Source organism: Hevea brasiliensis, chromosome 11 (assembly GCF_030052815.1).
Source record: "Hevea brasiliensis isolate MT/VB/25A 57/8 chromosome 11, ASM3005281v1, whole genome shotgun sequence".
Taxonomy (NCBI): domain Eukaryota; kingdom Viridiplantae; phylum Streptophyta; class Magnoliopsida; order Malpighiales; family Euphorbiaceae; genus Hevea; species Hevea brasiliensis.
This window is the reverse complement of record NC_079503.1, coordinates 4,835,353-5,123,710: the sequence shown is the minus strand read 5'-3', so window position 1 is coordinate 5,123,710 and position 288,358 is coordinate 4,835,353. Positions and strand designations below refer to the sequence as shown.

Genomic DNA, 288,358 nt, shown 5'->3' with positions numbered 1-288,358 from the left:
TAGTTTTAAGTTGCTTGATATTTGTTTCCCTCTTGTAAGTTATTGCTATTGTAACCACAGGGGGCAATTTGGTGCTCCTATATGCTTCAAAATATAGCGATATCAGTTCGGTAGTCAATGTTTCTGGTCGTTATGATCTGAATAGAGGCATTGAGGAACGGCTTGGGAAAGACTTTATGGAAAAGATCAAGCAAGAAGGATTCTTTGATGTTAAGAACAAAACAGGTGATTCATTTTTCTTGTCCAAATGCGTATGAATTCAGAAAAAGGGTGGGTGATGGGATACAGGGATAGGAATTTGGAAAGAAGAAGAAAATTATGCAAATTCATCAATTCTGTATGTATGGCTTAGTCAAAAAAATACTCTTTGTTTCTCAGACAGACGCACAACGCTTATGGATACTTGTCTGACATTTTCCCGCTGTAGGAAGTGTTAACTATCGTGTGACTCTAGAAAGTTTGATGGATCGCCTGAATACAAATATGCGCAAAGCTTGCCTTCTGATTGATAAAGACTGCAGGTGAGCAATAAAACTAAGATTCATCTAAGCTGTCTGTCCTTGCATTTTTGCTTAGTCAAATTGACCACACGTTAAAATGTAGTTATGTTACACCTTACCCCTCCGTAAGGCATAACATGATCCCGTAGTATACCTAATGAATCACCGAATTTCGTCTGCCGATAACTCATTAAATATACTACAAGGGATTTTAAACAAATTCAATTCATTTTAAATTTGTAAAGTGATGCTAAGCATTATTAAAAAGCCTTTATTTGGAGTTTATGTCATAAACAATATTTCAGTAAATTTGATTTTTTTGCCGCAAATTTTATAAAAATTTCGGCAAAGTGCCGGCTGTAATTTGAGAAAACAGTTCTTCAAAACCCGAAAAGAAAGCACTTCCAATGTTTTTGTCTCAACCCCAACTCCTACAAGTCTCAATTCAACACAAATTCATTTCAATCAATACAACTCAATACATTTTTAATACTCATTAATTCTTAATTCAACACATTTGAAACAAACATCAAATTTATTTTATTTAATTTGAATTACATATAAAAGTCTTAGTTCAAAGGAAAGAAAATTAGAAATAATATTATTACGAATTTTACTGTACAACTGCTCAACTAGTACAATAGATACATATGATATTTACATCAAACTAAATTATAAGGGTATAAATAATATACCCGTACAAAATTCTCAACTGTGCTCCTGTCACTGTAGCAGCTCACTCTGCTACTTTGTCCTTTCCCTTATTTGCGACAGCAAATAAAAGCTATCGCTGAGTAACTTTTATTCAGTGGTGCACAATAAAATTTTAAAGTTGTTGAACATAAAAGCATACATTGATAACACATAGTTAAATCCTTTCACAATCACATTTCATAAAATTGATATCAACTTTTACAATACTATTTCATTAAAATAATTTGAAAATCACAGTGTTGCCAATCAATACACAACTTAGGTCATGACACAAAATTTCCAATCAATGCCATGGTATATATCACGACAAAGCAATCTCAACCTCACTAATCGAAATCAATGAGGGAGGTGGCTGGCTAGCTAGCTATATGAGTACTCATCCAATTTCAACCTCAAACTGGCAAGCCAGAGAAGGAGGAATATAATCAATCTCAACCCCATAAATGGAGGAGGAACATAGTGATATTGCCATGCCAAGTGTGAATCCAAAACTAAATTCAAAATCATAGTGTTCAAACATTCCATACAAAGCACTAATAAATTTTTTTTCTAAATTTCCATTTACAAAATAGGCAACACCTCATTTCTCGAAGCTATAATAAACATAAATTGCTCATAATACATGTTCAAATAGATTTTTAAGTAAAAAATGAGAAATAAAAAATTATTGTGCACAAACCTCTAATGAGTCGTCTTTCTGCCTTGACTCACTTGTTCCCTATCCTTTCTCATATCTTTTTCTACTGAAATACACAATTTAAAGCGTTTCAATATTTATTCAACTCATTTCCCATAATTGATTCAACAATTAAATTTATGCACACTAAATTTTTCTTATAAATTTCCTCTAAGGGTTGAATTCTTTGTATGTGGTATATTTATGGTTACTATTCATTTGATCAATTGGTCAAAATATTGACTTTTTCATATTAAATAGTTATACTAATTTTAATTGCATCCACATACCACATTTTGGGCTACAATTGTGTTAGCATTGATTGCCAATTGAAATTTCAAATTCCCTAAGTGAAATTCTAAAATTTCAGTTTTGGTTCTCTTGGTTCTACTGTTCCATTGGACCTTTTACAGTGGAAATTTGATCAACTTTCCTTTATTAAAATTGTTCCTTTATTAAAATTGTTCCTTAATGTCTTAGTTTTAATTCCCTTTTTGAATCATTCCATTTGGAGTTTTGTAGCTCAAGTTATGCTATTTCTAATGTGGCTAGCCAGATTGGTAAAATCCAAAATTATGGGCACAATTCTGGTTCTGGCAGATTTTAGGATCTAAGTTTAGTTGGCAATTTGACTTGATTATGGTCAGAATTTGGGTTTGTGTTCTTCATAAAAGTTGTTATGCTATGTTTAAGCTTTTCATTGATATAAAAATCAGGTCATTTGGACCTTTCTACACCAAGTTATAACCATTTGAACAAGTACTGTTCATATGATCTATTCTATACAGTGGCAGGGTGTGTGATCCGGATTTAACCTGATTTTTCACCAACTTAAGGTCAGTTTTAAGGCTAGGTTTCTACATGTAATTTATAGCTTTGGGTCTTAATTTTCATCTCCAATTTGCCTCACACCAATTGGAGCAACAGAATTTCAGTTATACTCATTTGAATGGCATAGGTCAAGCTGCCAGAATTGACCATTATACATACACCATTCAATTCTAATTTCATTCATTCAATCACATTCTAATTCACACCAATTGACCAATTTAAGTTTCAATTAGGTCAATTGGCATCAATTCACCAAACCCCCAAATTTTCCCCCAAATTTACCATGGTCAAGAACCCTAATTCACCAATTAGTATACTTCATGAAATTAAAGTATACCCCTAACACCTACCCACTCAAATTGACTTGCATGCATGATTTATTGAAGTAGAACACATAATTTTCCCCCAACACTCATGGCTGCCGAATTTCATGGAGTTCCCTAACTTATCATTTTGTTTCATTTTCAACCATTTCTACTCAATTTAAATGTCCAATTACACATTTAAAGAAAGAAATAGAAAAATTTTCCACTAACCTTAGGTGAAGCTTTTCTATCCTCTTAATTCCTTCGAGTTTCCCTTTCTTTTTCACTTTCAATCTTCCAATCAAGACTCACAAACAAGTTTTTCTTAAGGGAGTTGTGAAATTGATGGAAATTTTTAGGGTTGTGAAAGCTTGAAATAAGCTTTCATGGTGAAAGAAGAAAAAAATGAGAGAGAGAGAGAGAGAGAGATGAGAGAGTGGCCGGTTGAAATTTTTGGGAAGATGAGTGAATTTTTTTTCTTTTAATTTTGTCTCATTTTAATGATAATTATCCTCATAATTTGTTATAATTTAAAATTATAATATTAATTAGGTCATACTTACATAATGGGTGATGTCATAAAGCTTTTAATTTTTGATTTCTTTCTTTTCTTTTTCCTTTTCTTTTCCTCACCTCTTCAATTTAAATCTATCTTTCATAATTTTAATTTTTTAGTTTTTAATGGACAATTAGCTCAAAAGTCACCTCTAAGGGTGAATTGACCAAATTGCTCCTTACCGGTATGATCCGTTTTTCCAGTAACATTTAATTGCTTCTGGAACTCTGGTTCAATTTTTTGAACTGGTTTTTTATTCTTTTCTGAGGTTTTCACATTACTATTAGTTTCGCAATAATTCTTAGGCCTGGGGTGCCATAGGGTCCCACTCGAAAATAGGACAGTGACTGATTTCGCAGTCACTTCCCGTTTCGATCACCCATCGCTGTAGCCTTGGCTCATTTAACCCATTATGCCTTTTTTTTTTATTTGCATTTAACCTTCATGTAATGGCTATTAATTTTTGTTTATGACTTTTCTAGATGACTTAATTATGGTTCTAATCCTCTTAACTGTCCGGATCGACAATGATCACCGGAACAGTAAAATGTATAGAACTAGTGAATATAGGGGTGTTACATGTTACTTCTTAGGATGTGTTTGGTACAAGGTTAAAAATTTGAGGGTTAAGTGTTACTCCTATGAGTTTGAACACCTGAAATTATTAACCTAGCCTTCCAAAGTTAACATTTAATCTCAGAGTGGATAAATATTAACTAGGTTGAAAATTGATCTTGTCTTTTTAGGTATGCAATCAATATTAAGAAGGGGTTAAAAGGTACAAGGGTAATAACTACTCCTTGTTAACCTTGTACCAAATACCCTATTAGTGATAAAGCAATCTAATTTGGTAGAATATGTCATTGTTCGTGGTTTGCAACTTCTACCTGTTGCTTTTCAAGGCAAATGAGAAAGAGCTCAATGTCTTGATTATCTGCTGAAGACTTAAATAAAGTGTTTTTCCTTTGGTACGAGATGGGAATGGACAAAATCACTGTTAAATCATTGCTGAGCTTAGGGTTTCAATTAAGAAAAGATCAGAAATATAGGTAGGGCTGGTAGATCCACTCAGGAATAATTATGGAAGTATGATTAAGAGGTGCCATTGTCATACCTGACACCCCAAATCTGAAAAACAGTAAAATAGATGGATGAAGTTTTGCCACAGAATAAATAATACATTTGTTATTCTGCTACTGGACATATATATATATATATATATATATATATATATATATATATATATATATATATATATATATATATATATATATATATTAGGAACATCTGCTTTTCTGGGCAGGAGTATTTTCTTTTCCGGCCCTTGTCAACTTTTTATAATTAACGCTTGCTATGGGAAATTCCTTATAATAATGTTGCCTGAATCACAATTCACTTTAACTGGTGCGTCTTTTCTTTAATAGTTGTGTCAATTTCTTATATAAGATGTAACATTGGAGAATCCTTTCTTATTGCTTGTCATTCTTGTTAATATGTTTAACCTTGCTAGTTCATTATCAACCCTGCAAAATGCATTCCCTACTAGTGCATGCGTTGCCTATTCCACTGACTCGAAACAAATACTCCATATACAGGGTGTTCACTGTTCATGGATCTGCTGATGAAATCATTCCCGTGGAAGACGCATTAGAGTTTGCCAAGATCATATCTAATCACAAGTTACACATCATAGAAGGAGCTAATCATTCATACACTTCACACCAAGCTGAGTTATCCTCTGCTGTTTTGAACTTCATAAAGGAAACCTTACAGCAGGACAAGGGCACCCCTAACTAGGCGGTTATAGTTTTCAAGAGAAGAGCAAGCTGTGCAGCCAGTGGCGTTATGATGTAGTAGTTCATGGTGGAAACTTCCCTACACTTTATTGAGAGGTGTTTTAACAACGTATTTTATGATATCATTATACCCTTGTGTTGTAGCAAATAGTAGAACCTATTCTTCACTGAGAAGGGTGGATTGGTAACTTGATATGGGTACAATAAATTTCTGCCAAAGATCATTCGAGTGTCATGAAAACTTCAATCTGTCCAAGGTCAACATGTTTTTAGAACACTGTTGTACTGAGAACTGAATTCAACTTGGATATATCATTTGTTTCTCCTTTATTTTTACCAAGAAAATATTTTTTATACATAAATTTTGAAATCTATTAAGTTTTTTTAATTTATAATTACATGTCTGATTTTTTTTTATTGAATCTGAATGGTTAAAGCGGTAAGAATTAATGAACTATAAGTCGGTAAAATTTTAAAATCTGTAGTTTTTTTAATATAATTATATTTGTCCCATTTTTAATTTATTTGACTGGTTAATTATGTAGCGCCTTTGTTTTTTTAATGCTATGGGTAGGATCTGTGAAGATTTAAACTCTCGTCTCTTGCATTATAAGACACATTTTTGCCCAATGGTGAACTTTATATATATATTCCGAAAAAGGGAAATTCATTGAAGGCCTTGAAAAAGCAAATTAGATACAAACAAAACTTGAGCTATGGGATTAAACAGGAAATCATCATCCCGAATGGCTTTACATGCTAATCATGAGCTACTGTATTAGTTGCTCGTTTAAAAAAAGTGAATTTATAACTAATAAAATCACTAGCAAGGAATCGAATATCATAGAGAAGTCCTTGAGTTTCCCGCAGAATAGCACCTGCATTCAAAGCAATGATCAAGACTTGTGACTCCCCTTCAAACATAATACGCTGAACCCCCTTGCTTTTAGCAACTCTGATTGCTTCTCTACACGCAAGTCCCTCTAGAATAAGAGGGTTTGTGATACCATGAATTCTTTGACAGCTCCAACCAATAAGCTGACTAAGGGAATTTCTGGCAATAGCTGCAACTGCTCCAAGATTCCTATGAGATAAGGATGCTGCATCAAAGTTAATTTTGATCCAATGATAAGGTGTGGTTCCCAAGGCTGGGCAAGGGGTGGCTCTATTGGTCTTGGATGACTGACATCTTGGGCAGTCACAAACTCATTAAAATATTTGACAGCATTGTCAACAACTTGCTGAAAATGTCAAGAGCTATTTTGGAAAATTCTCTAGTTCCTATTCTTCCATAAATGCCAAAGAATAAATACCAACTGGGAAACGAACTCTTGCTAATGAGCATTGTTGGAAAGCATTGTCAGGAGCTCGCTCCAACAATCCAACATTGAAGAACCTCCAAGCAGTGAAGATCTAAGTCTGAATTGAGAATGAACCCACACTTCCACTGCTTTAGGGCAAAAGAAGAATAAGTGCCTCAGAGTTTCCTTCTCCCCACAAGCCGAACAGTTGTCGGACATATCTGGAAATCGAGACTGGAGCAGTTTATTACAAGGGAGCTTTTCTTTTAACAATCTCCATAGAAAGATAGTTAGTTTTGAAGGTAAAGAAATTTTCCAAATGTTCCTCCAAATGGCATGATTATTAGCTAAGGATGTCAGACCAGGAACCGCAATGGCAGAAGAGTTTCTTGTCATTCTCAAATGCCGAGCCAATTGGTAACCTGATTTCACGGAGTATGATCCATCTCTAGTATGATGCCAAACAATTTTATCCTCCAAAGAAACCCAATTGATAGGAATAGCGCGAATATTAGGAATCTCTTCCTCAAAGAACACCGTTCTTAGTAACTCAACATTCCAGGCACCCCGGTCCCAATCCACTAACTGTGATACCCAATTGATTTCTGGACTAGCATTGGGACGAACTCTTGGACGATGAGGGAAAGAGTTTGTATCCAAATCTCTTCTTTATACAGAATTGAATTTCCATTATTAACTTGCCATCTCAAACCACCTGATAAAAGTTCTCTCCCCCAAAGCAGGCTTTTCCAACCCCACTATGAATTCCCTTTAGCCGAAGCTTGAAGAAAGGAAGAATGTGGGAAATATTTCCCTTTCAACACCTGAGCAAGAAGAAAAGTGGGATTAGTAAGCATTCTCCACCCTTGTTTAGCCAGGAGAGCTAGATTTAAAGACCCCAAATCTCTAAACACCAACCCTCCCATTTGTTTACTTTCACACATGCTACTCCAACAAACCCAATGTTGTTTCCTTTCATTCTGCTTTTGGCCCCACCAGAAATTGGCTATCAAGCGATTAACTTGATGACACAGAGATGGGAAGTTTGAAACACATCATCACATATACTGGAATTGTCGAAACCACAGATTTGATTAAAACTTCCTTCCTCCTTGAAAAAGTAGTTGCCCCTTCCACCCGGCTAGCTTATAGTTAATTTTGTCTATTATCTCTTTAAAGGTCTTTTGCTTTGATTTGGAGATAATTTAAGGCAAACTCAAGAATTTATCCTGACCTTCAACATTATGGACATTCAAGGCGTGGGCAATAGAGGATATTACTTCCTTTGATGTGTTCTTACTGAAAAACAAGGAAGATTTGCTAAAATTGATGGTTTGGCCACTAGCCATAGCATAATCATGAAGAATAGCCTTAATCCTTTCTGCTTCCAAGGTCGTAGCCTTAGAGAAAATCACTGTGTCATCATCAAACATGAGATGCGTGACTGCAGGACTATGCCTAGCAATGGAAATGCCTTGGATGTGGGAATTACTCAGCATATGAGATAAACCTTCTTCGCATAGAAAAAAGAGATGGAGAGATAGAGGATCACCTTGTCTGAGGCCCCTAGAAGGCTGGATATGACCAACTCTATGCCCATTGATATGCAAAGTATAAGAGACTGTGGAAATGCATTTCATTATCCAGGAAATCCACTGCACGTGAAAACCCAGTCTAGCCATAACATGCTTAAGATAATCCCACTCTATGCATTCATAAGCTTTGCTTATGTCGAGCTTGAAAGCCATCCGATACTTCCTGCTTTTCGGTCTAGTTTTTAAGTGATGCATAATACATGACATATGAGAATATTGTCAGAAATAAATCTCCCTCGAGTAAAAGCATTCTGCTCATTACTAATAATAGAAGGCATAAGAGGCTGCAATCTAAAGGTAAGAACTTTGGAAATAATTTTCATAGATTTTACCTGCCTCACTTTAGGAATGAGAGAAATGAGTGTATGATTGACTCCTTTCGGCATTTCATCACCTTGGAAAAGAGACTGGATAACCAAGCAAATGTCATCACCAATAGCTTGCTAATATTTTTGAAAGAACAAGCCTGTGAGACCATCAATTACAGGAGCTTTTGTGGAATTAATCGAAAAAACTGCCCTATGAATTTTCTTTCTAGAATTGGCTTGATTAATTCATCATTCATGGCAAAAGTTATGCGAGGATTCCTTCCTTCTGTAACATGGCTGAAATCACAAGGATTAGTGTATGTGTAGCTATTTTGAAAATAGTATACAGCAATGCCTTCGATATCATCAAAATCATGCTTCCAGTTGCCCTCCTTATCCTGCAATTAAGTTTCTCCGTCTTCGTTGCACTACCTTAGCATGGAAAAATGTTGTATTACGTTCTCCAGCTTTGAGCCAACTTTGCCTAGCTTTTTTAACCCATTAAATTTCTTCATTTTTGAGCTCCTGAATCAGATCATTTTCTAGTTGACACATCAAATCTCCATCCCAATCAACCATATTCTGTTGAGTAGTTCAAGATGGTTCTGCAGTGTTCTAATTCGAAGATTAGAATTAAGATTACCCTTTTGGCTCTAATTCATAAGCTTTCGCCTATACCTACTGAGTTTGGAATACACCCTCTCCATAGCTTTCCAGGAGAAGATGCCTGCCAAGAATTTGCTATAATATCTCCTACACCCTGCAAATGAACCAAGTGGGCGTCAAAATAGAATTGCGTCTTAGGCTTTTGGTGAGGAGGTTGCAGGAGAAGCAAGATAGGTCTATGATCTAAGCCCTGATCCTCCACATGTTGAACTGTTGCATTGGGAAAAGAATTAAGCCAAGCAGCGCTGGCTAAAGCACGATCCAGTCTCTCTTGCACATTATGAGGGCTACTTCTTCTGTTATTCCAAGTCATCATGGGTCCTATGAAACCAAGATCAATCAAACCCATCTCCTGCATGAATCATTAAAAAGCACCATCTTGGACCAGGAATTATGGTCTCCCCCTCTTTTTTCATTAGAGCTTGAGAAGGCATTAAAGTCCCCCATCAAAAAAGGAGCATAAAAAAGATGAGTTTTGTAATTTAACAAAAAAGCAAACTGAGATCTCATGACATTAAGTGTTCCTATTGAGATTGATCAACAATATTCTTAACTCTTACATGGATGATAAAAGAGTCAGTCAAAATCAAATCAACAATACAATCATCAGACCAGGCCATACAGAGACCTCCTGATAATCCTATAGGGTCAACGGTCTACAGACGAAAGGGGAGGCGACACTCCCTTAATTGCCTCTTTACAAAATTCTCTTTATTTTTCGTCCCCATTAAGAAGACTAGATTAGGGGAACGGAATCTACAAATTCCTTTAAGGTATGGATTGTCAGGGGGTTCCCACACCTTGACAATTCCAATTCAAAACATTCATTGTGTAGAGATTAGTTAGTTTATTTAATTCTACCAGCTGACATGTATATTACTCATATAAATACCCTTCTTAGTGCAGTTGATCAATATAAGAAAAACTTTATTCAATTCATTTTCTCATTCTTCTCACATGGTATCGGAGCGGAAAAATAGATCTGGAGAACTCCCAGATTTGTGACGGTTACTTCTATTCTTTTCTTTCTTTCTTCTTTGGACTTCCAGAGAAGTGAACTTTTGTGATCATGGAGGTAGAGATTGATAAAGCTCTTGCTAGAAATTCGAGAAATGCAACTCTAGAACAAAATGGAGTTGTAGAATGTAAGCATAGGCATTTATTGGATATTGCTAGAGCTATGAAACTTCAAGCTTATATTCCTGATAAGTTTTGGTCAAAGTGCATCTTAACTGCCACATATATTGTTAATAGACTCCCTGTCAAGAAGTTAGGAGGTACTTATGAAATCATACACCACAAAGCCACCAGCATATGATTCCTTGAAAACCTTTGGCTGCTTGTGTTTTGCAACAAATTTGTCACCTTCTAAGAGTAAGTTTTCTCAAAGATCCGTCAAAGCTATGTTAATGGGTTATTCTTTGACCAGTAAAGCTTATAAGTTGTATGATTTAGAAGAGAATTCTTTCTTTGTCAATAGAGATGTTTTGTTCTATGAGAACGTTTTTCCTTTTCAGTTTTTTTCTTCTGCAGATTCTCCTTCTCTTCCTATTCCTATATTAGAGTCTTCCTTTCATCTCAAGACTTTGCACCTCATGCAGATAACACTTCTAATCCTCCTAATATGTCTCTTTGTACCACTATTCCTTCTTCTTCACATCCTTCTTCCCTTGTTGTTTCTCCAACTGTCATACCTTCTCTTCCTCAAAGGAAATCCACTAGACATATTACTAAACCTTCTTGGCTAAATGATTTTGTACATATGGCAGTGACACACTCCTCTTCTACTGCTACATCAGATCAGTCCACCTCAGGTATATTTTTTTCACCCATTGCTTTTAACCCGGCTTATAAATCTTTTGTACATAATGTGTCAACTGTATTTGAACCAACCACATATTTTTAGGCATCTACTGATGGTAGATGGGTAGAAGAAAAAAAATGAGACTTGGGTGTTGACTGAGCTTCCTAAAGGAAAAAAACCAATTGGATCAAAGTGGGTATACAAGGTTAAATTTAAGCCCTCTGGTGAAGTAGACAGATTGAAAGCCAGGTTAGTAGCTAAGGGGTATAATCAAATTGAGTGTGTTGATTATAAGGACAAATTTTCCCCAGATGCAAAAATGGGTACTGTCAGAACTTTTATAGCTCTTGCTACTGCTAAGTGTTGGCCTCTTTTTCAACTTGACATTAATAATGCATTTTTGCATAGTTTCTTAGATGAAGAGGTGTATATGTCACCACCTCCAGGCTATAATAAAGCCTTACCTGGTCAGGTTTGCTTACTCAAGCGGTCCCTTTATGGTCTCAAGCAAGCATCTCGACAATGGAACATTGAATTTACAGCTTTTCTTCATTCATTGGGATTTATTCAGTCTCAACATGATTATTGTTTATTTACAAGATCTGTGGATGATGAGTTTTTGGCTTTACTCGTATAGGTTGATGATGTGATAGTTATAGGCACTTCCATAACTGCTATTACTTCTGTCAAAAAGGCACTTCATGATAAGTGCACAATTAAAGATCTTCGTCCCCTTAAGTATTTCCTTGGTCTTGAAGTGGCACGTTCAGATACAGGTACTATTATCAGTCAAAGAAAATTTATTTTGGATATAATTCAAGACACTGGTTTGTCTAATGCCAAAGCTGTTACTAGTCCTTTGCCCACTGCCTTGCATCTTTCTCCTGACACAGGGGATCTTTTGCCTGATCCGAATCAGTATAGAAGATTGGTGGGATGCCTATTGTATGTTAATCTTACCAGGCCAGATATCAGCTATGCAGTTCAACACCTTAGCCAGTTTATGTCTGCTCCTCGAATGCCTCATTAGATAGCAGCTCTTCATGTTGTCAAATACCTAAAGTCATGTCCCTCTAAAGGTTTATTTTTTCCCATCTCTAACGATCTTCAATTGACCACTTTTTGTGATGCGGATTGGGCTTCCAGCGCATTTAGTAGAAAGTCATTAACTAGCTATTGTGTATTCTTTGGGGGTGCTCTTATTTCTTGGAAAACTAAGAAGCAGGTCACTGTTTCCAAATCATCTGCTGAGGCGGAGTATCGTGCCATGGCTACTACTATATGTGAGCTCTTGTGGATCACTTATGTGCTTTGTGATCTTCAAGTTTCTGTTAAGTTTCCCATCCCCCTCTACTGTGACAATAAGGCAGCATTACACATTGCTAGTAATCTAGTCTTCCATGAGTGCACCAAGCATTTGGAGATAGATTGCCATATTGTCCGAGATCAGTTACAAAAGGGCTTTGTGATTCCATCTTATGTTTCTTTAGTCACTCAGCTGGCTGATGTGTTTACTAAGCCTTTGTGTACTCCTGCTCATTCTCGTTTAATTCCTAAGTTGTCTCTAGCGGACATCTTTCCACCAGATCCAACTTGAGGGGGGGCTGTAGAGATTAGTTAGTTTATTTAATTCTGCCAGCTGGTATATATATTACTCATATAAATACCCTTCTTAGTGCAGTTGATCAATATAAGAAAAACTTTATTTAGTTCATTTTCTTATTCTTCTCACACATTGATCAGGGTGAGCTCATTTATGGCTGGCAACCTCCACCAATTCATCATTAGAATTGTCAACACGAAGCTTCTTAGCATTGGACTGATTTGTTTCTTCACTTTTGTTCCTTTTATCTGGCAGGCTAATATTATCTTCTGCTCTAGGTACTGGTGTGGCATTGGAGTTTGTTGGAATTTCTTCAATCCTCACCGAAGATTGCTTTGTTCTAGTCAAGCATTTCTACTTAGTTTTTAAGTTGGTCTTGGTCTCTAGTTGTGAACCATCGACTGAGATAGGTAACTCTTCTGTCTGTTTAGCATTAAACTCTTCGGACTCTTTAGCAACACACTCCTCTTCCCCCTTCTCTTAGGCCTGATTGGCTTGATTATGGGCATTTGGCTTAAATAGGTGGATAGCCAGATGAACCATTGTACCAAGAGGTAGAAATTTCTCAAACTCAATCTCTGGAGAGGGGATCTCTACCACTGGAATTTCCTCAACTAGATCTTCCCTCCTTCGGGCCCAAATCTTGAAGGAAGTGTTTTTATTTCCTACTCTGGGTTATTTGGTGGCTTAAAGGACTCAGGCAGTGGGTTTGTAGGGTCAGATGTTCCGGGTTGTGAGTGTTTAGCCTTAGGTAATGGGCTGGGCTCAGCATGGGGTGACAGGGTAGGATGGCACTGTGTTTGTTTCTCCGTCATTAAAGGTGAAGAGGTTTGCTGGGTATTGATAATGTCTTGCAGAGTAATAAATGCCCCTTTCTGTAGAAGTTGAGTTAGAAAAGGAAAGTTTTTTAGAATAGCATTGGTATTAATATCTTGCATACCTATAGAGGAGAAATACTCTTGCATGAGATGAGGGATTTGCTCTGCAGGAAAGCTCTTTGAATTGAGGAAAAATGAACTGGTGACTTGGGTTGAGGTGCATCTTGCAGTGGCACCGATAACACGGTGAATCTACTAACGGTGAATTATATATATATATATATATATATATATATATATATATATATATATATATATAAGCTTTCCCTTGAAATTAGCATTTTCTATAGGGAATTTGTCTTATAGATTATTAACTATTTTTCTTAATATTATTATAAACATTTTATTTTTTCTTTAACCATTTAATAAAAATAATTCATATTATAACTCATTTAATTAATTAATAAAAAAATAATTATTTTTGTTATAGTATATTCTGTTCACAAGTAAATTAATAAAAAATTATTTTCTTTATATATATATATAGACACACATATATATTTAAAATAATTTAAATTATATTTAAATTGTCACTGTCGATTCATTCTACTGGACCTCATAAAATTCCCGCATTTATTTAAAATTCACCTTTTTAATATTAATACATATTATAGCCTATATAACTAATTATACTCAACTCAACTAAACTTTTATCTCAAAAATTTAAGGTCGGCTATATGGATTCATTTTCTCCACTCTAAACGATTTTGGGTTAAATCCTCAGAAATGTGTAATGCTTCTAGGTAATGCTGCACTACTCTCCTCCAAATCAATTTAGGTTTACCCTTTTTTTTTTTTCTTTCTATCCTCTAATCTAATGTTCTCTACTTGTCTAACTGGAGCATCCGTATGTCTACACTTCACATGACCAAACCACCTCAATCTCCCTTCTCTCAACTTATCTTCAATTGGCATCACTCCTACCTTTTCTCTAATACTCTCATTACGAACTTTATATAGTCTAGTATAGCAGTGCCCAACACTCACTACCATATAACATAGCTACCATATAACATAGTTGATCGTATGACCTATATAACTAATTATAATTAATTAATAAAAGAAAGCAATTTTTTTTTATCATAATATTGATTATCATTCAATTATTATAATTATAGTTATCATTTAAAATAAAAATTAATTTAATTTAATATTATTCAATTATTATAATTATAGTTATCATTTAAAATAAAATTTAATTTAATTTAATATTATAATTATAATTATAATTTATAAAATATATAATTATATTATTCAATTAAATTAGAAAATTTCCAGAGTATTTATTTACCAATTATCATGATGACACTTTATATTTTTTAAATCTTTTTTATTTATTTATTTTTATCAGTGATGATCTATTAGACAATAACATGAAGAAGGATCAAAAAGCATAAACATTGCAGGATCACTTTATTTACATTGACATATTACACTTATCCTAGCATTCACAACTCAAATAATGCTGGTGGAAGTCACCCTTTCGTCTGACAGAAGCAGAGAAGCTGATGGTTACTTGTTATAACATCCCCATCGCATTTGGAATTACAAAATTTTTTTCAATAATCTCAAGTAGATAAATGATGTAAGGTACGCCTCTAGGAGCATGACATGCAACGCTATCAGCAATCATCTTGACCATTGCTTGGCAAGTCTGAATGATTGACCTTTCCCAACAGCTAACATGCACAACATTTAATCTAAAATCAGTTGGTCTTCTCTCCAGCATGCTTTAGTTTTGATAATAGGTATCCTCATTGCTACTGTCATATTCTTCAAGATATGCCTCTTCCCCCTCCTGGCTCACACAATAACAATTGAATTCTAATTTGCAATAAAACATTATTTTTAATTTGGTAACGAAAATTCTAATTTGCAACACATATCATAGAACAACTATTAATGTTTACATCTTTACATGAACAAATGACTGAGAGCAGAAGCCATGGCATACAATGTTAATAGGCAAGTTTTAAAAAATCCACTGGGAGAATTTTGGACAATTATTTACCTCTTCAACATCACTTTCAGAAACTTTAGTGTCACTCATTGAGCTCAGGGTTTTCTCTACATCAATCTTTTTGCCAGATTCCATTTCTTCCTGAAATTAATTGGAAAATATTACAAATGGTTATATAATTATCAGGGTATCATCACTTGTATGCAGAAAACCAAAGTCATACTAGTTCAAGCTTCATCAATTGAATCCTCTCCTGTAGGTCTGAGATATGATGCTTCAGTGCCTGCAAAGGAACAGATTAGATGAAATAACAGACAAAATATCTTATTTTGCAAAGAAATGCATAAAGACCAACAGCAGTCTATTCTACAGTTACCTCTCGTCTTTGAAGTTCAATTGACCTGGCTAATGCCTGCCGTTTTGTCAATAAATTTGCGGGCCTCATTACATGAGGACGTAAATAATTTTTTCCACGATAGATAATAATTGCATAGCCTTTGGTTGTTCGATCTACAGATACCAATACTCCACCACTCTCAGCCTCCAAAGAAATTGCAAAATGCTTGACCTGTGCAAAGCTTTTTCCTTTCACAATTATCTTTACCACTTCACGATATTTCCAATGTAAGTGCATGTTTTGTATGGTACCATCATAGACCCCTCTCCTCCCTGGAACAGAAATCATAAGCATATTTGACTATTTCCCTTACAACTAATAATTCCAGAATCAAAGTGGCTGTTCTTACCTAGGAGGATGTAGGGTTTCATACTCAGACCAATCTTGCGAAACAAGAACCTTTCCTCATCATTTATGGTTTCCAAATCAGTTGGGGGCCCTGCTGGTTCCAGATGTTCTTGTACCTTTGCTAAAGCTTTATCAGCCTTTTTGAGTTTCATTTTTGCCTAAGAAGATTTAAAGTTAAGCCAGAAATCATCAAATGTTGTACTAGAATACTTGCACTATATTTAAATAGTGTATTTGTAACTTACAAGGGCAAGTTTATTCTGAAGATGTTTGACTAATGAAGTAAGTCTAGCTAAAGATGCATCTCTCAGCATTTCCTCTACACCTTCACCACCCAGATAATTCATCCAATGTGAGGTTGCTGCCCTCGTTTCAGCAAGAGTTCCAGCAACCATGCCTTCAGTATTTTTAGCATTTGATTCAATAAAAGGCAAGTTCATCTGCCGGGCTTGCTCTTCCTCGTCTTGCTTAAGATAAGTTAGTTTCCGCCTCTCTTTCAGTGTCTCCATAATAGCAGGTGGCAAGAAGTCATTTCCCCTATAAAATACAATGTACTCCTTGTTTCTAGAAAGTAGTATTCCTCCTGTCAATATCTGGGTGGAAGAGGTGCAACTGTTATTATCAAGGAAAAAAATTAATGAAGAAGAAGGAGAAGAAGGAATTTTGTGATCAGGCAGCTAGAAGTTTTGTGGCAATGGTTACAATGGGGCACTGGCCTGACTGTCTCATCGTGCAAGGCTGCATGTGGAACTTAAGAAAAATAAGATGCCCACGACTCTGTAATAACAGTTTTCTTTTGAAAAAGAAACACCAGTAGTTTATAGCAAATAAAAGAGATCCAGAAAAATGATTTTTTACATGCGAAGTAGGAAACCAAGTTAAAAAAACATGCATAAATTTTAAACTCCAGTTTCCTATTCTCAAGCACAATAGACAACTCAAGTCAAGTGTCTTACCTAACTAGCCTTTCATTCTCAAACATGGTAAAACCCAAAAATAGACTCTGCAATCACTTATCACTACCTTTTGTTGTGTCTCACCTTAAGTTCTTCTGCCATTCTTTCATTACGTGTATTCTGCACACCTCGTTTTATGGCTATCTTTGCAATAGCACTTCTTTTCCACAGCTTCACTATAGCTTTAGCAAGACCTTGCAATTCTCTGTTCCTTCCTAAAAAAAGAAAATTAAATAGGAAAACTTTTAGAAAACATGATTGTGCAAATATGAGTACAATCAGGTTAATTACAACATACCTAGGGCAAAATGCGGAGGCACTGTTCTTGCAAGCCTACGGAAAACTGTCATCTCCTTGTTTGTCAAATAATGTCGTACCCCATAGGGAAGAAGTCTAAATGGAGGTTTATATTCAGGATCCACTGCAGGAAGCAAATCTGCATCAACAGGCAATGGCTCACGGCCGCACCAATCTTTAAACCTTGGACCCAGCTCATCCAACAACTGATCTAGTTCACTAAAATCCATGAGTTCGTCTTGAGATAGATGCTTCAAATACTTCGCATAATCAGGCATAACTGACTCTCTAGTACCAGTGAAGTCCTTTACTCCTACACTACATGCAGCATTACTCGTCACTTCTTCTGAATGGGATAAAATATCCTTCTCAGACTCATTTTGTTTAGAATATGATTGAACACATTGAAATTTGTAGGCCATTCCTCTGTACAACACCACCGAGCTACCTGATCTCCATATAACCAGACCTCCAGTTCTAGTCTGACATAATAAAATATATAATTGGTACCAAAAGCGAACAGAGTACTGCAATTGCCAATCTAACATTACATGAATATTCAGGGCATGCACAATATTGAAAAGAGTCACTGAAACCACACTTCATTTCCCACTAGAAAACGTTCACATGCTAAATTTTAGTGAGGTGCAAGCAAACCACAAAAGTTACTTTACGCTACAAAGTTATTAACATTGCATACAAGTAGTCATTTTAAATACTTAAATTTAACAATGCAAATATACTGAGTTACTGACCTCCAAAATCTCATGTGTCCTTTTCATGTTACATGAAAGAGGCCCTTCGAACTTCAACTTCACCACCTCATCCAGCCTCCACTTCGCATGAACTGCATCCACCAAATCCTGGGTAATGCCTGCAGCCCCAACTTTAATCCTCTCAAACATCCTCAACGCAACATTCCTCAGCCTCTTCAACTCATGTTCAGGCAAGATTCTCTCCGCCAAATCAGTGTTGCTCCTCTTCCTTCTCCAATCTCCGTCCAAGGACTCCACTTCCCTCTTTCTCTCCCACGGCAATTCAATTGAACTGCTATTATCATCACGAGAAAGCTGAATATTTCCATTCTCTCGATTGGCCCCGGTAGGTTTCTCATTTTGAGAAATAGCATCGTTTGAGTCCTCAGCTCTTGCTATTTCCTTATCCCTTGGTAACTCAACTGAAACAGCACCAAGTATAACTGTTTCTTCTTTGCATTTGTCATTATAATTTACTTCTTCGTCAAAGCTTTCTGTGTCATCAACATGTAATACATCATCACCTTCCTTGCATATTTTATTGTAATTAGCTTCCGTCTCCAAACTTTTTGCTTTATCAACAACAGCATATACAGCAGTTTCTTCGAGATGGTCGAAAATTTCATTAACATTTTCACCATTTTTATGGTGAGAATAGAAGTGGGTCCTTTGGGGTGTTGATCCATGAATCCAAGGAGCTGTAATTAAACGATTGGGTAGAGTAAAACTCACTGAACCATCGCTCACTGATGGGCTAGCATCAATTTCTGCTTCAGAGAAAAACGCCCCAGAGGCTTCTATTTCTTCCTCTTCGTCTAGTTCTTGCAGTTGCTGCCGTTTTTGTTCTTCCCATGGAAATTTCTCTCTTGTTGAAGGGACTCTGACAGACCATTTATCACGAATTTGTTCAGAGAAGCTAGGCCTGGGCTTTCTTTTGGTTTTAGCGGCATACACTTGAATTGAACGGCCAGAAGAACAATAAGTACCAAATTTGAAAGTTTTAAATGAAGAATAATTCGGGGCTCGAAGGAGAAGCGGGTACAGAGATGAATCAGAAGGCAGAAGCGAGTGCGCCATATCCATAGCTACCATTAATAGTACTGGAAAGCTTTTAGCTCAGAATAAATCACTTGAGAACTGAGAGCTGCCCATGAAGCCCAAATGTATGAGAAAAGTTCAAAGCGAGAAAGATTAGCCCATGGTCAGAGAAAATTGAAAAATAGGCCTATGGAGTATGGATGAGTCCACTAGCCTAGCCCATAACCAATTCTCCCATGCCCAAATTTTAGGCCTTAGACCGCTGGTTGTGACTAATGAGTTTCAGAAGTAGGGATTGTGAGATTTGCTAAAGCTGAGAACTACAAATCAAAATTTTAAAAGAAATGAAGGACTAGCTTAAGTAGGTAGGACAAATTCTATGAAAATAACAAAACAAAATTGACATGATAATGATAGTGTTTGGTATAAAAGCAGAAAAGAGAAAAAGGGTTATGTTGTGCCTTCACTAATAATAGATTATCGCAAGTTGTTTATATCTTTTTAGGCAAAAAAGACAAAGCTACTAATCTAGGAAATCAATGGCATATATAAGTAGAAAATGGATTAGTAATAAAAAGGTCAAAAATGATAGGGAGAGTTGCTACTTTTGATGTCTCCTGGTTGCCTGCAAGCTGCAAATAAAGTTGCCAACATTCTGTAGTACTAATGGGTTATCTATGGCCCATCTGCAGGCCGCAAAGCCACAGCATCCCCTGTTCAATTCCTGGTTTGTTCATTACTCATTTCTACTTGTTATCAATCTCATTATTCAGCTTTACCTTCTCTTTTCACTAGTGCTCCTCTTCCTCCCCTTCTGCTTTGTGGCGATGCTGTTATCAAATTCTACTTATATGATTTCACTCTTTTTTTTTCCTTTTGGTTACTCTCCCTTTCTTTCTTTTAATATTGAAATCAAGTGGTATTATGAATGAATTTCAGAGAATAGTGCTTTATTCGCATTGATATAAGCTTCGTTTGGAACAAATTATATACAAGAAAAGAATTCAATTAAATTTTTATATTATTATACGAATGATTGCTATTTTTTTTAAATAATTTTTTTTAAGTTAAAAGAATTGAATTATTTCACTTATTATCTTTTTAAATATGAAAATTATAATAAAAAATATTTAATTTTAAACTTTTTATAAAATTTTAATTTTCAAACAGGCCAATAAAAAAACATATAATTACTTTTTTAATGATTTTCAATATATATATATATATATATTGTGATATAATAATATGCTTCAACTATTAAAAATGATTAAGATAGTAATATCAATTAACAAAGAACAGTAATCATATAAGAGATATTTTAAAAATTATCTAGTAGGAAAATTTTGTATAACATATATAAAAAATAATTAGATATGTTATTTTAAGCTTCAAGTTAGTAAAAATAATCAAGCAGTACTCTCCATGATACCAATTACATTCATGAGAGTGTGATATATTTTATTTTCACACATAAGATTAGCAAAATGTTTTAGCCTTCCTGCAATAATTTTAGTTGAAAAGGTGAAAAAATAATTGAATTTAAGATGTTATATATCTAGAGAGTGTTAAAAACACGAGAAAATTTAGTTATTAAATTTAGAGTTGCCTCTATCAAAATGGTTTAAGCCAATTAATTGGACTCGGCTCTCCTTGCTTATATTCCCTTTCAATTTTCTATAACTAATAATTGATGTGGGGTTTCAGCACTTCCCTTCAAATGCAAATTGTCACTTATTGGCCAAGAATAATTACCAACTATATATGGCTCTCCAACAAAAAAGAAGGAGACCATTATTAGCCTAACAACACAAAGAAAATAGCCTTTTGGTTCAATGCTAATAACATATTCCTTAAGACCATTATTAGCCTAACAACATAAAGAAAATAGCCTTTGGTTCAATGCTAATAACATATTCCTTAATTTCTCTTTATATATTAAGGTAAAAAGAATTTTAAAACAGTGCAACAATCCTTTTTTACATATAAAGCTCTCGCATTATACATATAAAAATATTTACAGGCACAAAATCAGTGAAGACAAAGACATCCTCAAGAAAAATATTGTCCCAAAGAACTTCCTCATGATTTGGATCCTTCTTCCTATATTACTATCTACTACGACCTGTCAACTTCTACCAACAGTAAACGTCTTGTCGTCGTGCTGCCCATTTTTTCTATTTTCTTGCCTAACTGTAGCATTAACTGAAATATCTGGAGGTTCTATTTATCTCTAACTTCAATCATGTGATACGCCTGGAATTCTTGTACTACAAAGCTAAGACTTAAGAGGGTCAGTTGAAAATTCTCTGGCCTGGCGATAGCATCATTTTTGGATCAAACAGAGCTTTCCTCTCTCGAAAAGTTCTCCATTTGGATCCAAAATGGTTGATCCATTCCTCTTTACTTTTGTCATGGGGAAAATACTGCTTAACCTTGATGCCCGCTTTTTCACAGAACTTTAACAGTTCTTTGTTCTGATCATCATACTTCTGCCAGTCATCAAACCCACTTGAATGCAGAAATCCCACTGTGTAAAATACTTCCTCATCTGGTATGACTGCAGAAGTTCGATCATCCCATCTGTAATTTTCAATTATTGTACATCATTAATTAGCACTATTTCATTTTTTTTTCTTAAACAAGAGATTAATTAATTAATTGCTAGTAATAAGTACACTTACTTGTTTCGGTTCATTGGGTAAATAAGGACAGGTCCTGTGGTAATGTTTCGTTTAAGAACAATGTCTCGGAAAACACCTGAATTGAAGTCAGAAATACGAGATTTTGGCAGAAAAAGATTAAGCCATGGATGAGGAACATCCCAGAGTCCTTGTGACTGAAGCTTTAGCTCTCCATTTCTTACTCTATCTAAAAACTCCACATACGACACATCTTTCTCCAACTTAAATCCAGGAATGAAGCTTAACCCTTTGTACATTTGCTGAAGTTCCTACAAGAAATATAATAAAATAATGTCGAAATTAATTAGTAAAAAGACATTAGTGGTGGTCATTAATTAAATTTATACCATTAAGTGTATATACCTTGGCCACAGAATGTTGGGTTGTATCATCATAATACTTGGCCACTTCAAGACAGTAGATGATGCCGTGTTGGGTTACTATTGACATTATTCTGGGGATATCAGACGAAGGGAAAAAGGAAGATCTCCAATTATTTGGAGGACCCTGGTTCATAAGAAGTGAACCTTCCACGTAATCAAGTGCATTGCTTTGTTTTCTTCCATTGATTGAGATTAAACGTTCTTGGTCTTTTGTGAAGGCTGAGAAATCGCTGTAAAGCACCCGTACCCACTTAACCTAAGAACAAAAAACAAAAATAGAACCCCACATTAGAGTGAGCAGAATGTACAAAATGACAAGTAATATATATAAAAGCACTGAGCAGATAAAATAATTACTGAGTTGGTAGTTTATAGTTGGCTGCTTATTATTTATACCTTAATTATATATATGCCTTGAAAATGAATAAAAATAATGTAAAATTGGAATTATTTTCACACATAAGAACTTCTGAATGGGGGAAGAGATCTCTTATATGTGTTGACATACCCTCTTTGGTGCTGGCTCTATACCTATTCTAGCCCTGGTTATGATTCCAAATTGGCCTAGGCCGCCCAGAACAGCATAAAATAGCTCAGAATTCTTGTGCGCAGAGCAAGTGACAAGCTCGCCTTTTCCTGGTTGAAAAAAGAAGAGATAAATCTCATGGATTAACCCTAAATAACCGCATGCATCATGCATGCAAAATCAATAGTAAAATAAAATGTCACTCACATAACATTTAAGAACAAGAACCCACACTAGAAATTTTAAAATTGAGTAATGTTGACCACAACTAAATCATACTATTTAGATTTATTGTCTTAAATTTAAGCCCAAGAAATGTCTGGCTGGGATCACAACACAGAACAGAAGAGACATTTTCACATAGCGGGAAAAAGCGAACTTGCTTCTAAACATTAATAAATGGCATGAAAGTGATAGTTAATGCATCACAACTACTACCGCCACCACCTAGTCACCTATACCATCTTCTCTATTCGATCTCAACTGCTAGAAAATGTGAAAACAGCTAGCTAGCTAGAGAATTACCAGTTACAACATCCATTTCGTAGACGTTGCTGATCTGAGGACCATATCGAAAACTTTGTCCACTTATTCCAGCATTAGAGAGCGTCCCTCCAACGGTGAGATACAAGTAATCGGTCCATGACACCGGTGCAAGTCCATGCTCCAATGTGGCTTTTAACACATCAATCCATAGCTGTTCGCCTCCAACATCTGCATAAAACCCCAGTGAAGGGTTCTTTGAGACTATAACTCCATTCTGCTCTCTATGACTCCTTAGATGCATCATGTCTACTACTACTCCATTAGGAGCCATAGCTTGTCCAAATACAGAATGACTGCGGCCTCTAGCAGATACAGTAAAAGGAGCAGAATTATTGTAGGCGAATTTTATTAGACTCACGATGTCTTGTGTGGATGATGGATAAAGAACTGCGGCTGGGTTTTCGTGGACAATGTTACCATAATCGCTAGAGGCTGATTCAATGGCTAAAGAGTCTGTGCGAATTCTCTCGGAGAAATCAAGGCTTAGGAGATTAGGTGGCAGGAAATCTGTCCAGGGCTTGGATTTTCCTATTGCGGACACTAAACGAGTTACAAATAATAATATGACTATGGAATGAGCTGGAACTGCGTAATTCACAGCCATTTTTCTTTGTGCTTTCTCGTCTGGCTTTCTGGATAGCTAGCAAAAGAAAGAAAGGAAGGTTTTACTCGTCTAGCTTTCTTGAAAGTGAAAGAAAGAAGAGCAAAGGAGGCCGAAGTGAGGAGGGGTATTTTCTAATGGTGGTGGAGATGACTGGAAATGAAAGGAAGGAGAGACGTGCATATTTATAGAGAGTGGGGTATCAAGGTGGGGAATGGGAAAGCTCTTGCATGAAAACGAGATGAAATCTTGGGCTGCAGAGGGGAAATCTTTTGGGGCTTGGATATGAAACGACAACGTTTGGTGCATGCATACTTGTCAAAGATATTCCAGGAAAAAGATGTTGGATTCATTTCATGAGTTACTCGTGGCGATGGCAATAAAAAAAAATAAATAAATAAATTGACCTGCGACGTGTTTCTTGTGGTTCTGTAATCATCATCATGATGATTCCAACCCACCCACAGCTTTGCTTCATTCTTGTGGGTCTAGTGCTGAGGGCCAAACCAGATTGATTTGGACCATTGGATATGTATGCAATGATCTCATCATGGTCAAGATAGAGTCAAGATTGCTTCTGGACCCCATTTTCTCTTAAATGTTAATGGGGTATTGCTTGCTCTATTGGGCATGCCCTCTCCCTATTATAGGATGAATAGATGTCAAGATTAGGTAATGATCAAAAGGATCTTAAAGATTTTCTTTTAGGTTAGGAAGAATTCTGATGAATCAAGGAATCGTCTTCATCAATGTGAGATTCATATAGATATGTGAATTTAGAAATGAAGGAGACATAAGCCTGAACTTTCTCCATCCTAAGATTTTGTTTGCTCGTTTGAGGGGCTACATGCAATTGTGTAAAGTCAAAAAATTTGGAAACCATAATTACCTTTGTCTCAGTAATCTTTTCAATTTGATTATAATGGAAGCATTAGGATGTTTCATTTCCATTGGCTTTTCATCATTACAACTTCAGGAAATAATTAACTTCATTTTATACATATCTTCTTGGCTCGCCTGATCCTAACTTTGCCCACAAAGAATTATATATCAAATTTATTAAGATAATACATGAAATTATTCATGTTAATTAAGCAACTTGCGCCCTTTATAATATATATATATATATTAGCAAGATAACAACACCATGCCATGCACACGAGAGAAAAGAATTTGCAAGAAATTTGTGAGAGAATATAATGAAGCAGTTGATGATGATAAATTAAATCTTGTTTTGTTGTCTTTTTATCTGTTTTCTAGCATGATATGATTATCTTCAGGTTTTAATCAAGGAATTAAACAAGTGTATTAAACTAAAAAATTATAAATCATTCAAAGGATAATCTTTGACCCAAAGATCTTACGGGTATGAAGACTTATCAGCAGATAGCAGCCCATCACCAATGATGGTACCATACGGATCCAAAAATAATTTTATTTCAATTCCAAAATGAATAATAATTGTTGTGAATGTAATCTTGAACATATTGATCATGTTTATTTTTAATCTATAAAGGACTAGGAGTACGAACCCTAATGAAACTAGGCATTAAATTATATAAGTTAAGCCAAGAAATTGCAAAGCTGCATTCTTTGTTTTGATTAATCTAATATTATTTTAGATAAATGAACTTCATGAAAACAACTAAGCATGCCTCCCCCACATGCCATAGCAGTGTTAGTTAGGTCTTCACCTAACAATTGAAGTGGATGCAGACACAGAAAATGAATAATAGTCTTCACAACATATTCCATATGGAATAATTGCATAACCAATTAATAGAAAAACATTTATATGTTCCAAAATTTTTGGATTTCATATATTTTTATTAAAATTAAAAAAAAAATAAGACAATAATAACAATTCATTAAAATTTTCAGGAGTGTTCATGCAGTGTGATGCTCTTGATAATTTACAATAATTATTTTGGAAGTTAGAATGATGAAATAAATATTATTATATGTGGTGTAGTGATTAGTGGTTAATGTGGAAAATCAAATTTTGATAATTTTATCTTTTTAAAATTTTTTAAATATTTAAATTTATTATTATTATTATTATTATTATTATTATTATTATTATTATTATTATTATTATTATTATTATTATTATTATTATTATTATATTGTGTTGAAAATCTAATGTCTAGTTATTATATATATAGTGACATATATTAATTAGGCTATTATCAGTAGCCCAAAAATATAAACATAGAGATATTAATGCCATATACTTTTCCAAAGTTTATACATAATTAAGATATATAAGAGAACACTATTAAAGGCTGATTTAGCAGGTAATTAAATATATATAACCTTTATTTTAATTATTTAAAATAGTTTATGCATAAATTTAATAGAAAATAACTTTTTTATATTTAATTTAAATTTTAATATTTTTTTGGTTAAAATAATTTTAATATTTTTTTATGCAATTTGATTATTAAAACTTATAGCATATAACTATAATACTCCCACTTTAATATTTTATTTTGAATCTTTACATGCCCAATTTAGAATTTCAATAAAATTATATTTTTTTTATCACTTTTTGTAATTATTTTTTATGGAAAAATAAATTAGTTAACATATATATAATGATGGTCAGTAGATAAATAATAAAGACAAATAAAAAATAAACATATATAAAATCAATATTAAAAGCTTATCTTTGTACACATCTACAAATAATTACATTTTCTTATTATTATTGTTTTTTTTTATATGTATAATTGGTGCTACTTGATCTTTTGATTTTTGAATTCAATGATCTCTTTCTAATATTATAAGAAATCAAGAATTAATATAAATGTAAACAAATTTTGAGAATTAAGACCAATATAACTTGAATAGAAATAATTAAAAATAGCACAAATCAAAAACAATTTGAAAGTACTAGATGATAAAAAAAAAATTCTAAGTAGTTCTCAAATTGCACAAAATGCTTACTATTTATAGAAAAATAAAAAATAAATTTAATTTAATTATTAAACAATTTTAATTGAAACAAAAAAAAAAGTAAAATTTGGCCATAGCCATAAGTTATAAAATAATAGTTATAAATTACAAATAAATCATCGTAATTTATTATTTTTAAATTAGAAATTAACATAATTAATTAAAGAAATTAAAACATTAATATAAAATATTAAAAGAAAAAATTAATAATTAGTAAGTCAAATTTTCTTTTGAAAATGCTAAGTGGTGATTTTTAAGAAATTTTAGTATATTTGATTGTTATATATATATATATATATATATATATATATATATATATATATATATATATATATATATATATATATAATTGGCAAATTTATAAATGCGAGAAATTTTATAAAAAAAAATTTTTAATTTATTTTTATATTATTTTAGAAATGTTTTTTTTTTAAATTAAATTTCGAATTTTTTGTATTATAAACTAGGAGATTGGCGATTGGTTTCTAAATAAAATATTTTTTGTCATATTTGCAGATGCTTCTTCATGATGAACAATACTACTATTGAGTGAGAGAGAGAGAGAGAGAGCAGAAAAACATGGGTAGGGACCTCGACCGTGTGGTTGGCTATTGCAAAGATACTGAAAATCTTCATGGGGATCGAAGCCAGCCCACAAGATCACGTGGTCCTAAACAAACAAGAAGACTATCACCACCAACACCACAACCACCCATCATCGCCATCCACCGCTAAAAATCCAATTCTCACGTACTGCAATTATATTCATCCATGCGTGCATGAAAGGAAGGCATCATAAAAATAAAGTACATATATCCATTTTAATTTTTACTCTCAAATCTTGCTCCTCCTCGAGAAGAAGACGAATTGCACAGCCACACACGTCCTTGATTGTTGTAAGGTTTTGGATTTTACTGCTATTTTGTCCTCTTTCACTAATCATAACCAAACCCCACCATGTGCTTTCTTCTTAGTAATTTAATATAAACTAATCATTCTTTTGGAAATATATAATTAAATTGGTTTTTCTTCTGTGATTATTATATCTATAACTTGAATTAAAATACATGATTAGTTATAATAATTATCAATGAAAATATTAATTAGAGGTGGGTAATTATTAGAAGCAAAGTAAGAGAAAAAAGCAGGCAAGTTGGCTAGGCAACAAGCAACACCGGACTCGTGGTTTGACGTTGTCTGTACTCTGGTGTGCTTTACGGACACAGATTTGGGGCACGCAAGATGGAGGTTTCGTCCTATAATTAAATGGAACCTCCACCCTCCTTCCAAGCACTTGTTCATCACTCTCCTTCTTCCTTTTTGCTTAATTTTTGCACTTGTTGCATTGGGTTTTTAGTTAATTTAACGTTAAAAATTAATATCAGTAAAATAAAGTCTCAATATATCTCTTTGGCTGTCAAGAGTTACAGACCTTTTATGGCTTTTTTTGAAATCTCTCTCTTTTTTTTTATTAAATATTTATCAAAAGAAACGAAGAAGTGAAGAATAGGAGGCCATGGCTATGGGGTCCGGCTTTATAGCCTATTTCCTAAAGCACGACGTTGTATAAAGGGTGATCCCACACTCCACTTTTTGTGTGGATCTTTACAGAGGTGATGAGAATGATAGTTTGCAAATTGAAATGAAACGATCATTTGAATCTGAAATCATAAATTTCTATCTAGACTAAATCAATTGTAATGTCTATTAAAGTGTGATAATAAAGACATCGTTATATAGTTTTTTCTGTATATTGATATTTAATTTATTTAAAATACTTTAAGAATAGCGTGTAAAAAAATTATGAAAATATAAAGAAAATAATATGAAAAATAAATATAAATTGAGAATGAATATAGAGAATAAATAGTAAAATATCAATAAAATGTATATAAATAAATTCTTATACGATAAAATTTGCCTTAGTAATATTTGTTCAAATTTTTTGTCTAGTTCTTCTAATGCCTTGATTACTAGAATATCATATGGTATGTTTAAGAGAAAATCTTGATTGGAATTGTATTTTCTATTTGCATTAGGAGGTATCTAATTTAATTTTTTTTATATATGATATTGGTTTATATAGTTAAACTATCACTTTTGGTTTTTCTAATATTAATTAAATTATAACTATTGTCATACATTTTTTTAATTGTAAATAACTAAGTGCATAATTTTATAATTATAGTGGAAAATGAAAAGATTGTTTTGATTTGTGTAATTTATAAATATGACTATTAGTTTTCTTACTATTAATTAAATTTTGACTATTATCATAATTTTTTTTATTAAACATTTTATAGGTCTATTAATATTTACATGTCACTACATATTATCAATTGATGTTGTAAAATTGTTAGAAAAATTAGAGCAAAATTGATAAATAAATAAAAAAAATTCAACATAGCATCTCTTGTCATGTTTTGATAAACTTATTTTGAGATCAATTTAATTATATTTATATAGATATAGATTATATAGATTAAATAACTTAAAATTTTATCAAATGTATATTTGATGAAAGTTGTTTAAAATATGTGTGAATACAATATGATGCACAATGTTTTTTCATTATAAAAATGTAAATTAAAAAAAAAATTGTTCTAAATGATTGCATGACCAACATATAAGTCACATTGCATTAGAAATTTTATCACACAAAGTTACCCATGTTTAACATCAATTTATATGTTGGATGAGTTATAACACAAGAACTTGCTTGTCTGCTTAACTTATTCAATCCATCATCGATTAATATGAGTCTCACATATTTGTATGTTGAATTTATAATGAATCAATCTAAGTAAGGATTGTATAAAAAACAAAATTAAAAGAGAGTGATAAATGGAAATTAGACAGGAGATTAGAAAGTCCAAATTAATGATGAAAAGGGCAGTGGAAAGAGATGAAAGGCAGATGGAAATGGAGTATGAGGGTGATAATCTCTCTCTCACACGATCATCATATGGTTAATCAATCAAAAGAATTAGCAAAATGTACTGATGAAAGGAAGGGGTTGGGACCCTTATTCTCTCCCATACCTTCCCAGTAGAGAGATTGAAATATAATTTTGATTCCTTTCCAAATACCCTAAGCCTGAGTGATAAGAGCAGAAAGCGCCTTCTCTTTGCTCTTTGTCTTCCAATTTCTCCCTCAAAATCTTTACTTTATATGTGTACCCAGTACAACTTGTGTTGTTTAGTGAAACATTGCCTTGGCCCATGGGTAATTGTATTTGGATTTGTTCTTTAGTGACCCTTTTCAGTACCACGTATCTCTACAAGACTTTGAAAAAAAAAAGCTTTAGGGTCCATTTGGATGGGGTGAGGAAAGTATAAGTAATAAAATGATAAGAAAGGGGAAGGGTAAGAAGGATTATAATAAAAAAAAAAATATCATGTTTGAAAATGAATGAATTAATAGAAAGGTAATGAGGGATAATGTATATTCTTTATATTTTGAAAGAGGTTAAAAAGGGGAAAATTTAAGGCGGTGTGTAAATAAAAATATTTATAATTCTGAAAAATTTAAGGGAGTGTATAAATAAAAATATTCATAATTTTCATCTTTTCTTTCTTACTCGCTTTACACTCCAATTTGGGGTGTAGGAAAAATTAAGATTTGAAGAGTAAGAGAGGGTAAGACTTACTCTTACCCTCTATTAACTCAACTCCTTCCAAATAGGAGTTAAAATATTTACTTCCCCTCGTTATCTTTATTATATCAATCATGCAAAGAGAATCAACAAAATCACAAAGCTCCCCTGATCTTGCCTCCTAATTGATATTCATTCTGGAATTTTGAATGCGATCCAGCTAATTAATTATTCTAGTTTCCCTCCTTTGATCTTTCAGAGTTCCATTCCATATACCTCCAAAGTCAGTGATTTCTTGAAGAAATTTCCCGCAGATCTTGTTTGTCAATTTCTGCAGCTTAATTCCAATGGCATGAAGTGATAAAGCTGAAACGAATCCCACAAATTATTTGCAAAATTAAAGACACAACTCCGTACTGTTGATATTCTTCTATTAATTGAAGCCAGGTGTCTTCATCGATGAGATCACTTTCCATGAAACCTCTCCTCAGGAAGAGAATCAATTATTATTGCCCATGTATAAGTTATGGCATTACTGCATTTTGCCCACGGACTAAATCTAAGCAAGAATTTCTCCCTGTGTTCCAATAAAGAAATCAAAAAAAAAAAAATTCGGTCAACTGTTTAGAAACTGATTGCATCCATGATCATTGTGAACCTTTGACAATTTAATTTGACATGCATAAAATGATTATTGAGAAATTAGAATGGGAACAGTTTACGAAGAATAGAAATGGTCTGGAGGGAACCATATACAAATGGAATGGCATAATAGGGACAAAGAAGCAGGTGACGAATAATTGGGATGTGGACGCAAACTGACTTGGCTATAGGGAAAATTGTCTTAGAACATTCAAACAATATCAGACGAAGAACAAAGTTAAAAAGAAAGAAAGAAAGAAAAAAAGCACATTTCACATTCACACACACAAGAAATGCACCATCGACTAGACATGAATGAAATGATGAGTATGTGGGTAGTCTGGACCAAGCTGTTTGGAGATCTTGATGACCATTATCAAAGATAAGGTGGATGACAGTTATAGAAAAGCTTGATAGAAGCTGGCTAATTAGACTTTTGATAGACATGAGTTTACCATATCACTTCACTTGTCCCCCATCACAGCTAGCTTTCTCGTAGAACATGTAAAACTTTCTGCTTTACAGGTTTTGAGAGCAATGTAACGCTTGTTATTTCCCTGTGTATAGTATTCTATCTTGTTGAAATCTTAATATTGCAAAGCAAAGCATCAAAATTAAAACCTATACAAATATTAAAAATTGCCATGCTGCAATAAAATCTTGAGTTTACATAGTGAGATAGCTTTTGAGGCCAACGACATATTGGCTTGATGGCTAACACTGAGGTACTGAAACTGTTAGGTTTCAGTTCGAAACTTGGCTATGCCAAGTTTGTTCCTGGTGGCAAAATCTCAGCAGCTAGTTCATTGAGCTTGGGGGTGATTAGTCTGGCTACGCTAGGATACAATACCCATAGAGAACAAAAAAAAAAAATTGGGCCTATTTAGGGTTGTTTCGTTTTCGTCTGTAAATTTTAATTTGTTACAATAAAGTCTTCCAACTTGTTAATGTTCAACCTATAATATAAAGTTATCAATTAAAAAAATAAATAAATTTACTATTTTATCACTCACTAGAAAAGAAAATTATTATTTTGCTCACTTTCTCTAATTTTTTATGATTAAATTAATTAATTAATGATAAACTATTTTATTTTTAACAAAATTAGTATTTATTAAATTTATTAATAAAGGGATTCATTAATCTATATTTTTATTTATTATTTTATTATTAATTTAAATTTTACTAAACTTTAATTGAGTTTATAAATAAATAATTTTATTTGCTTCTTTAATGTTAGAATACTATATTTTAAATTTATTTCAACTAAATAATTTAATTCAAGTGTCAATTACTTGTCCTCTTTAATTTTTAAAAAAAAAACAGTTTTTTAAAATATAATTTGAATTAAACAATTAAATTTAGGCCTTAGTATATTGATTTCATTAACAAAAGAAACAATCACTATCAGTTAAATAATTTTAGGGATTAAAAAGTAATTTTGCATTATTAAAATTCGAAATTACTAAATATTCCTCCAATTCTTTTCCCCTCTCCCTTTCATTTTGGCTACAGTTTCTTCCTCTCCCCATCCTCGCCGACTTCACCAAGACTCGCTAACCAACTATGCCCCAACTCCCAACGAACACGATGCTAATTGCCTGTGATTGACGCTAAATGAAGGAAACACGAGAGATCCCTTCACGACCCAAATTCCAATCTGGAGAGGACACTGACGGAAATGCATCAAGCAAAACAATATTCTGAGCTTGCCATGGTGAGATCGAGTAGAAGAATTGAAACAAGGGATTATTGTTGCAGTAAAGGCATAGCTTGACGCTGTTACAACAAGGCATGTAATTGTAGTTTTAAAACCCAAATTAATTAATGATGAATCAAAAACAATAAACAAAAAATTATCCATGTTTCGCCATCTATTGGAGAGGGATGCTAGACAAAAAAATATGGAGACAATGGTCTAAAACTAAAAAGGACATTGGTTTTTGTCTAAAAAAATTAGAGAGAGTTGAGTCATTTATTTGGACAGAAAAAAGTCTAGATTATTCTTCTCTTTTTTTTAATTATTATTATAATAATATTCAAAATAATATTTTGTTAAATATCTCATCTACCTATCATCTGATAAAATAAATTTATATATTTTATTTAATAATAATAATAATTAATTAAAAAAGTAATAAATAATATATAATTAATAATTATATTAATAAATAAAATAAAATAATTTAATTTATAACTTAATTAATTTTATCATTAAAAATGAATGAGAAAGTGAATAAAATAATAATTTTCTTTTTTAAAAAGTAACAATATTATTTTTATCTTATTAATTTGTTATTATAAATTAAAAAAAAATTAAAATACAATTAAAGTTAAAAAAATTTTACTGTAACAAATTATTAAATTCAGGTCAACAATTCACCCTTTCCTTCCTATAGGCACGTAACACCGACACATACGTTTCAAACCCACCACGTGATGTTCTGTAAAGTTTTTTTTACTTTTTCCTCTCCCTGCCATTGCTGTCCAATAACCACTTAAATTGCTCATTTTCTCCGAATCTTGAAATCACTTATTGGAAGGAGATAAATTACCGTCACTCTGCTGAGTGCTGATTCACTTTCGCTAATACGTGCGTCATGGCCAAAACAAAATGACTGGAAAAAGATGAGTTCAATTCACCATCCCCACAGCATGATTTGAAGGACAAATTGCCAGAGAGTACATAAAGAACAAGATCCATCAACGAAATCTAACAATATTTCTCTACACGATTCACTACGCACGCATTACTTTGCATCAGCATCTAGAGTGAATAATGGGATGAAGCTAACAATTAGTTGTTTGTCATTCATTTCAGTAAAAAAAAAAATAACGGACAAATACTGCTTGAACATTGAATAGAATGATGACAAAAAAAGTGAATGACACTGCAGAAAGCACTGCCTGCTATCTTTTACGATGCTTAAGGTGAAAAACTGTTTTTTGTGTAGTAAAAATCCCTTTACTGTAACCATGCTCTCATAACTGTTCATTTCATAGTCATCATTGATTTTCAGTGCACCTGTTGTTCGTCGACTCTTCTAAGACAAATGCTAAAACTTTTATCTCAACTAAAATTATAGATTAAGAATAACCGGAGTATGAAATCTAATACAAAACAAAACTAAGGTGCTAAATCACCCCTCAACATAAATTGCAGGTTAGATATAACCGTCACTGTTGTAGACAAATTCAAAACTATGTGTATTGCCCTGAGGACACATAAAAGCTTAAAACTCCCTGTAGCAGCAGCTCTATCACTAGGATAAACTATGTAGCATATCATGAAAAACCTGTTGCTTATGAAGAATTCAACTCAGCAGCTTTTAAAATAAAAAAGGCAAACAGCATACTGTGCCTGTACAAATTGTGGCTATTAATTCCAAGACACATTTCCAGTTCCAAAACAAAGAAAATGGAGATTTAATACGTGACAAAATGTTTCGCTGGTGATTAGATTCTTTTCAGCAGTCCATTTACCTTGAGACTGCATTCAGTTTGGAAAGTTTCAGGCCAAAGAAGAAGATGCCACACTCCATACCACTTGTACTTATGATTCAGAAATCAAGTAGCTGGGACCTTCTTACCATCTTCAATAAAATAAATTGCAGTTTCTGGGACCTGAAAAAAGAAAAAGACAGGAAAAAACTACTTCGTCAACTTAACACAATTCTCTATTCAATAATTCTAAGATACCACAATTCTTTTAACTTCTTGGGTGTGCATCATACATTGTACAAATGATAATGACCAACGAGGGAAAAAAATCATACCCTAAATGTCAAATCCAAAATCAATAGTGGGGCTAAAATTATAAAGACTACAATATATTGCACCATGGGGCTGTTGCAGGCAAACTCTATATCAAAAAGTGTTTATCAGACTGAAACTTTATGATTCCATATAAGCAGGTTTTGCCATGGGAAATCAGAACACTGTTTTCAATAATTATCTCAGCTTTCCGACAACTGGTCCAAAGAAGTTTTAACTACAGGAAGGTTATATAAATATGTGATCTTCTATTCTATCAAATAGAGAAGTGAAGAAAATAAAGATGTAGCCTTTGAGTTCTTTTCCTTTTCTTTCTTTCTTTCTTATTCTTCTAATTCTTAAATTTTTAACATAGTATCAAAGCTATCGATTCATCAAGGCTTCAATACTGTTCATTGGCACGGTTCATCAGTAATGTTTTACAGGTATTGTTCATTGGCCTTGTTCACAGGTAATGTTCATTGGCCTTATCCGCGGGGGTTATTGTTTATGATTCCTAGCCTTGGAATTTTTTTTTTTTCTTGATGCGCAATTCTTTGTTTTTAGCCTCTCCCTCTCACGCTAGTGCGTGGAGGACCGTGCTTCACTTTTTCTGGTTCTGATCTTCTCCTCCAACATTGCCTTGATGAGAGGAGTCCATCCTTATCAGCCACAAGACCTCTGGTGACCTGTTTTTAGATTTTCTAACTTTCGGTGTTGTGCTCTGTTTTGAGTGACCATTTGGTTGTTCTGCCATTCAATATTCTATTTTGGTTGGGTGTGTTTTTTGCAAGCTTGCTGGTGTTTTAACCTTCTGTTTAGTATTGTTCTGTGGGTATTTGGGTTTGGAAACCACCGTATCGCAGCTCCTATGAGCTGTTGAATAAAGATTCACCAACTGTTTCGTCTTTTTCATTGCCGACATTGCCTTTGGAAGGGAAATGCAACACTATGAGTTGCTTTGTGTTGATGTTTCCTCGTCGGTGTTGCCTTTGGAGAGGGAAGTGCAATCCTGAGAGTTGTTCTGTGTTTGTGCCTTTGTACAGATGTTTTTGAATCTGCCTTGTGAGCTGCTAGTTGTGCAATTTGTAAGCCATTGTAAGTGAGTTATTAGCTTCAATAAGAACCTCATCAAGGAGGAGTGTTGGAATTGATGAAATTCTATGCTCCAACTTAAGGGGAGTGTTATGCAAATTCAACATATTTTATATATTCTTATTTAGGGTATGATCCTAAATAGGTAGAGATTTGTATTCCTAATTAGTAGAGCATCATTTTAGGAATTAGTTAGAGTGATTTTAGGGATATTTGTATATAAATACGTGATCTTCTATTCTATCAATTAGAGAAGTGAAGAGAATAAAAATATAGCCCTTTGAGTTCTTTCCCGTCTCTTCCCTTCCCTTCCCTTCTTTTCTCTTCTTATTCTTAAATCTTAACAAAAACCAAAGAATTCACTACTTAACTAAGGAATGTTGCACTTCCTTCAATGAACTCTTTCGCTTCAACATTTTCTTGAATCAATGACGGAAACAAAATGGCCATAAACTTATGTTTCAACAAAAGTACCCAGAAAGTAAAAAATGAGATACCCTGCATTTTGTTTTCCTTATTGAGAAGAAACTGTTAGGATTGGGAATTCTAACAGAGAAGTTACAAAGGAAATATGAAGAAAATAAGAAGAATAGAGAAAGAAAGAACAGAATCTAGAGAGTACAGAGAGAAGAGAATAGAGAAGAAAGAAAGAGAAAATATAAGTTGATTGGTAATCTCGATAGAATGCCTTTCTCCAGCTACAATGCAGTTATTTATATAGCTGATTACATCTGCTATAACCATTCCCACCATTTCTAACTACCTCTACCAACCTCTACTCAAATTTTCAAATACTCTAGTCCACTCTAACTTCTTGCTACACTTTCTACTCTATTTAAGCCATCATTTATTTGACTTCTCCATTATTCTTGTTGAATCCATCCCTTCTGTATGTAACAGACAAATTCTGGATCAGCCGGAATGGAACAATTATCATGCTTCCCATCCCCAAAACTCCAAAAATTCTACACGGTACACACTCAGAGAGATATAACAGCAAAATTCTAAAATTCCACAACTGCATGTTCCTAACTGCTAACTTTTCCCAGAGTTTCTCTCTTAAGGTTTTAGGTTTGTCAAAGGCATGTCTTATCAAGAATCAATGTTGAGAAAACTTAAATATGGTATGCATGAAAAATAGTGGCAGAAATAAATGCTGGTTTCTCATATGTATTTCACACTAGTTCAAGCAGAATTTCTTTTGATAAAATGGTCTACCAAAGAAGGAAGTATCTAAGCAAAATTATGGTTAAGTTTGTAAAGGTAAGAATTTAACCAAAGACAAGCCCAACACATAATTTAAATAGGAGAGAGAAATATGAATATTTTACATCAGGCCAGGTCTCCGTAATGAAGTCCACAATGTCATAGGATATGTCTCCCTGAACATCAATCTGCTCCTTCTCAGTTGGACCCTAAACCAGTCATTCAGAAAAGATACAACATAATCAGCACCAATGACAAAAGAAACACATACTGCCTAAAAATAGTACACACCTTAACAACAGAGGCTCCAGTAGCAAACTTTTTCCCAAGTTTTTTTGATGCATCGCTAAGTTTAACACCTAAAACACAATTGTCAGAAGAGAGGAAATGATGGTAAGGAGATAAAATCTTTTTAGAAAAATGACATAGGAGGATCAAAGCAGCAAAAAGCTCACCAAACAGGTCCAGCCCTTTAACAGTGGTGATACACTTCCGCTTGTTACGTGTGACCTTTTCAATAACAACTTCTTGCTTCTCCTAAAAAGAAAAGGTTCAATGCATAAATGATTACTTAATATCATGTAAAATTTTGAAACTATTAAAAACTAATGTGACTGATTTAAGGCAATTAAGCAAATTCAGTTATACATTTAAACCAAGAGGGAGATAATTCCAGATTCTTACTTTCTTTTTTATCTTCCCTCCAGGAAGACGTTTTACTTCTTCCTTGGGGGCAGAACCAGCCCCTGCAACCCACAGACACCAGAGTAACAAAGGGCCACAACACAGACATCACCCAAAAGTTAATCACCACAGCTAGTACAATTTGAAATACAATTTGACAATAGAGAGAAGACTTTAACTAGCTAACTTATCAAAGCATATCAACATAACTCCTTAACTGCAGCACATTACAGCCATGCTCATCATGTAATAAAGGCTAAACAATCCCTATAGCAAAGCATAGTAACGATTGTAAATCAAATTCAAATCCTATCTAATTCCTTCCAACGAAAAAAAGAACTTCTACAAAAATTAAAACAAAACTGTCCGAGGATCATTTGAATAGCTAAAAATATGTAACCTGAAAGAGTAGCACCGTCACCGCCGCTGGATGAGATGCTGGCGGATTGTAACTGCTCAGCGACCTTGTTAGCTTCCTTGAGATTTGCCTCTGCAGGAATATTAAATAATTTTTTTTCTAAATTAAAAAACAACTATATAATAAGGAACTCAAAAAATAAAAGGTGAGTTAGGGATAGAGCGACCTTTGACGAGATCGGGGTAAAGGTCAGGGGCGTTTTGGATCAACCAGGGCTTGCATTTTTCGAAATCAGGGCCGAATTCACAGTACTCAGCGGGAAAACTGCAAATTGGACAGTACAGTACGCGCACTGGTTGGGGTTTCTCCGCCATCAGAGCACAGCCTCTATCTCTCGCGGGTAGAGCGAGTCCAGAAGTACAAAGAAACGGTGCGTTTCAACGACGCAAACGTTGAAGAAGATGCTGTTATAGTATTATTCCAGTCCTAATTCCCAAAGCTAACTCCAGGGATGGCAAAGGTCATCGATTCTGATCGGCTCCGACTCAATTAATTTTTTTCAATGCCCTTTTTCAAAAATATTATGCGAGGCATGAAAAAATAAAAAATTCCCACCGTAAATGCATGGAACTCAATTCGATAATATTCTCTCCATCTCATAAAAACAGCCTCTCTTTTTTACTTTTATTTATTTCATAATATAGTCCCATTACTTTTTTTAAAAGATAATAATTTACTTAATTTCTTATTATACCCCAATTTAATCACATCTTTATCAATAAATATATTCAATTTGTTATTCTAATAAATACATTGAAATAAATCATTTTTTTACCCTGTACGATACTTCATTATTGTTGTAAAGTATATGCCAACTCCATTACTAATTTATTACCTTGATTTTTACATTAAAAATTTTAATTTTGAAGTTTTAAGGATAGTTAATAAAAGATAGGAAAAAATTATAAAAAAAAATTATAGTTAAATTATATTAATTGTTTTTTTAATCGTATAAAAATTAAATTAGGCTTATAATTATATTTTGCACTTTGATACATAAGGGATTGTATTTTAATTTTTATTAATTTAATATATGTGTTTTACTCTGTTAATAAATATGATTCAAACTTACCATTAAATAATACTGATGTGACAAACAACTAACAATAATACAATGACACATGGTGTCGATGTCAACTCCATGTGAACAATTTTAAAAGTATGATGCATCACTACATCAGTCATATGACGCTACATAAATGTTTTGTGAGCACTATTTAATGGTAATTATGGTTTAGACCATATTTAGTAGTAGAGAAAAATAAAATGTATTAAATTAATAAAAATTAAAACACAATTTCTTATATATAGAAGCTGTAACGCCCCTTCTTGGCTCACTAAATAATATTGTCTGATTTGGTCCACCAGGCCTCATGGCTTGGCTTTGTCCCTTGTACCCTTTATTTGATGTCCAAAAGCATGCTATCCAGGTTATAAGGTTTAACACTTATATAACCCATCACTTTCTCCTCCCTTTCCGATGTGGGATTCGATTCATTCTTATCAACACCTTTCCGATGTGGGATTCGATTCATTCTTATCAACACCTACCCAACGTTATCTCCTCCCTTTCCGATGTGGGATTCGATTCATTCCTATCAACACCTATCACGTATCCAGTTTTATCTGGTTCGTCCTTGAACCACACCATATTGAGAGAGGTCGACTCTGATACCATATGTAACGCACCTTCCTAGCCCACTGGATCTAGTATTGTCCAATTTGGCCCACCAGACCTCACGATTTTGTGCCTTGGACCCCTTATTTGAGGCCCAAAAGTGCACTATTCAAGCTAGAAGGCTTGCCACTTATACAGCCCATCACTTTTCTCTCCCTTTCCGATGTGGGATTCGATTCATTCCTATCAACACCTACCCAGCGTTATCTACGTAGTCACTGTCATCCCGAAGAGGCAGGTTGTTACAGGCCCACCAGTTTTTATCTGGTTCGTCCTTGAACCACACCATATTGAGAGAGGTCGACTCTGATACCATATGTAACGCACCTTCCTAGCCCACTGGATATAGTATTGTCCAATTTGGCCCACCAGACCTCACGATTTTGTGCCTTGGACCCCTTATTTGAGGCCCAAAAGTGCACTATTCAAGCTAGAAGACTTGCCACTTATATAGCCCATCACTTTTCCCTCCCTTTCTGATGTGGGATTCAATTCATTCCTATCAACACCAACCCTTTACCACAGCGTTATCTATGTAGTCACTGTCATCCCGAAGAGGCAAGTTGTTACAGGCCCACCAGTTTTTGTCTGGTTCGTCCTTGAACCACACCATATTGAGAGAGGTCGACTTTGATACCATATGTAACGCACCTTCCTAGCCCACTGGATATAGTATTGTCCAATTTGGCCCACCAGACCTCACGATTTTGTGCCTTGGACCCCTTATTTGAGGCCCAAAAGTGCACTATTCAAACTAGAAGGCTTGCCACTTATATAGCCCATCACTTTCCTCTCACTTTCTAATGTGAGACTTGGTTCATTCCTATCCCCTGCCCTGGACCTCAAGCAACTCCCAGCCCTTCACCACAGCATTATCTACGTGGCCACTGCCATCCCAAAGAGCTGGGTTATTACAAAAGTACAAAATCATATGATGTTTTTTTTTAAATTTTCCCCATAAAATATATCATTTGGTATTTAAACTTCATTATTATACAACTTAGCCTCTGAATTTTTAAATGAAACATCTATTTCTCAAATTTTAGGATTAAAAGGAATTATATTATTTAAAAAAAAAATTATATATTTAACTATTTAAAATTTTAAATACATACTTTGCGTGAAAATAGCAAAAGGATTTCCTGTTAGGCCTTGGAATTGAACCCAAAATATTAATGGGCCCAAAAAAAAAAAAGCGGGCGTTGGCTCTTGTTACAGAAAGCCATCCCAGGTTTCAAAGCTACAAATTGCTTTCGAAGACTTCAAAGTAGTTCTCAGGTTTAAATTAAAAGAAAAAATCCAACAACATCCCGCATATATATATTTTTTTAATTCATATTGGGTTCCATTCATTCGTTAGGTTCAATGTAAATTGGCACCAAACCATTTCCATCTATATAACCAGCCCATTTTCCTACAGATTTCTGCTCTCGGGCTTCAGACGTTAGCAATGGACATGGTTGTTGGCACCGGGATTTGAGAGGCCTGTGCCTCTTGCAGGACCATGAAATGAATTAGTGATGATTGATGAATCAAGAAGCAGTATAACCATACGTTTTCTGCACCATAAAAAGAAGCGAAGCAAAGCAATGCACGATAGCGCGGAAAGGAAAAGAAATCTGACGGAAAAACGAAGTTGTCTGAGCCCGGGTTCGAACCGGGGACCTCTAGTGTGTGAGACTAGCGTGATGACCAACTACACCACCCAGACCATTTATTAACAATTCATTGCACATTTTAATGACAACACTTGCCTTGTTTAATCCTTCACTTTAATAAAATTAATTTTTTTTAGTCTCTATCTTAAAAAACTACAATATTTAATTCCTTTATTAAGTTCATTAAACTATTTAAAATCATAAAACTAATTAATTAATGAAAAACACGTTATTTATTTTTGTTAACTTTTTAATTCATGTAATTATTTTTAAAATAAATTATAAAAAATTAGCTTGTGGTTTCGCATATTTTCAAGTAAAATCATAAGATTAACTTTTTGATAAATTGGTAGCTCAAGCTTACATTCCATTAATAAAGAGGAAAAATTGTCAAAACATGATCCCAAGAAAAAATAAGATAAATTATAATTTAATCCCTAAAATTAATCCTTGCATTTTTAAAATCCACTCTTTAGATATTTTAATTCATATATTTTATCATATTTATTATTTTAATTATAATATTATAATTTTATTTTATCAATAGTACAGGTATATTATATATTTGAACTAAAAGAATTTAATTGAAAATTTTATTTTTATATTATTTTATTTTACATTTAACAAAAATTGAAAAATAAAAATAAATCTAGACACTTTAACGTCTATATATGTTCAAGTAAGGACTATTATGTAAGTTTATTAAAATATTAGTAACCAAATAAATGGGCTTTAAAAAAATGTAGAAACTAAATATCAGAGTAATCAAAGCGCTGATCTAGGAAAATTATTTCTCAATAAGAAAAATATAAATATAATGTTCAATGAACCGAATGAAAATATTTGAAATTAAAAAAAAAATCCATATTTAACCTTCACACAATAAAAATGAGAACTTTTGTGTTTTTAAAATATTATATTTTTTAAAATGTATAGACTAACTAATAAATTTCATTAAATATAAAAATAAATAGTAGTGTATTTTAAAATATAGGGATGAACTAATTAATTTTACTAAGATATAAAAATTAAATAGTAATTTGACTGATATTAAAATTCATTGACTAAAATGCCATTTACTTTCCAAAATGTATTTTCCTCAAAAATATTATTCGAATTTTTTAACATTTAAAACGCATAGAAAATTGATCAATACAAAATATTTTTTAAGTTAAAGAAAAAATTAAACAATTTGTAATAAAAAAAATTATTTTTAAAGAAAAATTATTTTATAAACTTTAACTATTTGATTAAAATATAAAAATATTTATATATTAATAACATAAACACATAAAGTTTTTAACATTACAAGTAGACAATGTAAAACATTTTTTTATTTAAAATTTATTTATAAAAAATATTTTTTATAAATAAAAAAATTTAAAGAATTCAATAGAAGCATGATAAAAAATTAAATAATATATACTTTTTTAAAAAAATACGTAAGTTAAATAATTTATCTATTGTTAATTGCACTCTTCACCGTTCACACTTGCAGTTAGGGCCGCAGCCTATTTTGGTTCATATCATATTTCAACTTTTTATTTTTGTTTTGGTTTAATTCAATTAGGTTTTTTAAAATTTTTATTTTTTAAATAAAAAATAAATTTCAATTCAAAATTTAATTGATGAATTTGAATCCTATTATAGTTTAATTTAATTACAATTTAAATCAAGTTTTAATTTAATTTTAAACAATCTAGTTTTGATTAATTAGTTTTAATATTTTTAATATATAAATTATTTTTTTATAAAATAAATGGTAGAAATAATAACGAAGCAAGTTGAGAAGAGGATCGCTCTTTCTATTCTTTCTTCACGGAAGTTTAGAATTGAGGCAAGATATTTCACCCCACGACGAAAGATGGGACGGATTTTCTTATAGGAAATTATTTTTTACTTTTTTATTTTAATTTATTAATTTATAATATAAATTCATTTATTACAAAATAAAATATAATTAAAAAATATATTTTATATATTATTTTAATAATATATTTTATTAAAATTATAAATGGAACTAAAAATATTTATATTAGAGTTTTATTTATAGCCATTAAATATGCACACCAACACTGCCGAGTGTTGACTGCTGAGGTCATCCAGTTAGTGGATTGTGACGACTGCAAGCAAATCAATATTCCATCTGACGTGGAACGTAAAGGTTTTGTTTTTTTGATCGGAAACGAAAAGCGTTGAATGCATGATAGAAGGCCATCATTATAATGTCTTCCAAGTTTCAAATTAAAAGAAAATGTCAGATTGATTTCTTTTAGGTGTTGAGGAAATTTTAGTTTGTAATTTTCATTCTTGAATAAAGCCAACGTAGTAATGAAGTCTCCCCCCCTTTTGGTTGTTGGGGGATCACATCACAGCTACTGAGTATCCACGTCGTCATGGGCGCAGTAAAATTTTAAATGAGTTTAATAATAGTTTTATAAAAAAAAATTTTAAATTTTTTAGAAAAAGAATGATGTAATTAGTTAAATATAAATTTTTATACTATAAAAGTGGCTTTCTTAATTTTATTTTATTATTTTTTTCATTTAATAAATTTATAATTATAATTTTTATTTTTTAAATTTTAAATTATTAAATAACATCATTAAATGAAAATTTAATATAATTTTTTTTTATTTTTTTTATCAATTTAAAATATTAATAGCTTTCTTCTTATAATTTTATTATTATTTTTTTTTATTAAAATATTTTCATATACAAGTTAGAAGAAAAAAAATTTCTTTTACAATAATAGAAGTTAAATCATGTTATTTATTTTATTAAATTTATAATTTTAACTGAATTTATTTTTTATAATTTTTTAAAAAAATAAATTGAGATAAATTAGATAAATTTTATAATATTAGGATATCAATATATTTTAAGTTTAATAATTCATGATATTAATAATTCATTATATTTTTAAATTAATAGCATTTTCATTTAATTTTTAGTAAATCAATTTAAAAAAAAAATTAAAGTGTTTATTTTTATTATTATATTTATTAAATGTTTTTATTTTATAATTATAAAATAATTCTATCACTACATAAAATTATCATCATTAGTTAATTAATATCTTAAATTAATATTTAAATAAATATTTTATTAATAAATTATATATTTTAATTAAGTCCCCCTAAATTAAATTTTTGGTTCTATTACTGCTTCATGTAAACCCTGACATGGCTTGATTTTTCCTTGTTCAAAAGTTTTTTTATTCATTCAATTTAAAATTTATACATTATTTAAAATATGATAAAATTTTAATTTATTTTATTTTAATAAAATAGATATAGGTACATAAAAAATCATTTAATCGAATATGTAGTAAGGTAATAATATATCTTATTTAAATATATAAATAATAATTAAAATTTATCTATTAAATATATTAATCTAGTAATAAATTTACCACATTAAAAGAGAGTCAATTAATCTCTTTTTTAAAATTATTTATACATTTATTTATTTAATTAACCCCTCATTAATTTAGATATTAAATCTTTTTTTATGAATGATCTATTTTAGTAATAAAAAATCAATTAACTCTTTTATATTGATCTCATTTCTTTTTCTATATCCGCCACTGTATAGGTCCCACTTATTTCTTGAATCCATACTAAACTTAATATAAGCAAAGGAAAATTCTATAACATACTAGAAGCTCTATTTGTTTTGTAAAAAAATACTTTGATGTATAAATTATTTTTTTAAAAGAATATTTTTCATAAAATATTTTTATAAAACTATTTTATTATATTTTTATAAAATTATCAAAGTCTAAATAATGAATAATAATTTTTACGTTTGAAAATAATAAATTATTTTTTTAATAATTTAATTTTTTAATTAAAAAAATATTTTATATTAATCTATTTATCTGAATGCTTAAATACTAAAAAATATAAAAAATATTTTTTTATAAAACAAACAAAACTCTAACATTATGATTGGATTGGAGGAAGGAAAATAAGGAAAATAAAATAAAAAAGTTAATAATGATGATGAAAAAATATATTTTTCTTCTTGTGTTTAGATAGAGGAAGAAAAATATAAGAGGAAAAGTTATTTTATAAAGAGGAAAATTATAATTGTACCCCCTAAATTAAGAAACAAAAATTTATATAATATAAAAGTATATTTATAATTTTTTTATATTTTTCTCTTACTTTATCTCCATTTTAGAGAAAAAGTAGATGTGAATAAAAAATTTTTATTTTTCTCTCAATTTTTTTTATATATTTATTTTCTATCAATTCAAATATATAATAATAAAAAATAAAATTATTTTACTCTCAAATTTTTTCATCCCGTACTTTCTCTCTATTCAAATATAATGTAAATGTCCAGGAAAATTGTTTCTCAATAAGAAAAATATAAAAATAATGCTCAATGAACCCAATGAAAATATTTGAAATTAAAAAAAATCCATATTTAATCTTCACACAATAAAAATGAGAATTTCAATTAGAAATGTGTTTTTAAAATATTATATTTTTCAAAATACATAAACCAATTAATAAATTTTATTAAATATAAAAATAAATAGTAGTGTATTTTAAATATAGTGATGAACTAATTAATTTTATTAAGATATAGAAACTAAATAGTAGTTTGATTGGTATTAAAATTTATTGACTAAGACTCCGTTTGCTTTATATTTTAAAAAAAAAATACATAAATTAAATAATGTATCTATTGTTAATTACACTCTCCGCCGTTCACACTTGCAGTTAGGGCCACAGCCTATTTTGGTTCAGATCGCATTTTAATTTTAGTTTGATTCAATTGGTTTTAGTTTTAAATGGTTTAGATTTTTTAAAAATTTTTATTTTTTAAATAAAAAATAAATTTTAATTCAAAATTTAATTGATGAATTTGAATCCTATTATAGTTTAATTTAATTATAATTTAAATCAAGTTTTAATTCAATTTTAAACAATCTAATTTTGATTAATTAGTTTTAATATTTTTAATATATAAATTATCTTTTTTATAAAATAAATGGTAGAAATAATAATGAGGCAAGTTGAGAAGATGATCGCTCTTTCTGTTCCTGTCTCACGGGAGTTTAAAATTGAGGCGAAATATTTCACGTCACGATGAAGGACTAGATGAGTTTTTCTTGTAGGAAATTATTTTTTTTTTATTTTAATGTATAATATAAATTTATTTATTAAAAAGTAAAATATATTTTATATATTATTGTAATAATATACTTTATTAAAATTATTATATTTAAATATATAAATATTTAATAATAGGACGGTTAAATGGAACTAAAAATATTTATATTAGAGTTTTATTTATAGCCATTAAATATGCACACCAACACTGCCGACTTTGACTGCTGAGGTCATCCAGTTGGTGGATTGTGACGACTGCAAGGAAATCAATATCCCATCTGACGTGGAACGTAAGGGTTTTGTTTTTTAGGTCGGAAACGAAAAGCGTTGAATGCATGATAGAAGGCCATCATTACAATGTGTTGAGGAAATTTTAGTTTGTAATTTTCGTTCTTGAATAAAGCCAACATAGTGATGAAGTCTCCAGCCCCTTTGGTTGTTGGCGGATCACATCACAGCTACTTCGAGTGGTTGTCCACGTCATGGACGGAGCCATATTGGTACCAAGTAGAAATTTAGTCCTCCTAAAATTTTAAAAGTTTTCAAAAACTTAATGATAATTTAAAAAAAAAGTTTAATTTTATATTAAATTTTAATAAATATAAACTCTTAAAAATTTTAAAAATTTTAAGTGAATTTAATAGTAATTTTATAATTTTTTTTAATTTTTTATTAAGAGAATGATACTAATAGATAAATATAAATTATCGTATTATAAAAAAATTTAAATTATTATTATTTTGTCGCTACATATTTTTTATTATTTTTATTTTATTATTTTTTACTCAATAAATTCATAATTGTAATTTTTATTTTTTAAAATTTAAATTATTAAATAATATCACTAAATAAAAATCTAACATAATTTTTTTATTTTTTTTCATCAATTTAAAATATTAATAGCTTTCTTCTTGTAATCTTATTACTATTTTAAATTTTTTTTTCTTGTTAAAATGTCTTCGTATTCAAGTTAGAAGAAAAAAAAAATTCTTTTACAATATTAGAAGTTAAATCATATTATTTATTTTATTAAATTTATAATTTTAACTGAATTTATTTTTTATAAATTTTTTTTAAAAAAAAAAATTTTGAGATAAATTAGATAAATTTTATAATATTAGGCTTTCAATATATTTAAGATTTAGCAATTCATGATATTAATAATTTATTATATTTTTAAATTAATAGCAATTTCATTTAATTTTTAATAAATTAATTTTTTTGAAAAAATTAAAATACCTATTTTTATCATTATATTTATTAAATATTTTTATTTTATAATCATAGAACGATTCTATCATTATATAAAATTATTATCATTGATTAATCAATCTCTTAAATTAATATTTAAATAAATATTTTATTAATAAATTATACATTTTAATTAAGTCCCTCTAAATTAAATTTTTGGTTCATCGCTGGTACATAAACCCTGACATGGCTTGATTTTTCCTCGTGCAAATGTTTTTATTCATTCAATGTAAAATTTATACATTATTTAAAATATGATAAAATTTTAATTTATTTTATTTAAATAAAATAGATATAGGTATATAAAAAAATCATTTAATCGAATATGTAGAAAGATAATAATATATCTTATTAAAATATATAAATAATAATTAAAATTTATTTATTAAATATATTAATCTTATGATAAATTTACCACGTTAAAAGAGAGTCAATAAAATCTTTTTTTAAATTATTTATATATATTTATTGTCACGACCCAACTTATGGGTCGGACCGACGCTAGGACCTGGACTGACATAAAGCACCCGAGGCCCGTAGTAAGTCTTACTGTTCTCAAATTCATAACCAAGGCCCAAAAATTTAGGCTCAACATGTAAATAAAATTAAATAAAATAAAATATTTTTTTATTCGGGTCAATCTAACCCGATAACCATAAAAAACTGAAGTAAGAGGAGCCTCGCTCAACCCTGTTACCATCACTAACAAATTGTTTAAATACCACACAAATCTTCATTTATTAATCTCAAAATTTTAAATTAACACGATTTCTAATAAGGTTCACACTATTACTAACACATGCGGAGTTATAGATTTCAAATTTTGAAAAATAATAAAACAATTAAATAACCGACGTTAAACCTGCAATGAAGAAAACAGGTTGCTCTGTAAAAGAACTCCTCCTGTAGCCTGAAAAAATAGGTGAACAGGAGTGAGCGTTCGACTCAGAGAGTAAAATATCAATTTTAACCATAATCCCTATGACTATCTAAAGCTAATGCACCCTGTAGAGTGAAATGCAACATCTGCAATATTTTCACACCATAACAGTAAAAAGGTAATTTGGAGCACTCACACACCCGATAATGTCAAACAATACTTGTATGGGAGCTGATCCTCTATACAGCTCTCTTAATCCAACTGTGCCAGCGAAGGACTAAAACTCGGACTTCCACTTAATAAACCAAATCGGGGTCCCAGTGAAGAACTCAAGCCGTGTCTATCCTGAAGGACCGGATCCCAGCGAAGATCTCAAGCCGTGTCTACCCGTCCTGTCCATAGCCAACACTATACCACACGCACGCCAACGCACGCACACTGCTCCAAATTACCACAACAACATCCATAGCACTTTAACAATTATGAATGCAACATAAAACGTGCCTAGTGTTTAACTACATAGATATATTTTTATAAGTGATGCATGGGCATGCTTGAACATATAATAATATCGAAATTATAATTAAAATTGATATTTTACTCACAGTACACCGATGACTATTGTGCCTGCTAGATGCAGAAAAATAGCTGATCTCGATCACCTAATAATTAAATTATAAATTTATTAATACTAAGTTAAGATAAAACTCTAAAGAGGCAACAGACAGCCTAATTCATGCCGGAAATCCGACAGAGTTTCCCCTATACCTAGGACCTACCCAACCTGCAAAAAGGCTCAAAATACACTTCTATATCTGCCAATCACACAATCACAACTCAAGCATATCACAAGGCCCCTCCTGGGCCCACCCCAAACAGTCAACAATCACAATTCAAAAAAATTACAATTTAATCCCTATAACTAGCCCTTTTGTAAAAACTATCCAAACGAGCTCTAAAAATTCTAAAATTTTGCCCCGCGGTCCTTAATAATATTATAAGGCTATTGCAAAAGGAATTATAATTTTTCGATCATCCACGAATATTTTATGAATTTTATTCTAAATCGATATTAGCCGCAAATGAGCAACTTAGAGTTCGGGTTTACCTATACCAATTCTGACACCTAGAACGCATCCAAAACGTCTAAAAATGCTAGGATTGACTGTACTATTGACCACATTCTGAGACGGGCCGTCAGACAGTCGGATCTGACTGAAAACGCAGTCCCGGCGTCGGTGAGCTATCCTCGATCCGATTGCACCAAAATTAAATCCAAATTGTGTTAATAATTATTATAAAATTATTTTTAAATTTTGGGAATCGAAAAAATTCGAAAATCTCACCAAGCAATTTGAACCGTCCGATTATTGCCTTTTTCAAACGGTGTCCGATAGAAGCAGGACCAGTCCTATCTTGAAGATCTCGTCGTCCTGAGTCCATCGGTGGCCTCGGATTTCCGATCCGACGGTGGGATCGTTGGAAAAGTGGCCGGAAAGATACTGCCATCACTTTCTCTCTCCTCTAGATTCGCCGGAAACCTCCACGAAATGGAGCACTATTGATCGGGATGGGAAGCCCATGGTCCCAGGAGTAGAGCGCCACCCTCACTTGGCCGGAACGCCACCGGGAACCGCCAGAATCACTCCTAGAAGGACGCGGCAGCCGCGCGCGTTGGGGGCCTCCTCTCGCCGCCGTTTGCAGTCCAGGGGTTGACGGTGCCGCTAGAGACCGCTGGGAGCTTGCCAGACCCTTGCCGACCGTCGCCCGCCACTGGTTCGGCAGGAGACGCAGTGAACGGAGAGGGAGAGGGAGAGAGACGGGAGGAAGAGAGAGACGGGAGGGAGGGGCTTGCTGCGTTTTAATTTTTCTGATTGTTTTTTTTTTAATTTCTAATTACACTATTAGTCCCCTAACTTTTTAGGGGTTTACAATTAGGTCCAAAATAATTTTTATTATGTTAAAATTTGATAAAATTCTAGTAATGACAAAAATAAATATAGTCTAGGAAAATTTAATTATTTTATTCCCATTTACTAAATTAACTTTAATTATTTTATTCTCATTTTTTTTTGGGTTGTTACATTTACATATTTATTTAATTAACCCCTCATTAATTTAGATATTAAATCTTTTTTTATGAATGATCTATTTTAGTAATAAAAAATCAATTAACTCTTTTATATTGATCTCATTTTTTTTTTCTATATCCGCCGCTGTATGGATCCCACTTATTTCTTGAATCCATGCTAAACTTAATATAAGCAAAGGAAAATTCTATAACATACTAGAAACATATAACTTAAGTAATTTCTTAGGCTCTATTTATTTTATAAAAAATATTTTCATGTATAAATTATTTTTTTAAAAAGAATATTTTTCATAAAAATATTTTTATAAAACTATTTTTATTATATTTTTATATTTTAATAAAATTATCAAAGTCTAAATAATAAAAAATAATTTTTACGTTTGAAAGAATAATTTTTTATATTTTCTCCTTACTTTCTCACAATTTTAGAGAAAAAGTAGACGTGAACAAAAAATTTTTATTTTTCTCTCAACTTTTTTTTTTTATATATTTACTTCCTATCAATTCAAATATATAATAATAAAAAACAAAATTATTTTACTCTCAAATTTTTTTCTCCCTTATTTTCTCTCTATCCAAATATAATGTAAATGTCCCTCACAATAAAGACAGTGAATATGAATGAGAAAACATATCCATCAACAGCAATGAATAATCCCTGTTAAGTAATAATTTCTTTTACACTAATAATAATATTTAGAAGCTCAATAGTAATTTACCATTCAATCATGAATAAGCATTAATCAACTTTAGTAGCCACATGAGTCATGACATGCAAATTATACCACTAAAGGCATGAACGCTTTTTTCAATACAAACCAAGTAAACAACAACAAAGATTCGAAATCTGGAAACACACGCATCATCCACCACAATCAAACTTTTTTAATACAAAGAAACTGCAAAAACAACAGAACAGGGTCATTTCTGTCATTCCCCTACTTTCCGTTGAGCATGTCTCTGTAACGCAAGAGCGAATCCAGCCTCTGCAACCTTAATTGCTGCTTAAACCTGTTGATGAAGTCATCGGCTTTCGCGTCAACCCCTTCGTCTCCAAACGACGCCGTCTTTTCTATCCTCGTCGTTGCAGGCCTCCTCCGCTCCACTCTCTCTCTGTCCTCCTCTACGACCACCTCTCTTTCGCTTGCTGATTTCTTCATCTTCTCAGGCGCTTTCTTCTCCGAAGCTTCCCTAGGCTCCGATTTACTCCTCTTTACCTGATGCTTCCCTTCCACACTGGATGCATGACCCGTATCCACATCTGGATCCGAATCAGCTTCAGCAACAATTTCGGTTTCTGGTTCGGATCTATAGAAAGAAGACAACTTGATGGACTTAACCCGTTCTAAGAGTGAGGGGGCTCGTTCGAGTTGAACCGTATGAACCTCAGTTGTGCACACTGGCTCGGTGTCATGCACTGAGTCCGTTGTGGGTTCTACTTGGGGTTCAGAGTCAGGCAGTGGGTAGTTGTAGAATGAAAAGTTGATGGACTTCACTCGCTCTAAGAGGGAAGGGGTTCTAGCGAGAGGTTGAATTTCCTCTTGATGTTGTCTTCTGTTGGAGCCGAAACGGGAGGTGAGGGCAATGGTGCCAATCACCAGATTGACGAATAAAAAAAGATTGGCGGGTGTAAACCAGCCGGTCGCGAAGCCCCACATCGAAGCTGGCGATGCTGGGTCTGCCATGGTTTTTATGGATCTTCCACCGGTATTGCACAGAGCAGAAAGACTAGTGAGGAATGGTTTGCAATGGAGAACCGGAGTGGTACTGGTATTTATGTTCTTCGTTGTTCCATCGGACAACAACATTTATTATAGAAAATATATAGTATAGCACTTTTTTTTTTAATAAAATGTTAAAAATTAATAAAAAAATAAAAATTTTTATTTTTTTAATATTATAATTAATAAAAATATAAAAGTTTTTCCTAATAGCGACAACAACAACGAATCGTTAATTAACACGTTTTTAGTTTGGAGACAAAAGAGGGAAAGGAAATTATTGTTTTTTAATCATGGTCATTGGAATAAACAAGCAAATCACTATCCAATACTGAAGTTGTCATTTTTTTATTTTATTTTTTTGTACTGAGCTGAAGTTGTCAATTGATGGTACGTATATCTTCAACTTGCCATTAGCAGAGGATTCTTAGCAGCTTTAGTGGAATGTGATTCGTCATTTTAGTCCAGTGTTTGGCTTCTCTTCAGGTTCCTGTGCCGTGGGAGTTTACTGCTAAACTATCGCCTGGAATGTTTCTCTCATATCCATCTCATATCCATCGTTCTGCCAAAGGAAGTGCAGACTGGATAGCCAAATGTGCTTGAAATGGTTCACTCCTTCCTGGATGGGTGTCTAATCCCCCCAACCAACTGGTTGCTTTTTTGTTAAAGGATGGAATCTTTTCTCATTAATAATATGTTCCCTTTCAGTTAAAAAGAAACAGAGAGTAGCTCTATTTATTTTATAAAAAATATATTTTTTAAAATATTCTAGTATTTAAAATATTTAAAAAAATTAATTAATAAAAAAATATTTATCTAATTAAAAAAAATTAAATTATTTTTTAAAAATAATTTTATTTTTTAAAAGAGAATTTTAATTTTTTAAATTTTAATAATCTTATTAGAATGTATAAATATTTATACATATATAAAATAAATATATATCATTAATTTAATATTATAATCACACAATAAAAAATATTTTCATAAATATATTTCATACATAAATTATTTTTCATGAAACAAATAAAACATTAATTATACTACCTCTATCATATTTTAATAATTTTTTAAGTTTTTAACATAAAAATTAAAGAAATAATTAGACAACATTATTTTTATAAAAAAATTTATTAACTAAAATTTATAGTATCATTAGAATATAAAAAGATGTTAATTAAAAATAAATTAATTGAGAATAATAATTGATAAAGATAAAATTAAAAAAATAATTAATATTTTCTTAATTTTTTAAAATAATAAATAAAATAATACAAAATAATTTTCCTAAGTTATCTATCACGACAACAATTAGTTGAAATGCAGGTAAGCTAAATCTTTTTTATTCTTTAATTTTTTTTTTAAATTTTTATTGATAAGTGATAAGAATAAATTATTAATAAAATTATAATAATTAATTCATATATATATTATAATTAATATAAAATTTAAAAAGATTAATTTTTAAATACGATCGACTTACTTTACGGATCCCAATTAAAGTTATATTAAGACACTTTGTCCTTATTCTTCAATTCAAAGTTATAGTACTTGACACCTGTTGCGTAATTATATAAATATATGTGGGACCAATTCAACGTCACATCAATTTAAGAAACAATTTGTGGATCAAATCATCTGTTGACCGACATGGTCTTCGAAATAAAAAATTAAATTAAAGTAATGGAATTTTGAATTATAATTAAAAATAATTTAAGTAGACTATACAGGCTTGTTTAAAAAATAATTTAGAATGAATCGATGATTTTAATACAGTTAAACAATTTTGATTTTAATTTAGTTTTGAATTTAATACAATTTAATAATTAATTTTTTTTTCATTTTCTTTTTTTTTAAATATTAAATCAAATTAAATCATGGACGGAACTATGGATTTCAATTTAATTTAAAAATTGAGAAAGGGAGTTGATTAGTTTAATTCTATAATTTTAATTCTATTTTAATTTATTATTTAATTAGGTAAAAAGTTGAATCAGAAAAATTAAAATGACTTATGGATGAACCGATAATTCATTGATCCGGTTAATTAAAATTTTTTTAATTAAAAAATTTAAAATATTATTAATATTTTAATATTTAATTTATTTTTAATATGAAACTGAGATAATAGAGGCTCGAAATCTAAATAATATATTTTTAATCATATTGTACTAAATTAAGTTAGGGAAAATTAAATTTTTATTTATTTAATTGATAAAATATTATTTAGTTATTATCTTTTTATTTATAATAATACAACAAATTTTATAAAATGATATGTTTATTTATTATTTTTAATAGATAATTAATTTTTCATACAAATTAAGAAAATAGTTGTTTATTTATAAAATATTATTATTGAATATATTAATTATAAATGTTAAGAATAAAAGAAAATTAAAATTTAAATATTTTTGTATTTTCACATAAAAATTTTCAGTATTAAGATATAGGCAAATATAAGATAATAAATATTAAAACATTGATTAAAAAATTTTTAATTGATTAAATTTATTGAATAATATTAATAACTGTAATATTTAATTAATTTTTTAATGAATTATTAACTGAACTGTTAACAAATTACCCATCAGACTAAATTCCAGACTGAATTAATAAATGATAACACGAGATAATATTTAAAAAAAAATGCTGACAAATTTAAATAAAGAAATTAAATAATAAATAAAAATATAATATATTAATTGTAAAAATAAATTTATAAATAATAATAATAATATATAAAAATATTATACTAATTGGATGTTTACGTCAATCAGCAAATCCTTTCCAATAAATATATGTAAAAGCGGACTTCACATGATGCGTGTTAATGGCTATCTATTCATAAAAAGGACCTTTTTATTTTATTTTCTTTTTTTTTTAATTAATGATATATTATTTATTAATTAAGAATCTAATCAGTCTCATTTCAAAGAGAAAAGGAATAAAAGGGAATATTCACTAAAGAGGAAATGAATGAAATTATATTTTTCTCTTATAATTATTTATTTTAATTGTATATGTAACTGATAAAATATAATATTTTTTTATTTTATTATTTAAAAAGTTTTTTTATTTTATTCTGTGATAATTTGATCATCTGAATAATTTCTCCTATAAATTTATTTTCACTTAATTAATTATATTATCCCTTAATTAAATATAAAAAATAATGTTTATAATTTATATAAATTGTTAGTTTTTCTACTATAAATATTATAAAAAAATAATGATTCCATTTATGGAAAATGAATGATTAAATGATTATATATTTATTTATATAGATAAATAAATATTCAACAATGTAAATAATGAGCAATTATATAATGATTTTAATACATAAAAAACGTTGTAAATAACTATAATTTTATAATAATGTGTAACAATTTTATTGTAAATTTATATATATGTATATATTGTTGACCAACTGCATATATTATATAGAAAAAGCTGGAATAATTTCTTATACTTTTAATCAATGTCAAATAACTTAAAAATTAAGTTTTGGGTTAAATAAATTTCTTATACTTTATAATTAAGGTCAAATAAATCTATACCTAATAAAATATTAAAATAATAAATTTAATATTAAATAATTTATGTTTACTATTTTTTTAAATTTTTTTCTTTTAATTTATTTTAATTAAAATTAATAAATAATTTTTAATATTTAAAATTATAAAAAATAATATTTTATTAGCTGTAAGTTTGTTTAACTTTATTAAAAAAATATAGAAATTTATTTAATTTAAAATTTATTTAATCTTTTTTATTTATTTATTTTTTCTCATATTATATTGATAAAAAAAAATTTCAAAGTTCGGTAGGTGTGAACAAGAAGAGATGGCCGCATTTTGCAAGGGGGGTGGGGAGAGAAATCCGAAGGACAGCAAGAGATAACTTACCTTTGTGTCTTAAGTCTCGGCCAGCGGGACCCATACATGTCTGAATCAAGACAATCCACCGCATAGCAGCCAGCATCTGTCGATCATGATCAGTTCAAAAATTGACTTTAGACCCTTGGTCTTCCATTTGAATGCTGCCAAAACAATTCGTTACCCTTTCAATTTAGGTAGACATTGTTTTTATGACAATAATTCATATTATATTTATTTTTTTTTTTGAAAAATTAACTTATTATTTAGAGAAAAATATAAAAAATTATCATATAATATCACATTTTAATATATGAAAAATTATAATTTAATACTATGTATTTTTCTTAATTAATAAATATGATTTAAATCATTAATTATTGATAAATAATTCATATATTTATCTCATCATCATTTAATAGTAATTAATGTTTTAAATTATATTTTCTAATAAAGAAAAAATATAATATATTAAATTAATAAAAATAAAATAAAAATATATATTTTTTAATTTTTTTCCGGTTACTTTTGGAAGGTAAAGAGTAATTATTTAAAAAAAATAAAAGTTTATAGGTAAAATAATAATTTTGAAACTTTTGGGGCTTGTAGTACCGCTCCTATTCGATGCCTTATCTTGTGTGGGCCAGTTCTACCCGGCCGCGCCTGAACTGCTGGAGGGGTTCATGGACTATGTGGACGGACGCTCTCAAATTCCCCTGCCGATCTGCTTCATCGGCGACTATGGCATCGGTTCCCCTAAAGTTCTATCTGTCGCGTCCAAAAGCTCCGCCAATTTGCGGTTCAAAGTGGACGGTTTGAAAATTTGTGGCAATCTGTTTTGGCTTAGAAGCAGCGGCAAATTCACTCTCCAAGGTACCAATCCAACTTCCAAGTGCCATTCTCTTTTTCTTATGCATTGCCCATTTTATCAATCAATTTCAGCTACTTGTTGGTTTTAATTGGTCTCATGTCCAGTTTTGGTTGCTTTATTACCTTGAGCGTTTTTCTGCTACTTGGCCAACCTTCCATGAATCATGCATTATCTTTTCTATTGTTACTAATTGATGGCATTGGCATTTAGGTTATCCATTGCATACCTATCTGGTAGGCGGTCATCGGACAGTCAATATTTTGGAACGTATAATCAAGGTGATGTTTGATGAGCTGCAAGCATTGGCAGAGGAACCTGGAATGGTTGACTTGTTTCTAACATATCCTTGCTCTGTTATTAGTGAAATCCTTTTACCAGTTGCGACTTGTATCTGCTTGCTTCATTTTCTAGTTATAGGTATGTGTGTATTTTGACTTCCTTGATAAATGATAAGTTGTCACTAATGAGTGGCCAAGCGGGGTCACAAATAGAGATTCTAAATCTGATATTACGGCAGAAATATCAGATTCAGCATGCAGTGATTCCACTGTGTCTGAGTTAGTAGCAGAGATCAAATCACGGTGAGTCGTGTTTGTAGACTATTGTCACTGTGTATGAGCAATAACAGATAGTCTATTAGGTCAAATCTGTTCATGGATACATGATTTCTTAACTAAAAAGCAGGAGAATGATGCTGTCTGAAAACAAAAAAGGGGTAAAGAAGAGTAGGTAAAGAATGATCTATATTTCAAGGGTGTACTGGTGTAGGTGATTCTCTTTAGCTTATGTGTATAGAAGCTGAAACTTGAATTTCTTCTATTGCATTCTTCAGCGGTTCTTCATTGCTTTTTGTCTTGTCAGAACTAAAATTGCAGTTAATAGAATTATGTATTATCCTTCTGATTAAAGTTTCTAACATTGATGTTGTGCATGTTACCCGCTTCTTTGGCCTTTAGTCTTGGAAATAAGGATAAACAGGTCTAGTTGCCCTTCTTAATGTGATTTCCAATAAGTTTTCTAGATTTTTCTGCTTTCATTTTGACATTTTGGGAACTTTTCTTGAATGCATATTGTGCGGTCCAGTAATTCTGGGTTAAAAAAAAAATGAAGTTCTATTATTTGAATATTGACCTGTGAATGATGCATGATCTGGTATATTGCTGTTCCCTTTTCTTTGATACTGTTATGATAGAAAATTAATACCAAATCAACAATCAGATTAAAAAAAAAACATTAAATATGGACTACAAATGAATAATAAAATTCAAATAGTAACAATATAAAATTAAGAAAAAAATATTAGAGTAGCCTGTGAATTTGTAGATTGAAGCCTGATTTCTGGCACTAACCTTTGAGAGAAAGTGGTCCGTTTGCACCGAGTAATCAATCAAGCACATCTCTCTCGCAAGATACTTCAATCCGTTAGAGCTCTTGTGTGAAGCTAAGAGTTTCCCGAACCGATTATTCTCAATGCTCATAATTTATTGGTCGATATACCCAAAATATCAGACAGAAAAATTGCTGCTTTCGGTAGAGTAAAAAACAATAATGGAAGATATAATAAATAAATAAATATAGAATGAATATATAACTATCAATTCATAAGAGATAGAACAAAACGAGATTAGAAGTTAGATGGGATTTAGTGGAGAGCATGTGATGATAATAGGTGGCGATAATGGGTGGTTCATGAACTGAAAAATATATGCATTTTTTAATGACTAATCCCTACTTTTAATTTACTAATCAGAGATATTAGGCCACTAATCCTTAAAACTAGTAAGTAAGTAAAGTTAAAAAGAATTAGTTCTAAAAAAATAGGGAACAAACTTTACTGAGTCAAAAAGAATTTTTTAATCATCATATTTTTTTTTAATATAAAATTTTAAATAAAAAATCCAACATTCCCCCACATGATTTAAAATTTAATTAATTCTGAGTATATAATACTGTGTAATAGGCATTAGGTGCCTTCAGTGTTTGAACTTACACTTAGTGTTAGTGAATTTTAATATGAAAGAACACAGTAACATAAATGTTTTGAACTAATCCTTTTGAACCAGATTCAAATTCACCACACGTACAATATGAGAAATCATCAAGGTTCTATCAGTGTTGTGCTTTACGGTCATGCACATGTATCTATTTCATGAGTGTCTTTAGAAAATTGCCCAAATTTTCACAGTGGCGACTCCACCACCACACTCAGTAGGTGAACCCTCCAAGAGTAATCTGTGATTATTACCCTGTAAAAATATGTTCATTCAGAATTTAATTCTTCCTATACATCAGAGCACTACACCATAGGAAAGGAGCTCAGAATTTTTCTGCAATAATAAAAATATTATGTGCTTTTCCTCGTTACCATACAATTTCGTTTTTACCCGTTGAACTTTATTCATGGGATCACCATACCTCTAAAGACGGGTGTCCACTGTGGCAACTATTTTATAGGCTTCAGTCCCATTCCCCTCTACGTTTGAAAAATTTGTTGGCGTGCCAGTCCTTTAGTGATCGAATCCGCGACATTACTTTCAGATCTGACAAAGTCCAAAGAAATCACATAATGAGAAATCAAATGACGTATAGATTTATGTCTAATCATCAGGTGCCTCCTTTTTTTATTAAAATTTTTACTTTTAGCTCTAACTATAGTAGCTTGGCTATCACAATATATTGAATTTAGAGGTAAAGGTTTAACAATGAAAGGCAAGTCATACATAAATTCTGAAGCCACTCTGCTTAAGTACTAGCAGCATCTAGAGCCACTAACTCTGCTTCCATAGTAGAGCGAGAAATTATTATTTATTTTGCATACTTTCATGAGATTGCACCACCACTAATGGTGAAAACATAACCACTAGTTGATTTAGTTTCTTTTGAATCAGAAATCCAATTAGCATCACTATAACCTTCCATTTAGGGGTGGCTACGGTTCAGGAACCGCCGGTTCAGGTTCAATGAAATTATGAACTCAAACCAAACCGCCGTGGGACTGTTTGGAAGATGGTTCCTGAACCACGGGTTCTAGTTCAAGCCTCAGTTTAAAACGGTTTACAGGATGGTTTAAGATGGTTTGAAGAACGGTTTAGGGGCGGTTTAAGAGCAATTTAGATTAAAAAATTAGAGGAAAATTTTATTAATTAAGAATTTAAGTTATATTTGTAAAAATATTTTAATTTTTCTTAGAAATCTTTCAATCAAAATAGAATAAGAAAAAAAAGAATGAAAATAACTTATTTTTAAGAAAAAATTAATAAGCAAAGACTTGAACTTATTAAAAAACTAGAGATGAAGTTAATTTAAAAAAAAAATAAAAAAAAAGGTGCATGAACTTAATTTTGCATATGTATCCTTTTAGGATTCAGAGGAATCAAAATTTCAAGTTATATTACTTGCCCTTTTTTAAAAAATTATATGATAATTGATAATTAAAAAAGTATAAAAGAAAAAAAATTAAAATAGAGAGTATTGAAAATTTTATTAAAGATATAAAATAATAACAGAATAATTGAGATGATATTAAAAATTTCAGTGAGCATATAAAATAATAAAGTAAGGGAATTGTGAGAGTACTGAAAATTAAAAGGTGTGTAGAAAATAATTATTTAGAAAATTTGAGAAAAATTAAAAGAGTATTAAGAATTAAAGAGAGTATAAAGAATAATTGCGTAGAGAATTAATGATATATATATAAATGAATTAGGAATGAAGTGAGGTATTTATTGAATTCTTTTGTATTTAAATTACAGGTTTGGTCTGGTTCGGAACTATCAGTTCAATCTGGTTCAAAACCACCGATTTACAATTTCTAAAAAATATGAACCTGAACCAAACTGTAGAAGGACGATTTCGGTCCGGTTCAAAGCTGGTTCCGATTTTGACTGAACAAGTTCTGATTCGGTTTTAGTTCGAAACCGAACCATGGCCACCCCTACTTTAATAATGAATAACATAATCAATTGTTCCTTTAAGATATTTAAATACTCTTTCCAATACATGGCAATGTAAAAAGTCTGGATTATGAGTATATCTACCTAATCTACCAATCGCATATGCAATATCAGGTCTAGTATGATTAGCTAAATGCAATAAGGCTCCAGTTATTTGAGAGCATTTATATTGTGAAACACTTTTTTCAGTAGTTTTTCTCAATTTAACTGTCAGATCAAAAGGATTAGATACAGGTGACACATTAGCATAATCAAACCTTTTCAATATTTTTTCAATAGAGTGAGATTGAGTTAAAGCAATGTTATCACCATTTCTCAATAATTTAGTACCTAAAATTGCATCAACCTGACCTAGATCCTTCATATCAAAATTACTAGATAAAAAAGATTTGTTTGTATTGATAACATGGATATTACTGCCAAAAATTAAAATATCATCCACATACAAGCAAAGAATAACATAAGCATTACCAAATTTCTTAAAGTAAACACATTTATCAACAATATTAATATTAAAACCATCAGATAACATAACCTTATCAAATTTTTCATGCCACTATTTAGGGGCTTGTTTCAAACTATACAAGGATTTTACAAGCTTACACACTTTTCTCTCTTGTCCTGGTACTATAAAACCTTCTAGCTGATCTATGTAAATTTCTTCTTCTAATTCACCATTTAAAAAAGTTGTCTTTACATCCATTTGATGAATATCCAGCTTGTGGATAGAAGCTAAAGCAATCAAAAGCCTAATAGTAGTAATTTTAGAAATAGGTGCATAAGTCTCAAAGAAATCTACTCATTCTTCTTGTTTAAAACCTTTAGTAACTAACCTAACTTTAAATTTTTCTATGGAACCATCAGTCCTCAAATTTTTCCTAAAAATTTACACCTTATTATTTTGCAACAGGTGAAAAATAAGATAAAACCTAAGTTTTATTAAAAGTAAGAGAATCCATCTTACCCTTAATTGATTCTTTCCAAAATGGAGCATCAACAGAAACTGTAGCATCATTATACGTTTTAGGTTCATCTTTAAGCAAGAAGGTGAAAAAATCAGTACAAAAAACTTTAGTTTTTATACTTCTCTTCTTCTAGGTTCATATGAACTCAAATTATTATGATCAGAACTAGAAGGATCCTCATTAACAGGTCTAGATAACACATTTTTCATAGGAAATATATTTTCAAAGAAACATGCATCTTTGAATTTCATAATAATATTATTATAATTTTCAGGAATATCACAATGTAATACTAGAAAACGATATGAATTACTACTCAAAGAATATCCAACAAATGCACAATCAATAGTTTTAGGACCTATTTTTCTTTTCTTAGTAATAGGAACATTAACCTTAGCTAAACACTCTCACGTTTTGAAATATTTCAAAGAGGGTTTTTTATTATTCCATAATTCATATGATGTTTTACTAGAATTGTTATAAGGAATTCTATTTAAAATAAGAAATGCAGAATACAAAACTTCACCCCCATAAATTATTAGGTAAATCAAAACCAAGCAACATAGTATTAACCATATCCATTAAGGTCCTATTTTTTCTTTCTGCTATTCCATTAGATTGAGGTGAGTATGGAGCAGTAACTTGATGAATAACACCATGCAATTCACAAAAATCATTCATTTCATTAGAAGAATACTCACCACCTCTATCAGAATATAAAATTTTTATTTTTTTTTCTAGTTGATTTTCAACTTCTGCTTTATAAACTTTAAATTTATCAAAAAATTCACTTTTAGGATTAATTAAATACACATAGCAAAATTTGGAAAAATCATCAATAAATGTAATAAAATATCTCTTACCACCGTGGGTCAAAATATTATTACTATCGCAAATATCACTGTGAATCAATTCTAACAAGCATGTTTCCCTTTCCACAGATTTAAAAGGTTTCTGTTACACTCATTTCATATAGGCATTTCAGGGTAGTTTTGCATCCATTTTGCCCTTATATTTTAATATATTTTATGTTTTTAGCTTTATTTTAGCTTATTTGTTAACTTTAGATACTTTATATTTGATTTTTATAATTTTATTATTTTTGATAGGATTTTGTGGCAAATCGAAGATCAATGAGTGCATTAGGAAGTGATTTGAAGAAATTTGGAGTTCTTTAAGCATGGAGGAAAGTTGAAAAAATCCAGCCTTGAAAGAGCAAGTTAGCCGAAATTTGCTTGAGACTTTGCTTATAATGTTGCTTGGGGTATGTCATATAAGCTTAACCTTAAGCCTATTCAAGCTGAAAGTCAAGCACGGCTTAAATCCTACATATTCAAACTTTTACTTCACAACCTACCGAGAATTGCTTAAGATCCTGCTTAGGGTAAAGCGGCAGTGCCTAAGGTGCAGTACAAGTCATGTTGGAAGTCAAGTAAGAGCAGAAAAGTCTATTTTACTCCAAGTCTGTCGAGATTTGCTGAGGGTCTGCTAACCTTAAGCAGACAGTGCAACCAGAGGTTGAAATTTGCTAAAGAAGCTGCTTAGGGTTAAGCAGTACCCTAAGCAGACTGCCCAGAACGTGAATAATGCTGCTGACTTGGATAATTTTACACCTCATTTCCTATCTACTCCTTGGCTCCTATTCACTTTTAGGGCAACTTTTTGGGACCATATAAATTCATCATTTCCTAGTTTTTGCCAAAAGAGGAAACAGGAAGAAGAAAAGAAAAGAAAAAAAATTATAAATAAAGAGAGGAGGACGCCATTTTCTGAGGGAGGAGCTGCTGCAACCATCTTTGGGAGCTCCAGAAATCAAAGTTTTGGGTTTTTCTACTTAGGTTTTTTTTTTTATTTTTAGTCCTCTTATCATGTTTTTCTTTACTTTTCTATCAATCTTTCTTATAAATACCGATATGAGTGAGTAAACTCTTTAGATTTTAGAGTTAGAAAATATGTTTTAGAATAATTTGTGGATTTGGATAGGGTATTTTCATATTTAATATAAATATGAGTTTTGATTCCTTCCTTGTGTGCTTGATTTACTTACCTAATGTTGGTACCCATTGGGTATTGTGTTAATCTTTGATTGAAGAATCGAAAGGTGAAAGTCATTGATAGATAATCAGGGATTGAAACTTAAAATTGCCTAGATTTAGAAATAAACTAGGATTTTAAGAGGAATTAATGATTGGTTACAAAACTTAATGAGTTTTAAAGTAATCAAATAACATACGAAAGTAGGTTTGGTTATTTTAGAACACACTTTGGTTTGCTTGAGAAAGATATCAAAGGAATTTAGAATCAATCACCTTCAAACTCTATTTTTCCCTAAAAATTGAAGTACCCAAGACAAATTTCAATTAATTTATGCATAAACCCCCAACTCTGGAATCACTTTTAACATAATTAGACTTTGATTTAAATTACTCGTTATTAATTTAGTTTAATTGCAAACTAGATTTAGAATTTATTTGTTTGCTCTTTACCCATTCTAATTAGATTAATCAATTTACTTTGCTCATTTATATTTACCATTTATTCATCAATCATTAGCACAAATAATCGCTTCATTCATAGTTTGGTGCTCAAACGACAAATCCTCATGGGAACGATACTTGACTCATCACTCTATTACTTGAGATGACCCGTATACTTGCGGATACGCCCATCAAGTTTTTGCCGCCGTGGCTGGGAATTTCATTTTTGTTTGATATTGAATGATTGTTTGTTTGGTTAATTTGGGAATTTTATTTTATTTTTAATTTCTTTTACCATTTTACTTTGAGAATTTGTTTATTTTGTTTTTCAGGTACTTTATTTTATGAGAAGGACAAAAAGTGAAGAAATCAATTTATTCTTTGATCCAAAAATAGAAAAGATAGCAAGAGCTTTAAGAGCAGAATCTAAGAGGAGAAAAGCTGAATTTAAAGCTCAACAACAACAAGAAAGAGGGCAAGAGTAAGAATTGCTACAAGAAGAAATGGCCAATAATAATAACAACCGCTCTATGAAGGATCATACCTATCCTAACATTAGGGATTTCATGCCAAGTATCACAAGACCAAGAGTAGAAGCTAATAATTTTGAATTGAAACCTGCACTCTGTTAGATTGTACAACAATCACAATTTAGGGAAAGTCCAAGTGGAAGTCCACATGTTCATCTAGCACACTTTCTTGAGATCAGTGATATGTTGAAGATAAATGGAGTTTCTGATGATGCAATTCGACTCAAATTATTTTCTTTTTCTTTGAAGGACCGAGCTAGAGAGTGGTTACATTCTTTGCCACCGGGTTCTATCACAATATGGGATGAACTTTCTCAAGCATTTTTAGCTCAATATTTTCCACCAAGCAAGACAGCTAAGCTAAGAAATAAGCTAACTTCTTTCAAACCTAGAGATGGTGAGAGCTTATATGAAGCATGGGAGAGGTTCAAGGATTTGCAAAGAAGATGTCCACATTATGGGATTCCTAAGTGGATGCTTGTTCAACACTTTTACAATGGAGTTTCACGAGCTATTAGAAGTACAATTGATGCATCTTCTAGAGGTGATCTTATGGAAAAATCTGAAGATGAAGCTTTTTCTGCTCTAGATAAAATTTCTTATAACAACTACCAATGGAGTTGTGAGAGGAATGAGATCAAGAAACCAGCTGGTATGTTTGAGCTTGGTGCCATGAATATGATTAATGCTAAGTTTGATGCTTTGACAAGGAAAATGGATAAGCTAAGCATGAAAGTAGATTCCTCAGCTGGAGGTTCTAATAATTCAATAGAAGTTAGAGCTGCAAATGTCAATTGTGCAGCTGATTTCTCTGCACTTAGTCAAGATTTTTCAAGTGAGCAAGTGGATTATGTAGGGAACTATAATCAAAGACTAAGTGGTAACCCATTTTCTACAATTATGATCCAGCATGGAGAAACCACCCAAATTTCTCTTGGGGAGGTAGACAAGGACAACACTAAAATTTTTAGCAACTTTTTGGGTATTAACAACATCAGAATTTTTAGCAGAATAGAGGTTCTCCTCCTAGAATTCCTAAACCTCAAAATGCACCTGCTCCACCTCTACCACAACAAGCACAACCAGACAAGACAGCTAGATTGGATGCTATGATTGAGACTCTACTTGTGAGCCATCAAAGTCAACAAGATATGATTTCTCAACTAGCATCTAAAGTAGATCAAATGGCAATACACAATAAGATGTTAGAGAATCAAATAGTTCAACAAGCTAGCTCTTCAAACAACAAAGCATTTGGGAAGAACCCAAGCCAACCAGAAAATTCAAGGGAGCATTGCAAGGCTATTACATTGAGAAGTGGAAAAATATTGGAGAGTGAAGATAAAAAGATTAAAGAGAAAATTGAAGAAGAGAAAAACAGAGAAATAGATGAAAAAACTGAAGTTGAAGTTAAAATTGAAGCTGAGAAAGAGAGTTCAGTGGAAGAAAAAGAAAGTAAAGAGAGAGAGAGTAAAGGGGAAGAACCTAAATATGTAGCACCTAAAGTCTACATGCCACCTTTACCATTCCCACAAAGGTTCCAGAAAGTAAAGTTGGATAAACAATTTGGGAAGTTTTTGAAGGTATTGAAGTCTTTGCATGTGACTATTCCTTTCACTAATGCCTTAGCACAAATGCCTTCATATGCTAAATTTTTGAAGGAGATTTTGTCTAACAAGAAGAAGTTGGAAGAATTTGAGACCGTAGCTCTCACAGAAGAAAGCAGTGCTATTTTTCAAAATAAGCTTCCACCCAAACTGAAAGATCCTGGTAGTTTTTCCATACCATGTCACATTGGGGATATCAGTATAGATAAGGCTTTATGTGATCTTGGAGCCAGTGTTAGTCTAATGCCATTGTCTATCTATGAGAAAATGAAGATTGGAGAAATGAAGCCTACCACCATTTCACTACAGTTAGCAGATAGGTCTATTAAATTTCCAATTGGGGTGATTGAGAATGTTCCTCTAAAAGTTGGAAAATTTTTCATACTAGTAGATTTTGTAGTATTGGAGATGGAGGAGGATGTACACATTCCTATTATTCTTGGTAGACCTTTCCTTACTACTACTGGAGCTGTGATTGATGTAAAAAATAGAAGGCTTACATTAGAAGTTTGGGATGAAAAAGTTGAATTTAATTTGCTTCAAGTAATGAAAAAGAAATATGATTCAAATTCATGCTTGAGAATTGATGTGATAGATGAAGTGGTCAGAGAAGTGCTCAAAAAGCAACATCCTGAAGATCCCTTAGAAGCTTGTTTGGTTCACAACATCAAAAAGGGGGATGAGATTGAAGAAGTTGCAGAATATGCTAAAATCTTGGAAGGAAATCCATCTTTGCCTATGGATAGTATTGAGGAGATTGGAGATTTGAAGCAAGATACAACTTCATCATCAATGCTTAAAAAAAGTGAAGCATCAAAGGTAGAGTTGAAACCTCTTCCAACAAATCTCAGGATAAAGGAAGCTTTGATATCTGCTCCTATTATGCAGCCATCCGATTGGTCATTACCCTTTGAGTTGATGTGCGATGCTAGCGATTATGCCATTGGGGCTGTTTTGGGACAAAGGAGGGATAAGAAGGTGTATGCAATATATTATGCAAGTAGGACCTTAGATGATGCTCAAATAAATTACTTTACTACAGAGAAAGAGTTTTTGGCAATGGTATTCGCAGTAGATAAATTCAGGTCCTATCTTGTAGGGTCTAACGTAATAGTGTACACAGATCATGCAGCTATCAAGTATCTCCTTCAGAAAAACGAGGCCAAACCTAGGTTGATAAGGTGGGTACTACTCCTTCAAGAGTTTGACTTAAAAATTAAGGACAAGAAAAGAGTAGAAAATGTAGTAGCAGATCATTTATCTTGATTGAGGCAAGACAAGGAGATAATTTGGGGAAAAAGCTTCCAATAGATGATTATTTTCCTGATGAGCAGCTGTTGGTAATCATGAGTGCAAAAATCCCTTGGTATGCAGATTTCGTGAACTATTTGGTGTGTGGAATCCTTCCACCTGATCTAACATGGCAGCAAAAGAAGAAATTTCTTTTTGATGTGAGGGATTATGATTGAGAAGAGCCATTTTTGTTTAAGAGATGTGGAGATGGGTTGATTAGAAGATGTTTAACTGATGAGGAGATAGGGAATGTTATTGGAGATTACCATTCTTCACTTTATGGGGGTCATACGAGTGTTACAAAGACTACAGAAAAAGTTCTTCAAGTAGGATTCTTTTAGCCACATATGTTTAGAGATGTGAGAAAATTTGTAAATGCATGTGATAGGTGTCAAAGGATGGGAAATATCTCAAAAAGAGATGAAATGCCCCTCCAAAACATATTGGAAGTGGAACTATTTGATGTGTGGGGCATTGATTTTGTGGGACCCTTTCCATCATCCTTTGGACACAAGTACATTTTAGTTGGGGTAGATTATGTGAGCAAATGGGTTGAAGCTATACCATCTCCAACTAATGATGTTAGAGTTGTGATCAAATTCCTTAAGAAGTTTATTTTTACAAGATTTGGAACTCCACGTGCCATTATAAGTGATGGAGGTTCTCATTTTTGCAACCATCAATTTGAGATATTATTACAAAAATATGAAATAAAACACAAGGTTGCAACACCCTACCATCTACAAACTAGCGGTCAAGTGGAGATCTCAAATAAAGAGTTGAAAAGAATTCTTGAGAAAACAGTGAATAGTTCAAGGAAAGATTGGTCACTAAAGTTAGATGATGCTCTTTGGGCCTATATGACAGCTTTTAAAACTCCCATTGGCACCGTCCCTTTTAGATTAGTTTATGAGAAAGCTTGTCATTTACCTTTGGAGTTGGAGCATAGAGCATATTGGGCCATAAGGACACTAAATTTTGACTTAAAAACTGCAGGAGAAAAAAGAATGCTGCAATTAAATGAACTTGAGGATTTTAGATTGGATGCTTATGAAAATGCCAAGATTTACAAGGAAAGAACTAAGAGATGGCATGATAAGCATATTAGGAGTAAAGAATTTCAGGAAGGGGATGTTGTTCTCTTATATATTTCTAGGTTAAGGTTATTTCCCAAAAAATTAAAGTCAAGATGGTCAGGGCCTTACACTGTTATAAAGGTATATCCCTATGGAGCTGTGGAGATAGGGAATGAAACCTCAGGTACTTTCAAAGTTAATGGGCAGAGATTAAAGCATTATATTGTTGCAGAGCCCACACAAAAGGTTGTAGAGGTTTAATGGCTTAGTTCCCCAACTAGAGATATTTAGGTGATATGGAGAGGAAGGTCAAGCTTAAGACCTTAAACAAGCGCTTCTTGAGAGGCAACCCATGTAACACCCCCGTTTGCATAGCCTGGTAGATTTCACTGTTCCGGTGACCGGTATCGGTCCGGATAATTAAGGAGATTAGAGCCACACTTAAGACAACTTGAGAAGCCATAAACACAAATAATTAGTAATGTTTAATTAGTTAACTATAAATAAGAAAAACAGAACATAAGAAGTTAAACGAGCCGAGAGTCACAGCGATGAGTGACCTCCTCGGGAACGACTGCGAAGTCATTTTAAACTCAAATTTCGAACCGTAAAAAGTGACGCTGCGGTCCTTAAGACCCTTATGAACACAGTGGAAAAGAGAAAATCACGAAAAAGAACTGTTAAGCCAGTCAAATAATTAGGTCAGGGAGCCGGAAGAAATATTGGATTATTTACAAACCGGAATGAACCGGCGAGGGGCAATTTGGTCAATTGACCAGAGTGACTCGACCTAACTAATCACAAATAAAAACGGAGAAAAGAAAATTTCGGAATCGATAATTAAATTAAAGAACTAATAGAAAAAAATAAATAGAAAAAAAAAGAAAGAAGTTAGAAAAGTCAAAGGTGATGACATCATGAATGATGTCATAAAAGATTAATTAACTTATTTTATTAAATTGGGATTTTTGGTCTTCAAAAGGGGATAAGATTAAAGAAAATAGAACAAAAAAAAAATAGAAAAGTCTTCTTCTCCCTTGTTGCCGCCCCATCTCCTCCATAAGCTCCCATGAAAAATCTTTCCTTAAGCTTACATTAAGCTTAATTTTCTTTACCCAATCAACATAACTCCCACCTAAAAACTTCATTCTTGCATCTTGAAGAGTATAGAAAGAAAGAATAGAGGAAAGAAAAAGTGTGAAGTTGGAACAAAAAGTGAAGATCAAAGGCTTCACCTAAGGTTGGTATTCTAACCTTCAATTTCTATTTTAAGTTCATGCTTATTACTTAAAATGAGCTTAGAATTCATTAAATGAAGTGAAAATATGGGTGTCGCAAGGGATTTTGCGGTCGCCTGAATGAACCCTCACCGAAGTGGAAAAGAATGAGGAGTCGCCACCTTAGTTTTGAGGGAAACTAAAGAAAACCATTTGTGAAGATAAATTGAAATAAAACCACTTCAAAACAGAGATTCTAAGTTCGGGGTCCGTAAACAGGTGGGGAAGGTGTTAGCACCCCACCTCGTCCCTTAATAAGGGTAAGTAGATTTAACTTCATATTTTTATAAATTAGTTAGGAGGGCTTGAATGGAAATGTTAATCCTTTTAACAAAAAGGAATATTTAATTTTTCACTAAGTTTGGATTACCCAGATACATAAGTAAATGAGATAACCTTAGTGAGTTACTGTTGTTATTAGTTTTGTTTGAAGGGTTATTTTATTAGAATTCAATTTTTGGAATTGGATGAGAACTCTCCTCCAATCTCGTTTGAATATTTATTTAAATTTTAGATTGAGAACCGGATAAGAACTCTCCTCCGATCTCTTTTAATATTTATTTGAATTTTAGATTGAGAACCGGATAAGAACTCTCCTCCGATCTCTTTTAATATTTATTAAAATTTTTAAGCTTGAGAAACGGAAAAGAACTCTCCTCCGATCTCTTTAATATTTATTAAAATTTTTAAGCTTGAGAAACGGATAAGAACTCTCCTCCGATCTCTTTAAAATTTTTAAGCTTAAGAATCGGATAAAAACTCTCTTCCGATCTCTTTTAAATATTTGCTGAAATTCTGGTTGAGGATCGGATAAAGACTCCTTTCTGATCTCTTCTATTTAAACGGCAGTCAGATAAGGGTCTTTCCGATCTCTCTAAATTTTACCTATCGAGAGGACCTAAGGCTAAGGGTTCTGACGTTCAAAGTTGTCAGGGGGTCTGCGCAAGACCTCTTTAACTTATTGGTACCTTAGGACTGGGCAGGGGATGCCGAACCGAATCCTCCGACCTTCCTATATGGTCGCCTTACCAGCATTTTTGGTAGCCGATCTATTCCATTTAGTTATTCAAGGTTTGATTTTACTCTATCTTATGACGTCTTACCCCATGACCTACTGAGTCATTCTAGTGACTCAGCTTTACCATTTTCCAGGCTTATTATTCAGACCTTTCATTATTTCAAAAGGACTCTTAAGTTGCCATTACCTACATCTCATCCAACTACTTATGTATCGCTTGGAACTAGATGACTTACGCTCAGAAATAATAAAGATTAACAAAGGTATCGATACGGAAATAAACTAGAGCACAACCTTTCTCTGTATCTTTCTAGCGTGATATGAACTTAAAGAAAATAACATACATAAAGAAAGAAGAATGGAAATGCGTAAAACAAGAACTAAACTTAATAAAATGGCAACATGAATACTGACCTGTAAGGAGTCGATTCTAGTGAACTAACCGAGAATCACAAAACGCAATAAGATTGCAAGTTGATAGCCGAGAGACTAAGGTTCGCCTTGGAACAAAGAGTGCTTCACTAAATGCAATCGAGTCAGAATTATACCCGAGTTTAAATGAGATTGAGCATGGGCGATGGAAGTGAAAATAAAGATAACAAGGAACTGAAAAATGTGAACGCTGCGGGATGATGAACGAGCTGAAAATGGAAAGTTTCAGTGTTTAAAATCTTTTTAAGAAAATACTTCCGAAAACTGGTTCCAAAAGTTCTTCTTATGAAAGCAGAGTGACGATCTGAATTAAATTTCAGAGTTCTTCCACTATAGTAACTTCCTTCTTTTTTTCGTCCTCCTTTTGAACAGTTTTCATGCAGGTATTTATAGGAACCGGGTGCTCCCCATGAAGGGTCAGGATCTATTTTGAGGGAGATGGAGGGTCAGGATTTCGAAGGACATGATCTGAGGCTCAGGAATTAAAGAGGATCGACGGCGAATGGTGAGATCCTTTTTAGAATATTTGTCATTTTCTTCTTCTAATCTGACGGTCCCAAATTCTCTTGTCCGGGGTGATCCGAGGGCTGGGAGTGAAAGGCGCTGATCTTGTCGTTTTCTTCTTCAATCCGAGGGCTCCGAGCTCATCCTTACAAGTAAGATCAACGGTGGAGATTAGAATGTACAGTGCTGTCCTGACGTACGCATGTCAGAAATGCGGGCGATTCTGGGGCGTGCGGTTGAGATTTTACCTGCAACGCTTTAACTACCTCGGCTCTGATTATGGTGACGGCGGTAGGCGCCTTATTCTTTTTGTTTTCTGCTCTCTCTTCCTTTCCGATCTTCTTAACATGATCCTTCTCTGATCTTTCATACCGTCTTCCCTCTTCCAATCTCTATTATTCCAATATTTCCCTTAACCAGGCCCGGTCCGGTCAAGGTATTAATTCCCCTCGATTCCCGAAGCGTCCGCTTCGTTTTCTGCTTAGCAATAAATGCCCGATTTTCCCCTATATATACCCCTGACAGAAGAGACTTTCTTCATTCAATTTTCCTCTCTTCCTTCTTACTTTCCAGTTCTAGCTGCTCCGGCAGAAGTTCCGGCCATGATTGTGGCTGTTGATCCCTTTCCGATGGACCTCTTTATTCCCCGACTGAAAATTTACGACCCCGGTGCTCGAATAATCGTGATAACCTTGTCTGATGATGGTGAGAGAACTGGACCAATTAACCGATCTAGATCGCGGACCTTGATCGTGCCGATCTCGAGTCGTTCGACCGGTATAATCGGCGAACCGATTTCGGCCGAGAAGACTACTAATGTTTCGCCGACCCTTGGCGGTTGCTCTTCCAAGTTTATTTAGCTTCTCACCACATTGGGTGTTCCGACAGCGGCTCGGTTCCGGTCGATGACATCCTTTGGATCAGTCACAATGTTGACTTTGACATAGGTCCTTTAGATGGGATGTTCCACCGGTCTCTGAGATCGCCCAAATGATGTATTTTATTTTCAATGTAATCTGCTCTCTAGAGATCACAGAAATGATGTAGTCCAATTTTAATGCAATCCGATCTCTAGAGGTCACCGAAATGATGTAGTCCAATTTTAATGCAATCCGATCTCTAGAGATCGCCCAAATGATGTAATCCGATCTTTTGGAAATAAAGATTTTATTTGTCAATTATCATCTTATTATTATTGCATTAATTATTTTCCGATCTCTGAAGTATTTATCCGATCTGACCTTTAATTTAAATGACCCTAAACTTTTGAAAGGGAGATCGGCAACAAAAATGGTAACAAAGATCTAGTGTCAGTTCAATTTCGTTTGTCAACAGAGATCAGGAATATACTTGACTGGTCAGGAGATTCGACAATGGGTTTGAGAGATCAGTGAGTGATTTAATAGACCGGTAAGGCTTTGACTGATGTGAGGACTTAGCATTGATTCAATTCCTTGTGAGGACAGATCGGAAATGTGGTTATCTAGCACAGAGAGATTTAGTACTGGGGATCGGTTTCAAAGTTTATTAATTCTGGAGATCGGCCAAAATATGGTGTCGACAACTGCCCCTCTTTACACAATTTCTATTAAAGGGAAAAATTTTCCCGTGTAGGAATTATGTAAAGATTCAGACCCATATTTTGGACGATTAGGTGTTCGAAGTTAGGGAACTAAGGCATACCTAAGTTAGTGACCTAGAGATCGGCAACAGAAGTTAAAACATTAGAAAATTAAAATCAACTTGGATCAAGGAACCAGAGGTTGATAATAGGAAATTTAAATTGCATGAAATTAAAATCAACTTAGATCAAGGAACCAGAGGTTGATAACAGGAAATTTAAATGCATGAAATTAAAATCAACTTAGATCAAGGTACCAGAGGTTGATAACAGGAAATGTAGATTGCAGGAAATTAAAATCAACTTAGATCAAGGAACCAGAGGTTGATAACAGGAAATGTAGATTGCATGAAATTAAAATCAACTTAGATCAAGGAACCAGAGGTTGATAACAGGAAATGTAGATTGCAGGAAATTAAAATCAACTTAGATCAAAGAACCAGAGGTTGATAACAGGAAATGTAGATTGCAGGAAATTAAAATCAACTTAGATCAAGGAACCAGAGGTTGATAACAGGAAATGTAGATTGCAAGAAATTAAAATCAACTTAGATCAAGGAACCAGAGGTTGATAACAGGAAATGTAGATTGCAGGAAATTAAAATCAACTTAGATCAAGGAACCAGAGGTTGATAACAGGAAATGTAAATTGCACTTACAAAGCAAGCCTAATCCGGACACAAAAAGTTTTTCCCCAAGGAAGTGTACTTAACAGAATCCTTAAGGCCGATGATGAATGGAGGACGAGTTGCAAGACTTGACCTATGACCTCATTTCTTCCAATGCCCCATTTCTGTTTTTTTTCGACTTTCTCCCGAAAAGTGCCCTTGCGGGTTTTCACTTCCCCTTCGTCTATATGACTAGAAGCGCCCTTCCGGGTTTTCACCTCTATTTTTTTTTTTTTTTTTTTAGGATGCCCTTTCGGGTTTTCACCCCTACCCCTTTTTCTCCAAGACATTCCCTGCAAATCTCATAGTAGAGTACATGAGGTTATCAATTGTCAAATCCTAATCTTATGGCAAAAAATTTTAACAGATTAATAGCGCATTAAATAACGAGATTGCAGAGAGATAATGTTAAAGAGTGAGTATAAAGGGAAGATAAAAGCATAGGGAACGAAATATAACTTTATTATAGCTTTAACAAAGATAGAATTTCAAAGGAAAAGGGTACAAGGATAGATCTCACATATTCCTTGTGGCTGGCTTTGAAATCCCTTAACTGCCATTATTTCAAACATTTCTAAAGTTTCATGTTGTGATGATTCATTTCCTTTCTCGGTTTCGTGCTTCTCCCTTATTTCTCCATTTTCTGGTTCCAGGGGCGCCCCTTTTTTTTTTTTTTTTTGGCTCACTCTTTCAGGACGCCCTTTCAGGTTTTCATCCTTCACTCATTTTACAGAAAGCGCCCCTTCGGGTTTTTCGCCTTCTTTCACACATTTTGCTGGGAGCGCCATTTCGGGTTTTCACTCCTACCCTTTTTTTTTTTTTTTTTAGGCATAGTATCTTTTGACGGTGTCAGCATTCACAAGTCTTGGCAATTCTTCACCGTCCATGTGGGTCAAGATCAAGGCTCCTCCAGAAAATGCCTTTTTAACCACATAGGGTCCCTCGTAGGTTGGTGACCATTTGCCCCGGGGATCCCTTTGATTTGGCAGCATTTTCTTCAGAACAAAGTCCCGGGTTGGAATTGCGTGGGCGACGCTTTTGTCAAATGCCCTAGCCATTCTCTTCTGGTACAATTGTCCATGACATGCTGCTGCTAACCTTTTCTCGTCCAGCAAGTTTAATTGATCCAACCTTGACTGGATCCATTCTGACTCATCAATCCCTGATTCCTTCAGAATCCTTAAGGAAGGAATTTCAACTTCAATAGGTAATACTGCTTCCATCCCGCAAACCAGTGAGTATGGAGTTGCCCCGGTTGAGGTTCTTATAGAAGTCCGGTATGCGTGAAGAGCATAGGGAAGCATATCATGCCAATCCCTATATGTGATTGTCATTTTCCGGATTATTCTTTTGAGATTTTTGTTTGTGGCTTCCACCGCTCCATTCATTTGGGGACGGTATGGGGAGGAATTGAGATGTCGGATCTTGTATTGATCACACAATTTCTGAATCTTAGGACCATTCAGATTCTTGGCGTTATCAGTGACGATTTCATTGGGGAGACCATGTCGGCATATGATATTGTTTCTGAGGAATTTGAGAAATGTGTTCTATGTAATATGGGCGTATGATGTGGCTTCGACCCATTTAGAAAAATAGTCGATTGTTACCAGGATAAATCTGTGCCCATTGGATGCCTTAGGGTTGATGGGACCAATCACGTCATTGCCCCACATTGCGAAAGGCCATTGCGAAACGAGGTTGAACTATTTGTGAGGTAGAACATTTATCGGATCTGCGTAGATCAAACACTTATGGCATTTTCGAAAATATTCGATGCAGTCTTTTTCCATGGTGGTTCAGAAATATCCCCGTCGCATGATTTGCTTAGCCATCATATGTCCATTAGTATGGGTGGCACAGTTTCCCTCATGAGTCTCAAAAAGGATTCTCTTCGCCTCTTTTGCATCCACACATCTCAACAATTCGCCGTTGGAGCTCCTCTTGTATAGGGTCTCTCCACTGGGGAAGTATCCCAATGCTAATCTCTGAATCATCCTCTTTTCGTTTTTGCGTGCCCTCGAAGGGAATTCTCTGGTTTTGCAGTAGACCAGGATGTCATGATACCAAGGTTCATCATCAGGTTCTTCTTCAATCACGAAGCAATAAACTGGCTCATTCCTTGTCTTAATCTTCAGTATCTGAGTCATCTGCCTTCTTCGATTTGAGCCATAACAGCTAGAGTAGCTAAGGCATCAACAAATTGATTCTTGTCTCTGTTAAGATGAGTGAAAGAGATTTCTTCCAATTTCTTAATCAGCTCCAGTAAGTACTTCTGATACGGGATTAGTTTAGGATTCTTAGTTTGCCATTCTCCCTTGACTTGATAAATGATCAGGGCTGAGTCTCCATATACCTTCAACTTCCTGATTTTCATTTCGATGGCAGCCTGTAGACCCATCACACAAGCTTCGTATTCTGCGACATTGTTGGTGCAGTCAAATCTCAACTTGATAGCTATCGGAAAGTGTTTTCCATCCGGGGATATCAACGCAGCTCCAATTCCATTACCGGACAAATTGACAGCTCCGTCGAAATACATTTCCCATACATCGGCTGGCCCCTCTTCTTCGCAGTCTACTTCATTAATATGCTCATCAGGGAACTCAAAATCCAGGGCTTCATAATCCTGGATAGGATTTTCTGCTAGAAGGTCAGCGATCACGCTACCTTTCACCGCCTTCCGGGTCATATAGACTATGTCATATTGGGAGAGTATGACCTGCCACTTGGCTATCCTGCCTGGTACGAATGGGCTTTTGAATACATATTTGATAGGATCCATCCTGGAGATGAGCCATGTCTTGTGATTCAACATGTAGTGCTTGAGGCGGTTTGCCGTCCAGGCTAACGCGCAGCAAGTCTTCTCTAAGAAAGAGTACCTCGACTCACAATCATTGAACTTTTTACTTAGGTAATAGATAGCCCTCTCTTTTCGGCCAGTGTCATCATGTTGTCCCAAAACACATCCCATCGAGTTCTGTTGGACTGCCATATACAGGATCAGGGGCCTCCCCGACACGGGTGGAACCAATACTGGTGGGCTTGACAGATACTGCTTGATTGTCTCGAAAGCCTCTTGACAAACTGAATCCCATTGAGTGGTGTTGTTCTTTCGGAGCAGTCTAAAAATAGGCTCGGCCTTAGCGGTGAGATTGGAAATAAACCTTGATATATAGTTCAATTTTCCCAGGAAACTGCGCACCTCCCTTTCTGTTCTTGGGGATGGCATCTCTTGAATAGCTCGAACTTTATCGGGATCTACCTCTATTCCCTTCTCGCTCACTATGAATCCCAACAATTTCCCTGACCTAGCTCCGAATATGCATTTGGCGGGATTCAGTTTCAACTGATATTTCCTGAGTCTCTCAAATACTTTCCTCACCACCTGCACGTGGCTCTCTTCTCCCCTAGATTTGATGATCATATCATCCACGTATACCTCCACTTCTTTATGCATCATATCGTGGAATAATGTGACCATAGCGCGTTGATAGGTAGCACCGGCATTCTTCAACCCGAAAGGCATGACCCGATAGCAAAATACTCCCCATTGAGTGATAAAAGCGGTTTTCTCTTTATCTTCCTCATCCATTGGGATTTGATTGTACCCAGATGCCCTATCAATGCATGAACATCTGCCCAATCCCGCAGCGTTGTCTACTAACACATCAATGTGGGGGAGAGGGAAATCATCCTTCAAGCTTGCTCTATTAAGATCTCTGTAATCAACGCACACCCTAACTCTCCCGTCCTTCTTCATAACCGGGACAACGTTAGCTATCCATTGGGGATATTTGACTACTTCCAGGAACCCAGCATCATACTGTTTCTTGACTTCATCCCGAACTTTGAGCAGTGTGTCAGGATTCATTCTTCTTAGTTTCTGTTTCACCGGGATTGTCCCCGGAATAAGAGGAATTTTGTGCGTCACTATCTGGGGGTCTAAACCAACCATATCATCATAGCTCCAGAAAAATACATCCAGGAATTCTCTAAGCAAACTGATCATGTCTCCCGATTCTTCACTCTCCACTATCTTAAGCTTCCTTTTTACTTCTTCAGTACCTAAGTTCATGGTGCGTGTTTTGTCTCCACAAGGCACTAGGGAAGGTTCATCCTTTTCACCTCTTTCTTCTGTAAGATCTTCCTTAGATTCACTTGAAGTAATGGCAGTCATGGGGATTTCAAAATTAGCCAGAGGAATTTCTGAGTCTATTGAATTATTAGGTGTTAATTGATGAATGGTCCTGAATGAATGAAAATAGAACATATTATAAGGATGGAATTCAAAAGGAAAGAAAGAGAGAATTGGATTTAAAATGCGCTATTAATTCATTAATATTTATGCCATAAGAAAAAGGTCCATTTACAGAGTTACACTTGCCACCATGGACAAAATGATCAAGTTTAGATAACCAAAGGTACTTTACTCGAGATTGAGTACAGGGATGTCCTCTGCTATCCAGTTGTCTAGTTCTTGCCCCTCATCTATTGGCGAGACCAGAGCCTCATACAAGGAATCTAGGTGGATGACGTCAATGGACGGTTCATCAGGTGATTCTTCAACCTCTGTCGGATTTTCAATGACCGGTTCGGTGAAGATCTCTGAGATTCTCGGGACTACCTTCCCTTTTCCCATTTTCTGGTCAAATCTTTGATCCCGAAGCATTTTCCTCATCTAGAATAGCCCATTCATAAGGGCATCTTCCTCATATCCCAAACCGTAGCGGCCTATCTTCTGGATAGTCGGTATGGGTTCAATGATTCCCTGTAATGTGGCGCCTAGGCCTTTGCCTTCTTTGTACCCGCTCCTCGACATTATCTTGGCTACCATAGCCATAGCCCCTTCATTTCTGGTTTCTTGCAACTCAAGGGCCTGGAAGGAGCTTTCCAACGACTCCTCGGCCACTTCCACATAAGGGAGTGATTGTGGCTTGGTGACCAAAATGGCTTCTTCTCCTCTTACAGTGATGATTTTGTCGTCCATAATGTATTTTATCTTCTCGTGCAGAGTTGAGGGAATGGCGTTCGCAGAATGGATCCAAGGCCTCCCCAGCAACATAGTGTAGGCCGGCTCAATATTCATCACCTGGAATGTGACGTTGAAGGTACATGCGCCAATTTGGAGTGGTAAATCAATATCTCCCAACACTTCTCTTCTGGTACCGTCAAAGGCTCTTACCACTATAGCACTTTGACGTATATCTGATTGATCAACTGGCAACCTAGCCAAGGTAGCACTAGGGAGTACATTGAGAGCTGATCCGTTATCAATAAGTACCTTGGCTACTATACAACCCTTACATTTCACTGTTACATGCAGAGCTTTAGTGTGCCTTAAACCCGCTGGGTCTATCTCGTCTTCCGAGAAAGTAACAAAACTTGACGCCTGGATTTGTCCCACTATCTTCTCAAATTGCCCCGGAGTGATGTCGAGGTTTACAAAGGCCTGATCCTGGACTCTCTGCAAGGCTTGTCGGTGCACTTCTGAGCTCAGGATTAGTGATAACAGTGAAATTCGGGTAGGTGTCTTTCTCAACTGCTCCACCACATCATACTCACTTTGTTTCATTATTTGGAGTAGCAGCTCCTCCTCTTCTTTATGTCCGGTAGGCTCTACTTCCCCTGTCTTCTCAACCTCCTCTTCAATATTCTTCGGTGACTCTCCCATCTTTACTTTCCCTTTTCTCTTTTCTTTCTCTTTGTTCCCGTAACACCTCCCACTTCGAGTTATAAACTCGATTTCTTGCTCAGGTGGGGAGGATTTTGTGGCGGCAACTGGCTGAAGATTAACCTGGGGAGTAGTACTGGCGGTAGGTCCAGCATAAGTCATTTTAAAATGCTCATGGGGAGTGAAACATGGTTTTGGTGGTGCCGGAGGTGAGGCAAGATTAGGAGCTGATGTGCTGCTTGAGTGAAAACTTGGAAATTATAGTTCCAAGGGACAGCGTGAGTATTGGTGTGATGTGAGCCGAGGAGGAGTTCGGATAATCGCATCGTGGCGAGGCTACTGGGGGTGAGAAAGTAATTCTGGGTTTAGAGGTAGAAGCATTCTGGCTGTATCTAGTTGTGTTCACTCCCCTTTCTGTCTTCGACCTTGTCCGGCATCTCAGAACTTTGAGGGATAACAAGTTCTGAACCTCTTGCTTAAATTCCTCACAATCCTGCAGCTCATGATCAGCTGCCCCCCCATGGTAAGGACATCCCGTATCCTCTACTGATTTTGATGCCTGAGGGCAAAGGTAGCCTTCCTTCACTGCCACGGCAAAAATATCGTCAAAGTGAGGAATCAGCTCTTCTACCTCCGGTGTCGACCTCTCTCCGTCAGGCTTTATCATATTTACACCATTGCCCGCATTATGGTTGGGCAATGGGTTTGAGGTAACATTAGGGAGGGAACCATTTCCTTCAATTTTTAGCCATCCGTTCCGGATTAAAGCGTGTACTCTCCCCCTGAGTGCTCCGCAATTGTCAGTTGAATGCCCTTGTGCCCCTCCATGATACTCACAACGGGCAGTGGCATCATACCACCTGGGATATGGAGGCTGAATTGGGTCTAGGGGAACTGGTACAATCTGGTTTATACCGACAAGGTATCGGTATATTTCACTGAGCGGTAGGGGAAGAGGTGGATCAGGGTTTCTCGGGGGTCTTGGGTTGTTTTGTGGTGGTCTCGGTTGAGCAGGAGGAGGAGGTGGTCTAGGTTGGTAATTTGTTGGTGGGGGATACTGTGGGCGCGGGTGTGGATAATTCGGGAAAGGAGGCGGAATGTTTGCGATGGTTTGGCCATGAGGAGAAGGATATGGCCGGTAGTTATTTTGGGGAACTGGGGAGTAATTATTCTGCCGGGTGATGGAATGCACATCACCCTCCTTTTTCTTGCCAAAATTGGCAGTCTTCTTTGCAGGGTTCTCAGCCAACTCCTGCAGTCGTCCCATTCTTAAATTGGCCTCTATCCTTTCACCGGCCTGGATGATGTCGGAGAAGCTGTTGGAAGTGTTTCCAATCATCAAGTTGAAGTAAGGAGCTTCCAAAGTCTTGATGAACAGAGAGCATAGCTCATTGTCGGTCACCGGGGGGGTGTACTTCTGCCGCCTTTTCTCTCCATCTCTGGGCATACTCCTTGAAGCTTTCCCTGTCTTTCGCACTGTTCCGCAGTCCCTCCTTGTAGGGGCCACATCACAGTTAAATTTGTACTGTCTTAAGAAGGCATCAGCTAAATCCTTCCAGGAGCGCAGTTTGCTTCTGTCCAACTGAATGCACCACCTCAGGGCTGCCCCGGAGAGGCTCTCATGAAAGAAGTGGACTAGCAATCTGTCATCATCTGTCAGAGCGGACATCTTGGCGATATAGGTGGCCAAGTGAATGCGAGGGTCTGAATTCCCAGTGTATTTGTCGAAATCAGGGACCTTGAACTTGGGCGACATCACCACATTAAGAACCAATTTAAGCGATGCCACATCGACTGAACCATACATATTCAGTCCTTCGATTGCTCTCAATCTCTCTTTTAGAGCAAATAGTTTCTCGTTTTCTCTCGTCTTATTTTCCCCTCCCACTGCATGAAATGCTCCCCCAGTTGGGAGGTGAGGGGTGGAGTGAACTGGAGGGATTAGAATTGAAGGGTATGGGTCGGTGTTTGAAATGGTTGGGTAATGAGAGTAAGGTAGGTCATTATTCATGGTAGCCGGATTGACAGTGATTGTCGGGTCCGGGATAGGCGACTGAAAGGTAAAAGAAGTTGAAGCTTGGTGAGGATCCATTGTTGTAGGAGGTGGAGGAGGTAGAGGTAAGTTAGGTTCTGAAGCAGGTTTATTCTGGGACATTTCCCTCATTAGTCTCATAAGTTCTGAGACCTGATCCTTCAATTCGGAAACCTGCCCTTGTAGGTTCTGTACTTGTTCCTGATCTTCCATTATCTTCTTTGTTCGGGATCTTGTTAAGTACACTCGCTTGGGTTGAACCGTGTGCTTGGTCAGGCTTGCCTTGTTTGAAGCAATGTTGATTTTCTGTAAGGAGTAAAAAAAGGTTTTAACAAATTTAGAATTTCGTAAAAAAACTAAAAGTCCTGGTCCGGACGAAGGATACAGTGGCATTTGGGAGCCAGAATGAAATCTGCGAAAGGATGGTTGCATCAACTTTATCATGGCATCATTCGATAGTCTGACTGTGAATGACTGGATTGAATGCGCATTTATGATACCTGTCCATATAGCTCATTCAATTTTCACATAACCCTAGCGAGGGAGTTCCTACGGGAGTCATATTATTCATTCACAAATTTGCTAAACAATGGTCCAAAAATCATTTCATTAACTGAATAATTTGTACACCGTATTCTTTATATCGGCCTAGGCTCTGGGAGGTTCTTTATAATGAGATGACATTTCCTGAGATACTCATATAACCTTTCTTCTTGTTTGGCAGGGTCGAATGCTTTCAGAGCATACTCGGATTCAGGTAATAGTTCTTGTTTTCCCTGTGCTATTATTCTCTCCAGCTGGTCAAAATTTTCTTTCAGCTCTTGATAAAGAGCAGCTTGTCTTTCTTTCTCCTTCCTTTCCTTAGCGCATTCTTTCAAGATATCGTTGATGAGTAGTGCCTGTTCTTTTAATTTGAGCTTCTTTTTTTTGTTTTCTTGTTTATACTCCTCAACGAGTATTTCTTGGTATTTTATTTTTTCCTGAAGCTTACTATTTTGTATTTCTACTTCTTTTACCATAGCTTGGGGAGAGTCTTTTTCCTTTTCCCATTGTTCCTCTTGCTCTTCGAACCCTATCTTTTCGGCCCTTGCCTCTTCCCTGAGTCTTCTCACCTTTCTTTTAAGGTTCCGCTGTTGGTTCTCCAACTGTTTCATTTGTTCTTGCAATTGTGAGTTCTCGGTATTTGCTTTTTGTAGTGAGTCAGCCAGACGATTATCAGCTTCTTCTAATAGGACGTTTCGGCGAGGGTCGCTGTCTTCGAATTCTACAGTTGAGTGTTCTCGGTCCCTGTCAGCCCTCCATTCAAGATAATCGCGTGTGGCACTTGGACCTTTAGGCGACCTTTCCATCAGAGAGATGTTTTCCCAAGATCTGCGAGCCATTTTCAACCCTTCCTCTTCTTTGATCTCATGGTAGAAATGACCTTGGTGGTATTCTTCAATGTTGATTTTGGACTGTGTTGAGCCAAACTGCCTCATTACCAATGCCGGAGTGTAACTTGTGTATCCGGTCACTCCGATTAGGGATACCGACTGATTACCTCCCGTGCTGATCAAAATGGATTGGCCTGACGCCCACAGTTTCCTCCAACAGTAATTATGGCTATTGAAACTCAAAATCCGTTCCCGCCACTGCTGTTCATTCTTCGGACTGATTACCAACCGGGTCATCTTCTCGATGGGGGGCTGGTCAAGGTACCAAGTCAATCCTTTTGTCTCCACAGGACACATGTGGCTGATAATCCAGAGGTACAACAATTGAGAACAACACTTAATGGACCCTTTTCCCTATTGTCTACAGTAGGTAAGGGTTAATAAGGTCTTCGCAAGAATCGTCGGTATCGGACCGCCCAGAATACTTCCACCGTGCTGTGGGTTATGATTCCCGATGGTCCCGGGAACAAAATCAGGCCATAGATTCCCAAGGCGAGTGTCATTGAAGCTCGATCCCACTGTTTCTCTTGGATGTATTGATCTAACCATTTCTTGAGATGTGTCCAATACCAACCATGCGTGTTTCCTTTGACGGTTTCTTTTGACTTTACTTCTTCTGGGGAAATACCAATCATATGTGTCAATCGTTTCCAAGCCTGCCTATGCTCGAGATGAAGGTAAATCCGATTTTGCGTCAGGTAAGGAATCTCTAATAATGTCTGATATTCTTCCATAGTGGGAACTGTATCAATATCATTAAAAGAGAATACTCCGTACTTAGGACTCCAAACTGACAGCATGGCCTTTAATGCCGGGATTTGGACATTGACTCGCATTAGGGTTGCAATCCTCCGCACTTCTTCTCAAATCGTGCCTTGACTGATCGGAAGTGATCTCCAACCGTTAGATGCACCTCGAGGTCGTTCATTCTGACCTCAATTTTATTCAGATCCAATGAAGGTAGCAAGCTAGCATGTGCCTTGGAAACATCATTTTGCGGGGGTACTGGAGTATGAGCTGATTTGGACCAAAGTTTAGCATTCTGAACTTCTTCTGCCGACTGACTCGAGGATGTCATGATAAAAATGATGCCTATCCTTTTTACAGACTTTTGGTTTAGTGATGCCTGCGGAAAAACTCGTTAGCAGGATAAATTCAGGTAATCTTGTATTATATTGTTGGCAGAGTGGTACCTACACATTTATCAAAGTAGGAAAATGTGTAGGTTTTCTTAACAATATGATTCAAGATTACCTTTAAAAATAAGAACAAAATAAAATAAACAGAATAGGGTAAGAGTAAGTATGCCCCTTTTGTCCTAGGATAGGGAGACTCCTGATACCGGATGAGTGCTACCTAATTGGATAGTTCTATCTTATAAGGTAGCTTACTACGGCTTTCAGCTATCGTGATAGTTTAGCTCAGGATCTAGTTTTCTAAGAGCCACAGGTTCCCAAATTGCCCCTACTGTAAACAGTAGAGCCTCATTCTATCCCCATGATATTGTCGGGAAAATTCCATGGATATCACAGTGAATAGAACGAGTTTCAATTTGAGCAGAAGCCTTCACGGATACTAACGGGGTAGAACCCACGGGTACCGCTACATGACCCCCTCCTACTTTCCTAAAAGGGTAAGAAAGCCCGGGTATAGGGCTGAAGTGTGTGAGGACATCGTGTGAGTGTTCAGTGTGTGAAGGGACATCTTTACCTCTTCCCAATTTAGGGGGATTTTATTTTCTTTTTTCTTTTTTTTTTTTTCCTTTTTTTTCAAACGAAGAGTACTGCAAGGAGTAAAACAAGCAAAACAAGCAAAACAGTTAGTAGAAATAAACAAAAATTAACACATAAAATATTACCGGGTGAGCCCACCTAACTATAATTTGATTAAGAAATTAGATCTACTCTTGGACCTCTGGACCGGGGTCAAGTCGAATCGTCCCCAGTGGAGTCGCCAAGCTGTCGCAAGGGATTTTGCGGTCGCCTGAACGAACCCTCACCGAAGTGGAAAAGAATGAGGAGTCGCCACCTTAGTTTTGAGGGAAACTAAAGAAAACCATTTGTGAAGATAAATTGAAATAAAACCACTTCAAAACAGAGATTCTAAGTTCGGGGTCCGTAAACGGGTGGGGAAGGTGTTAGGCACCCCACCTCGTCCCTTAATAAGGGTAAGTATATTTAACTTTGTATTTTTATAAATTAGTTAGGAGGGCTTGAATGGAAATGTTAATCCTTTCAACAAAAAGGAATATTTAATTTTTCACTAAGTTTGGATTACCCAGATACATAAGTAAATGAGATAACCTTAGTGAGTTACTGTTGTATATTAGTTTTGTTTGAAGGGCTATTTTATTAGAATTCAATTTTTGGAATTGGATGAGAACTCTCCTCCAATCTCTTTTGAATATTTATTTAAATTTTAGATTAAGAACCGGATAAGAACTCTCCTCCGATCTTTTTTAATATTTATTTGAATTTTAGATTGAGAATCGGATAAGAACTCTCCTCCGATCTCTTTTAATATTTATTTAAATTTTTAAGCTTCAGAAACGGATAAGAATTCTCCTCCGATCTCTTTAATATTTATTAAAATTTTTAAGCTTGAGAAACGGATAAGAACTCTCCTCCGATCTCTTTAATATTTATTAAAATTTTTAAGCTTGAGAAACGGATAAGAACTCTCCTCCGATCTCTTTAAAATTTTTAAGCTTGAGAACCGGATAAAAACTCTCTTCCGATCTCTTTTAAATATTTGCTGAAATTCTGGTTGAGGATCGGATAAAGACTCCTTTCTGATCTCTTCTATTTAAACGGCAGTCAGATAAGGGTCTTTCCGATCTCTCTAAATTTTACCTATCGAGAAGACCTAAGGCTAAGGGTTCTGACGTTCAAAGTTGTCGAAGTCTGCAAGACCTCTTTAACTTATTGGTACCTTAGGTAGGCGGGGATGCCGGCAGATCCTCCGACCTTCCTATATGGTCGCCTTACCAGCATTTTTGGTAGCCGATCTATTCCATTTAGTTATCCAACGTTTGATTTTACTCTGTCTTATGACGTCTTACCCCATGACCTACTGAGTCATTCTAGTGACTTAGCTTTACCATTTTCCAGGCTTATTATTCAGACCTTTCATTATTTCAAAAGGACTCTTAAGTTGCCATTACCTACATCTCATCCAACTACTTATGTATCGCTTGGAACTAGATGACTTACGCTCAGAACTAATAAAGATTAACAAAGGTATCGTCTGAGAAATAAACTAGAGCACAACCTTTCTCTGTATCTTTCTAGCGTGATATGAACTTAAAGAAAATAACATACATAAAGAAAGAAGAATGGAAATGCGTAAAACAAGAACTAAACTTAATAAAATGGCAACATGAATACTGACCTGTAAGGAGTCGATTCTAGTGAACTAACCGAGAATCACAAAACGCAATAAGATTGCAAGTTGATAGCCGAGAGACTAAGGTTCGCCTTGGAACAAAGAGTGCTTCACTAAATGCAATCGAGTCAGAATTATACCTGAGTTTAAATGAGATTGAGCATGGGCGATGGAAGTGAAAATAAAGATAACAAGGAACTGAAAAATGTGAACACTGCGGGATGATGAACGAGCTGAAAATGGAAAGTTTCAGTGTTCAAAATCTTTTTAAGAAAATACTTCCGAAAACTGGTTCCAAAAGTTCTTATGAAAGCAGAGTGACGATCTGAATTAAATTTCAGAGTTCTTCTGCTATAGTAACTTCCTTCTTTTTTTCGTCCTCCTTTTGAACAGTTTTCATGCAGGTATTTATAGGAACCGGGTGCTCCCCATGAAGGGTCAGGATCTATTTTGAGGGAGATGGAGGGTCAGGACTTCAAAGGACATGATCTGAGGCTCAGGAATTAAAGAGGATCAGAACGGACGGCTGAGATCCTCTTTAGAATATTTGTCATTTTCTTCTTCTAATCTGACGATCCCAAATTCTCTTGTCCGGTGATCAGAAATTGGGAGTGAAAGGCCCGATCTTGTCATTTTCTTCTTCGATCAGGGCTCGAGCTCGTCCTTACAAGTAAGATCAACGGTAAAGATTAGAATGTACTGCTGTCTGACGTGCGCATGTCGAAATGCGCGAGCGTTCTGGGCGGTTGAGATTTTACCTGCAACGCTTTAACTACCTCGGCTCTGATTATGGTGACGGCGGTAGGCGCCTTATTCTTTTTGTTTTCTGCTCTCTCTTCCTTTCCGATCTTCTTAACATGATCCTTCTCCGATCTTTCATACCGGTCTCCCCTCTTTCGATCTCTATTATTCCAATATTTCCCTTAACCAGGCCCGGTCCGGTCAAGGCATTAATTCCCCTCGATTCTCGAAGTGTCCGCTTCGTTTTCTGCTTAGCAATAAATGCCCGATTTTCCCCTATATATACCCCTGACAGAAGAGACTTTCTTCATTCAATTTTCCTCTCTTCCTTCTTACTTTCCGATTCATTGCTCGTGAAGTTCCGGCCATGATTGTGGCTGTTGATCCCTTTCCGATGGACCTCTTTATTCCCTGACTGAAAATTTATGACCCCGGTGCTCGAATAATCGTGATAACCTTGTCTGATGATGGTGAGAGAACTGGACCAATTAACCGATCTAGATCGCGGACCTTGATCGTGCCGCTCTTGAGTCGTTCGATCGGTATAATCGGGGAACCGATTTCGGCCGAGAAGACTCCTAATGTTCCGCCGACCCTTGGCGGTTGCTCTTCCAAGTTTATTTAGCTTCTCACCACATTGGGTATTCCGACAGCGGCTTTCCTCCACATTGGGTGTTCCGACAGCGGCTCGGTTCCGGTCGATGACATCCTTTGGATCAGTCACAATGTTGACTTTGACATAGGTCCTTTAGATGGGATGTTCCACCGGTCTCTGAGATCGCCCAAATGATGTATTTTATTTTCAATGTAATCTGCTCTCTAGAGATCACAGAAATGATGTAGTCCAATTTTAATGCAATCGGATCTCTAGAGGTCACCGAAATGATGTAGTCCAATTTTAATGCAATCCGATCTCTAGAGATCGCCCAAATGATGTAATTCGATCTTTTGGAAATAAATATTTTATTTGTCAATTATCATCTTATTATTATTGCATTAATTATTTTTCGATCTCTGAAGTATTTATCCGATCTGACCTTTAATTTAAATGACCCTAAACTTTTGAAAGGGAGATCGGCAACAAAAATGGTAACAAAGATCTAGTGTCAGTTCAATTTCGTTTGTCAACAGAGATCAGGAATATACTTGACTGGTCAGGAGATTCGACAATGGGTTTGAGAGATCAGTGAGTGATTTAATAGACCGGTAAGGCTTTGACTGATGTGAGGACTTAGCATTGATTCAATTCCTTGTGAGGAGAGATCGGAAATGTGGTTATCTAGCACAGAGATATTTAGTACTGGGGATCGGTTTCAAAGTTTATTAATTCTGGGGATCGGCCAAAATATGGTGTCGACAATGGGGGAAGGACTATTAGTGAATTTTCAGCCAGCCTAAGAGAGTATGAATTGCATAAATTTAATGGGTTTGAATGAGTTTAGGAACAATACTTAGTTGAATGATTAGCATTAAAACCATTAGATGTAGTTAATTGCATGAAATGTATGAGTTAGGGTTTGAATGCTAGGGTTGTGAACCAAATTTTGGAGAAATGTTTAAATGATGATTTTGGTCTATTGTGAGATGAAAAATGGTCAATAATGACCAAAAGAGATGTATGGAAATTGTGAAAATGAAAACCAAATTCGTAGGTCCAATGGTCATGCTGCTGGCAGCATGACCAAACCTACTTTGAAGGACCGAAACGGGAATTTTACAAGCCCAATTGATATGCCACCAATTGGAGATGAAAATAGACATAAAATAGCACAATTTTCATTAAGGAACCATGGCAAAAAAATGACTAAAACTTAGTGAACCAATTGACCAAAGTGAAATGAGAGCAGGCTGCCACTGCACCAAACTGACCAAATGAACAGTAACTGTTCATTTAGTCATAACTCGAGCTAGGAAGGTCAAATTGTCCTGAAATTTTATCAGCAATTAGATAAGATATAGACCTAAAACTTTCATGAAGAACACCAACCAAAATTATGCCATTAACCCATCCAAATTATTGAGCAAATTTGAGTTACTGTACCTACAATTATGCAGAATTCCATTTGAGCAGTAATGTTTGAAGGGCTATAACTCTCTCTAGGAAACTCGGATTTAGGCGATTCTTGAATCGATGGAAACCTAAGACATAGTAGAACATTTCATGTGAAGAAAGTTAGGCCAAATTATGAACTTAACTTGATCAAATTACTAAACAAAATTGGACCAAAAATCTACCAGAACCAAAATCTCAGTATGAACAGTGCACGTGAACAGTAATCTTATTTTGGCTATAACTTGAGCTACAAAACTCCGATTGGGGTGATCCAAAAATGAGAATACACTTAAGACAATAAGAAATATTTTCTATGAAGGAAGTTTTGCCAAATTCCAACAGTAGATTGACCAATGGAATAGTGCAACTTCGGAGTACCAAAACCGAAAATTGGCAATTTTGCCAAAATGACCTAAGCTTTGAGAAAATGACCAAAACCAACAAGTTTAATGACCAAAATGTGGTATGTGGGTGAAGTTGGAGTTCCCATACCTATTAAGCCTTAGAAAGTCAACTATTTGACTTGAATAGTGCAGTGAATAGTAACCCGAAACACAAAATTTAAAGAACGTCGAAATTAGCATGTTAGAGCTAGGTATAAGTGAAGCTAAATTTATTTTGGATTTATGTTAAGTTCTAGTACTGAAACATTGTAAAATTGTGTGTTTCAGTTGAAAAGAATATCGGGAAGGAACCCGAGGAACCGAGTCGAGGCTAAAGGCGACTCATTTGAGGTTTGTGCACAACATCACTATGCTTTAAAATGTGTTGATAAAGTGAATGAAATATGTATTTTACATTTGCTTTGAATTATTGAGAATTTATTTGTGACATTAGTTATGATGTTTTGACTTAAATTGTTGGAAGTTATTGTGTATATTTGAAATGACAATGTTTAACAAATTGTTAAGATAAGTTTTGAAACCACAGTATCATGACCATATATTTGAACACCTCACTAACACGATTAGTGGGAGTAATTAGTTTCGAATTTTGATTCCTTCTCTGGAGAAGTGTTGAGGTGTGCCAGTAGAAGAGGATGTGAATGGATATCCATATATTTGAGCTAGCTAGCCTTGTGATGTGATTTCTCTTTAGCCTCTGGCTATTGAGATTCTATTTGTTTCGAATGGCATGATTTAACTGTGGGTTTTATGAAATGTGTTTTGATACTTCGAAATGAACGTGGTTTGCATTAAAATCTCATAATTCATGTTTTGTGTTTAATGCTCATGTTTAGTCAAATTTTTGAATAAATGTGATTTTATTTTTGCATAAAGATTATTTTAGTATGTTGTGCACCACTGAGTCCTAGTACTCGTGATAGCTTTATTCTTTGCAGAATCTGAGAGACTAGAGGAAGCAGCGGTATGAGTGCTAAAGATTGAGGATCATTCAGCCTAAAGTCTTCGGGTATAATTTATACCCTAATTGTAAATATTTCTTTTGATGTATATATTGCACATAAATGTATGGACATGTAAAAATGAGTCTTGAGCAGTTGTATAAAATTTGTATAAAGTTGTAATATATATTGTAATTTGAAATTCTCTTAATGTAAATTTTGTAATGATCTATTCAAATTATTTTGTTTCTAATGAAATATGAATGGAACTATTTTATTTAATTTGAATGAAATGGATTGTTAGTATTTTGATGATCAGTGGATACTGGATTTGAAATTGAAAGTTGATAAATGTGTTGAGAAATTGTTTGAGATTGAGTATGAAATTGAAGTAGTGGTTGAGAAAAATTTTAGAAGTGCTTTTTACAGGTATTTGAAGAACGGTTTTCTCAAAATACAGAGGAAACTTTGTCAAAATTTTTATAGAATTTGCGGAAAACTAAAATGGACCAAAAATATTAACTAGTTTTAATTTTAACTAAATGTTTTAAGTACTTACTAGAAAATGCTCACCACTTGTCAAAAATAAGAAAATTGTTTTAAAATCCCTTGTAGGGTACCTAATGAGTTATCGATAGGTGAAGTTCGGTAGTTCATTAGGTATTCTACGGGATCATGTTATGCCTTACAGAGGGGTAAGGTGTGACATGTTTTAGTGCTATCAGAGCAAATTTTTGAAGTATGTTTTAACTTGTGAATTTGTGTTTTTCTTTGTTAAGTACAACTGCTCAATGTCCGTAATTGTTACATACAGTGCATTACATCATGAATATGAACTAACGGAGGGAAATCTCCATGTGTTACTTGTTCAGGAGATACCCTAACTTCAGACTAAAATGGAAAAAGGGGATCGCTCAGTTGAGCAGTCTGTTGAAGTTGAGGCACAAGGGAAGCCCTAGCCTTACCAAATGTTAGTGGGTCACAAAGTGACCCCACAAATGCCGCAGCTTCGCAGACAGTGACACAGATGGTCTGCGATGTTTCAAAGAAATGGTCTGGGGTATGCTGCTCAAGCTCCACCCCAACCACTGTGACACAACCATCGCCTCGGCCGGACAATATAATAAATTACTGAAGTATGGGGCTACAGAATTTAAGGGTACAGTGGACCCTTTAGAGGTAGAGCAATGGCTTGAAAGAATGGACAGAGTATTTAAGAAGCTACATTGCCAAGATGAACTGAAGTTTGAGTACTCTGTGTCGCTACTACAAGGGGATGCGTATGATTGGTGGAAGACCATCCCCCACAGCTTGGCTGAACCACCAGTGTTGACCTGGGATGACTTCATCAGAGAATTCAGACAGAAATACATCCCAGATGCATATGTTGACCAGAAATTGCAAGAATTCTTGAGTCTGAAACAAGGGAACCGATCAGTGGCAGAGTATGAGAGAGAGTTCTCCCGCCTGAGTCACTATGCAGGGAGTCTCCTTACTACCAGCAAGACAAGATGCAAGAGATTTGAGACGGGTTTGAAGCCCAGTATAAGGATGCAAGTTGTGGGATTTCGACACAGTAACTTCTCAGAGCTTATGTCTCAAGCACTTGAACTGGAGAGAATTGAATCAGAAGCAACCCCAGTGAAAGAAAAAGTTGAGAAATCAGAAAAAGTTTACAAGGGGGAAAAATCAGTTGAACAGAGTTCTGGTGCTACCTCTGGAAAGAAAAAGAAGTTTAGTGGACCCAGCAGGGGTCAAGGTGGAAGATTTGGTAGAGGAAGATTTTCTTGACAGAGACCCCCTAGGTCTGGACAGCAGTCGAGCAGGGGTTCACATTCTGCCCGCCCCTGTGAGACTTGTGGCAAGATTCATGGGGGGGAGTGCTATTAGGCCACTGGAGCCTGTTTTAACTGTGAAGGCAAGGGTCATTTAGTAAGAGACTGCACTAGTGCTCCGTCTTCGAGATATGGTCCAACTCCTACTACTGCCGAGGGATCTATTCAGAGTCTTGCTCCCAGAGGTTCACGATCGGTTAAGGCAGGAAGAGGCAGAGGTAGAGGCACCGCTCAGCATCAGGCACGCTTGGTCGATCGGACAAGGAAGTGCTTCAACCAGAATCTACACAATGAAACAGCGAGAAGAGGCTGAGACTTCTGATGTGGTAGCTGGTATATTCTCTATCTCTGATCAAGAAGTATTTGTGTTGTTTGATCCGGGTTCAACCCATTCATATGTTAGTGCTAGCATAGTTAGTTCACTTGCTGTTCCATGTGTGCAAATGGATTTTGAAGTGCTAGTAACTAGTTCGTTAGGACAAGAGGTCCGGGTCAACAGAATTTATAGAGACTGTCCTTTGGTGATCCAAGGACATGTTTTCCTATCAGACTTGATTGAAATGCCCTTCAGAGAGTATGATATCATCTTGGGCATGGATTGGTTAGCCAGGCATCATGCCATGATTGACTGTAGACTGAAGACAGCCACTTTTGGTCTCCCTTTATACTGTGATGTGGTAATACACGGGGAGAGGCATTTATTGCCATCAAACATCATTTCGGCTGCACTAGCCAGAAGAATGATCAGAAAGGGGTGTGAAGCATACTTAGCACATGTGATAGACACCTAAGTGGGGAGTCCAGCACTAAGGGACATCCCTACTGTATGTGATTTTTCGGATGTATTTCCTGATGAATTGCCAGGATTACCTCCCAAAAGAGAGGTGCAGTTTGAGATTGATGTTATGCCTGGTGTGGATCCAATCTCCATAACGCCATATAGAATGGCACCTGCAGAATTAAAAGAATTGAAAGTGCAGTTGCAAGAGCTGCTTGATAAGGGCTTTATCCGCCCTAGTGTGTCACCTTGGGGAGCGCCAGTATTGTTTGTAAAGAAGAAGGATGGCACTCTCCACTTGTGTATTGATTATCGACAGTTGAATAAGGTGACTACAAAGAACAGATATCCATTGCCCCACATTGATGACTTGTTTGATCAGTTGAGGGGTGCAGCTGTGTTCTCCAAAATTGACCTGAGATCAGGTTATTATCAGCTGAAAGTACAAGAGCAGAGTATTCCTAAAACTGCCTTCAGAACCCGCTATGGCCATTATGAATTCCTAGTCATGCCATTCGGGTTAACTAATGCTCCGGCTGCTTTTATGGATCTGATGAACACTATCTTCAGACCATACCTCGACCAGTTTGTTGTGGTATTCATAGATGATATATTAGTCTATTCGAGGAATGTAGAAGAGCATGATAGACATCTGCGGATTGTACTACAGACTTTGAGAGAGAAACAGCTATATGCCAAATTGTCGAAGTGTGAATTTTGGCTGAAGGATATATCCTTTTTGGGGCATGTAGTATCAGAAGAAGGCATTAAGGTAGATCCAAGTAAAATTGAAGCTGTCCTTAATTGGAGGCCACCCAGAAATGTAACAGAAATTCATAGTTTTCTGGGTTTAGCTGGATACTACCGTAGATTTGTGAAGGGATTCTCCATGTTGGCATCTCCATTGACCAAGCTGCTTAGAAAAGATGTAAAATTTCAGTGGACGGACAAATGCCAGCAGAGTTTTGATGAATTGAAGAAATGTTTGACTGAAGCTCCAGTCCTGACTTTACCTACACCGGGTAAAGAATACACCATTTACAGTGATGCTTCTCACAATGGGTTAGGCTGTGTATTGATGCAAGATCGAAATGTCATTGCCTATGCATCACGCCAGCTAAAACCGCATGAGAGGAATTATCCAACACATGATTTGGAGCTTGCAGCTATTGTGTTTGCTCTTAAGATCTGGAGACACTATTTGTATGGGGAAAAGTGTTACATCTATACAGATCATAAGAGTTTGAAGAATTTGGGCACCCAGAAAGAGTTGAGTTTGAGACAGAGGAGATGGTTAGAGTTGATAAAAGACTATGATTGTCTGATAGACTATCAGCCAGGGAAAGCTAATGTTGTGGCTGATGCCTTAAGTCGCAAGATTATGGCAAGTCTACGGGTTACTCCTTTGTCTTTGGTACATGAGTTGAGATCATTGCATGCCAGCTTAGAGATTAATGATGATGGGCAGACAGCAGTTGCATGGCATGTACAGCCAGTGTTGATTGATCAGATTAGAATGGCTGCTCAGAATGATCAGAAGTATCATAAGCTGTTGGGAGAAGTTAGGCAGGACAAGAAACCAGAATTCTCAATCAGAGATGATGGTCTACTGCTATACCAGGGCAGAATATGTGTTCCTAATGATGTTGAATTGAGGAAGATCATTTTGAAGGAAGCACATGAGTCTCCTTTTGCCATGCACCCTGGTGGTACAAAAATGTATAGAGGGCTAAAGGAGCATTACTGGTGGATGGGTATGAAAAGAGATGTGGCAGAGTTTATTTCTAAATGCCTAACTTATCAGCAAGTAAAGGCAGAGCATCAAGTACTCGCTGGGTTGTTACATCCACTACAAGTACCAGAGTGGAAATGGGAGAGAATAACGATGGATTTTGTGATGGGACTTCCGAGGACACAGAAGAGTCATGATGCAGTTTGGGTCATTGTCGACAGATTAACTAAGTCTGCTCATTTTCTGCCAGTCCGGATGGATTACAGTTTAGAAAGATTGGCCAAGTTATACATCGATGAGATTGTGAGACTGCATGGAGTGCCAGTATCCATCGTGTCAGATAGAGATCCTAGGTTCACTTCTAGATTCTGGGGTAGTCTTCAGAGAGCCCTAGGAACTAGATTGAACTTCAAGATGCATTCCACCCACGCATGATGGCCACCCGAGAGGGTAATTCAGATCTTGGAGGACATGCTACGGGCTTGTGTGATTGAGTTTGAGGGTAGCTGGGATATACACTTGCCTTTGATTGAGTTTGCTTACAACAACAACTACCAATCAAGCATTGGGATGCCTCCATATGAAGCTTTGTATGGCAGGAAATGTAGAACCCCGTTGTGTTGGGATGACGTGGATGAAAGAAAAATGATTGGACCTGAAATTGTTCAATAGACGGAAGAGAAAATTAGGGTAATCAGAGATCGACTTAAAGTGGCATCAGACCGTCAGAAGTCCTATATTGATTTGAAAAGAAGGGATATTCAGTATGCAGTGGGTGAGAAAGTTTTCCTCAAAGTTTCTCCTTGGAAGAGGATTATGAGATTCGGCAGGAAGGGGAAACTAAGTCCTCGTTTTATCGGGCCATATGAGGTATTGGAAAGAGTGGGTCCTTTGGCATATCGTTTGGCACTACCTCCAGAGTTAGAGAAGATATATAATGTCTTCCATGTGTCTATGTTGAGGAGGTATCGATCAGACCCATCTCATGTACTACTAGTAGAGGAGATTGAAGTGAATCCAGACCTCACATATGAAGAAGAACCCATAGAGATTCTGGCTTATGAGGTGAAGCAGCTACGAAACAAGCAAATACCGTTGGTAAAAGTGCTGTGGAACCATCATTCGGGCCAGGAGGCTACTTGGGAACGAGAAGAGGACATGAGGAGACAGCACCCACAGCTGTTCAGAGATTGATACCAGGTAAAATTTCGAGACGAAATTTATTTAAGGGGGGCAGAATTGTAACACCCCCGTTTGCATAGCCTGATAGATTTCACTGTTCCGGTGACCGGTGTCGGTCCGGATAATTAAGGAGATTAGAGCCACACTTAAGACAACTTGAGAAGCCATAAACACAAATAATTAGTAATGTTTAATTAGTTAACTATAAATAAGAAAAATAGAACATAAGAAGTTAAACGAGCCGAGAGTCACAAATGATGAGTGACCTCCTGAACGATCACAAGTCATTTTAAACTCAAATTTCGAACCGTAAAAAGTGACGCTGCGGTCCTTAAGACCCTTATGAACACAGTGGAAAAGAGAAAATCACGAAAAAGAACTGTTAAGCCAGTCAAATAATTAGGTCAGGGAGTCGAAAGAAATATTGGATTATTTACAAACAGGAATAAACCGGCGAGGGGCAATTTGGTCAATTGACCCCGAGAGCTGACTCCTGACCTAACTGTCAAATAAAAACGGAGAAAAGAAAATTTCGGAATCGAGAATTAAATTAAAGAACTAATAGAAAAAAATAAATAGAAAAAAAAAGAAAGAAGTTAGAAAAGTCAAAGGTGATGACATCATGAATGATGTCATAAAAGATTAATTAACTTATTTTATTAAATTGGGATTTTTGGTCTTCAAAAGGGGATAAGATTAAAGAAAATAAAACAAAAAAAATAGAAAAGTCTTCTTCTTCTCCCTTGTTGCCGCCCCATCTCCTCCATAAGCTCCCATGAAAAATCTTTCCTTAAGCTTACATTAAGCTTAATTTTCTTTACCCAATCAACATAACTCCCTCCTAAAAACTTCATTCTTGCATCTTGAAGAGTATAGAAAGGAAGAATAGAGGAAAGAAAAAGTGTGAAGTTGGAACAAAAAGTGAAGATCAAAGGCTTCACCTAAGGTTGGTATTCTAACCTTCAATTTCTATTTTAAGTTCATGCTTATTACTTAAAATGAGCTTAGAATTCATTAAATGAAGTGAAAATATGGGGGAAGGACTATTAGTGAATTTTCAGCCAGCCTAAGGGAGTATGAATTGCATAAATTTAATGGGTTTGAATGAGTTTAGGAACCATACTTAGTTGAATGATTAGCATTAAAACCATTAGATGTAGTTAATTGCATGAAATGTATGAGTTAGGGTTTGAATGCTAGGGTTGTGAACCAAATTTTGGAGAAATATTTAAATGATGATTTTGGTCTATTGTGAGATGAAAAATGACCAAAAGAGATGTGTGGAAATTGTGAAAATGAAAACCAAATTCGTAGGTCCAGCAGCATGACCAAACCTACTTTGAAGGACCAAAACGGGAATTTTACAAGCCCAATTGATATGCCACCAATTGGAGATGAAAATAGACATAAAATAGCACAATTTTCATTAAGGAACCATGGCCAAAAAATGACTAAAACTTAGTGAACCAATTGACCAAAGTGAAATGAGAGCAAGCTGCCACTGCACCAAACTGACCAAATGAACAGTAACTGTTCATTTGGTCATAACTCGAGCTAGGAAGGTCAAATTGACCTGAAATTTTACCAGCAATTAGATAAGATATAGACCTAAAACTTTCATGAAGAACACCACCCCAAATTATGCCATTAACCCATTCAAATTATTGAGAAAATTTGAGTTACTGTACCTGCGATTCTGCAGAATTCCATTTGAGCAGTAATGTTTGAAGGGCTATAACTCTCTCTAGGAAACTCGGATTTAGGCGATTCTTGAATCGATGGAAACCTAAGACATAGTAGAACATTTCATGTGAAGAAAGTTAGGCCAAATTATGAGCTTAACTTGATCAAATTACTGAACAAAATTGGACCAAAAATCTGCCAGAACCAAAATCTCAGTATGAACAGTGCACGTGAACAGTAATCTTATTTTGGCTATAACTTGAGCTACAAAACTCCGATTAGGGTGATCCAAAAATGAGAATACACTTAAGACAATAAAAAATATTTTCTATGAAGGAAGTTTTGCCAAATTCCAACAGTAGATTAACCAATGGAACAGTACAACTTCGGAGTACCAAAACCGAAAATTGGCAATTTTGCCAAAATGACCTAAACTTTGAGAAAATGACCAAAACTAACAAATTTAATGACCAAAATGTGGTATGTGGGTGAAGTTGGAGTTCTCATACCTATTAAGCCTTAGAAAGTCAACTATTTGACTTGAATAGTGCAGTGAATAGTAACTCGAAACACGAAATTTAAAGAACGTCGAAATTAGCACGTTAGAGCTAGGTATAAGTGAAGCTAAATTTATTTTGGATTTATGTTAAGTTCTAGTACTGAAACATTGTAAAATTGTGTGTTTCAGTTGAAAAGAATATCGGGAAGGAACCCGAGGAACCGAGTCGAGGCTAAAAGCGACTCATTTGAGGTTTGTACACAACATCACTATGCTTTAAAATGTGTTGATAAAGTGAATGAAATATGTATTTTACATTTGCTTTGAATTATTGAGAATTTATTTGTGACATTAGTTATGATGTTTTGACTTAAATTGTTGGAAGTTATTATGTATATTTGAAATGACAATGTTTAACAAATTGTTAAGATAAGTTTTGAAACCACAGTATCATGACCATATATTTGAACACCTCACTAACACGATTAGTGGGGGTAATTAGTTTCGAATTTTGATTCCTTCTCTGGAGAAGTGTTGAGGTGTGCCAGTAGAAGAGGATGTGAATGGATATCCATATATTTGAGCTAGCTAGCCTTGTGATGTGATTTCTCTTTAGCCTCTGGCTATTGAGATTCTATTTGTTTCGAATGGCATGATTTAACTGTGGATTTTATGAAATGTGTTTTGATACTTCGAAATGAACGTGGTTTGCATTAAAATCTCATAATTTATGTTTTGTGTTTAATGCTCATGTTTAGTCAAATTTTTGAATAAATGTGATTTTATTTTTGCATAAAGATTATTTTAGTATGTTGTGCACCACTGAGTCCTAGTACTCAGCGACAACTTTTATTGCTGTCGCAAATACAGAGACTAGAGGAGCAGCAGACTGAGCTGCTAAAGATTGAGGATCATTCAGCCTAAAGTCTTCGGGTATAATTTATACCCTAATTGTAAATATTTCTTTTGATGTATATATTGCACATAAATGTATGGACATGTAAAAATGAGTCTTGAGCAGTTGTATAAAATTTGTATAAAGTTATAATATATATTGTAATTTGAAATTCTCTTAATGTAAATTTTGTAATGATCTATTCAAATTATTTTGTTTCTAATGAAATATGAATGGAACTATTTTATTTAATTTGAATGAAATGGATTGTTAGTATTTTGATGATCAGTGGATACTGGATTTGAAATTGAAAGTTGATAAATGTGTTGAGAAATTGTTTGAGATTGAGTATGAAATTGAAGTAGTGGTTGAGAAAAATTTTAGAAGTGCTTTTTACAGGTATTTGAAGAACGATTTTCTCAAAATACAGAGGAAACTCTGTCAAAATTTTTATAGAATTTGCGGAAAACTAAAATGGACCAAAAATATTAACTAGTTTTAATTTTAACTAAATGTTTTAAGTACTTACTAGAAAATGCTCACCACTTGTCAAAAATAAGAAAATTGTTTTAAAATCCCTTGTAGGGTACCTAATGAGTTATCGGTAGGTGAAGTTCGGTAGTTTATTAGGTATTCTACGGGATCATGTTATACCTTACAGAGGGGTAAGGTATGACAACCCAAGCATATCCTTTTATAGTTTATTAATTTTTCATTTCATTTCATTTTTAGTTTTTACCCTCATTAAACTCAAAAGTGACATTTGTTTATCGTTTGTAGGTCATTCATGAAGATTGGGCAAATTGAGACTTGTAGCAAAGAAAGGAAGAATTGAAAGGGAGCAAGTATAAAGCAAATTCATGGATTTATCTAATCCCTGTGAACAGTAACAATTTTAAACTTGTGCTAAATTGCTGATATTGAAATCTACTTGATAGCACATGTTTGATTTTGTGTCTTGGGTAAATTTTGTGAAATGCAACTTAAATGATGATCAATTTTGATATTTAGGATTGATGTGAGCTTTATTAAAGTGCAAAAATAGTGTTTTTTAAGTTTTACCTTTTAGTGTATATATAGTTTTTGTAGTTAGTTAGAATTTGCATATTTTTGTTTGAGTTACTATTCACGCTACTGTTCACGCTACTGTTCATGCTGCTTAAGAAGTCAATTTCTATGTCTTTTCTGCAATTTTTGAATGCTTGGAACTTGTCTCAAATGCTAGTGAGATGTGCTTTGGGTATAAACTTAGAAATAAGACTATTGCAAAAGGGTGATCACAATCCATGCCTAATTTGATCTATTTGCCTTTAAATTCCCTCATAGTTGTATTATGTTTGATAAGTTTATGAGAGATGATGAGCTAAAATTCTTCAATTTTATAGTGTTTGTGTGTATTTGAGATTTGCTAAGGGTCGTGATAGCATTCCATAGCATTTGGACTATTTTTGGTAAGTAAAATCACAATCTTTTCCAAAACCTGCCGAAATTTGCTGATGATATTGCTTACACTAAGCTGTACCCTATGCAAATTCTGCTTAACCCTAAGCAAATTTCTGCTTGACCCTAAGCAACACCAGAATCTTTAATTCAACAATTGCTATGTTGCTTACCCTAAGTTGTACCCTTTGCAATACATGCTTAACCCCAAGCATAACCCCAAGTTACCAATTGTCTGCCTTACATTTTAAAAGTCCCAAATTTCCGTCACTTTTATTCCACTCTCACTCCCGATAAACCAAAGCACTCTCCTACTCCCTCCATCATTTTTTTTCGGCCATTCTTGGGAAGTTAAAGAGATTATTTCTCTTTATCAAATGGTGAGAACAAAGATGTGGTATACCCACAAACCCAGAAAATCCAAACACTCTGCTAAATTGAAAAAGTCCCAAATTTCCGTCACTGTTAAAGAGATTATTTCCGGCCATTTTTTTCCGGCTTTGATGCTAGTTTACATAAGCAGCTGCCAGTGTCTGGTGAGTCTTTTTTAGACAGCACAGTGTTGCTTCACATGGATCTTTGTGAGAAGGTAGGACATACTTATGTGTTGTTATAGCAGCATGCTGATGCTAGTGGGTCTGCAGAACCAAGTGCTTTTGCACCAGTAGAACCTCAAACAGTCACTGCCCAGCAGTTTTTAGCAGATATTTTGTCCCTCCTAAGATCCTTAGAATCTAAAGTAGCCAGCTTCACTGCCCAACCATCTGCTCCCTCACCTGACACCACAGATATTCTTGCAACCTTGAAGGGCTTAGAAGTTAAAATTGATGTTCTGGGTTAGCAGCAGGTCAACCAGAAGAAGAAGCTAAAAAAGAAGCTTAAAAAGAGATTTTCATCTCTTAAAAAGAAGCAGCAGCAGTAGCAATCTCAAATGTTGGAGCTCTACAACAAATTGGCCCAATCTTTCAATAATTTATATCATTGGGGCCAAGACATGCTCCAACAAATGAAAGACCTCACAGAAAACTTGGAGACTGCTTCTGAAGCTTCAGATCACAATAAAACTACTGCAAAACCTGAAGCAGACCCTGATGCAGCAACAAAGCCTTGACAGCAATAGCAGTAGCAATAGTTTCTTTAGTTTAACAAGTTTCTATTTCTGTATTTGTTTCTGTGTTTGTTCCGAACTTTGGTTTCATTTTATCTTTTGTTTGTTAAACTTCAAACTTTGGTAACAGTTGTGATTTGTCTTATTTTATGGTTGTGCTGGCACTCACACATTTTCTTTAGCTTGGTACACATTATCTTTGTATTTTCTCCTTTATTCAGTTCTAATTTTGTGGATATTAATGAGTGGCACAGTTTGCCTTCAGCCAAATCTGTTTAATTTCATCATGAGGTACTTACTCACTTGCAGTTCTTTTTATTTTTTTAGCATGTTCCCAGTGCTTAAGATCTCGCTTAACCTTATGCAAATCTCGCTTAACCTTAAGCAACATCTTACGCAACTTTTTAAGCATTGTAAATTCATATATTTAGGATATTTTTTCACATTTTTCTCTCCAAAGCTTCATTGTTAATATTATTTTGAGCTAATTTTGGAATTCTTGAGCTTATATTGATTTAATCTCCAATTGTATATATTTCATTAATTGATTAGTTCACACAATTTTGCCCATCTTTGCATTCATTTTAGACATTGAGGACAATGTTTCATTTGAGTTTGGGGGTGAGGGCAAAATTTTTGCAAAATTTTTAAAATTTTCTTTAAAATTTTCATTCATTCATTTATTGCATTTCATTCATTCATTTATTGCATTTCATTCATTCATATATAGATAATCCATACACTTATACATATACCACACATATGTCTATACTCATACACATACATTAACATATAGTTTTCATATAGATTACACTTAGTTTTAATTTGATTTATGTATTCATTTTAGGATCATACATATCATAAATTTTTTTACCTTGTCCTTAGAGGATTGAGAATTGCTTTGAAGAGCAATTTAGCGTACTTTTAGAAGGGTTTGATGGATTGAAAGTTCTAGATAGGTGCAAGGTTATTAGATTCTTGCCTTAGTTTATATCTTTTTAGCCAAGGGCCACCCAATCAATTGCATTGACTTTGAGTGCCTAGAGAAAACTCTAGGGTGAGAAGTAGGTAATTGATGTCTCAGCAATCCTAAAACAATCTTTCTAAACCTTTCAAGGTGAAATCATAGCATACACTTGAAAAAGAAATGATATAGGCATTCTTTGAATTTTAAACTCATATTTTAGCCTTAGCCAACCTTACTTTAAATTTTCCCTTTGGAACCAATTTGAGCCTATATTTATCCCTCTTATTTCTTTGGAACCTACATTAATGCCTGTCACAAGGTGTTTTGCGGTCGCCTGAAAGAACCCTCACCGAAGTGGAAAAGAATGAGGAGTCGCCACTTTAGTTTTGAGGGAAACTAAAGAAAACCATTTGTGAAGATAAATTGAAATAAAACCACTTCAAAACAGAGATTCTAAGTTCGGGGTCCGTAAACGGGTGGGGAAGGTGTTAGGCACCCCACATCGTCCCTTAATTAGGGTAAGTAGATTTAACTTCGCACTCTTTATAAATTAGTTAGGAGGACTTGAATGGAAATGTTAATCCTTTTGACAAAAGGAATATTTGATTTTTCACTAATTCGGATTACCCAGATACATAAGTAAATGAGACAACCTTAGTGAGTTACTGTTGTATGTTAGTTTTGTTTGAAGGGCTATTTTATTAGAATTCAATTTTTGAAATTGGATGAGAACTCTCCTCCGATCTCTTTTAAATATTTATTTAAATTTTAGATTAAGAACCAGATAAGAACTCTCCTCCGATCTCTTTTAATATTCATTTAAATTTTAGGTTGAGAACCGGATAAGAACTCTCCTCCGATCTCCTTTAAAATATTTGTTAAAATTTTAGATTGAGAATCGGATAAGAACTCTCCTCCGATCTCCTTTAAAATATTTGTTAAAATTTTAGAATGAGAATCGGATAAGAACTCTCCTCCGATCTCCTTTAAAATATTTGTTAAAATTTTAGATTGAGAATCGGATAAGAACCCTCCTCCGACCTCTTTTAATTAAATGGTAGTCGGATAAGGATTTTTCGATCTCTCTAAATTTTACCTATCGAGAGGGCCTAAGGCTAAGGGTTCTGACGTTCAAAGGTGTCAGGGGGTCTGCGCAAGACTTCTTTAACTTATTGGTACCTTAGGACTGGGCAGGGGATGCCAAACCGAATCCTCCGACCTTCCTATATGGTCGCCTCACCAGCATTTTTGGTAGCCGATCTATTCCATTTAGTTATCCAGGGTTTGGTTTTACTCTGTCTTATGACGTCTTGCCCTATGACCTACTGAGTCATTCTAGTGACTCAGCTTTACCATTTTCCAGGCTTATTATTCAGACCTTTCATTATTTCAAAAGGACTCTTAAGTTCTAGTACCCACATCTCATCCAACCACTTATGTATCGGTTGGAACTAGATGACTTACGCCGTAAATAATAAAGATTTACAAAGGTATCGACACGGAAATAAACTAGAGCACAACCTTTCTCTGTATCTTTCTAGCGTGATATGAACTTAAAGAAAATAACATACGTAAAGAAAGAAGAATGGAAATGCGTAAAACAAGAACTAAACTTAATAAAATGGCAACATGAATACTGACCTGTAAGGAGTCGATTCTAGTGAACTAACCGAGAATCACAAAATGCAATAAGATTGCAAGTTGATAGCCGGGAGACTAAGGTTCTCCTTGGAACAAAGAGTGCTTCACTAAATGCAATCGAGTCAGAATTATACCCGAGTTTAAATGAGATTGAGCATGGGCGATGGAAGTGAAAATAAAGATAACAAGGAACTGAAAAATGTGAATGCTACGGGATAATGAACGAGCTGAAAATGGAGAGTTTCAGTGTTCAAAATCTTTTAAGGAAACACTTCAGAAAACTGGTTCCAAAAGTTCTTCTTATGAAAGCAGAGTAACGATCTGAATTAAATTTCAGAGTTCTTCCGCTAGAGTAACTTCCTCCTTTTTTGTCCATTCCCTAAACAGTTTTTCATGCAGGTATTTATAGGGACCGGGTGTTCCCCTTGAAGGGTCAGGATCTATCTTGAGGGAGATGGAGGGTCAAGATTTCAAAGGACATAATCCTAAGCTCAAGAATTAAAGAGAATCAGAATAGACGGCCGAGATCCACTTCAGAATATTTGTCTTTTTCCTCCTCTAATCTGACGGTCCCAAATTCTCTTGTCCAGGGCGATCCAAGGGCTAGGAGTGAAAGGCGCTGGTTTTGTCGTCTTCTTCTTTGATCCAAGGGCCCTGGGCTCGTCCTTACAAGTTGGATCAATGGTGGAGATTGGGAGGTACAGCGCTGTCATGACATATTCTGGCACCTGTCAGTAATGCAGGCGATTCTGGGGCGTGCGGTTGAGATTTTACCTGCAACGCTTTAACTACCTCGGCTCTTATCATGGTGATGGCGGTAGGCGCCTTATTCTTTTTGTTTTCTGCTCTCTCTTCCTTTCCGATCTTCTTAACATGATCCTTCTCCGATCTTTCATACCAGTCTCCCATCTTCCAATCTCTATTATTCTAATATTTCCCTTAATGAGGCCTGGTCCGGTCAAAGCATTAATTCCCCTCGATTCCCGAAGCGTCCGCTTCGTTTTCTGCTTAGCAATAAATGTCTGATTTTCCCCTATATATACCCCTGACGGAAGAGACTTTCCTCATTCGATTTTCCTCTCTTCCTTCTTACTTTCCAGTTCTAGCTGCTCCGGCAGAAGTTCCGGCCACGATTGTGGCTTTTGATCCTTTTCCGATGGACCTATTTATTCCCCGACTGAAAATTTACGATCCCGGTGATCGAGGAATTATGATGACCTTATCTGATGATGGTGAGAGAATTGGACTAACTAACCGATCCGGGTCGAGGACCTTGATCATGCCGATCTCGAGCTGTTCGATCTGTATAACCGGCGAACTGATTTTGACCGAGAAAACTGCTAATGTTCCGCCGACCCTTGGCGGTTGCCCTTCCAAGTTTATTCGGCTTCCCACCGCATTGGGTGTTCCGACAGTGACTTTCCTCCACACTGGGTGTTCGGCGGCGCCGGTTCGAGCGATATCACCGTGACGATCTCTCTTTCTCATGAGAGTCGTTGTCACCGCCATCTAAGCTGTACATCTATCCGATGTCGTCTGTCGGTCTTCTGGTCGAACACATCCTTTGGATCAGTCACAGCCTGGGCTTTGACATAGGCCCTTTAGATGGGATGTTCCGCTGATCACTAGAGATCGGCTTTTGATGTAGTCAAGTCCTTAAATGTAATCCGATCTCTTGAAATCGCCCAAATGATGTAATCTGACTTTTGGAAATGTAATCCGATCTCTTGGGATCGCCCAAATGATGTAATCTAGCTTTTGGAAATAAAATTTTATTTTGACAGTTATCATTTTATTATTGTTGCTTCCGATCTCTGAAGTGTTTGTCCGATCTGGTTCCCAACTGAATAGTCTTTATCCGATCCATACTTCTAAACATCGTTTTTAATTAGCCGATCCCTAACTATCCGGTCCCTCCCTATGGAATTTTGGAATATTCGTGAGATGTATCAGAACAGCTGGCGAGTCCCGCTAACCGATGCAGTGCCTGGAACATCGTGAGCATTAAATGCTCGGACGAGTATAAATAGGGGTGGGGTTAGCCAATTGCTCCCGTATGTCATTTTCAGTCTCTCGCTCACAACTTCAAAATTCTCTCATTTTCTCAAGTTCTTCCGACGCTGATCAGACTCCGGTAAGGGCTTTGATCTTTCTTTTAGTTTAAATTCTTTATTTCCTTTGAAAATGAGCGATGCCGAGGGTCAGAGAGCGGCAAGCCCCCCTTCCGTTCAGGTCTCGTGGTCATCCGATGAGGTAGAGGTGGTCGGACCGAGCGTTCGGACTGAACCTGTTAGGGCCTCCGCCCCAATTCAGGGGCAGGCGACATCTTCAAAACGAACACATTCTTCAGGGAGAGAAAACCTCCCCATGGACGAGCTACCATCCATTCTTAAAGAAACCGACCTACAGTCGTTCAGCCAAGAATACAACATTCACCCTGACTTATTCGAACTCATTAAGTGTCACGGTGATCTTCGAGCCGATCACTTCTTTGAGGGGAATGACATGATCATGGTGTACGAAGAGCAGTTAAAAGCCGGGCTGCGGTTCCCTTTAGACGACTTCTTCAAAGAAGTTCTGAAATTTCACCAAGTATGCATCGCCCAAGTTCACCCGAACTCGTAGCGGATCCTTGTGGCCTTCCGTGACCTGTGCCGAGCTAAGGGAATTAGTCCTACTGCCAAGGTGTTCGCCGACCTTCATAGGTTAACTCGTCGAAAGGATGACGAGTATTGGTTTTTCCAGGCGAAACCCCACTGCGGGCTTTTTACCGATCTGCCGTCCTCCCTTAAGAATTGGAAGAACCGCTTTTTTATCCTGAGAAGCAAAATCCCAAATGGTTTTGAGGGTTTCCCACGCAGTTGGCTGCACCAGGGTCCATTAATTCCGAGGCACCTTGCCCTGAATAGGGAAGAGGGCGCAATGGTGATGGATTTGAAAGAGCAGGCGAGCAGAGAGAAGTTCTCTTGCCTGGATGCGGTGACTGCCGAGCTGCACCATTGGACTATGGAATTGATCACCGGCAAAGATCGCGGGCTTTAGCTCTCTAACCTCGACATTGGTATTTTCTACATCTCAGATCTCAGGACCTTAGCGATCTCACTGACCTCTTCTTTGTGCAGGTATGGCAAGCTGAGAAGCCTCTAAGGAGAGCCGGAAGCGAAAGAGGGAGATCTCCCGAAAGGTACGGGAGATGAAGCGGGCAGAGGAGATGCAGACACCTCGTCACGAGCCCGGAGAAATACGAGAAGGCTCATCTCAACCTTCGGGACCATCGATCTCCGAGGTGTAAGTGATCTGATCTCCTCCAATTGTTCCGGGCGCAGAAGGGGGTCCTTCCCAACAACAGGTGAGGCCCCTTTCTCGCGGTGCCCAGGTCTTGGTCCATTCACTGGAGAAAAATCGCACGGTTCGGGAGAATCCTGGTTTCGCCAAGGTGCTGGCATCCTCTATCTGCCTTCGAGAAGATCGGGATAGGCTGTCTCCGAATAGCCTTGATGATATCTTGACCAGATCTATGAGCTTGAACGTTGAGTGTTTGGTGAATCAGCACATGATCCGGGAGAAGGCGCATCGGCTGGGTAAAGAGGTCAAGAGGATAGGTCATGAAGCAGCTTCCCTCCAATCCCAACTATCATCCGCTCGGGACTACATATCTCAACTTGAGGGGCGATCGAAGTATTACGAGGACAAGCTGGCCGAGCAAGCTCATGTTCTGGCTGAGCGGGATCATGCTCTTGAGGAAGTGCAAGCGCTCCGGGCCAATGAAGCTGCTCAACTTGCTCACCTTGCTAAGGAGCTCAAGGCGAAAGAGGAAGAGATGGTGACTGGAGTGGCCGGCACTTATGTAAATGCCCACAGAGATCTCTGGCCGAGAGCTCAGGAGCGGACTTACCGAGGAGGACTTATCTGGATGGCCAACTGCCCCGAGGAGGCGAGAGAGTGAGGAGGGTGAGGGTGAGGGGGAGACGGACAAAATATAGATCATCGGGGTGATCCTCCAAATGAATGTACAAATTTTTGAAATGAAATGAAATGGAATACCTCTTTTATTCGATGAATGGTTGTGATGTGGAAAATTTCTAAATTATTTAAACACTTGATTGTCTCGATGCGAGTATGTTGAAATAACTGAAAGTGATTATTAACCTAAGTGTGAGAGATCGGAAAACACAATGAGCATGAGATAGAGGGAACCAACGCTAAACGGGACTTGATTAAAATTAGAAATTTGGCTTGAACATTTAAGATCGGGATCATCATTAAACAAGGAGAACTTTGATTATTCTTAAACTTTGACTTTTGAAAGGGAGATCGGCAACAAAAATGGTAACAAAGATCTAGGTTCAAGTTGTCAACAGAGATCAGAATATACTTAATCGGTTCGAGAGATCGACAATGGGTTTGAGAGATCGGTGAGTGATTTAAAAGACCGGTAAGGCTTTGACTGATGTGAGGACTTAGTATTGATTCAATTCCTTGTGAGGAGAGATCGGAAATGTGGTTATCTAGCAAAGAGAGATCGGAAATGTGGTTAGCTGTCAAAGGGAGACTTAGTACTGGGGATCGATTTCAAAGTTTATTAATTCTGGGGATCGGCCAAAATATGGTGTCAACAATGCCTAGCCATAAACCCAAACACCTACCTACCCTCCATGAGAATAATTCTTTGAGTGATAGATATACTTAAAAATAATAATGATTCAAAAAAAAAATTAATTGGGAGAAGTGATTAAAATAAAAAGGCTAGCAAATTTAATTATGGTATGTAAAGTAATTCACCACTCAAGTACACAAAAAATGAGTTTGGGGGTAAATTGAAAGGGATAATTATAATTCAAAGTCAATGTTATTTATGTAGTCCCTCCAAAAGCTTCAAAATTATATGCTAGCATTGGTGAATAGTTATAAAGTTCCTTCTCTCATTTGATTATTAAAAAAAAAAAAAAATTGTGTGTCTTAATCTTTTAATAATTTGATTATTCTCATATTTTGTTATCTTTATCATTTCCTTGTTAGCCACATTATCACCCCCTTAGCCCCATTACAACCTTGAAAGTCCTTTTGACCTTTTGATGGTGTTTTGCTATATTAGTGGAGATTATAATAGGAGAATTGCCTATGGGATTGGGATATCATTAATCCATTCATTTACTTCCATCATTATTTGAGACACTTTAGTTTATGGATTACTCTATAGTCTATTTAGGCATGATTATTCTTTGTGATTGATTGGTTTGGGCTTGATGATATGGATAATTGACCCGAGGCTAAGCGATAATAACTTTGGTAAGGATTAAATTCTTTGTACCTTGAAAGTGGGTATATGGATTGTTGGTGGCTAAAAGCAAGCTTGAGAGTTTGGATAAGTAATTTTCATAAATTTAAGGTAAGGTACCCCAAATTGCATTAATTGTTTTTAATTTGCTTGAGGACAAGCAAAGGCTTGAGTTTGGAGGAATTTGTTGCACTCATTTCATATAGATATTTTAGGGTAGTTTTGTATCCATTTTGCCCTTATGTTTTAATATATTTTATGTTTTTAGCTTTATTTTAGCTTATTTGTTAAATTTAAAATACTTTATATTTGATTTTTGTAATTTTGTTGTTTTTGATAGGATTTTGTGGCAAATCGAAGATCAATGAGTGCATTAGAAAGTGATTTGAAGAAATTTGGAGTTCTTTAAGTATGGAGGAAAGTTGAAGAAATCAAGCCTTGAAAGAGCAAGTTAGCCGAAATTTGCTTGAGACTTTGCTTATGATGTTGCTTGGGGTATGTCATATAAGCTTAACCTTAAGCCTGTTCAAGCTAAAAGTTAAACATGGCTTAAATGCTACATATTCAAGCTTTTACTCTACAACTTGGTGAGAATTGCTTAAGATCCTGCTTAGGGTAAAGCAGCAGTGCTTAAGGTGCAGCACAAGTCAAGCTGGAAGTTAAGTACAAGCAGAAAAGTCCATTTTACTCCAAGTCTGTCAAGATTTGCTGAGGGTCTGCTAACCTTAAGCAGACAGTGCAACCAGAGACTGAAATTTGCTGAAGAAGCTTCTTATGGTTAAGCAGTACCCTAAGCAGACTGCCCAGAACATGAATAATGCTGCTGACTAGGATAATTTTATACCTCATTTTTTATCCACTCCTTGGCTCCTATTCACTTTTAGGGCAACTTTTTTGGGACCATATAAATTCATCATTTCCTAGTTTTTGCTACAAGAGGAAACGGGAAGAAGAAAAGAAAAGAAAAAAATTATAAATAGAGAGACGAGGAGGACGCCATTTTTTGAGGGAGGATCTGCTACAACCATCTTTTGGAGCTCCAGAAATCAGAGTTTTAGGTTTTTCTACCTAGGTTTTTCTATTTTTTAGTCCTCTTATCATGTTTTTCTTTGTTTTTCCATCAATCTTTCTTGTAAATACCAATATGAGTGAGTAAACTCTTTAGATTTCAGAGTTGGGAAATATGTTTTAGATTAATTTATAGATTTGGACTGGGTATTTCCATATTTTATATAAATATGAGTTTTGATTCGTTCCTTGTGTGCTTGATTTACTTAACTAATGTTGGTACCCATTGGGTATTGTGTTAATCTTTGATTGAAGGACCGAAAGGTGAAAGTCATTGATAGACAATCAGGGATTGAAACTTAAAATTACCTAGATTTAGAAATAAACTAGGATTTTAAGAGAAATTAATGATTGATTACAAAACTTAATGGGTTTTAAAGTAATCAAATAACATACGAAAGTAGGTTTGGTTATTTTAGAACACATTTTGGTTTGCTTGAAAAAGATATCAAAGGAATTTAGAATCAATCACCTTTAAACTTTATTTTTCCCTAAAAATTAAAGTATCCAAGACAAATCCCAATTAATTTATGCATAAACCCCCAACTCTGGAATCACTTTTAATATAATTAGACTTTGATTTAAATTACCCGTTATTAATTTAGTTTAATTGCAAACTAGATTTAGAATTTATTTGTTTGCTCTTTACCCATTTTAATTAGATTAATCAATTTACTTTACTCATTTACATTTACCATTTATTCATCAATCATTAGCCCAAATAATCGCTTCATTCATAGTTTGTTTTGCTTTGAATACAAATTTGAAATTTATTCTTTTTTATTAATTTCATGTTTTGAAATTAAATCTAAACTCATCATTCTTTTCATAGTATCAAAATTTACATGCCCAAGTCTACCATGCCAAAAGTATCACATTCAACATTAATAACATAAGTAAAAGAAATTGCATTAATAGAAAAAGGCATTACATTCAACTTATAAAATCTATCAACCAAATAAACTTTACCAATAAAATTACCATGTTTACTAATAACAACTTTATTGGAACCAAAAACAAGTTTAAAACCATGCTGATCTAACAAAGATGTACTAATTAAGTTTTTCCTAATAAAAGGGACATGAAAAACTCCATCTAATATAAGAAAATTTTCAGAAGACAATTTCAGTCTTATTTGGCCTTTTCCTTAGACTTGAGCCTCAATCCCATTCCCCATTCTCACAGATCTTGTGCCTGATACCTGATATGAAGCAAAATAATTTCCATCAGTGCACACATGAACATTAGCCCCAAAGTCTATCCACCACTCATTTGAAAAAATATACTAGACTCTAGGTTAGAGACAAAGTACTTGTGAGATGGGGATTGGGAGCTATCTTCAATGGTCACTACATTAGCTTATGGTTTTTGACTAAAAGGTGCCTTATTGTGTTGACCATGATGCTTGAAGCAATTTTTAGCAACATGATTAGTCTTTCCACAAGCCCAACATTCTACACCTTTTTTCTGATTAAAATTGTTACCTTTCATTTTATTGTTGTTATTCCCATTAAAATTCCTTTTGGATGCAACCTTAAAACTCTTAGATTTTGGTTTATGAAAATTTTTAATAACATGTGCCTTGACTTGAAATTCAATTTTTTTTTTGTTTTGGGGTTGTGTAAGATGATGCCTATCTTTAATTCTCAAAGAGACAAGCAATTCATTAAAAGAGAAATTTTTAGGTTTCTGTTTCAAGCTTCTAGCAAAATCAGACCATGAAGGTGGTAATTTTTTAATAAGAGATGTAATCAAAATAGAATCATTAATTGAAACATCTTTTATTTTGATGTCAAAAATAATGTTTTCAATATCATGAATTTGGCCAGAAACACTTTTTTCATCAACCATTTGAAAATCAAGCCACTTTTCAATTGAACATCTTTTCAAATCCTTTTTTTCAGTGACATATTTATAATCTAAAGCTTCCCACAATTGAAGAGCAGTTTTGGTATGATAAAAACTACGATAAATATTATTAGACAAGGCACTTAAGATTTTTTCATGAAATAAAATATCATTATTAGTTAAATCATCCTTAACAGTAGTAGATTGACTAGTGGATAAAACAACTGCAACTATTTTTTTAGTGGGAAAGAAAGACTCTCTATCCTTAAATTCAGTCAAAATCACAGAACATAACCCTAATTCAGTAAGCCAAAATTTCATTTGTTGTTGCCAACAAAGAAAATTTTGTCCAGTAAATTTTTCTGGTTTGCTAGACAAAGATTTCAACACATCAATTTCAACAATCAAACACGATTTTCATCTCAAAGATTGATAGAAAATTAATACCAAATCAACAATCAGATTAAAAAAATAAAATAGCAAATATGGACTACAAACAAACAATAAAATTCAAATAATAGCAATATAAAATCAAGAAAAAAAATATTAGAGTAGCCTACGAATTTGTGGATTAAGCACGCTGATTTCTAATGCTATCCTTTGAGAGGAAACGGCTAGTCTACACTGAGTAATCAATCAACTACATCCCTCTCGCAAGATACTTTAACCCATTGGAGCTCTTGTGTGCAGCTAAGAGTTCCCTGAACTGATTCTTAGTACTCATAATTTATTGATCGATATACCCAAAATATCAGACAGAAAAATTATTGCCTTCGGTAGAGTAAAAAACAATGTTGGAAGATGTAATAAATAAAAAAATATAGAATGAATATATAACAATCAATTTGCAGGAGATAGAAGAAAACAAGATTAAAAGTCAGATGGGATTTAGTGAAGAGCTTGTGACGATAATGGATGGTTCATGAATTGGAAAATATATACGTTTTTCAACGACTAAAAATCCCTAGTTTTAATCTACTAATCAAATATATTATACTACTAATCCTTAAAAGTAGCAAGCAAGTAACGTTAAAAAGAATTAGTTCCCAAAAATAGGGAACAAACTTTACTGGGTCAAAAAGAATATTTTAATCTTCATATTTTTTTTTTTCAATCTGAAATTTTAAATAAAAAATCCAACATGTTAAACGGACACACAAATATGAGGTTCACGCAATCACACAATTATAGCAGAGAGAAGAAAAAAATAGACACAAGATTTACGTAATTGGATGGTAAGCTCTATGTCCACAGGAAATAAACAAGATAAAAAGTTTCATTGTGATGAAAAGAAAGAGCAAGATACAATCATTTGAAACTCTCAAACTCAAACTCTAATTCTCAGTGTGTTTCTTGAATTATATTGAAATAGGCAGAGTCAGATCACAAATCAGGTCCATGAAAATATATCCAAAATTCAAGCTATATAAATAAAAGATACTATTATAATCTTGCAATTTTTATTCCACCTAGTTGATTTAGATTTTATCTTCTAGGCACTCTTTAATTCTTGTTATCTGCACTTGTTTTCTCAGAAAATTATCCATGTAATTTCTCCTACTCCAGGATTTACAATGACTACTGCCAAGATTAGCATGAAGCCCTCTAACACTAAGTTATCCGCAAACACCTTTGTAGAGCAAACATGATGTAGTGTGCAAATCAAGAACAGATCCAAATATTTGCATTTTTCATATTTCACAAAGACTTCTAATTGTAGATGGATTCTTTATTTTTTTAGATAAGTTTTATTCATATTTCCTAATTTATTTAGGACTCTAAAATATTAATTTTATTTAATTTAGGTCTTTAAATATGTTTTCTATTTAGATTAGGATTCTCTAATTCATTCCTACTTAGATTAGGATTTAGAACTCTATAAATACCCAAATACCCATTGTATTTTCAATATGTACAAGTTTTCATATTTATTTTAATGAAGTTTTCTTCTTAATAAAGCTGGTTTACTTTAATTCATAGATTTTGGACTGAATCTTATGTTTTTTAATAACATGGATTATATCTCGTTTATTTTCAAGGGTTTGATCGTGTATCGATTCTTTTTCAACCTACATGCTGCGTCAGTTGGTATTAGAGCAGGGATTTTACCCTCATTACGATGGCCAATACTATTGGTGGTGGTGACAAGCAATCTCGTGATGGTAATCAGGGGTTGCCAGTTGTTTGGAGATTAATCGAAGAACAACGAAACAATATGAAACAAATTACAACAAATTTGGAAACTAATTTCAGGAGCTTCAAAAGCAATTGCGTACTATGTTGAATGTTGGTGGAAATAGGAATCAAGTACCAATTCAAGCTAATGGAGCTAATCCCGATAGAGACAAGGACAAGGAAGATGTGGTCGAAATTTCCAACAACATTATAGGAGGGATGATGAGTTCAAAATGAAGATGGATATCCTTACCTTTAGTGGAAATCTTGACATTGAAGGTTTTTTTGATTGGTTAACCGAGGTGGACCATTTCTTTAAGTATGCTAAAATTCTGGAGGAACGAAAGGTAAAATTGGTGGCTTATAAATTAAAAGGAGGAGCTTCTGTATGGTGGGATCATTTGAAAGAGACAAGGAGGCGAGAAGGCCACAATCCAGTCACCACATGGAGGAGGATGCAATAATTATTAAGGGGTAGATTTTTACCTCCAGCTTATGAACAATATTTATTTGAAACTTGCCAAAATAGTTTGCAAGAAAATAGGAGTGTTAATGAATATACCGTTGAATTCTTAAGGTTGGCAGCAAGAAATCAGTTGTCCGAAAGTGATAATCAACAAGTAGCATGATACTTAAGGGGATTAAAACCTTCAATTTGTGGCAAGATCGAGATCCAAATGATTATGAGCGTGCAAGAGGCATGGAAGTTGGCGTTAAAAGCTGAGATGGTGATTAAATAAATAAAGAATTTACCATGACCCCTATCAAAAGTATTAGTATGGCGGAGATGACAATCATGGTAAATTTGAAAAAGTAAAGGAAGTTACACCAGGCGAATTAAGCTCAAGTATTGTTAGCATGGAGAAGATGAGCAATAAAAATCCAATGGGTGGAAGTAATAAAGGTACAACGTTGAATCCTCCAAAAACCAATAATTCATATGCAAAACCTGCTTCTATCAAATGGTATAGGTGCAATGAGGAAGGATATAGGTTTAATGAATGTTCAAAGAAAAAAGCCATCAATATCATTGAAAAAAATGATGATGATGATGGTGAAATCTATTGTGGACCTGATGAAGAGAAAGATTGTGAAAATGATGAATCGTCATGCTTGATGAGGAGGTCAATGTTCATACAACAGATTGAAGATAAGTCATTAAAAGATTTTGTAGAATAAAGCGATCATCTTGAATTTGAATTTGACACTCTTGCAATGCTTTTTGCTATAGTAGATAATGGAGAGTTTAAAGAAAGTGTTATGGGGAAAGAAGAGAATCAAGCCATAGAGGTTCCGATGAAGATTGAAATTTTTTCTAACAATTTTCCTAGTGTTTTTATTGATTTTATTTGTCTAGGTGAGTCTAAGCATGCCAAGGAAGATAAAAAATTGTTCAAATCAATTTTGTTCAAGCTAATCTTATTAATACCATTCAAAAAGAAAATATAGTGTGATCTTTGAATGGAGATTCTGATTCATCAACATTTTAAAATTTGAGGCCAAATTTATTTTAAGTGGAGGAGAATGGTATGGGAGATAATCGTTCTGTTTGGTCCATAAATTAATTTGAGGTCGAATTTTCACAAAAGTGTGGGTGAATGATGTAGTACACAAATCAATATTAGACTCAAATACTTGCGTTTTCTATTTTTCATAAAGACTTTAAAATATTACTTCCATTTAATTTAAGTCTTTAAATATGTTTATTATTTTCAATATGTACAAGTTTTTAGATTTATTTTAATAAATTTTTTTTTCTTAATAAAACTAGTTTGCTTTATTTTATTCATAAATTCTGGATTGAATTTTGTGTTTCTTAGTATCTTATCTTGTTTGTTTTCAATCCTTTTCGCATTACATGTTGCATCAAAACAGCTCATCCTAAATAAGCCACCAAGAGGCCTGGTGACTGTGTGTCTGATTCTCAACATTGGAGATATGATGTCTCCCAAAAACGGCAGAAAACTGGAGCTGCCAATGGTGATAAGCTGTGTTTTAAATATATATATTCTGTTTCTTGTCCTTGAGAGTAAAAATGCCATTTTCGGAGTGACATGGATGCAGGAAAGCAATATTCAAGAGGTGCTTGCATTGATTTTTTTACCAAAGGAAAATGTGAAAGAGGTCCAGACTGCAACTTTTAGCACAATTTGCAGAACAAGAGCTATTCTCACAGGGGATATGGCTCTGAAAATGCTAACAGGTCAAATTTTGATCGGATGGTTGATGGATCCTTGCATGTTTATTTCTGATTGGGTTCAAGGTGTTTGAGCTCTCTCTCTCTCCCTCTCTTTCCAAATATATCAAATATTGATTTGGTTGTTTAGTTTTGCTCATTTTTGTGTTCCTCCTTAAAGATTTTGATGTGCATGTATAATTTAATAGCTCTATTTGCATAGTAATGAATGCTTTAATTGTGTTACAGGTCAAAAGAGTGCTGCGTTTTTTTGTCAAGCCCCAGTTTGGAGTCACATCTGATAATTACCATGGGGGAAAATTACTACTGTGCCCTAGCCAAAGGCCCCCTTGTTTAAGACCATGTTCTATCAATACCCATTGAGCACTCACCTAGTACCCTGTCTCTACCCCAAGAATGTGGATATGAACTTGTTAGATTCAGGAAGTCTTAAATTATTTTGTAAGAACCGGGGAAAGGAAGCTATCTTGTTTGAGTGGATTTCCAAGCATGGTACTCGTGCTAAACTTCAGGTAAAATGAAAATCCTTTCTTAAATATATACCTAGATGCTGGATGTACCAGAGAGTGTGGATTACTTGCAAAGGCCAAATATTTTTAATTGTTATTTTTATGAGAAGCTGCTACTGTTATGTTCCATGGTTCTCTCCCTCTCTCTGGATTCTTTTGAAAATTACAGACGTACAAGAATGATTCTCAAATCTCTTGCCATTTTTATGGTCATTTGTGGGATGAGTGACAGACGCTTGCTTTTCAGAAGGTGTTAAATGACAGACAATAACATTAAAGAACCTTCCACTATTATTATTATTATGGTGTTTAACTTATTCTGTCTTCTTTTTTCTTTTCCATAGGCTGCCCTATTCCATCATCCAGAGAGGCTGCCTTTCAGGATATATTTAATATGGCTGCTGATAAAGTAGGTTTTCAATTTGTGACCATGAAATGTAAGTTGCATCATTCAAGTTTCTTATGCATAATTGCAATGGTCACTAGACATTCGAGTGGATTTTTTTTTATTCCAAAATTCCATTTGCCAAAGTTTCATGAAACAACAACATCTCTTGGCCTAAATTTTGCTTTTTAAAGTTCAACGTACAGAGCAGCTTAGGTTGTCCTAAGTTGTAATTCCTTGGCAAAGTTTTTACTTGATTTCATGTCTTGATATTTGGATTTTGGAATACCTTCTGAACCATCAGCATGCTACCTTCTCAGAGTATTATGTTAATTTATTCTCAACCATCTTGAAGACAGCTTCTTTGATTGTACTTCTTGGGAAAAATTCATTAAAGAGCCGTTGACTTTTCATTTTTTGTTACTAAGTCCTCCTTTTGAAGTTATATTGAGCCCTTAAACTTTTCAATTTCGTGCTACTAGATACCAATTTGGCATAAAAATATAATTTGCCTAAATCTGGGCAATATGCAAGTTCACAATAGTGGAGTGTTCTGAAGAAAACATAAAAAATCTAATATCATATGATAAAATTTACACATATTGAGGGCATGAATATATGCTATATACATTTCATTTAACAAAATGCATTTAGTTATATATATGCAGGCGTCAGAAATACATATTGAAGGACTCAAAAGCACAAAAATTTTTGTAAATTAACCAATATTATATTTTTACAATTAATTTAGTACTCAATTGCGTCAGATTGAATAGTAAGGATTTATTAAAACCCACATTTGGTTGGATGGCTCAATAGCATCAAATTGAATATTTCAAGGAAATTCCATGTTTCTAATGTACATTTGCATTGTTGTTTCTTTTGCAGTCGATAATAATTCTGGGCAGAAAATGGCTGAGGACACAGTTCGATAGGAACTATAATTTCTTCTGTGTGGAACTCCCTGATGGTAATAAATTATCATATTTGGTCGAGGAGAATATGAGATTTCCAGTGCAATTTGGACGTGCAGTAAGATACCATCATACTAATTTAACTGCTAAACATGAGATTCTGCTGATTTTCATTATCTGTGTTGGTTTGAATAATTGATATAACTTATAAATGTGGTTTCCACTTTCGATTCACCAAGAAAAGAGCAATGAGCTTTGGCATTTTAATAACAATTTGATCGATTATTTAATTTTTTTTTTTGCCAGGTTTTGTAGTTATTCAACCAATACCTAGCCATTGATATTTGTTCTTTTAGATTTTAAGTTTTGACTTTTATGTATAGTCTCTTCATTCCAATTAGGGTTAATGATCCAATATATTATGAATTTTGCGTGCCTTTTCAATTATATCCTATGCTTTCAATGAAAAATGAGTTAATGTGGTTACACAAATGAAAGAAGATTTCAAGATTATGCAAATTAAGATTATGCAAATTATTTGAAGTTTGTTGAATGTCCCTTCTATTAGCAATAGAATCAACGTTTCTGTTATTTGCAGATTGCAAAACGGTTAGTTAGCACACGAAACTTTTACAGTAAGGACGAAATGATATATTTTGCAGGTTTTAGCAGGATTGCTGAACGTGCCTGAGAGAGCTGATTGGAGGACTTGTGAGCTTAGCAAAGAAGACGAAACAAAAATGGTAGAAGAATTCAAGAAAAATTTTGAAGGATTAGATCCTGTTAGAATTATGACTCAAAATCTTAATGGGATTTGGAGAGAAATCTTTTCTATTTTCAATAGAATGGAGAAATATTTTCTATAATGAGTAGAACTCTTATTTTAGTATTATTCCTAAATTGAGTATGACTACTAATCAGATAATGATTGAGGGAATTAACATTATGTAAAAAGGAAAATAATGGAAAAAGTTATTTGGCTTGTGCCCATTGAAGAGAATAGCTTTCAGCCCATGGAGTGAGGCTGTTACCTATTGTAGATAAAGGCTTTGCCAATTGCTGAGTATTTGGCTCTGCCCATTGATGAGGGGCACTTGCTCATTGCGGTGGAGATAGGCTTTTGCCTAAAGTGGAGTGAGGACATAGAATTCAAAAGGAAGGGATTCTTGTCCATTGGTGAGAGGGCTACCATATAGTTGAAGACACTAACTAATCTATTTACTATGAGCAGTTTGATATTGTATGGGTTCTCTTGGGTAAAATTGGGTTGATGGGTAGTATAGTTTGAACTTGTAATTGATGATTCATTATTGATGATAGTGGAAGATGGCATGTTCGTGGATGTAGCCTTATGTTGACAGGGCGAACCACGTAAATATTAGTGTTTTGTGTGTTTATTTTGTTTTTTTACAATTTACCCGCTTCGCGGTGCACAACAAATGCACCATCAGTCTTGTGCTTGATACCTAGCACCACTAGGTTCTTCATTGGTGATGCTACTATTGAGTTACTTTCACCTTTCCAATTTAAATCACGCAAGGTCTTTTGGCTTCATAGACAGCATGGACGTGTGTTGAGTTGATGTGTGAATTCATTGAATACTAAATATATCTTGTTCTGTGGCGGTGACCTATGCAGTTTGCTGGATTGTGGGTCACTGCGACTCGGTTGTGTTAATTGCAGGTATACCTAGTTCTTGAATATTATATAGAAGAAGTAATGCAATTCAGGTTTCAGGACCCCTTTCTGCATTTAAACTAACATATAGTTTGCTGGCACCAGAAAATTAATGCCCATTTCTATGTAATGGAAATGGTTTTTTTTTTATTTTTTTTTACGAGAGATTGCAGGGGTGAAGACTTAAATATGATCTGTCAAATATGCTTTCAATTATTGAACCAAGCCAAGCTAGGCATGAATTTTTTTTATTGTTATTTTGTTAAAATCAAAGTATTTTACTCAGTAATCACATTCTCATTCTTGTGAATAGAACAACAAAGTGAAAATAAAGTAGAATGCACCAATAAAAAGCTCATTACAATGTAGGGTAGTTTCCTTGTGAAGTAGGCTGAAGAGATCCCACTCTCACCCAATGTTGGTAATGTTCCGTAAAAGTATTTCTCTTTTCAGCCTTAATAAAGAGGAATAAAGAAGAAAGAAAGTATGATATGATTAAAATGAGGGCCTGTGGGAGATAATGAAGCGTTAATTGCATATCCACTCGTGATTTGGGAAAGTAGTTGAAATACTTTTGTTATGGTCCCTGGCTTATAATGTTCAGTTGCTTTCAGACAACGGCACAAGGGGTTACTCCAGCAACTATGTGGTGGATAACTAATGAACAAAGATGAAGGGAAAAGCGAGCTGCAAGGGTTGCTTTGGGCCATTGGGGCCCTTTTAAAGCTTAGCTTGTACAGATAAAGAAGTTTCATTGGGATGGATGCATATTATAATAATAATATAATGTCTGGGTGTATGGGAGCTGTTATGATAAATTAGACAATTATTTAGTTCTCTGTTTCCTTTAATTTTGGGAGTGGTCCATCTGAGAAAACCGCCAGCTCCGGCTCATTTTGCGGCTTGTCCACGTAAACGTGGACATTCCTTGCTGTAATCACCTTGGAAATTAAAAAAGAATCGTACTTCTTGTGAAAGAAATATTCTGTTAAATTTTTTTTTTCATGAGTCCGAGGAAATTCTTTAATTTTATTTAAAATCGAGAATCATTAAGATTAATCATACTTTAATTGATCGTTAATCTTAGATGTTGAAAATTGCCATTTCTTTTTTGGCATTTCTGCAAGAAAGAACACCGACTAGTGTCAAATGAATTCACGAACCTGCATGCCAAAAATGATAAAATATTTTGGAATTTACCTAAAAATCAAGATTCTTGGAATAAAAATTGTCTTCCAAGTCATGTACAACAAAGCAACGGGTGGAACAATTTGCTTTACTAGAAATTCATCACATGGAAACAGAATATGCCCATGTAGAGTGTACACTACTTTCATCTAACCAAATAGTTTCTATTTTTATCTAGAGTTTTTCATTTTGAGAAATTCTTGATTCATATGTGTATTTTATTATATTTTTTATATCTTAAATTTAAGGTAGATTAAATTTAAATAAGAAAAATATTTTCATCTTAATAGAATTATATGAAAGAATTAAAGAATTAAAAATATTAGTTCAAGAATTAATAAAAATTTTCTGATAAATTGAGAAATGAACTATCGCAAAGTTAGCTAATCAAGAGAAAAGTAATCAATACCGTTAAGTGCACTTACGTGGTATTAAAGTGTGTCATGCTAATACAGACATCACATTTGACGTGGCATGCTAATTATTGACATGCGTGCCATGTCAAATGATATCAACATATGACATCAACATAATTAATAGTGTTAGTCACTAAATTCTTATCATGTTTAGTATATCATAATCAAAATTGTAATATAATCGTGGTTACATTATATATTTGATTATGTTGTTTGATAATATAAAAAAATTTGATGTAATTTAATGATAATTATATAACTTAATTAATTATACTTTAAGTAACGTACTGATGATTATATAAAAAAAATAGATATAATTATAATTACTTATTTTAAATTTTTTATTTATTGTCAGTAATACGATTATTATTACTATCCGATCACTACTGTTATTATCACCATTATCACCACCACTCTTACAATTACTACCACCACCATCACACTACCACAACTTAACCAATGACTGCTATTATCATTTAACTATTGTCACCTTTAAGCACCTGGCCACTACCACCATCACTAACTCACGTTACTACCACTACCACTACTATACCGCTTGATTGCTTATCATTACAATCATTATTATTTATTATTAATATTATTAAATTAATTAAATATTAAAATAAAAATTAACATTACATTACATAATTTATATTTTTATTTTACAATCAAACATATAAATATAATGAAAATTACATCACATTAACACTTTGATTGTATTAAACAATTAATTATATTGCATTACGTTATGTTCTATCAAATTTAACTTAAAGTATTAACCGCATGGTAGTTCAATTTCTATTTTATCATGAAACTTTCTTTAATCATTGAATTAAAAAAAAAGGAACAAATATAAGATACTAAATTGTATTTTTCCCAAAAATTATCATACCTAACTAACAACTTTAAAGGGCATTAATTAGATATTAAGTAAACGGTTAACATGGTCCATCTTTTTAGTCACGTGCCACAATAATCACACCATCATCATTCATCATCACTATCATCTATTCTAAACCGATTACTAGTGGGTCTACAAGCTATCTGTTTAATATGAGAAATCTCCACTCAGTTTAGTAGCTACTCTGATGAACATAATTATGCATGGCCCTTGTGAAATTTCATTTAGGGAGATGCCACGACAACTTGAATTATATTCAATTATTATCACTTTATCATTTTTAATTAAAACTTTTAATTATTGAAAAAATATTAATAAAAGAAGTTGAATATTAGTTATAGTATCTTTCATACAAAAAAAAAAAAAAGATATAAAAATGATGGATAACTCTTTATTTTTTCAGTAAATTATTATTCATATTCTTTAAATGAATTGGTGGGGTTTTCATCATACTTTAGTATTCACGTGATTCTTTCCCAGCTTACCAAATTTTCATTTAAAGTTTGGTGGTATTCAACCATTTGATTGATTGAATAAGATGCCTTTTTCTTCTATCCCAATAACAAAAACCACTTTTTTTTTTAATTATTTTCTCCATTTATTTTTATTTTTTATTTTAAAAAAAATTAATGATTTTTATTTTTTTTTTTAATTTTATCCTTATTTTTACTGAATATAATAATTATTTATAAAATTTTTTAAATTTTGTTTTATTACATCTTCTAATTCATAATTAAATGTATTTATAAATATTTATAAATTAATTGAGAAATCTTAGTCATAATTTTTTATATTCAAAATTAACAACAAAATTTTTCTTAAAAGGATTTGAACGTTTGAATTTTTATACTTCAAAGAGTGAATCATTGTGTTATTGACCTAATTTAACAAAATATTATTAATTTCATTTAACATTTTTTTAATGGGAATAAAATTCTAATGTAATCAACTCATCACATGATCTTCCTAATTACTGATGACAATGGTAAACTAAAACTTAGAATATACTTAAGATATACTATAAGATATTCACTTTTCCTTAACAAGTTAAAATTATCCAGATTACAAAAGGGAAAACAAGATTAAGTGTCAAAATCTTCTATTGACACATGAAACACCTCACTCTCACAGTGTCACTGTCGGGAGGATCAAGAAGGAATCAGCAAGAAAGATAAATAGAAGTCAAGCAACCCACATTAGACAAATCCCCAAGATTAGAAAGCTCAACCCCCCAAGTTGAATAGAAAAAAATTAACATTTAATCCCCTATTAAGATGATAACAGTTTAATTAACAAAAGGCTCCACTTACAATCTAACCTTTCCCAGTTCCCTACTAAAATATATGCATCAACTTCCCAATAACCTTTTTCTTTACTTTTAACCGAATGCTCCTCTCTCTCTCTATCTCTCTCTCTCTAAAATTTGTCCCCACAAAACTACCCAAATCTTTCTCTGTTTCATAGCACAGTGAGTATGCTGTCTTGGGTTATGGCTTTTTTTTTTGGGTGGTGGAGTTATCGCACATGGCAATCTCAGAGGAATAGAAAGTTGAGAGCTTTAGTTCGCAGAGAAACTATTACCTGGGTTCTTTTCAACAAACCTATTATGGGTTTTCGCAACAAACTATATTGTCATTGCTTTTCTTACACTGTTTGTGGGTCTTGGCTAATCTAACTTCTTCTTTGTTCTTGCTTCAAGCTATCTTTAATTCCCTTAATAGAGTAAATTATTCATCTTTGCTGTTTTCCTTTTTCTAAATTTAATTTCTCCATCATCATTGAGGGAGTTGTGAGATTTGGTGCTTTTTGAGATTTGGTGCTTTTTGAGATGGGTGCCGTGGTGCCAGTCATTCTTCAGCTGGTGAAACTGTGTGCCATTGCCATTGTTTTCACTATTCAAGGATCTACAGGTAATTTTATGATTTGTCACTCTACTTTTTTAGAATTCCACCCTGTTGAATAAATTACCAAGTTCATGTTGGTTTAATTAGTTTTATGAGCATAATCAACTCTTCGGTGATCTGGGTACATAAAATTTCATCATGCTAATGTTAATGTGAATAAGCTGTATGTATGAGGTCGTTTTGAAATCATATTTTAGTTTTATTTGATTAATAGGGCACTAGAGAACTGATACAGTTCAGCTCAACCGGTTTGGACTCTGCAATCTTTGTTGATCTAAAAGTCAAAGTTCTATGTAACATTCCTCTATATTTCACCGTTTATAGGTCAATTTTAAGTCATTGAAGCGATTCTGGGAGCTTATAGTTGTACTAATCCGTGGTCATACACGCAAGAATTAACAGATGTAGTTGTATCTATCTTGCTTGAATTTGTTACTAGATACTTTTTGTTTTTATTGTCTTCAGGATACAATTTTTCCCCATCTCCAGCAAGTTTTTCTGAGATTCCTTCTACCGAAGGAGCACCTGCTCCCATAAGAAGGCCATTCAGAAGCAATGTGCCAAGCCCAGTGTCTCAGCCAAATGGTAACTTGCTTAATCTGTATTTCAATTTTTAACTAATATTGATATCGTTTAATAGAGCTTCATCATGGACAATACAGGATCAGATTTACCTCCTCCATTTGCATTACCACCAGCCATGCCTCCTCCTTTGCCCCAGGAAATTAGAGGGCCCGTACCATCCTATTCACCTAGCAGTCCAATAGCAAGGACACCAGATAATAAGGCTCCTCCGCCATTAATTTTTGAAGAACATGGGCCATCACTGTCACCGCGTATTCCCATTGTATCTCCACCATATAATATTGCGCCTCCACCATCAATTGCTGAAGGACAGAAAGCAGCCATGCCTCCGAATGCTTCTCAAGGAAACAAACCAATTAGACACATTCCTGTTTCCGTGCCAGGTGCTTTACATTCAAAGCTTAATAGATTTTATTATGCTTAACATTTTCAAGTTCAGTTTGGTTCTAAATGAATTGTGTTTTCACTACATTTGGCGCCAGTTACAGCAGCTACAAAGAATTTACCTCATGATTCACCAATTATCCATCCAAGTGCACCTGTAACTTTACCAATCATCCACCCAAGTGAACCTGAAATTTCACCACCTAGTACTCATCATGGTAATGCAACATTTAGTGGGGCTCCAATTCCACCGTCAGTTTTACCAGGTGTGGAATTATCGTTGTGGTGTAACTGATGCTCATGCAGATTTCATTTTAAATGGGCTTCAGTTTTGATTTTTTTTTTCCCTTTTATTTTTCCAAATTATGACATTAGTTGCATCTCCACCAAGGAAATTGGGAAGAAACAAGCCATCAGTCCATCCAATTGCACCAGCAATAATGCCGTCTGTATCACCTGGTGTGCACTGTTACATAATTTACTGTTTAAATTGCTTTTGTGCTGCCCTTTTAATTTAAAATTTCAAATTGACCCGTTGTTGCTTGTTTATTTTGACAGAAGCAGTTCCAGTTGTATCGCCAATAGGACAACTGCCACAAAATTCACCAGAAATTCACCCTGTTATACCTGGAGAAGCGCCTTCTACAGCCTCAGGTTCTACTTAGAGAAAACACTTTGATTTGATTTTTGTTTCTTAAGTTGCTGTTGATTTAATGTTGAAACCATTCAACATTCTTATTTTCAATCTCACATTTAATACCTATGTTGTATTGCACTTTTTGTTTTGATCAATTTGTTGTTGTTTTTATATTTCTTTATGTTCGGTACCTCAATGCCATGAGTGTCGAGTTAAAAGGCCATGGCTGCAAGGAATCCTAGAAGTTTCCTTACTGTGACTTGCTCTCTGCTACTATAAAAGGATATTTAATCTGAAGACAGATGCAATACATTGACCATGAGAAGATTTTGCTTTGAACATCTTTAAAATTGCTGTCACCAGCTCAAATTAGGATGGAGTTTTGTTCCATGATTGTCAAAAATATGTAGTGCATATCTGAAGGCCACTGCACACTAGAATATGCTGATCCACTATGTTTCTTCACATTGGAATTGCATCTTTATTATTCATAACATCTAATTACATCCACTTTGTTCTTTGCTACACACATCCAAAAAAAAAAAAAAATATTAAGAATCTTGTATGTGTGTGTGTGTGTGTGTGTGTGTGTGTGTGTATTGCAGGGCAGTGAATGTTTTTAATGACTATGGATTACAATATTAGGAGGCATTCCCATTTGGTTTTGACTGGCATTAGTTTCCTATCAGAAGCTCAGTGTAATATATTTCATTGGTCCTCATCTGAATTCCAGGTCCTGATACCTATCATGCATCAACTCCTCCCCCAAGCATTGAATGGAAAAAGGATGGTATTCCAGTTGCCGCACCACCAGATGAAACATCCAAACCTTTACCATCTGCAAACCATTCACCATCCAAAGGTGTAAATTTTTAAACTGTTAATTTTATCCAAATTACTAAGTGAAGTACTGTATGGAGGTATTGAAATTTTGAGATTAATAATTGCAGGTTCCTTTTCTGCTGTAGCTCCTTCAACACACAAAGCCATAAGACACCCAAATGATGCTCCAGTTCCATCTTTATCTTCTCCTACATCTCCTTTAAATAAAGGGCTCCGCTCTCCTGCATCTTCACCTTCTATCCCATTTCATAAGCAGAACCATGCAAGGACCAAATTCAATAGGCCTGCTTCTTCATTATCTGCTCCCCCTTCAGAACAGCAAGGTCTACCTTTTATAGTTGAGAGAATTTTCTACTTGGAAACTCTTTATGTTCTATCTAGCTCTTAACATAATCAGATCCAATTTTCATTTTCTTCTTGGTGCTTTTTTCAGGTCCAGCTATCTCTCCATCATTTCTTCCAACAAATAGGCAACCACACTCTGCTTCTCCACCCCTTAGTCCAGGTACCATGATAGTGAATGCTTTGGTGGTTCATTTTCAGAGCAGTGATATATGTGGCCATTTCAGTTTCTAATGTTGTTCCTGCATCTTCAGCTTCTGCACCACATCACCCCTATCCCTCTTCTACACCAGTTGCCAATGTCTCACCTGCTCCTTCGCCCTCTCCAACAGTGGCATCTGGCTGGACCAGAAGTAAGAAAAAACTTAACATGCTTTCCATTTCCTTTAAATTAATCAAATGTTACTCATGAGTTATGAACTTTATATTATTCTTCTTATTTTATGCCTAAGAGCTCACCTTTTGATTACAATTGTATCTTCTAAGTGCCTGTACTTTCCCCTAAAGTTTCTCCTGGATCTTCATCAAGGAGTTCAAAAATGCCTCCTCCCCCACTAGTTCAAGCATTGCCACCTCCACCTCCTAATGAAGGTATGCAAAAATGGGTTCTCTTTACATTAAGATTTTACATTACGGTTTTCTTCTTGTCCCTATTATGTTTTCATCTTATTGAGATGTAACTGATAGTTAATTTTATCTGTAGATTGTTCAGCAACTGTTTGCGTGGAGCCATACACAAATACTCCTCCTGGATCTCCATGTGGATGTGTCTTGCCCATGCAAGTTGGACTGCAACTCAATGTTGCACTATATACCTTTTTCCCTTTGGTTTCAGAGCTTGCGCAGGAAATTGCTGCTGGTGTTTTTATGAAACAAAGTCAAGTTCGAATTATGGGAGCCAATGCTGCTAGCCAGCAACCAGAGAATACCATTGTCCTCATTGACTTGGTTTCCCTTGGAGATAGATTTGATAACACAACTGCCTTTTTAACTTATCAGAGATTCTGGCATAAACAAGTAGTAATAAAAGCTTCATTTTTTGGTGATTATGAAGTATTATATGTGCGGTATCCAGGTATTTAAATTTCTAATCTGCAGGTTTTTTTAGTCTCCTCGTAGATTCTTTTATCTTCTGGATATTTATCTGGCACTATTGCATTTATAGGTTTACCCCCATCTCCACCTTCAGCACCTTCTGGCATTACTATAATAGATGATGGGCCATATTCTGGCGATAACAACAAGTCAAGGACAATAAAGCCCCTTGGGGTTGATGTACAGAAAAGGCAACAAAAAGATGGGCTTGGTGCTGGCATAATTGCTATTATTGCCCTGTCAGCTTCTGTAGCACTAGTTTTATGCTCTGCAGTTGCTTGGGTGTTGCTGGTTAGGCATAGAGGCCGCACTAGTCGACCAACAACAACTCTGCATCCTTTGCCACCTTCAATTGCAAAACCATCAGGTAATACCTATGTTCAGAAACCTAATGCACTCTGCGTATCAGTCTGGTTTATGTCCTTGTTTTGGACTTAGCGAGATATTGTTATCACACTTAAAAAAAAAATAATAATAAACTAAATGAATGAAAACTTCAATACTACTTGAGGTATATAATTCTAATTCTACAAATTCATGTTCAAATGTTGGATTTTTATGTCTGTCTTGCATAAGCTTTAGCTGTGCACATTTCAGTTCTGTCCTAATACATTTAGTTTAGATTTATCTAGCAATTGGCCCATTTAGAAATCTTCCTCTGTTTTGAAATGAAGAGGAAAAATATAAATTTTGTAGGTACAACTGCGTCAATGATTGGAAGTGGTCTCAGTTCTGCTTCCTTGTCATTTGGATCTAGTATTGCACCTTATACTGGATCGGCCAAGTCCTTCAGCACAAATGATATAGAAAGAGCTACAAATAACTTCGATGCTTCGAGAATACTTGGGGAAGGGGGCTTTGGGCGTGTTTACAGTGGTACTTTGGAAGATGGGACCAAAGTGGCAGTTAAAGTTCTGAAGAGGGATGATCAACAGGGTGGTCGAGAATTCTTGGCAGAGATCGAAATGCTTAGCCGTCTTCATCACAGAAATCTGGTCAAGTTGATTGGTATATGTACAGAGGAGCGTGCACGCTGCTTGGTGTATGAACTTATACCAAATGGCAGTGTGGAATCTCATTTGCATGGTAGTGTTTTAGCTTTTTCTTGTGATTCATGTTGGGTTTAACGAGCTTATCATTTTTCTTTAATCTATAGTTCTCATGCAAAATGGTTATGTTGGAATCCTTTTTTTTTTGTCAGGGGCTGATAAGGAATCTGCTCCGCTTGATTGGGATGCACGGGTCAAGATAGCACTTGGTGCAGCTCGAGGTCTTGCTTATCTCCATGAAGATTCAAGTCCCCGTGTCATACACAGGGACTTCAAGGCTAGCAACATCTTGTTAGAACATGATTTCATGCCAAAAGTGTCTGACTTTGGTTTGGCCCGAACTGCTATGGATGAGGAGAACAGACACATATCAACCCGTGTAATGGGGACTTTTGGGTAAGAATTCTATTCTGGCTGTTATTAGTCTGTCATATCTCCTTAATTGCACAAGTCAACCAGGCATAGTATATGTGGCCTCATTAAGCATGGCTCATGGTTGGTTGCCTGTCATACCTAAATCATATACTTAAATGGGGAGTTTAGCTCTATGAACAAAATAGACAGAAGTCACTTGCTCAGCACCAAATATATCCATTTATGATCTGTCTATTAACTTTGCACTGTGGAAGTTGCTGTTCCTGAGTAGAAGCTACTTTATTCTGTGCTTCTGTGCTGCCTAAAAGTTGTCTATACTGGGCTACTGGTTGATGGTTTTCAATGGTAAACAAACACATAATGAGTTTGCTGCTGCTGCTGCCATGTCATCTTTGTAAAATATGGTAATATTCATACATGCGCAAAGCCACAAAGATAGAACCTTCTCCTATATCATGGTACTTTTGCAGCTTTGTTGGAAGTCAGTGATCAATTAACCCATTTTCAAGTATCAAGCTTACTAGAATCTGAAACAGTTTTAGAACATTTTTTATAACAAAAGGATTTAGAATTCATAATTAGTTTATCAAATATTTATGCTGAAATGAAAACTTTTATAGGTCATTAATATTTGCAGTACTTTCAAAGGAATCTGTTGATATTCAAAAGTTGGTGCCAACTTTGCAAAAAGGGATTAAATCACATCTTTAGCACTGACCTACTAATGATAATTAGTAGCTATTCTTAGATTCTCTTTTTGAAGAAACATAAGATACTTCTTGGTTTGGTTATATCTGTGAGTATCTTTGAGTTCTGAATTTTGATTGTGTCAATGAGTATCTTTGAGTTCTGAATTTTGATTGTGTCAATAATTTATTTAATTGATGTTTCTGTTTTTTTTTTTTTTTTTTTTTGATAAATATTTCATCCAGGTATGTGGCTCCAGAGTATGCAATGACTGGTCATCTTCTTGTAAAGAGTGATGTATATAGTTATGGTGTAGTCCTTCTGGAGCTTTTAACTGGAAGAAAACCCGTTGACATGTCACAGCCACCTGGTCAAGAGAATCTAGTTGGATGGGCCCGTCCACTTTTAACAAGTAAAGAAGGGCTGGAAACAATTATTGATCCGTCTCTAGGACCTGATGTCCCTTTTGACAGTGTAGCCAAAGTAGCAGCTATTGCTTCAATGTGCGTGCAACAGGAGGTATCGCACCGTCCTTTTATGGGGGAGGTCGTACAGGCGTTAAAACTAGTATGTAACGAGTGCGATGAGGCAAAAGAAGTAGGTTCAATGAGTTCCAGCCAGGATTTATCTGTTGATATGGATGTTGGAGTCAGTGCAGGCAGAGGAAAGATGTCAGATCCTTTCCAAACCCAAACTATAGTACCGGATTATGATTCTGAGCCAGATATAGAGAGGGGTCTATCGATGTCAGGTTTGTTGAGTACATCAGTCAGGAATGGGAGGCAGGCATCAGGATCATTTAGGAGATACTCTAGTTCAGGTCCGTTGAGAACAGGGAGGGGCAGACATTTGTGGCAGAGAATGAGGAGATTGACACGAGAAAGTGTGAGTGAACACGGCTTCATCTTGGGACGATGGCCAGGTTCAAATTGACAATTAGAACATAATTTTTGTCCAAATTTCAAATTCTTAATTTGAAGCGTGGATTTAGTACTCCATGCAAACAAGAATGGCTTCCAGCCGTCTGGACCAGCAAAACAACGAATCAGATGCACCTTATCAGTGTCGAACTTGAAGGTGACAAGAGATGGCCCAATGCAATGCTTTCATTTTCCATACTACATTGAACTTTCAGATTTGCTGGTAATAAAACAATCAATGGGGTTAAAATCTTGATGCAGCGTAAAATATGGGGAATCCCTGCATGTATTTATGAAGAAAAAGGAATTGCCATATTACTGGAAGATAGATTTCTTTTCAAATGTCATGAAAAGCATTTGTACGCTACTTTCAGAAAGCATTCAATTTGCAAGTAGTATAACAAATCTGTACGTGTATACAAAGTGATCATATATGGTTTCATGCTTGATGGGTGCCACGGTACTGGCAATACCATTTGTTTCTGACCCATCTGATACTTCATGAGCTATAACTGTAGGATCAGTGTTAGATAAAAGCACTTTTAGTTAGTAGTGTTGCTGATGATAAAATTTGCCTAATTTATTATCAAATCGAATGTCATTAACATAAGAAATATATAATTAAATTATCATTACTGCCTATTGAATGTTTTAAGAGGCTAACCTTGTATTTATTAAAATGTTTAATTTAACATTTTTAAAATTTTCTTATTTAAATTAATCAGAAGTTTCAATTTAAAGTTAATTCAACTTAACAATTAAAATTTCTAAGGTAAATTTATTGATTTAGAGATTTAGGTAAAAATGAAAAGTTTACTTTTTTTTATCAGTAGGCTAAATTTCTTAATTTAATTTAAGAATTAGATATTTAATTTCTTAATTTTTTTAAATTTTAAATTAAATTAAATTTATATTTAAAATTTTAAATTAATTTAAATAAAAAAATTAAAAATTAACTAAATTAAACATTCTAAAAATGGAGCATTATTCCATATTTAATCAACCCAATTAACGATGATTGATATTTTGCGGCAAGTCTGTGTTGAAGTTGGATTTGATAAAAGAAGTGTTTGATCCAGACTAATCCCATCTAACCTCAGATTTCTTCAAATGAGAGTCCACGAAACTTTAATGTGGCGACGGAGCTCTGAATAATACCCGAGCCATGTGGACGGTAGAGTGCACTCTGCGCACGGGGCCATATAATTATAAACTGAACCTCACAGGCCGCAGCTACTAGGCTATTAACATTACCAGCGCGTGGCTACAGTCTCCTGGATCGAGACCAGAGCGAAGAGATATAGAGAGAGAGAGATCTACTTCTTTCTCAGTCATCTCCCATGGTAAACCTCTAGCTCGAATTGATCACCTTAAAAAACACTTTTACTATGTTTTTTTGCTTTCGTGAATTGATTCTTTTGTTGATCTGCTTCTGAAGGCTCCAAAACCGATCACGAGCCCCGTGCCTGACTCATGGTATCCAACCCTATCCGTCTCTATGCTTGCGATTGGCCTCGTGATCACTGCTTCCTTCTTCATGTAAGCTCGATCCGATTTATGGAATTATCTCTCTGTTGAGTGTTGGATAGATCTATGATTGTGGTAGAGTTATTTCATTCCTGGAATTTCTATAATTGACAATTTATGTGATTAATTGTATTGTTCTTTTCTGAGTTTTTTTTTTTTTTTTTAATTTTCAACTGTAAATTTTGGTATTTTTATGAAAACCGTTTGGGGTTTTTAGGTTTGTGATCTTTTATAATGTATCAAGTGCTACTTTCAAGTCTAATAATCTCCAGCTATTGTGGAAACTCTACTTTAGAGTTTGACATGTTCCTTTACTTTTGAATATTTACATGAGATGTTCATAAGATATTCGAAGATTTTGCATTATATTTACATGGGATTTCATTGAACTAATAGAAGATTATGTACTATAAATTTTCAATTGTGAGGTGGAATTTATGTTCCATAAATTTCAAAAGACATCTTCAAAGTTTGAACTGTCACTTTTGACTCGATGCAGCAATGTTTAGATGGATTAAAAGCATATTTCATTAGCATGTGTTGTCAAAAGATTTTAGTAAACTATAGAATGCTACTTTTGTTTATCCTTTGCATCTCTTAAAATTCATTTTCTTTTTCTGAACATTCCTTAATATGTTGTGGAGTTCTTTTAAATTTCTGTTGGAAGTGCTAATGTATAAATTTGTGTAAGGTGAAAAAAACTATCTCTGTTTATCTCACATAATGCATTTCAAGTTCTTTTTGTTTATTAGTTACAACTCAAAAAAAATTGTTTTCAGGCTTGAGTATTGTTTTTTACATGCGTTGGAGGACCGTTCTCGAACTTATGTGAATGATGCTTTTAGTCAGACATGATAACATTGTGTCTGTGAATTGCTATTATTTCTCTTTTGGTTGTACTTCTGGCTTATATTTTCAAATTGGAAATGTCGCTTTTCATTAATGGAGTTCTCTTCTTCCTTTAAAAGAGTTGTTTTTCTGCATGGTCGCAAAACATTCATATGATGGAAAAGTAATTTTTTTTTTTTTTAATTTTCAAAGTGCTATCATATGCTAGCGCTTGTGGATGTTGTTGTGATTTGTTAATCAATTGTAAAAGCATCTTGTTGTTGCTCTCAATTTAAGTGTTAATGGCTAGTTGTTTTTTCAAATATGATAAAGTCATATGATATAACTTTTTAACTAAGGTGATAAATAAGAATGGAAGACTTGTGCTTAAATAGTCTGCATGGTACTGCCTAAATTTCTAAAATTCTCCCTTGAATTTCTTAATTCCTTTCATTGGCTGAAAATCGTAGTGTTAGTAGGCATGCTCTTGTAGTTTTTTTTTTTCAAATATGATAAAGTCATATATAATTTTTTTTACTAGGGATATATATAAATGGGAAGACTGTGCTTTAAATAGTCTGCATGGTACCACCTAAATTTTCTAAAATCTCCCTTGAATTTCTAGTGTTAGTAGGCATGCTCAAGCGATAGCCTTGTCATCATGGAAAGTGGCCTGGTTTCATGCTTCGCTATATATACAATGCATAACCTCTGTGTACCGCCGCCATTTTGGTTTATAACAGTTGTATCTTGTACAGCTATGAAGCAACCTCATCTAAGCGAAATCGCAGTCTTGCCAAGGAGCTTACAACAGGAGCATTGGCATCTTTCTTTCTGGTACGGTTAATTGTGTCTGTTAAATCACCAGCTGTTGATTTGTTATTTCAAATTTTGGTTAATTGCTGACAGTTGATCTTGGTATCTGGTGCAGGGTTTCGGGTCCTTGTTCCTGCTGCTTGCTTCTGGTATTTATGTTTAGGGTCTTATTGTCGAACCAATGGAAGTTTTGCTCTTATTGTTGAACCAATTGATTTTTGATAAACAAGTCAGATGATATGGCTGACATTGTTGAGTTAAATAGGTTTGTGTTTCTTGGTTAATGAGCAGTGGAATCTAAATATCTAATGGTTACAACAATGATCATTGTTAGTGGTTTCCGGCCAGAAGAGCTATGCCAATGGGGCCCTATTTCAAGTTTTATGGTGGCTTTTGGAAAGGATGCAAGGTGCTTTTTCGTCTTACTGCCTAAGAGGCTGTTTGGAAGAAAGGAAAGTTGTGAAACAAGAGGGAATGGAATTATAAAGAAAGTAAATTTTATAGGAAGGGAAAGAAAAATAAGTGGTTTGTTTATTTTTCATATTTTGATGGAAAGAAAATTGTGAAAAAATTATAAAATTATGTTAAAAAATAACTATTGGAGAGAAAAGGCAGAAGAAAAATAGAAATATTATAGAAGAAAAATAGAAATATTATCACAATTTTTCACCAATTAGGTTGAAACAAAATAACTCAAAATGCACGAGTATTTTTCCTGCAAAATCGCATTTTTTTTATTTTTTTTGGGAAATTGGACTTTCTTTTTTCTTTTTTCTTTTTTCCTTCAATGAATTGCTTTTTTTGTATTCAACATTTGTGTCTGATTGTTTATCGCAACAAATCAGGTTATGTGGAGAAAAAAAAAAATATGGGTCACTGTTGCCACCTAGCCCCGAGTAAGACTCAGGCTTCAAAATAGTTTTACTGTAATGGGTCACTCATGTTAAGGAGGTTTACAAAAATGCGGCAGTCTCTCTTTTTAAAATTTTTTTTATATAAAATTTATTTTATCATATTAAATATTAATTTTTTATTTAGATATTTTAAACTATTAAAATTTTATTTTATAAAAAAATAATAATTATTTAAATTTCTTTTTACTATAATAATTATCTAAATTTTTTTTAATATTTTAAAATTCTTAATGTTACAATCATATTGATTATATATCTCTAAAAAATAATACTTTTTAGATAAATTAATATATATTAAGACTAAAGTGCAAGAATAGTCTTATATAACTGGCTAATTATTAGATACATTAGGTGCGTTAAAAAATAGTATTATATTTCTCACAGAAAAGTGAGTCTTTTCTATAGTATAAAGAGTGAATCCTACTTAATTATAAGAGATGGTGTATATACACTGGGTGCACCTAATAATTTTTTCATATAATTAAGTCATTTTATTTATTAATGCACTTAAAAACTTATTATGTATCACATTTTATAATCCACATGGTTTAATAATTTGTCAAATAATATTAAATTAACATAAATATGAATTACTTTAAAATTCAATTTACCCTCTTTAATTTTAAAACTTAAATTTTTCTTTTTCTTTTTTTATGTTTATCCATTTTAATTCTTTCAAAGATTTTATTCTTTTATTTTTACTTTTTTTATCATTTGATTGGTATAAATAAATTAATTTTAAATATAATACAAATAATTTATCAAATTTTAAAATTAAATAATATTTATATCAATTACTATTAAATAATTTATTTATTAATATAAGAAAATAAATTCAATTCTTATTTCTCTTAAATATTAAGTATATGACTTATTAAAGTCTCTCAATTTTTTACCTGCTTATAGTAATAATTTAATTGTTTTATATTTTTAAATTTGTATAATTATTTTTTAATTATTTATTATGTTTTATTTTTCAAATTTATTATGTTTATAATAATAAATTATTTTTCAATTTTTTTTATTGTGTGCATAATTATAGACTATATTTAAAATATATATATATTCTTATTGTAATAATCTGAAATTTAAGAATATAAATTTTATATTTTTTTATACATAATATTTAAATATTATTTTGTTATTTTAATATATTTTATAAGATTAATATGAAATTTTGAATTTAATCTTTTGGATTTTTGAATTTAGATTATAGGATTATGTTTTAACATTTTTTCAAAATTTATTATTATTATTATTATTATTATTATTATTATTATTATTATATTTAATTAATAAAGTAAGTAAGAGTTTATCTTAAATAATAATAATAAATAAATATTATTTTAAATTGGAGTATAATAATGATATTTTAATAATATATTAAATATGTAAAAAAAATAATATATATATATAAGTTGATTGATGTAACCCATTTACTGCATCTTGCAGCGTGCATCAGTGTAAGAGAATTTAAAAAAAAAAAAAGAAAATGATTTTCGAACCCCCCCCCCCTCCTCCTTTCTTTTCTTCCCTCTCCCCGTCAACCCCATTTCCTCCCCACTTTTACTCCGACCAAGCATTATCACCACCAGCAAGCCACCCAGACCAGACTCACGGTGACCAGTGAACCTCTAGCAACCTTGAACGATGGCCAAAGGTGCAGCAGCGGTGTGAAAATGGAGGAGAGAGGGAGAGAAATACGCGCAAGGCAGTAACTTGCAAGCCTCATTCCGACGTCATTCGGTGGTTGTTTCTGGCAAGGCAGTGCTCATTCAACTCTTGGCACAGCAAACTTCAAGACCCAACTAGCCTTGCCTCCAATGGTGGTGGCCGAAGAGAGAAGATCCGGCGAGGAAAAGTTGAGAGAAAATCAAATAGGTTTCACTGGTTTTCGACTACTTTTCAGGCGATTTGACCGTTGGATCGGCAATCTGAGACCACCGATGGACCCAGGGCAACGAAATCTTCGAAATGGGACTAGCCCAGCTCCGATCGGACACCGTTTGAAAAAGACGATCATCGGATGGTCCAGATCGCTTTGTGAGAATTTTGAGCTTTTTTTATTCTAAAAAATTAAAACTAATTTCATGATAATTATTAACAATTTGTTGGCATAATTTAAGTGCGATCGGATCGAAGATAGCTCACCGGCGCCAGGACAACATTTTCTGTCAGATTTGGTTGTCCGGCAGCCTGTCTCCGATTGTTGTCAATATTATAGTCAATCCTAGTGTTTTTAAACGTTCTGGATGCGTTTCAGGTATCAGATTTGGCATAGTTAAACCCAAACTCTATGTTGCTCAATTTTTATCTCATACTGGGTTTAGAATAAAATTCATAAAATATTCGTGGATCATCATAAAATTATGATTTCTTTTGCAATAGCCTTATAATATTGTTAAGGACCACGAGGCAAGTTTATAGAATTTTTAAAGTTAGTTTGAATAGTTTTTGAAAAATATTAGTTTTAAAGTCTTATAATTGAATTGTCCGATGTTGTGATTATTATTTGGTTTGGGGGGCCCAGGAGGGACCATACAATGATGATAAGATATGGGTTGAGTTTAGAAATTTTATTTAAATCATTTTACAGGTTGAGTAGGTCCTAGGTATAAGAAAAATTCTGCGAAATTTTCGGCATAAATTAGACCATTTATTGTCCCTTTAGAGTCTTATTTTAAATTAGTACTAATAAATCTATAATATAATTATTTAGGTGATCGAGGTCAGCTATTTTTTTCCACCCAGCAGCCACAATAGACCTTGGTGTACAGTGAGTAGATGTTGATTTTATTTATAATCTCAATATTATTATTTATTCAAGGCATGCTCATATATCACTTATATATATATGTATGCAATTGAATATTAGGCACACATTTTATTGCATTTGTACTTATTAACATTGTTGTTATTATTTTATGGTAATCTGGAGTTATGTGTGTGAGTTGATGTGCATGTGGATATAGGTAGGACGGGTAGATGTCACACCTTACTCCTCATAAGATATAACATTATCTCGTAGTATATATAGTAAATTACCGTACTTCGCCTGTCGGTAACCCATTAAATATACTACAAGAGATTTTAAAACCATTTACGATTATTTTTATAGTGATCGAAACGTTGGATATTTATTAAAAAGCCTTTAATTGAAATTTTGATCGTGGATCAAATCCTCGCTTAAAATCTGTTGTTACGAAAATTTTTTAAAATTTCGGCAGAGTGCCGGCTGTATTTTGAGAAAACAGTTCTTCAAAACCTGAAAAAGAAAAACACTTCCAATATGTTTGTCAACCACAACTCTAATAAAATCCATTTCACCTCCCAATTCAATCCCATACAAGAAGCTCAATTCGCAATCAAACGCAATTTGAGTTAAACCAACACTGAACCATCTCATTTCAATCTCACAAATTTTCAATGTAAAGGAAACAAGTTATCATTCATAAAATACAAGAATTTAAATATTTATATTCATTGAAGTACTAAAATTAGTATAATAAAACTTTATAAGTAATTAAAATCTCATACTAATATTACAGTAATTTGTATTTTATTACATTTCAAAATAATATTACCAAAGTATTTGTGCAACTGCTCAAATGAAATTACATACATATAATTATATGATTACATCAAAATCTAATATATGAGGGTATACCTATAATATACCCGAAGCTAGTCCCAATGTGTCTTCAAGGCGTACCTTCAAGTGATCTCACTCAGCTGCTCTATCCTTACTTCCACCTGCGACAGCATACAAAACTATTGCTGAGTGGTGAACTCAGTGATGCACAACTATAATTTAAAATGTAATACAATATATATTGACAAAATTATAACAAGAATATGAAAATCCTTAAATTCATCAAAGTTCTAAAAAATTCAAAATAAACGCTACCAATAATATAAATCATTTATTCAAATGACCTTGATCAATAATCACAATTTATCAAATCATAATTAGATATTCAACTACTACAACCACCATGGCAGCCGAAATTCCCTAATTTCCCAAATAATTGATTTTGTTTCATTTCTTTAATTCCTAAGTTAATTGAAGTATCTAAACATGCATTTAAATAGACAATTGAAAGTTAAAACACTAACATTATGTGAAGCTCTTGAATCCTCACTCTTTCCTCCAATTCTTTCAATTTTCTTCTTCCTTTTGATTCTCAATATACTTGCCAAGAGTCAAAAATGAGGTTTGAGGAAGAAATTTGTGAGATGATGGGGTGAATTCAAGCTTTAAAAGCTTGAAATTTAATGGCTATGGTGGATTTTTGAGAGAGAGAGAGAGCCAAGAGAGAGACATCAATTTGAGAAGAAGATGACCAAATGAAAAATTTTTTTTCCATTAATTATGTGTATTTATCTCTTAATTGACTTAGTCAAATAATTTATTAATTGATAATTTATTTATGATCTCATGCTTAGGTCATTAGGGTGATATCAAAATTTTCTTTTTAATTTATTTTCTTTTTTTCATATTTCTTTAATTTAAATCTATATTTTGAAATTGTAATTTCTCACATTTTATCGGACAGTAGGCCATGAGTTGACCAATTTGCCCATCGCCGGTCTGATCCGGTTTATCAATAATTTAGTATTTCTTCCAGAACTCTGATTTAATTATTTGATCTGGTTCTATACATTTTTCTGTAATTTTCATATTTTCTCTAGTTTCGCAATTTTTTATAGGACTGCGGTGTCACAATATCCCATTCAAAATTAGAGTTTTGACTGATCTCGTAGTCACTTCCCAGTGCGGTCACCCATCGTTATGACTCCTGGCTCATTTAACATTTTATGTTATATTTTTCTTATTTGTAATTTACCTTCTGATAATCACTATTAATTTTTATTCAGGGCTTTTCTAGGTGACTTCAATATGCTTCTAATCCTCTTAATTGTCCGGACCGACACCGGTCACCGGAACAGTGATTTGCACAGGACTATGCATGTAGGGGTGTTACAGTAGACACGGCTGGAGCTTGACTCGCTGGGACCCGATCCTTATTATGGATAAGTCGGGGTAGGCACGGCTTTGAGTTGATCTTGCTAGGCCCCGCATTTGGATATTTAGAGAAAGTCCGGCTTTCAGTTAATCTCGCTAGCAGAAGTTGAAACTAAGAGAGCTGGGTAGGGGGATCAGCTCCCCACATATGTATGTGTGAGTGTTCCAAATTGCCTTTGGTGTGATTTGACTTGTTTTGCTTGATTTATATTAAGATGATGCACTTCATTTCTAAGGATACATTATAATTAGATAGTTATAAAAATTATATGTAAAATCAATATCTTACTCCATGAGTCGAACGCTCACTCCTGTTCACCATATTTTTTTAGGCTACAAAGAAGAGTTCTTTTTCAAAGTAACATGCTTTCTTCCTCGCAGGTTTAACATCAATTATTTATTTGTTTTATTATTTTCTAAATTTGAAATTTAAAATTCCGCATTTGTTAGCAGTAGCATGGGCCTTGTTGGAGATTATGTTAATTTAAGTTTTTAATATCAATAAATGAAAATTTTTATGATATTTATATAGCTTATAATTGATTGATATAGGGTTGAGCTGAGCTTCCCTGACTTTATATTTTAATAGTTATTAGGTTAGGTTAATCCGAATAAAAATATAATATAATATTTTATTTTCTTTTATTTGCATGAGGGCCTCAGTTTTGGACCCTGATTATGGATTTGGAATTAGTAAGACTTACTATGGGTCTCGGGGGCTTTACACCGGCCCAGATCCTAGTACCGGTCCAGTCCATGAGTTCGGGTTGTGACACTTATAAAAGATATAGAGTTTGAAAATCAAAAGATTAGAATAAAGAGATATATTATTAACCATATAACTTTTTAGTGATTTACATAAATAAATAAATATTGTTCCAAAAAAATAAGAAAATTAAACAATAAAGATTTATAATTGCTGAGAAGTACAAAAAATTCAAAATTAAAAAAACAAACTTAAGACTTAGAAGAGGAGAAGAATAAAATGAAATCAAGAAATTATTATTATTATTATTTATTCTTAAATATTATCGTAATATTTAAAATTTTATTTTTAGCATATTTATTATTATAATTATTATGGACAAACTATTTCTTACAATATATAGTCTTTTTTCAATGCAATTATATTGTAAAAATATTATATTGTTATATTTTTATGAATTAATATTTAGAGAAAAATAATTGATAATTATTTTAAAAATAAAAATTAAATTAAATTTTAATAGAAATATAATTATTTAAAATTTTAATTATATTTAATATAATTAATTAAGAGTAAAAATTTATAATGTAATTTTAAAATATAAAATTTTATAAAAATAAATATTAAATTATATATTAAAATAAAAAATAAATAAATCAGCGATATGCAGGCAAAAACTAGTTTAATTTTATTTTCCAGTGATCAAAGACAATGGCCTCGTGATCGCGAAGGACTAAAGAAATAAAGGAGCTAGCTGTTATGTTATACATATGGGATGAGCCTTATCGATAGCCGGCGCACAAGGATACATGGATGCCTCTTTGGAATTTCTTCCCCCGGTAATACCAATTAATCAATATTAACTGTTTTTTTTTTTTTCTTTGCATTGTAAATTTATTTATTTTTTATTTTAATAATATAATTTTTTTTATTCTATACTTCAAAATTATATTATAAAATTTTATTAATGATAAAGTTCTTAATTATTTATGTTAAACACAATATAAATTTCTATTAAAATTTTAAATAATTATATACTTATCAAAACTGTATTCAATTTTCAATTCTTAACTTATTTTCTTTTAAATATTTCTTCATAATAATGCAATAGTATATTTACATTACTATATTTTTATTATAAAATATTCATTTAAAAAATTAGAAAAATAAAAGATTTAGTTTATATAAAAAGTAATAAAAATATAACATGAAGAAATTAACCGTAAATTTAAAAGATTATTTTAATTATATATTAAATTAAAAATTTATAAATTAAAATTATCATTAGCAATGTAAAAAAGTACAAGCAAATTACCTTGTTAATTAATAGGCTAAATAACTTAGTTTTATGAATCTATTTTTATTGACATATGGTAAACTTTTAAATGTATTGATAATTAAATCAAATAGCTTAATTTTATAAAATTATTTTAAAGAGTTTTTAGATACATTAGTAAATCAAATCAATTGATATTAATTACTATAAAAATTATGAAAAAGATAATTATTTATTTTAACTTACTTTATTAATTTTTTAAACTTAAATATTTATTTTAAAAAATAAAAAATTAATAAAAATTCAATTATAAACTTAAATTATATCAACAAAGCAATTCTTGGTCTCGAAAAAAAAATTTGTACTTTACTCTGGGGTTAAAAAAATTTAAAATTAAATTTTTGGTAAAATTTTTTTATAATTTTTAATAAGGCTAAATAAATTATTATCTAATAAAATATATATTTTTATTTTTAATAAAGTTAAATAAATTATTATCTAATAAAATATATAATTTTATTTTTAATAATAAAATATCAAAATTAATAATTTTAATGTTAAATGATTTTTATTTATCATATTTGTTAATTTTTGTTTTAATTAAAAAATAAATACTTTTTAATATTTAAAATTTTAAAATAATATTATATTATTAAAAAAAAATGCAGATTTCTTTTTTTTTGATTCGAGAAAACCATCTCCCAGCAGAAGCACATCCTGTACCTCTCGCCCTGCTAACGTTCCGTCCCTGTCAACGTCGCAGAGTACCTCGCACATTCTACTGACGCGTGTTCATCACCGTCTCTGAACCGAGCGTCGAATACCTAAAACCCTCCCTCTTTATATTCACCGTCATTGGATTACACCAACCCGCCGTTCTATTATAACACAGTTTGGTGGTAGGTCCACTCCGGCCCCGGTGGCTTTTAGCTCTCTTTTCAAGCCCTTGTTTTTTTTTTTTTCTTTTATCGTTTTCCTTTTTTTACCTAAGAGTCGCCGAGAGTGATAGCTCACAAATGGAGCCTCAAGTCGTGAAAAAGAGAGGCCGTAAGCCCAAGCCTAAAGACGAGAAAGATCAGCAGCAGCAGAGTGCTGGCAAAATGAAGGAAGGAAAGAAGATTCAGCAGCCTTCTGTCGACGAGAAGTACACTCAATGGAAGTCTTTGGTTCCAGTTCTCTACGACTGGCTCGCTAACCATAATCTCGTTTGGCCCTCTCTTTCTTGCCGGTATTTTATCTCTTCTTCCTCATTTTCTAGGTTTTTGAGTTTTTAGTACTAGAGTCAATCTGTTGTTGCTGCTCTCTCTTTCTCTGCCTACTTAGGGTTTTCTCGGTAATATGATGATATTTTGCGATCTATCATCTGTTTCATTGCTTGAAGGTGATCTTGTACTGTGTTTACAACTTTTGACATAAGCCCTACTCTATGTTCAGCTTAATTTCCATTTTTTTCCCCTAAAAGAGTGACAGATCAGAGCATGAATCGGTGGTTATAGTTCGTCTTTTTTTTTTTGTCCAATTATGCTTCATTGTGGTTCATTTGTTTCATTTCTTTGACTCTGAGCTCTGTAATGATTGTAGTTTCTTCTGTTTGCTTTAATTCGCCAGTCACCACTCCGCCGCTCTCCCTCTTTTTTTTTTTATCGTCATTTGATTGGATGATCCATCTTCTTGTGAACAGGTGGGGTCCGCAGCTTGAGCAAGCTACTTACAAGAATCGCCAACGTCTCTACCTTTCTGAGCAGGCAAGTTGGCTTCTATCAGTTTCATTTTGAACCCATGTGATTTTAGTCGTGTGCATATTGTTGAGTCTTACTAGATGTACATGGCAAACTAAATTCCTTAAATTAACGAATAAATTTTTCCAACGATTCAAAAGTATAGTCCTTTATTCCTTTTTGATGCTTAATCTCAATTTACTTGCTGCACGGATTGTAGAGAGTTTTGGAGAGAGATTATTGCTTGTTGTGCCACGTTCTATTTCAGACATTGAATGCACACGTGTGAGTTTTTTACACATTATGACAATTCTTTAGTATAGGCAGCACAAAAATGCACTCAATGCTCATAAATGATATGTAGTTTTCTTGCTGATGGTATGCAAAATCTGTGGTTGGAAATTTTAAGGAAGATGGGTGTTTAGGTGATGAGCGTGATCTGTGGTAGGTTTATTCTTCAGTTTCTTTCTTGTTCTTATTTCTTTTTTGTGCCACACATTACTTGTTTCTGTGCTTGAGCTGTGTTCTCACACTTATCTTGCTAATCTTCTGCTGTAATTAACAAGTTTTTGGTTGTTTGTCTTGTTTATTATCTTCTTTGGTGTGGCCAGACTGATGGTAGTGTTCCAAATACTTTGGTTATTGCAAATTGTGAAGTTGTCAAGCCTAGAGTTGCTGCTGCAGAGCACATTTCTCAGGTGATTAATACCATTGTATCTGTTCACTTTCTTGATCCTGTATTCTGCTTCTATATTCATGAAATTTCATGTAACTTAAGTTTTGAATTAATTTCTGTTGCTTGACTTTGTAGTTTAATGAAGAAGCACGCTCTCCATTTGTGAAGAAGTACAAGACCATCATACACCCTGGAGAGGTATGGATATTACGTACATAGTGCCCAAAAAGGAAATTGTTCATAAAGACACAAATGCGTGGAGATGTATCAAATGATAATTTCTTATATATCTTTGTTTCGTATGTATTGATGATCTTCATGTTGTCATTCTATTTTTCTAATATATATTATAAAAGTATATTGAGGTGCTAGAAAAAGAGATTCTCAGGCATTTATTCATTGGCCTATCTATCTCTAATGTGCATTCTCCCTCCCATCTTTCTTCTCCTCTAAAAAATATGAGGTTCCTACTGGTATCCTTTTGCAGGTGAACAGAATCAGAGAACTCCCCCAGAATAGTAGGATAGTGGCCACTCATACTGACAGCCCTGATGTAAGTTTAACAATCTTTTGATTTATTTACTTGGGTTGAGCATATGCTTTTCTCTTTTTTTTTTCTTTTTCTGCGCAATTAATAAGTTTTGGTAATTGGCCAAGTTTAATGTTGCCTCCATCGGGACAAACACAGGTTCTCATATGGGATGTTGAAGCACAGCCTAATCGCCATGCTGTTCTTGGAGCTACAAATTCTCGCCCAGATTTGGTATAACTTTCTTTTGGGCTTTTTTCTTTTTAGAAAGGTTGAGGTCATGGTTTCACTGTTCTTATATTTTAAAATAACTATTTGTGGAAGTTATTGTAGGTTGTTGCTGTGATGATGACAGAATAGCATATTGTGAATGTGAATGTAGATGTGAATCATATTTGCAACAATCTGCTCTCCATGAAACATATTCCATTACAATGACATTTGCAATGTTTTGGAGTGAGTAATTTGCTCGCTTCTTGTAGGACACTAGGCCATTTTAACTTCGTTCTCTTCTTGCAGATTTTGACTGGACATCAAGATAATGCTGAATTTGCTCTTGCAATGTGCCCAACTGAACCCTTTGTGCTTTCTGGAGGTTGGAAAATTACAATTTACTACTATAAATAATTGTATGAAATAGCTTATTCGTCTTATTCACAAAGTTTTCTTTATTATGTCTGTTGTAATAATGACACTTGAGTTCTGTTTAGTGCTGTATTTCTGTAGCTGTGTTCTTATTTTTGTTTCTACTTCCAGATTGTCTTGTGTTAGATTAACTGAATGATTCTTTGTGAAGGTTTTTTTTTTTTTCCCTAAGCAGAGAGATTTTCATTTCAGGGAAGGACAAGTCAGTAGTTTTGTGGAGTATCCAGGACCATATAACAGCATCTGCTACTGACCCAGCAACAGCGAAGTCTCCTGGATCTGGAGGATCAATCATTAAAAAGGCTGGGAATGGCAATGATAAAGCTGCTGACAGTCCTGTGGGACCACGAGGTATCTACCGGGGGCATGAGGATACAGTAGAAGATGTGACATTCTGCCCATCCAGGTATCTTGCATGATCTTGTTGGTGCCCTTTGCAGTGGTTTCACCCACTTCTGGAAGCAAACTGCATTTCACCTGCCACTTGAAAGAGCATTGAAGTGATGCTATTATAAATTGACAAACACACTCATAATCATTTGCTGTTTATTGTCTTTTGTGGATCAAGTAATAGTTTGACTTTTCATGTAATTTTGAATCATGGATGCTAGCCATTCTTTCTGATTATATGGCCTTGCGAATACATGGAGTCATCATAAGTCATAACATATGGCAATAGCTATCATTGTTGCTGAAATATCTGAGCAGACAAAAAAAATCATATATCTTACCCTTTTGCCATTATGTTTATCTATAGCTATACTGTTAGAGAATAAATAATTTATTTGCAATGTGCTCTGTTGTCCCTGACAATTTTTATTGCTGCTGAAGTGCACAGGAGTTCTGTAGTGTAGGAGATGATTCTTGCCTTATATTATGGGATGCTCGAGTTGGCTCTAGTCCAGCTGTGAAGGTTACATGTCTCATATTTATTTTCATAGTATCCTTATTAATGCTTGAAATCACTTGTAAAATTTCTCTTTGCTTGTGGGTGAAAAACCCTTGTTATCTTATCATCTTGTTAAACCTTCAGTAATACTCTAGTTGTGAATTGTGTGTTTATTTTTTAAGATAGAACTCAGCTGATGGTGATATATGATGGTTTTCCCCCTTTTTCTGGTCAACAGGTTGAAAAGGCACACAATGCTGATCTTCACTGTGTTGATTGGAATCCTCATGATGATAACCTTATTTTAACTGGGTACGGTCCTAATTTATGTTTATTCCAGTTGTCATGTCTCTTTAAGCAGTGGGTGTGTGATAGACTTTTAGGTTTGGTTATACTCCTACTTATTTTGTGGTTATGTGGAGATGATGAAAAGTTTTAGATGCTTTTACATTTCTGTAATTTCTCTCCAGGTCAGCAGATAATTCTGTTCGCATGTTTGATCGGCGGAATCTCACTTCTAATGGAGTTGGGACACCTGTCCATAAGTTTGAGGGTCACAAAGCTGCTGTTCTTTGTGTACAGGTACTGATCAACCTTGCTCTGGTGGTCTGGTCGTCGCCCAGAAGTGCTAGTTGTATTAGTTTTTATTAAATATCTTCATTCTTTTTCCAGTGGTCTCCAGATAAGTCATCTGTGTTTGGAAGTTCTGCAGAAGATGGTCTCCTCAATATTTGGGATTATGAGAAGGTATGGATGTTCATTTTCCTCAAATATGAGCTTATTGTGAATCTGCATTTTGCATCTGAATTTAACATGTGGGGATATCTCTTTAGATATTGCAGACCTGTGAAACATATTTTACCAAAACCATGGAAATCCTTAATAAAAGCAAAAGCAGAAATGACTGCAGATACATGTTTTCTTTATACTTGGAAGAAGTTATCTATCTATATCTCTATCCATCAACCTACCTGGTCCTGTGTTTCTAATCTTCCTTGGTGAATCGGAGTATTTTGTGAATTAAGATTTATTTTCTTCTAAGAAGCTGGTGAAAGCCTTCAAAACTGTGTTTCATATTACTCGTTGCATGTTATTGATAGTGGAACTAAATGATGACAAATACACATTGTTATATGCATGTAATTTATGTGGTAGGTAGTTCTGAGTCTCAAAATGTATTACTACTTTCCTTTCCATTTGTACATTTGGTGACTATCTGAAACTTACTCAGAGGTCTTTAAGGCGCTTTAAGCCCAGCAAGGTGGCAACTTTATCTTATAGCGAAAACTTTTCCTCCACTTCTGCCTTTTAAGTTTTCTGAAGGCCAGATTCAGCTGCTTTACTTGCTTGGCTTAGATGTCTGATTGTCTTGCTCTCTACTGTTTAATTATAGATGGTGTTTGAAATTTGGAAAGCATCATACGATTCTTTCTAAACATGCAGGTTGGTAAGAAGGTAGAGCGGCCAACTAGAGCCCCAAGTTCTCCTGCAGGATTGTTTTTCCAGCATGCTGGGCACAGGTTTGTAACTTTTCCTAGAGTTTGGAAGAAGGATTAAATTCCTTAATTGCAATTGGTCCTTTGCTTGGAATAAATAAAGTTCTGCATTTTGTTTTTCTGGAAATCATAATCAACTCCAAAGTTTTATGCTTGGAAACCATAACTTGTCAACTTTAATTTCACATGCATTCTATGGAATTTAACAAAACAAGCCAATTTCCATCAAAAGTGATAGAATTTCCAAATGCATTTCACAAAACTAAGGCAACCAACCAAAATGCCCACACCTCACCTTTTGCCTGTCATGAACTATCTAGTGATCACCCATGCCCTCAAGCTACCTTCCCAAACCATGAGTGGTTTTCATTTTGTGGTCGTAACTGAACTTGCTTATGTTTGAATTTTTTGCTAATATAGGGGGCCAAAACAAGGGCACATTCAGTGCTATAGGTGCTTAATTTCTTTAAGCTTGTACATATTGTTTGTGGTTGTTGCTTTTTGTATCATTTAAATTGATATTATGGCTTTTCTTAGGGAACATACATTCTGGGTTTTGTTTAATTCATAGTTTTCTAATTTGCATACAACTTGTTGTATTATGATCTGGGACACATCCTGGATCACATTACTTCTGCAATCTGGGAGATGGTATGCAATTCAGGTCTTCAAAATTAGGGAACACTGGAAGAAGCCAATTTACTTGAGAAAAAAAGTGGGGTCCCTTGGCCGGGGGGTGTGGTTGGGGGGGGAGAGGGGTGGGGGAGGGGGGGAGGGGGTGGGTGGGGGTGGTGTGGTTAGAGAGAGAGAGAAAGAGAGATGCTAAAGTGGGAGAAGTCCTCTTAGCTGGAGAGAGAAGTTGAAGAGATAAAGGAGAAACAATGGATGGATACTCTTACACCTCTGTTAATTCGCTCAACCACATTGTCTTGACTGTGGTTTTGTCTCCTGCAACCTTGTTTTATATTGTCAGGCGAGGACATATGCAAGGCTCTTTCAAAATTAACATCAATACATTTGCCTTCTCAAAGCCATTTCCTTTGATACCTCCACTGGGCTTTGAAGGCTGCCGATGGAAATATTGTTGTTGATGTTTAGTGAATGGAAAGGAAACAAATGGCTTTTAGGTCTCTGTCACTTCCTATTATTCAAAGCAACACTGATTAGAGACTTTATTACATTAAATTGAGAAATTACTCTCAGGCCAACAAAAATTTAAAATTATATTTCTGACCCAAAGTATAAGAATTAAACATCTTCTCCCTATCAACTTTCAGATTTATAGTGTTGTTCTGTCTAGATTTTAAATAATAATAATAATAATAATAATAATAATAATAATAATAATAATTTCAATTTCTATTTGATAAAAAGAGTGATGGAATGCTTCTAGTGAGCAAAGTTTCAATATTGAAAAGCTAGCAAACTGAATGAGCGTAATGTATTTACCACAATCCAAACTAGCCTACCGACTTTTCCAGCCCTGTGTACCACATGCTACCATATCTAGTGAATTCCTATCTCTATTCAGGTTCCTGGTACAACAAAAAGTATAATTCTTCTTGAGATGCGCCAATCTGATCCCATCGGTGAGCACTGCAGAACCTTGTCACATCAGGACAAACTTGATCTATCTTGAATTTTTTTTGTCAAAGGGCTCTTTAATATCTCATATGCCTTTCTCTAATGGGTTTTTTGTGTTAAAATCAACTGGAATGGTTTCATCAGATTATCGGGTGCCTAGTAAATGGTGCTAAATTCTTTCCTTTTGTTCTGGACTTTACTTGGGTTTTCACCTTTTTTTTCCTATCTGATCCTGGTTATGTTGTTTGATTTGATATATTTCTATCTGGACATAAAATTCTCTTCTTAAGTTGCTATTTTTCTATTTGTTCAGGGATAAAGTTGTTGACTTCCATTGGAACGCATTTGATCCTTGGACGATCGTTAGCGTGTCAGATGACTGTGATACCACTGGAGGAGGGGGAACATTACAGGTATCAGTTGACTATTTCCGTATGAATGTTCTTATTAAGATTTAATTGTTTTAGAATTCAAGTTAGCCAAAGAGGAGCAAAAGCTAATTTTAAACCGGAGGGAAAATAGACGAGTTTTGAATATTGTACTAAATGCTGTAATTGACATGTTCATTCTCATGGTCCATGCAGATATGGCGTATGAGTGATTTGATCTATAGGCCGGAAGATGAGGTTTTGGCAGAGCTTGAGAAGTTCAAGTCGCATGTGATTGCATGTGCTTCTAAGCCTTGAGTGAGAGGGAGACAGAACTAGAGAACTTGCTGGATAAACTAGTTGATGCATGGATTTAATGTGTTTTGTTTTGTCTTGAGGTTCGTAGGAATTAGTGGTTGTCAAATGTAGGCATATTACTAGATTTATATATATCTTTTCAGAGATTAGGCCGTAGTCAAAGATTTACATGCCTTTCTGCCTTTGCTGGATGAATTACATGCAAATTAGAAGATTTCAACTCATAGAACCCCTTGGCATTATTGTGACAAATCATCTGCGGATTTAGAAAATTTTTGGTTTTTGAGAATTTAATTTAATTTATACGCAACAGGAAAATATGAAGGGCCCGTGCTTGATGCTGTTTGTTGAGGGATACTCGGTTTAACTCCATTTGGTTTTGCCACCTTTGAAATGATCGAATCTAGAGAATAAGTTCCTTTCAAAAAACCAAAAAAAAAAAAATCGACAGAGTGAGCAGCTCGTATTCGTAGCCGGCAGTCTGGTACTGGCCGGTTTTGGTTTGGGTAGAAGGGGAATTTGAACCGGATTAAGTATGCTTGCTTTCTCATGTTAGGTTTTTATATATGTATGTTACATATAATTAAAATATTTATTGATATTTAAATAAATTTTTTATTCAATAAAAATTTAATGGACTGAATAAGTAGCTGAAGTGTTTTATATTATCTTTACTGAATTATTTTATAGTAAGTAAATAAAAATATTTGAATGCAAAACTATCTTACTTTTTATGCTTTATTACTTTCTATGCTTTAAAGATAAAAGAAAGATAAATGAAACTGTTCTTTTTTTCTAAAAGAAAAATAAATGACTGAAACTATGTCTTATTGGTAATATTTAAATAATTATATATTATATTTAAATATATATTGTATTAAAAATTTTATTTTATAATATTTATTACATAAAATATATTTTAAATTAAATATATAAATATATTTATTTTATTTATTATATAATAAATACAAAATATATTTAATTATTTGAATATAAAATTTAAATTAATAAATTATTTTATCAATAAAATTAAATTTTAAAGATTTAATCGTTTCATATTAAAAATAAATTTAAAAATATTTTGTTTATTTTTTTATATAATAAACAGTACTGGGATAGAAATTGAATGGGTGAATTAATTTATATATTTAATAAAAAATGGCTAAACTATTTAGTTTTAAAAATATTGTAAGTTTGGCTATTATTTAAGTGATTATTATTATAATTTATTCCGTTTAAAATTACAAAATATAATTAGAAAAATAAAAGAAAATAAGCCGTTCTCCTCGAAAACGTCGTCGTTAGAAACCCACAAATAAAAGTCCAAGTCTTCGTGGACCTTGTCCAAGTACCGCATACTCCAGTCTCCTCTTATACTGCCTAAGCGTTTGGATCCATCACACATTTGAATTAAGCTTCGGCTATGGCTTCTCCTGTTCTCCTTCTTCTTTTTGTTGTCCCTCTGCTGCTATCATCTGTCGTCCACTCTTTCTATCTCCCTGGGGTTGCACCTCGCGATTTCCAAACGGTAACCATTTCACTAACAGCAAGAATCAACCTCCATTTCTATATAATTTCTTCCTCTGTTTCTTATTTTATGGAAAATTGCAGGGAGATCCTCTCCATGTCAAGGTTAACAAGCTCTCCTCCACCAAGACACAGCTTCCGTATCATTACTATTTTCTCAACTACTGTAAGCCTCCAAAAATTATCAACAGCGCTGAAAATCTTGGAGAAGTTCTTCGAGGCGATCGCATTGAGAATTCTGTCTACTTTGTGGGTCTCTCTCTCTCTCTCTTGTTTTGTTTCTTTTCCCTCCTTGAAAAAATCAGCATTTTTTAACTCTTTGTATGCCAGTTTAAAATGAGAATGGAACTGTTCTGCCAAGTCGCCTGTCGGGTAACGCTAGATGCCGAATCTGCCGGGAGTTTCAAGGAGAAGATTGATGATCAGTATCGTGTTAACATGTGAGTTCATATATGCGATTGAAATATGAAAATGTATTTAGCTGTTATTGTTCAAATTTAATCCTAATCTCTGAGTTTTTCTTTGGATACTTCAGGATTCTGGACAACCTTCCCGTTGCGGTTCTTAGCCAATCACAACTTTATGAGCATGGGTTTCCAGTTGGGTTCAAAGTATGTAAATTCCATGGGTGCTTTCATTTCTTTGAATTTTTTTTCTTGATCTGTTAATATATTGATCTGCTGCTACAGAGCAGAGAGGATAAATATTTTATCAATAACCATCTGAGCTTCAAAGTCAAGTATCATGTGGATCCTGTCACTGATTCTGCTCGCATTGTTGGTTTTGAAGTCAATCCAATCAGGTATCATACTTTCATTGATTGTTCAATGGGGTTAAATTCCTTTGGCATTTAACATAAATTAAGTGATGCCCATATTAGATGGTCAACCCCACTTAGCTCCTTTGTGCAGCTACTTAAAGTTGTATACTTGTATTCTTGACAATAACGTAGGTCAAACCTGCCTCTTCCTCTTTTGTATCCTTGAACCAAATACAAAATCCAAGCAGGGAAATGTTACAGAATAGGTTTTTATCAAGATGCAGAAAGATTGAAGTTTTCTTGAAGCCGTTTCTTCATGAACTGTTCACAAGTTCAACAGAGCAGTGCATTGCTAGAAATTAGAAATTAAATAATTCGACATTTGAAACATTTGTATGCAGAAAATTCTACTTAGGATGTGGGATGTCAATATTGGTGTGGCAGGTGTACGGTATCATAAATAGTTCACCAGCTTTCTCCTGACTAAAGAATTTTAGGGTGAGCGCTGAGAGATTTTATTTATTTAAAGGATTTGTTTATTTAATATATCATTAGAAACAGCAATTTGCCTCCCTTTTTTTCCCCTGCAGGGTTTATTCACGTGTGGGCATGCTAAACTGTCTATACTCGGATTTATTCCAGTCTTTGACACACTGCTTTTCATTTTTTCTTACCTCATCTTTGGCCTGTAAAGAATTTAAAATTTGCTACTTCAGTTGTATCAGATATTTAGATCGCTTCTAGGTACTTGCTTAAGCAGTCTTTTGGATGATGGCTTGCTAAACTTTCAGCCTTTTTTCCTCTCTTCTTCAAACAGTATTAACCATGAGTACAAGAATTGGGATGAGAACAACACTCGGTTGACAACATGCAATTCCCAAATTCAGGATAATGCTGTTACAGAACAGATAGCTATTGGTGAAGAGATTGTGTTTACATATGATGTCTCCTTTGAGGCAAGTAATCTCTTCCTTAGACCTCGTCCTTTTTCTCTTTGCATAATATTGTTCTTATCTGCATATGCTCCCCACAGTCCAGCGAAATCAAATGGGCTTCGCGCTGGGACACGTACCTTCTTATGAACGACAGTCAGATTCATTGGTTCTCCATTATTAACTCTTTAATTATTGTTCTGTTTCTTTCGGGCATGGTTGCCATGATTATGATGAGAACACTCTACAAGGACATTACAAGCTACAATCAGCTGGATACCCAAGATGAGGCCTTGGAAGAAACAGGCTGGAAATTAGTTCATGGGGATGTTTTCCGTCCGCCTCCTAATTCCAGTTTATTGTGTGTGTATGCTGGGACAGGCATCCAAGTTTTGGGAATGACTCTTGTCGCAATGATTTTTGCATTGTTGGGTTTCCTCTCACCGGCCAACCGTGGTGGCCTGATGACAGCCATGGTCCTTTTATGGGTTTTCATGGGCTTATTTGCAGGATACTCGTCAGCTCGTTTGTACAAGATGTTCAAAGGCACACAGTGGAAGAGGGTCACCTTGAAAACAGCCTTCACATTCCCTGCTATACTTTTTACCATTTACTTTGTACTGAATGCACTAATTTGGGGTGAGAAATCTTCTGGAGCAGTTCCTTTTGGAACAATGTTTGCTCTGGTGTTCTTGTGGTTTGGGATATCAGTGCCATTGGTTTTCATTGGCAGTTTTGTGGGTTTCAGAAAGCCAGCAATTGAAGATCCTGTCAAAACTAAAAAAATCCCAAGGCAGATTCCTTTGCAGACATGGTATACAAAACCAATATTCTGCATTCTTATTGGAGGCATACTTCCATTTGGAGCAGTGTTCATTGAGCTATTCTTCATGTTGACATCTATATGGCTAAACCAGTTCTATTACATGTTCGGTTTCATCTTCCTAGTCTTTATTATACTAATAATCACTTGTGTTGAGATAACAATCGTGCTCTGCTACTTTCAGCTATGCAATGAAGATTATAACTGGTGGTGGAGATCCTACTTGACTGCAGGTTCTTCTGCTCTCTACCTCTTCCTATACTCGGTCTTCTATTTCTTCACCAAGTTGGAAATTACAAAGCTGGTTTCTGGCATTCTTTACTTGGGGTACATGTTAATTGGATCATACACCTTCTTTGTCTTAACTGGGTCAACTGGTTTCTATGGATGCTTGTGGTTTGTGAGGAAGATCTACTCTTCTGTGAAGATTGACTAGCCCATGGGCCATAGACATAAAACAAGCCTCTTCTAACAAACTTGGAAGCCGATACTAGAACTAGTTGTAGACTAGAAAGAGAGGAAAATGCTGTATGATTACAAAACGAAAATACTGGGTTTTTTCACTTGTTAAGAGTAAACACTGTGTTAACTATGGTTGATCACGTACGTGAAGTGGGTGCCAACTTGCACATTTTAGATGTGACTCGCAAGCGTCACTCCTCATCAGGACTCTGGTCTCCCATCAAATCAGTCGCCGCCAGAGCCAACGGCCGCCCTGTTCGAGTTTCTCCCCTGCGACTCAACCTGGAGTATAATGATTCCAAAAACATAAATTTCTGCCTACCCAGGTATCTCCAATGACAATAACATCCTTCCATGAAGCTTTTTCTCACCAAAATTGACAAGCATCTTGATAAAGAATACTGTTATAATGACAAATCACAATCAAATTTGTTTGGTAGTGATATGTTGTAGTCAAAACATTACTGTGTTTATCGAAATGACAACACTCTTATCCTCTAAAAATTCTCTTATAAAGCCAACCAAATCCAAATAGCTTCTAGTAATTGTAATCATGGTGACTAGATGCCCAAGTATCGCATCTCATTGCGTATCCTTCTTCCCCAAAGCTTTTCTCTTTTTAGGCAGCTTCCTGCTCATTTCTCATTAATCCTTCCACGATCCAAAGTACTATCCTCCCATCCCAAGATTGGAATGCTTTGTACCATACTTATCCAACAGTCTCAGTCTTGAATTTATTTTATAAAAAAAAAAAATTTAATACTTTTTATAAAAATATTAATAAAATTAAGTCATTTCATGTGATAATTATACTTCAGTGGCAACAGGAGAAATAAGAATACGAAAAGGAGGGCAAAAACGTAAATGGGATATCGCAAGATACCAAAATCCAAATCCGTGTATCAAGGGTTGCTTTCTGCATTCAGAAGCAGCCCCTACTCTTCTGTCCTTCTCTCTCCATTAAATTCCCGCCTTTTTCCTCAACAGCCACGTCACTTACCTATGCACTTTCACAACCGTTCAGATCATATCAAGTGGCTCCAAAACCGTCTGACGAGAATCACAATATCTTCTTCTTAGGGACCCACCTAACTACCAAAAATTAAAAAATAAAAATTCAGAGCCTTCTCGCCCACGCTGCCGCGTGCTCTTAGTCGTCACAGAGAAGAGACAAAGAGTATTTATAGACCCTAACAAACCATACGGCTCTGCCATTACTTTAATGAGTACATCAAAAGGAGAATCACAAGCACAACCCACCATGGAGACGGAGGATTCCGGAAAGAGAGAAGAAGGGTCTCGAACTACGTCGCTTCCTGACACGTCCGGTGATCTGGGTGAGGAAATCGCAGCTTGGCTTTCAATGGACGATGATACGGTGGATGAGCTTATGAAGTTTCTTGACACAGACCCTGAAGGAGCCTCAACAACTTGTATTAGTGCTAATACTACAAAGGTAAAGTTCATTGAAAACCCGTACTCGTCGCCGTTGATTTTTCAGTCTTCTTCTTCTTATATCACCATCAACGGCAACGAGGAGAGTTGCGGGTCTTCATTCTCTGACTGGGAGTCGTCAGTCATGGCTAGTGTGGACATTGGTGGGATTGTGAATGCTGGTAAAGCGGATGGCATTGATGGGTTTTGCGAGTGGTTTCAAGGTGGGAAGGGAAGCGCGTGGGGGTTAAATGTGGTGGAGGAGGAGGAGCGTGGGTTGGCTTTGGCAGAGGAGAGCGGCGGGGGTGACGGACGGGAGACGATGATAGTCTGGCCATAACTCCATCTCCATTAATTCTCCATGTGAAGTTGTTATTAATAGAAAACAATACAAAATATACGGAAAGAGAGTAGTAAGTAGAAGAAGCAGCTGCTGCCCTTTTGTCTCTTATTGTGGAATGCTATTGCTGAGCCTAAATAGAAATGGCTTCCTCTGCATCAGCTTTGTAATCACTAATCAGTAGTTACTGCTTTTAATCCTTTTATTCAATTTCATCTCACCATTTGATTCGTGGATTTTTTTTTTGTGGGCAATTGCATTTGTACCTAATTAGCCAAAATGGGGCATTATAATTCAAAGTTAAAAAAAAAAATAAAATAAAAATGGAACTATGGAAACTCCAATTTTGATTTTTAATCAATTTAATTTTATCTAATTTTAATTCAAAATTGAACCTCCCATGAAATTAAATTTTTGTTAAAATTTATTGAAATGTACAGAAAATTTTATTATTTGAAAAAATATAACTAGAAAAAATAACTAGTTTCTTAAAAAGTGAATTTTGATAAAAAAAAAAGAAAAAATATAAGAGAGCTGTTTAGCATATTTGCATGAATATTGAATACAATAATATTTTCATTTTATATATGTTAAACAATAATAATATTTTTAATTTATATTTAAACACAGGAATTAAATAATAATAATATTTTCTACTCTAATTCTTTTCCTAGTTTTTCTTTCTATAAAACACAGCTTAATGAATGATTTAATAAATATGGAGTTTGTTAATTATAGAAGGCTTGGGGTTAGGTTTGAATTTTAGTATAAAAAATACTATGAGATTATGCACTTTGACTTACGAGGAATTGTAATTTAATTTTTATTGTAATTTTATTTTTATTAATTTAATATATATTTTTTTTAATTATTATTAAGTGACACAGACATAGTAAATATGTGATGTTAACATGTGACGTGAATTGTTAATTATTATTAAATAATGTTAATGTAGTAAACACATGGCATGAACACGGATATGACAAATACGATACAATGTTGATGTGATATTGATCGCTAAACGTTATTTTACAATTTGAATCATATTTGTTAATAGAAAAAAATATAAAATATTAAATAAATAAAAATTTAATCACGATTTCTCATATGTCATAATGCGAAATTATAAGATATATTTTTTCATACTTTTCTTAAAAAAAATAATATGATTAATTGTTAGGTCAATTTGTTCATAAACCCAGTGCTAAATTGAATTGTTTCAGTTTTGCTTTATGTGTAATGCATGAAAAATGAATCTTTTAAAAAAAGGTGCCATTCTCATTAAGCAAACCTTCCATCTCACCTAAAATCTAACGATTATACTATTACATAATAAAATATTTTTTAATTTAATAATATTAAATCATTTTCAAATATATGAAATTTTGAATTTAAATCTTAATTAGAATTAATTGTATAAAAAATTTGTTTTAAAATTATAAAGTTTCAAATTGAATTTCAATAAAATTAAATAACTTAAAAAATTAAAATAAAATAATATATAATGGATTGCATATTGGGAAAATTTTCTACGAAAACCTATTGGGCTGCCGAGAACAAATGGCCCTTATCCCAAATCCATATTACCAGCATACTTAATTTGAAGGTTCTTAGCCCAGATTTTAAAGTCCTTAAAACGTTTTCATTTATTATTTAATATTTTATTTTATTCTTACAAAAGGGTATTATGATTTCTTTTTTTTTTTAATTTTTGTATATGGTTTTGAACATTTCTATGTGTCAATTTTTATATATTGTACGAAAGTTTATTTTCTTAATTTAATTAAAAACAAATTATTCATATTAAGAGTAGAAAATTTACAAATGAATAAAATAAATTTCCATGTTTTTGCCATATAATTCAAACCGTAATAAATGCAATGAAGATTAAACACATTTATCAACTAATCTAATCAATTTTCTGGGAAAATCTTCGTATTTGTTGATTAGTTTGAAATTTTGTTTACATTTTCAATAAATTTGGTGGACTTTTATGCCAATTTCAACTCTCATCTTATGATGAGAGCATGCTGCCCCAAGGCCATGGTGGCTTAATTAAGTGCTGTGCTAAGATGAGAATCTTTGTTGGTAATAGAAAAATGTGTATTTGGACTGATTTCTTGGCATCTCTGCAAGCAATTACAAAGGCCATGTGATCCTCTACCGTCCAAGCTTCAAGGTTGAAGAAAATTTTGGCCACTTTGCTGGAGCATGATTTGATTTTGGAACTCTAATTTTTTACTTAATTTAATGGTGCTTCAAAACGTTCACTTTTATATATTGTATTTATTTTTTTAAATTATTTATCACATTTAAAAATCAAAGATTATTTTTTTTTAATTTTATTCTTTATTTCTATAAATATTATAATAAATATTTATATAATTTTCTTTATAAGAGAAAAAATAATTAATTACTAGTATATTTTTATAAAAATAAAATTATTCAATCATTTTCTTAATTACTGTATAAAATCTATATATAATAAATAAAAATAAACGAAAATAGTAATTAGTGATATTATTAATGTTTATTAATGAAGGGCTAAGTGATTGCAGAATAAAATAGTGTGTTTAACCCTCTTTTTCAATTAAATCTGCTTGAATCCCACTCACTTTAAAGACGTTCACTCGCCTAGTAAAGATAATGATATTTGCCCATGAGACATTCGCTCGCACTACAGGTAAAAGGGCGTTTGTCCATGAATCATGCTCACCTAACAGGCATAAAGAACACTCAGACATGAGAGATATTCCTCTAACAAGACAGGATTCCGAGATACTTGCATAATGAGTTAGAATCTTAATAACTAATACCTATATATATGGGGATTGATAGATATAAAAGATCGAACTCTTGTTCTTTCAACTCAATTCTCATTCTCCAAATTCTCAATACTAACTTAGATATCAAAACAATGATAAACCAACTCACTCAATGCTCTCCTATTTTATAAATCTACATCCATAGAGATTCCTGTGATAGCATCAGTATCAAACCTATATTAATCAAGTCAAATCCTTTTCCTTCTGTATTTAATTAAATGTCTACCTAGCTATATGTAATACAACCACATACCCTTATTTTCATATTTTATCTATATGTAAGGACTGTTAGAGTCAGCAATTAATCCCCAATCTTCTTTTATATTGGTGGGTCATCAATCCAAATAAGGTCAATAAGAGCTTATACAACATAAAAATGAAAGGTTGACAAATTCTCTCAAACACTCACACTTGTAATTAAGAAAAACTTGTGGTATTGGCGCATAGTAATTGAAGTTTATTTGTGTACATCACATGAATCAAATTTTTACAAAAATTAATTTAAATATAAAAAAATTTAAAAAAATTATTTTATCATCTAAATCAAATAAAAAAAGTAATAACTACTTAGATAATTTATATCTTTTTTATTAAGATTATTTTCAAGTAAAAATATCTAATATCATTATATTAAAAAGATAAGAAATTCTATTGTCCATAATATTAAATTTTATGTCTGATCAACAAGAATTGAGTTTTATCCCCCTAATGTTTAAAGTTTTAACATTATTAATCAATTTATATTTTTATAAAAAAAAAATCATTATATGACATTCACACAGATTTACAGAGATATATATAATGATTGTATTTATATTGAGCTCAACGTTTAAAATATCTTTAAATATATAAGAAATATAAATATATTTTTAATTAAAATTGGGAAAAATAAATAAAATTTTGCATAGTCCTCAATCTCTTAACAGGTTAAAAAGATGAAAAATGAAATAATGTTGATAATTAATTAACACATTAGCATGACATAGAGTTGCTATTATAATAATAAAAATATATAACAAATGGGTCACACTAATGAACATATCTATTGCGAAGCTTATCGCCACCAAGATTTTTCATGCATATTGGTTGGTAGGCCATAATATTATTATTATAATTATATATAATAATAAAAACATGATTTTAATTAGGGACAAAACCATCATCAATCAATAATTAAATATTCATGAATGATTATAGGGAACGAGTGTGGCTTCTTGCTTGGAAATTTTTCCAAAATAAATAAAGTAGAAAAGACATTTTGGACAACATTAGATCTTCAAATTAATGCCAATGAAGCAACATGGGATTTTTATTGATTAAAATAAAGTGAAAAGATTTTTTCTTTCGAAAGAAAAGAAAAAAGATTTTTATTTTTTTAATATATGTAATTTTTTATGTTTAAGCGATATTCAGATAAATATCTTTTAATAATAAAAAATAATATAATAAAATCAATATATATATATTGAATTTTATTGTAATTATTGATTGTAATGAGTTATATCATAATTAATTATTATAATTAAATAGTTGTATATATGATAATTGTACTAGATAAAAACTCATAAATAATTAATGACTTCGTAATTTGACGTTGTAGGTAAAGTTTTTTTTATAATTTTTTTTAATATAGAAATAAAAAAAATATTTCATTAATTAGAAATAGAATACAAAATATTTAGATAAAGTCCTCTCAACAATAACAACTTTAAAGTTCGAATATCTGCCTTTCTAGGTGAAGTTCGCTTAAAAAATTTTTTATTATAGAAATAGAAAAATATTTCATTAGTTAGAAATATAGTACAAAAGAGAAATATAAATTGATATATTACATTTTTTATAAATTTTTAAATTTATAATTTGAAGGATATAGTTTTTATCAAATCAAATAAATAAATTTAATATAATATTATTTTATTATAATAGTTTTTTTATTAAAACAATATTTTTATTACATAAATAAAATAAATGTTTACTATAGTTTTCATATGTTAATTATAAATAAATATACAGCTATTATGATTCACAAGTTTTTGTGTAAAGATATTTTGTGTATAATTGAATTAAAGGCATTTATATCACTTAGTAATGTAAACTATAACTTGTATTGCTGCAGCAACCATTTAGTAAATTCAGTAAGCTCAACCTCAATTGTAAAATTTAATTTTTTTTTTTATAATCACATTAATTCATATTTTTAAACATAAAATTGAAAAAAAGAAATATATAGTTTTATATGTAATCAAATCAACACGTGTAGAACTACTCTCATATCACTCCAAGATTTAATCATTTCCTGTTAACGAAGCACAAAAGAGTTAAAGAAAATATACAGAAAGCAAAGTTGAGATGAAAATGCGCTACATATGATGAATAATGATTATTTCTTTTGCATTATTATTATTATTATTATTATAATTGTTGTTCGTCAACTTTAGACTGGGGTCAGTACATTTACATGGTTTTATCGACTGATCAAGACGAAGGAATTGCTCAGTTGGTGGGCCGTCCATAGCCCAATTTACATGTGAGGTCGGTCAAAGGCACTATCAACCTTTTATTGTTCTTCCCCATCTCCATAATAATTTGTTTGCCTTTATTAACAAATCCACAGCTTCAATCTTTGCCCTAGCAGTAAAAATGGCTTCAACAGTTAGCATTAATTGGGACTTTGATGATATAAATGGCAGTTGGGTTGAGACTTGAGAAAGAAAGACTAGGGATATGATTTCAGAGAGAATGATTTTTTGGGGTATCAACTAATTTTACTAGTAGGGTTCAAGAAAAGTAGTGCCCTGTCTTTTTTACAGAAAAAAAAGAATCATGTAAACAGAAGGAAGCCAAATACACCCACTCCCTTATAAATTTCCTCATATTAGAAATTCAATATCACCACGCAGATTATCTTTCTGCACTCTTTTCTCTCTTTTTCTTCTGTTTGTTGTCATCTTTCCTTTCTTTGTGCTGCTGAATCTTGCTACCTAGCAACAATGGTGGCCAAGAAGCCAAGAATTGTGATTATTGGAGCAGGAATGGCTGGTCTCACAGCTGCAAACAAGCTCTACACTTCCGCTAGCTCAAAAGACTTGTTTGAGCTTTGTGTTGTGGAAGGTGGCAACAGAATTGGTGGCAGAATTAACACTTCTGAATTTGGTGGTGACAGGATAGAGATGGGAGCAACATGGATCCATGGCATTGGAGGCAGCCCAGTTCACAAAATTGCTCAACAAATCAATTCCTTAGAGTCTGAGCAGCCATGGGAGTGCATGGATGGATTCTTAGACGAGCCAAAGACTATAGTTGAAGGTGGGTTTGAGCTCAATCCATCTCTGGTTGAGTCCATATCCACTCTTTTCAAGAACCTGATGGATTTTGCTCAGGGTAAATTGATTGAAAGCAGTGAAAACACTGAAGGAGTTGATTTCTACAAGCTTGCAGCCAAAGATTATAAGACTTGTAAAAGCAATGGTGTTGTTTCTGGTAAGCTGGGTGTTGTTTCTGGTAAGCTGAGTGTTGGTGCTTTTCTTAGACAAGGCCTGGATGCTTATTGGGATTCCACAAAAGAAGAAGAAGAAAAGATGAAAGGGCAAGGAAATTGGAGCAGAAAGTTGCTCGAGGAAGCCAATTTTGCAATGCATGAAAATGTTCAAAGGACTTATACTTCGGCAGGTGATCTCTTGACTCTAGATTTTGGTGCAGAAAGTGAGTATCAGATGTTTCCAGGTGAGGAAATCACCATTGCGAAAGGCTACTTGAGCATAATTGAATCACTAGCTTCTGTTCTACCTAAGGGTCTAATCCAACTAGGCCGGAAGGTGGCGAGAATCGAATGGCAACCTGAAGCCCAACAATCAATGGAAAATGGGTATGCAAATGGGCCAGTGAAGCTACATTTCTGCGATGGCTCGGTTATGTGTGCTGACCATGTTGTGGTCACAGTTTCACTGGGGGTACTTAAAGCTGGAATTGGTGAAGATTCAGGTATGTTCAGTCCTCCTCTTCCATCTTTCAAGACTGAGGCGATATCAAGGTTAGGATATGGTGTTGTTAACAAGCTATTTCTGCAATTGAGTTCAAACCATGCTGGTAAAGATGAAGATTGCAACAAATTTCCCTTCTTGCAAATGGCTTTTCATCGAGCAGACTCAGAATTGAGGCATAAAAAGATACCCTGGTGGATGAGAAGGACAGCCTCTATATGTCCAATTTACAAGAACTCTAGTGTGTTGCTATCTTGGTTTGCAGGGAAAGAAGCAGTTGAGCTTGAATCTCTGAGTGATGAAGAGATTATTAATGGGGTTTCGGCAACAATATCTAGCTTTTTGCAAGCACCCCAGAAGCAAGTGAATGGAAATTCTCATGAATTCTGCAAATGGAGTGTGGGGGGCTCAAATGGAAATGAAGTTAAATTCAGCAAGGTTTTGAAGAGCAAATGGGGGAATGATCCTCTGTTCTTGGGATCTTACAGTTATATAGCAGTTGGATCAAGTGGGGATGATATGGATTCATTAGCAGAGCCATTACCAGCTAAGATTGGTAACTATGAAACTGCTGGGTGTCCTCCACTTCAAATTCTATTTGCAGGGGAGGCAACACATAGAAACCACTATTCTACTACACATGGCGCTTATCTTAGTGGTCTTAGGGAAGCCAACAGGATTCTTCAACACTATCACTGTATTGGGGTTTAGACACTTAGTACCATATGATTACATAAATAATATAATGTATTTATATATTTTTAAAAAATTTGTCAGACACTTATTTTGGTGATTTTATTCCACATTTTCTATTTTCCATCTAAAACATGTTTCTTTCTCTTTCTATAAAGTTGATGAGTTATGAGTGAGAGAAGAAAAGAAAATTAGGGAGGGACGAAAGAGATAGATGGGGACATTTTTAGATGTATTGCCTAAATTAAAGAAGCTTCTTTTTAATTTTCTATTGCCTAATTCTATTTGTTCTTGAGTTTTTTTTCCCTTTTCTATGTTAGTCTCCTAGCTTACATGTTTAAAGCAAAAAACCAATTCAAAGATTGTGTTTGGCATTGAATATTCCAAAGGGTATTGTAAGAGAAACAGAGGAGATCAAAACTTTGGATCCCCACTTGCGTTAGGTGTTTGTTTTTCGGACAGGATCCGTTAAACCCGGCTCTTTCCAGCTTGGAATCCCTTCTGCAGCAGCTTTCTTTCTGCTGTGCTTTTGTTCTCTCCCTCTCTCCCCCCACCACCCCCCCACAAAAAAAAACCCCCATAGTTTAGTTGTGGTCGCAAATCCAAACAAGTCCTTGATTCAACCCAGAGAACAAAAACATGGAATTGGAAATTAGCGTATAGACAACTTTGGACAATCAAATCAGCCGGACATACAGGCTTATGTGATTCACATGAATGTGAATAGAACCCAATGTTGGGATCCCTTCTCTTCATCTTATAGTACACTTCCTCTATGGAATTGCAGCTTATGAGATAGGTCAATCATACTGGTTTTCAAAAATGTCCTTAACAATGAGACATAGGTAGAGAAGCTAATGGTGATCTGATTGACTTGATTTGATATTCAGTCCCTTTAAGGGGGACCCATCACAATGTTAGGTCCCCATCCATGCATATGTTGATAGGAAAATGCAAGAAGACATACACTAGGACAGTTTTAACTTACCTTATAATGTAGACAACGCCAGTGGCCTACCCACCCTGTGCCATTGGATTTCTCTACAGACACCAAATCCTTACTCTGCTTGCTACGGACAGAAAATGACCGTCCCTTACCAGACATTAAAAATCCCTACTAAATTAGGACAACTAATGCCATCTAAAATCTCAATCCTATCCTCAAATTGCAAATGCAGGGCATAATCAATACGGTTATCAAAACATAAACATGGTCTCCCAGGTTGGTCCTACTTCTTGTTAATAATTTGAGATTTTGTAGAAGGTTTCTTACATTCATATACTAAATTAAAAAAAAAAAAAGGCAAAATCTTTCCCAATCCATCTTTATTTATTAACTTTGGATTTGAATATTTCTGTGGTGTTTGTTTGGTGACTTGCTGTATGGTCAAATCAAGAGACCCATTCAGATAGACTCCATTATTGTAAGAATTTACCAGGCATCTCCTCTCCTATCCCCCAAAAACACTGGAATGGCCCACTTGGTGTCTCTTTTATTTTTTCGCCTCTTGTGCGCTTCAATCACTCTTTGATGATTTTGCATATCGCAGTTACACCACCAATCTGTCACCCATCTGATTCATAAACAAACAAATGAAATGAGAATCTCCATATCCCACATCTTAATTAATTTACCTGGACCCCTCTTTTTCCCCTCTAATTCATCATTATCATCACCTTTGTTTTTGTTTTTGTTTTTGTTTTTAGGCAAGTGCTCCTTCATTCCCTTGATCAACTCTCTCTCTCTCTCTCTCTCTCTCTCTCTACATTAACGCTTGTTACTTTTAATAAACTTGTGAAATTTTCTCTGATTTCGAACAGTGTTGAAAACTATTAACAAAGTTTAGTTATTGGGCTTGAAATTGTATCTATTAAAATGATTTAAGCTAATTTAATTGGCTCTCATATACATTCACTTTGCTTATTTTTAGTTGATGGGGAACTCAACACTCTTTTTAAGTATAACTACACTAAATTTAAGTTTACAGATTTAGTTATCACTTGAATTACATATGATAACTATCAAGAGTTAACGTTTTTCTCTTCTTAATTTGGCTCTACCAGTCTAGTTGATTTTACTAGCTCATAAATCCACATGGATCTGACTAATTCTGGATTGTTACCTACTCTAGACTTAAGCTAATTTAATTGATCTCCCCTTACTCTCTATTCACTTTTAATTTGGTTGAGCTTTTCTTGATTATTGACTCCTTTAGTGTAACTCCCAGTCGAAGACTCTCGTGAAAGTTCAAATTTTCACTGCTAGGCTTTGTTTGATTCAAATGAATAACTTATTGGAAACTTTATTTTTCAGGAAGTAAGTTACCCATTTTAAAATAAGTAACTTAATTTGTGAGAAGTAGAGAAAAAATAGTTTTTTATCTTTTAGAGAGTGAACACTTATTTTTAATTAAATAAGTCAATTTTCCATATTTTCTGGAAATTTAAAATTCCTTGACTCACTTACTCCAGCCATACAAGGCTAAACACTTGTACCGTGACATAGGACAATGGAGCTGGAGAGCAGGTTGGAGCTTAGGGACCCTTGAATTGACGAAACGAGCTAAATGGGCGGCTAGAAGTGCAAGATGTAACATCTCCTTTGCTCATGTTTTGTTGCTAACTTGCTGCCTGATAGCTAGTAATTTAAATTTATTTTCCTTGAGCTTAATTTACAAAAATCTTGAGCTGCTAAAGTTAATCCTTAATCAAGCACACGCATCTTTAAAGTGACCAAAAGTTGACACTTACGTGCAAAGAAAAGAAAAGACATTTGCATTTGATAATGATGTTAATTAATTAATTACACCTAGTAGTTATCATGTTAAATTGTTAATTAATCTTTCTTTATTGCTTTTCATTTAACAAGTGATAAATGGTAATGTGAGTATTAAAAATTTCAGTTATTCAGTCGAATGGTTTTGAAACCGTAAAAATTGTGAAACCTAAAGTGTCCACTATCTTTAAATCAATTATGTGCTTGATTTTTTAGTATGTTTTCATAGATATAAATTGTGATCTGGTACAAAAGGTTTCATATTTCAATTCGAATAAAATATTTTGTGAAGTTTATGATGATAGTGAAATATACGGACTAATATAAATATTATATTTTCTGTCTATTAAAGTAGTTTATTAAAAATTAAGAAAACATACTAAATTAGATATTAAGAGTTCTTTAGCATTGTATTTTACTCGTTTCATTATAATGGAATTTTTCTCTTGTGATCTTTAATTTTTTTGCAAATCTTAGATTAAAAGTGTCAGCTTTATTCTTTCTAAATGAGAATAACTTTTCTATCCTTAAGAAAGGCAAAAGATGGTGAAAGAAAAGTATCTAACTTTTGCTTTATATACTAGAGTCCTTTGGTTAATGATAAAAGACTCCTTTAATAAAAGATCCAAACACAAACACACACCCTTTTATTATAATTTTATTATAGAAGGAATCTAGGATTCCATTCACAGGCTAATAGGCTTATAAAAGATCCAAACACACACACCCTTGTCTTATAATTTTATGGGAAAGAATCTAGGTTTCCATTCACAGGTTAATGGGCTTTCTTCTGGTCCAATTTATACTCACATCTACCCATAACCATATTCATGATTATGCAAAGCAGAAAGCACCCACCTTTCTTTTAGATTTGTCCTTCCACAACAATTCAATTTTACTTTCTCTTAGATTTCTTCTTTCAATCAAATTTAATATCACTGGTCCACCATTTTTTAACCATACCCAGGAAATTCTCACTAGAAAACAAAAGTCTTGATGGTAAAAACAAAAATAAACATTTACTCCTATATGCAATTATGATGGCTCATAGTCAAATTTAAAAGTTCACATGCTATGACTATAGAGATTGCTTGTCATGTAGTATATATTTTATTTATAAATTTTTTTTATTTATAAATTTTTCTATGTAAGCATTTTTCAAGAGAGGAGCATTGACATAATTTTTTTTCACCTATTTTTTTTTTAATTTTTAAGTGTTACTATAACACATAATTATAATTATTCCCTGAATTAAAAGAAATGAGTTTGGTATATTTTGTAAGAGATGGAGTATATATTTCAGAAGCACCCAATAATTTATGGAGAACTCCATTATTAGAAGACATATTTAGGTGGTGGGCATGAAGGGAGTTGTGAATTTTAGTTTCTGAGTAATAACTGGCAATAGTGATGGTTCAAAGGTAGCAGTCCCTAGTCCCTACTGTTGTGGATTGTCTTCAAATTGGTGTAGAAGCATGAGACACTTTATAGTGGAGAGATTTTAGTACAATTGGTCTGTTGTCAGTGTGACCTATCTACTTGTCAATCTTTTCTGGGTACTTGGCATAACTTATCTACTAGTAGCTAAAATTTATTTAGCATGGAGCCATAAAAGCAAAGCTTATACACATTATTACAAGAAAACCTTCATGGCTGAACAGGGCAATCATCAAGACTGAAATCATGTAAAAGTTCTGCCATATGCTAAATTTTTTACTTAGGCTGATGCCACGGTGAGCTTACAATAAGTTTGGTGGGGGGAATATCTCTTGGAATCTTCATTAATAGCTACAGAACACACAACAGCATCTGACATGAAGATTTCACTTCTGAAAGATATCCTATGCACATTGTGTCAAGCGAACGCCCCCTATCATTATTTTCATTTTTTTTATATATAAAAAAATAAAAAAAATTTTATAAATTTAGCTATTGTGAGCATAAGAGAATTAAGATCAATGTACCTGATTTTGGAAAAAAAAAAAAAAGATTCTTTAAAGAAAGCTCTAGTTGCTTCATAAACAGGGACGGGCCTAAAAATTATATATATATATATATATATATATATATATATATATATATATATATATACATTTCACTTTATAATTATTTTATACCAAAAGATAAAAACAAGTTTAGAATAATATTTTTTTTATTACTTTGTTACATTTTTTTCTAATATTTTTATATTTTATATTTATTTTTTTATATAATTTAATTTTAAATATTAAAAATTTATTTTCTTGATTACTGTATTCAATATCTAGGAAAGTAATAATCATTTTTCCAAAGAATGGATTTAGAAGTAAAATAAACAAAAAAAAAGGCAGTTAATTGCTCTTGCTGTTATTACTATGACACATAGTTATTAAACTCGAATCGAATTGATCGTTGAATTAGTGAATCGATTTTCAAATTAATATGGGTTTGTAATTAAATCAAATAAGGAAGTGATTCAATATAATTCGATCGATTCGATAATTAAACCGTTGAATCATTGTGATTCGACTGACTCGATTTGTTCAATTATTCAATAACATCTTTCTTTTTTATTTTTATTTTTGATATAAATAATTAAACTTAAAATATCATAAAAAATCTCTAAAATCAAAATAAATTAAGCTAAATTGATAGTTATGTATTTTTTTATTTTAATATATTTATTTTTTAATATATACTTAATATTTCATAAATATTTAAAAGAGAATTATACATTTATAAAAAATTTTATGCATTATATTACTTAAATATTTTTATATAAAATTTAAAAATATTATTAAAATTTATTAAATATAACTTAATGAATGTTAAAATTTTATTTTAAATAATTTAAATTTAATTAATTATATTTATTTATATTAATAGGTATTATATTTAATTAATTTTTAATGACTCATAGGTTGAACTATTGAATCACTGACTTATTCACTTGCCCTCTTCACTAAGTCAACCTTTGAGCCGAGTTAATAACACTATTATAACATGTAGATATCCATGGGAAAAGTCAAGAATTTTGGATTATTAATCTCTTGGATGATTTTGGTATTTAATTTGACACAATGAATCCATTTATTTTATGAAAAATATTTTTTTATCAAAAAAAATTAAGTCATTTATTTTAAAAAAATAATTTTTTTAAAAAAATCATTTTTTAAATTTTTACAAACTTATTAAAATATAAAAATATTTATATATACGTAATATAATTACATACTATTAATTTAACATTTCAATTAAATAATAAAAAATATGTTTATATAATTTTTTTAAAAGAAAATTATAAAAAATATTTCTCATATAAAAAATTATTTTTCTGAAAAAAAATCTGAATTATCTTATAAGTTGAAAGTTACTTTAGAAGATTAATTTTTAATTTATCTTTTAATAAAAGTTAATATATTAATCTCATCCATGTATAAAAAAGTTCACATATAGAAAAATTAAAAAAGCATTCAAATCGAAACTGATTGGAAAAATTGTAAGCATCGCAAAAAATTAAAAAAAAAAAAAAATCTTACAAAAGTTAAGAGAGATCAATTAGATTAGATAATGACATTAATTAATAACAAAATAATCACATGATCCATCAGTTAACAACATTTCCTCTCAAGTGGTTGACAGCTTTCAGCCTTTTTCTGAACTTTCTTTGGGTTATATTTCCCTAATTTTTGTTATAATTATACAGGTAAATGTTACTTATAATTTTGTTAAACAAATTAACAGAAATTAAAAAAAAAAAGGGTTAAGTCATAGTAAAATAAATAAAATTATTTGGTCTAATTAAATTTAGAATAATTTTTTATTTTAAAAATAGATAAAAGTTGAAAAAGAAAAGCACAAAGCTAAGGTGTGTATTGGGCTTTGTATTGTGGATGTAAGCCCAATTATGGCCCATTTACGGTAGTGTACTCCCAAGGTGGCGGGAAACTCGTGGCGATCGTCAGTGGTTCTCCTAACGATTAGCGTGGCCAAGCTGGTCTCTTCTCCAAACACGCATTGCACCTTCGTCAACACATCATCAAGATGAAGCTCATTCTTATTCCATTGATCTCTCCATTTCAAAGCTAAATCAATCTCTCAATCTGATTGACAATCCTGGAGTTAGGGTTTTGGCTACCGCTCCCTCCTTCATGTGTGCGTCACTGCGCCACAGGTCTGTCCTCCTCGAACTCTATTCTCTTTAGTTTATTTTTTGTGTCATTTTTTTTTACTGTATTTTTGTGCATAATTTTCACTTATTTTGTGTTTGGAATTTTAGGTTTTTGATTCTGTGATTGAGAATTTGGTCATAACGATTGTTAGTGTTCTGTCTTCTTCAATAAGTTGTAGAGTGTTGAAATTTGAGAAAGAAGAGGTTTTGCGGACTGGCAGGTCCATTTGCCAGCGGGATTGCGTGGAATTCATTGAAGTTGTTATTGATGTTCTATCAAAATTGGATGAACATGGTGAGCTCCCCCTTGTCTAATGTGTTTTCTTTTTAATTATGTATGGCTTGGTTGGTTTGCATTTTCTCTCTTTTCTATTGGAAAAAAGAGTTAACCAAAGCAGATCTTAATGACTTAACGTTCCATGACTATTCCTTGCTTTTTAATTCTAAATTAAATCTCATTGTGTAAAGGATGCGATGCGAGGCTGTATTTCAATAAATGTGGAAAATATATATATAATTGGGTAAAGACACAAATTTAAGCCGTCCTTACCCCTTCTTTGTAAACCCAAAAAAAATGAAATCATAATTTCCTAATATCTCAGACGGAGGATCTTTGACCAATAATTTTGTTGATCATTCCTCGTCAATTTTTGAGATTGAAATATGCTATTGAGTTTCATTATACATTTGAACTTTGTTTTATGTTATTTTATTTTTTGTTTCTTGTTCCCTATTTTGTAGGGATGCCTCTCATTTGCTATTATGTGCTGCTGCTAGAGTCATGGTTTCGGCATCCTGCTCTGGATATTTGGTCCCATCAATGCATGTTTTGGATGTTAAATCAATTAGTAGAAAAGAAGCAATGCTATCACAAACTTCATCTGCCGCTTGCCCAGAGAATTCTCCCTTAACGACAGTGAACTACCACTGAGGTTTGCCACTGGTGGAATTTTTTTTTTGGTCCCCTTGCTCCTATCATCTGTTAATTGATCTGTGCAAAGAATGTGATTGTGTTTAATGTATTGAGCATTTATCATGCCTTCCGCAATTGTTCATTAAATATGAGGGTATAAAACATAACTTTAGTTGTTTCCCATGCCATGTTTCAGTGTTCTGATTGTTCTTTTGATATACTTCCTGCAGGTTGCTGTCATCGTATCTTGACGCACTAACACTAAAACATGATTTTTCTAATATCTTGGAAGACACCATGAAAAGACCTTCCCTTTCTTTGAGCAAGGGATTTTATGAGAGGATGGAATGGTGCTGGTGTTGACGGCCCTGTCTGGAACCCTCTCATCTTCAAGTTTTCAGCAATTAGTTTACGGTAAATAAGCAATTCAGTTTGTCTTGTCAAGAAACAATTTGGCCCGACTTCTATGCCATCTGCAATGAAGGTTATATCTAGTGATTCCAAATCTATCTGGTATATTCTTACTCCATGTGAATGGCAAATGTTAGCATAATTACAGCAATTAACATGATTATAGAAAATTTGTGTAGCATAATTACAATAATTATTATAGAAGATTTGTGTAGCATAATTACAGCAATTATTATTCTTGTCTAAATTAGCTCATATTCTCATGCATAAATAGATGAAATATCTCTGTAAATAAAACACAGACAAATACACAATCCTTTCCTTCATTACTTGTATTTTTTCTTCTAATAGCAAAAAACCTCTTTGGCAATTAGTATGCCTTCATCCTACTTCCAATATGTATTTGAAATGTTGCTTGGCAGGGTTCTCACAATCTGCTTTCCAGCTTGGTTTTATTTTGCTTCAGTTTCACTCTTCTCCAACAATTGTTTTCAAAGAATTGTCAATTGAAGTGCACATTAGGGATACCCAATTTTAGACAAACAAGTGAAATGGGATGACCTGCTGCCGCTAGGTACTTAACACGTTGCTTGGATTTTGAGCCCCGATAACAAATCTCATCAGGATCTGCTGTTTGAGATTTTGACTAAAATATCGAGTGTTGGTCTTTGAAACAAATAGACTCAGCTATTCATGAGAGGTATAGTTGACTACAGATCCGAATGCTGTGACACTAAGGAAGATTTTGGTCTTGGAAACAAGTATTATTGTCAAGTCATCTGACTTCAGCTCAAAGAATTTTTAAGTATCACGAATTACAGTGATGAATCAACTCGACATCCTGCGAGGGAAAAACATATATTTTTTTGGGCAAAACAGTATGCTTCTCTGGAAAATCCCATTAGGTAATTTGATTGGTTGTCCTAGTTATGTAAAGGTTGCTTCATTTAACGGAAGATGGACTTGAACTGTTGTTTCATTATGTTGCAACTGGTAGGTTGCTTCATTTCATAAGTAAGAATTCTAAAATGAAACATGTGGAAAATTCTGAGGGGCAAAAAATCTTTCTACGAAGTAATAAATTTAATAAAAAGGAAGCTGTTGCAGGTGCCTGTCTAGTCTTCAGTTTAACTGATGTTGTCGAGAGGCTGTTCTCTTCATTATTTGAGAATGGAAAAAGTGGACTGGGTATTATTTTCCTGGTAAAATTGTGGGCAAGCAGGCATTTGATAACGTGCATCAAGAGCCTGATCCAGCCCAATATTGTTGAAGATGTAAATGTGTTGCTGGTGGATCTCCATAGCAGATTGGAGCGATGGCAGTGTCAAGGGCAAGAAATATAAAAACTAGACAAAGATCTTTAGAATTTGACAATGAACTGGTTACTTTAGAATTTTTGTTCATGGATTTTTTGGTTGAACAATTGCACACATGCACACGTGTGCGCTAGCACACACAAATACACAGATAACAATTATTTTTTGTTTTTCTGTTGTTTCTGGATTATTGTTAACAACTGATAGTACGTTTTAGTACAATAAGTATGACTGCAACATTTGTACAATTTACATTTGCGTTTACTCCTATTGCCCGTGGTGTCTTTTGTGCTTTCACCTTGGAAATCTGAGCGGGGTGAAGGTTTGAAAATCTTATATAGACAGTAACGAATGGTTAATGTATTCAGGGTGAGGTGAATTGAAATTTCATTTGTTTGATTAGCTGCTGTGCGTTTCAAGGCTTCAACTGCACTGAACCTCAACTGAAAGTTTCTTTGGGCTACCTGGACATGGATCCCCTCCAAAGTTTTCAGGAGCCACAACTACTTCACATGATTGCTTTCCAAGACAGTTCTGCAAGAGGTTCCTTATGTTAGTCAAATGAAGCAAAAGTTGTGAATGAAAGTAAACTTATTAAATTTAATTGGTTGAGTGAATAGTGAGTACTTACACTTTGGAAAGGATCCCAAGACTTCTGGGCATGACATTTCCCTTGTTGGAAGTAGCCACATCTTCCTTGAGGCCATCCATAGCTAGCAAACTTAATCTGAGAGATGGTATGCCCAGGAGGACACCACAAATGAGCTTTGGGTTTGGTTGGGACTATCCCCTGCCAATTTTGCACTGCTGGCTGATCGTCATATATATCAGCACAAACACTTCCTACGATTCGTTTGAGTAAAGAAATTCCAGTAGGATCGCCACCCATTTCTTCAAACACAACTAATAGATTCCCCTTGGGGAACAACCATGAGCGAGGAACATGGTACCTGAGATTAATATCATCATCAACAATTATTCAAAATGTGGTGATAATCATAAGGTAGCAACACCAACTAGTGAAAGTCCCACCATTGTTGAGAGGGCTGTCCGCATTTACTTTTACATTTTTTATCAGTATAGGTTCCAGCATAATCACAATCTCCACAATTCCCACGAGCTGTGTATCCAGGCCAGTGCCTTCCTATACTTCGACCGTTTATCCATACTTGACCTTTACCCATGGTGTACATATCTAATGCTAATGGGTCATTGCCTGGTGGTGCATCAAAGCTAGTCTGCATATTTTATGTAAATTAGTCTAATTTTTAGAATTTTATGCTTCTAATTCCTTGTCAAAATATATAATATGGGTATATAAATCTTACCTTGTACCATGTTAGTGGTTGTTTTTTAGACAATTGTGGTCCTTGAGCCCAGGGAACTGATGAACTCCCAGCAGAGGTTCCTAGGTTTAAGTCTTCGCCTTTTACACCAATCTGTGCTCAGTGAAATGGAAATCAATGATTCTCCAGTTTTTAATATGGTGAAATGTAACAAATTTGTGAAAATTAACATACCTTGTAAGACCATTTCCACTTTGACATGTCTAATGTTCCTTGATTTAAACCTGATAATGTGACTGGGCCCATAACCCCAGCATTCCATGTATCATAATGCACACCAACATTCTAAGAGATCAATCAAAGAGCCAAAAATAATGAGTTCAAAACCCATCATTTTCTGCCATTACTTAATCTCACCAGAGAGATTAGAAAGTGAGAGCACTAACCGGAAGACCCACGGTAGCACTCAACAGGGAGATGGTATTTGTACCAGCTTTCAAATTCACATTTTGGCTGAACTTTACCTTAGGATCGTCTAATGATCCATACACAGTTCCTGCATTAAGAATATATTCACAAGATCAACATATAGAGTGAGGTCTAAATATTGAAACAATGCATACTAATACTATATCCCATTACTTACCTGCTAGTTGACCATTGATGAAAACATGCAACACATGGCCAGCTGAATTAACTGTGAGAAATGGACTCTTTCCATTCTTCAAAAACCCTTCATTTGGGTCTATGTTTACACTGAAAGGCCAAAACAAAGAAGAGAGAGAGTTATTAAGAGTTAAATTCTAATCTCATAAGCTGAGAGACTTGTATTTCCACTACTAATTCAATGGCTGAGGAGGGGGAGAATACATTTACTCACTTTGTCATATACCATAAATAATCTGTTTTATCCCACGTGATGAACTTTTGCTCCCACAATCCATCATGTGTAAATGTCCCCTGACCATAACCAACAGGAACTTCATCATTGTATGACTGCCAAGAAAATCCACTCACTGCAGGAATCATCGACATCTGTGTACTTTGAGCACCAATCTGCACAGAAATTATTATAATTCAGTTAATCTTGCAAATATTCAAGTTAAATTTGATTCTTCTCAATTCTAGTACTTAAATTTTCTATCACCTTACCCTTGCAGTGTTGTAAACTACAGTTTTGCAATCAGGAAGGATGCTGATAGACCAAGGTGGAAGCCAGTATTCCTTATTCCAAAACACTACTTTCACAGAATATTGTGTGTCATAGTTTGCTAGAAAGGCTGCACAGGCGGTTTTTGCTTGGTACACATGAGCCTGGAAATGATTGTACAAATTAGGTCTAAACCCAAATAAAAGAAAAGATTTTACAAATGCATTTTGCTAATCTAAATTTTGCCCTACCTCTTGATTCTTCCCAAGAGAGGTTATTGTAGGATCTACAGAGATTAAAGCAGGTTCACATAGCTTGATGGCTTTATGCAGATCTCTCAAATGTCCCCACTTTGGATCATGTGGTAATCCTGCAGCCATAAAAATTGGCATCATCCTCAAGTAATTTATGAGCATTAATAGATTAAACAACGTTGGAAACATACCATATTCATCAAGAGGGGCATCATAATCATAGCTAGTGGCCATGAAAAGGCCAGAAGTTCGACCAAAATTGGTTCCTCCATGATACTGTAGAAAAAGAGAAGAAAAAAATTAAAAAAATTGGAAATACTTAATAGACCAGATGAGTAAATACAGTAATACACTTACCATATAATAATTTACAAACGAACCACTATTGGCTATAAACCTCGCAACTGAAAATGCTGTATCTTCCGGTGGCCTGTAAGGAACTGCAGCACCAAATTCTGTATACCTGATAGCAAATAAGAAATCAAATATCAGAAGACAGAAATCTAAAAACCATGAGAGGAAACATGCATACTACTGGTTTTGTGACTTACCAACCAGTCCAATTTTCTGTCCACATTTTTGGTTTATTGTAGTTATTTGGTTTGTAGCCTTCACAGTAGAATCCATTGCAGGTATCAATCTGCAAATCATCAAATTGATACAGACGTGAACAAGTGGGAATAATCCCTGAAGAAAGAACTACAAGTCTGCAAATTTTGTCAAAATCACTTACAGTTGGATCAGGGGCATCTTGTTGTTTGCACATGACCCATGGGACTCCTGTATTAAGGCCTACTGCCATTGCAGCTGCCCATTTTGTATATGATTTACCTGGTGCACCAATTTCCCATTCCACTGGTCCATATTCATTTTCAATCTATCAAAAATGATATATACTTGAGCAGCGTTTGTTGAGTAAATTACAAGTTAATGAGAAAACATAATAACAAGCAATAAATCAGGTACCTGAGATAGAATTATTGGACCTCCCTGAGGTTCAAACAACCTTTCTGCCTTCATCATATCCACAATCTTGGTTGTGAATTTTTGCATTGCATCCTTCATTGTAGATATGGAAAAACAAATGAGCTTTGATTTATCTTGTGGGTGGAAGAGACAAAGGGATTGGAGAAAAGGATAAATAAAAACTGCAAGCGAACACCAAACCTTGAAAGGGGCATTGTCTGTTCTAAATTCAATCCCAGGAACATATTTTAGCCACATAGGAAATCCCCTGAACCAAATAGAAAGCATTTGAATTGAGATCTATGTTTACTCAATGTATAGATTAAATTAGCAGATAATATATATCAAATAGTTACCCGAAGTTCCATTCTGCGCAAATATAAGGTCCTATCCGCAGATGAACATAGAGGCCTGCTTGCTGCACTAGCTTGATGAACTTCACTATATCATACCTATCCTCAAAATAGTACTTTGTTTTTTGGACGAAGACGAAAAAAGAAGAAGAAGAAGAAACCCATTTAGTTTTTTAAACCAGACAAATTAAAACCTTCAGAAATAATAAAAAAAAATGATGAAAATTGAATTACTTGTCCTTGAGTAGGCTCGTGTCCATTCCAGAAGACATAAGTTTGTATCATATCCAAGCCTCCTTCTTTAGCTTTCTGTATAAGGCCTGGCCACATCTATACATTACACAAACAAAACATAAAGGAAATCAAAACTAGTGCCCAGAAACTATAAAAAGAGGTGTAAGCAAAGCTTGATGATGCAGAAAAATTTAAAGCTCTACCCAAAAAAAAAAAAGAAAGCAACTTTAAGTAATTATTTCTTTTTTCTATTAGTTAAATAATTCAATATTTATTTTCATATAAATTTTAGCCAATCACAGAAATTAAATCTTGGTGTCAATGGCATCCACACTTGACTAAATGTCAACAAATATACTCATGAATGTTTTGGCTCAAGCCATATTGTGCTTGGTGCCAAAGTACCAATTAATTCAAAATTTGATGATGTAATAGATAAAAATAGTAAAAAAGTAAAGACCCAAGTTTCAATTTTTATTTAAAAAAAAAGAGTTTTAATAATAATTTTATTAATTAAAGATAAAAAAAAAATAAATTCGTGGACAAAAGGGGAATGCCAAATGGTCAAAACAGAATGAAATATTAGGCGACACAGAATGCGTAAAGCACATAAATCAAATATAATAATTAGACTTTATTTGTACCTCTGGAGTGCTTCTTGGGTAATGAATAGAACCAGAAATAAGGATCCTTCTTTGTCCATTGATAACAATAGCTTTATGATCATATGTTACAGTAGCTGTAGCAGAAGTAATCCATGAAGAGAAAAACAATAGCAGCAACACTAACCCCTTTTCCCTTGACATTTTCCACATTGAAAAAAAAAAAAAAAAATTATATCCCAATTGCCTTTGCTTTCATATGAGATTAAATTTCTGGCAATAATAGGAAGTGAAATTTGAAGAATTAAAGAGGTATTTTAAGAAGGTATTTTAAGAACACCTTCTTCTCCTCTTGCTGGTGGGGATGCTCATGCCATCAATTTATAAGAGAAAGATGCTTCTAAAATAAGAATTTCTTGGTGAAACAAATCATTATCCCATACATTTAATTCTTATCCGTCAATTTCATAGTCAACGTAGTTTGGTATTAAAGCTATATTAAGAAATATTTTTCAGTTAGCAGATTGTAAAATAAAAAAATAATTATTGAAAATGCCAGAATAATTCTGTATAATTTTTTTAAAAAAATATATATATCATTTTCCATGCATGAAAAGAAAAATGGATGTGAAAGCTATGTGTGATTAATTAATTACAAAGGAAATAATAATGAAGATAATAAGTAATCGTGATTAATAATGAAATTGTGATTAAGCTTGACAGCTAGATTAGAAAATGACACATTAATTAATACCAACCAGATGAGATAATGTCGAATTTGTCAAATGATTTGTGAGTTGAATATGGCTTCCCATGTCCTCTGCCTTCCCTCCACGCCAACAAGATTTTATTTTTAATTCGATACTCCCAATGCTTTACAAATATTTTTTTTATTTTATGTACTATTTTAAAAAAATAAAAAAAATGTATTATTAATTTTTTAATTTTATCATTTTTTACATTTCTATAATATTATAAGAATATTTTATTTAATTATTAATTTTTTTATAAAAATAATATTATCCAAACATCTTCTTAATTCTTATAAAAAAATCTTAAAAAATTATTAAAATGAGATGAAATAAATATTTAAAAAACTCATTTATGAGTCTCCCAAAAAAATTCAATTGCATATCTCTCCCTCATATAAATAAAGAGTTGGAAGATTTTTACTTATTATTATCACATAATATTTAAAAAAATGTTTATTATATGAATATATTTTCTCTTAATTTTATCATATGACATTTATCATATAAAAGTTATTATATTTTATAATTATAGAAATTAAATACTTTTTGCCTATCTCTTTTCTTTTTATATATTTAATAAATTTTAATTTATTTTAATATTATTTTATTTTTATTTACTTTATTTTAATACACATTTAATAAAGACATATTTTAAATTATATATATATATATATTAAATATTATATATATAATAAGTTATGAAAGAATGAAATAAAATTTTATTGTCATAGCTATGGTAAATAAGAAATTTATATTAATATTTAATTTTCATTATTTTTTAATATTTTTTACAATGAATAATTAATATTACTACTTTGTTAATATTAATTTAGAAACAAATTTTAAATTATATGTATATGCACACATTAAGTAATTTCATTAAATTTTCATATTTTTTTTAATTAATTATACAATTTATTTAAAGCAATTAAATGCTAAATTTAATTATAATAGATATTTTTTAAAATATTTCATTAAATGGTTTTGATTTTCTTTTAAAATCAAGTTATGATAACATTCATTAAATTTTGAAGTTAAAATTCTTGAGTTAACAAATTATTAGTAAATGCGTTTTAAAAAATATTCTATTTAACCATTTTGATTCTCTTTAAAATAAACGTAAATATTGATTTTACTGTTATTGATATTCTCAAATTAAAAATTAAGAAACCTCGTAATCAATGACTATTATATTTAATAATTAATATTTTTTTATTATTTAAATTTAAAAGATTAAATTAATTAAAAATTATATTTAAAAAATTAAATTATATAATAATCTTATATTATAATTGTTTAGAAAATTAAAAAAAATAATATCAATAAATTTAATTAAAAATTATAATTTCACATAAATATAATAAATTTAAAATTCTATCTCCTCGTGAATTTATTTTACAATAAAAATATAACACATATAAAATTAAAATATATATTTATTGGATATATTGTTTTACATCTCATAGGCACAATCACAGTTTTGCACAATTTTTCGGCTTAATGTTAAAAAATTTATTTTTTGATTTTTATAATTATATATAGTTAATTTTTAAGTTTTGAAAATTTTAATATAATTTTAATTAATATTTGAAAATTAAATTTGATTTTGAATCAGTTTACGTGGCACGATTTTAACCATATAATTTTTTTTTAATTTTAATTTTTGGCTATAAAAATAACTAAACTATAAAATTAAGTTAAAATTGTAAAAAATAAAAGAATTGCTAAAATTGTAAAAATTCAAAACAATTTAAATTCTTTTTAGCATTAAACCTATTTTTTACGCATTGTAATTAGTGAATAATAATTAATAGTGAAATATTTATCTCATAGTGCAGAGGTCATGATTCAAATTCTAATAATTTCATTCCTTTTAAAAAATTTTAAAATACTAAAAATATATACTTTTAATGATAAAAAAAAATTAAAATTTTCCTGTATTTTAAATTTAAATTTCTAATTTTGTCAATTATATTCTAATCATTAAATTTGATAGTGTTTACTAAAAAAAATTTAATAGTTAGAATTTGAGAATTGGATAAGAGAAATATTAAAAATTTTAAATTATAAAATTATTTCACATGTATTGAAAATAAAAAGCAATTAATATAATTAATTTTAAGAGCAAAAATTAGTAAAAAATATCATAATTTTTTGGAGGAAAAAAAAAAAAAAAAAACCCACCTTGAAATGAATGGCATCTAAATCCATTATATATGGATTTATATATCAAAAATTTTCTCATTTACCATTAAGAATAGAATGAAACCTAAATTTTGGTAATATGCATATGACAAAAATTACCAAATTTTATGCACTAAGAAGAAGGATAGACCACTGAAAATGCTAATGGTAATAATAATAGCCATACATAATTCAAAGTTAAAAGAGCTTATAAGAGACAAGAAGAATCCTGAGATCTTTATCAAGTTCGCACCATTAAACAACCACAATCACAACCACGATAGTTTGAGCAACAACCACAACCGCAATCAAACGCTGTAGATTCTATGCAAATGATAGTGGAGATTATAGGCATAATGACACTTTTAGAGGCATCATCATCTGCACCGACCTTTGTTGAAGCAGAGAGAGAGAGATAAGGCACATTGAGACAAAACTGTCGGTCTTGAAATATAAGAAATAATTTAGGCCCACCACACTATGAAGATGAAGACGACGACGGAGATGATCTAATCTCCTATTTATTATAGGTGAAAAAGTTCTTTAACACTTTTAAATTCTGCTGTCCTATCATCATCCAATGAACCAAGTCGTGGTTGTTGTTTTAGTTTGCGACCGTACGCTGATCATTTTGGTCTTTTCCAAATTTTCTGTATTTTATATTTTCAATTTTTAATTTTATAAGAAATTAATAAACTTATTTATTTATTATTAATATTTTTTTGTATTTACATTATATATAATTAGAGGTGGAGCCAAAGAGGGCTAGGGGTGGCTTTAACCCCTAAAGATTTCTAGAGTTATTTTAATAGGTATAAAATTTGATATTTTATTAATTATTTCTTTAAATTTAATTAATTTTTCTAAATATTTAGAAAAAAAATATTAAATAAATGTATTACATTTTTACTTTTTTATTAATTGGCTGCTTCAAATTTTTTATTGGTATCTAATAATTTTTAATTTATATATTATGATTTAAAGTTAATATTAAAATTATTAAATTGTCCTTAAATAAGTACAATATTTCAATTAAAATTTAATTAGTCAAACTTTTATATTACAAATTTTTTTTTAATTTTTTCTCTTTCTTTTTTTTTATGGGTAAATATGAACTTTTTTTTTAATTTCTCTCTCATGTCACTTTCTTTTTAAATTAAAAAAAATATTTTATTTACATATGTATAAATAGATGAAATTAGTGATTTCAAATCTCATGTAAAATTTGGATTGATTTACTTATAATATATATATTTTATTATTTTATTAATTTTTTGTCTGTTTAATTTCAACAATTATTAATTTTTTAATCTTATGTTGTTATTCTAGAAGGGACAATTTGTAACGTCCCTTCCGGCCCACTGAATAGCATTATCCGCTTTGGACTACTGTTTTGTCCCTTGACCCTTCTTTGAGGCCCAAAACTACGCTATGTTAAAAGACATGTCACTTATATGAACCTTCACTTTCACTTTTCTTTCTGATGTGGGACTTAGTTAATTCCTACCCCCATTTGGACAAGGTTACTAACAAGCTCCTCACTCAAGTCAAGATCCTTCCCATTTTCGCACTGGATGTTATATAACCTAGCCACTTAGAGTTTATATTTATTTTTCAGCTTTAAATTATTAAATTTTATATAATAATTTAATATAATACTTTAATGTCAAATGATTTTTATTTTTTTAAAATAATATAATTTATATTATGAATTATATAATAATCAAAACAATGATTTTGTAATACTTATATCTTATAAAGATTTTGTTATAATTTTTTAAATCAATAAAAATTCTTATAATTTGATATTTTATGTTATAATTATCTATTATATATTTTATGTTATATATATATATATATATAATATTTTATTGATACACTATAATTAGCTCGGTCCTTCAATAAAAATTTCCTAGCTTCGCGTTGTATACAATATTGATTATTTTAATACACTCTAAAGATATTGAAGTTTTTATTAATGTAAATTTCTATTTTTCATTAAAATTTAAAATTTTGATTAATTATTTAAAATGCAATTAATTTTTTTTAATTATTCATATATGCCTATTCAATAGAAAAATTATTATATTAATAATATCTGATATTTTACTTTTTTTTAATTATCTCATTTGAGTCATATTTTTATTTTAAAAAAATGATAATATGTATATAATAAAATTTACAGTAATTACTTAAATAAAAAGAATATTTTCTATTTTCATATGCTATTTTATAAAATATCATTGTCGCCGGGCATTGACGGAAAGTCAGGTAGCCGCAATACAGTGCGTGTACTACACACTCACCTTCAGCTTCCGTATTTGCCTTCGCTCCTAGCGTGCGTGAATCACTTTTCTTGTGCCTTTATTGTTTTTGGACTTATTTGTAAAGAAAATCTCGAATTTAGATTTTTTTTTATCAAAAACTTTTAATTTTAACGATTATATTACTCAATTAATTTTAAAGCATATTTTTTCTATTTTCAACAATAATAAGAAGCAGTGAGACGCATTTATGGATCCAAAAATTTAATTTAAGAGTCTAATTAAAATATATAATTTATAAAAAAAATAATATAAATAAAATACTTATTTCATTAAATAAATTAATTAATGGATAATGATAATTATGTATTCTTAATAGAATCATTTTATAATTATAAAAATTGAAATATTTAATGAATATAACAATAAAAACAATTATCTTATTTTTTTTAATGAATTTTTTTAGAGATAATTTTTTGAATAAAATTAATTTATTGAAAATCAAATTGAATTGATGTTAATTAAAAATATAATGAATGTAAATTATAAGTTTTATTTAATAAAAATAGCAATAATTATGATGATTGTACAAAAGAAGTTTATGGGATGAAATCAAAACTTAAAGCAATCTAATACGTTTAAACGGCAATTTCATTGAGTGTACGATTTCACTAATGAACTATTGACTATAAAACACTTCTAGCGAAAATATATATATGCACTTTTTTTTAATAAAAATAAAAAAATATTATATTAGATTATTTTATTTTTATATATTTATTATTTTACTCTATTAAAAGAGAAAAATTTTGAATTCGAGTCGTCTCATCTATCTATTTTAAGATTATTCATATTTATATTGAAAAAATGAGAGAGTTACTTCAACTGCTGCTCATCGGCTGTTCTCGCGTGTGTGTGTGTATATATATATCTTTTAAATCCGTAGCGGCATGAGGCTGGGTTTGGTTGCAAAGATAAAACTGGACAGGACTAGATAAATTATCGTTTCTCTTTGCTTGAAATGCGATGAAATAGGACAAGCTTGTTCCACTGTCACAGTTTTAGGACAAGCATTATAACTTAAAAGAAAGGGCATAGTCATTTTAATCACCTTCCCTTTAACTAACTCTTAGGGGTTAAGTGAGAATGGATATTGAAATCTACCTTACTTCGATATTGGGTCACCCATCTATTGGTTCAATTTAGCACATGAATGCCAAATACTAAAAAGCCTTGTGATCAATGTTGTCACGACTTATGATTGTTTGGACAGTGGACTGCATAATGTTTTGGCAAGAAATATTAGAACTTGACAAACATCTAGTAGAATTTTTCTTTATTTCTTGAATTCTGCTGGTGTCAAACTATAATTTCCAGAAAAATAAATGACCAATAAGAAGAATGATTTCAACATAAATTCTTAGGTAGATTAACAATCCAAATGCTATATATTAAAAAAAAAAATTTATTATTCTCTTCCATTTTATTCTTACAAAGGAAAAGCATAAAAAATGCTTCAAATACTTGAAACCCCAGCAAGCTAAAGGATTACATTACTTGTATCAAATATCAGTATCGAAGGCCTAAAATTTTTGCAGATTATAATAAGGCTAAGTATGCTGTATGGATGACAAATAATGACTTGTCTATGTACATGAGGGACCTTCACAACCACTTCTCAAATCTACATTCGGCTTTGCCTAACTTGAGTGTGGTATGTTTTTATACGCTTTCGCCTCTGGCAGAGAATTCCATCTCCTTGGCAATCTGGAATGCATAAGCTTCAAATCTTATAAATGCTGTATCAATGGTTTATGCTCTGAAGATGTACTAATATGGGATTTCATTTATTTGGCTAGATACAAATTGTTTGAGAATTCAGCTGCAAACAGCCTCAACTGAAAGCTTTTTTCCAGTATCAGGACAGGGGTTTCCTCCAAAAACTTCAGGAGCCACTGTTACAGAACAAGACTGCTTTCCAACACACTTCTGCAATAGGCCACAGGTTAGTCCATATAACTACAGAATCAAAACAGAACAAGCCTCAAAATTCAAATAACTTCTTATTGGTTTGTATACCTTTTCAAAAGCATCATATGACTTCTGGGCATGACAGCTTCCCTCTCGGAAGCTTCCGCAAGTCCCCTGAGGCATTCCATAGCTAGCAAACTTGATCTGAGTGATCTTCTGCCCTGGAGGACACCACAAATGGGCTTTGGGTTGGAGATGGTCAAGTTTGCCCTGTGCAATCATCTGCCAGTTCTTCAATGCTGGCTGTCCTTCAAATACATCAGCACAAACACTCCCTGTAGTCCTTTTGACCAAAGAAATTCCACTTGGATCACCACCCCATTCTTCAAACACAACCAATAGGTTCCCACTTGGGTTCAGCCATGAGCGTGGAACATGGTACCTGTTAACATCATGAACATTGTCATTTCCGATATTTAAATCAGATAAACAAATGACGGCAAAACAAGCCAGTGGAAGTTTCCTCACCATCTTTGGGAGGGCTCTCCACAATTACTTCTGCATTTCTTATCATCATAAGTGCCGGCATAGTTGCAATCGCTACAACTACCACGAGCTATATATCCAGGCCAGTGGCGTCCTATACTCTGACCATTTACCCATATTTGACCTTTTCCCATACCACTCATATCTAAAGCTAATGGGTCATTGCCTTCTGGTGCATCAAAAGTAGTCTGAAAATATTATAACTCTTGTCAAATTCTTAGAAAACTTCATAGTTCATAAGTCTATTCCTTCTACAGAATAAAGAACAAAAAAAAAAAAAAAAAAAGGAAACCAAGTAATTGGGCATCAAAATAAATCCTACCTTGTACCATGTTAGTGGCTGCTTTTTAGCAATTACTTTTCCTTCCATCCAATCAACAGATGAACTCCCAGTAACAGTATGAAGGTTTAATGCTTCACCTTTTAGACCAATCTGCTCACAGAAACATGCAAATAAGAGATTCTCTAGCTTGTTACAACTCATTGAGACAAAATATTCAATGAAAGTAAAGAAGCAGGAGGGAGGGTTGTAAGAATTATTCCCACGAGTGGATCTTGGGCATATGCCAAGGCATTAAACTTCCAGAATAAAGCCACAGAAAAACACGGTAAACCAAGTGCAGCAGGAAAACATGGAAAACAAACCTTGTAAGACCATTTCCATCCTGATAGATCTGTTGTCCCCCCATTCAAACCCTTCAATGTGACTGGGCCAAGAACTCCAGTATTCCATTTTTCGAAGTGCACACCAACATTCTGACAATAACCAATAAGAAAATAGAATGCGTTCAAACATAATTTTCTGCAGTAAGTATTGGCACAGAAATGAGTAAACATAGACATCACAAAAGTAAGAACTAACCTGTAGACCCACAGCAACACTTAACAAAGAAATCTTGTTAATACCAGCTGTCAACTTCACATTCTGGCTAAATGTTAACTTAGGATTGTTTAATGATCCATAAACAGTTCCTGCATTAAGAATAGACAAACAAGTTAGTACAACAGAATATAGAAAGTGAAGTCGAAACTTGTTAACTAGCAATGCCCCATTCAATCCACCTGATAGTTGACCATTGATGAAAACATGCAAAGAATGCCCAGCTGAAAAAATTGTGAGAAGAGGATTCTGTCCACTTTTCAAAAATCCTTCATCAGGATCTATCTTGACACTGAAACCGCATGAGAAAATCCATGTCAGAATAACTACAGTGATAGCGCCCCAACTTTCCTAGGCAGCACCATGTCTCAGAGAAGATAAGACTAGAATTAATTATTAATTAATTCTTACTCTGTCATATACCACAGATAGTCTGTAGCATCCCTTGTGACATTTATTTGCTCCAACAATCCATCCAGTGTAGTTGTATCATCAGCATAACCAGAGGCAGCTTCTTCAATGTATGATTGCCAAGAAAATGCACTGCCAACAGGTGTCATCTTCATTTGTGTGCTTTGGGCACCAAGCTGTACAGGGATTGCCATATGATGTTAAAATTCATTCTTTTGAATCCTTTCTATATTTCTTAGACTAAACCTGTATATGTTTATTATCAAATAGAACAATTTTTTTGACATGTATATATTAAGGTGTCTTTCTCAACCAAGAGGCTACTACTTACCCTTGCAGTGTTAAAAACTGCAGTCTTACAATCAGGAAGAATGCTGATAGACCAAGGTGGGAGGTCATATTGCCCACTGCCAAAAGTCACTTTCACAGAGTATTTAGTGTCATAGTTTGCCAGGAAGGCTGCACAGGATGACTTTGACTTGAACACATGAGCCTACATACAACTTTTGAGTGAGCAAAACCACACAAGAAGATTGCAAATTACTAATATATTAGCACATGACATACATAAGGAATTTATCCAAATTGAGCTTACCTCTTGATTACTCCCAAGTGATGTTACTGTGGGATCTACAGAGACTAAAGCAGGTTCACATAACTTAATGGCTTTATGCAAATCTCTCAAGTGTCCCCACTTTGGATCCCTTGTTAGTCCTGGCATAAAAATAGTAATTTTAATCAGCTCACTTGGGCTACATATTCATTTGCATCTATGGTTTTGTCCTGATATGTATTTAGCCAACACTTTCAGTTGCTGCCAGCTGAACTATACCTTGCTCTAAATACGTATTATACTCCTGTTTAGTAGGTAGAGCCATTAATATGCATAATTAATGATAATTATGAGGACGTTATCCCAACCTACTCTACATTACATACCATATTCATCAATAGGGGCATCATAATCATAGCTAGTAGCAATGAAGGGACCGCCAGCAGTCCGGCCAAAATTAGTTCCTCCATGGTACTGTAGAAAAGGGAAAAATTAGCAAGCTCCCCTTTTAGATCATGATACACCAGCTGAATGAATTTACTTTGAAAGGTTGGTTTACCATATAATAGTTTACAAGTGAACCACCATTCTGTATAAACCTTGCAACTGAAAATGCTAAATCTTCTGCAGGTCTATAAGGAACTGCACCACCAAATTCTGTGTACCTGTGGGGAAGATAAAGCAATGAACAAATAAAAAGATAATTGGTCTTAGAAAAGATCCCAAACTCCAAGAAATAAAAGAAAACTATGAATTTTAGATAAAATCAAATAAAAGAATTATGAGGACCAATTTTACAACAAATAAAGGCAAGTTTTAGCATGTACTGTCATCAGTTGTGCGACTTACCAGCCAGTCCAGTTTTCTGTCCACACTTTGGGTTTGTAATCCTTGTTTGGTTTGAAATTCTCACAGTAGAATCCATTACAGGTGTTGATCTGAACGCCATCAAATAGACTTAGGTTTCAATAAATACAACAGCCCCACTTCAACCCATATGAATTAAATCCTGACCCATTTAATCTTTTACCAGAAAATCAAGCAAATATTTGAAGAAATATCTTCACTATCAAGCTTAAAAACCTTACCATCAATCAACAAGGAGACATACTCATCATTTCCATTATGAAAAATCCAAAAACCCCAGATTATATCAAACAAAAGACACATAAGAGATTGATAGGACCCATAAGGTTAAACTGCAAAAGAAAAGCAATGCCAAAAGTGCAAGAAAATAAAGCTCTATGATTCTTTATTTAAGGGCCACCTAAATAGACGGCAAATTTATTATTAACCCCACCATGAAAGGAGGGTCACACTGAATGTGAAACATACCAAGAATGCCTGTACGAATATGGCACCATCAAAGTGAAAGGAAAACGCTGAAAATTTGACAAAGTCACTTACAACAGGATCAGGGGCATCGTCTTGCTTGCACATAACCCATGGGACCCCTGTACCAAGACCCACTGCCATCTCAGCTGCCCATTTAGTATAAGCTTTACCAGGAGCACCAATCTCCCACTCCACTGGTCCAAATTCATTTTCTATCTGTTTACAAGCAAACAACAAGAAGAAAATAAAATACTCAAGCTATTTTCAATAAGTGATTGGCCAATTAATCAAAAATTATGGAACCAAAATAAACATATGATTACAAGTTTAAAACCCATTTCTAGAATGATGATAACGACTGGCATAGGCTAATATTTTCTATTCATTTCAGAAAAAGGTTTTTTTGACTATGTAAAAACCAATTGAATAGAAAATGGAATCAAAATAATCAAAAGCAATCAAGAAAAAAATAATAAAAAAAAAAACTACGACCCAATTCTAGAAACACAGTAAATAATGGAATGGAGTAATTTTTCCTACCTGAGAAAGAATTATTGGACCTCCCTGAGTTTCAAACAACTTCTCTGACTTCATCATGCTGACAATCTTCTCTGTGAACTTTTGCATTGCCGCCTTCATTGTAAGTATCAAAAATCAACGTTTAGCTAAAATCGACAAATTTCATTAGTGAAAACGAAAAGTTCAGAGAAAAGGGTAATCAAAATAGCAATGAAAAATGCCAAGCACCAACCTTGAAAGGGCCGTTGTCAGTTCTAAATTCAATACCAGGAACATATTTTAGCCAAACAGGAAATCCCCTGAACCAGAAACAGAGCAAAAACAGAGCAAGTTGTGAAAGAAGAAAAATGAAAGCAGTGACTCAGATTTTAAAGTTTTTCCAAAGCTAAAGATATTTAATATATTATTACCCAAAGTTCCACTCAGCGCAAACATAGGGTCCTATTCGAAGATGAGCATAAAGTCCTGCTTGTTGTATCAGCTTGATAAACTTGACCAGATCATACCTATCCCCAAAATAATACTGATATTTTCCAGAAAATGAAAGAGGAAATGAGTGAAAATTAAAGGAAGAAAGGCAATATAAAGTTAAAATAACAGAATGTAATTTGAATTTACAGTCCCAGGTGAAGGCTCATGTCCATTCCAGAAAACGTAAGTTTCTATGACATCCAAACCTCCATCTTTGGCCTTCTGAATAAGATCTGGCCACATCTGCAGTCACCAGAAAACCCAACACAAGAATCAAAAACTGAGCTGAAAGACCATAAAGAAAAAAAAACCAGCCAAAGAAAAAACAAAAGAGCAGCCATTAGTGAAAATTTTGAAAGAAACACGACAAGGCACAAGAACCGATAAAACCCGTGAACCACATTGGACTTTTAGATACCTCAGGAGTACTTCTTGGGTAATGAATAGAGCCTGAAATAAGAATTCTTCTCTGCCCATTGATGGTAATTGCTTTATGGTCATAAGACACAGAAGCAGTAACAGAAGAAACCCAAGAAAAAAAAAACAGTAGCAGAAACATAAACAAGCCGTCCTTAGACATATTCCTCCTCAAAGCAATGGCCTTTTTTCTTTCTGTATCTAAGCTGAATGCTTTGCATACAGATGAATAAAAGAATAAGAGAGTGATGGAGAATTGGGTTTTCTATACAAAGTTTGTTTTACTGATTCTTTAAAGAAACAAAAAAGAAAGAAGCAGACTTGGCAGAGTTTATACTGAAAGTCGGATAACGTAATGGAGTTGTGGAGTTATTATTTATGGATTAGTTATACGTGCAAGTGCAGGGAGAACTGGGCAACTGCTTTTATAACAACACTAGAAGAATGAACAGTTATGTGGGGTCCATGTTCTTGGCTTGGTGGGCGGCTCAGCCTCACTGACACGCAAGGCTACTTGAGGGTGAGGCTCTGCTGAGCTGATTCCTAATCATCTTTCATCTCTCTGGCTTTTTTGCTTATTTACTTCAAGCAAATGCCCACCAAATAATTGAAGCCAAGTAAGAGAGTTTTTCACTTTTTCTTTTCTTCCAAGAAGATAATCCAATAACCAATCCCAATACTAAAAACTATAAATTTTCCTAACTTTCATGCATACTTTATTTAACAGATTTTTATAATATACTTACTAAATTTTAATAAATATATTTACATTAGATATTTATATACCCATTATATATATTTTTTAATTAATTTATATAAATTTCAATATAAATATATAATTTAATAATTATAAAATTTATTTTCATATGATATCAAACTGCACCTAAAATTCAATCATATATTTATTAAAAACTACCTCAATTGTAAAATTGTTGAAACCTCTCGTTAATAACAATGATTACTGAGTAATTGGAAAAGTTATAGCAAGAGATTAGTTGCAGGCGCAGTGAATTGGAAATGTGTAGGACACTTCTGCATTACGAATTGCTTGGTGAGACAAATTATTGCACAAACTTCGCATTTTTTGACTCCATAGTCCAATATGACGTTGTAGCACGAATCAAACCGGTTTTGATTTGAAATAACTCAATGTGATTTCAATTTAATTTTTGTTTTCGGGTTCGAACCGTCCATTATAAGCCAGTTTTAATTCAAATTCAAGGAAGAGGTATCAAAACCAATCTTATATACCTCGATTTTGAGCCGTTTCATGAACTGAAATCATTAATTCTATACTATTTCAAATTTGACTAGGACCAATCCGATTCAATTTACTATTGGAACCGACTCTTGCCCCCCTTAACTACTACTGTTAATTTCTTCTACTTTTCAAGGAGGATATTATATATTTATATTATTTTTTTTTAAGAAACTATCCGGTATCTGAAATTTATTAGCCTGATTAATCAAGATTCAGATTGGATATCATATAAAAAGGGGCAAAACGCTCTCCCTCAAATTTTAAAAATGTTCCATATCCATAACTCAAATCTGAAACCACTGATTAAGGGAGAAGACTTCTGTCATCCCATCACATTCTTTGTGAGTTATATTTATATTATTTTTAATTGTTAGTGTTCATTCGATTGAGCACTTGAAAAGCAATTTTTTATTTTTATAGTTTTAATGGCTAATTTAAAATTTTTAAAATTATAATTACATAAAAAAAATAAAATTTTTAAATGTCAGATTTTAATCAAATTAAAATATTCTCAATTTCTCCCTTCTTCTCCATCAGATTTTATAATAAAGTTAATTAATTTATTAATCAGTTTCTAGAAAATTATATTCTAGCTCACCTACCCATTTAATAAAGTCAAGTTGCCAAGTCCTTGGCCGTGCGATGTACATCTAGTCAAGTTACTTCGAGTTAAAGCTAATTATATATATATATATTAGTATATTATATAATATGCTTGATTATTAGTTATATATGTAATTTATAGTTAAAAATCATATAATTAAAAAAATTAAATATTTATTATATGATATATAGTATATTAGCAATTAATTTTAAAATTTAAATGATAATTTAGATATGGCTTTTCATGATAGTAATTCTATAAAATTATTTCAAGAATCAAATATCAAAATTAAACTGTATCGAATAGAAGTAAAAATTAAAATACCAAAAATTAAATCGGACTAAAATCAAAATATTAAAAAATTGAACCAGAACTATACTAAAAGTTGGATTCGATTTAGATTACTAAATAGATTCCAAATTGAAATTAGAATTGCCTACTTTTTCTATTATATTAATTAAGTATCATATTTCAATTTATTAAAAAAAATTGTTATAATTACATATATGGTACATAATTAATATATGGACCAAATTAATAAATGATTATAAAACTGGTAGATGATTTTGCATCAATTGTAATGAAAGAAATTATAAAATTACAAGCAGAGAGGTGTGTTTGAGTTGCTATAAACTGAAGCATCAGATAGAAATAAGTTGCCTAACATAATAATAATAATGCTTGTTAAAACAAATACAATCAATACTTGAAAAACAAGCCAAATTGGTGTAAACCCAAATCACAAAAGAGTCTAAATTGGCATTTGCTGATAAATTAATTAAGGTAAAATGTTAAATTTAGCTCTGTACTTATTAGGGAAGATTAATTTAATCAATTTTTAATTTTTTATTTAAATTAGCTCAAAAGTTTCAATTTAAACTCAATTTAATTCAAAAATTAAAATTTATGGACTAAATTTTTTGATTTCTTGATTTAAATAAAAGATCAACAAGTTTAATTTCTTAATCTGGGGACTAAATTTGTTGATTTATTGAATTAAATCTAAAAATTAAGAAATTTAATTTCTTTTTTTTTTAAAAATTTTAGGCTAAATTAAACTTAAATTAAAATTTCTAAACTAAATTAAATAAAAAAATTAAAAATAAATTAAATGAAACTTTTCTCAATAAATATAAGATGTAATTCAGCTTTAAGCAATTAAAATTAATATCTAATGATGGCATATGCATTTGGTTATTGTCTTCTTATATATATATATGTAGTGGTTGTGACAAGAACTTCATTAGATTAGGTGATAAGGGGCCTACATTAATTAATGTTAAGTTTGCTAATTAATTTGCATGTTTAAGATTTTGGTCTATTCTAATTTCTAATTAAAACATTAAATTAATGATGGGAGAATCATTTCAACTGCTTAAATTCAAACCATGATCCATTTTATGTGACTGAAAGCAACTTGATTTAAGGTTAATTTCAACATTTTGAGCAAGCAAGGCAACTTTATATTTATTTTTATTATTTTTATTGCTGGGATTTTTAGAAAGGACACTGTTGCAATGGGTTTATGACTTTTGTGCTTTATGAGACTATCATTCATTACTATGGAAAGTCATAAAGACCAAATTCCAAAAGATATAGGCACCAAAAATAAATAAATCATGTAAGGTATGTTTCATATGACAATTTCTGCACCTAATGATGCCATTTTGATTTTTAAAGTGGGGGAGGGATTATTTTCAATAATTTAAAAAAAAATTGTAAAATCCACTGAAATTATATTGAGGAAGGAATCCTACTTTATTCATTTTTTTTTTCTAATAAATAATTCAAAGAAATGGAGCTTTAGTGCATAGATACTTTGCTTAATCCAAAACTTCAAAAAGGGATCCCCCAATGCAATTCTTGCTTACCCCAATTAAATGGAATATTATCAATTTTTTTTAAATATATTTAGCAATATTAATTATTTTAAATAGTAATTAACTATTTTAATGACTGTTAACTGTTTTATTAATTATTAATTATTAGTGATTAATTATTTATATAATTATTTAAAATAAAAATATTAAATAAAAATAACTATTGAATTAACTATTAAATATGAAAATAATGATATCATTTGACCCTTAGCCAAAACGCTTCTTCAAAAGAGATAATTTTTAATGAATTACTCTCTAAATCTTTAAAAATTTATGTAAATATTATGTCGTCGAACAATATAAAAATGAGAAATAATATTTTGACTAAAAAACTAAACGCTCGGACAAAATCTTATCATCTTCTATAAAAATTTCTTCACTAAGCCCTTTTAATTAGAAAAAAAAATCTAGAGAGTTTTGGTAAATTAAAAATTATCAGAAGATGTTTGTTTATTTGAATAAATAATTTTTCATATTATAAGATAAATATTTAATAATAAATGTTATTATTATTATTTTAATTACCGATAAAGAAAAAATTTTAAAATTACAAACTTATTTATTTTATTTTAATTAAATTTTAAAATTAAAATTTTATAATTTTAGAAATAATTTTGATATAATTAAATTAAAATTTATTGATAATTTACAAGCTTTTTGAATCTATACTCCTTTATGATTAGTGACATGAAAAAGTAAAAATATTCAAGTAAAATTGCATGATTACAGTGTTATTAAATTGTTGAAAATGATATTAAAACTGAAGAACCACTTTGTTTAACATCTAATTATTTATACTTGTTTCTAACAATTTTCTTAAGCTAAGCTAACCCTCATCATTCATCAACAACCCAATAAGAAGAATAATTAGACAATTTTAGTTCAAAATGTGGTAGATAGGCTGTTGCAATCTAGCCAAGGAGTCAGTCCAATTGCGTTACAAAGAAAGGTACCAGACCACCCATTATATTATTCCAATTTACTTTTAAGGTAACAGTTTAGTATTTTAATTTTAATAAAAATATTATTTTTTAAATTTTCATTAATATATAAAATTTATAAATTTTTACGTCATTTTATGCTTCTCTTTCCTTTCCATTATCGTGCTTTACATAACTCCAAACCAATTAGATCCATCAAGTTTTAGCCTCACCAAATCATCACCTACGAGGATCACAGGAATACCCTTATCCTGTTATCCATAGCCAATGTTAAGACGTTCACGTATGTGGGATTTGGTAAGGTGGGGCCAACATTTCGGCAGACCGCCAGACTGCCCTCTTGCCTTTGGACATTCTTATCATCGTCAGTTTTCATTGTCTAATGTGGTAGGACTGTAGCGACCCATTACCCATCTAATTCCTTTCATCAAGAATGGTAAACTTACGTGCATACCCAGAAAAAGGTGGGACCCAGTCTAACGAAATTGTCCCCAGCCACGAGTCCATAATCCATATCTTCTTGTGGGTTGGATTGGACCAAAAATCAAACACGTCTTGTGCACTAATTCACAGCCCAAATCAGCAGACCTGCGAAAAGGTTTTTGGCGAATCTTGACACATCATACTTTAGATTTTTGTTAATTGCTAATTCTGATTGGGAAAATGATGGGAGTCGTAATTGGTTAGACCTCCTTAAGCCATAAGGCCATAACCCATTTTCGTTTTCAAATCAAAACGACAGCAGAATCTTTATGAGCAAAAATGCAACTTGGCTAATAATGAAGCTAGCTATTCTTTTTTTTTGTTGTGATTAGGAAGGCTACTACATGGGAGATGCAGCATCTTCTCTATTTATTTCTTATTTTTTAATTCTTTTTTTTTTACCTGGGTTCTTATGGATGAGTATGCCACGCTTTGAACATAGGATGCATTGATTGGTATGAGCTAATCCATAACCAAATTTTTTGCTTCAGTGTGGGGTCTGATCTTTCTTGGGTTTTGATCATATTCTGTGGGACATTTCTTGCATCAAGTGTTCATTTATGACTCGAGAGAATGGATGGTATGTTGTTTCCCTCAAGCAAAGGGGTTGTTGGACACCCACAGTCAATCACAGTAGTCAGCCCATGCTATGAGAAAAACTGGGATTTATATCATTATTTTATAATAACTAATTAAGAAAATTGGTTTCCAGGAATCTAGCTCACAGAAAAAAGAAATGAGAAGGGCAGATGCCTAAATATTTTTTTCCCTTGTTATATTATGGCTGCTGAACTTCCAACAACTTATCCACCATTAAAACCTCAATTGAACTGTCCATTTCTGGGTTCGGGCCCTTGGCCGGCTGCCCTGGTTACTGCCCTTTTCTTATGCCTTCAAGTTCAAGAATCCAAAACTAACTGATTAAGATTTGATGGAAGTACCTTGGTTGTGATAATAGATTAAGAAAGATTATCTTTTAAGAATATAATGACATGATCATTTGACTTGACAGATAGTATTATTGAATCAGATTAGGTCTGCTAAGTGAAGTTTTAACAAACTTTTTGATTTTATTAATTATGAATCATGTCTTCTTCTTAATTTTTATTTGTGGGTGTTGGCCGTTGGCTAAGCTAAACATCCTAGAAGTTGTTATTCTTGAATCTTTGATTAGTTATGAAGCTTTGCTTCACATTGAAACTATTGCACTCAGATTTGTTCAACTGCCACCGGCCTTTTTATTTATCCCAAGAAAGTCCACCGCAAGAAATGCCGGGCTGCCTTAGTCATTGACAAATTTAGCTGCCATTTTCCACCTGCTACTTCTCAACTACAATGTATTATTTTTCTTGTTGGGGAAGTTGTCTAAAAAAACTTTCCATCAAACACAATATGCGCATCCGTTGGTTGGGTTGGGGGGGGCCAGCCGGCCAGAATCCCCCCACCCATCTTGTGCAAACTGCAAAGGTCTGTGGCAATTGGATTGTGTCACAACCCACAACTACTTATGATAATGGGTTAACCGCTGCAACCCCAGTTGCGTAAAAGGGTAAAGTACACGCTAGTTGGTAGCATCGTTGATTCCACAGGACTGGAGCACTCTGCAGTTCTTCCATTCAACACTTGTTTTCATTCATTAGAAGTTTGTAATAAAAGGACAGCTCAACTAAACGGGAGATTCATAATCTCTTACACTGAATGTAATATTAGTCAATATCGTCTCCTTGAGATTGGAGTAAACTTCAATTATAATAATAGCAGTGCGAAAAATGTATGGTAGGTTTTGAAATTCATTTGGCTATTCAAAACTCAGTTTTCTATACACCTAAAATAATTAATTCCTCCTCTTCTTTTCTTCTCTTTTTAATTCGAGTCAACAAATTTAAATGACAAATTTCTATATTATAACTTAGGGAACCTGCAGAAGAAAACAACAACAGCCTGTCGTTGTTCAAAGATAACAAGGTGGTGCCTTGATTGGGTGATGATTAATTAGATGAACATGGGGTTGCTTTTTAATGAAAAATTGAAGATTATTATTATTAAAGATAAGAAGAAAATGATAGAATTTTTATCATTCCAAGTCAGGAAGGGGAGCTTCTTTAGATCCTTGCCGCCATATTTCAAAGTTGAGGTTGGAGTTGTTTGATTTAATTATTGAATATAATTGATAATTATTAGTCGATAACTGTTACTGTTAGCTGGTAATTAGTAATATCTGATTTATATTAAGTGTTTAGTAATTAGGTTTAATTATTGTTGTTGATATTTGAAATGACTAATAAAAATATATATCATATAATTTATTTTATTATCGAAATAAATATAAAATTATAAATTTACTATATTATATTATATTATTTTATTATTAAATTAAATATATAATTATCAAATTAATATATTATATCATGTCTTATATTATTAAAATAAATATATAATTATTAATTTATTATATTATATCATTTATTTTATTATTAAAATAAAAAAATAATTAAATTCTTTAAAGAATAATTAAATAATTTTAAAAATATAGATAAAATAATAAAGTAATTATTATGATTGATAAAAGAAAAACTTATAATTAATTTTAAGTTTTTAGATTAAATAAATATTTTATATTTTATGTTATAAATAAAAAATATTTTAATAAAGTTGAAATGCGATAATTAAGATGTTAAAATTATAAATAAAAAAATAATAATATTAATTTTTGAGTTAAATGAAAAAAAAATATAATCAAAATAATAAATAAAATTAAATAAGTTATGATGAAAAATAAAAAAAAAGAAGAAAAATTAAAGATTATTGTGATGTACTATATCTTACCCATCAATTATCAGATTTATTTTTTTAAGTTTAACAAACATCCTAATTTATCTATTTAGATATCTATCAGCTATCAATTATACTCTCTTATACAATAATTTATTGCTTTATTATTTATTGAGAGCCCCTTATGCTTAATGCCATAGCAGCCCATTAATTGTTGCTCATTTAAAAAGACAATTTCTGTTTTGTTGAACTTCTCTTTTATTAAATTGAACTGTTTCATTGAATTATTGGGCTTGAAAATGATTCCACAGAATGTATCATAAGGTCCCATCCCCCCTTCCATAATATTGTTCTGCATTAGTTGTGAGGATTACATAATCAGGAATTTTTAAATGCAAGCATAATTATTAAATTTATGGTACTGAATTTTAGTTTATATCAGCAACATGATTGAATATTGACTTTATTTTAATTAACAAAATTGTATTTTTTGGTACGTACAACTGAAAGAATATATGCATTAATTTATAATTAAACTTTTTTTTGGTTAATTAAGAGAGTTGTATTAATTAGTTATAGAACAAGATTACAAAATTTTTATTGCTTTAACAAGCCTCTAATAATACATGTAACAATCAGTATGGTAGGGTGTCACCAATCTTTGCAAATAATTGCCATCCTTCACAAATAAAAAGAATTGTGATTTACTATATCGCATAACTCCTTTGATATTTAAGTCAGTAATTGAAACTGAAATTAAGAATGATTGATTGGAGAAAACAGTGCATTTAACTATAAAAGTTTTAACTTTATATAGACATCAAATGGACTCCTATTTAAATGAGGAGTTAGATTACACATTATAATTTAATAATAAATAATAACTTATCAATTTTTATGTATTTTATTTATTATATTAAAAAAAATAAAAATAAAATAGAATTGCTAAAATTTAAATTTTTATATTATAAAATAAATATTATTTAATTATTAAATTAATCTTTTTCAATTTATGAATTTTAAATTTTCACAATTTTTGAAAATGAATGATATAATGGAATTAGTTTAGAATGATAAGCTGCCTTCTTAAAGGTGAGTTTTCCATTTTTCTAGTGGGCTGGAAATATTGGGCATATATTACAACTTGTAGAACCCAGTGCATAGAAAATCAAATGGGCTTTTCAATTGAGTAGTTGATGGTTAATTTCAGCCCATTTGAGTGTAGGCAATCATTGCAGCAATCCACCACTCAACACTGTCTTTCTCTAGTTGTTATAGTTTCTCTATGATGCAGGGGAGTTTTTTTAGATTCATCAAAACTCAGCATCTAACAAAAAAAATTTCAAAAAAAATAAAAAATTAAACAAAGTGACATTAAACTTGATGTTCAACTGCAATGGAGTGCAAGTTAGAGTTTGAGGTTTTTTTTTTTTTTTTTTTTTAATAATTTATCGAAGATAGAGACACACATGCTTCAGTAATGGAAATTGATACTTGTTAAAATTAATTTTAGCATGATATTTGTTCCCATATAAGCCACACATGCACACCCTCCATTACTGATATGGGATTTCAAAGGACTAGCTCATTGAGCACTCCTGACCCACTCATAGACCTCAACCAAGGGCCACACCGGGACAGTCAACCTCACCTCTTGTTTTTACTCAAAGTTTTGCCTTTTTTTATCAAAGATAGAGACGCACAAACACACGACTCAGTGACGGAAATTGACACTTGTTAAAATTATGATAATTTTAATAAGGTCCTTATTTTTATATAAGTCAAATATGCACACTCCACAATAAATATGAGATCCTAAAAGACCGGAATTGAAGTTACTCGCTGATGAATTGCGTTCAACCTGGTTTATTTGGGGTAACTTAGTTTAAAATTTTAATTAATTTTTAAGAAGCATTAAAATATAGTCCGGGAAGTCAATGATCCCACTTCCTTGACCACACGAGAATTAAGTTATGAGCCTAACCCTATTAAATAGAGTTCCTGAGCAAAAAAATTATTCTACTTCCTATTTTATTATGTTTTTACTTTTTTTAATATTATATTTATATGTAGAATAAGGTATTTACAAAAAAAATTATTATTTAGTCATTATATTTTAACAAAATTAATTATTTAATTTTTATATTTTAAAAAATATATTATTTAATTTATGTATTTTACTTCTGTTAAGTTATTTTGTTCCTTTATCAAATTTTTTATTATTTATGTTATTCAAGCTATTATTTACTTTCTATATTTTAAAGAAATTAATTAATTGATCTTTGAATTTTAAGTGAAGGCTACTACTTAGTTTCTCTATTTTATTAAACTAATGAGTTGGTCTATATATTTTAAAAAATATAATCTTCGATAAAAATAGAAATTTTGTTATGTGAGATTAAATCTGAATTTATATATATATATATATATATATATATATATATATATATATATATTTAATTTTCAATTTCTTAGAAATTATTTTTGTGCTTTCTTGACTGAGAAATAATTCTTCACTGAAAAATAATTTTTTTGATTACTTAGAAGTTTAAGGAAATTGATTATTTTTTTCTTATATAGACAGCTCATACTAGTTTTTTATTAACAGATAAAAATAAAGAGAGAATGAGAAAGGAAAGGGTGTAGATATAGAGAAAAAGAAACATGAAGAGAGAAAAATAAGTAAGGATAAGAGAGAAATAAGGAGGGAGAGAATTAGGGTAGTTTATGTGTAAAAAAATAATTATAAAACTATATAGTTAGCGAAGTCAAATAACATAAACTGACTAATGTGTTTTTTCAAAATATAGAGATTAAAAAATTAGTTTCATTAAAATAAAGAGACTAAATAGTAATTTGGTTATTATTACTAATGAAAAAATTAATGGAGTGACTAAATAGTTTAATAAAAGTAAAATTTAATAACTAAATAATATGTCTATCAAATATATTGATTAAATAGTTAATTTCGTTAAAATATAAGAAGTAAATAATAATTTACCAAAAAATTAGTTATTTGTGGTTTGTTATATATATATATATATATATATATATATATATATATATATATATATATATATATAATGTTACGTGGTCCAATTCTCTCTCATTTCCTTTTCACAATTTGTAAGGTTTTTGGATCCATCAAATTAAAATACAGAAGAAACGATTATGGAGATTTTAGGATGCATATTCAAAGTTAAACCCTTCCCAAAAATTTCTGATCCATGATAAATTCATGATCCTCCACCAACCCCATTTTTATGATAGTTTAATTTGATATAATTATAAAGGATTTATCTCATAAGATGTTAGAAGGGTATTTAGCTTAACTTATAAAAATTGGTTTATAAGAAATTAAAATTTTAAACTGTTACGTATTTAGTTAGAGCACTTATAAGTAAGTTATAAGTAGTTCACGCATTTGATAAAAATATAGCTTATTAGCATATTTATTATTAAAATGATAAAACATAAAAAAATATTAAATGAGATTTATGATGAAATTTTAAAAATTAAATAAAAATAATATAGTAAAATATTTAGTTAAATTAACTTATAAGTACAGAACTTATAAACACCAAACTGAATAGCTAGGTCTCTTCATTTTTTTTTTAACTTATAGGCTCAACTTATAAATTTAAAAATTGTGATAAAAAAAAAAGATTAGCCTATATTTAAAATTTGTAAGTTGGTTTGACTAGCTTATGAGTTAGGACACATGCCTTCCAACTTTAGTGTAATGCGTTAAGTTTGAGTGTTTTTTTTTTTAATATTATAAGATTATTATTAATGATCACTTGAATATATATTTAAAATTGATATAAATCTAAATTGCATTTTAATTGAAAATTATAAAATTTATTGTCTATTTTATCCTAAAGCTAAGAGAATGAATTCATAAAATTTTTAGCACATTATCCATTGAAGATTTTAATTTAATTGATCTGAAATTAATTGAATACCAATTTTATTATGTAGTTAATAGGAATTATAGTTACATTAATATAATATTTAATATTTTTTTTTTTACTAATTGAACTAATAAAGTAATATTATTAACAATAATTTAATTTTATATATTATTTAGGATGAGTAATGATTAAAAATATTTAAAATTTGTTATTTTGATTTTATGTTACTTTATTGATATTTTATTTTGATATTAATAATATTATTTAATATTAGTATTATTATTTTTATTGATATTTTGATGTTAGAAATATATAGTTATTTTTATTTTCTTAAAAGAAATATAATATGTTATAAATTTGAGTATAGGAATTGAGAATTAAAATCAGAACTCAATTTGAAATTGAAATCGAAATTAAAATCGAATCAGAATCGAAAATATTTAAAGCCAAATCAAAATTCAGTTTCGATTCCAAAAAAAATAGAGGAACCGAGGGTTGATTTCGGTTCCTTTTCTTATCAAGAATAGAACTAGAATAAAAACCACACACTTCTAATTTAAATGGAATAATGTATTGATGAATTAGAAGTATCATAAAAGCTTGAGGGTAAAACGATCCTGATAAGGATGAGATTAAATCAAGAACTAAAACTGATCAATGCATGCCAATGATTTCATGATTAGATGGTGATCACTTAATTATGTTGGCATTTGGCCAATGAATTAGCTGCCATTTCTCGCATTTATCTATAGGGCCGACTGTGCCCATAAAAGCATTCAGCCATCACCTTAAGTTATCTCTAGAGAGAGAATGGGATTGGGACCTTTTGCCATTGAAGACAGAAGTGTAAAGTGTCATGTAGCAGAAAGGCCACGGCCCATTAGATTTGCAAGCACCAATTTGAAACCAACTTGTGTTTGGACATACCTTATAGTACTGACATCTTTCATTATAATTTTTTATCCATCTCTCTGTCCCTGTTTGTAGCTTCCGACATGCACAGGAGTGATTCGTAAGCTTCCAACGTAGCCTGCCTCCACATCGTTAAAATTATTTATATATTACTTTTATTTTTCTATTTCCATTTCCATATGGATAATATCTTCTTCTCTCCTCATATGATATGAGACAATAACTTGTAATCACCTTCGCATTGATCTGCCCCTGGACCGATTCAAAATTGAAATTGAATCAAGAAATTGGACCAAAATTAATAAATTCGTGAATAAATCAGATTGAAATTAAATCAGAATCATCTGATTTGCTTTTGAGCTAAGCTAAATTTGTTTTCAAAGAAAAAAACTACAGATTAAGTTGTTAATTAACCTAAAGATTAAAAAAAAATAACTGTTGTTAATTAATTATTAACCATCAAATTAAGCTAAACCCCCTTAATCAAACAATTTTCTTGATGGTACGGAGAAATTGCTGTGACAGCAATCATTTTTAACTGTAAGTTAATCCCTTTAACCACCAGAATTCTCTTCAATTCAAACCCACATCTTTCTTCAATTTTCCCAATTCGACAGAGCAATCATTATCATTGCCACCGCCGCCAATCTGGGATTCGGCAGTTAAAGCTCTGGTTGATGACTCCATGAGGAAGGTGTTGCCGATTGTGTTGAGAGAGGAAAGATGAGGAGGAATCGGCAATCACAGCTCTTGTAACTGGGGATTCCAGGAAAATGAGAAAGATTGAAAATTTGAGCGGAAGAAGTGTTGCTGAGATGCTTGATGTCTGTGTGCACATTGGAAGTTACGTTCCTCTGGTGCTTGGTGTCAGAGAAAATGGAGTTGCTAAGGGTGCACTAGCATCAACAGCAACAACTTCTCCATCACCATCAGAACATGGTTTTTGATGTATCCAACGGCGATGATTACGTAATCAGGAGAATTGCTTGATTTTGCAGTCCGTTGTTGTAGAGAAAATTATTATTTTAAATAAATAAATTAATTAAAAAATATTAAAAATTAATAAAAAAAATTAAATATAATAAATTTTAATTATATGAATATTAGAATAATAACTTAAAGACTTATTTGTTATCGTAGTCAAATTGTTGTAGAGAAAATTATTTTTTTAAAAATAGTAAAGGTTGATATTTAAAAATTTTTCATTATACAGTTTGATACAAGCTAATGTTGGAATTAATTAAAATTTAAAAGATTTCTTTTTTAAAATTTTTATTTAATATAAAATATAATGATAATTAAATATTTTAAATGCTATGAGCTTCTAAATAAAATATAATAAAAATTGATATCTTATTCTAACGATGAATGTAACACTTATTAATGGTAAATAAATAATATGAAAATAATTTCTTTTAATGAGAACTTATAAAATAAAACTTATCAAAAAATTAAATTAAAATTGATAAAATTTATTATATGTCACTAATAATAAATATTTTGAAAACGTTAATAATATAAAAAACTTATTTTTCAAAAGTAAAAAATTTACATTATTTTAGGGTCATGAACCCTTCAATACAAGGGCAAACATATGTTTTTTGTGTGACTTAAATTTCATTGGCCCTATACTTAGAAAATAAGAGAAGTGAAAGTAACTTAAGAAAAATAAAGAGATATGTACATTTTTTCTTATTTAGGAAAGAATTAAAAGTAAAAAGAGAATGAAAAATAAATGTTATTTTTATCCAATTTAGAACGAAAATTAGAAAGTATTTTGTTTTTCAAATTATCATTTGCATTGAAATTCTTTTTTATAATATTAAAAAAAATGCCAACATTTTACAATTTTTGCAATTGTACCCCCTTCTCTTTAACAATTACATCTTGACCTTTTGACATTGAATTAATTGCACCATATGCAATTAATTTATTCCCAAAAGATTTGGGTGTAATTGTTTTTTTTTTTTTTAAAAAGAGTAGAATTGTCAAATGTTTGATTTTTTTTTCTATTTTACCTAAGATAAATTATATGATATAATAAATTAAAATTTATATATTTATTTAATAATAAAATAATAATTATATGTTTATTTTAATAATAAAATAAATTATATGATAAATAGTTATATACTATTATTAGTCATTTTATATGTCAATAGAGCTAGATAAAGTTTTATCAAATATTCAATATAAATTAGTTATCACATATCAACTAATAGAAATATCAATTATCAGCTATAAGTTATATTTAATAGCTAAACCAAATAGCTCTTATATAATTAATAATAATTATTTTTATTTTTAAATTTTAATTTAATTAATAACTACGATTAGTTTCTTTTTTAATAATGATCAAGCTTTATAGTTTTTTTTTTCTTATATGTCATGTGGGTTCCATGGTATGATATTAAACTAAGTCATCTGAACTGTTATGTCAACTCTCCTTAAATTCAATTAAAAATTAAATAGAATTTTAAGAGAAATTTTAAAAAAATTAACTATCTTATCAAAATTGAGATATTTAAATTAAAAATGTAAATTCGCGAATGCTTTGAATTATTTTATAATTAGGAAAACAGAAAATCATAAATATATTATGCAAACCAAAAGGAAAGTTTTGGATTTCTAAAATAGGAGAAAAGTGAAGTATGTGTTACCCTCTTGAATCGAGTATATAGCACTGATCATAGGGTATTTCTTATTTTTTTTTTTCTTAGTATTTAAAATGGATTGATAATTAAATAAATCAAGGTAAAAAAAAATGGAAATCTCCACCAAATTCCACAAATATCCTTATTTTTTCTAAGTGTATAGACCGAATAATTTAATTTTATCTAATAAAATTTTAAAAGCTAAAAAAAAGGATTGGATAAGATTAAAAAAATCACTTTGAAAAGAAAAACAACCTATATATTTAATATAAAATAAAACTTATGTCATGCATGCATAATTTCGTTTAGTGTAAATTATTATTTTTTCTATAAATAATTCACGGAACGAAGAATCAAATTTAAGTTTAATAGGGGAGTGATGTGTTTTCTATTACTAAATTAAGCCAGATTAGGCAGAGTAAATAGTTCTTAAAAAAATTAGATAATTAGTAGTTGATCCTCCAATTTTGATAATCATATTATTTAATTCATTTATTAATTTTTCTTACTAAAGGAGAGCTAAGCTGTCACGACCCAACCTATGGGCCGGACCGGCACTAGGACCTGGGCCAGCTTAAAGCCCCCGAGGCCCGTAGTAAGCCTAACTATTCCTCAAATCCATAATCAGGCCCACAATTTAGGCCCAATATGCATATAAAATAATTTAAATCAAACTGTTATAATTTCATTTCGGGCCAACTTAGCCCAGAAATTTTCAGAAACTAAAATCAGGGGAGCCCAGCTCAACCCTGTTACCTAATTTACAAACTGTTTAAATACCATACAAATCTTCATTTGTTAATCTTAAAAATTTAAGTTCACACAACCTCTACCAAGGTCCACACTATTTCTAACACATGTGGAGTTCTAGATTTTTAATTTAGAAAAGATAGTAAAACAATTAAATAATTGACGTTAAACCTGCGAGGAAGAAAACAGGTTGCTCAGAAATAACTCCTTCGTGGCTGTAAAATTTTTGAACAGAGTGAGCGTTCGACTGCAGAGTAAAATATCAATTTTAACCATAATCTCTATAACTATCTAGAACTAATGCACCCTGTAGAGTGAAATGCAACATCAACAACATTTTCACATCATAACATCAAAAAGGTAATTTGGAGCACTCACACACCCTGTAGTATCAATCATAACATATGGGCCGATCCCTATACGACTCTCTTAAATCCAACCCGGTGCGCCGAATTACTCAAGCTCTGACTTCCACTTAATAACCAAATCGAGGGTCCCATAATTACTCAAGCCGTGACTACCCTCGAAGGATCGGGTCCCAATTACTCAAGCCGGATCGCCTGGCCCTATCCATAGTCCACACCACATCACACGCACGCCAACGCACGCACACTGCTCCAAATTACCACAACAACATACATGGCACTTTAACATTTATCAATGCATCATAAATCGTACCTAGAGTTTAACTACATAAATATATGCATATAAGTGATGCATGGGCATGCTGAACATATAATAATATCGAAATTACAATTAAAATTAATATTTTACTCACAATACACCGATGACTATTGTGGCTGCTGGATGCAGAAAATAGCTGACCTCGATCACCTAATAATTAAATTATAAATTTATTAGTACTAAGTTAAGATAAAACTCTAAAGAGGCAATAGACAGCCTAATTCATGCCGAAAATCCGGCAGAGTCTCCCCTATACCTAGGACCTACCCAACCTGCAAAAATGCTCAAATAACACTTCTAAATTCTCAATTCCCACAATCACATCTCATCAATATCACATGGCCCCTCCTGGGCCCTCCAAATCAGACAATACTCAAAATCTTGAAAATTACGTTTTAGTCCCTATAATTGACATTTTTCAAAAATCCACTCAAACAAGCTCTAAAAATTCTAAAATTTTGCCCCGCGGTCCTTAATAATATTATAAGGCTGTTGCAAAATGAATTGTAATTTTCTAGTCACCCATGAATATTTTATTCAAGAATTTTACTCAATTCCATAAGTTTCCAACAGCTAACATATTCCTAATTCAACCCAATTAAATATTCACATATTTAAACCTCCATCCTCAAGCTTCAACCAATTATATAAAATTTAATTATCTTAATTTCAATTAATCTTATATGCCCACATGCTAAAAATATAACTAAAATCCATCCATATTTCTCAAAAATATTCTACGATCACCCAAAAATTCAACTAACACTATAGAATATATCCAAATAATTTTACTTTCATCATATATTTTTCTTAGAATTTTTCTCTAATTTTTCCTGTTTAAGAAACACTGTATTTATGCTCCACAGACAGAGAAATAATAAAAATTGTCTTACCCGAAGTTTATCTGTGTCTCAAAAATTCCAAAAATTTATGAGGAAGCCTCTGGAAGTTGAACCATCTCCATAGCTCACCGGAGTTATCACCGCAAGACGGTGGCCGCCGTCACCGGCGACATTTGCCGGATCCGATCATACCACCATGTTCCTCTCCTCTTCCTTAGTCCATATGTGGTCTCGGATTGTCGATCCAACGGTCGGATCGTCGTAGATCTGACGAAAAACCTTGAAAAACCCGAAACTTCTCTCCTCCATATCTCACTCATCCGACCTCCATTTGCTTCAAAATTGGTGTCAAAAGAAAGCTCTCGGAACAAGCTTTCCAACGCCACCGGAATCGCCTCGATCGGACGTCGGACGAAGCCGGAATCGCGCCGGAAAGCCGCGCCCATGGCGCGTTTTCTCTCTCCTCTCCCTCTCTTGCCGCCTTTTCTGGTGGTCTTGGTGGTCGCCGGAGGGTCGCCGGCCGGTGGGGAGCTGCTTGGGACGTCGCCGGCCGGTCACCGGAGAAAGGAAGAAGAAGAAGAAGAAAGGGAAGGAGAGGGAAAGAAGAGGAATGGGAGGGGGTCCTCCTCCCGTTTTTCTTTTGAATTTTTTTTTTTTTTATATAAAAATGGCTGCTGTGACAGTGGGAAAACCCACTGTCACACGCCAATTCCCATCAATCAAATTTTTTTTTTTTTTTTTTTAAGGGTTGTTACATTCTTCCCCCCTTAAGAAAAATTCGTCCTCGAATTTTCGAATAAACCAGAGATATGGAAAAGAAGATTATCAGAACAAGTGCAATCATTACTCCTCTAGCTTTGCAGAGATTGGTAAAACATTTATTCTTCAAACTCTTTGTACATTATATATGATATTCTATTACTCTCTTATTCTACTATGGTGTCCTATTTGTCTTCATCTCTATCTAGAGATGCTCTTATCTCTTGGCTATTCATTGACCATTCTTCTGACATTTCAAGTATTCGCTATATCTCACTGTTCTTGACTTGATGTCTCATAACTTCAATCAACTTTAGTGCTTACCTCACTTTTATTACGCCCCTACATGTCTCTTGGTGACTTCAGTCATCATTCCTTTGTTTTAATAATCTCTGTTTTCCCCAATGACATAACTTATGTTCCTTATTCCATGATATCCTATGAGTAGCTTTCCTGTAGCACCTAATCTAGGCATCTTGTTCGAGATCTTCACTCTTCTTATGACTTCAGTGGTTAATACCTATAAATCTTCTCACTCCCATTATACTTTAAATTTTTAATCTCTCTTGTGTCATTACTAAGGTACTTAGACCAACCTCTATCGATCTTATGTAACTAGTCAGGTAGAGTCTCCTCCAAGGGCCAAGTGTATCATTTATCAATATTGGAAAGTAAACTGGGTCTCTCCTTCTAGGTAACAAAAGTGTTTATATTCTCTGACAACTCAACCCATGCGACTTATCAATTTTCACTCCTTCTCTGGAATATAAATATCTAGACTTCTTCCTATAGCTTCTTAGTATGTGGCCTACTTCTGACACATTGGCACTCAGATCGAGGCTCTACTACTCCTTTAATCTATCATCTCATAATAACTTGTTTTAAACATCTCTTAGTGTGTTCCTAGCATACCTATTCTTCCTTATCCTCATCATTATAACTAGCTCTACCGAGCTTTCTTCCTGTCCTTTGGATCTTATCCACTTCCTTTTTCCTATTTCTAGTATTGTCGATATCTTTTCAACCTGCTGTACTTATTCTTGAACCTTTGTTTTCTCTCATTCTTATACTTTATCCTTCAAGGATGTCCATCCCATCATCAACTTCAACTTTCATTTTATTTCTTAGTCTTATCTTGATTACTAGTTCTATTACTTCAGGAATTCTAACCTTACGATTTACTCCTACCGGCACATTCCTCACCTTATGTAACACTTGTAATTAACCATAGAAAATTTTCCTTGTATCCCCTTTTTCCAACTTAACTATCAGAACATTATCATTCCCCCACCAACCTCAGTAGGAAATTGCTCATCCTGGATGGATAGGAGCCCTTGAAACTATAAGTTCCATCTGAACTAACACGGCTGTGGGAAATGTGTGCCATGCCTTAATTCTAAACAAAATACTTCATGTGTTCATTCTCCTTAATATAATCACATACACTTCATATAGCTTTCTAAACCTCAACCTCAAATTATCCACCAGCAACAATTTCATCTATTGAAACTCATCCATAAATAGTACTTCCTCTAGCTCATAGTTCAAAACGGTGGCAAGCCTTGGTAGCTAACTCCTTTTGACTCCTGTCACTATTCTGATTGTCATTTCATATTTAACACTAGGTATGTACTTACTGTCATTCTCATATCAAGAAATTGTGTAAGAATTGGTGCCTACCAAACTCTCAAATAACTCGGTCTCCTTGACTCAGTCTCCGTTCCTTATATAACCCTCTTATATTCAACTACGCTCGATTGTCCATATAATAATGTTTAATCTATGTTTCTTGGTCTTTCTCTTCAAATTTCATCATCTCTTACCTATACGATATCATCTGCATGAACACTTTACCGTACCATTGTCCTTCCTGACATAATATTTTATAATTTATTAACTTTACTTATACTCGACCTATGATTCATATCTATCATCGTTTATATTGTGCCCTTAACTTTTGTTGATTCCTGAAAGATTTCTCTCACTAATAAATTCTTCCAACACTAATTCCACCCTTATCTAGGGTCATTAATTTGATCCTTGAACTTTCTAGTGATTTATAACCATCCAGACTTGTCACTTTTCGTTCTACCCCTACTATTGTCCTGTCGTTATTGCTTCACTACAAAGTGATTCTGTTGATCACACTAAAAATGTTTGCCTGACATTCATAACGAACCTCTAACTACCTTCTCACTATCTCAAAAGTCTAACCTAAAACCTATGTGTCATTATCTATCATTCTTTTCCTCTCATCATACCTATTTGATCCCTTAGACTGACTTTTATTCAACTTACTGCTTACTAACTTCTCTTTCTCTACCTATTTAGGTAGTCCGCAATACCATCACACACCTTCTAACATTTACTCATTATTATTGTATTCCATACCTCCATCACTATTCTTGCTAATATGGTCCCATTTTGGGTTCTCCATCCTTGTCATTCACCTTGCCAAGAATAACACTTAGCCTACCCTATATCTTAACTTTGTTCCTTCTATTATGCGCCATTCAGATTGTCCTTTCATTTATTTCTTTTGTCTTACCCAAAATAGAACTTAACTATTCTATTCTGGTTCCATTCTTCTTCCTAACATGACAAATTGCACTGCTAACTATATCTTTGAGTCTCTACCGCGTTATCACATATCTGTGCTACTCAGATTTGGTCCTTTGACCACTCTAGCTAGTACTTCCACTAGCATTTAGATTATATTGTATCTACAATCACTTGTCCAAACTTTCATTCTGCACTTTCTCTATCCATTGGCCTTCTATAATTTATCTTTGCTAATTTATTACTCTTAACACTATTATAATTAGATTATACTATTGTTTTGAATAATTTGAAATTAGAAAGGAACTCAAAGAAATTACACCATACTTTTATTGTATGATCTCTATTCTTATTCTTTAGCTTACATAATACCCTTACTACCTCGAGAACTAATTTTGCAGTAATTTTATTATTATTATTATTATTATTATTATTATTATTATTATTATTATTATTATTATTATTATTATTATTTTCCATGTTTACTCAACTAGCCCAAAACTTAAGATTCCGGGCACCCAAACCTGTCATCCAATTCAAAGGATTTACATCCATCATGATCTGATTATATATGATTCCTATAATGGAACTTGTATCCTCTCCAGGATACCCGAGCCAACTACTCTCTACCACACTCTACAGTCCCATCTGGGACACTATTTTATTGGTCACCATTATTAGTAATAACTTTCGATCCCTTCTGAAAAGATAGGACTATACCATAACTTGCTGCAACAAAGGTACTACATTTACCACCTTGCCCAAAACCATGTCAAATTAATGTCTCATTTATTATATCATAGCTCCGTAAATCATCAATTCATAGTTTCGACCTTCCCTAGGTAGTAGGGTTGTACTTTATTCCATACTGATACACACAAAGTATACTATTCTCACTCTATAGGTGTCACCTTTACTTTGCAACTAGTCCGAAACCTCTGGTCTGATGGCAACTCTTACTGTAACTCTAGCTCATGCTAGGGTAACTGAGTCACTGACTCTAGTTACCACCCAACTGTGACCTTTCGATATTCTAGCTCTAGGCTCTTAACCAGGAGTTCCCAACTCCTCTGCAGATATAAAACTCTGTTCTGGTATTACTGTACCAAAACAGAGACTGCCTGCAACATCCTCATCATAAGCACTACAGGGAAGTACGCAGCTCTACACAATAATCTCATGTCGGTACTGTAATCTGCAGCTTACAGAGCAGACATCGAGAACATTGTATAGTTACTACGATACGTCCTGACAGACTAGGTCTCCTAATTTCTTATCTCTCCTGAATCTTCTATTATCACAAACTTATTCTGACTGGGTCATCTACTGATGACCGCAAGAGTGGTATCCTCATCCTTATCTAGGGCAACTGTACTTTTAAGACTCACTTTTATGTACTCGTGTCTTACACGAAATGGGCACACCATTTAAACCCATACAGACAAAAATATAACATTTCTTGGAGTACGTATCCTCATGATAGACCTCACATGTCTACTAACTCTATTTCACATTTCTGTGTACTCCACGAAAATCAAGACACTAACTGAGGTAATCTTATATTTCCCGAGATATAACGTAGAATCTAGAAACAAAGAATTACAGGAAAAGACGAAACAGAATCCTATACTCCGCATGTAACATCCTAACAAGACTCCTTTTACACTCCCATGTATATTATTTCCCATGAATCTAGAGCCTAAGCTCTGATACCAACTTTGTCACGACCCAACCTATGGGCTGACCAAGACTAGGACTCGCCACTTAAAGCCCCGAGGCCCGTAGTAAGCCTAACTATTCCTCAAATCCATAATCGTGCCCACAATTTAGGCCCAATATGCATATAAAATAATTTAAATCAAATGTTATAATTTCATTTCGCCAACTTAGCCTGTAAATTTTCAGAACTAAAATCGTGGAGCCAGCTCAACCTCATTACCTAATTTACAAACTGTTAAAATACCATAAAAATCTTAATTTATTAATCTTAAAAATTTAATTTCACACAACCTCTAACAATTTCCACACTATTTCTAACACATTCGTAGTTCTAGATTTTTAATTTATAAAATATAGTAAAACAATTAAATAATTGACGTTAAACCTGCGAGGAAGAAAACAGTTGCTCAGAAAATAACTCCTCCGTGGCTGTAAAATTTTTGAACAGAGTGAGCGTTCGACTCAGAGTAAAATATCAATTTTAACCATAATCTCTATAACTATCTAGAACTAATGCACCTGTAGAGTGAAATGCAACATCAACAATATTTTCACATCATAACATCAAAAGGTAATTTGGAGCACTCACACACTGTAGTATCTATCATAACATATGGGAGCCGATCCGACATTTCTCTTAAATCCAACCCGGTGCCAATTACTCAAGCTCGGACTTCCACTTAATAACCAAATCGAGGGTCCCAATTACTCAAGCCGTGACTACCCTCGAAGGATCGGGTCCCACAATTACTGCCGTGGATCGCCTGCCCTATCCATAGTCCACACCACATCACACTCACGCCAACGCACTCACACTGCTCCAAATTACCACAACAACATACCTGGCACTTTAACATTTATCAATGCATCATAAATCGTGCCTAGAGTTTAACTACATAAATATACGCATATAAGTGATGCATGGGCATGCTGAACATATAATAATATCGAAATTACAATTAAAATTAATATTTTACTCACAGTACACCGATGACTATTGTGGTCGCTGATTGAAAATAGTGACCTCGATCACCTAATAATTAAATTATAAATTTATTAGTACTAAGTTAGAATAAAACTCTAAAGAGGCAATAGACAGCCTAATTCATGCCGAAAATCCGGCAGAGTCTCCCCTATACCTGGGACCTACCCAACCTGCAAAAATGCTCAAATAACACTTCTAAATTCTCAAATCCCACAATAACATCTCATCAATATCACATGGCCCCTCCCGGCCCTCCAAATCGACAATACTCAAAATCTTGAAAATTATGTTTTAGTCCCTATAATTGACATTTTTCAAAAATCCACTCAAACAAGCTCTAAAAATTCTAAAATTTTGCCTTAATAATATTATAATTGGTCAAAATGAATAGTAATTATCTAGTCACCCATGAATATTTTATTCAAGAATTTTACTCAATTCCATAAGTTTCCAACAGCTAACATATTCCTAATTCAACCCAATTAAATATTCACATATTTAAACCTCCATCCTCAAGCTTCAACCAATTATATAAAATTTAATTATCTTAATTTCAATTAATCTTATATGCCCACATGCTAAAAATATAACTAAAATCCATCCATATTTCTCAAAAATATTCTACGATCACCCAAAAATTCAACTAACACCATAGAATATCTCCAAATAATTTTACTTTCATCATATATTTTTCTTAGAATTTTTCTCTAATTTTTTTAAGAAACATCGTATTTATGCTCCATGCATGAGAAATAATAAAAATTGTCTTTCCCTATGTTTATATGTGTATCAAAAATTCCAAAAATTTATGAGTAAGCCTCTGGAAGTTGAACCTTCTCCATAACTCACGGAGCCGCACGTACCACCGCAAGACGGTGGCGCCGGTCACCGGCGACATTTGCCGGATCCGATCATACCACCATGTTCCTCTCCTCTTCCTTAGTCCATATGTGGTCTCGGATTGTCGATCCAACGGTCGGATCGTCGTAGATCTGACGAAAAAGCTTGAAAAATCCGAAACTTCTCTCCTCCATATCTCACTCATCCGACCTCCATTTGCTTCAAAATTGGTGTCAAAAGAAAGCTCTCGGAACAAGCTTTCCAACGCCACCGGAATCGCCTCGATCGGACGTCGGACGGCGGAATCGCGCCGGAAAGCCGCGCCCATCAGGCGCTGTTTTCTCTCTCCTCTCCCTCTCTTGCCGCCGTTTCTGGTGGTCTTGGTGGTCGTCGGAGGGTCGCCGGCCAGTGGGGAGCTGCTTGGGACGTCGCCGGCTGGTCACCGGAGAAAGGAAGAAGAAGAAGAAGAAAGGGAAGGAGAGGAAAAGAAGAGGAATGGGAGGGGGTCCTCCTCCCGTTTTTCTTTTGAATTTTTTTTTTTTTTTTTTTTTTTTTTTTAAGGGTTGTTACATAAGCTCTTAAGGAACATAGATTACACAACATGGATTAAGCTACACCTACCAAATCCTGCTACGATCAAGAAAAAAGACTCAGGGAAACTTAGGAGAACATAAACCCAGAGAAAGAGAAGCTGCAAAAGAAGATAACCAGTCTGCACACTAATTTGTTAAAAAAAGAAAAAGATCATGATGGGAAAATTATGCTAAGATATTAGCATATCAAGTGGAAATGGCTAAAAATTATAAAAAGGGTTGATGGATGATGGTTATAGGCGTGGAGGAGCAGAGCGGTGCTGTATCGCTGGGGTTTTGACAAAAAAGGTGTAATAAAAAATATAAAATATAAAAAAAGGGTGAATTTGAAACTAATTATTAAAAAGGGGTGAATTATGCTGAGCTGGACGAGGTGAGTGCGGGAAGCTAATTATAATAGCGTTTTTAAGGTCCGGACGCTATTCAAAATAGCGTTCACGTCAAAAATTTGAAAGGAGAGCCGGACGTCAGCTTTTCTTGTAATAATAAAAAATTAATTAAAAAAAGTTTAAAGGTTAGACGCTACTTATAGTAGCTTCCAACCTTTTTTTTAATTTTTAATAATTTTATTTTATATTTTAAATAAAATATAAATATTATTTTAATAAATAAAATTATAATATGTAATATTATATATTATAATATTTTTATTATAAATATTATTTTTAATTTAAAATTAAATTAAAATTTAATAAAATAAAAAATTAAAATTAAAAAATAAATAATTAAAAAAATTTAAGAAAAATTGGAAGTAGCGTACAACTTTTCTTTAAATTTTTAATTATTTTACTTTATATTTTAAATAAATTAAAAATATTATTTTAATAAATAAAATTATAATAATTAATATTATATATTATATAATATTTTTAATTACTTTATTTTATATTTTAAATAAATTAAAAAATAAAAAATATTAAAAAATTATAATAAAAATATAAAATAAAATAATTAAAAAAAATAGACTATAAGTTGCGTCTAATTTTTTTTAAACTTTTTTAATTTTTTATTTTATTAAATTTTAATTTAATTTTAAATTAAAAAGATAATATTTATAATAAAAATATTATAATATATAATATTAAATATTATAATTTTATTTATTAAAATAATATTTTTAATTTATTTAAAATATAAAATAAAATAATTAAAAATATTATAATATATAATATTAATTATTATAATTTTATTTATTAACATAATATTTTTAATTTATTTAAAATATAAAATAAAATAATTAAAAATTTAAAGAAAAATTAGACGCTATAGCGTCCAACTTTTCTTAAATTTTTTTAATTTAATTTTTTATTTTATTAAATTTTAATTTAATTTTAAATTAAAAAATAATATTTATAATAAAAATATTATAATATATAATATTAAATATTATAATTTTATTTATTAAAATAATATTTATAATAAAAATATTATAATATATAATATTAATTATTATAATTTTATTTATTAACATAATATTTTTAATTTATTTAAAATATAAAATAAAATAATTAAAAATTTAAAGAAAAATTAGACGCTATAGCGTTCAATTTTTCTTAAATTTTTTTAATTATTTATTTTTTAATTTTAATTTTTAATTTTATTAAATTTTAATTTAATTTTAAATTAAAAATTAATATTTATAATAAAATTATTATAATATATAATATTACATATTATAATTTTATTTATTAAAATAATATTTATATTTTATTTAAAATATAAAATAAAATTATTAAAAATTAAAAAAAAAGGTTGGACGCTATTATAAATAGCGTCCAACCTTTAAACTGTTTTTAATTAATTTTTTATTATTACAAGGAAAGCTGAACGCTATTTTGAATAGCGTCCAGCTCTCCTTTTAAATTTTTGACACAGATACTATTTTGAATAGCGTTCGGACCTTAAAAACGCTATTATAGTTAGTGTTCCATACTCTCCTTGTCCAACTCAACATAATTCACCTCTTTTTAATAATTAATTTTAAATTTATCATTTTTTTGTATTATTATATTTTTTATTATACCTTTTTTATCAAAAGCCCGTATCGCTGTGTCTCTTGCCTGCACAGGCATTCAATGCCTTTTGGCAATATTACTAAGATGAGGATCATGCAATTTTAAATTTCTACTGCATCACCTCTTCTCTTCTCAACCATATATATTCTCAAATAACCCTTCAGGACCAGAAATTTCCATATCCAAATATATAATGCAAAAATGCAATACAAATTAATAATAAAAGACTCAACTAATGAATATATATATATATATATATATATATATGCTCGTCGAGATCATAGTAGCAATAATCATCCCACGGAGTGAGTTCAGTGTTCTGACAAGTAATACTGTTTTAACCTTTTACACCACCACCAGTCCACCACCCTTGCCATGATGCTACTGTATTCATTATCACCAAAGGGAAATTCTTTTGTTTAAATCTAATATATAAACATATAAAATTTATGTATTTAATAGATAAATTTTATTATATATTTTATATCTCGACACTATAATATACTTGATTTAAATAAGAAAAATTCATTATGAAATATAGCGTCTAAGGTTTTTTTTTTTCTTCTTGTTTTTCTTTAAATGTATGCAATTTTTAGATGAAGCAATTAGTGGAGAGTAATTTATTCATTGATATTTTTCCACATTTAAAGGTTTAAAAAGTAAAAAGATTTTGAATTTGAATATTTTTTTATAATTATAAGATTTATCACATTCATGATTATTTTTCTCTAATTTAACTGATATTTTAACTCGAAATTTTTTAATTTTGAAAAAATCACTTCACTCATTGGTTAATAGTTGTGATACCTTTATATGCTACAATAGCTTGCCAGTTCAAATAAAGATATGAAGAAGGTTTTAAGAAGAACCTAGCTAGAAAATTTATTGAAGTGTAAGTTACCCCTGGTTGTCTCTAATTTCTACTATTATTAGTTAATGCAAGTGTAAGGTAAGGTTGAATATTTTGCAGATAGGGTTTGTCATATGAGGCTGTGCTGTAGCAATCCAAACTTCTCCTTTTTTTTTGTCTCTCTAACTTGTTTATTTAGGGTCGGATATGTCGTGAAGTCACGTGAATGTCTTATATATATATGCTTGTATACAACTTGTAATTTGTCGCTGTAGTGGCTCTCCTCCTTTACAACACTTTTACCACTCAACTTCTTTGGCATCTTTCTCCTCTACTCATCTCTTTCCTGTTTCCACCTCCCCATCTCCCCAATCTCTCTCTCTAACCTCTCTCTGATCTCCATGACTCCTGTTTATCATTCTTCTTTTCCTTCTTTTCTAATAGACCTCAATGAAGACCAACAACACAACCATCTCTTCTGTTCTAAACCTACAGAAGAGGCTTCTTCATCTTCCTCTATAATCTACCCAATTCTCATCAACCCATCTCAAGAAGATGCAGGTTTTTACCATGGGGAATTCCACCAGCCATTTATACAGCATCAAGAAGAGGTATCTTAATTATACTTGGCTTGTTATATATATAATTCTTTGTATTATTTGATCTCACTTATCTGATCACTTTATCTTCACTTCTCTTGATCTTAGGCTGGTGGGTCATGGGATCATCCAGCACTTAAGAACAAGAAAGAGAATGGCTTCAAATTATTTGTTTGTAAGGAAGAAGACAGAAATGAAGATCAACGAGAAAACAGTTCAGCTAAGTGGATGTCTTCAAAGATGAGGTTGATGAGGAAGATGATGAACTCCGATCAAATAGTTGCCAGTACACCAGAGACTTCTATGCTGAAGTTTGAAGATGAAAAGGCCCGATCATCTCCTTTACAAGATGATAATAGCAACAAAAATTTGTCTAACAACAGTAACAACGCAATTAGGGTTTGTGCTGACTGTAACACAACTAAGACCCCTCTATGGAGGAGTGGACCGAGAGGTCCGAAGGTATAAAACGTCCTCTCTTTCACCACACATATCCTTTATAAAAGTTTCCAATTTCTTTACAGTTACATTCTGGTGCAGTCGCTTTGCAACGCCTGTGGAATTCGGCAAAGGAAGGCGAGGAGAGCCATGGCTGCAGCTCAAGCAGGTGCAAATGGCACAATTTTTGGTCCTGAGATAGCAGCCATGAAGAAAAAGGTGCAAAATAAAGAGAGAAAAACAAGCAACAGTCATCTTCCATTCAAGAAAAGGTGCAAATTTACAGCACAAGTTCGAGGCAGAAAGAAGCTTTGTTTTGAGGACTTATCATTAATCTTGAGCAAGAATTCAGCTTTTCATCAACGAGTTTTCCCTCAAGATGAGAAGGAAGCTGCAATCCTACTTATGGCTCTATCTTATGGTCTTGTTCATGGTTGAATTTCCCCAACAAAATATTTGTTTCCTTCAATTTTAGATTAATTTGTTTGTTTAGCTTTAGAAGAAGAGAGTGCATATTTTGTGTGAGAGAAATGAAATCATTATGTGTGACTGTGAGCAACCAAAATTCAATAAGAAAGAATTATTAGTGTTGTGATCTGCGGAGCTAATTGTAGTAGTATCAGAGATAATTAATTATCAAAATCAGGCTTAATTAACTAATAAAGATTTTTATTGTTTTAATAAAATCTTAGCTCCATTTCTTCCCATTAATTTCCTGTTCAAGAACTCTTAATCCACAGTGAATTCTGATCAAGACAAGTGAAGTTATATATGTATATATATATATATAGAGTACATTTTGTCTCGGTGACCTTTGACAATATATATCAAGCATTCAATAATGTAAGGTTCACGAGATCAAATTGTGTACATATATATAACAGGAACCCACTTTATCTCTTACTGAGTGGCCTAGATCAATTGATCAATATATAGAGACTAATCATACAGGCCTCGAGTTTTTTTTATGAGATAACTTTAGGGTTGAAGAGCATGAGGAGATGAGGACCACAAAGGAACTGCAATAAAACAAAAATGGTAAGTGATGATGGCGATGGTACACAATATTATACTCCTCAGGCATTTTTTTTTTCAGTTCTGAAAAATAACCGGCAGGAGTACTTTTGTCTGAGATATATTGTCTGGATTGGATCAGGAGTTTAGTAGTCTTGAAATATTTGTTGTGCAGGTGATCTTCAGGACTTGTACCAGAAAAGTGGATATCCAATACCTTGATTGTTGATGATGGAAGCCGAATATGTGGCTTCCGGTGGACAAAAACTAATCCATTTTTATATGTCAATTGCTATATATATATATATATATATATATATATGGAGGAAATTTAAAGTAAAATAACTATGGCTCCCGGAGAATATTTTGTTGGAAAAAATATTTTGTATTTTTTAAATATTTGAGGCATTCAGAAAAATAAATAGATGAAAAATATTTTTTTATAAAAGGGAAAATTAAGTCATTCTTAAAAAAAAGAATGACTTTTTTTTAAAAAAATTATTTTTTATTTTTTAAATTTTAATAATCTTGTTAAATATGAAAATACTTATATATACAGGATATAAACACATATTATTAGTTTAACATTACAACCAAATAATGAAAAATATTTTTTAGATAATATTTTTTATGAAAAATATTTTTTATATACACGTTATTTTTTCAGAATAAACAGAACCTTAAATCTTATTTTTTCGCAAAATATAACTTGTCTATTCTGAAAAAATATATTATTTTCTGTTATTTAGTATGACATTAAAAATTAGTTGAAAAATAATGAAATTCGTATATGTCAAAAACTAAGTGAAAATGAAAAAAAAAAAAAAAACTAATTGGTCACTAATTCCTGTAGTTTAAAAGCCTAAGTTAGCTAAAAAAAATTAATAATAATGATAATTTTTAAAACAGAAAGTCATTTTTCTAAACTTAAAAAAACATATATTCCAAAAAAATATCATAATAAGTAAAAATAACGTGAAAATTCTATATAATTTTGACAGCAAGATCATGCTTTTTTTTTTTTAATTGTTTAACTTTATTTAATTATATTCATCATCAATGAAACCACTTTAATTATTTAATTTAAAATATAACCATGATAATAAAAGAAGCTAAAAATTAATTTAAGATCATACTAGGTAGCAAAGAAAGGGATATTTTTCTTCTTATATTAATTAATTACTTATAAAACGATAATTATAATTTAAAAACAAAAAAAAAATTAATTTTGGAACAAGAGGGATATTTTCTATTAAAAAAAGAGATGGGAATTTGATGATTTACGGTTGTTTTTCTTTCTCTAATTCTTCCTTTTAGGAGGCCAGCAACATATATAAAACAATGAGCTCATTTAGTCCAATAAGATTAAATATTAGATATGATAGTATTAGCTACAATAATTAAGTTTTCTTTTTCCTATAAATAAATAGTAAAGGGTGTTTGACCTAATTTATTAGAATCAGCTTAGAAGCATTTAAAATTTTAAACAATTATGATTTTGGTTAAAATATTTATAAGTGACTGATAAATAGTTAATGTGTTTGTTAAAAATAACTTATAAGCATATTTATTATTATAATAACTAAAAATGATATAAAATGAGATTTATGATGAAATTTTAAAAATTAAATAAGAAAAATATAATAAAATACTTAATCAAACTAATTTATAAGTATCAAAATGAAAAGTTGAGTCACCTAATTTATTTTTATAACTTATAAGTTAATTTATAACTTTAAAAATTATTATAAACAAATAAATCAGCTTATTTTTAGAGTTTATAAATTAATTTTATTAACTTATAAGTTAAAATAAATAATTTTTTAATACGTTTTGAAAGACAAAAATAAAAATTCTAGGTGTTGGGCTATTTTGAAGGTAAAGGTTCAGGCCGAATGAGTATTGAATGGATTGGGCTCGAGTCCAAAGCATGAAGAGAAAATTTTAAAAGTAGAATGATAAAAAAAAAGAAGTGAGTTTTATGGTTATGTTATTTAAAATAAAATAAATTTTTTTTTTGAAATTTAATTCCAAGAAACGCGCACACATATGGTACAGGGAAAATTTACTGTGCACACTTATACCGCAAGGCAATTGCTAACTGAAAGGCAATTATGCATATGCTTATATATCACACACACACACGCTACTTGGACGATGTGAGATCCAAGATCAGAAGTAGGAACACCACGATGCACCCATCTATTCACATCACAACTCATATATTTTTTTTGAAATTTAATTTCAAGAAACGCACATATACATGGTACATGGAAGACTTATTGTATACACTTATACCGTTAGTTAATTGCTAACTGGAAGGCAATTATCCATATGCTTATGTACCACACACATGTTACTTGAGCGATGTGGGATCTAAGACCAGAAGCAAGAACACCACGATGCACCCACCTATCCACATCACAACTCATATTTCATTTTTTTTTTCTGAAATTTAACTCCAAGAAACGCACACACACATGGTACAAGGAAACTGTGCACACTTACACCGCCAGACAATTACTGACTGGAAGATAGTTTATTTTATTTTATAAAAAATTAAAATTTTATAAAACTTATGTGAATTAATATTTTATTTTTTTCTAACTTAATTATTTCATAAAAATACTAAATTAGTATAAAGTTGTGACTTTTAAAAAAAAAGATTAATGACTTTTAAAATTAATATAATAAAATTATTTAAAACTAATAATAATAAATAGTATTGTATATAATTATTATTAATTTTAAATAATTCTTTATTATTATTAATTTTAAAATATTTAATTATATTATTTTAAAAATTTATAATTATATATTTATAATTATTATTTTATAAAAAATAAATATCACTTTATATAAATATATAAACTATAAAAATTTATAAAATTATATTTTTTGATTAAAAAAAAAATAATTCACCAAGAGAAAAAGGAAGAAAACATGTCAAGGTAAGGTCCAAAGTCAACAACCCTTTGGAACTTCTACAATTTTCTTGAGTTTGTTTCAAAAAGATATAATCAACTTGGGTTTGTGTTAATTAGTTGATTTATTAATGGTGTTGGAGCCAATCAGCAAAAAGCAGCAAAAATCCACAACTCAACCAGGGAGGGAGGGGAGGAGCAGCCAAAGGAGCTTCCTTGGTTCACTTTCGCAGTCGAGAGTGCATTACTTTTACGAGCAGTAACACCTGCAACTGCAAGCAACCAAGCAAGCCCGCAAGAAGCAGCACCCTCATCAAATCATCGTTAGAGCATTGATCAGAATGGAAGCTCCTGAATCTCCATACCCAAATTTGTCTCCAAAGGAATCGCTAATTAAGCGTTACAAGCCTATTTGGCGTATTCTATTGATCTCTAATCTCGCTCTTGGAGGTCAGCCCCACCCTTTTCCTGTTTCGTTTTCTTTCATTTTTGTTTGGTTTTCATTACGGTCTATCTTGTTTCTTTTAGTTAATTGTAAATTATTCTTTGGTTTTTAGTTTTGTCGATAATATGTTTGATATGTGGATTCGGACGAATGCTTACTTGGAGGTTAATTGGGGATCAAGGATATAATGTTTGTTAGAGTGCAATGATTTTTAGTTTTCCTTTTTAATACTTTAGCGTAGATTTTTCTTGAATGCTACTTGTTTGGCGTCTATTTTGCTTTGTTTGTTTCTATGTAAGCATAGAAGTGGTAGTTTGCATATACTGAAGTTTAGGAAATGCATTTATTGGGTTAGGTTAATAAAAGATTACACTACCTGAACTCCAGGTATTTAAATGAATCTTTTCTGAAAGGGCAATACTAATGGGGACAGTTGGAAACTTGGTTTTGGCCTTAGTTGTTACACCTGTTGCCTTGATTATGATTTTTTATGAACCTTGGAAATGTGACTTTAAGATCTGAATTTGATGAAGTTAGTACTTAATCATGGGAGTCCTACTTTAATTATGTCTATCAAACCATGATCTAAGGATTGCCCAAGATCTGTTCTGTTGTTGGCTTTCTGGAATAAAGACTGTTGTCTACTGCCAACATTGAGTTCAGCTCCACTTGTTTTTAGGCTATTGATAATTTGATATTGAGCTTTTAATCACCTTTACCAAGAAAAGTATGCAATCGATCTCACATTTCTCAGATAGAAGTGCATAGCTGCCATGCGCTTTCACCTATTTGCACCTGATGATTAACTTTTTAATGTTCCCATTATTTATAGCACTTTTTCCCCTCTTCTGATTGGGGCAGTATGCTGCTCAATGATTGAAGGGGTAAGTTAATGAGTAAAAGGAATTCAGTCATACTTGGAGGTTGACGTGTTCATTATGGTAGAGTTGGCATCATTGAAGTTCATCAGTGGCTCACAATATGTGCCATCTGTGCCAAAACCAAGTTTATTTGCTTCTTTCTACTCCTCTGACAGATGCGGGCTGCAATGTATTGAGTCAGAACTAGAGGTTCTTTATTAGTTGGGTACTTGGGTCATCATTGAAGGGCAATCTTCAGTTTTTTTCATTTTTTTTGTTTTTCATCTTCATCATTGCTGGAGTCGAATATGATGGTTCAAATCTGCAATTAAATTTTGTGATATTTAAATTTTAAATATTGTGGCATTCATGTGTCAAAATTTCGGTCAGCTGCATAGTTAAAATTTTCTCATATAGTTTTGGATAATCTGAGTCAATGATCCAGCTCGACACTTAAAGTGTCTCAAACCCAATAACTTGACAGATAATATGCTAATCACAAAAAACTGAAATAAGAATACTGTGACTCTTTTGAACTACTTGCAGCTTATATGTTTGCAAAGGCAAGGAAGAAAAATTTGAACATAGAAGAAAGGAAAACTGCAAAAAAGGATGTGGAAGAAAGCAAAGCCCCAGAGGAAGATTTCTTGGATTCAACAACTCTCTCAGTTCCTGAGACTCCGTCCCCTGCTCCAGCTGTTCTAAAAGCAAAGCAGCCCATACCTGAAGATCAGCAGCGTGAGCTTTTCAAGTGGATATTGGAAGAGAAAAGAAAAGTCAAGCCCAAGGACCAGCAGGAGAAGAAACGAATTGATGAAGAGAAAGCCATCCTCAAACAGTTCATACGGGCAAAGGCCATTCCAAGTTTTTAACTGATGTTTCTAAATTTTTTCTACAAAAAATAGGAAGTTGAAAAGGATTTGGTACCCATCAATTGTTAGACAGAGAATCTAAAGTTCCCATTCAGTATGAATATATTCTTTTTGAAAGTTTTGACCCTGGCTGCATTATAAAAATTAACATCCATGAACGGAATGTTGGGTCTTATCCATTGATATTTATGTCTTGATGCTGAACAGAAATGATAGTTGCTTTGCAAGGCATTCTGAGTACATCCTGTTAAGGTCCAAGTCAGACGAGTTCAATTTGGGCTTCTAATTACCGCTAGATTAACCAAACTGTAGCCTTGAGATGAAAGCTCTGACATAAAATACCATTTTCATTGGTCAGGCAGCCAAAAATAATCAGCATGTAGCTTTCAGCTTGAACATGGAGATCCAAAGGATTCTTAGAAATCAAAATCAAATATATTCGATTAAAAACAGTTAACAAAGGAAGGCATCAATCAGTCAAACGGAGCATGTCTCTTACATTAACCAGATCCTTGTCCTTTGAGTTAATTTTCTGAGCATCAGATCTCTCGATTTAAAGTTTCTTTTCTTCCTCCCCTCGGTGCTTGTATTTTATGATTTTATCTGGAAATTTGTCCAAGTTGAAAGGCTGCCATGGGTAGGACTCAAAAAATTTGAGCTACTATACTAATAAGACAAATAGAGAACTGGCTTCCCAAAAATGAGAAATTATATGGACCCCACTATTTTAACTTCCTGCAAGTCCAACCACAACCGCACTTTCCCATCCAATCCATTTTTCAACACCCTCAACTTGCATCCATACAGCCAGCCTTGCTAGAATCGCCAGTCTTGCTAGAATTGAATCAATCTATTTAAATTTTCAAGTTGTTAAGATCAAAGTTTACTTTCTACTTTCATGTTGCTACTTGATCTGATACATACTTTTTGCCCTACTTCACAAAGCTTTTATCTCTGATGCCAGGAACCATCCAAGTTTCAGGTTCTAAAGCACTTTATCTTCTTCACCATAATTCAAAACTGGCAGTTATTTTGATGCTTGTTTTGTTTCAATCCAGTTCTGGAATTCATGGCTTTTCAATCATCATCCTCCATCTCACAAATGTCCTTAAAGAGTATGCGATGAACTCCAATTATTTGTCCTGTTTTTGGGAATTTCTGCTTTTCTTTCTGGAGAAGAGAATTCTACTGATGTTCATATTTCATAATGCAGTTTCCATGGGCAAAAGAGAGTACCAAACTTGGGACAAGGGGGATTTCTTTTTGTAACTTATCCATTTATATTAGTCTGGTTTCTACTCTTTCTTCTGTTTAACAAGTTCAGAATTTTGCTTATATATCCAAGTTGTGTGCAGTCCATTAACAACTCTTCGCAACAATTTGATAGTTACACTTCAGGATGCTCAAGGAAAAGAAATATCACATATAGGTTTTGCTCAATTCTTTCCCATTTTGCTTCCATCTCTAAGTACTGAAGCTGTGAGGCTGATGAGTGTTGATCGTGTTTAATGGCAGTTGTTGAAACCAGGTTGGTGATTGAGAAAGGCGTTTGGGATGACATATTTCCCTTTGAAGGAGGCGGGCATGTGCATATGAAGTTGCAGTTTGTACTTAATGAAGAAGACCGCCAGCGTATCCGGATCATGGTATTGTTTCTACAGCCTATTTCCTTTGACTTGAATTCCATTGTGCCTTTCAATCAATTGCATTTCTAAGGGTCATAAACTTAATTTATAAAAGCATAGCGAACCAGAAATTCAAGTGTTTTATGTACCCGCGTGCTAGAACTTACAAGATGAAAAGCAGGGTCTCTTCTTCTCTTAATTTGTGTGGTGTTTGTTTGCACTTGGCAGAGAGAATCAGCATTGAGAAAGAAGCACGACGAACTTCTCAATAGTGAACTTAGAAGTCCAACACATGCTACTACTGTTGGTAGTAATGTTGCACCATCTTTAATGTTCAATCACGATGTCTCAGGTTTGATCTTGCTTTAAGTGATTATGAAAAGTTTTTAGCAGAAAGCAGGGGGAAAAAAAAAAAAGTCGTCCTGTTTTGCATTTTCCTTACCTGCGGATCTTTTTCTTGATTTCTGGACTGTTCTATTTTCTCAAGATTCACACAGAACCCTTCTTCAACGTGAAGTGATTGAAGCTGGTTTGAGTTCAATTGTTTGCTCCATTCTTTTCAATAAAGGAAAATCTGGTCGTAAGGATGTAGAAGGAACTCATTTCACTAATGATCCTAGCAGGATCATTTATTCAGAAGAAGCTTCATTTCTAGGGAGCTCAGGATCGGTAGTTGCTGCAAAGAATCAAGCCCCTGCAGAACTTAAGGCAGATGAAGCTAATGACCCAGAGAAGCGGAGCCCACTGGAGAAAACTCCCGGCAAGATAAGAAATATGATTAGTGCCTTTGAAAATAGTCTAAATCAGGTATGCTTATGCTTCTGCCTTACATGAAATTCTCAGTTTGTTATTAGTTATTACCAGCAAGTTTTTGTTTCTGCAAAATTATTATCTGTAGAACTTGTGTTAAAAGCAGGATATGAGACCTACACCAATAAAATCTCAGTCAAGCAAGACTACACACCGTACAGGAGATGTGCAACAAGCCTCGACACATATCAGAAAAAGAGAGGAGCAAATCGGTTTTGTTAGAGCTCTTGCTGGGTCTACATCGTCTCATGAGACAGGTCAATTGGAGGAGTTAAGAGCTGGACGTATTCAAGCTAAAGGAAAAAAAAAAGATTTGAAGGATAAAGTCAAAGTTATGCATAAAGTTGACATACAGGAAGCAAATACATCTTCTGAAAAATTAGCAAGAGCATCAACAGGAGAAAGAGCTTCGGTTTCAGGAAGAATGCTTATTGAGAAAGGCATACACTTACTGAGTAACTTGTTCGCCAGGAGAAGACATTCTGGCGGCAATCCACTCAAACAAAAGAACGGAAAAGGAATTCAAGCAGAAGTTTTACAAGATGCAAACATTCAAGGTAATTCAGGAGGTCAACCTCATTCTTCAGAATGCTATGGCGCCTGGATATTTCCTGATGGAGGAAAAGGCCTGTGCATCACAGCTGGTGGAACACAAATAATGGATCTAATGAGAAGTGGCCATGCAGAAGAAAAAGGCCAACTGGGACAGATGAGTTATCCCATAGCAGAAAATGGGAGAGAGGTATTATTATTTTCTCTATGGTTTTTACAGTCTCCTAATCATTGTTTCATAAGTCAGGTTAGACTAGAACAATCTTGGAACTCATTATTATGTCCAAGTGCATGGCATCGATGACTTCTGTTTCATTTTTGTCTACAATTTTACATTCTATAGTTTAGTTTTTCTTATTGTTCTCAGATTTGCGTGCCTGGTGGCACTGACATTCAGGGCAAAGCAGGAGACGAGACTTCTCCAAGTCAAAGACACAAGGAATCAATAATTGAGGGTTCAACAGATGCTGAAACTTCTAGAGGCCCGATTGGACAGGTTTATCTTTTCCCTCTGCAGTATCAAATAGTGTTTAATCTTCAAAAGAATATATTATTATTATTAAAAGAATGAACGAATATTAAATTCAGAAGATGTAAATCTCATTGCTTCCTCTGTTTTGGCCAGGTGATGAGAGCGGTGATCATGGTTGGGTTTGCAACACTAGTTTTCTTCACCAGACAAAGGAAACCAGGTACCATGTCTCTAATTGTTTATAGATTATTCATTGTATCTTGTAATACAGACAGAAATGTAGACTGATAAAAATTAAGTATTGATGATGTTTCAGATAACTAAGCTGATGGAACTATCCATTTCCATTGTCATCCAGAAAGCAAGGGAACTATTTAATTTGTACCCACCAATTGTTTTATTGTTAAACGCATTCTCTTTCGCTGAATATACAGAGGCGTGATTTGAGTCAATGAGGCCATTGTACACTCATTCAATTGAAATTTCTCTCGATTTCACTTTCCTGCTAATAAAGTCACAAATAGAGAAGCTCAAATTCAACCATTTGTTCAACATGCTTTAGGAAAATAGTGGATGAATCAAGGGACTCTGGCAAAAGCTAGTTTTTCAAGCCGACAGTCCGGAATTTTCAGAGAAAAACAGATTGGTGGGGTAGGGGATTTTGGGGAAGTAAGCCAATTCATAGCAACATGCAAAGGTAAGGCGAAAAGCTTCGTGTCAAACTTGGCTCTGGATAAAGGACAATAAAACGAGAAATGGATGCAGAAGAAACACATGCAGACTGATGATCTAGCCCAGTCAGGTGAAAAATCATTGCATTTAGCCGTAAGCATAGAAGTAAACGAGACAAAATTTGGCTGATACAACAACAGTGACTATACTGGCACGTTCACAAGCAAGCAGATATTTATATTTTTCAGAACAGAAGCCATATGTGCTACTTAGTAAATAAATTGAACTTCAATCATGCAACTAGCATGCCTATTGCTGTCATACTGGCTCATTGTATTGTATATAAACAGCATGTTAGCCACCTCTATGAATTAACAGGCTTTCCATTTAACTTGGGAAAGGGATCTTGCTTGCTTAACACTGCGACTTTGCTTTTATGTGCAAAGTATCCTTTAACAAGGTTCTTGTTTATTAATATGGCCACAATACATTCCACCTGCCAATAACAGAATTTCCAATCAGATAACTAAGAGGCAAATGGCAAACAACAAAGAAAGCATAAAATGCCATGGCCAAAGATAAGACAAGAACAGATAAAATACCTCATCCAAATCCATGTCCATCTCAAGCCACTTTAACGCTTTAATAATTATTTCCAACTTCATCTGGTGAGCTTTGCTCGGGTCCTTCTGCTTTTGGATGATGTAACTGCAAGACAGTCATTTTACAACCATTAGTGAACACTCTTGACGAATAATCATATGCATTCATACTAATACCTCTACATAACTATGCAAGGAACTTACATTTTTTTCAGCAATCTTTGATAAACCTGCAGCTCTAGCTTCTCCAGAACAAGAAACACACCTGACCTTAGAAACCTAAAAAGAAAATGAAAGGCTCAGCACTTAGCTTTTACTCCACTAATTCTGTTGCGTTAATTCACCACGCAAGTAGAAATCAAACATACCGGTCTTCATGCTCCTGGAGGGCATGTCGAAGAAGTCGAAGATCACCCCTTTTTAGAGCTTGAACAACATTTCTGTACTGTCAAGTTTAACCAGTGCTTATTAGATAGGTGCAGTACAATTACATGTATTTCTGAGCACATGGATGCTTGTAAGACACTAAAAGAGTTGTTGGCCCCAAAATTCAAATTTCTAGAAGTGAAATATTATCTATATGTTGGTGATTTGTTCCTTGTCCCTGCTTACTGGTCAACATGGTTACTAAGTATAATATAATTTTCTGTGAGTACTGGAAGGAATAAATTTACAAAGCCAAGACAACAAAACAAACAATTCAAATGGTAGGCTTACCTCAACTAGGTTATACTTTTCCAGGAGCCAATCTTTAGGCAAGATACCTATTGAAAGCTTCACAGGTATCAAATATTTTAGAATCATCCTGAACAACCAAAGATTTTTTTAAAAAAGAGGTGGGCTAGGAATTGCAACATTATTAAATGACACGGAATCAAATGAAAGAAGGTTCAAAATGAGTAAGCATGCCACATTAAAACCAGAGTTAACAAAATATAGTTCCAATTTGCCTCATCTTGGAGATATAGAACCACAGCCTCCAGAAAAGACTATTTTGTTTTGATGCTTTCATCTATTTTACGCTTTTATTTAGTATGTGCATACAACATTTACACCTTTTGTAATATTTTGGTTCCTGTTTTTCCTTTCTCCCAAGTAACAAATTTCCATTGTTTTTAGCCAAATTAAAAATCAAAATATAGTATTTCAGCACAATCAGAGAAGCAATTATCAGTAATTTAACTATGTAATATGCATAGTTATTAAATGCTCAAGGTGCACTAAGGCGCCAAGGCGCAAGGCGCAAGGCGCAACTAGGTGAGGCGCGAAAGTAAAATATTTAAAAAGTTCATAAAAATCAAATAAATGTGATGCTTTTCTTTTTTTTCCTTTGGCATATATCTTGAATTGGGTTTGCTGGTTTGAGTTTATGTAGTTGTCATTTTTGCCAATGAAAGTGCTAGCTTAAGATAGAAATAAAGAAAGCATGCCTTCTAGAACCTTGTGCTTGGAACAAAGACGCACACCTAGGTGCATAAGGCACTAGGGTTCGAGCCTGGTGAGCCTTGAGCATGAGGTGGGCCTTAAATAACTATGGTAATATGTATTACTAGAATGCAGTTTGGCCAAGTATAACTAAATGCTGATAAAAGCATCATTCTAACAAAAAAATATCCCAAGACAACAATAAAGATTTGTTGCAAAGAAGCACTCAAAGTCTCAAAGCCCAGCAGTGAAAGCTTAGAATCTCCATCGAAAGGTCTCAAGTTCAAATCCTACTCAGTGGTGCAGCAAAGTTATGATAAGGGGCAGAATTACCCCCTCATTCTGCAGCTTATTTAAAATTCCAATATATTAAAAGAAAAAAAGGTTTCATCATCATGCAGACAAAATATAATCCTGCAGACAAAATATATGCAACAAGCACACCTGAATCAAACCTTATATTTGCTTCATTGTGGGGGTTGCAGTGCATTAAGGCATATGATAATTTATGATCAGCCTGCCAGATCACACACAAAATCAAATTCAATGAATAAAGATAATTAGGAGACACCAATGTTTAATTCTTGAGCCTTTGCATGCATAATAAGATTGTGAATTCATGTAAGGTTCAAAGATCCAATGAAATCAGCTAAAGCAATGGCTTGGCCCATGCATAGTCAACAGTATGTCATCAATTAAAAATGACGAGGACTACAAGTCCATGCTTTGAAGCACACTCCAAAACATAAGGCTTACATTAATGCAAGTTTTATATCCTTATTTCAGAGGAAACTGAAGCACTTACAGCAGGAAAATTTTCATTGAAAACTTCCAAACGGCCAGTATAATACATGTAGGTGACCTGTAATAGATAGGGAAATACTCTAATCTTATATATAAATAATAACAAAATTTCCATCAAAAGAAAAAAAAAAGTAATAATTTGCTACCAAGCTCTGACCTTATCTCTCTTAGGGAACTCCTCAAAATCAAAAATTCGAGCAGTTTCAATACTCCTTATCACACTGCGGCAAAGATGAACTGTACCGAGCTGCAAAGCAGTAAACTTTAGATTTCTTGATGAAACTTAGCCTACTCGAGCTTTCTCATAACACCTCCCTCCCAAAAAAAAGGTTTTTAATAATACATTCCATTTTTGAAAAATATATACAATTTGAAAACAAGGAGATAGAAACATTCTATAACATAACCAGCAGAGAGAAGCTGGAAAAAGCCACCACCTTGAAATATATTTTGAACAACTGGCAAGTCACATATAAAGCTCCTACACGTTTTGGGCCTTTTCCCTATAAATTTACAAGCCCCATTAAACAGTTAGCATTGACAATATAAACTTTTGCCATCAAGATGCACAGGGTTAAAAGACATATCAAAATATGGGGAATAGATAAACATACAGCAAGAACGCCAAACACTTTCATGAGGAATGAACCCGCTGCCTTCAATTTTTCCGGAGATTTTCCATTTGAAGCCAAATCTTTATCAGCCTACAAATATGACAGTGATACTTGAGTTACAGCTAAAACTCCCTCCTGAAAAATCGTAAATACATATTAACAACAACCTGCTGATATTAAGTAAAAAATTTTACCCTCTCTGCAAGAACCCTAATTTCATAGGCAACGACAAACAGAGCCTCCAAAGCCCAAGCCGATTCCCAATTTCGAAACTCCTGAATGAAGGCACTGCATTCACACAAGTTGCACACAGAAAAAAATAATTAATCATAATATTTAACTTCATACCGCACAACAAGTTCAGTGAATTAAAAGTAGGAAATCAAATTTTGATTACAATTTCAGTGAACTGAAAGTAGGAAATCAAAATTTAAAAATCAATACTTGGCCGCTTTTTCAAAGGCAGAGTAAGTATCCACCAAGTTTCCAAGTCGATAACTTTGGAGAGACCGGAAAAGTGGAGCTGTTATTTCCCCATATTGGGAATATTTCTCCGATTGCTTAATCAATCTATTAGCGTCCTGTGACATTAACAAAAACATCAGAAATCAAAACACTGATTCCATACAATAAACTAACATGCTTAGAGGAATGTGTAATTGGACCTGGAAGACATTGAGGGCATCGGCAAGGGCGAGGAGAGAGGGAGAGTTGGAGGAGAAAGAGAGGAGCTGTTTGAGGGAAGGTCCGTCTTGGGAAAACACGGCATCGGAGAAGCGGTTTAGGTAATCAGTTATTCTCCGGTGCGCCTCTCCCATGCTAAGGTACGCCATTCTGTGTTATTTGTGCAGTCTTAGGTGGATCCAATCCAAGTGCCAATGAATCGATGAATATAGGTCTCCTTCTCCGTGTGAGTTTTGGAGAAAGCAGAACTCCGTTGGGTGCTCATTCGGATCCATCTTAACTCTTAAAAATTGGATTGGACCCAAAAAGTTTCTGGGCTGTAAATTTCAAATCTGTGAGCCTAATGTAAGGGTTATGTGCTTTCGATTTTAATTTTTATAAAATTTTATAAAATTTAAAATTATAATTTTTATTTATAATCAAAATTTTGATTTGATTATAGTTTAGTTGCAAATAATTTTGATTAGATTTTAGTTTTAATTTTAATTTCACTTTATTTTTTATTAGGATCTCAATTATTACACTAAAAATTATAATTTTTTTATAATTTTTTTAAAGAGTAAAAATAATTTTAAATTTTAATAACAAATCATTAATAAAAATAATAATATTAATATATGATTAAAAAATATATTGTTGATTTAATATATTTATAATTAAAATTATTTTTAAAAAAAAGTGCGGGTTATATGTGGTGGGCGCTCCGATCGGAAGTTAGGCTAATGGGTTTGGTGTTAATGTTTAGCTTAACAATGGACATCAAAAGCAGTGAAGCCAATCTCCTCTCTATGTTGCTGCTGTTCTCTTGCCACTAATGAAGAAGAAGATGGCTTATGCCTTATTTTTAGCTTGAGCCAGATGGGCATCCAAATCCCTAATGAATTTATCTCTGATAAAAAAAAAATTATTAAAAAATATTAAAAAAATAAAATAAAATAATGAGCTTTGCTCCACTTATTTAACTATATATCAATTTTTTTAATAACATGCATAGCACGTTATTATACTCATGATTTAAATTTTTTTTACATAATTTTATGTTTATATATATATATATATATATATATATATATATATATATATGGTATAATATTACCATAATTGATTACTAAGGAATGAATGGGCTAATAATATTACAACATGTGGCCGATGAAGGTAGGGTTGAGTAAATTTGATAAGTGTCTAGGGGATATAAGATTACTTTTATGTTGACTTGTATATTTTTAAGAGTATGTTTCATTGAGAATCATGAAAACTAGATTGTACCTTACTCTCTTTTAAGGTTTTTTTAGGTTGGAAGTTCATCCATTTTATATAATTGGGTATCTAATACTACATTGACATTTATAAAGATTGTGTAAGTGGATTGTCTCAATCAATGACGATTATGTCAGGGTTAAATCAGGTCGTCTCTATAATCAAAATCATTATGATATTCATGAACTAGTGACAAGAGGGGTCAGTTAGTTAATTTAGGGTTATAAGTGACTTATCAGACGAGTTTTCCTTAAGGGGTGATAGATCTTCTGACTCCTTGCACTTAAGCATTTTGACCTAAACCAATCGGCAGGAATACGAATTGCTCGACTCTTAACTTGCCTTAAGAATCAGATGCTCCTAAGTTATAATTATTATTTTTCCAGTTTGATTGATGCGTTACTTTGTTCCTTACTTGGCTTAGTCGTTTTCGGTTATTTAACCCTAGAGTTTTCTCAACTGGTAGGTTATAGCGCTACTGTTGCCCCTCGTGATTACACAAGTGATTTTTTTTACGTTTTTATTAGGCGGTATGATTGATTTCAGCAAGGCATGGTTGAGTAGATGACTTTTTTAATTTGTGTCTCGAGACTAAATTCGTCCCAATACGACTTGGTTTTGATATTGACTTGGTGTTTGGGCTTAGATGGTGAATCTGATCCCTTATGTATTTTTATAGCATGTGAGGCGATCAGGACTACCATCGCAAGAGATTAAGATGCTTATTTTCATAAATACGAGTACTTACTGTGCTCAACCTTCAAAGCCATATGTACATTATACTGTAGATATAATACACACATATTTCATTCGAAGGCCCATCTTAATTATAAATATCAATAGTATTATATTTAATTATTTAAATTAAAATATTAAATTTAGTGTCATTTTAATTCCTTATATAAATAAAAATATTTATTAATTAAAGAATTATTATTATTATTATTATTATTATTTAATTCTATCATATTTTTATGAAAGCTATTTGTTATATTATTAACTTGTAATATTAACTTAAATGTAATATTCTAGAAAAAAAAACTTAAATGTAATATAATAGAAAAAGGTATAATAATAAGTTTTAAAAATATAAATAGATTAAAATGTTTAAAAATTAAAATAAATTAATAATAAATATAAATTCGCTTATCAAATTAAATTTATTCAAACTCTGTTATTTTATTTAAAAAATAAATTTGATTTGCATATATATATATATATATTAAATTTTTCATAATTTAAAATAGTATTTAATTTGGATAATAAAATTACATAAATTAATGTAAAAGAAAGTTATTTATAAAATTAAAAAATATAATAATTTTTAAAACAAATTTTTATTAATTTAGCGCACTATCATTATCAAATTTTTATTTTTATTATATTAATATTTTAAAATTTTATATTATCATATTTTTAATACAAATATTTTTAAAACTTATTTAAAATCTTAACTATTTAATATATTTAATAAGTATTTTTTATATTTTAAATTATAAATTATATTATATATATCATAAATATATTATTAATTAAAATATAAATATAAATTTGATAATACACTTTTAATTATATCATAATAATCATATAAAATTACTCTAAAATAGTCATAATAATTAAAGGAAATTCTAATGCTATTAGATATTCAATTCATATGTCCATGGTCTAATTCACGCTGATTTTTCTTGCTAAACCCTTGAAGTGAGCACACCCAATCCATAGTTCATGTCCCATGTAATTACAAATTATGAAAAAGCATCGTCGACTCGCCTTGGGCTCATGGGTAGTGAGTGACTGGTGTCCCATGAGAAGGCACTGGTACAAATCCAATCCACACGTTTACAAGGAGACGTTGAAAAGCCACTCAAGCCAGTGTTTGAGTTTTGTATTGCAAGCCCGCTGCAAGCTCACGTGAGACATTTCGAGGACAATTATTGCGACTTGGGACCCAACAATAATCTCACTGTCCATCAACAAACGCCTCCTCATCTTTGATTGCCTCCATGCTCCTCCAGAGTCCAATCGGCCCACCCATCGGAACAAGTCAGTCACTTCTCCTTTGTGACCTGTAGAATCCCATCTCACTCCGTTTCCATTTCAATTCCCTATCTTTACAGGTAACCTTCCGCTATGTTCAACTTCTGATAGAAAGAAAGATCTTTCTCTGTAAAGGTTTAAAAGTTTTAGTTTTTTGAATTATGGGTACTGATTCGGCTTTGAATTCCACAAATCCTACACAAAGACCTACTCAAGAAGAAGACTCACATAACTCATCCAATCCTTCTCGGAAACACACCACCACCATCATCTTCATCTCTCTCCTCCTCATCACCTGCATTGCTATCTCTGCTGCCTCTGCCTTCGCTTTCCTCTTCTTCTTCTCTACTTCGTCTTCTTCTTCTTCTTCTTCTTCGCCTGCGCCTGCGCAGACATCGTCTTCTATCGAAACGACATCCCGTGCGTTAATCAAGCTCAATCACCCTGTGGTTATCTTGATTTCTTCCGATGGGTTCCGGTTCGGGTACCAATTCAAGACTCCAACGCCCAATATTCACCGTTTGATCGCCAACGGTACTGAGGCCGTGACGGGTTTGATTCCAGTATTTCCTACTGTTACTTTCCCTAATCATTACTCAATTGTTACTGGGCTTTACCCTGCTTATCATGGCATTATCAACAACCGTTTTGTCGATCCAATCACCGGTGAAGTCTTTACTATGAGAAGCCACGAGCCCAAGTGGTGGCTTGGTGAGCCACTCTGGGAGACTGTGGCCAATCATGGGTTAAGGGCTGCTACCTATTTTTGGCCTGGGGCTGAGGTGCATAAAGGTTCTTGGAATTGCCCTGAAGGGTTTTGTATGTTTTATAAGGAGTCAGTTCCATTTGAGGAACGGGTCGATAAGATTTTGAGCTATTTTGATTTGCCTAGCGCTGAAATTCCTGTGTTTATGACATTGTATTTTCATGATCCTGATCATCAGGGCCACCTGGTGGGACCTGATGATCCAGAGATAACTGAAGCTGTTTCTGGAATTGATAAGATGATTGGGAGGTTGATTAATGGGCTAGAAAAGAGAGGGGTTTTTGAGGATGTTCATATTATTATGGTGGGCGATCATGGCATGGTTGGTACATGTGATAAGAAGTTGATATTTCTGGATGATTTGGCCCATTGGATCAAAATTCCAGCTGAATGGGTACAGTACTATACTTCAATGCTCTCAATTCGCCCCCCTCCAGGTGTGTCACCATCGAGCGTTGTGGGGAAGATAAACGAAGGACTGCAGTCGGGAAAAGTTCAGAACGGAAAGCATTTGAAAGTGTATCTTAAGGAGGAGCTGCCTAGTAGGCTTCATTATTCGGTAAGTGACAGAATTCCACCGATAATAGGGCTGGTTGAAGAGGGTTTTGAGGTGGAACAGAAGAGATCAAAACATCAAGAATGTGGAGGAGCACATGGCTATGACAATGCATTTTTCTCCATGAGGACGATCTTCATTGGTCATGGACCGCATTTTGCAAGGGGACGAAAGGTGCCATCTTTTGAGAATATTCAGATATACAACTTGGTTACTTCAATTCTCAATATTAAGGGTGCTCCCAATAATGGGTCTCTATCATTCCCAGGATCTGTTCTTTTGCCTACTCCTTAGTAAGTATCTCCTAACCAGTTCGATAGTTGTCTCATCTTCTCAAATGAATTGCAGTTGGGCTGGGCAATTTTATTGTGACGCCACATGAGCATATATTTCTCAAGAACGATGTTTATAGATGTGTATGTTATGGTAGTGCAGAAGGTAATTGAATTAGTATTGATCCTTGCAATTGTTGATCATACCCAGCGATGTTATCGCTTAGTTCAAGCATTTCATCTGTTTTGAGCTGCAGATAAACGAGTGGAACCTGGTATGTAAAATTATTGAATGTGTACTTTTGTAGCCTGCTACTTTGGGCTTTGTTTAGCCAGATTTAACAGCAATTAAAGGACCCCTTTCCCTTTTTAGGGATTTTCAGCTTTGCTGTTTTTATAATACGGATATTGGATGCATAAATAGGACCAGGATATGCTTTATTTTCAAATGAACCTGAATTTTGGTAAGTGGCTTTATTCTTAGAATTTGAATGCTTCTTGTAATATCTATTGCCAGCCAAAAGAAAAATGGCAGAAATGGAGAAACCCAATTCTACCCAAGATCAGTGAGCTTTCATTTCTACGAAATTAACTATGCTATTTCTTTGTATTATTATGCTAATGTTTGTGTGAGAAGTTAGTCTCTACACTTAGTTGTCAGTAAATAGGTTTTTCGCTTTTATGATCAACTTCCTCGTTCTCACATTATAAGATGAAAGGAACAGAAAATAAAACTTGTTCACTTTCTGGAATATTCCATTTGATTATTGAAAATCTTGAAATGAATCATTGGGCTTTACTGTTTAGTTGTAATGATAAGGCACATGGCGACTGCCTTACGATATTCAGTTCTTCCAACTTAACAGCAATCTTGTTTGCGATAGAATGTTGCAGCCCAAAAGCAGGGCATTGGCAAATTCAATTGATTATTTGCACACAACTGTATCTGCCTGTATGAAAAACTGAAAGGATTGTTGTTTTGTGGAGACCAACTCTTTTGGAGCTACTGGTGCTTAATCAGAGAAAAATCTTTTTATTTATGATTCAATGGTTTATGAAATTGTGATTGCCAAGGGAAGGTGATAATTTTATCAGCAAATTCAACTTGTTGCATTTACACAAGTTGCACACAGAAAAAATAATTAATCATAATATTTAACTTCATACAGCACAACAAGTTCAGTGAATTAAAAGTAGGAAATCAAATTTTGATTACAAGTTCAGTGAACTGAAAGTAGGAAATCAAAATTTAAAAATCAATACTTGGCCGCTTTTTCAAAGGCAGAGTAAGTATCCACCAAGTTTCCAAGTCGATAACTTTTACGAGGACCGGAAAAGTTGAGCTTTTATTTCCCCATATTGGGAATATTTCTCCGATTGCTTAATCAATCTATTAGCGTCCTGTGACATTAACACAAACAGCAGAAATCAAAACACCGATTCCATGCAATAAACTTATAAGCTTAGAGGAATGTGTAATTGGACCTGGAAGACATTGAGGGCATCGGCAAGGGCGAGGAGAGAGGGAGAGTTGGAGGAGAAAGAGAGGAGCTGTTTTAGGGAAGGTCCGTCTTGGGAAAACACGGCATCGGAGAAGCGGTTTAGGTAATCAGTTATTCTCCGGTGCGCCTCTCCCATGCTGAGGTACGCCATTCTGTGTTATTTGTGCAGTCTTAGGTGGATCCAATCCAAGTACCAATGAATTTGATGAATACAGGTCTCCTTCTCCGTGTGAGTTTTGGAGAAAGCAGAACTCCGTTGGGTGCTCATTCCGTCATTCGGATCCATCTTAACTCTTAAAAATTGGATTGGACCCAAAAAGTTTCTGAGCTGTAAATTTCAAATCTGTGAGCCTAATGAAAGAGGTGTGTGCTTTCGATTTTAATTTTTATAAAATTTTATAAAATTTAAAATTATAATTTTTATTTATAATCAAAATTTTGATTTTATTATAGTTTAGTTGCAAATAATTTTGATTAGATTTTAGTTTTAATTTTAATTTCATTTTATTTTTTATTAGGATCTCAATTGTTACACTAAAAATTATAATTTTTTTATAATTTTTTTAAAGAGAAAATAATTTTAAATTTTAATAACAAATCATTAATAAAAATAATAATATTAATATATGATTAAAAAATATATTGTTGATTTAATATATTTATAATTAAATTTATTTTTAAAAAAAGTGCGGGGTATTTGTGGTGGGGGCTTCGATGGGAAGCTAGGCTTATGGGTTCGGTGTTGATGCTTAGCTTAACAATAGACATCAAGAGCAGCGAAGCCAATCTCCTCTCCAAGTTACTGCTGTTCTCTTGCCACTAATGAAGAAGAAGATGGCTTATGCCTTATTTTTAGCTTGAGCTAGATGGGCATCCAAATCCCTAATGAATTTATCTCTGTTAAAAAAATTATTAAAAAATATTTAAAAAATAAAATATAATAATGAGCTTTGCTCCACTTATTTAACTATTCACTTATTTAACTATATATTAGTTTTTTTTATAATATGCATAGCACTTTATTATACTCGTGATTTAAATTTATTTTTTTTACATAATTTTATGTTTATTTTTTTGTATATATGATATAATATTACCATAGTTGATTACTAAGGAATGAATGGGCTAATAAGGTTGAGACATATGGCTAATGAAGGTAGGGTTGAGTAAATTTGATAAGTGTCTAGGGGGATATGAGACTACTTTTCATACTGACTTGTATCTTTTTAAGGGTATGTTTTCTTGAGAATCATGAAAACTAGATTGTACCTTACTCTCTTCTAAGGTTATCTCAGGTTAGAGGTTCCTCCATTTATAAGATTGAGTATCCAATACCATCTTAACATTTATAAATATTGAGCAAGTGGATTGTCTTAATCACTAACGATTATATCAGGGATAAATCAGGTCGTCTCTGGAGTTATGATTATTCTGACATTCATGAACTAGTAACAAGAGGGGTCAGCCAGTTGATTTAGGGTTATAAGTGACTTATCCGACTGGTTTTCCTTAAAGGGTGATGGATCTTCCAACTTCTTGCACAAAAGCATTTTGACCTAAACTAGTTGGAGGGAGTATGAACTACTTGAACTCTTAACTTGCCTTCAGAATCACATCCTCTTAAGTTATAATTATTATTTTTTCAGTTAGATCGAGGCATTACTTTGTTCCTTACTTGGCTTGTGGTTTTCCAGTTATTTGACCCTAGAGTTTTCCCAATTGATAGGTCATGGCTCTACCCTTGCCCCTCGATTACACAAGTGGTTTTTCCAACGTTGTATTAGGCAGTTCAATTGATATTAGCATTGCATGGTTGGGTAGATAATTTTTTTAATTCCGGTCTTGAGACTAAATTCGTCCCAATATGACTTAGTTATGATATTAACTCGGTGTTTAGTAAGGGCGAGTACTATTCAGTTTGAACCGAATAAATCAAACCAAACCGTATTAATTCGGTAATTCAGTTCGGTTTGGTTCGGTTTTATATTCTAAAAATTTTGGTTATTTTGGTTCTATTCGTTATTGGAAAGAAAAAAATTGGTTGAATCTAACCAAATAGAATAACTTTATTAATTTTTAAATTGATTTATTTTTATAGGAAATTTATGAATTATATGTAATTATATATATATAAATTATTTAATTTCATTGATTAATAGTTATTAGTTTCAAATCAAGGTCAAAATCATACCAAATAACTTGAAAATCAACTCTAAATTAAAAAATCCATCAAAACTCAAAATCAATCGATTTGAATCAAACCAAATCAAAATTGCTTAGTTCGGTTTGATTTGATTTCTAAAATATAGTAATTCAATTTTGATAGTTCGATTCGATTTGAACCAAATGATGAGCCCCAGTGTTTAGGCTTAGATGGCAAATCTGACCCCTTATGTATTTTTATAGCATGTGAGGTGGTCAGGGCTACCATCATAAGAGATTCGGATGTTTTCTTTTCATAAATACGAGTACTTTCCGTGCTCAACCTTCAAAGTCATATGTACATTGTAAATGCTATATTTTGGTCAGCCTTTAAATACATAACTTATTTAATATACAAATTTCTCTTTTAAAGTTATGACGCAATTTTAATTTCAGTGAATAAATTTCCCATCTTAACATCCTCCGATCTCAATAAATTACCTAAATTACGATCCAATCACAGGTCAATTGTCTGAATTCAGCAATGGTTCGAATCGTTCCCCAAATAAATGCAACTCCAGAATAATTCAACGGTTAGGTTGTTTTCTGATCTTTTCATAGTGTGTTTAAGTTTCAAAACTGTGTTTTCATGCACCTTTAAGTTAGGTTGGTCTCTTTTCTTTTATTCAACCTGTTCTGATCAATGTCCAATCTTCGGATCATCCAATCTTGCATTTTGTTATTTTTTGATCTTACTTTGTTCAAATACCTCAAAATTCTAAATTGTAGTTAGTTTAGTGATTAGTTGTCTGACCTGAATTGTTCAAACACCACTAATAAAGTTGATCCGATCTCTAACAATTATTCCAAACTTAAGTACTTCAATTATGATCCAATCTCAAGTTACCTTTTCGATTTTACAAATCACTCTTCAAATGTTTTGAGTTTCAATTGATATTCGATCTCAGGGCTATCTGATCTCATGTTCATGTACGATGGTTTTCTGATCTCTGTAAGGCAGTCTTATGATTGATAACTGATCTCAGGATCGTCTAATTCTATGTTCAACTTTATTCAATTGATTGGCAGTTAATTCTTTCTGATCTATTCAATACTTGTGCATGGTCTGATGTTTTCCCAATCTCATCAAGAAAATTGATCACAAAAGAGATTATTCATCTCAAAAGATATGATTACAAAGTCATTAGGCAGGAGGGTCTTTCCCAGCTCGATCTTCAGTGACATTTTCAACATCTATGTTCTCCTCTCTCTCTTGCTCATCTTCACTCTCGTCCTCGACACCTGAGTCGAGCTTTTCCAACCAGGTAAAGTCTTCTTCAGGGTAGGGCTTGACCAGCTCGGCAAGGAGATCACTGTGGGCATTCACATAAGCGCCAGCTTCCTTCACTAGAGCTTCATCCTCCTTTACTTTTATCTCTTGGGAGAATTGAGCCAGATCAGCAGCTCGACAAGCCTGGGCATCTTCAAGTTCCTTCTCTAACTGAGCCGTTCTCCCTTCATAAGATCTCACTTGCCCCTCCAGATTGACGATTCTCTCATTAGCAGCCAAAAGTTGGGTCTTTGCAGCCGTTGCATCCTGGACCGCCTTGATGATCTCCCTCTTTAAGAGGTGGGCCTTTTCTCTGAGCATTTGTTGGTTCGCAACTGCCTCTAAGCCCAAGTTCATCGTTTGAGTCAAAAGATCTTCCATGCTCTCTAGACCCATCCAAGTTCGATCTTCGGGGAAGCAGATTGAAGCGCCTAAAACCTTGGCTAGATCGGTATTCCCCCGTACCAAGCAGTTCCTCTCTAATGATTGAAGTAGAAATTGAGCACCCCGGGAAAGCGGTTGCCTTGCTAGGATTGCCGATCTCGAAGATCCGCCCTTTACACTTGAAGAGATCAGAGGTTGGGGAAGAGGTTTAGCAGGTTAAGTGGGAGGCTCAGGAGTGAAGATATCTACCTCCGAGGTCGACTATTTGTGAGTTTGGATAAGATAACTCAACACTTCCACCAGAACCAGTCTCTGTGCCTTGACAGCGGCAGTAGCTTCCTTCATCTCTAACACCTTCTGAGTGAGCTCCCTTTTTTGTTTATGACTTTCCTTTGCAGTCTCACTTCCCACCATACCTGCACAGAAAACAAGTTAGTGAGTTCACTAGGACTAAAAGACTTCAGATTTAGGTTTACCAGTCCTGGGGTCGAGATTAGACAGTTGCGGTTCGATATTTTTATGGGCGTTCACACTCATTATCCACCATTTCAGTTTAGCCATGATCACATCCAAACACGAGGATCTACGAGTGATCGACTGGTTTTTCAGTTCCTTCACCATGGCGTCCTCACCTTTATTCAAAGTGATCTTCTTTTTTGGCTTTGGGACCAAGTAATTCCAACTACATGGAATGCCCACGAAACCATTGGAATCTTTACTCCTGAGGATAAAGAACTGATCTTTCCAATGTTTTAGCGAGGAAGGGAGATCGGTGAAGAGTCAGCAGTTCGGCTTCGCTTGAAAAAACCAGAATTCATCATCCTTTCGCCGAGCAAGCCTATGTAGTTCGGCGAAGACCTTTACTGTGGGCTCAAGTCCCTTAGCTTGACAAAGACCTCTAAAGGCCACCAGAGTCTGCCAAGAGTTCGAATGCTCTTGAGCTACGCTGACTTGGTGATACTTCAGGATGTCTTTATAAAATTGCTCTAGGGGGAATCGTAGTCCGGCCTTCAGTTGTTCTTCGTACAATATAATCAAATCCGTTTCATCGAAGAAGTGGCCGGCTCAAAAATCCCCATGACATCTAATGAGCTTTAAGAGTCGGTTAGGAGATTGAATTCTTGGTTAATTGATTCGAGATAGGCTAACCTGAGGACTAATGGGAGTTTGTCCATAAGTAGATTCTCTTTCTTCATGACCAGAGCCTGTTTTTGCTTTGGCCCTGCAGGCTGATAGGTGATCGGAATGATAGTTGTAGTAGGTTTATATCGCCCACCTAGTTCGGCCTCATCACCTTCTTTGGAGGTTCATGAAAAGTGAACGGAGGGTAGGCTTGCAACTCTTTAACTATCGGTGCTGCTCATTTTCAAGAAATGAAGTAAAATCTGACCGAAAAAAGATGAAACTCTTACTAGATTGTAAATCGACATCGGAAAAGTTGGGGAAATCGAGAGAGAACGTCGAGAGGCTTAAAGAAATAGAGAGAGCAAAGTGTGTGAATGACTCAACCCCTCCCCCCCCCCCCCCCTCCTCCTCTTTATACTCGTCCAAGCATTAAATGTTCGTGAGGCCCTAGGCGTCGCAATGATAAGCGAGAAATCCAGTTGTATCCCAGTTCTGCATCAAGAGAAGATTCCAGAGGGGGAAGAGATCGAATAAGTGAGGTCGGTTATGATGATTGACCAGAGATCGTTTGAATAAGGGTATGACTAGAGATCAGATAGTAATAGGGTCCAGACGGAAGAGATCGTTTGAATAAGAGTATGACTAAAGATCAGATCAGATAAGGTTATAACGAGATCAGATTGGTTAAAGAAGGTATTAGTTAAGAGAGATCGGAAAGACGATCAATGCAATGCAAACAATAAAAAACATAATGAATAAAATAAAAATAGAATAAATAAAATAAACTAGAATCGATCTTAAATAAAAGTCCATTTTATTTTCAAAACATCAAATTATATCATTGGACGGTCTTCCCCAATCCGATCACTAATAACTGATATTCCTACCTATTCTACCTTATGCTCTACCCTTGTGTCTGCAGTTCGAAACTATGATACCCCTTACCCGTCTACAGTATATCCGAGTAAGCTATGTCACACGGCGTACCGGAACACTCTATTTTACCTTAATTTATTTTTATCATAGTTTGACTACAACTTGTGAAATATTATTTATTTAAGTCATTTATTGAAATTATAATTTATTTGGGGTTCCGAAAATTTTAAAGAAAATCCAGCAGAGTACCGGCTAAAAATGGAGAAAACAGTTCTTCGGAACCTGTGAAAAACACTTCCAAAAATCATTTCAAACAATCCCAACTCCTTTATATCAACAAAGTCTCAATATGATTTTCAACAACCTTTCCATTACTCAAACATTCATTTCTCATGATACTCATATATAAGCTATAAATAAATGCTCAAATTTTTCATTCATAACCACAATTCTCATTATTTACATGAGCATCAAAATACATTACATAAGTTCAATTACATATGAGAAAATAAAAATTAGTTACAAAATACCAAAATGAAACCTAGTGTCCTACCAAAGCACTGAAGATGGTGAGGTGACACGGATACTATGCAGAGCTGCAGGAGGTCTCACCCAGTCTGTGGTCTACTGGGCTCTCGGTCAGTATCTCCGGAACCTACGCGTGGCAAAAGCAACGCGCTAAGCAATAATGCTTAGTGGTGCAAATAATAAAATAGAAAGAAATAACAGAAAAAAATATGCATTGAATGTATATGTCTTATTTGTTTTGTATTTGTATATCCATTTATTTCGTTAACTTTATCCACTTTCATTCATTTGGTTGCCCAAGTAACCTATACTGGACGACTGGACTGGATAAACGGGTAAACTGGCACTGGGTTTCTAGTACCTCGGGCCGTCACACCATCGGTCACATATGCATCTCCAGTGCAATGCGGCTAATAAGCTGTAATAACAATAGGCACAAGGCCAAATATCAACATAAGGTCAGAATGGCTAAAAGCCATGAAATCACAGAATGGCATATTGCCATGTGCAGTACTGCTAACTGAACCCTATTGGCATGCCAAACTATCCAAACCAATCTTGTTAGGTATACTAGGGCATTTGATACTTTTAAATTCTTCAATTTTTGAATTTCAAGTTTTGGTGTCACTATTTACCTCATTGGTCAACAAAAATGTTGACTTTTAGGTAGAAAATAGGTACATTGGTTTTGGCACTCCCAACATACCACATTTTGCATTCAAAACTTGTTGGCATTAAGCATTAATACCATTTCTAAGCTTAAACCAAGGGAAGCAGAATTTTCAGTTTTTGTAACCCAACTTTACTGTTCCATTAGGCACTGTTGCAGTGGGAATTTGAAGAAATGGTAAACATGAAAGTTGTTCCTTATTTTGTCTAGTTGAATTTCCTTTTTTGAATCACTCCATTTGGAGTTTTTTAGCTCCAGATATGGTCCAAAAACTACAGCTGGCCGGATTTCCAATCTGCAGAATTTACCAAATCTACAGTACAATGAACAGTGACTGCCACTGCCTTGTTGAATAGGTTCTGGTCATAATTTGGGGTAGGTTTCTTCATGAAAGTTGTTTGTCTATATCTTATCTTGTTGCTGTAAAAATTTCAGGTCAATTGAGCCATTCTACAGTGAGTTATGGCCAAATGAACAGTTACTGTTCATTTAGTCATTCTGCAGAACCTGTTTGCAGGGTATCCGGATTGGGGCCAACTTTTGGTCCTCTTGCTTTGGTCTTTTGGGCATGGTTTCTTCAGAAAAATTGTGCCATTTTATATCTAGTTTCATATCCAATTGGCCAAACACCAATTGAACCTACACAGCCAAAGTTATGGCTATCCAAGTGGGCTGGAATCACAGCCACCCTGCTGCACTCACTAGGCAGCATACACATTTCACTTTGCCATGCTATATTTCAGTCCAAATTATGGTCAACTTACCTCATATGGTCACTAATTGACCATTAGAATGTTCTTTAACAATTTCATAAGCCAAGTCTAAATTTTACTCCCAAAACCTAGCTCAAATTCAAGGTTCACACCACCCACCTTAATTAAACACTTTCATTCATTACATGTATATATATACACTTTAAACATAATCTCTAATTCATTCTAAGTCCATTAAAACAATCAAACTCATTCCTTCCTTAGGGGCTGCCGAAATCCATGGTGGACATACACATGATTTTTATTCATTTAAGTTACAAATTCTTACTTATTTCAAGTCTCTAACATAGAAATAAAGAGTTTTAGATATATATGTGCACTAACCTCTTGTAGGGCAGATTTTTCCAAGCTTAAACTTCACTTCCTTTCCTTTTCTTGGCTGCCAAAAGGTTATGCAAGGTGCAAGGATGAATTTTAGTGAAAGGAGTAGGAGGATTTCTAGTGAAACAAAGAGAGAAATGAAGTTTTTGAAGGTGTTAATGGAGGTTTGGTGCTAAGCAAGGTTTCGGCTGGTTGGGAAAGATGAAGATGGCTGCTGTTGCTTTTAATTTTTTTTGGTCTCAATTATCTCTTTTATTAGTTAGTTGAATGTTTGTTTAATTGTGATTGGAGGGGGCTTTTAAATGACATCATAAAGATGTCATAATTTGCTTTATTTTGATTTTTCTTTTCTTTTCATCTCTACTCATTTTCAATTTAATTTTTAGTAATGTTTATTCATATTTTATGTCATAATAATTATTTACTCAACTGGACAAGTTGGCCAAAAATCGTCTCTGAAGGCGAAATGACCAAAATGCCCTCCGTTTGGCTTAACAGGTCAAAATTGTCTGTACCGATTGAAAAATTTTTCTAAATATTTTCTTGGCATTCTAATGCCATAGGAACCTCAATGACCCTTCTCTGGAGTCCCAAAAATTATTTTATGAATTTTTCCCCGGGTCTAGGGCTCCTAGTTGCGAGAACCGCAACTTCCCTCTGGGTTACCCATCGCTTGGGCACCGGCTCATTTAACTTGGTTGTATTTTATTTCTAAAATTTTTTCTAAATTTTTCTTATTAATATTTGAGTTAATTATGGTTCCTCACTTTAGTTTAAATATTTTTCCGGACGTTCTAGCTATCCGGACCGACACTGGTCACCGGAACAGTAGAATGTACGGAGTTGCTACTGGGAGAGTGTTACAACTCTTCCCCTCTAATTTAAATTTTGTCCTCGAAATTTACCTGATGCAAACAGTTGAGGGAACTGTTGCCTCATCGTCTCTTCACTTTCCCAAGTTGCCCCCTCGGTGTTGTGGTGCCTCCAAAGCACTTTCACCAGTGGAATCTGCTTATTTCTCAACTCTTTCACTTCCCGAGCCAGGATCCGTAGAGGTTCTTCTTCATATGTAAAATCCGGCTGTATTTCAATTTCTTTCCTGGAGATGACATGTGAAGGATCTGAGCGGTATCTTCTTAACATAGATACGTGAAATACATTGTGGATCTTGTCCAGCTCTGGAGGTAAAGCTAGCCTATAGGCCACTGGACCCACACGTTCAATGACTTCATATGGGCCAATGAACCTAGGGCTTAGCTTACCTTTCCTTCCAAACCTCAATACCTTCTTCCACGGTGACACCTTGAGGAACACTTTGTCGCCAACCACAAATTCTATTTCTTTTCTCTTCAGGTCGGCATAAGATTTCTGTCTGTCTGAGGCAACATTCAGATTGGCTTTGATTAGTTTCACTTTCTCCTCAGTCTGTTTCACAGTGTCCGCCCCACGGTTGTCTTCGTCCAATTCAGTCCAGCACACTGGAGTTCTACATTTCCTCCCATACAGTGCTTCATATGGGGCCATTTGGATACTAGCTTGGTAGCTATTGTTGTATGCAAATTCTGCCAGTGGGAGGTATCTATCCCAACTTCCCTCAAACTCAATGACACAACTCCTCAGCATATCCTCAAGGACCTGACATATATTTCATGTTATTATTATCATTTTAATTCAATATTTGTATCAATTCCATTGGTTTCAATTGTTTACCTGGATTACTCTTTCGGATTGCCCATCCGACTGAGGATAGAAAGCTGTGCTGAAGTGGAGTTGTGTACCCAAGGACTCATGCAACTTCTTCCAGAATCTCGATGTAAACCTTGGGTCTCGATCAGATATGATGGAAAGTGGAATTCCATGCAGTCTAACTATCTCACTGATATACAATCGCTAACTTCTCCGGTGAGTAGTCGGTCCTAATCGCGAGAAAGTGTCTTGACTTCAATCTATCCACTATCACCCATCCGCATCATGTTTCTTCCGGGTGAGAGGTAGACCACTTACAAAATCCATGGTGACCGATCCCATTTCCATTCAGGTATGCGTATAGGCTGTAGCAAACCTGATGGAACTTGATGTTCTGCCTTGACTTGCTGACATGTCAAGCATTTAGTCACATAGTCAGCTATGTCTTTCTTCATACCAGGCCACCAATACTGAAGCTTCAGATCATGATACATTTTTGTACTTCCTGGGTGCATAGCATAAACACTGGTATGTGCCTCTTTTAGAATACTGGCCTTCAATTCCCCATTATCTGGTACACATAGTCTTCCTTTGTAGTACAGACACCCATCTGCTTTCACCTCATAGTCAGTTGCTTTTCCTTCTGAAATTTTGCTCATAATAGCCATTAGCTTCTCATCTACCTTCTGCCCATCTAAAATCTATTGTAAAAGGTTTGGCCTCACTTGCAACTCAGCCAAAATAGCTCCATCTCGAATCAAAGTTAGACGGGCATTCAATAATCTCAAAGCTGTGATGGACTTTCTGCTCAAAGCATCAGCAACTACATTTGCCTTCCCAGGATGGTAGTCAATTACACAATCATAGTCCTTCAGGAACTCAATCCATTGCCTCTGTCTAAGGTTGAGCTCCTTCTGGGTTGGCAAGTATTTCAGGCTTTTGTGGTCCGTGTAAATGTAACACTTTTCACCATACAAGTAATGCCTCCATATCTTCAGTGCGAAGATAATTGCTGCAAGCTCTAGATCATGGATAGGGTAGTTCTGTTCATGTGGCCTTAGCTGTTTGGAAGCATAAGCGACCACCTTCCCCTCTTGCATTAGTACACACCCTAACCCGTTATGTGAGGCATCACTGTAGACCACAAAGTCCTTTCACGACACCTTGGTGTTAACACTGGTGCCTCTGTCAACATAGCCTTCAACTTCTCAAAACTGGTCTGACACTTGTCATTCTAGTCAAATATGACATTCTTGTGTAACAACTTGGTCATTGGAGCAGCTATTAAGGAAAATCCCTTCACAAATCTCCTGTAATACCCAGCTAGCCCCAAGAAGCTTCTGACCTCAGTTGTATTCCTGGGAGGCTTCCATTCCATCACTGCTTCTATTTTCTTGGGATCCACCCTAATCCCATCAGCTGACACTATGTGTCCAAGGAATGCAATCTCATTCAACCAAAAGTCACACTTGGACAACTTGGCATACAGCTTCTTTTCTCTCAGGGTTTGCAGAACAATCCTCAAATGCTCATCATGTTCTTCCCTAGTCTTGGAATACACCAGAATATCATCAATAAAGACCACTACGAACCGATCTAGGTATGGATGGAAGATACGGTTCATAAGGTCCATAAATGCCGCTGGTGCATTTGTTAGGCCAAAAGGGCATCACCAGAAACTCATAATGCCCATACCGGGTCCTGAATGCAGTCTTGGGCACATCTACATCCTTCACCCTCAACTGATGATACCCTGATCTGAGATCAATCTTAGAAAATACTCCTGCTCCCTTCAACTGATCAAACAGATCATCAATTCTAGGTAACGGATATTTGTTCTTCACAGTCACTTTATTCAACTGCCGGTAATCGATACATAACCTCAAAGTCCCATCCTTCTTTTTCACAAACAGCACTGGAGCTCCCCATGGTGACACACTGGGGCGTATAAACCCCTTATCAAGTAACTCTTGTAACTGAGTTTTCAACTCCCTTAATTCCGTGGGTGCCATCCTATAAGGAGCAATGGAAATGGGTCTTTGTGCCGTGATGTCTCAATAGCAAATTCAACTTCCATTTCTCGTGGCAAACTGTAACTCTTGAAAATACCTGCAGGAAGTCTCTTACTGTGGGTATATCACTCAGGTTTGACTTAGCCTGCCTAGTATCCACCACATGTGCTAGGTAGGCTTCGCAGCCTTTTCTCATCATTCGTCTTGCAACTGTGACTGAGATGACATTGGACAAGAAATCTGTCCTTTCCCCCACAACTGTGATCTCATTACCTTCAGAAGTTTTCAGAGAAATTCTCTTCAATTTGCAATCAACTATTGCTTGATGACGTGACAACCAGTCCATTCCCAAAATCACGTCAAACTCGTGGAAGGGCAACTCAATCAGGTCTGCCAAGAATTCATACCCCTGAATCCTTAACGGGAAACCCTTGTATACTTTGTTCACCACTACACTGTGGCCCAATGGATTAGTGACCAGAATGTCTTGGTCACTCTCCCCTACTAGTATCCCCCTTTCTACGGGTAGATTGATGCAGATGTATGAATGAGTGGATCCTGGATCCACCAATGCATGCACAGATGTATTGTAGAGGGAGAACGTACCCCTGATGACGTCCGGGGCATCTTGCTCCTTCTGAGCTCTTAGGGCATAAGCTCGCGGGTGGTACATTATCCGCCTCTCTGGCGCTCGAGATCTGAGCCTCTGTGATGGTCCCTCGCCTCAGATTTGCGATTTCCTACCCCTTTGTGGTGCGGGAGCAGTGCATGCGCTTGTATTGGAGAGCATTTGTAGTAGTTCTGCGTGGGCAGTTCTTCAAGCGATGCTCTGTTGACCCACACCTTAGCGAGCACAGTCACTCTCCAACACTCCCCCTTATGCCATTTCAAGCGGTGTGGACATGCGAGAAGATCTTTGGGCCGGTCCTGAACCCCATCCCTGGAGAGCTGCCCACTGATGGTGTGGACTGACCTCTCCTAGGGGTAAACTGTGGCCTGGGCCCCTGATGTAACACCCCAAAATTTTATTATTTATGAGTATTTTTGGTATTTTAATTTTATTTGAATTTTAGGAATTTTTTTGAGATTTTTCGGATTTTAAAAATCGGGTTCGATTTTCCGAAAATATAAACTTTGATGATTTTTAAAAATTAATTTAAAGACCACGTGGCAAAACTAAAAATATATTTGGAGTCTACGTATTTTTATGAGTTTTACGGAACTTTTTTCGAATTTTGGACCTCGTTTTGGTCCAGGCGAGTAAAAATTTAAAATTTTGTATTTCGAATCGAACCGGCCGAATCGAACCGGACCGGATCGGACCGGTCGAATCGGACCGGTCTCTTCTCTTTTTCTTCCTCCCGCGCGCGACGCCCTCTCCTCTCTTCTCTCTCGTTTCTCTCTCCTCTCGCTTCTAGCCGCGCCAGTAGCCCAGCCCGGCCAATGACGGCGCCCGCCAACCAGTCGGGCGCCTCCCAACGGCCGAAACGCCGCGTAACGTCCCTGCGGCCGCTCCCGACTTCCCAGCCAAATCCGGCCGATCCGGCCACCAATTGGACCAGGTCTTGTGTCCAAAATCATCTACTCGGCGAGAGCTTTCCATAGACACCAAGAACGCCGAAATCCATCGAGCGGATTGTCCGATTTTAGCTCGGGAAGATTTTAGCCCATTTCGACTTTCGGACTAGATTTCTCGAAAACCGTGAATCTCACGAGAAAACCGAGGCCACCAGCACGCTCCATTCGTCGAGAGCTTCGCAACGACATAAATTTTGAATTTTTCCGACACCGTTTTTCGGTGGGTCCCACGGAACTTGGCAGTGTATTTTCGAGCATTAAATGAGCTTAGAAAATTCTGAAAAATTTATGTACTAACCCCCGTGTTATGGGCTTCGTGTAGGTATTCTCGATTCGCGGAAATTCGACAGTTGATCGAGTCTGCAAATTTCGGGCGAACGGACGTTCTGGAAAAGTCTCGAATTGGGCGAGGTTTTAGCTAGCCCCATTGTCGACGCCTGGCGCATTCCCGAAGTCGGAATCGGCAAAGGTAAACCCGAACCTTGTTTTTACGTAATTTTCTAGTACTTAAATAGGATTAAAAATCCATAAAATATTCGTGGTAGCTTAGAAAATTACGATTCTTTTTGCAATAGCTTAGTAATATTGCTAAGGACCGCGGGGCAAAGTTTTATAATTTTTAGAGCTTGTTTGGGCAGTTTTTGCAAAAATGATCAATAATAAGGACTAAATTGAAATTTTGCGTATTGTGAGGGATGATGGATTTGATGGGCGGGAGGGGCTGTGTGATATGATTGAACTGTTGATGTATGGATTGCGAGTATAGAAGTGCGTTTTTAGCCCTTTTGCAGGTTGGGTAGGTCCTAGGTATAGGGGAGACTCTGCCGGATTTTCGGCACGACTTAGGACGTACTTGATATTTTTCTTTGTTTGTATTGAGTCAAATTTATTAAATAGATGTAATGTATTTGTCAGGTGAGCCGGGACAGCCTTCTTCCTCCGCCCAGCCACCACAGTAATTTGTTGTCAAGTTTGTGAGTAAAATATTAATTTTAATTGTAATTTCGATATTATTATATGTTCAGCATGCCCATGCATCACTTATATGCATATATTTATGTAGTTAAACTCTAGGCACGATTTATGTTGCATTCATAATCATAATGTGCCATGAGTGTTCTTGTGGTAATTTGGAGCGGTGTGCGTGCGTTGGCGTGCGTGTGATGTGGTGTGGACTATGGATAGGGCGGGGTAGTCACGGCTTGAGTTCTTGGCGGGACCCGTTCCTTCGAGGGGTAGTCACGGCTTGAGTTCTTATTTGGGACCCTCGATTTGGTTTATTGCGAAAGTCCGGCTTGAGTTCTTGGCACCAGGTTGGATTTAAGAGAGTGTATAGGATCGGCTCCCAATATATTATGATTGATGCTACGAGTGCGTGAGTGCTCCAAATTACCTTTTGATGCTATGATGTGAATATGATGTTGATGTTGCATTTCACTCCACGAGTGCATTAGTTCTGATTAGTTATAGAGATTATGGTTAAAATTGATATTTTACTCTCTGAGTCGAACGCTCACTCTGTTCAAAAATTTTACAGCCACGGAGGATATTTTGTTCGTGGTTAACACCTTTTCTACTTCGCAGTTGTGTATTAATATTTGTGTAATTTTAGTTACTCCTAGAATTTCCGCATGTGTTAGCAGTAATTATTTGAATTTGGTCTGTAATATTATTATCATGTTGGACCTGTAAACTTAATATTTTAAGTCTGTTTTGATGGATTGGATGAGGGAGCTGAGCTCCCATTTATTATTATGTTGATGAGTATGTGGAGGGTGAGCTGAGCTCCCCAATGGATTGTTTATTGTGTTTCTGGTCGGGTGAGTGAAAACTCCCGGTGGAAAGTCCATTTTATGGCCGGACTCTGTCCGTTTGTTTTCTTGAATTTGGGCCCAATGGGCCTTAGAGTTGGGTTAATGAACAGTTAGGCTTACTACGGGCCTCGGGGGCTTTAAGCTGGCCCAGGTCCTAGTGCCGGTCCGGCCCATAGGTTGGGTCGTGACAAATGTGGTATCAGAGCTTAGGCTCCAGATTCTTAGGGAATGTTGTCTAAAGTGTTGGGAAGAGTCTACTAGGAGTCACATGCGGAAATATAGGGTCCACATTCGTCTTGCATTGTCATCTTTGCTTCTAGTTTCTGCTCCATATGTTATGTATAAATATGAGTCTATAGAGCTGTGTAATGTGCAGTTTTGAATTTTGTGGGCTAATGCTGCTGAATTTCAGGAAAATGCGTAGAAGCAGGAGAGCTGCCACTGCACTGTAACAGGATGTGCCCGACGAGGTGTCGGCACAGGATGAGGCGCCTGCCCCGAGGAGGCGGGGTAGGAGGCCTAGAGCTGCTCAAGTAGAGGAGCAGCCAACCCCAGTACAGGAACAGTCCTTTATGGCACAGGGTCCCATGGACCCCATGGCAGCTACTCTAGCTGGTCTGCAGAGAACCATCGACATGATGGCTCAGTATATGGTCCATCCTCCACAGCAGCAGCAGTCCACCGCACCAAGAGAGGAATCTTACAAACAGATCATAAATTTTAAGAAGTTGGTGCCTGGTACCTATGATGTGTCAGACGATGCATATCGGTTTTTGGATTCTCGCAGGCGATGTAATTACAGCTGATCGATAGAAGATTGATAGAGTGTATGCAGTACGTCATGGGGCCCATGCCTAGGCAATGGATGAATGACTACATGTTACCGGATGGAGGGTTTGACATGGGCTCGGTTGTGGAACTTTTATCAACCGGTTTGTGCGAAAGTTTGAGAGATCGAAGCGATGGGCCTTTGAGGCCTTAAGGCGAATGGCAGTGCAGTAGAAGAATATGCTACAGAATTTCTGGAATTGAGCAGATATGCCACAAAAAAAGTATCTACAGAGAATATGAAGGTGAAAACATTACTAAAGGGGCTTGACAGTAGATATGCAAACACGCCATGATGTCCGATCGATCTTTTGATGTGGTGGTTGACCGAGCTAGACAGATTGAGATCGATTATCTTTGTAGATGACTGGAAGAGCAAAGAAAAACAGAGCAGAGTGTTCCTCAGGTGTCACTTCCATGAGTACTCCGGATAGTGTTGGCCAGAGTAAGTATAGAGGAAAGAGTAGGACAAAGAAAAGTTTTTTTAGACACAAACAACGAGGATCTGACCAGTGCGGATCGGCGGTGGTCACGATTCGGAACAGCGATTACGGTGCAGCTCAGATCCTCCTTGGCACCTTGTGCACGGTGTGGAAAGAGGACATTCAGACCTTGTTTGATGGGATCAGAGTATGCTTGTGTGTGGCCAACCGGGTCACTTTGCTAGAGAATGCCCCATGTTCAGCGAGCCACAGATGGGGTCACAGGGTTCTGTTGCGAATGTTCCTCGACAGTTGTATCCGGGCGCTTCCAACATGGCGGTGATCGATTCGATGGCCAGGCGAGGACAAGGGGGACGTGGATTTGGAGGCGGTCGGGAGGTAGAAGTCGATGTCGTGGTTACGCCACTCAGGGTAGGGGTCAAGCTCGAGTTTTCACCCTGACCCACCAGGATGCTCAAGCTTCAAATGCAGTTGTGGCAGGTATTCTTCTGGTCTGTTCTTATGAGGCTCGTGTTTTGATAGATCCGGGTGCTACGCACTCATTTGTCTCCCCTGTGTTTGCCATGAGGTTGGGTAGAAACCCTACAACTTTAGAATGCCCTTTATCAGTAGCTACCCCACTTAGTGACAACATAGATGTAGACATGGTATTTCCGGGTAGCCCAGTGGTAGTGGATGGAAAGATCCTCCCAGCAGACTTGGTTCCTCTACCAGTAATGGATTTCGATGTAATCCTGGGGATGGACTGGTTGGCAACTCATTATGCCACCTTAGACTGCAGGAACAAAAAGGTATACTTCCACATACCTGGTGTGGAAGAGTTTAGCTTTGATGGTGACAGGAGCGTGGCTCCATATAATTTGGTGTCAGCGATTAGTGCCAGAAAAATGTTGAGGCGTGGATGCCAAGGGTATTTGGCATTGGTGAGAGATACATCTGTAGAAGGTGTCAGCATGGGAAATGTTCCTGTTGTCAGAGAATTTATGGATGTCTTCCCAGAGGAGCTTCCAGGGTTGCCACCAGGAAGGGAAATAGAGTTTTGCATTGATGTTGTGCCGGGTACAAACCCCATATCGATGCCACCTTACAGGATGGCACCAGCAGAATTGAAAGAGCTGAAGGAGCAACTACAGGAGCTTTTGGACAAGGGTTTTATACGTCCGAGCACTTCACCTTGGGGCGCTCCTGTTTTATTTGTGAGAAAGAAGGATGGATCATTGAGGTTGTGTATCGACTACAGACAGCTGAACAAGGTCACTGTGAAGAACAAGTATCCACTTCCTCGGATCGATGATTTGTTTGATCAGCTCCAAGGAGCTAGATTCTTTTCCAAGATAGACCTGCGATCAGGCTACCATCAGTTGAGAATCAGGAATGAGGACGTGTCCAAAACGGCTTTCAGGACAAGATATGGTCATTATGAGTTCTTGGTGATGTCTTTTGGACTCACTAATGCACCAGCAGCCTTCATGGACTTGATGAACAGGGTGTTCAAGCCATTTTTGGACCGTTTTGTCATCGTATTCATAGATGACATTCTGGTATACTCTCGGACCGAGGAAGAACACGTGTGGCACTTGAGGATGGTGTTGCAGACCTTGAGGGAGCACCAGCTATACGCCAAATTTTCGAAATGTGATTTTTGGCTAGAAAGCATCTCATTCTTGGGACACGTGGTTTCTAGTGACGGTATTCAAGTGGATCCCAAGAAAATTGAAGCTGTAACTGATTGGCTTAGGCCTACAACAGTCACAGAGGTGCGAAGTTTTCTGGGTTTAGCTGGCTACTATAGGCGTTTTGTGTAAGATTTCTCCAGGATAGCGGCTCCCCTAACTAAGTTGACCAGGAAGAATGTTCCATTCATTTGGACAGATGACTGTGAGGTGAGTTTCCAGAAGCTTAAGGAGTGTCTAACCACTGCCCCTATGTTGACACTACCTGTGAGTGGTGAAGGATACACCGTGTATTGTGACGCCTCCAGAGTTGGCCTAGGGTGTGTTTTGATGCAGAATGGAAAGGTAGTGGCTTATGCTTCAAGGCAGCTGAAGAGGCATGAGCAGAACTACCCCACCCATGATTTGGAAATGGTGGCTGTAATCTTTGCACTAAAGATCTGGAGACACTATCTGTATGGTGAAGTGTGCGAGATATACACCGACCACAAAAGTTTGAAGTATATCTTCCAGCAGAGGGATTTAAACTTGAGACAGAGGAGATGGATGGAGCTTCTGAAAGACTATGATTGCACCATCCAGTACCACCCTGGGAAGGCCAATGTTGTGGCAGATGCTCCGAGCGAGAAAAATCTTACGCGATTTGGCGCACATTTCAGTAGAGAAGAGACCGTTGATTCGGGAGGTACATGAGTTGATGGATCAAGGTTTAATCCTAGATCTTTCAGATGAGGGGGTATTGTTGGCTCACTTTTCAGTGAGGCCAGACTTGAGGGACAGAGTTAGAGTTTCCCAGCACAGAGACCAACAAATGATGAAGATCATAGAAAGAATACAGCAGGGTGAAGGTGGTGAGTTTGGATTTGCCAATGATGGCGCCCTAGTGCAAGGTTCTAGGATATGTGTGCCCGATGTGGACAACCTCAGGAATGAAATCATGCGAGAGGCACACTACACACTGTACAGTATCCACCCAGGTTCCACCAAGATGTACCATGATGTGAAAGATAGCTACTGGTGGAATGGCATGAAGAGAGACATAGCAGACTTTGTGTCCAAGTGCTTGACTTGTCAGAAGGTGAAGTTTGAACACCAGAGACCGTCAGGGAAGCTGCAAGAGCTCCCTATCCCAGAATGGAAGTGGGAAATGATTACTATGGATTTTGTGACTGGGTTGCCTCGTACCTCGCGTGTATATGTTTCGATTTGGGTAATTGTAGACCTCTTGACCAAATCATCTCACTTCTTACTCAGAAGACTACATACTCTGTGGCACAGTATGCCCGGCTCTACATTCGAGAAATAGTCAGATTGCATGGAGTTCCGGCTTCCATAATATCTGACAGAGGGCCCCAGTTCACTTCTCGGTTTTGGAGAAAGTTGCAGGAGGCTCTTGGCACACAGTTGAACTTCAGTACAGCCTTCCACCCTCAGACAGACGGACAGTCCGAAAGGACAATCCAAACACTGGAAGACATGCTTCGCATGAGTGTCTTGGATTTTGGAGGTCAATGGGATGAGCAGCTAGCTTTGGTGGAGTTTGCCTATAACAACAGTTATCACTCCAGCATAGGGATGGCACCCTATGAGGCATTATATGGAAGAAAGTGTAGGTCTCCTCTATGTTGGACAGAAATGGGGGAAGCAAGGGTGCATGATGTAGACCTAGTGCAGTACACTTCAGAGGTAGTTCCTTTAATCGTGAACGATCAAGACGACTTTTCAGCAGAAGAGTTATCACGGACCCAGACGGAGGATGTGGAGTTTGCGATGGCGACTATGTATTCTGAAGGTTTCTCCAATGAAGGGAGTCATGAGATTTGGAAAGAAGGGCAAGTTGGCACCTCGGTATATCGGACCTTTTGAGGTTACTGATAGAGTTGGAGCAGTTGCCTACCGGTTGGAGCTACCACCCAACCTCTCTCACGTTCATCCCGTGTTTCACATCTCCATGCTCAGGAAATACATTCCCGATCCTTCTCATGTACTGCAGCCGGATGTGATAGAGCTAAAGGAGAATTTGACATTTGAGGAGCAACCTGTAGCCATAGTGGACTACCAAGTAAGACAGCTAAGATCCAAACAGATCCCTATGGTTAAGGTTTTGTGGAGGAGCCAGTCAGTGGAAGAGTGCACCTGGGAGTCAGAACGGGACATGCGTAGCAAGTACCCTTACTTGTTCAATGTATAATCATGTACTTTATTCTGCCTTGTGTAAAAATTCGAGGACGAATTTTCTGTAAGGGGGGAAGAATGTAACACCCCAAAATTTTATTATTTATGAGTATTTTTGGTATTTTAATTTTATTTGAATTTTAGGAATTTTTTTGAGATTTTTCGGATTTTAAAAATCGGGTTCGATTTTCCGAAAATATAAACTTTAATGATTTTTAAAAATTAATTTAAAGACCACATGGCAAAACTAAAAATATATTTGGAGTCTACGTATTTTTCTGAGTTTTACGGAATTTTTTCGAAATTTTTGGACCTCGTTTTGGTCCGAGGCGAGTAAAAATTCAAAATTTTGTATTTCGAATCGGCAGCATAATCGAGCGGACCGGATCGGACCGGTCGAATCGGACGGTCTCTTCTCTTTTCTTCCTCCGCGACGCCTCTCCTCTCTTCTCTCGTTTCTCTCTCCTCTCAGCGCCACTGCAGCCAGCCAGCCAATGACCAGCGCCAGCCAGTCGTGGCCGTGGCCGCTAAACGGCCGAAACGCCGCAACGTCCCTACGCCGCGCTCCGACTTCCGGCCAAATTCGGCCGATCCGGCCACCGATTGGACCGGGTCTTGTGTCCAAAATCATCTACTCGGGGAGAACTTTCCATAGACACCAAGAACGCCGAAATCCATCGAGCGGATTGTCCGATTTTTGCTCAGAAAGATTTTAGCCCATTTTGACTTTTGGGCTAGATTTCTGAAAACCGTGAATCTCACGAGAAACCGAGGCCACCAGACGCTCCATTCGTCGAGAGCTTCGCGACATAAATTTCGAATTTTTCGACACCGTTTTCGGTGGGTCCCACGAACCGCAGTGTATTTTCGAGCATTAAATGAGCTTAGAAAATTCTGAAAAATTTATGTACTAACCCCCGTGTTATGGGCTTCGTGTAGGTATTCTCGATTCGCGGAAATTCGACAGTTGATCGAGTCTGCAAATTTCGGGCCAGACAGACCCGTTACCGGAAAAGTCTCCGAATTGGGCCGAGGTTTTGGCTAGCCCCCCATTGTCAGACGCCCCGAGCGCGTTCCCGAAGTCGGAATCGGCAAAGGTAAACCCGAACCTTGTTTTTACGTAATTTTCTAGTGCTTAAATAGGATTAAAAATCCATAAAATATTCGTGGTAGCTTAGAAAATTACGATTCTTTTTGCAATAGCTTAGTAATATTGCTAAGGACCGCGGGGCAAAGTTTTATAATTTTTAGAGCTTGTTTGGGCAGTTTTTGCAAAAATGATCAATAATAAGGACTAAATTGAAATTTTGCGTATTGTGATGGATGATTGATTTGATGGGCCCAGGAGGGGCTGTGTGATATGATTGAACTGTTGATGTATGGATTGCGAGTATAGAAGTGCGTTTTTAGCCCTTTTGCAGGTTGGGTAGGTCCTAGGTATAGGGGAGACTCTGCCGGATTTTCGGCACGACTTAGGACGTACTTGATATTTTTCTTTGTTTGTATTGAGTCAAATTTATTAAATAGATGTAATGTAATTGTCAGGTGAGCCGGGACAGCCTTCTTCCTCCGCCCAGCCGCCACAGTAATTTGTCGTCAAGTTTGTGAGTAAAATATTAATTTTAATTGTAATTTCGATATTATTATATGTTCAGCATGCCCATGCATCACTTATATGCATATATTTATGTAGTTAAACTCTAGGCACGATTTATGTTGCATTCATAGCATTAATGTGCCATGAGTGTTCTTGTGGTAATTTGGAGCGATGTGCGTGCGTTGGCGTGCGTGTGATGTGGTGTGGACTATGGATAGGGCGGGTAGTTACGGCTTGAGTTCTTGGGGACCCGTTCCTTCGAGGGGTAGTCACGCGGCTTGAGTTCTTTCTTTGGGACCCTCGATTTGGTTTATTAAGCGAAAGTCCGGCTTGAGTTCTTCGCTGGCACCAGGTTGGATTTAAGAGAGCTGTATAGGGGATCAGCTCCCAATATATTATGATTGATGCTACAGGGTGCGTGAGTGCTCCAAATTACCTTTTTGATGCTATGATGTGAATATGATGTTGATGTTGCATTTCACTCCACAGGGTGCATTAGTTCTGATTAGTTATAGAGATTATGGTTAAAATTGATATTTTACTCTCTGAGTCGAACGCTCACTCCTGTTCAAAAATTTTTACAGGCCACAGGAGGATATTTTGTTCAGGGTTAACCTGCTTTTCTACTTCGCAGGTTGTTTATTAATATTTGTGTAATTTTAGTTACTCCTAGAATTTCCGCATGTGTTAGCAGTAATTATTTGAATTTGGTCTGTAATATTATTATCATGTTGGACCTGTAAACTTAATATTTTAAGTCTGTTTTGATGGATTGGATGAGGGAGCTGAGCTCCCATTTATTATTATGTTGATGAGTATGTGGAGGGTGAGCTGAGCTCCCCAATGGATTGTTTATTGTGTTTACAGGTCGGGTGAGTCGAAAACTCCCCGTTGGAAAGTCCATTTTATGGCCGGACTCTGTCCGTTTATTTTCTTGAATTTGGGCCCAATGGGCCTTAGAGTTGGGTTAATGAACAGTTAGGCTTACTACGGGCCTCGGGGGCTTTAAGCTGGCCCAGGTCCTAGTGCCGGTCCGGCCCATAGGTTGGGTCGTGACACCTGAGACTGACCCTGACCGTGTGGCTGACCCGAACTCTATGCAGGTGGACCCTTGAACCTCTTCCCAGATGCAGGAGCTGAACTAGACTGACTTGGGCCCCTCTTCTGCTGTCTTTCCCTTCTAGTCTGCTCACTGATTCTTACTTTCTCCACTTTTAATGCAGCTTCCACTAACTTGGTGAAGTCAGTGATTCCCAAGGCGGTGATCTGGATCTTTATGTTGTCATTTAATCCCTCTTCAAATCTCTTACACCTTTCAGCCTCATTAGGGACTATCTCCCTTCCATAGCGGCTCAATCTTACGAATTCCTTCTCATACTCGGCCATGACAACCTGTCTGCCTCGAGTTAATGAATTCCCTTCTTCTCTCTTCTAGATATACAGTACCCACATATTTCTTCTTGAATTCTGAGAGGAAAAAGTCCCAAGTTACTATTTCTGGCTGTACTTCACTGGACACAGTATCCCACCATTCATATGCGTCGTCTTGCAGCAGAGATACAACAGCTTCTAGATTTTGCTCTGGAGTGCAGTGGAGTAGTTTTAAAACTCTGCACATTACATTCAACCAATTCTACCGCAATGTAATCATCTTCTCTCTTGCCAAAGAAGTCCACTGCTCCATACTTTCTCAATTTTTCCAGGTGTGATTTTGGTTGTGGAGGTGGTGGTGGTGGTGCTGCTGCTGGCATTACCCCAACCATTTGTCTGAAGAATTCGGCCATTTGTTGGAACATGGCCTGTGGAGGCTGAGCAGGCTCTGCTTGAGCTGGCGGAGCAGGTTCTCCCATACCCCAAGTCTCAGCTGCTGCAGGTGGAGCATGACTCTCCACTTCCTCCTCAACTGCCCTCTGAGATGTAGGGTCCATATCCTATTCAAAATAAGAAAGACAAACAGATCTGCATTAGTGTCACCTCAACTCTTACAAATGCAATGCATGGTATGGACTCAATCTAGGCCCAGAAACGCCTAAACCGTGCTCTGATACCACAAAATGTGACACCCCTTACCCGTCTACAGTATATCCGAGTAAGCTATGTCACACGGCGTACCGGAACACTCTATTTTACCTTAATTTATTTTTATCATAGTTTGACTACAACTTGTGAAATATTATTTATTGAAGTCATTTATTGAAATTATAATTTATTTGGGGTTCCGAAAATTTTAAAGAAAATTCGGCAGAGTACCGGCTAAAAATGGAGAAAACAGTTCTTCGGAACCTGTGAAAAACACTTCCAAAAATCATTTCAAACAATCCCAACTCCTTTATATCAACAAAGTCTCAATATGATTTTCAACAACCTTTCCATTACTCAAACATTCATTTCTCATGATACTCATATATAAGCTATAAATAAATGCTCAAATTTTACATTCATAATCACAATTCTCATTATTTACATGAGCATCAAAATACATTACATAAGTTCAATTACATATGAGAAAATAAAAATTAGTTACAAAATACCAAAATGAAACCTAGTGTCCTACCAAAGCACTGAAGATGGTGAGGTGACACGGACATTATGCAGAGCTGCACGAGGTCTCACCCAGTCTGTGGTCTACTGGGCTCTCGGTCAGTATCTCCGGAACCTACGCGTGGCAAAAGCAACGCGCTAAGCAATAATGCTTAGTGGTGCAAATAATAAAATAGAAAGAAATAACAGAAATAAATATGCATTGAATGTATATGTCTTATTTGTTTTGTATTTGTATATCCATTTATTTCGTTAACTTTGTCCACTTTCATTCATTTGGTTGCCCAAGTAACCTATACTGGACGACTGGACTGGATAAATGGGTAAACTGGCACTGGGTATCTAGTACCTCGGGCCGTCACACCATCGGTCACATATGCATCTCCCGGTGTGCAACAGAACAGCTAATAAGCTGTAATAACAATAGGCACAAGGCCAAATATCAACACAAGGTCAGAATGGCTAAAAGCCATGAAATCACAGAATGGCATATTGCCATGTGCAGTACTGCTAACTCAAACCTATTGGCATGCCAAACTATCCAAACCAATCTTGTTAGGTATACTAGGGCATTTGACACTTTTAAATTCTTCAACTTTTGAATTTCAAGTTTTGGTGTCACTATTCACCTCATTGGTCAATAAAAATGTTGACTTTTAGGTAGAAAATAGGTACATTGGTTTTGGCACTCCTAACATACCACATTTTGCATTCAAAACTTGTTGGCATTAAGCATTAATACCATTTCTAAGCTTAAACCAAGGGAAGCAGAATTTTCAGTTTTTATAACCCAACTTTACTGTTCCATTAGGCACTGTTGCAGTGGGAATTTGAAAAAATGGTAAACATGAAAGTTGTTCCTTATTTTGTCTAGTTGAATTTCCTTTTTTGAATCACTCCATTTGGAGTTTTGTAGCTACAGATATGGTCCAAAAACCACAGCTGGCCGGATTTCCAATCTGCAGAATTTACCAAATCTACAGTACAATAAACAGTGACTGCCACTGCCTTGTTGAATAGGTTCTGGTCATAATTTGGGGTAGGTTTCTTCATGAAAGTTGTTTGTCTATATCTTATCTTGTTGCTGTAAAAATTTCAGGTCAATTGAGCCATTCTACAGTGAGTTATGGCCAAATGAACAGTTATTGTTCATTTGGTCATTCTGCAGAACCTGTTTGCAGGGTATCCGGATTGGGGCTAACTTTTGGTCCTCTTGCTTTGGTCTTTTGGGCATGGTTTCTTCAGCAAAATTATGCCATTTTATGTCTAGTTTCATCTCCAATTGGCCAAACACCAATTGAACCTACACAGCCAAAGTTATGGCTGTCCAAGTGGGCTGGAATCACAGCCACCCTGCTGCACTCACTAGGCAGCATACACATTTCACTTTGCCATGCTATATTTCAGTCCAAATTATGGTCAACTTACCTCAAATGGTCACTAATTGACCATTAGAATGTTCTTTAACAATTTCATAAGCCTAGTCTAAATTTTACTCCCAAAACCTAGCTCAAATTCAAGGTTCACACCACCCACCTTAATTAAACACTTTCATTCATTACATGTATATATATACACTTTAAACATAATCTCTAATTCATTCTAAGTCCATTAAAACAATCAAACTCATTCCTTCCTTAGGGGCTGCCAAAATCCATGGTGGACATGCACATGATTTTTATTCATTTAAGTTACAAATTCTTACTTATTTCAAGTCTCTAACATAGAAATAAAGAGTTTTAGATATATATGTGCACTAACCTCTTGTAGGGCAGATTTTTCCAAGCTTAAACTTCACTTCCTTTCCTTTTCTTGGCTGCCAAAAGGTTATGCAAGGTGCAAGGATGAATTTTAGTGAAAGGAGTAGGAGGATTTCTAGTGAAACAAAGAGAGAAATGAAGCTTTTGAAGGTGTTAATGGAGGTTTGGTGCTAAGCAAGGTTTCGGCTGGTTGGGGAAGATGAAGATGGCTGCTGTTGCTTTTAATTTTTTTTGGTCTCAATTATCTCTTTTATTAGTTAGTTGAATGTTTGTTTAATTGTGATTGGAGGGGGCTTTTAAATGACATCATAAAGATGTCATAATTTGCTTTATTTTGATTTTTCTTTTCTTTTCATCTCTACTCATTTTCAATTTAATTTTTAGTAATGTTTATTCATATTTTATGTCATAATAATTATTTACTCAACTGGACAAGTCGGCCAAAAATCGTCTCTGAAGGCGAAATGACCAAAATGCCCTCCGTTTGGCTTAACGGGTCAAAATTATCTGTACCGATTGAAAAATTTTTCTAAATATTTTCTTGGCATTCTAATGCTATAGGAACCTCAATGACCCTTCTCTGGAGTCCCAAAAATTATTTTATGAATTTTTCCCCGGGTCTAGGGCTCCTAGTTGTGAGAACCGCAACTTCCCTCTGGGTTACCCATCGCTTGGGCACCGGCTCATTTAACTTAGTTGTATTTGATTTCTAAAATTTTTTCTAAATTTTTCTTATTAATATTTGAGTTAATTATGGTTCCTCACTTTAGTTTAAATATTTTTCCGGACGTTCTAGCTGTCCGGACCGACACTGGTCATCGGAACAGTAGAATGTACGGAGTTGCTACCGGGAGGGTGTTACAGAAACCTTCAAATCTTAAGATGCCATTCAAGAGATACATGGAGATCGGGAGGATAGCTCTCGTCAACTATGATAAAGACTATGGAAAGCTCGGTGTCATCATTGATGTCATCAATCAGAATCGAGCTATAATCGGGACCCTTGAGATGGTTAGAAGCCAAATGAACTTCAAGAGGCAGTTACTAATATCAAAATTGAAATTAGCAGTTCCCTTGCCCGAGATCAATTTGTGCCTTGGATCGAAAAGTCGATTAGAGATTGGCACGGTATTCATTTTGGACCCTGATCGGCCATTTAGTTCGGTTCCCTCATCATCATCAGATGACATTCTCACAATTCTCTAATTGTCAGTGTCATCAATTTTCAGGTGATAGGCAAAGAAAGTTATCGAGAAAAGATCAAAGTAGTTGTCATGTTGAAAATCAGTGCCGGAAAAGCAAAGCATAGGGAAGAGCAAGCCATAGGCTAGCCCAAGAGGAAAAGTGCGATGGTGAAAATGACAAAGTTTCCCCTAATATATATAAGCGTCAGTATTTAATACTCTTGAAACTCTAAGCAACAAGTTGGGAAGTGAAGAATTTAATTCCTTCTTGATTTTCAAAGAGCACTAGCGGAGATTAGATGAAGAGAATGGATGATAAGACTGAAAATGTAACAGAAGATCATACGCAAAGGCAGAAGATACAGAGTTAGGATTGGTTAAAGATCGGCAGATCGGATAGATCGAGAGGTTAAAAAATTAAGGAAAGTTACTTCAGGCTATGACCCTCGATCTACATAGTCAGCTTTCCCTGCCATCGGATTTGAGTTTGTTAAAGTATTTCGGGTACAATCTGATCTCCACCATCCACTTCATTTCAAAATAAGGATTTGAACCACCGAATCTGAGGCAGTTAAAGCATTTTAGTATGCACCAATACGTACCTTTGATTTCACCTGTAAGGATGGATTTTGGATCGTTGGATTAAAGTAAATAATAGATTTAGCACCTTTTATTCTCAACCCTTGGATCTATTCTGTAAGGCAAAACCCCCAACCGTTGGATTAAAGAGAAAAGGATAAAAGAGTCCAGAGTTAAATCTCAAGCTTCAATTCTTGGTCTCTTTAATTCTTGACTCTTAGATTCAATTCTTTTAGATCCACACCCTTTAATTTTGCCATCTGAAATCCTGCTCATTCATTTGAAGACCCCCATTTCCTATAAATACCTGAATGCTTCACTGTAGAAGGAGTCTTTGGTCTGAGTTTTGAGATTTCGGGTATTAGTCTTTAGCTTTTGATCTTGCGACCTTGATTTTGTAGTTTCCCTTGGCACTTTGATCTTCAATCTCAAGTTACAATCTCTATTTTTCATCCATCTCCTGTAATATAAAGTTATTAGTGCAAGAGGGGCTTTAGAAACGTGTTTTCTAAAGAACCTTCTCCAGTAGTTTCAATATTCCGGTCCCATTCTTCAATAGATTTGCTCAAAAGCTCGGTGGTCCAGCTTTGGTTCGTCATCAAGATCTTGTTCCAGTCACTTTCATCATCTCAAAAGGTGCCCCTGGTCGGCTTAGCCTTAGCGACCCCATCTTGATGTGAGACATTAACATTGGCTCTCCCTTCACCTTGATACCTCATTACAAGTAAATGTCTTAATAGTCCCTCTTCTGATTGAATGCAACTAGGCTGTATTTGTTACGTAAGAACTTTTAGGACATCGAATCATACTTGACTTTTAGAATATATTAGTGTTAGATTAATTTATCTCACAAACGTTACCTTTTGCATGCTATAGTAACGCGTACGTCATTTCAAAAGATTTTGATTTTTGTTAGTGTAAAAATAAGAGTTCGGATGATATGAATGTTATTGGAGTTCCGGAAGAGTAGTAAAGAGTTCGGATGGGATTAAGGTAAATACGAGAGTGATGACATGGAGAGTTCAGATCCGATTAAAGAGATGGGAAATAATAAGGGTGAATAGATGTAAGTTCGAGTAGATATGGAAGGTTCAGGTAACTAACAAGAGATCGGAAGTTAAGAGGATGGGAAAGGGTTTCGAACAGTAGGAAAGGAGATCGGAAGTCAAGAGGAAAAGAAAAGAGTTCGGACAGTAATACAGAGATCGGGAGATAGCACGCATAATTTACCATTTCACTTTTTCTTTATATCATCCCAATCTTTTAGAGAGAGTTCGGGAGATAATCCTTACCTTGAACCCCCGCAATTTTAATGCCTCCGTTATAAAACTCGTCCTTTACGAATATGGGAGTTCAGGAGAAATTTCTTTCCTTGAACAGAACTCCCACAACTTTACATATTTATGAAACTCTTTTCTTTTATAAATACAGGAATCCTGGAGAGAGTTCTTTCCATGAATTCCTGCAGTTACACGTTTTATAGAACTCATTCGTTACAAAATAAGGGAGATCGGGAGAGAGTCCTTTCCTTGAAACCCCTGCGCCTTTTTTTTTTTTAAATTCTACAAACTCTTCAATAAATTTATCGAATACATTTCAATGTTCAGTTCGCGGGAGAATCTTTACTAGAACTCTGAACTTTATATTTGGACCTCATGGAGAGTCCCTTTTGGAGTCCACTTGTTAATGTTATTAAGGAAGCTTCCCCCCTTTAGTTTGGTTCAATCAAATGAAACATCATAATGGCAAAAAAACATTAAATAGTTTAAAGATGAAACGATGTGGGTAAAGGTTTTACAGCTAGTTGCGTCGATGATGAGACATTTCTTCATTAACTGAGAGTCCTCATTAATGAAGGGAACTCTCTAGGTTTTAATTAGCCCATTCCTTTTGAATTAGAGTCCTAATTAAAAGGAATAAAAATCTATACCCATATTGGTTCATGCATATTCACTACATGCACTATACCCTCAATTATTTGGATGCCAGTGAGGAGGTGAATAATGAGTGAGCTAAGAGTCCTCCTCACTCATTGTAAATCTCTAAGAATCAAATAATGCCTCTTTAGAATTAGAATCTTAATTCGAGGAGGGAGGAATTTAATAAATACATAATAAATTAAGCAAACTCAATCTCAACTAACTTTGGAATCATCTCATTTACCTATGTTTATGGGAAATCCAAAATAGTGAAAAATCTTGTGTTCCTTTATTAAACCAACAGAACCAACATCACAATTTAAACCCAAAATTTTAGGTTTCAAATTATAAAGAGCACATCATTGAATTTACTTACTCTCGTTGAAGGACGATGTAGGGTGCTTAACACCTTCCTTACACGTATACGGACCTCGAACCTAGAGTCTCTGTTCTAGAAGTGGCATAAAAAAAATTTCAAAATAAAAATAGTTTTCTTTAATTTTTCTCAACATGAAAGTGGCGACTCCTCACTTTTCCACTTCGGTGAGAATCATCTAGCGACCGCAAAACTCTTGCGACATACATCCTACTATAGATATGATACACACATCTTTCATTCGAAGGCCCATCTTGATTATAATGTATCAATAATATTATAAGTATTATATTAATTATTTAAATTAAAATATTAAATTTAATATCATTTTAATTATTTATATAAATAAAAATATTTATTAATTAAAGAATTATTATTTTTTAATCCTATCATATTTTAATGAAAGCTATGTATTATAGTATATTATATTATTAACCTATAATATTAACTTAAATGTAATATAATAGAAAAATATATAATAATAAGTTTTAAAAATATAAATAGATGAAGATGTTTAAAAATTAAAATAAATTAATAATAAATATAAATTCGCTCATTAAATTAAATTAGTTTAAATTCTGTTTTTTTTTAAAAATAAATTTGATTTGCATATATATTTTTTAAATTTTTTATAATTTAAAATATTTAACTTGCATAATAAAATTACATAATTAGATTAATGTAAAAGAAAGTTATTTATAAAATTAAAAAAAAATAATTTTTAAAATATATTTTTTTTAATTTAGTGCATTATCATTATCAAAATTTTATTTTTATTATATTAATATTTTAAAATTTTATGTTATCGTAATTTGAATACAAATATTTTTAAAATTTTTTAAAATATTAATTATTTAATATATTTAACAAGTATTTTTATATTTTTAAATTATAAATTATATGTTTTAAATGTATTATTGATTAAAATATTAATATAAATTTAATAATACACTTTTAATTATATCAGAATAATAATATAAAAATACTCTAAATAGTCATAATAATTAAACAATTCAGATGTCTATGGTCTAATTCACACTGATTTTTCTTGTTTTGCCTCTTGAAGTGGGCACACCCAATTCATTGGTCCATGTCCCATGTAATTACAAATTATGAAAAGCATCTTCGGCTCGCCTCGGGCTCATAGGCAGCGAGTGACTGCTGTCCCATTGCAATAAGAGCAGAGCAGATAATGAGAATGCCCCACCACAAGTCCAATCCACACGTTTACAATGAGACGTTGAAAAATCACTCAGCCAGTGTTTGAGTTTTGTATTGTAAGCCTGCAACCTCACGTGAGAGATTTCCAGGACAATTATTGCGACTTGGGACCCAATATTAAGCTCACTGTCCATCAGCAAACCCCTCCTCATCTTTGAATTACCTCCATACTCCTCCAGAGTCTAATCGGCCCACTCATTGGAACAAGTCAGTCACTTCTCCTTTGCAACCTGTAGAACCCCATTTCACTCCGTTTCCAGTTCAATTCCCTATCTTTACAAGTAAACTTCCGCTACGTTCAACTTCTGATAGAAAGAAAGATCTCCCTCTGTAAAGGTTTAAAAGTTTTAGTTTTTTGAATCATGGGGACTGATTCGGCTTTGAATTCCACAAAGCCTACACAAAGACCTACTCAAGAAGAAGACTCACATAACTCATCCACTGCTCTTCTCTCTTTTGACAATGATTGCTCTGATCCCTCCAATCCTTCTCAGAAACGCACCACCACCATCATCTTCATCTCTCTCCTCCTCATCACCTGCATTGCCCTCTCTGCTGCCTCTGCCTTCGCTTTCCTCTTCTTCTCCACTACTTCGTCTTCTTCTTCTTCTTGGCCTGCACCTGCGCAGACATCGTCTCCTATCGAAACGACGTCACGTGCATTAATCAAGTTCAATCACCCTGTGGTTATCTTGATTTCTTCCGATGGGTTCCGGTTCGGGTACCAATTCAAGACTCCAACGCCCAACATTCACCGTTTGATCGCCAAAGGGACTGAGGCCGTGACGGGTTTGATTCCAGTATTTCCTACTCTTACTTTCCCTAATCATTACTCAATTGTTACTGGGCTTTACCCTGCTTATCATGGCATTATCAACAACCGTTTTGTCGATCCAATCACTGGTGAAGTCTTTACTACGAGAAGCCACGAGCCCAAGTGGTGGCTTGGTGAGCCACTCTGGGAGACTGTGGCCAATCATGGGTTAAGGGCTGCTGCCTATTTTTGGCCTGGTTCTGAGGTGCATAAAGGTTCTTGGAATTGCCCTGAAGGGTTTTGTATGTTTTATAATGAGTCGGTTCCATTTGAGGAACGGGTCGATAAGATTTTGAGCTATTTTGATTTGCCTAGCGCTGAAATTCCTGTGTTTATGGCACTGTATTTTGAGGATCCTGATCATCAGGGCCACCAGGTGGGACCTGATGATCCAGAGATAACTGAAGCTGTTTCTGGAATTGATAAGATGATTGGGAGGTTGATTAATGGGCTAGAAAAGAGAGGGGTTTTTGAGGATGTTCATATTATTATGGTGGGCGATCATGGCATGGTTGGTACATGTGATAAGAAGTTGATATTTCTGGATGATTTGGCCCATTGGGTCAAAATTCCAGCTGAATGGGTACAGTACTATACTCCAGCGCTCTCAATTCGCCCCCCTCCGGGTGTGTCACCATCGAGCGTTGTTGGGAAGATAAACGAAGGATTGCAGTCGGGAAAAGTTCAGAACGGAAAGCATTTGAAAGTGTATCTTAAGGAGGAGCTGCCTAGTAGGCTTCATTATTCGGCAAGTGACAGAATTCCACCGATAATAGGGCTGGTTGAAGAGGGTTTTAAGGTGGAAGAGCAGAGATCAAAACATCAAGAATGTGGAGGAGCACATGGCTATGACAATGCATTTTTCTCCATGAGGACGATCTTCATTGGTCACGGTCCGCAGTTTGCAAGGGGACGAAAGGTGCCATCTTTTGAGAATGTTCAGATATACAACTTGGTTACTTCAATTCTCAATATTAAGGGTGCTCCCAATAATGGGTCTCTATCATTCCCAGGATTTGTTCTTTTGCCTACTCCTAAGTAAGTGGTGGGCAATTTTATTGTGACGCCACATAAGCATATATTTCTCAAGAACGATGTTTATAGATGTATGTATTATGGTAGTGCAGAAGGTAATTGAATTAGTATTGATCCTTGCAATTGTTGATCATGCCCAGCTATGTTATCACTTAGTTCAAACATTTCATCTGTTTTGAGCTGCAGATAAATGAGTGGAACCTAGTATGTAAAATTATTGAATGTGTACTTTGTTAGCCTGCCACTTTGGTCTTTGTTTAGCCAGAATTAATAGCAATTAAAGGACCCGATTTTCAGCTTTGCTGTTATTATAATACGGATATTGGATGCATAACTAGGACGAGGATATACTTTATTTTCAAGTCAACCCGAGTTTTGGCAAGTGGCTTAATTCTTAGAATTTTAATGCTTCTTGTAATATCTATTGCCAGCCAAATGGAGAAACCCAATTCCACCCAAGATCAGTGAGTTTTCATTTCTACTAAATTAACTATGCTATTTCTTTGTACTAATGTTTGTCTGAGAAGTTAGTATCTACACTTAGTTGTCAGTAAATAAGTTTTTCGTTTTTATGATCAACTTCCTCGTTCTCACATTATAAGATAAAAGGAACAGATTATAAAAACTTGTTCACTTTCTGGAAAATTCCATTTGATTATTGAAAATCTTGAAATGAATCATTAGGCTTTACTGTTTAGTTGTAATGATAAGGCACAAGGAGACTACCTTATGATATTCAGTTCTTCCAACTCAACCGCAATCTTGTTTGCCATAGAATATTGGAGCCGAAAAGCAGGGCTTTGACAAATTCAATTGATTATTTGCACACAACTGTATCTGCTTGTATGAAAAACTGAAAGGATTATTGTTTTGTGGATACCAACTCTTTTGGAGCTACTGGTGCTTAATCAGAGCAAAAACTTTTTATTTATGATTCAATGGTTTATGAAATTGTGATTACCAAGGGAAGGTGATAATTTTATCAGCAAATTCAACTTGTGCATATGCCACGCCTGGCTTGTTTTCTGATGGGTGAATGCCAAGTATTGATCTTGTTTTATATGTAAGTATGTGCAAGTCTCATCGTCGAGGCATGCATGAAAAACTCTGCATCAAAGTGCTGTTGTAATTAGAAATCAAAGCATAATCCTTTCTTTAGCTGCATGGCAATATCTCGTGTTTTTGTTGTACTTACCCTTATCATAAGGGTTTTACGGTCGTTGGACGATTGTCACTGAATAGAAAAGTGAGGAGTCACCATTTTAATTTTGAGAAAAATTAAATAAAATCATTTTTGCTTTAAAAAGAATTTGACCATTTCAAAACAGAGATTCTAGGTTCAGAGTCAGTATATGTGTGGGTAAAGTGTTAGACAAACCACATCGTCCCTCAAAAAGGGCAAGTAGATTTAATAATGTGCTCTATATAACTAAAATTCGATAATTTAGGGTCAAAATTACGGTGTTGGTTCCCATCATTTATTTATAGGAACACTTAATATTTTACTATTCTAGGTGTCCTAGGAACATAAGTAAATGGGACGGCTCTAAGTTGAGTTGAGGTTGTGCTTGTTTGATTTTATATACAAATGTACCTTGTTAAATTCCTCCCTCCCCGAAGTTAGGACTCTAATTCCGAAGAGGTACTATTTGGCCCCTAGAGATTCACAGTGAGTGAGGAGGACTCTCAGCTTACTCATCATTCACCTCCTTATTGGTATCCAAGTAATTGAGGGTGCAGTTTACATGGAATTTCTTCTACTTGAACCAATATGAGTATAGATTCTTATCCCATTTAATTAGGACTTTAATTCAAAAGGGATGTATTAATTAAAAACTAAAGAGTTTTCTTTATTAATGAGGACTCTTATTCAATAAAGAAAAGTTCCATCATCGGCATAATCTGAATGAGCGGAAGCATGAAAAATATAAATTTATATCATTGAATTCAAAAATTTTTCAACTAGAGTCACATGCATCATGCAAGATTCATTTTTATCTATTTGATTTCAATGATAAACAGCATATTAAAACTCTTTTAATATGTTTTTGGATCTACATTTGCCATTTAAAATTTTAGAATTAATCAGATTAATTATTAGAATCCTATATTAGATCAAGAACAAGTGCACTAATCTCTTGATGCACTGCAATGTATTTGACACCTTTGGGATGCGTCTAGGACACCAGATATTGTCCCTCTAACTTGTTCACACTAAGATCACCAATGGTAGCATTTGAACAGCTTCTAAAGCTTTTTTTTATGAATTAGAAAATCAAGTTTTACCTTTTGAGAGATTACAGATGTAAACAGGACACTATAAACAATTTCTAGTTTTTTTAATTCAAGAGATTGTCTGCTAATCTCTTTGAATTAATGAGAGAAGAAGAAGAAGAAAAGGGAATGGCAGCCAAGGGTGGCGGCACAAAGAGAATGAGTAGCTTGTTTACTTTGTTCTTACATCCTTACACTTATATAGCTAGGTCACCACTTAAAACCCTTGCCACATATCACATTCTGATTAGCTTTAGGTTTAATTGACCCAATCACATTGTGCCAAGTGTTAAACCTATATTTAATCTTAATTTTAATCATCTTATATGATTAAAAGACATTTAACAAGCTTATGTGTAGTTCCATATATCACCATCTCATAGTACCATATGTCACTCTGTGAAATGACAAAAATACACATGTGTCTTAATTTTGAGTTCTCAACCCAAAGTAATTATTTCTCTTATTCTAATCAATTTACATCAAATATAAATTAACTAATTAATCTCTATTAATTAATTTCTCATTAATTAAATTCATATTTAAACACTTTAAATATAAATTTAACTTATACTATACATCCGATAACCTAGATTTAGTTTCAAGCCATGCTAGGGACTTTGCAATCTAATTGCAAACCAAACCTATTTAATTAATCAATTAAACTCTTTTTAATTAATTAATTAAATCATATTTAAGTTGGTGATTACTTGTGTATGTGTGTGACTTACTAGGCTCATCACTAATTGGCAATGAGACATGATATCAACTCTTAATATCATTAGAACTCTTTCTTACCATAAATGATTTCTCTAAATTGTTTTATGCACCTTATAGACCATAGTTAACACCTAGCATAGCATGCCATGGCCACCTAATTAGTAATAAGGTTTACTTTAAATTAACCTATAATCATATGTTACAATGCACTAGAATCTCTCTGTTACAAAATCCCAATTCGAGCTGGAGTCATGGTTTATGTCAAACCCCATTTATTATGAATATTATGTTCTCTTTTAATTCCAGTTCTTAATTAAAAGATTTTTCTCATCAGAAACTATTTTCTGATTAAATCTATCTGTCCTGACCAGGAACTTGAAACATCAAGAACAATTAAATAAACATAGGATTTTATCCCTATTTACTTAGAGGAACAGATTCCATCTTGATCAACACCTACCTCCATATATAACTAGTAGGAGCCAACACATGCCCATATACCCATACACAGTACAAGTATGAAAGCAGTATCAAACTCAAACCACCTATATACAAGATAAGTGTGCTATCTCAAGTCTAAAGATTATATGTACTAATATGATTTATGACAATGCATTGACAAGAGTAAACTCTATGTGCTTGTCATAAGTGTCACTGGTTCAGCCTATTTATCATGTATAAGTGCCTATTATATTTGTTATATGGCCTGAGACTCATCATTTCATCTTATTTACATCTCATATAAATAACTTGAGAACAAACATGATTACAATATTTCTAAATAAGTCATATTCTTATTATGAAGTATTCTTGATTATGAACCTATTTATGATATTTTGTACTAGAAATACTATCACTCATATTCTTAACAACTTAAGAATAGAATTTCTAACAAAATATCAATGGACCTTTTCTATTACACATAAATATATTATGTAAACGGAAAAGTGAAAATGCCTTTTATTAATAAAAGATGTACAAGATACATACTAAGTGATATACTCTAGGGCATACTACTAATAATCTCCTACTAGCATAAGAGCCATTCATTACAATACCTTAGACCCATCTTCTCAAGATGTCGGTCTAACTGTGCTTGTGACAAAGGCTTAATGAATGGATCAGTTGAATTTTCAGCTGATGCTATTTTCTACATGGCTACATGGCTACATGGCCTTGCCCAACTATCTTTCTGATAATGTGGTAGCGCTTTTCTATGTGTTTGGATTTCTGGTGAGACCGGGGTTCCTTATATCTAAACAGCCTCTTTTTGCAGCATCTGATGCAGTAATATACTCAGCCTCGGTAGTGGAATCTACAGTCGTACTCTGTTTGAAACTCTTTCAACTGACTGCACCTCCATTACAAGTGAACACATATCCAGAGGTAGACTTTCTATCATCGATATCTGACTGAAAATCAGAATCAGTATAACCATCCAATTGCAAGTCTCCACCTCCATATATTAAGAATAAATCCTTAGTTCTTCTCAAGTACTTAAGGATATTCTTGACAGCTATCCAGTGTTCCAAAACTGGATTGGATTGATACCTGCTAGTCAAACTAACAGCATATGCGATATCCGGCCTAGTACACAATATTGCATACATCAAACTTCCAATAGCCGAAGCATATGGAATCCTGACCATTTTATTTCTTTCTTTAGGTGTCTGTAGAGACATCTCTTTAGAAAGGTGGATACCATGTCTCACTGGTAACAATCCTCTCTTGGAATCAAGCATGTTAAACATCTTTAATATCTTTTCCAAGTATAGACTTTAAGATAAATCAATTATTCTTTTCGCTTTATCTCTATAGATGCAAATCCCAAGAACATAGGTAGCCTCCCCTAAGTCTTTCATGGAGAATATATTTGACAACCATACCTTTACAGTTATCAACATACCTGTGTCATTACCCATCAACAGTATATCATTCACATATAAGACAAGGAAAGTGATAGCACTATCACTACCCTTCTTATATACACATGGCTCATCCTTATTTTTTATAAAACCAAATGACTTAATGGCTTCATCAAAATGGATGTTCCAACTTCTCGAAGCTTGTTTCAACCCATAAATGGATCGCTTTAGCTTGCGTACTTTGAAACCATCTTGGGATTCAAAACCCCTAGGTTGTTCCATGAAAATGTTTTCTTCAATATATCCATTGAGAAAAGCTATTTTGACATCCATCTGCCAAATCTCATAATCATAGTATGCAGTTATTGCTAATAGAATCCTAATTGATTTAAGCATGGCAACAAGCGAGAAAGTCTCCTCATAATCGATTCCTTGCCTTTGGCGAACCCTTTTCACTACTAGCCTTACTTTATAGGTCTCTACCTTTCCATCAGAACTAATTTTCTTCTTGAAAACCAATTTGTTTCCTATAGGTACAATACATTCGGGTGGGTCAACAAGATCCCAAACTTGATTCTTATACATGGATTCAATCTCGGATTTCATAGCATCAATCCATTTTGAAGAGTCTATATCTAATATAGCTTCTTCGTAAGTAAGTGGATTATCTCCATGATCAATTTCTTCATGAGTAGACAACTCTTGTTCTTCTTCATGAAGGAAACCATATCTCACTGGTGGGTGAGATATCCTGGTTGTTCTACGAGGAACAGCTGTAGATGTTTCATCAATAGGTGTAAGTTGACTAGATAGATCTATATCCATCTGATCTATTGGTTGGTCAGAATTCTCCAATTCTAACTCTATTTGCCTTCCTTTGCCTCATTCTTGAACAAACTGTTGTTCAAGAAATGTGGCATCTCTACTTATCATAACCTTTTGTGATGTAGGAAAATAAAATAATATCCAAAATTATCTTTTGGATCTCCAACAAATTGACTCTTTTCTGATCTGATTTCCAATTTATCAGTGTTCAATTTTTTGATATAAGCTGGACAACCCCAAATCTTAACATGCTTAAGACTTAGTTTTCTTCTATGTCATATCTCATAAGGTGTGGAAGAAACTTATTTAGATGGAATCCTATTTAGAATATACAAAGTTGATTCTAATGCAAATCCCTAAAAGGAGATTGGCATATCAGTATAGCTCATCATACTATGTACCATATTCAATAGGATACGATTTCTCCTTTCCGATACACCATTCAGCTGTGGTGTTCCTAGAGGAGTCAGCTAGGAAATAATGCCATGTTCTCTCAAGTATTCATCAAATTCAGTACTTAAGTATTCATCTCCACGATCTGATCGAAGAGCTTTAATGCTTTTTCCTGTTTGATTTTCTACTTCAGATTTAAATTCTTTGAACTTTTCAAAGGATTCATGTTTGTATTTCATCCAATATAAATACCCAAACCTTGATTTATCATCAGTAAAGGTAATAAAGTAATGAAAACCACCTCTAGCCATTTCTTTAAATGGACCACATATATCACTATGTATTAGCTCCAAAATATTTTTAGCTCTTAGCCCTTGTCCTACAAAGGGTATTCTAGTCATTTTGCCCTGAAGGCAAGATTCACAAGTTGGAGTAGGCTCAGAGCCTAATGAAGATAAAATCCTCATTTTCTTCAGTTTTGTAATCCTATCTTCTGCAACGTGACCTAACCTTAAGTGCCAAATATATTTTGAACTTGAGTTCATTTTCACTATGGCATTGCATTCATTTAGATCATTTGCATTCAATTTGTGAGTGTCATTACTATCCAAATAATAAAGACCATAATTCATATAACCCGAACCAACATATTTATTTCCAAAATAAATATTGCAAACATCATCTGTGAATTGAAATTCATAGCCATTTCTAGTCAAACTAGATATAGAAATGATGTTCTTAAAAGCATCAGGTATATATAAAATATTATCCAAACACAAAACATGTCCAGACATGTAAAAAGATTTAGATCCTATGGCTAAAGCTTCAATAGTTGGGCCATCGCCAATCCGGAGTCTAACATCTCGAGAACGCAAGCTGCTACTATTTGCTAGTTCCTGCATATCATAAGAAATGTGAGAACTGACACCAGTATCTAAAACCCAAGCTGTAGATGAACTATGAGTATCATCAGAATCTAAATAACAAGATATGAACATACCTTCTGAAGGTGTATCCTTCTTGTTCTTCAGAGAAGCAAGATACTCTGGACAGTTCCTTTTCCAGTGCCCATCCTTCTGGCAGTGGAAACACTTTCCTTTGCCTCCATCAGCTTTAGTTTTCCCTTTCTGTTTAGCTATTTTTTTGTAAGGACCAGGAATCTGAGATTTCTTTTTTTTATTGCCCTTCTTCTTGTTGGACTTTTCAGCAGAAGAAGATGCAATCAAAGCTACCTCTTTTCCTTTATTGCCCTTTATATTCTTTTGGGCAATAACCAGTATATTGAGTAAACCAGCCAAGGTGCATTCCTATTTATTCATATGAAAATTTGTCACAAAATTACCAAATAACTCAGGAAGGGACTGAAGGATCAAATCCGTCTGCAGTTAGAAATCCAAGTTAAAGTCAAGATGGTCCAGCTGCTCAATCAGCCGAATCATCTTGTGGACATGATCTCTAACATTCTGTCCCTTAGATATCCTCATGCGGAATAGCTGTCTAGATATCTCATATCTAGCATTCCTGTTGTGCTCACCATACAACTCTTATAGGTGAAGGAGGATCTCACTCGCACTCTGCATGTTCTCATGCTGCTTCTGTAACTCATTACTCATGGAAGCAAGCATGTAACATTTAGCTCTCATATCATGCTCCTTCCACTTGTTCAAAGTTTCATGTTTCTCTTGAGTGGCCTCTGGAGGTAAGGGACCAGGAACATTTAAGTTTAGAACATATCCTATATGTTCAAGGTTCAGGACAAGTTTCAAATTTCTTAGCCAATTAGATAAATTAGGTCATGTCAACCTATTGCGATCAAGTATGCTTGCAAGGATATTGGATGGTGGTGGTTGTTCTGTGCTCATTATTATCAGAAAATTAACTGCAGAAAATAACCAGATTAATTAGTAAATGTATCATATAATTAACTAAAATGATTATGGTCTTTTAATCAAATTGATCCTCCCACTAACTTAGCAAATCCTACACTTCCAAAGTAGAAAACGAAAATCCTAGTTGGATGGATTTCTAGTGGGTGATTGAATTCTTATAATCCTATTGATCATCCTCAGGCACATCCATTATTGAAATAACAATAAATTATAAGTGAGCAACTCCTTACCCATCACATCTCATGTGAGGTTCAATCCTTTACCTAGCCCCTAATGCTCAAAATCTCAGGCACATCCATTATTGACTTATCTTGCATTAGTTAAGTTGATCCCATTAAGCCAGTAAATATGCAAATAATTTTAATGTCCTCAGGCACATCCATTATTGGCCACCAAACCATTTACATATTTACAACATCTCATGCTTAACAATTATTCTTAAGAAAATCTTTTAAATTAATTGCATCATATACAACTATTTAAAATTTCTTAAAATAATTGCCCCAATAGAGGGTCTATATTATAATTACTTTAATTATAGCATATCTAACTTAATTATTTGTTTGGAAGATTTTATAATCGTCCTAATTACTATTAAGTTATCACTTTGCACATTATCCAATAAGCATGCATATATTATATACTTGCAGATATTCATCTCATGCATTCATGGATAAATAAATATGGTATGATCATGGACTTTTCTAAGGGATTCAATTCTGAGCCACCAAGAATTGAATCAGGGCATTCCTAGGTGCATTTCATTCATTGATATTACAAGAGTTGCTGAAGGAGTACATAATCAACACTTGATCTTAAATTTCTCCCACTGGTCCCACCAATGCTCTTGACCTCATTGATCTTCTTGCAATCCAATTACATAGTAATCCTTGGCATACCAAGGCGAATTTACAAGAACTAAATAAATGAAGTTACAACCTAAAATATTACAACCTTTATAATACATGCCCAAAATAAATTAAAATAAATTAATTAATTTACAACTTAAAGAAAATATAAAAGAAATAAATCCAATCACATTGATTTTTTATAGTCCATGATCATCCATCATGCATATCACTATTTAACAATTAAATAAAATATACATACTTAAATTAAATTAAATATCTCATATTCAACTTAAAAATCCATATTTGAATATGATTCAAACAAATTTAAAAATTCAGATTTGAATCACATTCAAACAAATTTAAAAATTCAGATTTGAATCATATTCAAACAACTTTTAAAATTCAGATTTGAGTCATATTCAAACAACTTTTAAAAATTCAGATTTGAATATGATTTAAATAACTTTAAAAATTCAGATTTGAATCACATTCAAACAATTTTAAAAATTCAGATTTGAATCACATTCAAATAACTTTTAAAATTCAGATTTGAATCACATTTAAGTAATTTTTAAAATTCAGATATGAATCAAAATTTAATTGTGTGATTAAAATACCTAATTAAATACTTTAATTAGTCATGGGCCTAATTATGGGCCTTGGAACAAAGCCCACAAACATACTCAAACAGCTATGTGCATGGTTGAATGAATCAAACCATGTGTATGGTGGTGTAGTTCATTAAGCCGCCACCTTTATTGGTCCAACCAGCAATGGATCTATCATCTCATGATCAAACCACACAATTAAATCATATAATCAATAATCTAAATGGCAAATATAGTGGCTCTGATACCAATTGAAGGAGTAGAAGTATGAAAAATATAAGTTTATATCATTGAATTCAAAATTTTTTTACCTAGGGTCACATACATCATGCAAGATTCATTTTTATCTATTTGATTTCAATGATAAACAGTATATTAAAACTCTTTTAATATATTTTTAGATCTATATTTTCCATTTAAGATTTTAGAATTAATCAGATTAATTATTAGAATCCTAGATTAGATCAAGAACAAGTGCACTAACCTCTTGATGCACTGCAGTGTATTTGGCACCTTTGGGATGCGTCTACGACACCAGATATTGTCCCTCTAGCTTGTCCATACTAAGATCACTAATGACAGCCCTTGAATAGCTTTTAAAGCTTTTTCTATGAATTAGAAAATCAAGTTTTGCCTTTTGAGAGATTACAGATGTAAACAGGATACTAGAAACAATTTCTAGTATTTTTAATTCAAGATATTGTTTGTTAATCTCTTTGAATTGATGAGAGAAGAAGAAGAAGAGAAGGGAATGGAAGCCAAGGGTGGCAGCACAAAGAGAATGAGCAGCTTGTGTAATTTTTTCTTACATCCTTACACTTATATAGCTAGGTTACAACTTAAAACGCTTGCCACATGTCACCTTCTGATTGGCTCTAGGATTAATTGACCCAATCACATTGTGCCAAGTGTCAAACTTATATTTAATCTTAATTTTAATCATCTTACATGATTAAAAGACATTTGACAAGCTTATGTATAGTGCCATGTGCCACCATCTCATGATGTCACATGTCACCCTGTGAAATGACCAAAATGCCCCTGTGTTTTAATTTTGAGTTCTTAACCCAAAATAATTATTTCTCTTCTTCTAATCAATTTATATCAAATATAAATTAATTAATTAATCTCTATTAATTAATTTCTCATTAATTAAATTCATATTTAAACACTTTAAATATAAATTTAATTTATACTATACATCCAATAACCTAGATTTGATTTCAAGCCATGCTAGAGACTTTGCAATCTAATTGCAAACAAACCTATTTAATTAATCAATTAAACTCTTTTTAATTAATTAATTAAATCATATTTAAGTTGGTGATTACTTGTGTATGTGTGTGACTTACTAGGCTTATAACTAATTGGCAATGAGACATGATATCAACTCTCAATATCATCAGAACTCTTTCTTACCATAAATAATTTCTCTAAATCATTTTATGCACCTCATAGACCATGGTTAACACCTAGCATAGTATGCCATGGCCACCCAATTAGTAATAAGGTTTACCTTAAATGAACCTATAATCATATGTTACCATGCACTAGAATCTCTTTGTTACAAAATCCCAATTCGAGCTGGAGTAATAGTTTATGTCAAACCCCATTTGCTATGAATTTATGTTCTCTTTTAATTCCAGTTCTTGATTAAAAGATTTTTCTCATCAGAAACTATTTTCTGATTAAATCTATCTGTCCTGGCCAGGAACTTGAAACATTAAGAACAATTAAATGAACATAGGATTTTATCCCTATTTACTTAGAGGAACAGATTCTATGTAACACCCCCGTTTGCATAGCCTGGTAGATTTCACTGTTCCGGTGACCGGTGTCGGTCCGGACAATTAAGGAGATTAGAGCCACACTTAAGACAACTTGAGAAGCCATAAACACAAATAATTAGTAATGTTTAATTAGTTAACTATAAATAAGAAAAACAGAACATAAGAAGTTAAACGAGCCGATAGTCACAGCGATGAGTGACCTCCTCGGGAACGACTGCGAAGTCGTTTTAAACTCAAATTTCGAACAATAAAAAGTGACGCTGCGGTCCTTAAGACCCTTATGAACATAGTGGAAAAGAGAAAATCATGAAAAAGAACTGTTAAGCCAGTCAAATAATTAGGTCAGGGAGCCGGAAGAAATATGGAATTATTTGCAAACCGGGATGAACCGGCGAGGGGCAATTTGGTCAATTGACCCCGAGAGCTGACTCCTGACCTAACTGTCAAATAAAATCGGAGAAAAGAAAATTTCAGAATCGAGAATCAAATTAAAGAACTAATAGAAAAAAAAAGATGGGAAAAGTCAAAGGTGATGACATCATGAATGATGTCATAAACAAATTAATTAAATTATTTCTTTAAAATCGATTTTTGGTCTTCAAAAAGGGTTAAGGATAAAAAGAAAACAAAAGAAAAAAAAAATAGAATTGTCTTCTTCTTCCTTCCATCTTGCCGCCCACCTTCTCCCTCTCATCTCTATGGAGGTCCACCATTAAAGCTTGCTTCAAGCTTTTAAACATCCATTTGATCTTACTTTACCCCAAATTCACCCATAAAAACTTGTTTTAGTCACTTGACAAGGAGATTGATCATCAAGAAAGAAGGAAAGTGTGACACCCCTTACCCGTGTACAGTATATCCGAGTAAGCAATGTCACACGGTGTATCGGCACCCTCTATTTTAACTTAATCAATTTTTGTCATAGTTTTAAATATAGTTTATGAAATATAATTTATTTAAGCCATTTATCGAAATTATTATTTATTTGAGGTTCCGAAAATTTTAAAGAAAATCCGGCAGAGTGCCGGCTAAAAATGGAGAAAACAGTTCTTTGGCCTGTTAAAAACACTTCCAATATTCATATCTCATCACTCTCAAACTCCAATATCAAAATCTCAATATTTTTCAATTTCGTTTCTCAATCATTCAGCTCATGTGGTAATCGTGTATAAAACATAGATAAACATTCACAAACACAATTCTCATTATTTACATGAACATCAAAATACATCCATAAGTTCATTTACACATGAAAAAAATAAAAGTTAGTTACAAAATACCAAAATGAAACCTAGTGTCCTACCAATGCACTGCGGATGGTGAGGTGACACGGACACTGTGTAGAGCTGCAGGATGGACTCACCCAGTCTGCGGTCTACTGGGC

General features: G+C 33.9%; 19 protein-coding genes, 3 long non-coding RNA genes, 2 other non-coding genes and 1 pseudogene across 44 annotated transcripts in view; 14 read left to right on the top strand and 11 right to left on the bottom strand.

Annotated features, from left to right (window-relative positions):
* LOC110656156 (uncharacterized) overlaps positions 1-5,708 on the top strand; it is an 8,170-nt gene extending 2,462 nt beyond the window's left edge. For 2 of the 5 annotated variants that reach the window (XM_021812773.2, XM_021812771.2), the window contains 3 exons: positions 61-225; positions 428-521; positions 5,178-5,708. In XM_021812773.2, the coding sequence (XP_021668465.1) occupies positions 61-225; positions 428-521; positions 5,178-5,379 (461 nt within the window). In that variant the 3' untranslated portion in view covers positions 5,380-5,708. Of the gene's footprint in view, positions 1-60; positions 226-378; positions 522-2,678; positions 2,727-5,177 lie in introns of those variants that run through there. The other 3 variants (XM_021812774.2, XR_002495080.2, XR_002495079.2) reach the window with 3 other exon arrangements.
* A 9,199-nt stretch (positions 5,709-14,907) lies between these two features.
* LOC110656155 (CRM-domain containing factor CFM3, chloroplastic/mitochondrial-like) lies at positions 14,908-19,563 on the bottom strand. The gene is made up of 9 exons (XM_058129728.1): positions 18,247-19,563; positions 17,493-17,973; positions 17,279-17,409; positions 16,484-16,831; positions 16,240-16,396; positions 15,870-16,162; positions 15,717-15,776; positions 15,545-15,634; positions 14,908-15,331 (listed from the first exon to the last, which is right to left on the bottom strand). The coding sequence occupies exons 1-9, from the start codon at positions 19,336-19,338 to the stop codon at positions 15,266-15,268; spliced, it is 2,718 nt and encodes a 905-aa protein (XP_057985711.1). The 5' UTR covers positions 19,339-19,563; the 3' UTR covers positions 14,908-15,265.
* A 1,634-nt stretch (positions 19,564-21,197) lies between these two features.
* Positions 21,198-24,298, bottom strand: LOC110656154 (cytokinin dehydrogenase 3). The gene is made up of 5 exons (XM_021812770.2): positions 23,400-24,298; positions 22,857-22,984; positions 22,329-22,604; positions 21,966-22,234; positions 21,198-21,864 (listed from the first exon to the last, which is right to left on the bottom strand). The coding sequence occupies exons 1-5, from the start codon at positions 24,022-24,024 to the stop codon at positions 21,576-21,578; spliced, it is 1,587 nt and encodes a 528-aa protein (XP_021668462.1). The 5' UTR covers positions 24,025-24,298; the 3' UTR covers positions 21,198-21,575.
* A 10,033-nt stretch (positions 24,299-34,331) lies between these two features.
* On the bottom strand, positions 34,332-38,943 carry LOC110656152 (translation machinery-associated protein 22). Its single transcript, XM_021812769.2, has 7 exons — positions 38,539-38,943; positions 38,355-38,444; positions 37,955-38,016; positions 37,726-37,807; positions 37,562-37,629; positions 37,396-37,479; positions 34,332-34,840 (listed from the first exon to the last, which is right to left on the bottom strand). Exons 1-7 carry the CDS (start codon positions 38,684-38,686, stop codon positions 34,784-34,786), a joined length of 591 nt encoding a protein of 196 aa, XP_021668461.2. The 5' UTR covers positions 38,687-38,943; the 3' UTR covers positions 34,332-34,783.
* A 2,744-nt stretch (positions 38,944-41,687) lies between these two features.
* Positions 41,688-41,761, bottom strand: TRNAV-CAC (transfer RNA valine (anticodon CAC)). Its single transcript has one exon. It is a non-coding gene; the product is annotated as a tRNA-Val (tRNA).
* A 10,028-nt stretch (positions 41,762-51,789) lies between these two features.
* Positions 51,790-52,863, bottom strand: LOC110653052 (pathogen-associated molecular patterns-induced protein A70). The gene has a single exon (XM_021808671.2). It carries the CDS (start codon positions 52,743-52,745, stop codon positions 51,999-52,001), a length of 747 nt encoding a protein of 248 aa, XP_021664363.2. The 5' UTR covers positions 52,746-52,863; the 3' UTR covers positions 51,790-51,998.
* A 3,764-nt stretch (positions 52,864-56,627) lies between these two features.
* LOC110662059 (zinc finger CCCH domain-containing protein 64-like) lies at positions 56,628-120,613 on the top strand (annotated as a pseudogene).
* LOC131171020 (small nucleolar RNA R71) lies at positions 65,813-65,919 on the bottom strand. Its single transcript, XR_009141778.1, has one exon. It is a non-coding gene; the product is annotated as a small nucleolar RNA R71 (small nucleolar RNA).
* Positions 120,614-125,334: 4,721 nt separating the features above from the next.
* Positions 125,335-133,240, top strand: LOC110651615 (receptor-like serine/threonine-protein kinase ALE2). 3 transcript variants are annotated; one of them, XM_021806990.2, is made up of 16 exons: positions 125,335-125,839; positions 126,299-126,418; positions 126,496-126,801; positions 126,901-127,068; positions 127,178-127,261; positions 127,361-127,456; positions 128,173-128,301; positions 128,390-128,605; positions 128,716-128,787; positions 128,879-128,977; positions 129,132-129,215; positions 129,328-129,699; positions 129,790-130,086; positions 130,416-130,805; positions 130,921-131,164; positions 132,076-133,240. In XM_021806990.2, the coding sequence occupies exons 1-16, from the start codon at positions 125,758-125,760 to the stop codon at positions 132,761-132,763; spliced, it is 3,447 nt and encodes a 1,148-aa protein (XP_021662682.2). In that variant the 5' UTR covers positions 125,335-125,757; the 3' UTR covers positions 132,764-133,240. The 3 variants fall into 3 exon arrangements, with proteins under 3 accessions (XP_021662682.2, XP_021662681.2, XP_021662683.2); XM_021806989.2 differs by having other exon boundaries at positions 129,111-129,215; XM_021806991.2 differs by having other exon boundaries at positions 126,474-126,801; positions 129,111-129,215.
* Positions 133,241-133,792: 552 nt separating this feature from the next.
* On the top strand, positions 133,793-136,242 carry LOC110651617 (uncharacterized). Its single transcript, XM_021806992.2, has 4 exons — positions 133,793-134,093; positions 134,189-134,289; positions 135,864-135,942; positions 136,037-136,242. The coding sequence occupies exons 1-4, from the start codon at positions 134,091-134,093 to the stop codon at positions 136,082-136,084; spliced, it is 231 nt and encodes a 76-aa protein (XP_021662684.2). The 5' UTR covers positions 133,793-134,090; the 3' UTR covers positions 136,085-136,242.
* An 8,269-nt stretch (positions 136,243-144,511) lies between these two features.
* Positions 144,512-152,318, top strand: LOC110647026 (WD-40 repeat-containing protein MSI4). Of its 2 annotated transcripts, XM_058129726.1 has the most exons (16): positions 144,512-144,742; positions 144,835-145,071; positions 145,525-145,588; positions 146,173-146,259; positions 146,373-146,435; positions 146,725-146,790; positions 146,926-147,000; positions 147,286-147,361; positions 147,604-147,817; positions 148,243-148,324; positions 148,539-148,612; positions 148,771-148,882; positions 148,973-149,047; positions 149,744-149,820; positions 151,694-151,793; positions 151,965-152,318. In XM_058129726.1, the coding sequence occupies exons 2-16, from the start codon at positions 144,860-144,862 to the stop codon at positions 152,064-152,066; spliced, it is 1,479 nt and encodes a 492-aa protein (XP_057985709.1). In that variant the 5' UTR covers positions 144,512-144,742; positions 144,835-144,859; the 3' UTR covers positions 152,067-152,318. The 2 variants fall into 2 exon arrangements, with proteins under 2 accessions (XP_057985709.1, XP_057985710.1); XM_058129727.1 differs by lacking the exon at positions 144,512-144,742 and having other exon boundaries at positions 144,776-145,071.
* Positions 152,319-153,420: 1,102 nt separating this feature from the next.
* On the top strand, positions 153,421-158,580 carry LOC110647025 (transmembrane 9 superfamily member 7). Its single transcript, XM_021800657.2, has 7 exons — positions 153,421-153,594; positions 153,678-153,842; positions 153,924-154,033; positions 154,129-154,204; positions 154,283-154,395; positions 155,171-155,309; positions 155,387-158,580. Exons 1-7 carry the CDS (start codon positions 153,490-153,492, stop codon positions 156,542-156,544), a joined length of 1,866 nt encoding a protein of 621 aa, XP_021656349.2. The 5' UTR covers positions 153,421-153,489; the 3' UTR covers positions 156,545-158,580.
* A 5,015-nt stretch (positions 158,581-163,595) lies between these two features.
* On the top strand, positions 163,596-166,111 carry LOC110647035 (probable polyamine oxidase 5). The gene has a single exon (XM_021800681.2). It carries the CDS (start codon positions 164,160-164,162, stop codon positions 165,858-165,860), a length of 1,701 nt encoding a protein of 566 aa, XP_021656373.2. The 5' UTR covers positions 163,596-164,159; the 3' UTR covers positions 165,861-166,111.
* A 6,434-nt stretch (positions 166,112-172,545) lies between these two features.
* On the top strand, positions 172,546-175,660 carry LOC110647029 (uncharacterized). Of its 2 annotated transcripts, XR_002493277.2 has the most exons (5): positions 172,546-172,771; positions 172,877-173,063; positions 173,510-173,700; positions 173,912-174,194; positions 174,515-175,660. It is a non-coding gene; the product is annotated as an uncharacterized LOC110647029 (long non-coding RNA). The 2 variants fall into 2 exon arrangements; XR_009141318.1 differs by having other exon boundaries at positions 172,548-172,771; positions 173,912-175,660.
* On the bottom strand, positions 175,553-180,604 carry LOC110647028 (beta-galactosidase). Its single transcript, XM_058129725.1, has 19 exons — positions 180,296-180,604; positions 179,652-179,747; positions 179,421-179,533; positions 179,266-179,332; positions 179,065-179,157; positions 178,832-178,975; positions 178,650-178,738; positions 178,456-178,561; positions 178,290-178,374; positions 178,096-178,214; positions 177,847-178,008; positions 177,575-177,750; positions 177,341-177,450; positions 177,141-177,250; positions 176,929-177,039; positions 176,737-176,847; positions 176,441-176,646; positions 176,040-176,358; positions 175,553-175,942 (listed from the first exon to the last, which is right to left on the bottom strand). The coding sequence occupies exons 1-19, from the start codon at positions 180,464-180,466 to the stop codon at positions 175,832-175,834; spliced, it is 2,499 nt and encodes an 832-aa protein (XP_057985708.1). The 5' UTR covers positions 180,467-180,604; the 3' UTR covers positions 175,553-175,831.
* A 6,303-nt stretch (positions 180,605-186,907) lies between these two features.
* Positions 186,908-192,963, bottom strand: LOC110647027 (beta-galactosidase). Of its 2 annotated transcripts, XM_021800660.2 has the most exons (19): positions 192,558-192,963; positions 192,287-192,382; positions 192,079-192,191; positions 191,901-191,967; positions 191,690-191,782; positions 191,222-191,365; positions 190,664-190,752; positions 190,374-190,479; positions 190,201-190,288; positions 189,857-189,975; positions 189,593-189,754; positions 189,262-189,437; positions 189,033-189,142; positions 188,833-188,942; positions 188,616-188,726; positions 188,293-188,403; positions 187,953-188,158; positions 187,533-187,866; positions 186,908-187,442 (listed from the first exon to the last, which is right to left on the bottom strand). In XM_021800660.2, exons 1-19 carry the CDS (start codon positions 192,717-192,719, stop codon positions 187,332-187,334), a joined length of 2,508 nt encoding a protein of 835 aa, XP_021656352.2. In that variant the 5' UTR covers positions 192,720-192,963; the 3' UTR covers positions 186,908-187,331. The 2 variants fall into 2 exon arrangements, with proteins under 2 accessions (XP_021656352.2, XP_021656351.2); XM_021800659.2 differs by having other exon boundaries at positions 188,833-189,142.
* A 27,859-nt stretch (positions 192,964-220,822) lies between these two features.
* Positions 220,823-222,205, top strand: LOC110647024 (putative GATA transcription factor 22). Its single transcript, XM_021800655.2, has 3 exons — positions 220,823-221,184; positions 221,281-221,634; positions 221,713-222,205. The coding sequence occupies exons 1-3, from the start codon at positions 220,975-220,977 to the stop codon at positions 222,046-222,048; spliced, it is 900 nt and encodes a 299-aa protein (XP_021656347.1). The 5' UTR covers positions 220,823-220,974; the 3' UTR covers positions 222,049-222,205.
* A 3,446-nt stretch (positions 222,206-225,651) lies between these two features.
* Positions 225,652-227,842, top strand: LOC110647030 (uncharacterized). The gene is made up of 2 exons (XM_021800664.2): positions 225,652-225,998; positions 227,400-227,842. The coding sequence occupies exons 1-2, from the start codon at positions 225,890-225,892 to the stop codon at positions 227,723-227,725; spliced, it is 435 nt and encodes a 144-aa protein (XP_021656356.2). The 5' UTR covers positions 225,652-225,889; the 3' UTR covers positions 227,726-227,842.
* A 151-nt stretch (positions 227,843-227,993) lies between these two features.
* Positions 227,994-232,247, top strand: LOC110647031 (uncharacterized). Of its 12 annotated transcripts, XM_058129723.1 has the most exons (11): positions 228,312-228,707; positions 228,784-228,840; positions 228,939-228,990; positions 229,081-229,154; positions 229,241-229,371; positions 229,579-229,702; positions 229,838-230,157; positions 230,264-230,902; positions 231,080-231,208; positions 231,338-231,404; positions 231,501-232,247. In XM_058129723.1, the coding sequence occupies exons 1-11, from the start codon at positions 228,683-228,685 to the stop codon at positions 231,506-231,508; spliced, it is 1,626 nt and encodes a 541-aa protein (XP_057985706.1). In that variant the 5' UTR covers positions 228,312-228,682; the 3' UTR covers positions 231,509-232,247. The 12 variants fall into 12 exon arrangements, with proteins under 12 accessions (XP_057985699.1, XP_057985703.1, XP_057985701.1 ...); XM_058129721.1 differs by having other exon boundaries at positions 228,245-228,840; positions 229,254-229,371; XM_058129722.1 differs by having other exon boundaries at positions 228,250-228,707; positions 228,784-228,990.
* Positions 229,081-229,649, bottom strand: LOC131170531 (uncharacterized). Its single transcript, XR_009141317.1, has 2 exons — positions 229,518-229,649; positions 229,081-229,417 (listed from the first exon to the last, which is right to left on the bottom strand). It is a non-coding gene; the product is annotated as an uncharacterized LOC131170531 (long non-coding RNA).
* Positions 231,986-236,251, bottom strand: LOC110647034 (enhanced ethylene response protein 5). The gene is made up of 13 exons (XM_021800680.2): positions 235,967-236,251; positions 235,746-235,882; positions 235,496-235,589; positions 235,302-235,391; positions 235,125-235,190; positions 234,845-234,934; positions 234,689-234,745; positions 234,339-234,400; positions 233,176-233,263; positions 232,827-232,903; positions 232,663-232,737; positions 232,459-232,564; positions 231,986-232,352 (listed from the first exon to the last, which is right to left on the bottom strand). Exons 1-13 carry the CDS (start codon positions 236,132-236,134, stop codon positions 232,221-232,223), a joined length of 1,242 nt encoding a protein of 413 aa, XP_021656372.2. The 5' UTR covers positions 236,135-236,251; the 3' UTR covers positions 231,986-232,220.
* Positions 236,252-239,054: 2,803 nt separating this feature from the next.
* Positions 239,055-241,255, top strand: LOC110647033 (uncharacterized). Its single transcript, XM_021800679.2, has one exon. The coding sequence runs from the start codon at positions 239,441-239,443 to the stop codon at positions 240,893-240,895; it is 1,455 nt and encodes a 484-aa protein (XP_021656371.2). The 5' UTR covers positions 239,055-239,440; the 3' UTR covers positions 240,896-241,255.
* A 686-nt stretch (positions 241,256-241,941) lies between these two features.
* On the bottom strand, positions 241,942-242,639 carry LOC131170530 (enhanced ethylene response protein 5-like). Its single transcript, XM_058129712.1, has 2 exons — positions 242,359-242,639; positions 241,942-242,274 (listed from the first exon to the last, which is right to left on the bottom strand). Exons 1-2 carry the CDS (start codon positions 242,524-242,526, stop codon positions 242,194-242,196), a joined length of 249 nt encoding a protein of 82 aa, XP_057985695.1. The 5' UTR covers positions 242,527-242,639; the 3' UTR covers positions 241,942-242,193.
* A 21,211-nt stretch (positions 242,640-263,850) lies between these two features.
* Positions 263,851-265,262, top strand: LOC131170405 (uncharacterized). Its single transcript, XR_009141163.1, has 2 exons — positions 263,851-264,337; positions 264,915-265,262. It is a non-coding gene; the product is annotated as an uncharacterized LOC131170405 (long non-coding RNA).
* An 8,711-nt stretch (positions 265,263-273,973) lies between these two features.
* Positions 273,974-276,055, top strand: LOC110647036 (uncharacterized). Its single transcript, XM_021800682.2, has one exon. The coding sequence runs from the start codon at positions 274,273-274,275 to the stop codon at positions 275,764-275,766; it is 1,494 nt and encodes a 497-aa protein (XP_021656374.2). The 5' UTR covers positions 273,974-274,272; the 3' UTR covers positions 275,767-276,055.
* The last annotated feature ends 12,303 nt before the right edge of the window (positions 276,056-288,358 follow it).

Excerpts from the sequence above, each read along its gene's own strand:
- LOC110656155 (XM_058129728.1), bottom strand. The coding sequence starts at position 19,338 with ATGGTAGCTATGGATATGGCGCACTCGCTTCTGCCTTCTGATTCATCT. Across the intron at positions 17,410-17,492 it reads GCCTCCGCATTTTGCCCTAG|GAAGGAACAGAGAATTGCAA; the intron begins GTATGTTGTAAT and ends TTCTTTTTTTAG. Across the intron at positions 15,635-15,716 it reads AATTGATGAAGCTTGAACTA|GAAGAAATGGAATCTGGCAA; the intron begins GTATGACTTTGG and ends AATTAATTTCAG.
- LOC110656154 (XM_021812770.2), bottom strand. The coding sequence starts at position 24,024 with ATGGCTGTGAATTACGCAGTTCCAGCTCATTCCATAGTCATATTATTA. Across the intron at positions 22,985-23,399 it reads CGAAATGGATGTTGTAACTG|GAAAAGGCGAGCTTGTCACT; the intron begins GTAATTCTCTAG and ends TTTTTCAACCAG. Across the intron at positions 22,235-22,328 it reads CCCAACATTCTGTGGCCAAG|GAACTTCAGCAAATGTACAA; the intron begins GTATATACACTT and ends TATTTCTTGTAG.
- LOC110656152 (XM_021812769.2), bottom strand. The coding sequence starts at position 38,686 with ATGGCGGAGAAACCCCAACCAGTGCGCGTACTGTACTGTCCAATTTGC. Across the intron at positions 38,445-38,538 it reads TTACCCCGATCTCGTCAAAG|AGGCAAATCTCAAGGAAGCT; the intron begins GTCGCTCTATCC and ends ATATTCCTGCAG. Across the intron at positions 37,480-37,561 it reads CTGGAGCCTCTGTTGTTAAG|GGTCCAACTGAGAAGGAGCA; the intron begins GTGTGTACTATT and ends TGACTGGTTTAG.
- LOC110653052 (XM_021808671.2), bottom strand. The coding sequence starts at position 52,745 with ATGGCAGACCCAGCATCGCCAGCTTCGATGTGGGGCTTCGCGACCGGC.
- LOC110651615 (XM_021806989.2), top strand. The coding sequence starts at position 125,758 with ATGGGTGCCGTGGTGCCAGTCATTCTTCAGCTGGTGAAACTGTGTGCC. Across the intron at positions 127,457-128,172 it reads AGCGCCTTCTACAGCCTCAG|GTCCTGATACCTATCATGCA; the intron begins GTTCTACTTAGA and ends TCTGAATTCCAG. Across the intron at positions 128,788-128,878 it reads TTCTCCACCCCTTAGTCCAG|CTTCTGCACCACATCACCCC; the intron begins GTACCATGATAG and ends CTGCATCTTCAG.
- LOC110651617 (XM_021806992.2), top strand. Across the intron at positions 134,290-135,863 it reads ATCACTGCTTCCTTCTTCAT|CTATGAAGCAACCTCATCTA; the intron begins GTAAGCTCGATC and ends TATCTTGTACAG. Across the intron at positions 135,943-136,036 it reads CATTGGCATCTTTCTTTCTG|GGTTTCGGGTCCTTGTTCCT; the intron begins GTACGGTTAATT and ends TATCTGGTGCAG.
- LOC110647026 (XM_058129726.1), top strand. The coding sequence starts at position 144,860 with ATGGAGCCTCAAGTCGTGAAAAAGAGAGGCCGTAAGCCCAAGCCTAAA. Across the intron at positions 146,791-146,925 it reads CTCATACTGACAGCCCTGAT|GTTCTCATATGGGATGTTGA; the intron begins GTAAGTTTAACA and ends GGACAAACACAG. Across the intron at positions 148,325-148,538 it reads GCTCTAGTCCAGCTGTGAAG|GTTGAAAAGGCACACAATGC; the intron begins GTTACATGTCTC and ends TCTGGTCAACAG.
- LOC110647025 (XM_021800657.2), top strand. The coding sequence starts at position 153,490 with ATGGCTTCTCCTGTTCTCCTTCTTCTTTTTGTTGTCCCTCTGCTGCTA. Across the intron at positions 154,205-154,282 it reads GGTTTCCAGTTGGGTTCAAA|AGCAGAGAGGATAAATATTT; the intron begins GTATGTAAATTC and ends CTGCTGCTACAG. Across the intron at positions 155,310-155,386 it reads CATATGATGTCTCCTTTGAG|TCCAGCGAAATCAAATGGGC; the intron begins GCAAGTAATCTC and ends TGCTCCCCACAG.
- LOC110647035 (XM_021800681.2), top strand. The coding sequence starts at position 164,160 with ATGGTGGCCAAGAAGCCAAGAATTGTGATTATTGGAGCAGGAATGGCT.
- LOC110647028 (XM_058129725.1), bottom strand. The coding sequence starts at position 180,466 with ATGTGGAAAATGTCAAGGGAAAAGGGGTTAGTGTTGCTGCTATTGTTT. Across the intron at positions 178,009-178,095 it reads CTCTTGGGAAGAATCAAGAG|GCTCATGTGTACCAAGCAAA; the intron begins GTAGGGCAAAAT and ends AATCATTTCCAG. Across the intron at positions 177,451-177,574 it reads TATTTATGGTATATGACAAA|TGTAAACATAGACCCAAATG; the intron begins GTGAGTAAATGT and ends TTGGCCTTTCAG.
- LOC110647027 (XM_021800659.2), bottom strand. The coding sequence starts at position 192,719 with ATGTCTAAGGACGGCTTGTTTATGTTTCTGCTACTGTTTTTTTTTTCT. Across the intron at positions 191,783-191,900 it reads CTGACAACGGCCCTTTCAAG|GCGGCAATGCAAAAGTTCAC; the intron begins GTTGGTGCTTGG and ends CTTACAATGAAG. Across the intron at positions 191,366-191,689 it reads GTCCAATAATTCTTTCTCAG|ATAGAAAATGAATTTGGACC; the intron begins GTAGGAAAAATT and ends GCTTGTAAACAG.
- LOC110647024 (XM_021800655.2), top strand. The coding sequence starts at position 220,975 with ATGACTCCTGTTTATCATTCTTCTTTTCCTTCTTTTCTAATAGACCTC. Across the intron at positions 221,185-221,280 it reads TTATACAGCATCAAGAAGAG|GCTGGTGGGTCATGGGATCA; the intron begins GTATCTTAATTA and ends TCTTGATCTTAG. Across the intron at positions 221,635-221,712 it reads GTGGACCGAGAGGTCCGAAG|TCGCTTTGCAACGCCTGTGG; the intron begins GTATAAAACGTC and ends ATTCTGGTGCAG.
- LOC110647030 (XM_021800664.2), top strand. The coding sequence starts at position 225,890 with ATGGAAGCTCCTGAATCTCCATACCCAAATTTGTCTCCAAAGGAATCG. Across the intron at positions 225,999-227,399 it reads CTCTAATCTCGCTCTTGGAG|CTTATATGTTTGCAAAGGCA; the intron begins GTCAGCCCCACC and ends AACTACTTGCAG.
- LOC110647031 (XM_058129714.1), top strand. The coding sequence starts at position 228,683 with ATGCCAGGAACCATCCAAGTTTCAGGTTCTAAAGCACTTTATCTTCTT. Across the intron at positions 230,903-231,079 it reads TAGCAGAAAATGGGAGAGAG|ATTTGCGTGCCTGGTGGCAC; the intron begins GTATTATTATTT and ends TATTGTTCTCAG. Across the intron at positions 231,209-231,337 it reads CTAGAGGCCCGATTGGACAG|GTGATGAGAGCGGTGATCAT; the intron begins GTTTATCTTTTC and ends TGTTTTGGCCAG.
- LOC110647034 (XM_021800680.2), bottom strand. The coding sequence starts at position 236,134 with ATGGCGTACCTTAGCATGGGAGAGGCGCACCGGAGAATAACTGATTAC. Across the intron at positions 233,264-234,338 it reads CACAATGAAGCAAATATAAG|GATGATTCTAAAATATTTGA; the intron begins GTTTGATTCAGG and ends TTGGTTGTTCAG. Across the intron at positions 232,904-233,175 it reads AAAAGTATAACCTAGTTGAG|TACAGAAATGTTGTTCAAGC; the intron begins GTAAGCCTACCA and ends TAAACTTGACAG.
- LOC110647033 (XM_021800679.2), top strand. The coding sequence starts at position 239,441 with ATGGGTACTGATTCGGCTTTGAATTCCACAAATCCTACACAAAGACCT.
- LOC131170530 (XM_058129712.1), bottom strand. The coding sequence starts at position 242,526 with ATGGCGTACCTCAGCATGGGAGAGGCGCACCGGAGAATAACTGATTAC. Across the intron at positions 242,275-242,358 it reads ATGCCCTCAATGTCTTCCAG|GACGCTAATAGATTGATTAA; the intron begins GTCCAATTACAC and ends TTAATGTCACAG.
- LOC110647036 (XM_021800682.2), top strand. The coding sequence starts at position 274,273 with ATGGGGACTGATTCGGCTTTGAATTCCACAAAGCCTACACAAAGACCT.